Raw genomic sequence first — 267,037 nt, 5'->3', positions numbered from 1 at the left:
GCAAAACTCACTCCTTTGGTATTCTGTGCCTGGCAGTGTGAGCTGCCATAATTAGAAGTGGGGAAACTCCTTGTTGCTGGGTTTACATCGTATTTGAAGGCTCCAGGGTGGACCTGGGCTGCTTCCCCACAAGCAGGTGTCCATGGGGTTGGGGCAGAGCATGAGCATTCTGCCTAGCTCCTTCAGACTCCTCTTGCCTCCTTGTTCACTCTCACATGGCACCTGGGACAGGAAAACGTCTGTACATTTGGGTTCAGGAGACTCTGGTTGATTTGGGCTTTGCTGTGGGCAGGAGATGGCAGAGGCTGTTCAGGTCTTTTGCACCTAGAAGGCCAATGTCTGTGTAGGTGCCTGTTCATCCCTTCCTAAGCAGGTTTAGATTGCACATAATTGTAGAATCATAGACTAGTTTGGGTCAGAAGAGCCTCAAAGCCCATCCAGTTCCACTCCCTGCCATGGGCAGGGACACCTCCCACTGGATCAGGTTGATCCAAGCCCCATCCAACCTGGCCTTGAACACCTCCAGGGATGGGGCAGCCACCACTGCTCTGGGCAACCCGGGCCAGGGCCTCCCCACCCAACAGCAAAACATTTCTGCCTAAGATCTCATCTCAATCTCTCCTCTTTCAAATTAAAACTGTTGCCCCATGTCCTCTCCCTGCACTCCCTGATCCAGAGCCCCTCCCCAGCTTTCCTGGAGCCCCTTTCAGTACTGGAAGCTGCTCTAAGGTCTCCCCAGAGCCTTCTCTTCTCCAGGTTCAACAACCTAATAAGGAAGAACTTTTCTCCTGTGAGGGTGGGGAGGCCCTGGCCCAGGTTGCCCAGAGCAGTGGTGGCTGCCCCATCCCTGGAGGTGTTCAAGGCCGGGTTGGATGGGGTTTGGAGCAACCTGATCCAGAGGTCCCTGAAAGGATCTCTTCTCCCAACTAATAGGATGAAAGGAAATGAGTTCAGGTTGCGGTTGCGCCAGGGCAGGTTTAGATTGGATAGCAGGAAAGGTTCCTTCACCAAAAGGGTTTTCGGTCCCTGGCAGAGGCTGCCTGAGGCAGCGGTGGGTAGATGACAGAGATACAGTTTAGTGTTGGGCAGGCACGGCTGGACTCGCTGCTCTCCAAGGTTTTTTCCAACCAAACAATTCTGTGATTCTTTGTGTAGTGGAACCTTTGTGCGGGGGGGGGGGGGGGGGGGGGGGGACACAATACACCTTTATGCGGAGGGAACCCTTTGTGTGGGGTAAGGTTTGTGCAGGGAGAACCCTTTGTGTGTGTGTGTAACCTTTGTGTGGGGGAGAATACTTTGTGGGGGGGACCCTTTGTGTGGGGGGGAACCCTTTATGCGGGGCGAACCTTTATGCGGGGGGAACCCTTGTGTGTGGGACCCTTTGTACGGGGGAAACCCTTTGTGCGGGGGGACACTTTGTGCGGGGGGAATCCTGTTGGGCGGAACCTTTGTGCCGCGGAACCCTCGTGCAGGGGACCCTTTGTGGCGGGTGCTGCCTTTCCACGGCGGAGCCTGTGGGGGGCGGCCCCGCAGGCCGCGATGTACGCGGGGCTGCAGGAGCTCGGGGTGGCCAACGGCGAGGACCTGAAGGAGACCCTGACCAACTGCACCGAGCCCCTGAAAGCCATCGAGCAGTTCCAGGTGCGGCGGCGGGACGGCCCGGAGTCGGGCCTGACCTTTGGGGTCGGCCTTGGTTTGGTTTATAACCGGCGTGTCTGGAACCCTCCGTCCGGTTGTGGAGTCCCCAGTGCAGGAGGGACACGGAGCTCTTGGAGCGAGGCCAGAGGAGGCCACGGAGATGGTCCGAGGGCTGGAGCATCTCGCGTACGAGGCTGAGAGGGTTGGGGTTGTTCAGCCTGGAGAAGAGAAGGCTCCGAGGAGATCTTAGAACAGCTTCCAGTACTGAAAGGGGCTGTAGGAAAGCTGGGGAGGGGCTCTGATCAGGGAGTGCAGGGATAGAACGAGGGGGAATGGTTTTAATTTGAAAGAGGGCTGATTGAGATTAGGAAGAAATATTTTCCTGTGAGGATTTCCAGGTTGCCAAAGCAGTGGCGGCTGCCCCATCCCTGGAGGTGTTCAAGGCCAGGTTGGATGGGGCTGTGAGCAACCAGATCCAGTGGGAGGTGTCCTTGCCCATGGCACGGGGGTTGGAACTGCATGATCTTTAAGGTCCCTTCCAACCCAAACCATTCCCTGGTTATATGCCTTTAGCAGTCCCTGCTGTCATTTCCTGGCTAACCCGCAACTCCCCCACTCATCCCTGTCTGGTGTTTGTGTTGGCAGACAGAAAATGGAGTGCTCCTGCCCTCGCTGCAGTCGGCTCTGCCTTTCCTGGACCTGCACGGCATCCCCCGGCTGGAGTTCCACCAGTCGGTTTTCGATGAGCTGAGGGAGAAGCTGCTGGAAAGGGTCTCTGCCATCGCTTTGGAAGGGAAAGTTGAGGAGAGGTTTGTCGGAAATCTTCATTATTGGGAGGGAGCTGGGAATTTTGTGTGAAAATTAGTTACAGTGGGTGAGTGGCTTCTGCAAAGGGGATTTGTGTGCCTGGGAGATTGAGTTCCGTGGCTTTGAGGGAGCCGCTTTGGCACTTTGCTATAACATGGTACTCAGTCTCTTGCTCTGACATGTTTTCAGATACAAGAAGCTGGAAGAACTCCTAGAAAAGAGCTTTTCTCTCGTCAAGATGCCTTCCATCCAGCCTGTGGTGATGTGTGTTATGAAGCACTTGCCCAAGGTAAAGCTGCTTTGCCGGCAAGACAGATCTGTTCCATCTCCATTGTACAGCTTCTCATAGCTGCCCTGTCAGCTGGGCTGCATGCTCCTTCTGCAGACCTCCTGCAGGCTTGTTGTTTAGTGTTAGGAACTGACTGAAGATTTACTGTGTTCTCATAACTGGAAACAACTTAGTAGACTTAGTAAAAAATTGTTTAACGTCTGATGAGACTTTCCCTATTGTGTTCAATACATGCAGCTTCTTAAAAGTAGTCAAGTTCACTGATGGGTTAATTTTTCCACAGATGATTTAAAAATGTAAGATAAGTGGAAAATAAGATTTGAAGAATGCAACTGGAAGTAGGCAGGAGTGAGATTCAGATCTGCGAAACACAAGTCTCTAGGAGTAGCATATTATAAGCATTGAATTGTATTTAAGGTAATGGATTCAAAACTGCTACTGGAACTTTTGGAAGTTAGTGAGTTTTTGAAACATCGCCTCAAATCTTAGTAGCATAGGTTTAAAGGAAGCCTTACGTGTCTTAGGGTCAGCGTATTGTTACAGGAGTAGGGAAGGGAAAAGATGAGTCTGGTATTTGCTTTTGTTTAGTTGCGTGGCTATATAAATTACCAGACTGCCCGAGTCTCTTGATGTCTTCTTGTTGCTGGAAAACCCAAGCAGGTACGCTGCTCTGTACTTCAGTAACTGCTTTCTTGATCGTAGGTCCCCGAGAAGAAGCTGAAGTTAGTGATGGCCGACAAGGATTTGTATAAAGCATGTGCAGTGGAGGTGAAGCGCCAGATTTGGCAGGATAACCAGGCTCTGTTTGGTGACGAGGTGTCTCCACTGCTGAAGCAATATATCCTGGAGAAAGAAAATATTCTCTTCAGCAATGACATTTCTGTCTTGCACAATTTCTTCAGTCCATCTCCCAAAACAAGGCGTCAAGGAGAGGTAAGAACAAAGAAACCTCCTTCGCTGTGCTTGTGAATCGAGTTCATCGGCTTTCAGTCAAGCTCATCAAATAACAGGGTGTCATTTCACCCACCCAGCTTTGTTACTGAGGTTATTTGGCTAGACACATAGAAATACCAGTTTGTTTTCTCCTGCCTATCTTGGTGAAAGCAGCAGGAATTATTTTAGCAGTTACTCAGTGCTGTGGTTAATTGATTAATGTTCTAAGTTGTTTACAAGCTTTTAAAAAAATAGCAAGGCATAAACGTTTTTCCTTTATGGCTCAGCCTGGCTTTAATACCCCTGGGCTGTTCTGAGGGCTGAGCATCTCCGTCAAATCAGTCTGAAGTTCTTACATTTCTGGGGATTTTTTGTAGCAGGGCATAGTCCAAAAAGAGATTATTTATTAAAAATGCAAAGGGACTTTGAAGGCTATAGCTAAGTTGGTATTGAGAAAACATGCTCTTTTAATGGAATTGCCTGAGGTGGCTGAGCTGATCAGCCACAGGAAGGGCTGGTGCTGCTCCTCCCCTACCTCTTTGTAACTCTGGTGATTATTGGACCCTTCCATGAGCTGATTCAGCTCAGTAACTGCTGCAGAAACTCTAGCAAATAAAACCGGTAAGTAGTTTTCCAAGATGGTGAGTTGAATCTGCTCAAAGAAGAGATCAGCTGGCACCAAAGTCATTCCAAGGAGATGGGCTGGATCCCACAGGCAGGCTGAATATGGAGGGAACAGTGTCATAGGTGTTAGGAGGAGTGGGTGTCTTTTCTTCTTGGTAAAAGCAAGCCGTTATGGTGCTTCAGCTGCAATGTGTTGCTTTTTCTCCTAAGGGGAAACATCAAGAGTTTCTGTAAGGACCTTGCTGTTGAAAATGGTAAAGAATTGCAGTGGCAGGGCAACATAAACCTTTAATTTCTGAGAGGGTAGCGATGGGGGGTGGTTTTGTGTATGGTTTGCTTTCAAAAGCCCAAGTGCTCAGGTGCAGTTTACTTCAGCTTCACACTGCGGACTTGGAGTTTAACCCTGGCCGGCAGCTCAGCACCACACAACCTCTCGTTCACCTCTCCTTGGTAGGACAGGGGGTGAATTAGAAGGGTAAAAGTGAGAAAGAAACTCATGGGTTGAAATAAAAACAGTCTAATAATTAGATAGGCATTTGTAAGGGGGGAAAAAACAACTAAGAGAGAGGAAAACAAAGCTCAAGACAAATGAATTATGCAAAAGAAAGCAATTGCTCTCGACCAACCAGCTGATGGCAGCTAGTACCTGGGCAAGGGCAGCCCCAAACAACCTCCACCCTCCAGCTTTATTGCTGAGAACAGTGTCATATGATGGGATCCCCCTGGGGTTACTTGGGCTCAGGTGTCCCCACTGGGTCCCCTCCCAGCTCCTTCTGCCCTCCCAGTGCTTGCTGGTGGGGTGAGGAGCAGGAAAGGCTGTGCAAGCACTGCTCAGCAGTAACTAAAACTCGGCTCAGTTATCTACACTTTTTCCAGCACAAATCCAAAACACAGCCCTATACCAGCTACTATAGGGAAAATTAACTTAATCCTATCCCAAACCAGTGCCCTCACCTTCATTCTTATGCTGATAGCCTGAAGGGAGGTGGAAATACAGAAAAGACTCATGAAGAAGAGTGGGTTTCATTCATGTTACAATAATTGTAAATCCTAGCCATCAGAGGCCAGTCCTGCTTCTTGACCATTTCACCTAGCTGAGCACCTTATTTTACAAACACTTCCATTTCCTTTGGCTACAGAGCCTTTTCTTGACATTCTTTCCTTCTGGCAGTGAAAGATCTGGTGAACATCTCTTGAACAAACGCTTTGGGAAATCTTGATATAAATAGTTCCTTTTCAGGGTGTTTCGATCTTGATAAATCATGTAGGAGAATCATCTTAGATTTTGTGTGTGTGAACTGGCAGGTATCTTGTGGTACTGAGCATCTTTTTTTCCACCTTGAGTTTAGGTGGTTCAGAAGCTGACCCAGATGATCGGGAAGAACGTGAAGCTCTACGATATGGTGTTGCAGTTTCTGAGAACCTTATTCCTTCGGACAAGGAATGTTCATTACTGCACGCTGCGGGCAGAGCTTCTGATGTCACTGCATGACCTGGAAATCAGTGAAATCTGCACTGTTGACCCCTGCCATAAGGTATTAATCACATGGAACAGATAGGAGTATTACAGAATTTTGTGTTTTGCCCACTCCTGTCTGTACCTGCTGCACTGCAGGACTTCAGCTCAGAGAAGATGACTTCTCTTTATGAAGAGAGTTCAGACCTCGAATACCAAAGTCATATATACTAAAGTCATTCCTTGGAACCTCAAGTGAAAATTTCATCTTGGTTAGCCAGCAGCTTGCTTTCATTTCATAACCTACAAATCATTCAAATGTATGGCACTTAAAAAAAGTCTAATTTGACCTGTGGAGGTGCTACAAAAAAATAATCAAAACAGTAAGCTTGCCCCAGGTTCTGAATCAATGCCTGCTTCCCTCCCTCTTGTGCCTGGTGTGATGTACTCCATCTGGCAGTAAATTGTGTGTATAATGTTAAAGACTTTGGATCTTAAATGATAAGAAAATTTAGAACTGTTAGAATATTGGGAGTGGCAGATGTGTTAATGTCACATCAGGATCTTGTTACTTGCCCTTTGTCTCTTGTTAGCATTGCTGATCTAGAGCAAAGCTTTTTCTCTTAAGTAATGTTGTTAAATTTTATGTGCATTCGGTTCATAGAGAAAATGTTCTGGAATGATGATGTCATTGCGTGGCTTTTTTAATGTTTTCTGATCACCAAATTAGTTAACAGACAGTGCCCTCCTTTCGGAGTGTTTGTATTTGACCTCCTTTGTATTTTTGACCAGCTTGCTACCATACCAAACTATCTTAATGTATTAATTCCAGATATCTGGAGGTCATTCGAGCCTGTTTTCTCTGACATTGTGTATTTTATTGTTGATTTACTGAGTTGCTGTGGTTGATAAAGCTTTCTCCTTTTTTTGTAACAGTTCACCTGGTGCCTTGATGCCTGCATTCGGGAGAAGTTTGTGGACAACAAGAGAGCTCGGGAATTGCAAGGGTTTCTGGATGGAGTGAAGAAAGGGCAAGAACAAGTGCTGGGGTAAGGCATTTGGGCTGTTTATTGAGAAGCTTAAAATGAGTTCCTGGCAGTCACAGCATCTCCCTGGTAGTGTATGAGTTAATTTTTCTGTAGAGCCAGCTAAGAGGCAGCAGCTCCTCTCTGCAGTCAGATCAAGTACTTTCCGCTACGTTAGTGCAGCAGGGCAAGTGCGTTCTGGTTCCAAAGCTTGTGCTGCTTCAGCTGCCACCCATGTCTCCCCCGTGCCTGGTGACTGACTGCAGGAGATCGGCTGGATGTCAGCGCAGAAGACCTTTAGGACTTGTTTCAGATAATGTGCTCTTTCCAGTCAAAGAATGACATTTGTGGTGTTTTTACAAGGCAGAAGGTTCATCAGGTGGATGCCTGTAGGTAACGAAAAGCAGAAATTCAGGTTTTATATTGTCGTAGTAAGGGTGTTGTTACAGTAGTTGTCGTGCGTTTACTGCTTCTCTGAAACACAGCAGTGTGTGTGCTTATAAAAATACAGTGTACACACACACACTACTATGGTGTTAAACCTGGTAGTTGACAGAATTATACCCAAGAGTAGAATTGAGCATCTTGCTCTGAAACGTCCTGGAGTTCTACAGCCTGACACGGGGCTGTATGGTTGAGTTGTATGTTGTGTATGACGTGTTTAATTTTTGCTTCTTAGGGACTTATCAATGATCTTGTGCGATCCCTTTGCCATCAACACCTTAGCCTTGAGCACCATAAGGCACCTGCAAGACCTGGTTGGGCAGGAGACCTTACCCAGGGTGAGTGTCCCAGCTTGTGTATCTAACATGAACTGGAGTCTTAACTGATCAGTGAAGAACGGGCACTGCAGAAGCACAAAGAAGTTCTCAAATGCAGGAATAAACTGAAATAAGGGAAACATGATACTGCCCATCCAGTGGTTGCACAGACCTCAGAGCTCTGCAAGAGCGGTAGTTGGGGATGGACATTTAGGAGCTCTCCAAATTGGCAACAAATTTGTGTGGCTCATTCTATCCAAACAGTTATGCACATATAGAATCATATATAGAATATGTGCCTCTCTGCTTTGTCCATCCATCGGTTTACATAACAGCTACACCCTTGTTTCTTTGCCAAGGTACATGCGATGGATTAGTTTACAATGTCTGTTGACTGTGATATAATACAGTTCCTGGAAGAAGTATGTGCAGGATGTGCTTAAATGCTAAAGGATGGTTGTCTTAAAGGGGTCTGAACTGTGTGAGGGATTTGCTGTTTTTATTCTCAAGTTGTTAAATTTGGAGTGAATAACTTCCTCGTGACAGTTTAAGGCTGAAAATTGCTTTGGTTTCAGTGCACAATATAAGCAAAAAAGCATTGTCATTCTTACATGTGTTTTCTCTTTCTTTTGCTGAGATGATTTGTCCTGTCGCACATTGTATTTCAGTGTATTGATTTGGCTGGACACGTTTAAAAATGATGTGAGCAGATCAGCGGCGAACTTATTGGCACATTATAAAATGTTATGAAAACCCACAAACCTTCAGGCATATGTTATTTGATTCCCATTTGAGGAATCAGTTTTCAATTAAATCGGAGAACTAAATGCCTCTAGCAGTCTCCAATAAAGCTGCTAATCCAGCAGAGCTTTGAATGTAACCAGCTATTTCCAAATCTCTACGTGCAAGTTGTGCAACATCAAAATAGCTGTTTTTCTCCTCTTAAAATTCGAGGAAAGCCCGGATCTGCTGCTGCTCCTTAGGATGCTGTCTTTGGGCCAGGGCGCCTGGGACATGATTGACAGTCAAGTCTTCAAGGAACCAAAAATGGTGAGCCATTTTCTTGTTTAGAATCTAACACATGTAATTAGACACATTTAGAGTTATTATTTTGTTGCATCCCTGATTTGATGTTCGTTCTGCATCCCTCTCATCACAGCCTTCTTAGAAATGACATGTAAGTGGTTACAGAGCAGCAGCTCAGGTGTACATGCTGTAAGCTTTGTTTACCTGCTTTGTGATTTACATGAATTTCTGGCCCTTACTGTTTTAAAATCAGACTTTTACCTCGATTAAATTCTGTATTGTTTTTTCGTTAATCCTGAGAAGCTCTAAGCAAGTAATGAGTTTGTAAAACCCACCTCATATGAGGAAAGCAGGATGTTGCAGGCTGTCAGCAATTCCAGTAGCAGCATAGCAGCTTTTCACTGACATGAAAAATATTTTTCCCTTTGGGCTGTCTGTTGTAGCAATTTTATGTAGTGCCACATTCAGCTACAAACGTTCCGTGCTTTGGGAATACTTTTCCCTGTGTTACAGGCAGCCCTGGTGCAGTTTGGGAACAGATCCAGCTGATGGCAGGGAAGGCCAACTGTGGTGTTACACAGAGGGACTGTTTCTCAAGAGAGATTTGCTGTTTCTGTTCTGAATTTACTACAGGAAGAGTGTGTATTAGTTCTCAGATTGTAACAGCAGAGTGAATGTAATGCCAAGAGTAGCGCTGTGGTTTGGCTTGTGGAGGTGCTCATAAATCTCTTAGAGAGAAACTGTGAACGTTTTCCCTGATGGGAATCTCCAAATCTGTATTTAAAATCTTTTTTATTTGTGATTGCCACAAGCTGTGACCTCCGTCTCTGTGAATCTGATACAACAGAGGCTGATCTGCCTTGTGTGAGGAGATGCTCTTCATTGTTACTGTTCTAGCTGCGCATTGATCCCAGTCAGTTTAGGGAATGAACAAAATGGTTTGTAATTGTTGATAAAAGCAGTTTCTACCATCCTTAATGTGCAGTGCTTGCAGCAGCTTTGGGAACGGTCTCTCGGAAGAAATGCTACGTAGTTGTCCAAAGAACGAATCAGAGCAGGAGTATTTCTGCCAGTGAGGTGAAGCACGGGTTTCTGAATTACCAGTGGAACATGTGGAAGTGAATTATTCAATAATTTTGACTGGAACTGGGTGTCTGAAAGCTTGTTTTCCAAACTGTAGGATGAGGCTCTTAATATTGCCTGTTTGTTATGGCACACTAGGACCAATAGGTGGCATGAAGTGATTGATGAATGATTTGTTCTTTTGCTTCTGCTTTTCCATCTCTCTAAGGAAGCTGAGCTGATCACAAAGTTTTTGCCTATGCTGATGTCCTTCGTGGTGGATGACCAAACGTTCAACGTCGATCAGAAACTGCCCTCAGAGGAAAAGGGACCAATTCCCTACCCCAGCAACATTCCTGAAGCTTTCACCAAGTATGTAATCCACTTTACTTGGCTTCATATGTGTAGTCTTGTTACCAGAGCAACACATCAAGCAGCCAGCCAGCACGGAGAGGAAAAAATGCTATATGTGGGAAAGTGAACACTTTCTTAGGGTGAGATTTAGTCCCACCTAATCAAGCCTGAACATTTCCTTAAGCAGAACAGGTTTCCACTGTGATTCCTCAAAATTTGTCTATGTAAAATATTATTTCTTCTAATAAACATTCTTTTGACTGATTGAATGTGAGAGTGCTTGGTATTACAGCTTTCAGACGTGCTGCTTGTGTAGCTTCCCAAGCAGTGAACAATGAGTGTTGGAGTGATACTTGGGTGCTGCTGGACAAGCGCCTGTGTCTGGTTCTGAGAGTGCTATTGTAAATCATGACATTGGCATTTTTCTCACGCAGACACTCATTCTTTCTTGATAACCTATCACTCCAGGGATGTCTGAAAGATAAATGAAACCTCTGTGTGCTATGTTGTATTCAGAACTTACAGTGATTTCCAACACAATTCCTATCTGTGTGCCAGAATCTGGAGCACTCTACTTCTGCTCTGCTCTGTGACAGTGTTGATATTTGACCTTTGGGAAAATACAGCAAAACAGTATTGGACTTTGTATAATTTTTGAGTAATTTGGCTTCTTCTGAAACCCATTTTGAATAGAACTTTTATCATGAATACTACTATAAATTTTTGTAATCAAATCCAACTATTTGATTGTGAGGCAGCGCGATGTTTGCAGAGTGGTAAGTTGTTTTGGACCATAGAATCGTAGAATAATTTGGGTTGGAAGGGACCTTAAAGATCATCCAGTTCCTGAGCAAAGTGATGGTCTTCTGCTCGGTCGCTGAGTAGCTGCTCTTCAGTGGATTTGAGGTTAGCCACTGTTGTAACTGCTTGGTTGCTATCCAACGGTATTTTAAACTCTCTTTTTTTTTTTTTTTTTTTAAAGAAACCCAAACAATCTGTTTTAGCTTTATTGATTAAGTGACTGCTTCTGTTATAACAGATTCCTGCAGGAGAACCGAATAGCTTGTGAGATTGGGCTGTATTACATCCTTCACATCACTAAACAGAGGAATAAAAACGCTTTCCTTAGGCTCCTGCCAGCACTCGGTAAGTTTTTGTATCATCTTCTCTTCTCTAGCTGTTTACCTTGTACTGGACACCCAGGAGGTGAGTAAACGTGGCGTGAAGCGATTTCAGTCAAAGATGTGATATTCTGCCTTTGGCTGTCCAGGTAACTTAATTGTAAGACCCTGCAGAAATGTTAAGTTTGTGTGTGATTAGGATACTTCTCTGCTGATCTGAGATGTTAGGGTTGGTGGCTGAAGGTCAGTGGTTCCTTAGACTGGAGGTTGTATTAACAATGAGATTAGCTGAGAGCTGTTTGGAGTGAATCTGAAAGATGGAGCACATGGCTTAATTCTGCCACTGCTCAGAATAATTGCAGGTGGACAGATATTCCTGACACTTGGCTTTGAGTGGTGATGGTGAAAAAATCTGTAATAAAACAGGACTAAATGCAGCCTTAAATTCTTCCCTGGATTACGTTCTTCTCTGACTTCTCTGGGTAAGTTGAGAGCTCTGAAGCAATCTTAGGAGTTGCAGCTCCCAGTAGTGGCGATGGGGGGGTTCACTTCCCACTCCCTCACTCTATCCCTGGTGTTCTTTGTCTTTTTTCCTGAACTGCTGGCTCCGTTACATGGATGAGAGTTCCCGAGGTGATTTGTATCTGCTCTCTGCAGGGTCTGAGGAGTGTGAGGAGATGGATGTGGCCATGAACAGAGGATGGTGGGGAAGGCTAGTAGGGGATTTTGTGATATTGGCAGGAGCAGGCTACTCTGTGACTTCAGCCTGGGTGGAGATGTGGGCCTTTTACACATTCTTCTCACCCCTCTGCTCCTAATCTTTCATGTCTGAAAGATCCAAGCCTGGGCTACTTGTTTTGAAAGGAAGTCTCACTGCAAAGTTTTCAGTAGAAACATCTGCTGTGTGGTCACATTTTGGCACATCCTTGTCAGTCTCAGTCTCTTTCCTTTTCATTTTGTATAGTTGAGACATTCAGTGACTTGGCCTTCAGTGATATTTTCCTACATCTGCTTACTGGTAACCTCACGCTGCTGGGTGATGAATTTGCACTCGAGGAGTTCTGCACCAGTCTCTTTGATGGCTTCTTTCTCAATGCCTGCTCAAGGTAAATATGATTTTCCTCAGGGGAAATGAGTTTACAGAATACTTGAGAGAGATTATACTGCTTTAAACTGTAATGGGTCAACAAACTCTTCATGTGTAGTGGAAATACTAGCTTAATGATGTTTTTCTTTAAGGAAAGGCTTATATTTTGTAGTGAAGATTTTATCGGCAAAAGTGCTAAGTGTTGATTGTGAATTATTACCTGAAATGTAATTCATTATTCATAAGTTGGAGTTGCAAAAGAAAATATCCTTCTTGCTTCATATTTGGTAGCTCTGAATATGAAGAGTTAACTGCAGCTCTTTGCAGTATCAGCTGCGCACAGAAAATCTCTTTTGCGTGTTAAGTCTGTTCAGTTAGTGTGGTTCAGCTGGTGGCCTGCAGACCAGATCTACGACATCCATCACAAACTCCCCAAGACTAAGCTTATAGTTTGGGAAACAAGAGTGGGTGGGGAGAGGCAAAGAGGTTGTTATAGAACATATTTTCTAACTGTCACGGTGAGACAAGGTTCAGCTCGATTGCTTCACTCAATATAATGGGTGGGTGTTCATATAGAGACTTTTCTTATCCTCGGTCGGAAGATGCTGATGTGCAAGAGCGAACAGCGAATTAACATCAAGTTCCTTCTGAAACTGAAAAAATCAAGGCTGAAACTTGCAATTATTGACTGAGGCTGATGGTGAAGAGATCCTAAAGATCCAATCAGTGCTCAAAGGAATATTTTTTTGTGAGTAGAGGATGTGAAAGGAAAAATGACAAAGATCTTTACCAGCATTTCAGGCAACAATCTGCAGAATTGCTTTGGACCTTTACAGCAATGTGTGCAGCTGTGTGTCAGCTCAGAAGGGAACTGTTTTGAAGGTGATCATAGTTAATTTTCCTAATTTGTTAATTAAGAAAAGTTACAGGTACACTCTCTAGTTTTTTGTGTTGGACCTCATAACTCCAAGAGACTTCCCCCAAAAGTGACTGGAAATACTGTTCAGGCACAGCACTTCCTTCACACACAGGAGGGGATGAACATCCTCCTGTGTGTGGCCTGTCCAACAGAGAGATCGGCTGCTGCCACGTGATGCAGTCAGTGCTTGAAATCTCCCCCTTCTTCCTCATGGTTGCTACAGTTACTCCACTCCTGTTGGATAATCACATAAATTGCTTGAAAACCCAAGGCAGGGTTAGCACTTTGTAGCATGCAGGCTGCAATTCTCAGGTGTTTTAGAAAACAGCAATGCTGCCAGCCTGTGGGCGTGTGCATTATTGTGGTGCTGTTGCTGTAGCTTTCTTGTTCTCAAGATGGTGTTTGTTTATATTGGTTACTCTGCTTTCAAATTGCTTTTTGTAGGAAGGAGAACGTACACAGGCATGTGCTGAGACTGCTGCTTCATCTCCATCACAAAGTGGCGCCTGCCAAATTAGAGTCTCTCCAGAAGGCTTTGGAACCCACCAAGCAGGTAAGAAGGGAAGCATGGGAAAGGGAAGACTAATTGCAAATGAAAACAGCTGCCTTTCCAGAAGGTGCTCAGTGAAACATGAGCTCTGCTTTCCAAGTGTACCAAGTTGTGTCTTAATTACCATGTCACTTCCTTATTCTGTGCTGATTTGTGTTAGAACACACAGGGTAATTGCGTACTTAGTGTTCTAGCTGGTGGCAGCTAGGATGAGGTATGACTCTTCTGGTTTTCCCCTCCCTCATTCTCATTTTGCAGAGTGGGGAAGCTGTGAAGGAGCTTTATAACCAACTCACTGAGAAACTGGAGCTTCGCAAGCCAAGTCCAGCTGAAGTGACTGAGACTCCCACCATGGAACTGCCCTTGCCCACTGTGCCCACACCGGCCTCACGCTGAGCTCTGTAGTGCTGGAGTGAAACTGGAGAAGAACTAACGTAGTGCTCTGCAGCGCAAAGACGCTCTGCTGCCTTTCAGCTGTCTCTGTCTGCAGGGTGGAAACACAAAAGCCACTGAAGCTCTTTCAAGAAACACTGCATTTTACCCGACTCACTGGCTCTTGCTGGTTAGAAAACTATGCAGTGCATTGCGAAGGTTTACTTTTCTTAGAGATAGCTGGGTGTTGACTTGTAGATCCACTTAAAATCTGACTGTACATGTTTTTTCAAAAAGAAAATGCATATTTTTAAGCTTGGCATCTTGTATTTTTAAACTCTACTTTAAGAACTGCTCAATGAATGTTTAATTCCATTGTAGTTGAGCAGGTAGTATGGACTCCTAAAGGCCAACTGTAGCTTTTTTCAGCTCGTAGTTCGCCCCTGTGGGTCTTTAGAAGAGATGTTCGATGAAAGGAAATGTCAACAATCAGCTCCACTGATACAATTTCTTGGCTGTGGTTCTAGCTCTTTTGGTACATGGTGAGATGTGCTGTGTTAGTTAGAGATGTCCACCACTGTCACTGGATCAAGAAGCAGTGAACAGCCATCTTCTCATCTAGGCTTTTAGAAAGAAGGACAGAAATTGAATCCTCTCCCCTTTTCTTCCTGTTTTTCTCTCCAGAGTAGCTTTACATGAGTGCTGGAGCCAGTGAAAATAAACAAGACCAGTGTATTCTCCAGTGACAGTAGGGTTTGAGTGTAGGTAGAGTGGAATTCTGTCTTTTGAGAAAATAGTCTGTTCTTTGTGGCTGATTTGTGTCAGGAAACAGGTAATGGTTAGAGAGGTGGAAATCCCTCCCCAAACCTGCTGCCTCCCTCTTTGTGTGGTTTTCTTCCTGCTGAGTTCTGAGGTGCTTCATTTAGCCTGGAGAAGAGGAGGCTGAGGGGAGACCTTATTACTCTCTACAACTGCCTGAAAGGAGGTTGTGGAGAGGAGGGAGCTGGGCTCTTCTCCTAAGTGACAGGGGACAGGACAAGGGGGAATGGCCTGAAGCTGTGCCAGGGGAGAGTCAGGCTGGATATCAGAAAAAAATTTTTTATGGAAAGAGTCATCAGGCACTGGAACAGGCTGCCCAGGGAGGTGGTCGAGTCTCCTTCCCTGGAGGTGTTTAAGGAACGGGTGGATGAAGTGCTTAGGGGCATGCTTTAGGGAGTGTTAGGAATGGTTGGACTCGATGATCCAGTGGGTCCTTTCCAACCTGGTGATTCTATGAGGAAAGCAAGTGTTTTCTCTGTCACCTTGGTGCTTTGATTGTCCTGTTATGCAGGGGCTTGTCTGCCCTGTGGGAAGCCTGGGAAGGCACATTAGGTTTGTGTATGAAATGGGCACTGTTCTCAGTCCATGCTACCTCTGTGCACCTCATCTCGCCTCCAGCTCCCAGGGTCGGTATTGCCTTTGGCAGGCACTTGGCACTTCTGGCATCAGACTCGTTGGAAACAGGAACTGGGTATAACAATTGTGTCTTTCTTGCAATGTTGTGTTTCTAAACCGTTTAAACTGCCATGGTAACTTAACACAAAACAGCATCCCACGCTGCTGGTGAGCCTTTTGCAATGAACCTGCTTGGGCTTGTGCTCTGCTCAGGCTCAAAGGTTATTTTAGGCTTGTGTTGAGGATCCTCTGTGTCACTAAAGGTTTCCCTTGGGGCTCTCCTGCAGCATGAACTTCTTTTAATCCAGGTTGACTGATTTACTGCTTGGTAGAAAGACTTCTTGTTTCAGCCTCTGCCCACAATACCGAGACACGTGCTGGTAGATTTTTCCATAGTTTTAGATCAACAAAGAAATGGGATCCCAGAGCGCAGCCTGGCCATTACCTGTGCTGGTGGCTGCTTCAGCTGAGGAGGGGAAACCTGGGCAGCTGGGAGTAGGCATGCTCTCCTGCCCTGCATCCTGGACAAAGATGTGATAGGAGTAGAGACGCTTTTCATAAAACACTGAGTTAGTTGTGAACATCTTGGTTTGTTTCCATTTCTCCAGGTGAGAATGGTTTCACTCAAGCAGCAGAAATTACAGACTCCTGTTGTTGTGTGCATAAACCTCCACACAACCTGTGGCAGGAGTTGGCTGCAGCTGTGCAGGATGCTGCTTTCTGCCTGATCCAGGGCCAGGACATCTCTGGGTTCTTCTCTGAGGTTCCCACCTGGAGGAGCTCCCTCTCTTCTACTCCTGCAGATGCTGTTCTCTCAGACAGCAGCATTCTGCGACACCACTACCAGGTTAACTGCAGCTGGACCGTGTGAGAGAATTCTTTTTTTCATAATCATAGAATCGTGGAATAGTTTGGGTTGGAAGGGACCTTAAAGCCCATCCCATTCCATCCCCTGCCATGGGCAGGGACACCTCGCATTGGATCCGGTTGCTCCAAGCCCCATCCAACCCGGCCTTGAACACCTCCAGAGATGGGGCAGCCACCACTGCTCTGGGCAACCTGGGCCAGGACCTCCCCACCCTCACAGGAAAACATTTCTTCCTAAGATCTCATCTCAATCTCCCCTCTTTCACCTTAAAACCATTCCCCCTCATCCTCTCCCTGCACTCCCTGATCAAGAGCCCCTCTTCAGCTTTTTTGGAACCCCTTTCAGTACTGGAAGCTCCTCTAAGGTCTCTCCAGAGCCTTCTTCAGGCTGAACAACCCTGACTCTCACAGCCCGTCCTTGTGCCCTGAGATCATGTTTGTGCCTCCCCTGGAGTTGCTCCATGTCCTTCCTGTGCTGAAGACTCCAGAACTGAGCACAGAGCTCCAGGTGAGGTCTGACCTGATCAGAATAGAGGAGCAGGACTTTATTTTACAGTGCCGCTGTGGCAGCCCTGCGTGGATGGTTCCAGCTTAGATGTGTGCCCTGCTGTGGGTGCACACGAGAGGGCATTGCACCCTGGCTGCCCAGAACACGCTGCTGCTCGAAACCGCATCCCGTTTGGCATGGCATGGGGAACTGGAGTCACTCCCTGGTTACGCTGAGGTCACAGTTTGTTTTTACAACAGGGATATGATACGGGAAAACGTGTTGTCTCTCCCAGCCTGCCCTGCCTGGCTGGGGAATGAATTTTTACAATGAATTCTAATCAGCTTGAGCAATCTGGTCCTCTCTGTGTGTTTTTCTGGAGAGATCAGAGTAACTGGCAGCCCAGAGAGGCTCTTTAAGCGCTTTGGATGGTTAACGTTTAACTGAAATTGTATGTTGAGCTGTGAAACAAATCATTTGGACTGAGCTGCATTAGAAGATTGATAGAACGCTGTAGCTGCAATAGTTGATGAAAGCAGCCACTTACTGAAGGCTGTGGTAGCAGAGGAGCCAGGTCTTCTGTAATTCAGTGGAAAAGAGGATTATTATAGTGAAATATTTACTGCCAAACAACGTGACACACAAAGCACGGCCAGCATCATTTCAAAACACAGCTGGATTTCATTTGGCATTGATTTAATGTAGGATGGCTCTTTGTGGACTGAGATGAAAGGAGACCAAACCAATCTCCTTGGCCAGAAAGGGTTCCATGACCCTCTGGATATGTCAGCTATTATCAGTCCTCTCTGTTTTGCCAGGAGCTGTTTGGTGTTTGGGTGATTCCTGACCTCTCTTTATAACGGTGTAAAGGAAACCTGCCATTGCTTTGACTTTGGTGATATATGAGGGAATAAAGTGCACATGTGATGCTGATGAGACAGCAAGCGGGAGCGCATTGGGTTCAGGAGTCTGGTTTCAATTCACCACGCTGGTCTGAGGTATTTGCGCTCTGCTCTGTCAGGAGTGGGATATTGGAGACTTCTTTGGTGTGCAAGAATGAGGGGTCGGCCTGAAATTCCAGCTCTGGGATATTGGGGATTTATTATCTTAACTCCTCAGCAAGCACTTTAAGAACGGAAATGGCTGAAACCTAGAGGAAATTGTTTTTTTCCCAATTTCTGTGTATTTAACTGCAATCCAGAGCAGTGGAATTTCTTAAGCAATATGGTGAAGAAAGGTGTTATTCCAGTATCAGAAATGGCAGTGGCTTAGGTGTTGGATCCAAAGAGAGACCAGGGATGAGGGAAGCCTTAGAGGCTTCTCCCAAAAAGCAGCAGAGGTTTCCAGCAGTGAGTGCAGTGGGGGAGGAAGCACACAGGACATGTTCAGCCAAGACCTGTTTGATTCCTGTGCTGAACTGAAATGTCCGCGTTTGGGAATGCACATCACCTCCATGCCTGGCCTGTCTTCTTGCAGAGGTAAACGCAAAACTCGGATTGTCTTGAGCTTCACCTTGTGGTCCCTGTGTGTCTGGCCCCGGTGTCAGCAGGCCAGCTGGGGTCTGCTCTGCTGGGATGGATGAACCGGCCACTGCTGCCAGCTCACTCACTGCTCCTCAGGCGATACGGCTTGGTCTTGCCAGTGGAGCCACCAGTTCTTTGCAGATGGAGAGCTGTCAGCAGTTGCCAGGCACCAGCTTTCACCTTTCAAGGCTGAGCAGGCCTTGGCATAGCCCTGCGCAGAGGAAATTATGCTTTCCAGTCATCTCCCTGCCTTAAACTGGGCTGTAACGCTATTTTTTTAACCAGAACTGCTAGAAACAAATATTAATCCCTTCTTTTTCTTCTAATTTCATGTCTTGGCCCACTGTGCCGCCTCAAGTAAAGCTCAGTTTTTTGGTCAATGTAAGGAGCAGGGCATCAGGCTTGCAAGTGACCGTCCCTTCTCCCCTTCCGAATGGGCTTCTGGAGTGGCAGAGATAGGTTCCTGCAGGGATCTTAATAATTTCAGCAGGTACAGGACCACAGGGAAGCATCCATGGTGTTTTCTCTTGATGTGTCCTTTGCTACCTCCTCTACTGTACCTGTTCATGATAGGACAATGGATGGAGTCATCCCTGAGAAGAGGCAGAGCTGATCAGTCCCAGAGAAAGTCCGGATCTTTCTCCTTACTACTGGAATTCCTGGAGATCCACCAAATCATTCTTGCTATGATTTCAAAGGTTGGCTGCTGGGGCAGCATGTGGTGGAAGCAGGAAGATGGGTCTTCCTGGCCTGATGAGAATTCTGCTTTAAATAAGTGCGAAACTGCATGGACGTGCTAGTTCGTAGGAGCAGTGGAAGGACAACAGGGGAAGTCGGGAGCTTGGCAGGTAGAGCTGCATAAGAGTATTTAAAAGTCTTTTGAAGAGCCCTTTGTGCTGTGGCCTCTGTAGCATCATTAAGGGTGCAGAGAGACCAATTTCCAACAATAAGAGGAAGCCTCTTGTTCAAAAGAGAGCTGGATTCTGACAGCTGGCAACTCCTGTGCTTCTCGGGATTGAACCTAGGGCGGTGGAGGAGCAAGCCGTGAAGTCATCCTCCCAGGAAGCACTTATTGCCAACTCCTGGTTTCCAACCCATTGATGCTGTTTCCCAAATAGTCCCACAAAAGCCACAGCTGGGACCCTTGTAAGGGCTGGCTTTGTTAGGCTGTGTATAAATGTATAATAAGAGGTGGGGACCCAGCAATTGGAAGGCATTGTCATGCGTCTCTACAAGTCTGAATGCTCAAAAGCATCTGCTTGTTGGCAGCACACCCTGTTCTGCTTAGTGCTGTGGGCAGTGGATCCATTGGAAAAATAGTTGGGAACAATAGGTTGTGATGCAGATGGCGGGAGGGAAGATGGACCTTTAAAAGGAGTGCCTGACAAAGGCTGGAGCAGATGCTGCACAGCGGAAAACTGAGTTATCCCTCTCTGAGGTACTTTTTTAGTGGAGCTTCTGTATGGTCCAGGCTTTACAGCCACCTTTAGGTTCATTCTGATGAGTTGTGTGTGGTGGGAGACTTGGTGCGTGACTTCCCCTGTAAGCGTGGATCACCTCCAGCTTCCTTGAGATGAATGTCTTGCTTTGGCTTTGGTGGAGTTGCACCTAGCCTAGAAAATGGAGTGACATGAAAGATCTTGTTAATCCCTTTTTCAGAATGGTTCAGGCATTTGAAGGTGGAGGACAACACAGCTTTTTTTTTTTTCCTGGGGGTGTCCATAAAGGTATTTCTGACTGCTCTAAATGCTATTTTAGATGTCCTCATGCTGGGGTTGTGTCTCAGTCAAAGGGAGGAGGTGCCCAGCAGCAGGGCTGCGAGGGGCAGGAGCTGTGCCACAGCCTGTGTCCGAGTGCCCTGAGTTTGCCCCAGAGGCAGAGGAGACCGAAAAATGTAGGGTGATGATTTGGAGTTCCTGGTTTTATTGTGGTTTTGATGGATGACACACAGATGCTGCTTTGTGTTTCCTTTTGTACAGCAGTAAGGAGTTTGTCCTGGCATACAAATGCCACTGTTAATCCAGCTGTCTCTGGAGAGATGTTGTGATGGAGCAGCTTTTCGGGAGGAGTGAGTGTTTCTGCAGTTATCTTTGCAGCTCTCATAGATCCCACTGTGGCTGCAGAGCTCTCTGCGTTCTCCACCTTGCTCTCTCACCTTTATTTCCCCTTCATGCTGTTATATTAATAAGGGCTGAGCCCAGCAGGGCTTGTGGACTGTTCCAAGCTCCATCCCCATGGTTGAACCCACAGACACGCTCTGGGTATCCTTACCGGCTCTCTTCTTCCACCAGAGGAGCTTATGGTCAGCTTTAAAAACAAGTGGCAAGTCGGTTTCTTGGAGCTTCAGATGGGCGTCAACATGGATTAAGGGCAACTCCACCCAACTCTCAGTGTTGAGGACACATCAGACGGGGTTTCAGCTCTGTGGTTGCTTCAGACTTTAGCCATTTGTGGATATCTTCTACATTCACTGCTCTTTCCCAGATCCTCTCTTCTCTGCTTCCTGCCCTTATTGCCATTATTATCAGCTCCGTTGTCTTCTCTGCTACTGTCTCGTTTCCCATATCTCATCGTAGCAAGACCAGGTGATGTGAATGGCAGAGATCTTTCCCGTTCAAGTGAGGGCAGGGGCCTTAACGCTCTCCTCTGGCAGGAGGCTGACACACGGTGCTTTTATGGCCGGGGTAGCGGGACATTCAGCCGGACCTTGCTTTGGTGGCTTGGCTGGGCAGAGAGAGGGGTGAAGCGTGGCTGTGGGTGCAGCTCCCTCTGCATTTACAGCTTGGTGGCCTCTTCCTGGGGGCAAAGCACAGCTCAGCCTGAGGTGTTTAGGGACGTGGGGCTCTCACACGTTTTGAGCAGCTTGTATTTGCCTACTATCATTCTTATATGCTGGGAATTCACTTACAAACTGCCTCTGGTTTTGTGCTGGGTTTACGTGTCAGCCCCTAATAATGAGATTTTTCATGGCAAGAGACGCTGATGTTGGAAGTTTTCTGGCTTTCTAGGGGAAATGGATTTTAAACCTGGCAAAGAGCATCCTCTGCAGTGCAAGAAGGACCATCAGCAAATAGAGAAGAATCCCTTAGCCTGTAAGAGACCATGCTAAAGGTAACGAGGTCGATCCAACTTGATGGACCTGCAAGAGGAGGTTGATGGGAAGGACCAAGCTGCACTGGATGCAGTGGAACCAGCTTCCTCTCCTTGCAAAACAATTGCACAAGGGGCAAAGGTACCCATCTGGGCTCATGGACTGTGACACTGAGGTGAATCCCTGCCATGATTTTTCCTGACCAGCAGGGCCTGTGCTCAGGGAAGAGGAAAAGCATCAGTTTTGTACCACAGCTTCTGTATCTGCCTGCCTTAAAGGCAGCAGCCCAGAAGTGAGCGTTGATGCCTTTCTTTCCTACTCCAGGTTCTGCGAATGTCAGTTCTATGGGAAGGAAGGAAGGAAGGAAGAAAAATAGTTCTTGTAACCAGCCAGCTTGAGTCAGATGAAACCCGTGCTGGTTCTTGTGCCGTTGTCGTAGAAAACCAGTCCAGAACTCAGGAGACAATTATTATTATCACTTGTAGGTTTCAATTTTACTTCCCCCCCTCCTCAGAGTGGCATCAGTTTGCTGTGCCCAGGCTGTGTTGTCTGATCAGGATTAACAGAATTATAAAGTGGTGAAGTGTTTATAAAAGCCTGGTGATGAGTCATTAGCAATCTGATACAAAGCAATCTGATGATTAAGAGTGCAGTTTTCACATTATGGCTTTTCAACCACATTTGTAGGTAGAAGCAATTGAAAATCCTGAAAGAAAGATATCTGAGAGCATCTGTTCTTGTCTTTTATTAACTATATGAGGCTATGGGAGATTCTGCAGTACCTCTGTGCTTTTAAACTCTGAAAATCCATTTTCTTGTCCACTGTGAAGGCTGAGATCTGCTCTCTTCTGGCTCTGCTGCAGTTGTATTTCCTCTTTTCCTTCTGGTTCCAGATCAATTTGATGACTTCTAAGTCTAGGAAGGAGGCACTGCATATGAATGAGAGTGGAAAGAGAGAGAGATGTGTCTGCAGGAGAAGTTTATTCCTCTGAACTGCACATGAAGCCTCATTTTACGTCAGAGTCACTGGACCAAAGTCATTCATGACTTCTGAAATGAAGCCCAGGTGTTAACAACAAACTATCTGGTCCAATAGATCGTAGCCAGATTTGTTACCAGCCCACAGCCTGCTCCAAATGAGCACCATGGTCTGTCTGTTTAATCTGTAATGAACAATCATATAATTACAGAGGGCTTCTTACAAGCAAGTTCCTTCAAGAGCGGCCAAAGGGTAGAGAAAGGAATCTGTTTTCCATCCTGCCGGGATGGCATTCATAGGCTTTGGCTGAAGACAAGCGAGTATGGAGATATAGGGAACACCCCTGAAGCTAACAGGGTGCTGCTTGGTTATCTGAAGGCACCATACCCTAGGACCGCAGTTATCTGAAGGCACCATACCCTAGGACCGCAGATCCACCAGCCTCACCGCAAGGCAAGAAGTTTCTCTGTCAGTGGGAAGCTGAAAGCGCGTTTAAGAACAGGGAGATCCTCTCACAAGGAGCCCTGGGCAGGCGTGGGTGCAGATGTGGGAACAGGCAGTCATTTCTAACATGAGTATGGACTCCTTCACAGGCAAAAACAGGCAGAGGGATCTCATGATCCCCTCTGATGTCAGCCCCCAGCTGGCTGACATCCCTGTGTTCCCACCCAGTTCTCAGCTAGCAAAGAGGCTCCTAGAATCATGGAATGGTTTGGGTTGGAACGGACCTCAAAGCCCATCCAGTTCTAACTCCTGCCATGGGCAGGGACACCTCCCACTGGATCAGGGGCTCCAAGCCCCATCCAACCTGGCCTTGAACACCTCCAGGGATGGGGCAGCCACCACTGCTCTGGGCAACCTGGGCCAGGGCCTCCCCGCTCTCACAGCAAAACAATTCTTCCTAAGATCTTATCTCAGTCTCCTCTCTTGCAGCTGAAAAACATTCTTCCTCATCCTGTCCTTGCACTGCCTGATCAAGAGCCCCTCCCCAGCTTTCCTGGAGCCTCTTTCAGCTCTGGAAGCTGCTGTAAGGTCTCTCGCCTTCTGCTTCTGCTCCCACAAGCCTAGGACAAAGTCAAGACTGTGCCTTTGGGCTGAATTCATGCACTGGTGCGGAGTGGGAGGCAGATGGGACACACCTGCATCCTTGCTGGGGTTCTCAGAGTGCACTGGTGCTGGGGCAGGTCCTGGCGCCCCGTGCCCTGCTGGAGGGGCCCTTCAGCACCTGCCTTCCCACCTGGGCTTCAACTACTCTCAAACCAGCCTTTCCTCTCCCTTTTTGAATCATTCATCCAAGAACTTGCTGCTTGTGAGTAATCACCAAGCTGTTTGCTGTATGTCCCATCCCTGGAGGTGTTCAAGGCCAGGTTGGATGGGGCTTGGAGCATCCTGGTCCAGTGGGAGGTGTCCCTGCCCATGGCAGGGGGTGGAACTGGATGATCTTTAAGATCCCTTCCAACCCAAACCATTCTATGATTCTATGATTAAGAGCTGTTGGCTCTGGTAATACCTCATTCTTGCCTTTTCTACCTCCCACAGTATCAAGGATGAATTGGTGGAGTTTTTAAGGAAATACTTTAGTTCAGGTAACTTTCATCAGACTCAAGAAGATTTTCAGACCTGGGTGATGTTTGCTGGAGTATTGAGGATGGCAAATGGCAGAGGCAGTCTGCGGTGTGTTGGGATTTTAAAGGGAGCTTCAGTCAGTTGAGCTGTAATGTTCAGCAACAAGCAGACTTATTTAAGTGATTTTGTATTCATCAGGTAGAACACCTAATACAAAACTAGGAGTGAGTTGTAACGAGTTATCCTGCTGCTCTTACACAGTGATTTCTCTCTTTGATTTTGTGTAAGAAGCTGCTCTCCCCTGGAACAATTGAGTCACATTGTCTTTACTCGTTAATAATTGTGTATGGATAAATTATCAGTGTTGTCTATAGTCTAAAGCCCCTCACTATGTATGACTTGTACTGTACATCAGAACCCATCTCCCGCAGCCTGGCAACTGTCTTTGTTGCTATAGGAACGGCTTCACTATCCTTTCATGGAGAACCTCAAGTATTGCCATTTTCGTAGCTGCTAGAACACCTCCAGTCTTTGATTCTTTCATTCACTCGCTCGCTCCCATCCATGAGATCTCCTCCCAATTTAGAGAGTTACTCAGCTACTTCTGGACTTATAAATGAAAGAACATTAGTCAGCTGCAGGAGAGTCACACAGCGCTTCGACGTGCGGGTTTGACTGGGACGTTGGTACTGCCGTTGGGTTTATTTAATATGCAGACGTGCAATTAGCATCCCTCAATGGGCATTAAATTTGTCCTTAGTAGAAAACTATCAAAATCCCACGCTTGTCTGCAGTTCTGTTCCGAAGGGGCAAAGTTTCTGAGAGACTCCTGACCTCAGGTGTTAAATCCGCAGGTAACGTAACCCGAGTTACCTGAGAAAAAGCTCCCTTGTGGTATGTTTCTTGTAAGATTGTGTATTAGGTGGCTGTCACACCTGCCTTGAAGAACTACACTGACCAGTGTGTTGAGCCCTGCTCCGTGTTAGACAACAAGCCCAGTGGTACATGTGTTTATGTAGGAGCTGTGGAGCTGAGGATCACGAGGGTTGCTGCGTTTGCCTCTCATCTAGGCCTCCTTTTCCATATTGCACAGCTCCACAAAGCAAAGGTAGGTTGTTCCATCTGCCTTCTGGGTTCTAGATGACCCTGATAATTAAATAGTTGTGTTAATAGGCTTACTGTTTCAAGTAGTGAAAGATTTAATTTTCAGTAAGATAGCTGTAGAAATGCATTTTCAGGGGTGTCTTTGTTCAGTTTACACAAATGTCTAAACAAGACTGGGTTTTGCTTTTATCTTGCTAGAAATACCAGGCACGTGTATTGCGTTGAGTGCTGGGACTCTCCATCACGGAAAGAAGGGAGAGGCCAAGGGGATCTGGTGTCACAATGGGGTTGAGTTGAGGAAGATCCTACGCTGCTAAACAAAGAGGCTGAGGGGCTGCAAGAGGAGCTGTGGTGTAGAAAAGACTGGAAGCTGTGGCTCCAGGGTTTTCCTGCACATCAGAACTTTACCACTGGGGAAACAGCAGCTGAAGATTAAGGCATAATACGGAGGAGAACAAAATAGGAGTGTGAGAGAAGTGAGCAACAGAAAAGCTTTCTCAGCTACAAAATACTCAGTAGCACTCCCAGTCAACATTGGCTCAGCGCAGCCCAAAATCCTCAGACAGCTCTGAGGATTCCCAGTCATTGACTGGGGTTTTTAATGTGTTCCTTGCAGCCAGACTGTGCTCCTGTTGCCGGCGTGCGGGCACAGCAGCCAACTGTCCCCCCCGCAGCCAATTGAAGGGGCGCTGCCGAAGCGGGGCTGCTCCTGCGAGGAAAGTGTAGGAAGCTCATGGCTGCGGAGTAATGCAGACAAAGCACGAGTGAGAGGGAGACAAAAGGATGGAGTCCCAGAAGATGGGATCCACCCCGTGAAAGGAAACGGCCGTAGCCTCTGCAGCTGTGTTTATGCTGCTTCACGCAATAGGCACCAGCCTCTCATCCCCCCAGGGGGGGATTTTTACAGCATTAATTCACTCTGCACAAAACCCAGCCTGCAAGGCTCCTCTTCAGCAGCGACCTTTTCATCCCTCCATCTCCCCCCGGTTCCCGAGAGCCCTGCCTGAAGGACCCCTCCGGCTGCCCTCCCATTGCTCTCGATCAAATGTCACCTGTCCCCAATGAAGAAGACCCCGAAGTGCCACGAATGGATCCCAGGATTCTTATTTTCCTCCTTTACGTGATGATCCTACATGAGCTGGTGAGCGGCTGGATGGAGTACCAGAAGCAGATTGCCAAGCCGAAGAAGCAGGCGGGTCCGGTTTGGTCTTCTAGGTAAGTTAATGCCTCTTATGTTTCCAAAAGGTGAATAGCTCAGGTATGTTTGATGGGGAAGGTTGCCTTTTCTGTATGTGCATCGGTCCTTATAGATGTCTGCATGCGTTTATCATGTGTCGTGTATTAATGCACAGAGGTAGGATTAAGGTCTGTTAATCTTTTGAGCCCGTATTGCCTGAACATACCACGCATTTAACACTTGCAGATAAATATGCCTGTCATTTGTTTTCTTTCTGTGGAGATGTGCTGTAGCTCAGCGTATTTGGTGTGACTCGGGTTCCAAATCAACATACCTGCAAGAGAAAATTGTGGGTAGCGCAAGGAGCTACACTTCATGCATGATATTCATCAATGAGGCACAAACCTCTGGAGACTCTTTGCAATCAGAGTATTTCATGTTAAATCACCAGTGTGCATGTCACTATCTGGCCGTCTCCTCCCACTCTCTGGGCTGTGCCCACTACACTAATTCCTTCCTTGTTTTCTGCCCAACAACAAAACTGAGCTGCAGAAATAGGCGCAGAAAAGAAAAACAATGCGTGTCCTTAAAATTCTGATATGCTTCTGCAAATATTGCTTACATCCTGTTCTCTTGTAGCAGTGTTTGGGGTAACGGTGGTCTTAAATATGGTTGGGGTCTTACAGTGAAAGACATCTTGACAGCCATCCATCGGCTGCGTGGTTCGAGGCTCACACCCCACATTCACCTCCTGCCAGATCTCAGGCAATCGCTCACCAACACCTCGTAGCTTCAGACCTAAAAAGATGCCTGTGACCCAGTTTGCTCTTGGTCTGACAGCTGCAGCGAACCCAGCTCCCTCCTTATCCTAATCCTCTTGACAGGCAGCAATGCCAGCCGCAATTACATCCCCAGGGTGCTCGGTGCTGCACTCACACACCCAAAAGGAGTCTGTAGATGAGACCCCCAAGGGAAAGCAACGATGCACCCGTGGCTTGCTGAAAATCAGTAGCAAGCAGACACCAATCTCATAGCGGTTCGGAGATAATTTCACTGGCTGAATTTCCAGAGCAGCAAAGCTGAGCTGCACCTCACGATCTCCAGTTGCACGAGCAAAATGATTTGCACTGGGAATGCAGCCACGGGTGGAGACGGCTCCAGTGCAGAAATAGCTTGAAAGCGATGGGGCTGCCTGGATTATAATTGAGGTTAGAGGCAGATTTCCTTGCTGTCTGGAGGAGGAGCACAGGAAGGCTTTGGAAAATAACTTGCAGTGAGGTCTGAAGGGCCCCAGTGCCAGCAAAGAGATGCAACACAGAAAACCTAATGCAATAATTTTATTTACTAGAGGCCACCAAACAACTTGCATCAGGCAGCCAGGATAACGCCATAGGGCTGGTTTATTTATTTCTAAGAGAACCTAAGGGAATTGGGTACCCCATCAAAACCAAAAGTCTCTGGAGCCTGGCATCTAACCCAACCTCATTTGGGGAGGTGAGACCACGCAGGATGATTTGTGCAGGGCTGAATGTTGAGCTCACCCTGCCTGGCTTTGCCCAGCCTGTCCCTGCTCCTTCTGCTCCTCTGGCTATTTCCAGCCAGTTTGGGAAGGCAGAGCCACCAGGTCTGTGTGTGTCACAAGGATCATTCAGATTATACCATAAATAGGTGAAGTTCTACAGCCTGGAGAACTGGTAAATCACAGGATGAATTGGGATCCTCTTAGTGGAATTAAGATTGCCCTGCATGGACACCCGGATTCTGGTGTAGCCTGGGGCTCATGCGCCTCTGCTGCAGTAATGCTGAAACTTTCCTGGGTTATGAGCCCTTGAGGATAGATTTCCTAGGGGTCAGAGGGAACAGCTGGAGCCAGATGTTCACCCTTCAGCATAGGCTGGGCCTAGAAAATGCTCAGAAGTGGTTGCCACATCTGTAGCCTGGCTCTGCTCTGAAGGGTTCAGGCTGTGGCTCAACAGTGCAAGGAAGCTTCCTCCTGCCTCGGATCAGGTCGGGAGCATCATAGCACAAAGCCAGCTCAAAAGTGAGGTTCACACCAGTTGGTTTAATGCTGGACCAGGTACCATCCCTCCATGGCAGCCCAGCCTGAGGGTCACCTCTCCTTTGAGCAATCTCCTGATACAGCACCAGTGTGAAAGCGTAAAGAGTCCTCAGCCAAGTCCTCAGCACAGGAGGGACATGGATCTGTTGGAGCAAGTCCAGAGGAGACCACGGAGATGATCCAAGGGCTGAAGCACCTCCCGTACGAGGACAGGCTGAAAGAGTTGGGGTTGTTCAGCCTGGAGAAGAGAAGGCTCCAGGGAGACCTTGGAGCAGCTTCCAGTACTGAAAGGGGCTCCAGGAAAGCTGTGGAGGGCCTCTTGATTGGAAAGGGCAAGGATAGGACAAGGGGAGTGGTTTTAAGGTGAAAGAGGGGAGATGAGATCTTAGGAAGAAATGTTTTGCGGTGAGAGTGAGGAGACACTGGCCCAGGTTACCCAAAGAAGTTTCCCCATCCCTGGAGGTGTTCAAGACCAGGTTGGATGGGGTTCTGAGCAACCAGATCCAGTGGGAGGTGTCCCTGCCCATGGCAGGGAGTGGAACTGGATAGGCTTTAAGGTCCCTTCCAACGCAAACCTTCTCATGATTCTATGAAAGCCACAGTATCAGCTTTGTTTTAACTGACATTAAGTGTCTGCGCACCCCTACCCTCACCAGGCTGAACGTACGGATCTGGGGCACCAGCCAAGCCCAGCTCTGCTGTTGGCGGCAGCGGAGCTTGGTGGCTGCTCCCACTGTGCACACAGCTCTCGAGCCGTAGTGCTGCTCGGATCCATCCCCAGCTGGGAGGAATGACAGCAAGGGGCTGCTGTGATCCAAGATCCCCGCGTTATTGACTTCTAGGAAGGATTTGCAGACATTGCCAGGGGAGTCACCCAAATCCTTCTGTAAGAGCTTAAACCTGAGACAGCAGCAGGGCAGCCCTCCTTGGAAGAGATGGATGTAAGGCCATCTCAGTTCCCGGCACAGCCTGGAACTGGGCCAGTGCTGTAGAGGTGAAGATTCATCTCCTGCCACGGTGCTTGAGCTGCCACCTCCTCAGCCTGTTTGTTAAAAGTAATTACCTTGAAAACTAATCAGGAAATTAAGTTATAAAGCAGCAAACTAATCAGGACATGAGAACTGTTTTTTTGAATGCGCTCTCAGCACAGGCAGGGATTTCAGGGCTCTTCCTCCTTTTCTGGCTGGTGAATAGTAACAAGCTCTGTTGTAACTTAGCTTTTCCTCACATTCACAGCTTTCCCCCAGCTCTATCTTCCTCCGCCTCTGGAGTGGCTGGCAGCTCCCCCACTCCCTCTCTCTCCATTCATCAGCCACTTCTGGCATCCCACAGCACTGCTGCTCTCCAGCCTTTCCTCACTGTCCCCCTCCACCACTTACGGGCATGGGGAGAAATGATATCTGGATGCTTTTTATTGACAAAGACACTGGGGAACATCTCTGTGTGGGATCAAGAAAGAGGAGAGATCCCTGATTGCCAGTCCCAGAGATCATCACCCTTCTTGCAGGGATGGGGAGGAGACATGGCTTCACCCTGTGTGAATTTCACTGCAGTGCTACAGGAGCTGTTGTGCCCCACATCACCCTCTGTGATGGCAGTAGAGCAGCCGTGTTCGCTGCACCAGTCTTTTGCAATCTTTGCAAAAGCTGGATCTAAACAGATCCAGTGCTGGCCAGGAGGAAGGAAAGCAAAGCCTGGGACACAGTTGCTAAGGAGAGTAGAAATGGCCAAGGCAAGTGGGCCTGAGTATCGAGTCAACCAAGGAGAGCCCTAGGTGAGCACAGCCCCACTGCTCCTGCAGCTCCAGCTCTGCAAGGCTGTCCTGGGCATCCCTGCGCGTGGCACGGCTGGTTCTTGGCATGGTTGGTTGGTTCGAGGCACAGTTGATCCATGGCATGGTTGGTTGGTTTGTGGCACAGTTGATCCATGGCATCGTTGGTTTGTGGCACGGCTGATTCCTGGCATGGTTGGCTGGTTCGTGGCACAGCTTATCCATTGCATGATTGATTTGTGGCACAGCTGATTCATGGCATGGTTGGTTGGTTGGTTCATGGCACAGCTGATCCATGGCATGGTTGGTTGGTTGGTTCATGGCACAGCTGATCCATGGCATGGTTGGTTTGTTGGTTCATGGCACAGCTGATCCATGGCATGGTTGGTTGCTTGGTTCATGCCACAGCTGATCCATGGCATGGTTGATTTGCACCCTGGATCACCCCTGCGAGAGAATGCCGGCTGTAACCAGTATGGGCAAAGCCACAAGAAGTGCCAAGTGTGCAGGATGTTTGGTTTAGTGGTGTTAAGAAAAACTACTCAAAAGTATTCAAAGTGTGAGTTTTGACAAGAGAGGGGTTTGATTTTGGTGACCCATGTGGTCAGAAGCAATGGTCCTCAGGGCCCTGACAGATTCTTTATGGGTCCTGAGCTCACATTTGAGCACTTGTAGTTCAGCAGCTGTTTCCCAGGCCTCCAGTAGCTGGGATAGCGAGGGTCCTCTTTGCCACTTCGGGTGAACAAGAGAGGCTCCTCCTGGGTCTCTGCACTCCAGGCTCATTGAGCATCAGGGGCTGCTGCAGGATCCAGCACTGACCACTGGCAGCAGCAGTACCCTCTTCTGCTGGCCACAGTCACCTCCAGGAGCCTCCTAGATGCAGGAGATGTGTCCCAGCTCTGACCCACACCAGTAACCATGTCTCACTTTGTTCCTTCCTAGCAACACCACCAGATCAAACCACTCCAGCTTCTCCAGGCCTCTGGTCCACTCGGTGCGCAGGGAGAGGTACAGGGACTGGAGGAAACAGGGGCGGATTGTCCGGAAAGCATGAGGACGCATCTGTTAATGTGGGGAGAGATTACTGAGCCAGAGGCAACCATCCATCATGAGGTCTGCACCGACTGACCACCTCTCAGCAGCCGCCGGCATGAAAGCATCCTCCAGGCACCATGATCTGCAGCTTTGTTCTTTGCACTGAGCTTGGCATGACCGAGAAGAAATGAGCCCCTTCCTCCTGGGAACCCATCCTTGTGTGGTAAGGAGCCAAGGCGGAGACACCTCAGCCAGCAGTGGGATTGCCGGAGGTGGGATGAGGCTTTTGCCACCCAGCAAAAGTGACTTTACTTTCTTCTTCCGGAAGGGTTGAGTAGATGGAGAGTAGATTTCTTGGGGGAAGAATGAAATTTGCTTCTGCATGAGCAACCCTGGGAAGCCTCCAAAGTGTTTCAGCCTCTTCTCCCTCCTTGCAAGGGCTGCGTGGCCGGTAAGCAGCATTTCCCAAAGTGACTGGAAAGTCTTTTGGTGTCCAGTTTGTCACTGTTTGCAGAAGAACTTGCCTCCACTGGGGCACCCAGAAGTCACTACACTTTGGAAATGGTCCTCCCCACTAAGCCTCATTCACTGGGAGTCTATACATTCTTTTCTGCTTTTCTTCACCTTGTTACACGCATTTCTCCGGGGTGAAAGGGGAAAGCGCCCCGTGAACCAGTGACTCAGAGTCCTGCCACCAAATGCAATCTACTGCAGTGACCTTGTAATTAGATTTCTTCAGAGCATTCCCAGCCGTCGAGCAGAGAGCGACTTCCTAATGAGCAGATAGATGGGAAAGGAATGCAATATTGCTCTTTTATTTGAGTCTGTGATTTAGGCATAAAATTAGGTTTTTAGAGGCAGATGTCAGTTGTTGCCTCCTGCCACCCCATGAAGCAGTTGTATGCAGGGCTGGGAGTCGCTGAGTACCGGAGGGGTAATAACCCTGAGCTCCTAACAGCAAATGTTCATGGCCAAATTGCCTGCCTTATTTACTGAACATAATGTTTGGCTCAAACGCAGCCTGCTTTTCTTGTTGCCAACCATTTGTATCCCTGACTCAGGCTCACAGTTGCGTTATCCAGAAGCAGATAGGGAAGGGAGTCGGAATAGATTATGCATTCATTATCCACAAGTAGCCACCAGACACATTTGCACATTTGTCTGCTGATTAGTTGTTTGCAAACTGTCCCTGTTGGCTGACACGGTGTTTGCTCAGTCACCCGCTGCAGGAGTCACCTGGTCCCAGGCAGAGCTCAGCACCCGAGCTGGGCACCCAGACCCTCGTGCTGCAAAGAGGGGTGTGTGAGGGGCTGTGATTCGTCTTCCCTGTAGCTAAACATCAGCAGAAAGCTGGCTGGACCGTACTCTTGAAGTGCCTGATCCTCTAACCCAGGCAGGCCTGATGAGTAACTCAGATGTAGACCTCTACTATTCATGACGAAGTTCATGCCTTGTGTTTGGATGTGCTTGAGCAAGGAGTGAGGAGCAGCAATTAGCGCTTCCTGCACATTTCAAAGCATAACCGCTCTGCAAAGATGTGCCTCAGCTCTGCGACACTGTGGCTGTTTCTCAAGGCATCCACTGCCTATGCCAATACATGCAGGTACGCTCGCAAGTGATGGAGCAACAAATGGAGAAGGTGTTGGGAGGAAAAGTATTTAGAAAGTGTTTCTGGGTGATGAGAGACTTTGCTTTCCTAGAGCTGAGTCTGCCCTGGTCCTGGGAGGGGATATGTAGCTGTGTGTGCTGCCCGCTCTTCTGCTGGAGGGTGAGTGTGCTGGGAGCACTTGCTATGCATAAAGCGTTTAAATTAATGGCTGAAGTGGTGCAGGATAGGATTGGGCTCCCAGACTCAAAGGGACAGACAGACCTGAACGGGGCAGACAGCTGTCCTGACTGCCGCACAGTGAAGGGACAGGAATGCCTTGCTCTGCTGATCACATGCTGGATTTATCCCTGTAAATATCAGTGTTTACCTCCAATAAACTCTTTTACATATATGGTGTTTAGATTGTCTCTATCCCTGTTCAGGCTTTGCATCTCTCTGCTGGTTTTGGTTTTCCTAGCCTGGGAGCCAGAAAAGAAAGGCGATGGCTGGAAGTCACAGGGTGGTGTAAGGGGCCATCCAGCGTGGCTAAAAGCATCTTTGATGCTGAATGTATAGCACAAATGTTTGTTCTCTTGTCCTTTATGCAGAACACATGACTGGAAGCCAGAGTTTTGTTTCAGATGTTTGTGAGTTTTGGTTTGGTTTCTGCAAATGTTCAAGTTGTACTGGAGCTCTGTTGGAGAAAGTCCTGTCCAAGAAATGCACCTCATGGTTGGAGCTGGTGATGGTGGAGAGCACGAAATCCACCATTCTTCAGTGCTGTGGAATCCCGGAGACTGGGGGAGTGATGCAATCCGGCAACCTGAGTCCTGACTCCCATGGCAGCTCACTTTCAGGTTGGTGTTTGCATCATTAACTGGGTTGACCAAAGGTCCAGGCTAACAAGGATGGCCAGATTGCTTCTGCCTGCTGAGGTAACTTAAGTCACCTGAAGGGGAATGGGTTGGATTCCACACTCTCACCCCACTTAGCACCCTTGGGCACACATTTACCCCTATGCAGGGGAGGCAGGGGACCCCTCGGTGAGGAAGAGCTGTGCTACCACATCACCGTACTCAAGAAATTACTCCAAACAGGAACTCCCAAGAAGACCCCTGTGCCAGGAATGTATCAGACACAAAATGATCACAGCCACTGCACTGAGCCAGGCTCTTTGCTTAAAAGAGCAGTGCCGTGCTCTTTGCTGTGCTTTTTGGTTGAGCCATGCTCCTTGATCGAGCGCTGCACAGTGCAGTGGAAGGAAATCACCTCGTGTGCCTTCAGACTACGATAGATGAAGTCCCAGGGTGGGAGGCTGTGGGGGCTGTTGGCTTTGCTCTAAACAGACTCCGTGGGCTGCAGGCTGTATGCTAAACCACACTTTTCTTAGAAATTTCCCTTTTGGCTTGAAATGGTTCACAGGAGTTTCCACAACAAACCAGTGAAAGCCCAGATCACCCCAGTGCTGGCTGCTAGCAGGGTTGTTCAGGAAGGCTTTAAAGCATGGAGTTTTGACCATCTGTGGAATAACTTTCTGCAGGGAATATTTCCATCTGATCCCAGAGAGTTCATTGGGGTGGAGCATCAGGAATTCACCCTCTGAGCTTTTAATCTCGGATACAGATGTTTTTGTGCCTTATGAAGAAAAGGATTTCTACAAGTTAGAGCTGGTGCCAGTGAGTTTCACAAGTCAGAAACATAGAATGGTTTGGGTTGGAAGAGACCTTAAAGATCACCCAGTCCAAACTGCATCCCCCTGACGTGCACTGAGCCCGCGATGCCCGGCCCACACTGCTGGCCTTCCAGGCACCTCGCTGCCCCAAGGCAGGTACCGCCCTTTCCAAGCCCAGGACAGCTAAAATGGATTAGCTGGGAAAATTAGGGCCAGCCACCATCATGAGACTGGCACACAGGTCCCCGGGCAATGTCCATCTGGGGGAAGCTCTGGAGCACCATCATGGGGCAGAGATGTGCTGCTGCTTCATAGAATCATAGAGCGGTTTGGGTTGGAAGGGACCTTAAAGATCATGCAGTTCCAAACCCCTGCCACGGGCAGGGACATCTCCCACTGGATCAGGCTGACCAGGGCCCATCCAACGTGGCCTTGAACACCTCCAGGGATGGGGCAGCCACAGCTTCCCTGAGCAACCTGGGCCCGTGTCTCACCACTCTCATCGGGAAGAAATTCCTCCTTATGTCCAGTCTAAATCTGCCCCTCTCCAGTTTACACCCATTGCCCCTCGTCCTATCACCACAAGCCCTTGGAAACAGCCCCTCCCCACCTTTCTTGTACCCCCTCCAGGTACTGGAAGGTCGCTAGAAGGTCTCCTGGGAGCCTTCTCCAGGCTGAACAACCCCAAGCCTCCCAGCCTGTCCTCAGATGGGAGGTGCTCCAACCCTCAGATCATCCTTGTAGCCTCCTCTGGACCCATTCCAACAGCTCCATCTCCATCTCAGGTTGGGGATATCAGATCTGGACACAATACTCCAGATGAGGTCTCCCAAGAGAGGAATAGAGGGGCAGAATCCCCTCCTTGCCCTGCTGGCCACGCTGCTTTGGATGCAGCCCAGACACGGTTGGTCTTCTGGGATGCGAGCGAGCGCACATTGCCGGTTCATGTCAAGCTTCTTCTCAATGGGCACCCCAAGTCCTTCCCCTCAGGGCTGTTCTGAATCATCTCGTCCCCCATCCTGTACTGAAACCGGGGATTGCCCCGACCCAGGTGGGCTTGGACTAAAAGGCTGCTGGAGTCAACACAGCAGAGATCATCTCCTGAGCCTCTCAGCAAGCCCTTTGGCTGTGCTGCCACAGCCACAGACCTCTCGGTGTTAGAAGCTGCTGTCTCCAGCCGATGGGGCATCAACAATCAGTGTTCCCCTGTCCCCTGGCTTAGCCTCCCGGTTTTACCAAACCAGGAGTTAACGGATAGATTGAGGAAACCAGCTGGGAATGCAGCTGTGCCAGCAGAGCACGCTTAGACTCTTCCTGCGATTTTCACGTATTTATTGTGAGGGAGAGATGGGTTTTGGAGGCGTGAGCAGAGCCCTGTGGTCCCCAGCGGACTCAGAGGATCTTTAAGGTACCTTCCAAACCAAACTATTGTATCATACTATGATTCTATGATTCTATGAAATAGCTAAAGAGTGGATGTCAAGAGAATGGGACAAGAATCTTGTTATCGGTTTCAGTCCCACCTGAAAATAGGGACAAGTTTCTTTCCTGTGAGGGAGACGGAGCACTGGAAAGGGCACCATCCAGCAATGCAGAGCCCGAGGCAATGCATCCATCCATCGCTGTAGCCCTTCTCCCACCACACTGACGCCGTAGGTGTGAGGGTCCAGCGGAGCTGGGAGGAAAAGGTCAGCCAAGCATCCGGCCAAGGGAGAGACAGCAGCCTGGGTAGGGAGAACGCCAGCAGCCGCATTGTTAAGAACACTGAGACTCTTCCTGCCATTTTCACATATTTATTGTGAGGGAGAGATGGGTTTTGGAGGCATGAGTAGAGCCCTGTGGTCCCCAGGGGACTCAGCGCATGTCCCTGCTTCTGTCCAGGCCCTTCTTTTGCCAGCTGTGGGGCTGTCTTCCAGCATCGGCGGCGTGGTGTCTTCTTGGTGGGTGAAGAAGAGTCCTGGGAGCTGCTGGCCTTCTTCTTCAGGGGCCAGCGGGGCCCTGGAGATGAGGAGCCCCTGCCTGGCCCCGAGCACAGTCTCCACCGCCAGCCACCCATGGTGCTGCGTGCCGGTCTTGGTACCGGCCTGGGGTGGGATTTAGCACGGAGGGGGGGCAGTCGGGACACCCCCACAATTCAGTGTCCAAGATGACGGGGAGTTGTTCTTCGTCCACTGCCTCAGCGCTGCTGGAGAGGGCTGGTCGGGGGACCGGTGTCCCCCTGCGGGAGGCAGCGGTGCTGGTGGTGGCCAGGGGGCTGCGTTCCCGTTGGCGTTGGGAAGCAGAGGGGCTGCTGGTGGCCATGGGGCTGCGTACCCGCTCCTCTCGGTAGACAGCCAACCTGGTGCTGGATACAAAGCAGCACCTGCCTTCCTCTTGGAAGCCAGCGCGTCTGCTTCTGGCCACCAGCTTGCCATGGCGTCTTTCCTGGTGGGCAGCCCAGGTTGTTCGGCGCACAGGGCTGCGATCGCGCCACCTCGTGAAGGACGCGTAGATGACGCGCCCGGGGCTGTCTTCCAAGCCCCCAGCAAAACGGGGTGTGCCATGGTGCAGGAGGTGGCAGGCTTCCCTCCTGCACTCTTTCGCTGTGAAGTCAATTAGTCCACGCACGAACTCCGTGGTGTGGCTGCCCAGGTCGGCGTTCAGCTCCTCCTCCAGGCGCTCTTCGTGCAGTCCCAGCACGGGCAGGGCGCTCAGGATCATCTCCTGCAGCCCGACTGCCTGAACGGGATCTCCCTCAAAGATGCGCCCCAGCTCCCGGTGCAGCCAGGGTCGCAGGTGGCGAAGAAGACCTGGGTACTGCCGAAAGAGGTGTCCCCAGGTCGAGGCAGGAAGGCCGCCCACAAAGTCAGCATCCCGACTCCGGCGTTGGGGTCTGCTGCGTGTTGGTGCTGCCTCTGCACCATCGCGTCCCTCGTCCTGGGCACTCCTGAACGCTGCCGCCTCCATGGCCATACTCCACAGGTGCTGCGCTGGTCTGGGAGAGCTCCTGGGGATGGACTCCTCGTCCTCTTTAACGCTGCAGCAGCGGGTGTCCCTCTGGAAGAGGAGGAGAGGCCCTGGTCAGGGGCTGGAGCAGGGAGGGTTGGAAGGGAAGCACAGACCCGACCAAAAGGAAACGTGCCCAGCTGCCCGGGGGTAAGGTTCCCCGCACAGCTCACCTCTGCTGCGGCCAGCGCTCCTCCTGGCTGCCCCGGCTGCCTGAACCCAGCACGGCCGGGGAAGAACCTGCAGCGGCTCCGCGGGCGGCACCGAGAGCTGCAGCTACCACTTGGCAGGGCACAAGCCCAGCACCGAGCTAAAGGCTCACTCCACACTTCCAGCCTCGCCGACACGCTCAGCTGGAGTGAAGGCTCGAGCCGTCTGGGAGAGGCTGCGTGCTGCAATATAAGCAGCGAGGGCTGTGATGTCACAGTGCGTGGTCAGGGGTACCACGGTGTGTGCCTCAGGGGAATACATACAATCATGGAATGGTCCACATTGGAGGGACCATTAAAGATCATAAAATTCCAACCCCCCTGCCATGGCCTGGGTCACCTTCCTTGAGATACAGTTCCTCAAAGCCCCTTCCAACCTGGCCTTCAAAACCTCCAGGATCAGGCCATCCCCAGCTTCTTTGGGCAGTCTATGCCAGTGCCTCAACAGCCTCACCGCAAAATAGTTCTTCCTAAGATCTCATCTCAACCTGCCATCCAGCAGCTTCAAGCTGTTCCCCCTCATCCTGTTCCTGCTCTCCGGTGTCAAGAATCCCTTCCCAGCTGTTCCTGGAGCCCCTTTCAGTACTGGAAGCTGCTCTAAGGTCTTCCTGGACCATTCTCTCCCCCAGGCTGAACAAGCCAAACTCTCAGCCTGTCCTCCTCTGGGAGGTGCCCCAGCCCTCAACTCATCCTTGTGGCCTCTTCTGGATTTGCTGCAAGAGCTCTATGTCCTGTCTGTGCTGAGGGCTCCAGAACTGAACTCTGGGCTCCAGGTGAGGTCTCACCAGAGCAGAGCAGAGCAGAGCAGCTTCTCATTTTCTTATTTTCACAAAGAATAAGAAATAAATCACAATAACCAAGAAAAAGAGAGGAAAACAATGCCTAAAGAAAACAAGTGATGGACCTCCTCCCCAGGGGGAAGGTTCCCTGCACAGCTCACCTCTGCTGCGGCCGGCGCTCCTCCTGGCTGCTCCGGCTGCCTGAACCCAGCACGGCCGGGGAAGAACTTGCAGCGGTTCCGCGGGTGGCACCGAGAGCTGCAGATACAACTTGGAAGGGCACAAGCCCAGCACCGAGCTAAAGACTCGCTCCGCACTCCCAGCCTCGCCGACACGCTCAGCTGGAGGGAAGGCTCGAGCCGTCTGGGAGAGGCTGCGTGCTGCAATATAAGCATCGAGGGCTCTGATGTCACAGTGCGTGGTTGGGGCTACCACGGCGCATGGCTGGGGGGTGTCAGCGTGGGCCATCCTTGCCCACTGTGCTCCCCCCCAGCAGCCGTGGCACACACCTTGGGGCTTATTGCAATGCCACCCCATCCACCACTTCTTCTCTTGTACCCTTGGCAGTGCTGCTTCAAGCCAGGCCCTGAGAGCTTGTCAGTGTCTTCCCGGGGCCCCGTCAGTTCCCTCTGCCCTGAACTGGCGCACATCTCCAGGCACACACAGGAAGCGCGATCCTGGGGAGCAAAGCACAAGGACAAGGAGCCCAGAACACAGCGCTCTAGGTGTGGCCTCAGTGGTGCGGAATCCCCTGGAGGATCATCACCGTAGAATCATCCTCGAATGGTTTGGGCTGCAAGAGACCTCAAAGCCCATCCAGTCCCACTCCCTGCCGTGGGCAGGGACACCTCCCAGCGGATCCCATTGCTCCAGGCCCCATCCAACCTGGCCTTGAACACCTCCAGGGATGGGGCAGCCGTGACTCCTTTGGGCAACCTGGGCCAGGGCCTCCCCCCTCACAGAGAATCAGTTCTTCCTACGGTCTCCTCTCAGTCTCCCCTCCCTGCTCGCAGTACGTGGCCATATGCAGCCCAGGTTGCACTCGGCCCTCTTTGCGGTGAAGACACGTTGGTGGCTCAAACATAAGTTGCTGATCCCCAGGTAACCCCGGTCCTTTTCTGCCAAGCTGCTTTCCAGCTGTGTGGCTCTCAGCATAGACATTAGGAAGAATTTCTTCCCCCCGGGAGTGCTGAGGCACCGGAACGGGTTGCCCAGGGAGGCTGTGTCTGCCCCATCCCTGGAGGTGTTCCAGGCCAGGTTGGATGGCCCTTGGGCAGCCTGATTTAGTGGGATGTGTCCGTGCCTATGGCAGGGGGGTTGGAACTGGATGATCTTGAAGGTCCCTTCCAACCCTAACTATTCTAGGATTCTCTATCACTGCTTGGGGTTGTTCCTACCCAGGGGCAGAGCTTTGCACCTCTCCTTGTTGAACCGCATCAGGTTCCTGTCAGCCCATTTCTCCAGGCTGTCCAGGTCCCTCTGGATGGCAGCACAAGCCTCTGCAGCATCAGCCACACCTCCCAGTTTGGTATCATCAGTAAAAATTGCTGAGGGCACCCTCTGCCCCATCAGACAGATCCTTAACAGCGAAGTCAAACAGGAATGGACCCAGAATTTTAAAGTGGCTTTAAAAGCTCCTGTCCTGGTGAGAGGACGCTCCAGCACGCCAGCGCCTCCGGGGCTGCTTGCTGATGGAGGCTCATGCAGCAGAAATGGCTGTAAGAGGGATTTGTGTGCTAAAGCACCTTTGAATGTTCCAGGAACCATTTTTGGTTAAAAAGCCCAACTCAAACCTGCCCCATCAGCCTCCCTTCAGCCATACACTGCTCTGGCTCGTGGCACCCTCAGCGGCCAATCCCACCAAAACGAGCAGAAAACCATCCCAAATCCACTTCTGCTTGGAATGGAGCAACCACTGTTTGCCCTGCACCTCAGTTTCTCTCTAGAAGAAGACAAGGCGTGTTTGCTTCCCGTTCTTTGCTCCCCAGCTCCAGGTCGGGGCTGGTGGGTGCTGCTGGTCCGTGTGGGCCTGTGGGCAGCAGCATCCCCCTGACGTGCACTGAGCACGCGATGCCCGGCCCACACTGCTGGCCTTCCAGGCACCTCGCTGCCCCAAGGCAGGTACCGCCCTTTCCAAGCCCAGGACAGCTAAAATGGATTAGCCGGGAAAATTAGGGCCAGCCACCATCATGAGACTGGCACGCAGGTCCCCGGGCAATGTCCATCTGGGGGAAGCTCTGGAGCACCATCATGGGGCAGAGATGCGCTGCTGCTTCATAGAATCATGGAGCGGTTTGGGTTGGAAGGGACCTTAAAGATCATGCAGTTCCAAACCCCTGCCACGGGCAAGGACACCTCCCACTGGATCAGGCTGACCAGGGCCCATCCAACCTGGCCTTGAACACCTCCAGGGATGGGGCGGCCACAGCTTCCCTGAGCAACCTGGGCCAGTGTCTCACCACTCTCATCGGGAAGAAATTCCTCCTTATGTCCAGTCTAAATCTGCCCCTCTCCAGTTTACACCCATTGCCCCTCGTCCTATCACCACAAGCCCTTGGAAACAGCCCCTCCCCACCTTTCTTGTACCCCCTCCAGGTACTGGAAGGTCGCTAGAAGGTCTCCTGGGAGCCTTCTCCAGGCTGAACAACCCCAAGCCTCCCAGCCTGTCCTCAGATGGGAGGTGCTCCAACCCTCAGATCATCCTTGTAGCCTCCTCTGGACCCATTCCAACAGCTCCATCTCCATCTCAGGTTGGGGATATCAGATCTGGACACAATACTCCAGATGAGATCTCCCAAGAGAGGAATAGAGGGGCAGAATCCCCTCCTTGCCCTGCTGGCCACGCTGCTTTGGATGCAGCCCAGGACACGGTTGGTCTTCTGGGATGCGAGCGAGCGCACATTGCCGGTTCATGTCAAGCTTCTTCTCAATGGGCACCCCAAGTCCTTCCCCTCAGGGCTGCTCTCAATCACCTCGTCCCCCATCCTGTACTGAAACCGGGGATTGCCCTGACCCAGGTGGGCTTGGACTAAAAGGCTGCTGGAGTCAACACAGCAGAGATCATCTCCTGAGCCTCTCAGCAAGCCCTTTGGCTGTGCTGCCACAGCCACAGACCTCTCGGTGTTAGAAGCTGCTGTCTCCAGCCGATGGGGCATCAACAATCAGTGTTCCCCATCCCCTGGCTTAGCCTCCCGGTTTTACCAAACCAGGAGTTAACGGATAGATTGAGGAAACCAGCTGGGATGACACCCTGGGCCAGCAGAGCACGCTTAGACTCTTCCTGCGACTTTCACGTATTTATTGTGAGGGAGAGATGGGTTTTGGAGGCGTGAGCAGAGCCCTGTGGTCCCCAGGGGACTCAGAGGATCTTTAAGGTCCCTTCCAAACCAAACTATTGTATCATTCTATGATTCTATGATTCTATGAAATAGCTAAAGAGTGGATGTCAAGAGAATGGGACAAGAATCTTGTTATCGGTTTCAGTCCCACCTGAAAATAGGGACAAGTTTCTTTCCTGTGAGGGAGACGGAGCACTGGAAAGGGCATCATCCAGCAATGCAGAGCCCGAGGCAATGCATCCATCCATCGCTGTAGCCCTTCTCCCACCACACTGACGCCGTAGGTGTGAGGGTCCAGCGGAGCTGGGAGGAAAAGGTCAGCCAAGCATCCGGCCAAGGGAGAGACAGCAGCCTGGGTAGGGAGAACGCCAGCAGCCGCATTGTTAAGAACACTGAGACTCTTCCTGCCATTTTCACATATTTATTGTGAGGGAGAGATGGGTTTTGGAGGCATGAGTAGAGCCCTGTGGTCCCCAGGGGACTCAGCGCATGTCCCTGCTTCTGTCCAGGCCCTTCTTTTGCCAGCTGTGGGGCTGTCTTCCAGCATCGGCGGCGTGGTGTCTTCTTGGTGGGTGAAGAAGAGTCCTGGGAGCTGCTGGCCTTCTTCTTCAGGGGCCAGCGGGGCCCTGGAGATGAGGAGCCCCTGCCTGGCCCCGAGCACAGTCTCCACCGCCAGCCACCCATGGTGCTGCGTGCCGGTCTTGGTACCGGCCTGGGGTGGGATTTAGCACGGAGGGGGGGCAGTCGGGACACCCCCACAATTCAGTGTCCAAGATGACGGGGAGTTGTTCTTCGTCCACTGCCTCAGCGCTGCTGGAGAGGGCTGGTCGGGGGACCGGTGTCCCCCTGCGGGAGGCAGCGGTGCTGGTGGTGGCCAGGGGGCTGCGTTCCCGTTGGCGTTGGGAAGCAGAGGGGCTGCTGGTGGCCATGGGGCTGCGTACCCGCTCCTCTCGGTAGACAGCCAACCTGGTGCTGGATACAAAGCAGCACCTGCCTTCCTCTTGGAAGCCAGCGCGTCTGCTTCTGGCCACCAGCTTGCCATGGAGTCTTTCCTGGTGGGCAGCCCAGGTTGTTCGCCGCACAGGGCTGCGATCGCGCCACCTCGTGAAGGACGCGTAGATGACGCGCCCGGGGCTGTCTTCCAAGCCCCCAGCAAAACGGGGTGTACCATGGTGCAGGAGGTGGCAGGCTTCCCTCCTGCACTCTTTCGCTGTGAAGTCAATTAGTCCACGCACGAACGCCGTGGTGTGGCTGCCCAGGTCGGCGTTCAGCTCCTCCTCCAGGCGCTCTTCGTGCAGTCCCAGCACGGGCAGGGCGCTCAGGATCATCTCCTGCAGCCCGACTGCCTGAACGGGATCTCCCTCAAAGATGCGCCCCAGCTCCCGGTGCAGCCAGGGTCGCAGGTGGCGAAGAAGACCTGGGTACTGCCGGAAGAGGTGTCCCCAGGTCGAGGCAGGAAGGCCGCCCACAAAGTCAGCATCCCGACTCCGGCGTTGGGGTCTGCTGCGTGTTGGTGCTGCCTCTGCACCATCGCGTCCCTCGTCCTGGGCACTCCTGAACGCTGCCGCCTCCATGGCCATACTCCACAGGTGCTGCGCTGGTCTGGGAGAGCTCCTGGGGATGGACTCCTCGTCCTCTGTAACGCTGTAGCGGCGGGGGTCCCTCTGGAAGAGGAGGAGAGGCCCTGGTCAGGGGCTGGAGCAGGGAGGGTTGGAAGGGAAGCACAGACCCGACCAAAAGGAAACATGCCCAGCTGCCCGGGGGTAAGGTTCCCCGCACAGCTCACCTCTGCTGCGGCCGGCGCTCCTCCTGGCTGCCCCGGCTGCCTGAACCCACCACGGCCGGGGAAGAACTTGCAGCGGCTCCGCGGGCGGCACCGAGAGCTGCAGCTACCACTTGGCAGGGCACAAGCCCAGCACCGAGCTAAAGGCTCGCTCCACACTTCCAGCCTCACCGACACGCTCAGCTGGAGGGAAGGCTCGAGCCGTCTGGGAGAGGCTGCGTGCTGCAATATAAGCAGTGAGGGCTGTGATGTCACAGTGCGTGGTCAGGGGTACCACGGTGTGTGCCTCAGGGGAATACATACAATCATGGAATGGTCCACATTGGAGGGACCATTAAAGATCATAAAATTCCAACCCCCCTGCCATGGCCTGGGTCACCTTCCTTGAGATACAGTTCCTCAAAGCCCCTTCCAACCTGGCCTTCAAAACCTCCAGGATCAGGCCATCCCCAGCTTCTTTGGGCAGTCTATGCCAGTGCCTCAACAGCCTCACCGCAAAATAGTTCTTCCTAAGATCTCATCTCAACCTGCCATCCAGCAGCTTCAAGCTGTTCCCCCTCATCCTGTTCCTGCTCTCCTGTGTCAAGAATCCCTTCCCAGCTGTTCCTGGAGCCCCTTTCAGTACTGGAAGCTGCTCTAAGGTCTTCCTGGACCATTCTCTCCCCCAGGCTGAACAAGCCAAACTCTCAGCCTGTCCTCCTCTGGGAGGTGCCCCAGCCCTCAACTCATCCTTGTGGCCTCTTCTGGATTTGCTGCAAGAGCTCTATGTCCTGTCTGTGCTGAGGGCTCCAGAACTGAACTCTGGGCTCCAGGTGAGGTCTCACCAGAGCAGAGCAGAGCAGAGCAGCTTCTCATTTTCTTATTTTCACAAAGAATAAGAAATAAATCACAATAACCAAGAAAAAGAGAGGAAAACAATGCCTAAAGAAAACAAGTGATGGACCTCCTCCCCAGGGGGAAGGTTCCCTGCACAGCTCACCTCTGCTGTGGCCGGCGCTCCTCCTGGCTGCCCCGGCTGCCTGAACCCAGCACGGCCGGGGAAGAACCTGCAGCGGCTCCGCGGGTGGCACCGAGAGCTGCAGCTACCACTTGGCAGGGCACAAGCCCAGCACCGAGCTAAAGGCTCGCTCCGCACTCCCAGCCTCGCCGACACGCTCAGCTGGAGTGAAGGCTCGAGCCGTCTGGGAGAGGCTGCGTGCTGCAATATAAGCAGCGAGGGCTGTGATGTCACAGTGCGTGGTCAGGGGTACCACGGTGTGTGCCTCAGGGGAATACATACAATCATGGAATGGTCCACATTGGAGGGACCATTAAAGATCATAAAATTCCAACCCCCCTGCCATGGCCTGGGTCACCTTCCATGAGATACAGTTCCTCAAAGCCCCTTCCAACCTGGCCTTCAAAACCTCCAGGATCAGGCCATCCCCAGCTTCTTTGGGCAGTCCGTGCCAGTGCCTCAACAGCCTCACCGCAAAATAGTTCTTCCTAAGATCTCATCTCAACCTGCCATCCAGCAGCTTCAAGCTGTTCCCCCTCATCCTGTTTCTGCTCTCCTGTGTCAAGAATCCCTTCCCAGCTCTTCCTGGAGCCCCTTTCAGTACTGGAAGCTGCTCTAAGGTCTTCCTGGACCATCCTCTGCCCCAGGCTGAACAAGCCAAACTCTCAGCCTGTCCTCCTGTGGGAGGTGCCCCAGCCCTCAACTCATCCTTGTGGCCTCTTCTGGATTTGCTACAAGAGCTCTATGTCCTGTCTGTGCTGAGGGCTCCAGAACTGAACTCTGGGCTCCAGGTGAGGTCTCACCAGAGCAGAGCAGAGCAGCTTCTCATTTTCTTATTTTCACAAAGAATAAGAAATAAATCACAATAACCAAGAAAAAGAGAGGAAAACAATGCCTAAAGAAAACAAGTGATGGACCTCCTCCCCAGGGGGAAGGTTCCCCGCACAGCTCACCTCTGCTGCGGCCGGCGCTCCTCCTGGCTGCCCCGGCTGCCTGAACCCAGCACGGCCGGGGAAGAACCTGCAGCGGCTCCGCGGGCGGCACCGAGAGCTGCAGATACAACTTGGAAGGGCACAAGCCCAGCACCGAGCTAAAGGCTCGCTCCGCACTCCCAGCCTCGCCGACACGCTCAGCTGGAGTGAAGGCTCGAGCCGTCTGGGAGAGGCTGCGTGCTGCAATATAAGCAGCGAGGGCTGTGATGTCACAGTGCGTGGTCAGGGGTACCACGGTGTGTGCCTCAGGGGAATACATACAATCATGGAATGGTCCACATTGGAGGGACCATTAAAGATCATAAAATTCCAACCCCCCTGCCATGGCCTGGGTCACCTTCCATGAGATACAGTTCCTCAAAGCCCCTTCCAACCTGGCCTTCAAAACCTCCAGGATCAGGCCATCCCCAGCTTCTTTGGGCAGTCCGTGCCAGTGCCTCAACAGCCTCACCGCAAAATAGTTCTTCCTAAGATTTCATCTCAACCTGCCATCCAGCAGCTTCAAGCTGTTCCCCCTCATCCTATTCCTGCTCTCCCGAATCAAGAACCCCTTCCCAGCTCTTCCTGGAGCCCCTTTCAGTACTGGAAGCTGCTCTAAGGTCTTCCTGGACCATTCTCTGCCCCAGGCTGAACAAGCCAAACTCTCAGCCTGTCCTCCTCTGGGAGGTGCCCCAGCCCTCAACTCATCCTTGTGGCCTCTTCTGGATTTGCTACAAGAGCTCTATGTCCTGTCTGTGCTGAGGGCTCCAGAACTGAACTCTGGGCTCCAGGTGAGGTCTCACCAGAGCAGAGCAGAGCAGAGCAGCTCCTCAGTTTCTTATTTTCACAAAGAATAAGAAATAAATCACAATAACCAAGAAAGAGAGAGGAAATCAACGCCCAAAGAAAACAAGTGATGCACCTCCTCCCCAGGGGGAAGGTTCCCCTGCACAGCTCACCTCTGCTGCGGCCGGCGCTCCTCCTGGCTGCCCCGGCTGCCTGAACCCAGCACGGCCGGAGAAGGACCTGCAGCGGCTCCACGGGTGGCACCGAGAGCTGCAGCTACCACTTGGCAGGGCACAAGCCCAGCACTGAGCTAAAGGCTCGCTCCGCACTCCCAGCCTCGCCGACACGCTCAGCTGGAGTGAAGGCTCGAGCCGTCTGGGAGAGGCTGCGTGCTGCAATATAAGCAGCGAGGGCTCTGATGTCACAGTGCGTGGTTGGGGCTACCACGGCGCGTGGCTGGGGGGTGTCAGCGTGGGCCATCCTTGCCCACTGTGCTCCCCCCCAGCAGCCGTGGCACACACCTTGGGACTTATTGCAATGCCACCCCATCCACCACTTCTTCTCTTGTACCCTTGGCAGCGCTGCTTCAAGCCAGGCCCTGAGAGATTGTCAGTGTCTTCCCGGGGCCCCGTCAGTTCCCTCTGCCCTGAGCTGGCACACATCTCCAGGCACACACAGGAAGTGCGATCCTGGGGAGCAAAGCACAAGGACAAGGAGCCCAGAACACAGCGCTCTAGGTGTGGCCTCAGTGGTGCGGAATCCCCTGGAGGATCATCACCGTAGAATCATCCTCGAATGGTTTGGGCTGCAAGAGACCTCAAAGCCCATCCAGTTCCACCCCGTGCCGTGGGCAGGGACACCTCCCACCGGATCCCGTTGCTCCAGGCCCCATCCAACCTGGCCTTGAACACCTCCAGGGATGGGGCAGCCGTGACTTCTTCGGGCAACCTGGGCCAGGGCCTTCCCCCTCACAGAGAAACAGTTCTTCCTACGGTCTCCTCTCAGTCTCCCCTCCCTGCTCGCAATACGTGGCCATATGCAGCCCAGGTTGCACTCGGCCCTCTTTGCGGTGAAGACACGTTGGTGGCTCAAACGTAAGTTGCTGATCCCCAGATAACCGCGGTCCTTTTCTGCCAAGCTGCTTTCCAGCTGTGTGGCTCTCAGCATAGACATTAGGAAGAATTTCTTCCCCCCGAGAGTGCTGAGGCACCGGAACGGGTTGCGCAGGGAGGCTGTGTCTGCCCCATCCCTGGAGGTGTTCCAGGCCAGGTTGGATGGGCCTTGGGCAGCCTGATTTAGTGGGAGGTGTCCGTGCCTATGGCAGGGGGGTTGGAACTGGATGATCTTGAAGGTCCCTTCCAACCCTAACTATTCTAGGATTCTCTATCACTGCTTGGGGTTGTTCCTACGCGGTGGTAGGACTTTGCACCTCTCCTTGTTGAACCGCATCAGGTTCCTGTCAGCCCATTTCTCCAGGCTGTCCAGGTCCCTCTGGATGGCAGCACAAGCCTCTGCAGCACCAGCCACACCTCCCAGTTTGGTATCATCAGCAAAAATTGCTGAGGGCACCCTCTGCCCCATCAGACAGATCCTTAACAGCGAAGTCAAACAGGAATGGACCTGGAATTTTAAAGTGCCTTTAAAAGCTCCTGTCCTGGTGAGAGGACGCTCCAGCATGCCAGCGTCTCCGGGGCTGCTTGCTGATGGAGGCTCATGCAGCAGAAATGGCTGTAAGAGGGATTTGTGTGCTAAAGCACCTTTGAATGTTCCAGGAACCATTTTTGGTTAAAAAGCCCAACTCAAACCTGCCCCATCAGCCTCCCTTCAGCCATACACTGCTCTGGCTCGTGGCACCCTCAGCGGCCAATCCCACCAAAACGAGCAGAAAACCATCCCAAATCCACTTCTGCTTGGAATGGAGCAACCACTGTTTGCCCTGCACCTCAGTTTCTCTCTAGAAGAAGACAAGGCGTGTTTGCTTCCCGTTCTTTGCTCCCCAGCTCCAGGTCGGGGCTGGTGGGTGCTGCTGGTCCGTGTGGGCCTGTGGGCAGCAGCATCCCCCTGACGTGCACTGAGCACGCGATGCCCGGCCCACACTGCTGGCCTTCCAGGCACCTCGCTGCCCCAAGGCAGGTACCGCCCTTTCCAAGCCCAGGACAGCTAAAATGGATTAGCCCGGAAAATTAGGGCCAGCCACCATCATGAGACTGGCACGCAGGTCCCCGGGCAATGTCCATCTGGGGGAAGCTCTGGAGCACCATCATGGGGCAGAGATGCGCTGCTGCTTCATAGAATCATAGAGCGGTTTGGGTTGGAAGGGACCTTAAAGATCATGCAGTTCCAAACCCCTGCCACGGGCAAGGACACCTCCCACTGGATCAGGCTGACCAGGGCCCATCCAACCTGGCCTTGAACACCTCCAGGGATGGGGCGGCCACAGCTTCCCTGAGCAACCTGGGCCAGTGTCTCACCACTCTCATCGGGAAGAAATTCCTCCTTATGTCCAGTCTAAATCTGCCCCTCTCCAGTTTACACCCATTGCCCCTCGTCCTATCACCACAAGCCCTTGGAAACAGCCCCTCCCCACCTTTCTTGTACCCCCTCCAGGTACTGGAAGGTCGCTAGAAGGTCTCCTGGGAGCCTTCTCCAGGCTGAACAACCCCAAGCCTCCCAGCCTGTCCTCAGATGGGAGGTGCTCCAACCCTCAGATCATCCTTGTAGCCTCCTCTGGACCCATTCCAACAGCTCCATCTCCATCTCAGGTTGGGGATATCAGATCTGGACACAATACTCCAGATGAGGTCTCCCAAGAGAGGAATAGAGGGGCAGAATCCCCTCCTTGCCCTGCTGGCCACGCTGCTTTGGATGCAGCCCAGGACACGGTTGGTCTTCTGGGATGCGAGCGAGCGCACATTGCCGGTTCATGTCAAGCTTCTTCTCAATGGGCACCCCAAGTCCTTCCCCTCAGGGCTGTTCTGAATCATCTCGTCCCCCATCCTGTACTGAAACCGGGGATTGCCCTGACCCAGGTGGGCTTGGACTAAAAGGCTGCTGGAGTCAACACAGCAGAGATCATCTCCTGAGCCTCTCAGCAAGCCTTTTGGCTGTGCTGCCACAGCCACAGACCTCTCGGTGTTAGAAGCTGCTGTCTCCAGCCGATGGGGCATCAACAATCAGTGTTCCCCTGTCCCCTGGCTTAGCCTCCCGGTTTTACCAAACCAGGAGTTAATGGATAGATTGAGGAAACCAGCTGGGAATGCAGCCTGTGCCAGCAGAGCACGCTTAGACTCTTCCTGCGATTTTCACGTATTTATTGTGAGGGAGAGATGGGTTTTGGAGGCGTGAGCAGAGCCCTGTGGTCCCCAGGGGACTCAGAGGATCTTTAAGGTCCCTTCCAAACCAAACTATTGTATCATTCTATGATTCTATGATTCTATGATTCTATGAAATAGCTAAAGAGTGGATGTCAAGAGAATGGGACAAGAATCTTGTTATCGGTTTCAGTCCCACCTGAAAATAGGGACAAGTTTCTTTCCTGTGAGGGAGACGGAGCACTGGAAAGGGCACCATCCAGCAATGCAGAGCCCGAGGCAATGCATCCATCCATCGCTGTAGCCCTTCTCCCACCACACTGACGCCGTAGGTGTGAGGGTCCAGCGGAGCTGGGAGGAAAAGGTCAGCCAAGCATCCGGCCAAGGGAGAGACAGCAGCCTGGGTAGGGAGAACGCCAGCAGCCGCATTGTTAAGAACACTGAGACTCTTCCTGCCATTTTCACATATTTATTGTGAGGGAGAGATGGGTTTTGGAGGCATGAGTAGAGCCCTGTGGTCCCCAGGGGACTCAGCGCATGTCCCTGCTTCTGTCCAGGCCCTTCTTTTGCCAGCTGTGGGGCTGTCTTCCAGCATCGGCGGCGTGGTGTCTTCTTGGTGGGTGAAGAAGAGTCCTGGGAGCTGCTGGCCTTCTTCTTCAGGGGCCCTGGAGATGAGGAGCCCCTGCCTGGCCCCGAGCACAGTCTCCACCGCCAGCCACCCATGGTGCTGCGTGCCGGTCTTGGTACCGGCCTGGGGTGGGATTTAGCACGGAGGGGGGGCAGTCGGGACACCCCCACAATTCAGTGTCCAAGATGACGGGGAGTTGTTCTTCGTCCACTGCCTCAGCGCTGCTGGAGAGGGCTGGTCGGGGGACCGGTGTCCCCCTGCGGGAGGCAGTGGTGCTGGTGGTGGCCAGGGGGCTGCGTTCCCGTTGGCGTTGGGAAGCAGAGGGGCTGCTGGTGGCCATGGGGCTGCGTACCCGCTCCTCTCGGTAGACAGCCAACCTGGTGCTGGATACAAAGCAGCACCTGCCTTCCTCTTGGAAGCCAGCGCGTCTGCTTCTGGCCACCAGCTTGCCATGGAGTCTTTCCTGGTGGGCAGCCCAGGTTGTTCGGCGCACAGGGCTGCGATCGCGCCACCTCGTGAAGGACGCGTAGATGACGCGCCCGGGGCTGTCTTCCAAGCCCCCAGCAAAACGGGGTGTACCATGGTGCAGGAGGTGGCAGGCTTCCCTCCTGCACTCTTTCGCTGTGAAGTCAATTAGTCCACGCACGAACGCCGTGGTGTGGCTGCCCAGGTCGGCGTGCAGCTCCTCCTCCAGGCGCTCTTCGTGCAGTCCCAGCACGGGCAGGGCGCTCAGGATCATCTCCTGCAGCCCGACTGCCTGAACGGGATCTCCCTCAAAGATGCGCCCCAGCTCCCGGTGCAGCCAGGGTCGCAGGTGGCGAAGAAGACCTGGGTACTGCCGGAAGAGGTGTCCCCAGGTCGAGGCAGGAAGGCCGCCCACAAAGTCAGCATCCCGACTCCGGCGTTGGGGTCTGCTGCGTGTTGGTGCTGCCTCTGCACCATCGCGTCCCTCGTCCTGGGCACTCCTGAACGCTGCCGCCTCCATGGCCATACTCCACAGGTGCTGCGCTGGTCTGGGAGAGCTCCTGGGGATGGACTCCTCGTCCTCTGTAACGCTGTAGCGGCGGGGGTCCCTCTGGAAGAGGAGGAGAGGCCCTGGTCAGGGGCTGGAGCAGGGAGGGTTGGAAGGGAAGCACAGACCCGACCAAAAGGAAACGTGCCCAGCTGCCCGGGGGTAAGGTTCCCCGCACAGCTCACCTCTGCTGCGGCCGGCGCTCCTCCTGGCTGCCCCGGCTGCCTGAACCCAGCACGGCCGGGGAAGAACCTGCAGCGGCTCCGCGGGCGGCACCGAGAGCTGCAGCTACCACTTGGCAGGGCACAAGCCCAGCACCGAGCTAAAGGCTCGCTCCACACTTCCAGCCTCGCCGACACGCTCAGCTGGAGGGAAGGCTCGAGCCGTCTGGGAGAGGCTGCGTGCTGCAATATAAGCAGCGAGGGCTGTGATGTCACAGTGCGTGGTCAGGGGTACCACGGTGTGTGCCTCAGGGGAATACATACAATCATGGAATGGTCCACATTGGAGGGACCATTAAAGATCATAAAATTCCAACCCCCCTGCCATGGCCTGGGTCACCTTCCATGAGATACAGTTCCTCAAAGCCCCTTCCAACCTGGCCTTCAAAACCTCCAGGATCAGGCCATCCCCAGCTTCTTTGGGCAGTCCGTGCCAGTGCCTCAACAGCCTCACCGCAAAATAGTTCTTCCTAAGATTTCATCTCTACCTGCCATCCAGCAGCTTCAAGCTGTTCCCCCTCATCCTATTCCTGCTCTCCCGAATCAAGAACCCCTTCCCAGCTCTTCCTGGAGCCCCTTTCAGTACTGGAAGCTGCTCTAAGGTCTTCCTGGACCATTCTCTGCCCCAGGCTGAACAAGCCAAACTCTCAGCCTGTCCTCCTCTGGGAGGTGCCCCAGCCCTCAACTCATCCTTGTGGCCTCTTCTGGATTTGCTACAAGAGCTCTATGTCCTGTCTGTGCTGAGGGCTCCAGAACTGAACTCTGGGCTCCAGGTGAGGTCTCACCAGAGCAGAGCAGAGCAGAGCAGCTCCTCAGTTTCTTATTTTCACAAAGAATAAGAAATAAATCACAATAACCAAGAAAGAGAGAGGAAATCAACGCCCAAAGAAAACAAGTGATGCACCTCCTCCCCAGGGGGAAGGTTCCCCGCACAGCTCACCTCTGCTGTGGCCGGCGCTCCTCCTGGCTGCCCCGGCTGCCTGAACCCAGCACGGCCGGGGAAGGACCTGCAGCGGCTCCACGGGTGGCACCGAGAGCTGCAGCTACCACTTGGCAGGGCACAAGCCCAGCACTGAGCTAAAGGCTCGCTCCGCACTCCCAGCCTCGCCGACACGCTCAGCTGGAGTGAAGGCTCGAGCCGCCTGGGAGAGGCTGCGTGCTGCAATATAAGCAGCGAGGGCTCTGATGTCACAGTGCGTGGTTGGGGCTACCACGGTGCATGGCTGGGGGGTGTCAGCGTGGGCCATCCTTGCCCACTGTGCTCCCCCCCAGCAGCCGTGGCACACACCTTGGGACTTATTGCAATGCCACCCCATCCACCACTTCTTCTCTTGTACCCTTGGCAGCGCTGCTTCAAGCCAGGCCCTGAGAGATTGTCAGTGTCTTCCCGGGGCCCCGTCAGTTCCCTCTGCCCTGAGCTGGCACACATCTCCAGGCACACACAGGAAGTGCGATCCTGGGGAGCAAAGCACAAGGACAAGGAGCCCAGAACACAGCGCTCTAGGTGTGGCCTCAGTGGTGCGGAATCCCCTGGAGGATCATCACCGTAGAATCATCCTCGAATGGTTTGGGCTGCAAGAGACCTCAAAGCCCATCCAGTCCCACCCCCTGCCGTGGGCAGGGACACCTCCCACTGGATCCCGTTGCTCCAGGCCCCATCCAACCTGGCCTTGAACACCTCCAGGGATGGGGCAGCCGTGAGTTCTTCGGGCAACCTGGGCCAGGGCCTTCCCCCTCACAGAGAAACAGTTCTTCCTACGGTCTCCTCTCAGTCTCCCCTCCCTGCTCGCAATACGTGGCCATATGCAGCCCAGGTTGCACTCGGCCCTCTTTGCGGTGAAGACACGTTGGTGGCTCAAACGTAAGTTGCTGATCCCCAGATAACCGCGGTCCTTTTCTGCCAAGCTGCTTTCCAGCTGTGTGGCTCTCAGCATAGACATTAGGAAGAATTTCTTCCCCCCGAGAGTGCTGAGGCACTGGAACGGGTTGCGCAGGGAGGCTGTGTCTGCCCCATCCCTGGAGGTGTTGCAGGCCAGGTTGGATGGGCCTTGGGCAGCCTGATTTAGTGGGAGGTGTCCGTGCCTATGGCAGGGGGGTTGGAACTGGATGATCTTGAAGGTCCCTTCCAACCCTAACTATTCTAGGATTCTCTATCACTGCTTGGGGTTGTTCCTACGCGGTGGTAGGACTTTGCACCTCTCCTTGTTGAACCGCATCAGGTTCCTGTCAGCCCATTTCTCCAGGCTGTCCAGGTCCCTCTGGATGGCAGCACAAGCCTCTGCAGCACCAGCCACACCTCCCAGTTTGGTATCATCCGCAAAAATTGCTGAGGGCACCCTCTGCCCCATCAGACAGATCCTTAACAGCGAAGTCAAACAGGAATGGACCCAGAATTTTAAAGTGCCTTTAAAAGCTCCTGTCCTGGTGAGAGGACGCTCCAGCACGCCAGCGCCTCCGGGGCTGCTTGCTGATGGAGGCTCATGCAGCAGAAATGGCTGTAAGAGGGATTTGTGTGCTAAAGCACCTTTGAATGTTCCAGGAACCATTTTTGGTTAAAAAGCCCAACTCAAACCTGCCCCATCAGCCTCCCTTCAGCCATACACTGCTCTGGCTCGTGGCACCCTCAGCGGCCAATCCCACCAAAACGAGCAGAAAACCATCCCAAATCCACTTCTGCTTGGAATGGAGCAACCACTGTTTGCCCTGCACCTCAGTTTCTCTCTAGAAGAAGACAAGGCGTGTTTGCTTCCCGTTCTTTGCTCCCCAGCTCCAGGTCGGGGCTGGTGGGTGCTGCTGGTCCGTGTGGGCCTGTGGGCAGCAGCATCCCCCTGACGTGCACTGAGCACGCGATGCCCGGCCCACACTGCTGGCCTTCCAGGCACCTCGCTGCCCCAAGGCAGGTACCGCCCTTTCCAAGCCCAGGACAGCTAAAATGGATTAGCCGGGAAAATTAGGGCCAGCCACCATCATGAGACTGGCACGCAGGTCCCCGGGCAATGTCCATCTGGGGGAAGCTCTGGAGCACCATCATGGGGCAGAGATGCGCTGCTGCTTCATAGAATCATAGAGCGGTTTGGGTTGGAAGGGACCTTAAAGATCATGCAGTTCCAAACCCCTGCCACGGGCAAGGACACCTCCCACTGGATCAGGCTGACCAGGGCCCATCCAACCTGGCCTTGAACACCTCCAGGGATGGGGCGGCCACAGCTTCCCTGAGCAACCTGGGCCAGTGTCTCACCACTCTCATCGGGAAGAAATTCCTCCTTATGTCCAGTCTAAATCTGCCCCTCTCCAGTTTACACCCATTGCCCCTCATCCTATCACCACAAGCCCTTGGAAACAGCCCCTCCCCACCTTTCTTGTACCCCCTCCAGGTACTGGAAGGTCGCTAGAAGGTCTCCTGGGAGCCTTCTCCAGGCTGAACAACCCCAAGCCTCCCAGCCTGTCCTCAGATGGGAGGTGCTCCAACCCTCAGATCATCCTTGTAGCCTCCTCTGGACCCATTCCAACAGCTCCATCTCCATCTCAGGTTGGGGATATCAGATCTGGACACAATACTCCAGATGAGGTCTCCCAAGAGAGGAATAGAGGGGCAGAATCCCCTCCTTGCCCTGCTGGCCACGCTGCTTTGGATGCAGCCCAGGACACGGTTGGTCTTCTGGGATGCGAGCGAGCGCACATTGCCGGTTCATGTCAAGCTTCTTCTCAATGGGCACCCCAAGTCCTTCCCCTCAGGGCTGTTCTGAATCATCTCGTCCCCCATCCTGTACTGAAACCGGGGATTGCCCCGACCCAGGTGGGCTTGGACTAAAAGGCTGCTGGAGTCAACACAGCAGAGATCATCTCCTGAGCCTCTCAGCAAGCCTTTTGGCTGTGCTGCCACAGCCACAGACCTCTCGGTGTTAGAAGCTGCTGTCTCCAGCCGATGGGGCATCAACAATCAGTGTTCCCCTGTCCCCTGGCTTAGCCTCCCGGTTTTACCAAACCAGGAGTTAATGGATAGATTGAGGAAACCAGCTGGGAATGCAGCTGTGCCAGCAGAGCACGCTTAGACTCTTCCTGCGATTTTCACGTATTTATTGTGAGGGAGAGATGGGTTTTGGAGGCGTGAGCAGAGCCCTGTGGTCCCCAGGGGACTCAGAGGATCTTTAAGGTCCCTTCCAAACCAAACTATTGTATCATTCTATGATTCTATGATTCTATGATTCTATGAAATAGCTAAAGAGTGGATGTCAAGAGAATGGGACAAGAATCTTGTTATCGGTTTCAGTCCCACCTGAAAATAGGGACAAGTTTCTTTCCTGTGAGGGAGACGGAGCACTGGAAAGGGCACCATCCAGCAATGCAGAGCCCGAGGCAATGCATCCATCCATCGCTGTAGCCCTTCTCCCACCACACTGACGCCGTAGGTGTGAGGGTCCAGCGGAGCTGGGAGGAAAAGGTCAGCCAAGCATCCGGCCAAGGGAGAGACAGCAGCCTGGGTAGGGAGAACGCCAGCAGCCGCATTGTTAAGAACACTGAGACTCTTCCTGCCATTTTCACATATTTATTGTGAGGGAGAGATGGGTTTTGGAGGCATGAGTAGAGCCCTGTGGTCCCCAGGGGACTCAGCGCATGTCCCTGCTTCTGTCCAGGCCCTTCTTTTGCCAGCTGTGGGGCTGTCTTCCAGCATCGGCGGCGTGGTGTCTTCTTGGTGGGTGAAGAAGAGTCCTGGGAGCTGCTGGCCTTCTTCTTCAGGGGCCCTGGAGATGAGGAGCCCCTGCCTGGCCCCGAGCACAGTCTCCACCGCCAGCCACCCATGGTGCTGCGTGCCGGTCTTGGTACCGGCCTGGGGTGGGATTTAGCACGGAGGGGGGGCAGTCGGGACACCCCCACAATTCAGTGTCCAAGATGACGGGGAGTTGTTCTTCGTCCACTGCCTCAGCGCTGCTGGAGAGGGCTGGTCGGGGGACCGGTGTCCCCCTGCGGGAGGCAGTGGTGCTGGTGGTGGCCAGGGGGCTGCGTTCCCGTTGGCGTTGGGAAGCAGAGGGGCTGCTGGTGGCCATGGGGCTGCGTACCCGCTCCTCTCGGTAGACAGCCAACCTGGTGCTGGATACAAAGCAGCACCTGCCTTCCTCTTGGAAGCCAGCGCGTCTGCTTCTGGCCACCAGCTTGCCATGGAGTCTTTCCTGGTGGGCAGCCCAGGTTGTTCGGCGCACAGGGCTGCGATCGCGCCACCTCCTGAAGGACGCGTAGATGACGCGCCCGGGGCTGTCTTCCAAGCCCCCAGCAAAACGGGGTGTACCATGGTGCAGGAGGTGGCAGGCTTCCCTCCTGCACTCTTTCGCTGTGAAGTCAATTAGTCCACGCACGAACGCCGTGGTGTGGCTGCCCAGGTCGGCGTGCAGCTCCTCCTCCAGGCGCTCTTCGTGCAGTCCCAGCACGGGCAGGGCGCTCAGGATCATCTCCTGCAGCCCGACTGCCTGAACGGGATCTCCCTCAAAGATGCGCCCCAGCTCCCGGTGCAGCCAGGGTCGCAGGTGGCGAAGAAGACCTGGGTACTGCCGGAAGAGGTGTCCCCAGGTCGAGGCAGGAAGGCCGCCCACAAAGTCAGCATCCCGACTCCGGCGTTGGGGTCTGCTGCGTGTTGGTGCTGCCTCTGCACCATCGCGTCCCTCGTCCTGGGCACTCCTGAACGCTGCCGCCTCCATGGCCATACTCCACAGGTGCTGCGCTGGTCTGGGAGAGCTCCTGGGGATGGACTCCTCGTCCTCTGTAACGCTGTAGCGGCGGGGGTCCCTCTGGAAGAGGAGGAGAGGCCCTGGTCAGGGGCTGGAGCAGGGAGGGTTGGAAGGGAAGCACAGACCCGACCAAAAGGAAACGTGCCCAGCTGCCCGGGGGTAAGGTTCCCCGCACAGCTCACCTCTGCTGCGGCCGGCGCTCCTCCTGGCTGCCCCGGCTGCCTGAACCCAGCACGGCCGGGGAAGAACCTGCAGCGGCTCCGCGGGCGGCACCGAGAGCTGCAGCTACCACTTGGCAGGGCACAAGCCCAGCACCGAGCTAAAGGCTCGCTCCACACTTCCAGCCTCGCCGACACGCTCAGCTGGAGGGAAGGCTCGAGCCGTCTGGGAGAGGCTGCGTGCTGCAATATAAGCAGCGAGGGCTGTGATGTCACAGTGCGTGGTCAGGGGTACCACGGTGTGTGCCTCAGGGGAATACATACAATCATGGAATGGTCCACATTGGAGGGACCATTAAAGATCATAAAATTCCAACCCCCCTGCCATGGCCTGGGTCACCTTCCTTGAGATACAGTTCCTCAAAGCCCCTTCCAACCTGGCCTTCAAAACCTCCAGGATCAGGCCATCCCCAGCTTCTTTGGGCAGTCTATGCCAGTGCCTCAACAGCCTCACCGCAAAATAGTTCTTCCTAAGATCTCATCTCAACCTGCCATCCAGCAGCTTCAAGCTGTTCCCCCTCATCCTGTTCCTGCTCTCCTGTGTCAAGAATCCCTTCCCAGCTCTTCCTGGAGCCCCTTTCAGTACTGGAAGCTGCTCTAAGGTCTTCCTGGACCATTCTCTCCCCCAGGCTGAACAAGCCAAACTCTCAGCCTGTCCTCCTCTGGGAGGTGCCCCAGCCCTCAACTCATCCTTGTGGCCTCTTCTGGATTTGCTGCAAGAGCTCTATGTCCTGTCTGTGCTGAGGGCTCCAGAACTGAACTCTGGGCTCCAGGTGAGGTCTCACCAGAGCAGAGCAGAGCAGCTTCTCATTTTCTTATTTTCACAAAGAATAAGAAATAAATCACAATAACCAAGAAAAAGAGAGGAAAACAATGCCTAAAGAAAACAAGTGATGGACCTCCTCCCCAGGGGGAAGGTTCCCCGCACAGCTCACCTCTGCTGCGGCCGGCGCTCCTCCTGGCTGCCCCGGCTGCCTGAACCCACCACGGCCGGGGAAGAACCTGCAGCGGCTCCACGGGTGGCACCGAGAGCTGCAGCTACCACTTGGCAGGGCACAAGCCCAGCACCGAGCTAAAGGCTCGCTCCGCACTCCCAGCCTCGCCGACACGCTCAGCTGGAGTGAAGGCTCGAGCCGTCTGGGAGAGGCTGCGTGCTGCAATATAAGCAGCGAGGGCTGTGATGTCACAGTGCGTGGTCAGGGGTACCACGGTGTGTGCCTCAGGGGAATACATACAATCATGGAATGGTCCACATTGGAGGGACCATTAAAGATCATAAAATTCCAACCCCCCTGCCATGGCCTGGGTCACCTTCCATGAGATACAGTTCCTCAAAGCCCCTTCCAACCTGGCCTTCAAAACCTCCAGGATCAGGCCATCCCCAGCTTCTTTGGGCAGTCCGTGCCAGTGCCTCAACAGCCTCACCGCAAAATAGTTCTTCCTAAGATTTCATCTCTACCTGCCATCCAGCAGCTTCAAGCTGTTCCCCCTCATCCTATTCCTGCTCTCCCGAATCAAGAACCCCTTCCCAGCTCTTCCTGGAGCCCCTTTCAGTACTGGAAGCTGCTCTAAGGTCTTCCTGGACCATTCTCTGCCCCAGGCTGAACAAGCCAAACTCTCAGCCTGTCCTCCTCTGGGAGGTGCCCCAGCCCTCAACTCATCCTTGTGGCCTCTTCTGGATTTGCTACAAGAGCTCTATGTCCTGTCTGTGCTGAGGGCTCCAGAACTGAACTCTGGGCTCCAGGTGAGGTCTCACCAGAGCAGAGCAGAGCAGAGCAGAGCAGCTCCTCAGTTTCTTATTTTCACAAAGAATAAGAAATAAATCACAATAACCAAGAAAGAGAGAGGAAATCAACGCCCAAAGAAAACAAGTGATGCACCTCCTCCCCAGGGGGAAGGTTCCCTGCACAGCTCACCTCTGCTGTGGCCGGCGCTCCTCCTGGCTGCCCCGGCTGCCTGAACCCAGCACGGCCGGGGAAGGACCTGCAGCGGCTCCACGGGTGGCACCGAGAGCTGCAGCTACCACTTGGCAGGGCACAAGCCCAGCACTGAGCTAAAGGCTCGCTCCGCACTCCCAGCCTCGCCGACACGCTCAGCTGGAGGGAAGGCTCGAGCCGTCTGGGAGAGGCTGCGTGCTGCAATATAAGCAGCGAGGGCTCTGATGTCACAGTGCGTGGTTGGGGCTACCACGGCGCATGGCTGGGGGGTGTCAGCGTGGGCCATCCTTGCCCACTGTGCTCCCCCCCAGCAGCCGTGGCACACACCTTGGGACTTATTGCAATGCCACCCCATCCACCACTTCTTCTCTTGTACCCTTGGCAGCGCTGCTTCAAGCCAGGCCCTGAGAGATTGTCAGTGTCTTCCCGGGGCCCCGTCAGTTCCCTCTGCCCTGAACTGGCGCACATCTCCAGGCACACACAGGAAGCGCGATCCTGGGGAGCAAAGCACAAGGACAAGGAGCCCAGAACACAGCGCTCTAGGTGTGGCCTCAGTGGTGCAGAATCCCCTGGAGGATCATCACCGTAGAATCATCCTCGAATGGTTTGGGCTGCAAGAGACCTCAAAGCCCATCCAGTTCCACCCCGTGCTGTGGGCAGGGACACCTCCCAGCAGATCCCATTGCTCCAGGCCCCATCCAACCTGGCCTTGAACACCTCCAGGGATGGGGCAGCTGTGACTTCTTCGGGCAACCTGGGCCAGGGCCTCCCCCTCACAGAGAAACAGTTCTTCCTACGGTCTCCTCTCAGTCTCCCCTCCCTGCTCGCAGTACGTGGCCATATGCAGCCCAGGTTGCACTCGGCCCTCTTTGAGGTGACAACATGTTGGTGGCTCAAACGTAAGTTGCTGATCCCCAGATAACCGCGGTCCTTTTCTGCCAAGCTGCTTTCCAGCTGTGTGGCTCTCAGCATAGACATTAGGAAGAATTTCTTCCCCCCGAGAGTGCTGAGGCACCGGAACGGGTTGCGCAGGGAGGCTGTGTCTGCCCCATCCCTGGAGGTGTTCCAGGCCAGGTTGGATGGGCCTTGGGCAGCCTGATTTAGTGGGAGGTGTCCGTGCCTATGGCAGGGGGGTTGGAACTGGATGATCTTGAAGGTCCCTTCCAACCCTAACTATTTTAGGATTCTCTATCACTGCTTGGGGTTGTTCCTACCCAGGGGCAGAACTTTGCACCTCTCCTTGTTGAACTGCATCAGGTTCCTGTCAGCCCATTTCTCCAGCCTGTCTAGGTCCCTCTGGATGGCAGCACAACCCTCTGGAGCACCAGCCACATGTCCCAGTTGGGAGCAGCACCCCCCTGACGTGCACTGAGCACGCGATGCCCGGCCCACACTGCTGGCCTTCCAGGCACCTCGCTGCCCCAAGGCAGGTACCGCCCTTTCCAAGCCCAGGACAGCTAAAATGGATTAGCCAGGAAAATTAGGGCCAGCCACCATCATGAGACTGGCACGCAGGTCCCCGGGCAATGTCCATCTGGGGGAAGCTCTGGAGCACCATCATGGGGCAGAGATGTGCCTCTGCTTCATGGAATCATAAGATGGTTTGGGTTGGAAGGGACCTCAAAGCCCACCCGGTTCCAGCCCCTGCCACCGGGAGGGACACCTCCCACTGGAGTCAGTTGCTCCAAGCCCTGTCCAGCCTGGCCTTGAAGACGTCCAGGGATGGTGTAGCCACCACTTCCCTGGGCAGCCTGGGCAGTGTCTCACCAGCCTTGCCTGCACTAAGGAGCTGCTGAGGGCATCCTTTGCCCAAGCCCAGCACTGAAACGTGATCTTTGTTGTGCCTGTGGAAAGGGAAAACACAGGACTAATAGCAGCCATGTCCGTACTCGTAGGGAATTAACTGCCTGCCTAACAAGAAAATAACCAATAAATGTATTTTTGCAGCCACACCAAAGAGCTGGAGTTGACTGAAAATCAAGTAGGCACTGTGCAGCTCCCAGGGCTCTGTTTAGGTCTGGCGCCCCCAGAGATCTCATCCTGGCTTGGTGGAATCCAGCTCAGGATGGAGAAGAGGCATGAAACACCACTGTGTGTCCAGCACCTCCGCCAGCTGACTGCAAGGCTGGCTGTTGTGCTGTGCCTCAGTTTCTTTCCTTGCCCTTATCTGCTGAAGGTTGTCACCCATCCTGAGGATGGAGAGCTGGAGGAGGGATTTCTCCTTCTGCTTGGGAAAACTTTGGGGTTGGGAGTCCTGATCCCATCTCAGGCCATTTTGCACTCCCAGGGGCTGCACAGACCACCCCTTACCCTGCTGCTGAGGAAGGTGTGGGTTGGGGCTGATCGTTCTTTGCAGCTGGAGGTGGGAGGTGCTGCCCGAGGGCATTAAGTCCCAGGGGAGGGAGCAGCCCTGGTGAGAGCTGGAATAGATTGTTGTTGTAAGCTGTTTGGTAAGAGCTAAATTTGTTGTTATTGTGGCTTTCTACAGAGGTTGGAGATGTGGGGAGGTTCAGGGTTGCCTGTGGGGCAGCTGGGATGCAGCCAGCAGTCCCCGGGGGGGGCTGGCACTGTCCCCCTGGCCCCAGCATGGGTACCTCAGCACTGGCTCCAAGTGGAGGCTCCTGCTCTCCATCCTCCTGTATTTTTCTAGGTCTGCTCCTAGGTGGAGACTAGTGAAGCCACAGGGATGGAAAGTATACAGCACCGAAGCAAGGGCCCAAGAAGAGGGTCCCCATCCAGGGCTCACCTTCCTTTACTGGTCTTTCAGGGTATGGAGCACCCTGGCAATGGTCCCCTCTAAACCTCACAGGCCCAAGCTTGGTGTGGCACGTGTTGATGGCCATGGGGTGTCCCTTCCTCACAGGATTCTGTGGGCAATACCACTCTGGTCAATGTGGAGATGACATCTCTGGGTAGAGATCCCACCAAGGGTGACTCCACAGGTTGCAAGTTCTCTCCAGTGTTTTCCTGGGCTCTCCAGTGGGTTACCATGGGCTGTACCAGCTCTGCTGGGGCAGGGGCTGCTTTGTTTCCACTCTCCCCTTGTACCTGCTCCCCCCTGCCTAAAGCTGGGTCAGGTGTGAGCAAACACGTCCAGCTGGCTGTGCAGGATAGGTGGCTGCACACCCCTGCCCAGGGCACTGCTGGGAACAGGTTTCTGCCCTGCCCTGTTGGGATGGGTGGTGCAAACTCCATCAGTGGGTGGTGGTGGGGCTGTGAGCCACCCTTGGCTCCAGGTGGTCACCCCCAGGGGGTTCCCCCACAAGCAGGCACAGGGCTGCACAGGGACTCACTCCAGTCTGGATCTCATCATGTTTTGGTGTTTAGGGAGGCTGGGTGGACCCCTGATGGATCAGGATGATGCTGACACTGTGGGATGGGGAACATTGCCCATCCTTAAGCTGCCCTGGCTCCTGCATCTGTCCCTCTGGGCCAACATCTTCTTCCTTCCTGGCCCCTGGGAGGCTGAAGTAGGTCTTGATCTGTAGATGGGGGTGTCCTTGGTCCTCACTGGGGACCCTCTACATCCACAAGGGCTGTGCTTGCTGCCACCGCTCAGCCTGGTTGTTCTGGCCTGGGCAACCTGAGCACCTATTTCCTCTGACCCGGTTAAAGGAGGAGCTGTGTCCTCCCCACCCTGCTGCAGGTGAGACCAGAGGTAGGGGATGCTGGAGATGTCACAAGGTGTGTCCCTGTCCCCAAGCCAAGTGGGACATGGCTCTGTCAGATGGGTTGTTTTGAAGCAGCACTGAGAGGAGGAGAGGGCCAGCAGGGACATCCCTGATGTTAGAATTACACTCGCTCCACACAGCGCTTGGTCATGCCCTGGGATGGAGCTGGGGCTTTCCTGCTCCGTACATTCAGTCTTGGAATGATGGGTGGGAGTTCAGGATGCTCACTTAAAGCAGCATGGAGGGAGAGGGGAAAGGCTGGGTCTCAGGATACCCTGTCCCCCAGCAGCTGTGTCTGGGTCGGATCCCACCCCCTGCATGCTAGCGGTCCCCGGGCAGCCTAAAAATAGTGACAGATAACAAACCACTACAGCTCTTGAGGGCAGCTGGTTGCTGCTGATAGCGCTGGCAGTGGTGTCTGGTAGCTCAGGTTGATTGGCGCTGTGCCTCGATTTCCCCCTCCACACCAAAGCTGCCTTCTGCAGGAGGGTGTCCGCCAGCTGCAGTGCCACAGGACCCCTCTCCTCCCCACTCATCAGTCCTGCTCTGCATGTGTCACTCCTGGAAACTTGAAGCAGCTGAAGTTCATCTCTGCAAATCCATAGAATGGTTTGTGTTGAAAGTGACCTTAAATCAGGGACACCTCCCACTCGATCAGGTTGCTCATAGCCTCATCCATCCTCATCTTGGACATCTCCAGGGATGGGGCATCACAGTTCCTCTGGCCTTTGAATTAGTGTCAAAAGCTTCCCATTTACTTTTTGGCTCCTGGGTGCCTCACACTCGGCAAGGGCCTTTGCTGGGCCTGTCTGCTGGCTCCGAAGCCCTTTTTCCACAAAGCCCTGTTCGGTGGCTGCCTGGGCACCCCCAAATTGTCCCAGGCTACTGCTGTGCTGTGGATACAATGGGGCTGGAGGGGAATCCTGTGTGCCTGTGATGCTGGTTTGGCCCAGAAACGTGCTCTCTGGTTCCCAGCCCACTCAGTGATGCCAGGATCCGTGCCTGCTGCAGGGTTGGGCTCTTGCTGTCTTGCCCCAGACAAGCACAGAGAAAAGCCTCTCGATGCAGAAGTGGTCCTTCTCCTTAGGTTGCTGCCATCCATTGCTGCTGCCCAGTCTCCTGCAGCTCCTCAGTCAGCATTTGGCCATAGGCAGGGCTTTCTATTGCCCATCCAGCAAGTGCCAGAAAGAAAACTGGTGCAGAGTGAAGTCTCTTGCTTGAGCCAGGGAGGTGCCTGTCCCTGCATCCCTCTGCCACATCCTCTCGTGGCAGTGAGTTTCACCCATGGGCAGTAAAACCCCTTGTGTTAGGGGCTGCTTTAATATCTCCATTAATTCTCCTTGCAATCTGCTTGCAAAATGGGATAAATAAAATCAAAATGAAGTGCTTAGCAGGCCTTTTTCCCCAAAACAAGGCAAATTCTTGAGCTGGCAGGTTTAATTCACATTAAAGGCCTCTTGAGCGAGGCAGCTCTGATTTTAGTTTTGTTAGCTGTGAAATGGGCTCCAGACTCCGCAAGTTCAAACTGTGCTACCTGAAGCGCTCAAGAGCACCCAGCTGCTTCGCTCTGGGTGAACTCCAAATCAGCTTTTGCTAGAATTTGCCTCTGGTTGGGGCAAAAGGCTGCCATATGCTGGCAAGAAAGTGGTTTTCCTTAATAAACAAAACTTTTGCAGGTTGGAGGGGGCTTTGAGCACCCTGATCCGGTGGGAGGTGTCCCTGCCTATGGCAGGTGGGTTGGAACTGGATGGGCTTTAAGGCTCCTTGCCACCCAAACCATTCCAGGATTCTATGAAACTGCCTACCCAGCCGCACTAATGGCCTCAGACACCGCACAGCACCTCTCCAAGGCAGCCTTCTACTGCATGCCTAAGGCCACATCCTGCGTGCTGTAAGAATTGCCTTAAAGGCGCTTAATTAATCTTTTTTCCCCTTTAAAGTTTCAGCTCTTGAGAACATGTGACTGCTTATGGAGAGAAAAGCACTGTTTGGGGGTAAGCACTAACGTAACAAAACCCATCAGCAATGAACCTTGTCCTGTTTTCTTCGGGGAGGAAAAAAAATACCCTCCTGACTCCGGCAAACAAAGTCACGCTGGTTCGAACGCCCAGGCTGGCATCAGCAATGGTTCGATGTGTGCAGCAAGGGAAGTGAAAAAGCTTTGCACTTGTGTAAGACTGCAAAACCAGGTTGCCAAACAGGATATAGGCTGGGAAACCAGCTGGGCGAGGAGGCTGCGGCGAGCTGGCCCTCGTCTTGCTTGGCTGCATCGCTTGCTGCTGCTTATAATCCTATTTACGATAAGTGGTGGTTAATCTTTCTGGTGGTTCACTGCTTATTTAGAGACTCTGCTCAGGAGCAATTTGCTGCTACCAGAGTTTTGATATGTTTTGAGAATCAGGTTTTGCTCAGGGACGTGGTTTTGTGGCAGATAGGAATAGTTGGAGTAGATGATCCAAGAGGTCTTTTCCAACCTGGTGATTCTACGATTCTATGAATCAGTGCTGTTGGTCACAGATCCCTTGGATTTGTGTCCTGGGATGCTAGCTGGAGCCTGGGAAGGGATTTCACAGGGTGGCAATGGGACTCTTAGTCCTGTCCCTGAAGCAAAGAGCTGCAGAAAAAGCTGGGAACTGGGTGGGACCCCCGTTGGACCCCCCCAGGGCAGGGCTCCCGGCTGCAGTGTGGGGAGCTCTGGCTCCTGATTCTTTCTCTAAAGAGATGAGAAGGAACTTCTGTCCCTGAGTCAGAGCTCTCAGGGTCCTTCTCAGCAGAGATCATGGGAGAATTGTTTCTTCCTCCTGGCCGATAAACCCTTGGGCGCTGTGGCCCCACCTTCTCCTCCCCAGCAGCCTGAGGCAGCCCTGGTTTGTGGCTCCTTGCTTTTCCTCTGCCGGGCTTTGGGTGACATCTAGCACAGCCATTTGCCTATCTAACGGGTTTTGTGTTCCTCCTGTTCTGCTTTTCTTGTACCGGCAACCCACAAATTGTAGCTGCTTGGCTGCAGATCAGCCCCTTTGACTTCCTGTGGTCGTGCATGTGCCACATTCCCCCTCCTTTTTTCCCCAACTGCTTCACCTACAGCCTGAAGTGATTGCCAGAGGATTAAAAGCAAAAATCAAACAAAAATTTTGCAGGGGGAAACTGCTTCGGGTTTATACTGGGATTTTATTCTGTCTGTGGGATGGAAGAGCAAGGATGCTCGGAGGCTGCGTGGGGATGCTCAGGGCAGCCCACGCCTTGTGCCACTGCTCTGCGAGCCCTTTCTGCTGCCTATTGAGAGCAACCTCACCCTAACAAATACCCAGACATCCCTGAAGCTAAAAATAACTCCAAAATAATTTATAAGAGGTTCCTGCTGCAAACAGACCCTAATGTGCTGCGAGAGAGCAGAGGCTTTTTTATTGGCAGCTCACACCAGACCCCCAAGGCTGGAGGGGAATCATGGGCTTCACAATAGGGTTTCTCTATGACCTTGAGCAAGTTCCTCACTCCTCAAAGTCGGTAGGTGTTGCAAGATGTTGTCTCCCTGTTGCCAAGAGGAGACCTTGCTCCCTGCATCAGCCACCTGGGAGAGATGCACAAGTGGGAGGGCATCCTCCCAAACCAGCTGAGCAGGGAGCTGCCAAAACCAGCCCAGAGAAAAGGGCAAAGCCTCACCACACTGGCATTGAGCTGTTTCAGGATGAGTATTTATCTCTGGCTGTGAAGCTGGAGAGGCAGCTACACTCACCCTGGGCCAAAATAGCTGCTTTGCCTGTGTGTGTAGATTGAAGGCCAATGCAGACCTGCTTGAAATCCCTTCTCACCTGGATCAGAGCGGGATTTGAAGCCTCCACCAAGTCCAGGCAGAGCCCTTGCTGGCTCTATGGGTTGAAGCCCCCCCAGGAGAATAGAGGAGGAAAAAAACACAGCTTGGTGCCTGCTGGGATTCCCTTGGGATAGGAGCAAGTGGTGTGTTGGCTGGGCTCCCCTGCCACTGCCTTTGCCAGTGGATTGGGTTGGGAAAATTAGTGGAATGAGTCTGAGCAGGAGCATCCCAGCTTTACAGGAGGGGCATGAGTTGGTGCTGGTTGCTTTGGTGGCCACTGATGTACCGTTTGAGTTGGGACTGTGGGTGCCCCGGGCTTGTTCTGGTATGATACGTATACTTCTTTATGTCCATGTGTATGTATATATGTGTGTATGCATGTACAGAAAAAGGTATAGCAGCACTACCTGAATGAAGAGAAAGTGGTTTGGGTGCAAATATCTACACATAAAGAGATTTGCTGTTGCTTAAACGTGTTTTAACTGTGAAAGCAAACTGTCACTTCAGCTGCTCTGTAGGAAAAGTGGAAAAGTGAGCAGGTATTGGGGACAGGGAAATGCCAGTGCAGCCCCCTTAGCATGGTGCTGGGTGGGCTCTGCTAAACCCTTCTGATCTGCCCCACCTTGGGCACCCCCCAGCACATCCCCAGGCAGTTACTGCAGTCCTGCTGGGATCACAGAATCCCAGAATGACCTGAGCTGGAAGGGACCCACAGGGATCATCAAGTCCAACCCCTGTCCCTGCGCAGGACAACCCCAAAATTTACACTTGTGCATCCTCCTGCCCACCAGCCTTGCTTCGTAGCATTCCCTTTGCATTTCCTCAGCTAAAGAAAACTGACTCCTCCCCAGTGAGCATGCAGGAAAATTCCCACCTGCTCTTCCCTGCAACCCCTCTAATCCCTTTATGGTGTTTGTGCCGGGTCCCCTGCACCGACCCTGCTCTTTGCCTTCCCTCTAATCTCCCCATCAAACAGTTTGGGCAGGAGACAAACCACTGGGGTTTTTTCAGATGCTAACCCCGGGAAGAGGAAACACTCTTGCCTTGGACTCCATGGTCCAGGATTCTGTGACATGGAACAACCGTGAGGAGAGGGACAGCCAGAGTGAACCCGCCTCAGTTCTGAGCACCATCCTCAATCCTAGAGGATAATTTAGAGTGAAACCCAAACCTCTCTGCTTTCCCCTCTGCCTGGGGGTGATCCCTCCAGTGTGGGTGTGGGGAGGGATCTGACAACCATGGCTGGGGTGAAGGTGTCACAAGTCACCCCAGGAGATAAGGCAGTCTGTGTTTAACCCCTTCTTGGTAAAGTGTATCCAGCTTTTCAACCTGGAGAATTTGCTAAGGCTTTTATTACTACTATTAAATCAAAGGCTTTGATAATATTTTTGGTGTATCTTGGCAAGGCTGGAAAACACTCAGGCTGATAAAGTCTCAAAGTCAGAGAGATAAAAGTGGAAAGTACGTAGGTCTTGGCCAGGTCTCTCAGGAGAGCTCCCCGGCATCACTGGCTGCAGCTTGATGGCTCCCACCACAAAAAGAGGTGTTGGGAAAGGGAGCAGCCCCTCCGTGTCCTGTGACACCACCTGAAGCCGCTGGGCAATCCTATGGGTACCGGGATGGCATTTGACCCACCGCGATGGAGGCGATGCCAGTCTCCACTGCAGCAATAAACGTGGAATCGGCTTCTCCTCCTGCCATCCTTTACCTCACTGTGTGCCGCAGCTCCAAACCGTCTTCAGCAAAGTCCTCTGGAGATTTAATCTGTGACCTTTTACTAATGCAAGGACATCCCTGCTCCCTTCCCACCGTCAGCTCCTGCGGTCACCTGACCTTGGACTGGTCACCGATTCCTTGAGCCAGGAGCCTCGTGGTGGTTAATCGTTACTGTGCCTGGCACGGTGGGAAGCGGACAGGAACCCGCTGATTGTGGGGAGCACTGCCTGAGGCTTGCTTGGGGGCAAAATATTACTCAGGAGGCTTGAGGATGCAGATGTGAATATGTTGGGTGTTGTTAGTGCAACGTAGAGTTGGTGCTGTAGAAATGGCTATGGAATTGGGCTGCGGTGAGGTCAGGATTGACGCTGCGGTTGACAGAAAAGCTGAATAAGTAGGTGCCAAACACCTTATGGCAGAAATATTTTTTCCTGCTTACTCAAATCCCTTTTGACTTAAAATTTTTGGCATCTCTCATATATCTGATCACTTGCCTCGTTTGCGGTGTTCGGGCAGGGATGGGACCCAGAGCCTGGTGTTGTCCTTGCTGTCCCCAGGCAGCCATAAACACGCGGTGTTTGCCCTCCAGGGGCCGAGTGGGCTCTGACCTGGGAAGGGATTATCTGTGTTTATTCTGTCTTCCTTTAGGGATTTTGGTGCTCAGGAACTCCAGTGTTCAACGAGGAGCTCTGCTCCCCAAACCAGATTGCTAGTGAGCATTAACACAGCCTGGATTATGTTTGGTTTCTCCATGGTTTTGAGCCCACTCCTGTTCTGAGGTGTTTCTGCACAACTGGGCACAGCCAGGGCTTTCATTTGGATTAAGGTGGGGTTTTCCCATACCCTGCTGACTTAGGGAGGCGCACGATCTTGGCCAAACCCTGGCATCTCACCTGAAAACACCAGTCCTGCTGTCTTCCATGAAGAATGTGACACATTAGGCTCCAGAGAGTTGGCTCACCTCTCCCCTGTGTTGGGTTTGCGATACTTCCCAAGGGATGCAGGTCCATCTCACTGCTTTTCATAAAAGCTCTGCATCATAGAATCATAGAATAGTTTGGGATGGAAGAGACCATAAAGGGACCTCTAGTTCCAACCCCCCTGCCATGAGCAGGGACACCTCCCACTGGCTCAGGCTGCCCAAGGCCCATCCAATCAGGCCTTGAACACCTCCAGGGATGGGGCAGCCACAACTTCCCTGAGCAACCTGGGCCAGGGCCTCATCACCCTCATCATGAAGAAATTCCTCCAGTCTAAATCTGCCCCTCTCCAGTTTAGACCCATTGCCCCTCGTCCTATCACCACAAGCCTTTGTGAACAGCCCCTCTCCAGCTATCCTGCAGCCTCTTCAGGTACTGAAAGGTCGCTATAAGGTCTCCTGGGAGCCTTCTCTTCTCCAGGCTGAACAAGTCCAACTCTCTCGGCCTGTCCTCGGATAGGAGGTACTCCAGCCCTTGGATCATCCTTGTAGCCTCCTCTGGACCCATTCCAACAGCTCCATCTCCTTCTTATGTTGAGGATTCCAGACCTGGACACAATACTCCAGATGAGGTCTCCCAAGAGAGGAATAGAGGGGCAGAATCCCCTCCTCGCCCTGCTGGCCACGCTGCTTTGGATCCCAGGACACGGTTGGTCTGCTGGGCTGTGAGCGCACATTGCCGGTTCATGTCGAGCTTCTCATCAATGGGCACCTCAAGTCCTTCTCCTCAGGGCTACTCTCCATCACATCATCCCATAAGCCCCAAAGCCATTCCCAGGGGATCCGGCTTCCCAGGCAGGACAGGGATGTGTGCACAGGGCCAGGGGATCAGGCAGAGCTGCTGGTGTGTCCATCGCTTGCACTGCCTCGGCCACATGTTGGAACGCCTCTGGGAAACGCTGTGGCTGGGTCGCACACCCAGGGTATGTTTCCGCCTGTGCTGCTGCCCCACTCAGGATGATTTCCAAATAGGAATGAGGAAATGCTGAGCTTTGCAACCCCGCTCGTGGAGGTGTCCCTAAAGTACCCCAGAGAAGGAAGTGGCTGCTTTGGAGCTGCACCCCAGTTTCAGCTACAGGAGACCTACACATCACCCAGGCAACACCAAGCACAAGGGGGCACAGAGGAGACTCGCATGGCTCCACCACCATGATCTGGAGAACCTTGGGCACATCCCTGGATGCCAACCACCTTCACATGGGCTCTGTATGGGGCAGCACCCATGGGCAGTGGGGTGCGTGACAGCTGGCTTGCCACTGATGTCACTGCCCGGGGACCAAAATTGCTAATTAAGTTTTGCTTCTCTCTCAACCAATCTCATTTCCTGGTTCTTGTGCAATCACAGATGCTTTCGGGTTTCTTCCCGGTTCTTTATCTGCCCGCAGGACAAAAACACTGCGGGGAGAAAAACAGAGCTGGGGGTTTGGGGTTGGTGCCTGGCGAGGGGAGGGTTAATGGTTTATAGATGCAGTCTGGGGACCTTATCTGGTGAAAGGATGTCCTGGGGAGGGGTCATCAACTGAGAAGGGGGTTTTTAGCTGCTCCTGTGCAGATGTGTTACTGTTTCACAGAAAAACATTCCTGGGGGTGAGTCAGGCAACCACAAGCATGACTCTGCCTTGAGGATGGAGGAATCAGCAAAACCCCAAACTGCATTGGAGCCCAGTCAGGCTTTTGAGCCTTTTCTCCTCTTGAAATGCTTAAAAACTGAGGCTGGAGAGTTGTGGTGCGCTCCCCCCAGCTGGGTTTGCTGGGGTTTGTTTGAAATCCTGCCCTCCTCCCAGAAAAACAATATCAGTGTGTTTGTGATAAGAGCTGGGAGGTGCCGGCGTGGGCTGTTTGTGCTGCTATCGCCTCCGCACCCACCGGTGCGCTGCTGCGTTTTGGATTTGTGCGTTCTAACAAATGCCAATCCTGGAACGCCGTGTCTGTGGGAAACGGAGAAGGCAGTGGCCCGTTTAATTAGAATCATGAAATAGTTTGGGTTGGAAGGGACCTTGAAGATCATCCAGTTCCAACCCCCCTGCCATGGGCAGGGACACCTCCCACTGGATCAGAGTGCTCCAAGGCCCATCCAACCTGGCCTTGAACACCTCCAGGGATGGGGCAGCCACAGCTTCCCTGGGCAACCTGGGCCAGTGTCTCACCACTCTCATAGTGGAGAAATTCCTCCTTACGTCCAGTCTAAATCTGCCCCTCTCCAGTTTACACCCATTGCCCCTCGTCCTATCACCATAAACCTTTGTGAACAGCCCCTCTCCAGCTTTCCTGCAGCCTCTTCAGGTACTGGAAGGTCACTATAAGGTCTCCTGGGAGCCTTCTCTTCTCCAGGCTGAACAACCCCAACTCTCTCAGCCTGTCCTCAGATGGAATGTGCTCCAGCCCTTGGATCATCCTTGTAGCCTCCTCTGGACTTGTTCCAACAGCTCCATTAATCTGATTGATACTTGGGTTGAGCTCGGTAGCTGGGATTGCTGCTCTTCACGTGCTCAAACTCAGACCTGTGGGTTTATGGGTTTTAGATGCTAGAAATCAAACCAGAGCCGCTGCTGCGCACGGATGGGGTTGGGTTTTAGCAGTACTTAACTATGCTGCCATGCTTAAAAATGTAAAATATTGTACTTTAGTGCAATGGTTTATAGATGTGATGAGCTGGAGGGGGTGATCTGGGTGGTTTTCCCAGAGCTCGCCTTGCAGGTCTCAACCTTTTGTTTCTTCAAAGCATGGAACCCAGGAGGCAAACACCACCCTGCCGCTGCGAGGGCTGAAATCGGTGTTCAGGGTGGGACAGGGGTGGGTTTAAGGCTGCCAGGCATCTGATGGCCAGTGTTCCCTGGGATCTGGTGGACTCTGTCCCTAAGGATCTCACTGACCCTGTCCCATAGGATCTGGTGGCCCATATCCCATGGATCTTGTTGCCTGCATCCCCTGGGACCTGGTGGCCCATGTCCCATGAGATCTTTTTGCCCACATCCCCTGGGATCTGGTGACCCATATCGCATGGCATCTTGTTGCTCACATCCCCTGGGATGCGGTGGCCCACGTCCCATGAGATCTTGTTGCCCACATCCCCTGGGATGCGGTGGCCCACGTCCCATGAGATCTTGTTGCCCACATCCCCTGGGATGTGGTGGCCCACGTCCCATGGGATCTTGTTGCCTGCATCCCCTGGGATCTGGTGGCCCATGTCCCCATGGATCTTGTTGCCCGCATCCCCTGGGATCTGGTGGCCCATGTCCCATGAGGTCTTGTTGCCCGCATCCCCTGGGATCTGGTGGCAGTTGTCCTATGGGATCTTGTTGCCCGCATCCCCTGGGATCTGGTGGCCCATGTCCCATGAGATCTTGTTGCCCGCATCCCCTGGGATCTGGTGGCAGTTGTCCTATGGGATCTTGTTGCCCGCATCCCCTGGGATCTGGTGGCCCATGTGCCCATGGATCTTGTTGCTCGCATCCCCTGGGATCTGGTGGCCCATGTCCCCATGGATCTTGTTGCCCACATCCCCTGAGATCTGGTGGCCCATGACCCGTGAGATCTTGTTGCCCGCATCCCCTGGGATCTGGTGGCCCATGTCCCCATGAATCTTGTTGCTCGCATCCCCTGGGATCTGGTGGCCCATGTCCTCATGGATCTTGTTGCCCGCATCCCCTGGGATCTGGTGGCCCATGTCCTCATGGATCTTGTTGCCCGCGGCACTTGTCCCCCAGGATCCGGTGAGCCATGTCCCCAGGGCCAGCCTGATCCGCTCCCAGGAACCACACCTCCACAGGGCTCCTCCCAGCGAGGCTTTTGGGGTGCCTGGAGGGGGGGAACTCGCTGGCTCCACTGAAGAGGACAACCCTTCCAAACCAACGTGCCAGGAGGAGGACAGGCACTTCGAGGGGAGGGTAAATAACAGTTTCAATGAGTAATAATTATCATTTTTTAAGAAATAACAAGTTATTTAGCAAACAAACTGTTATTTTTAAGAAACAACAGGTTATTTAGCAAAGAAATTATTGTTTATTAATAAAGCTATAACATTTTAAACGAATAATACTTATTTTTTATGAAATAACGAGTTACATAGCAAAGAAATTATTTATGAAATAACGAGTCATTTAGCAAAGAATTTGTTATTTTTTTGATAAATAACAAGTTATTTAGCAAGGAAAATGTTATTTTTTAAGAAAGTGATAACATTTTCAATGAGTAATACATATTTTTTAAGCAATAAGTTATTTGCTAAATTTGTTTATGAATTTATTTATTCATTAATAAAGCTATAACATTTTCAATGAGTAATACGCCTTATTTCTTAAGAAATAGCGAGTTATTTAGCAAAGAAATCGTTACATTCTAAGAAACAGCGACTTATTTAGCAAAGAAATTGTTATTTCTTAGGAAATAGCGAGTTATTTAGCAAGGAAATTGTTATTTTTTAAGAAAGTTATAACATTTTCAGTGAGTACTACTTCTTATTTTTTAGGAAATAGCAAGTTATTTAGCAAATTTTTTACTAAATAATGAGTTATTTGGAAATTGTTATTTTTTAAGAAATTCATAACGTTTTCAGTGAGTACTACTTCTTATTTTTTAAGAAATAGTGAGTTATTTAGCAATTATTTTTATGAAATAATGAGTTATTTAGCAAAGAAATTGTTATTTTTTGATGAAATAGGGAGTTATTTAGCAAGGAAATTGTTATTTTTTAAGAAATAATGTATTATTTAGCAAAGAAATTATTTTTTACGAAATAACGCGTTATTTATTTAGCACAGTAATGATTACTTTTTACTAAATCGCGAGTTACTTAGCAAAAAAATCTTATTTTTTAGGAAACAGTGAATTATTTAGCAAAGAAATTATTTTTTTGTGAAATAATAAAGTGATTTAGCAAAGACATTGTTATTTTTAATGAAATAACGAATTATTTAGCAAAGAAAATGTCATTTTTTATAAAATAACGCATTATTTAGCAAAGAAATCGTTATTTTTTAAGGAAATAACGAACTATTTAGCAAAGAAAATGTCATTTTTTATAAAATAACTAATTATTTAGCAAAGAAATCGTCATTTTTTATGAAATAACGCGTTATTTAGCAAAGAAATCGTTATTTTTTACAAAATAACAAGTCAATTATCAAAGAAATTGATGGTTTTTAAGAAAACTAACAATTTCAATGAGTAACATTATTATTTAAGACATAACACGTTATTTGCTAAATAACTCGCTTTTTCTTTAAAACACCGCTAAATAACTAGTTATTTATTAATAAAAGGCTCTTTAATGCGGCAATTCCTCCCGATTTGGGGTATCCCCGCTCCAACAAGGAAGCGAACCCACTCCTCCTCCCCCCCCGCCCCTCCCCGGGGCGGAGCCGCCCCCCCCCCCCCACCTCCAGCGCCAATAAAGCGAGGCGGGCGCCGGCGGGGGTAGCGCTGTGGGGTCGGTGAGCGCGGGACCGCGGGTTCGAGACCCGCCGGGGATAGGTTGGGTTAAGGGTGGTTTGTGTTTGGAGGGTTTTGGGGTTTTTTGTTTGGTTTTTTTTTTTTTGCTTTTAAAAGAAAGAGCGCGTGGCGGTGCTGAGGTGCGTGTTCTCGCAGGGCTGTCGCTATGTCGGTGTCGCACAGCTCCAGGCTGAACAAGCTGGTGAGGGAGCAGTACGTGAGGCTGCCCCAGGATGGGTTGGTGCAGGTCACCTACGTCTGGATCGACGGCAGCGGAGAAGGAGTGCGCTGCAAGAGCAGGACCCTCGACAAGGAACCCAAGGGTATCGAAGGTAATGCTGCTGCTTATCTCTCTGGGTGGTGGATGGAATCGTAGAATCCCTAGGTTGGAAAAGACCTTTGAGACCATTGAGCCCGACAGTACCTGTCCACTGCTAAACCATATCCCTTCATCTGCCTTTCTTTTAAATACCTCCGGGGATGGGGGCTCATCCACCTCCCTGGGCAGCCTCTGCCAGTGCCTGAGAACTGTATCTGTAAAGATTTTTTTCCTCATGTCTGATCTAAACCTCCCCTGGCACAACTTGAGGCTGTTCCCTCTCATCCCGTTACTTGTCACTTGGGAGAAGAGGCCAGCACCTATCTCTCTACAACCTCCTTCCAGACTATTATAGACAGTGATAAGGTCTCCCCACAGCCCCCTTTTCTCTAGGCTAAACCCCAGCTCCCTCAGCTGCTCCCTGTAAGACTTGTTCTCCAGCCCATTCACCAGCTTCATTGCTCTTCTCTGGACATACTCCAGGGTAGGGTGGTGGAGCGCTTGAGTGTCACCAGCGAATAGATTTGGGGTGCTTTGAGTGGTGGGAGCTGGCACTTGCCTTCCCTGGTTTTGTGGCGCCGGCGATACCTGCTGCGGTTTCTCACAGGGTTATAGCAAGCGGCAGGGTAAATATCCAACCTACGTCGGTGCGGTTTGCTTAATCCATAATCTCTGTCATTAGTGCTGGGTGGATAGGGGAGGATTAGATCCTCACCCCTTTCCACTGGGCAAACAGGCATGGAGACGTGTTGGCATCCGGATGGGGTTTTGTGAAGGGAGGTGAAGTGGCTGGATCTGACCCTTCCTGTGCCCCAGTAGTGTTGGGTGCGGCGTGAATGTGGGATTCACAGGGCTCTGGGGATGTGGGAGAAAACCTTTGTGTCCGTTGTTCTGTGGCACTCTGTGCACTCTGGTGTCTCCCAAGGTCTAAGCCACCAGCAGTTGGTGAGACACCATTTCCCAATCCCTCTGTCCCCTTCTGCCTTGCAGACGTCCCTGAGTGGAATTTTGATGGCTCCAGCACGGCTCAGGCAGAGGGCTCCAACAGTGACATGTTCCTGGTGCCTGTCTGCATGTTCAGGGACCCTTTTTGCCTGGACCCCAACAAGCTGGTGCTCTGCGAAGTGCTGAAGTACAACAGGAAACCCGCAGGTGAGCCCCTCCAGCTGCACCCCCAGTTCCCGATCGTCACCCCCTTTTTATTTCGGGGGCTGTCTTTCCAAGGGCTTGGATTGCTGGCACCAGGGAGCAGCTCAGCACCGAGCACTTGGCTTGAGGCTCTGAAATTCAAGCGCTGCTGGTGGCAGTTGCTTGCAGGAACTTGTTTTAGCTGTGCAAGGTGTGAAGAGCAGCGAGATGTGGAGCTCGCGGCGCTCACCAACTCGAGTGTACCAAAAGCATCACGTGGCTTTTGAGCCCAAGAGCCCGCAGGGGTTATGGTGGGGAAGCTGGAAGCAGCTGGTTGTTTTAATATTAAAAAGCTGGGTTCATGGCTGCTGCCTGCTAAGAAAAGAAGGGAGAAGGTGCTGGGTGGCATGGGGTGGCTCTGAGTGACCTTTTGCAAGCGGCCCCTGCTCACGGTGGGTGCTTGGTCTTATCACTACAGGCAGAAGTCTGCAGTCCCAGCATCTGCGCTGTCCCTCTGATAAAGCCCCAGACAGAGGAGGCTCCTGGATGGGTTGTTTGACACTAAAGTGGGCCCATGTCCTTGCTGGGGGTGGGGGAAGGAGACGGCATCTGCAGAGTGATGCACGCGTCGGCCTGGGAGAGGAGGGGCTGTGGGCAGCGATGGTGAAAGACTGGGCTGGTTCCTCTTCAAACAGTGTCATTGCTTTCAGCTGTGGGGGAAGCATCTTGGTTGAGATTCCTGCCCCTCAGCTCCCTCCACCAGAGCAGTTTATAAAGCCAACCCCCGGCCCTGGAGCTCTGGGTGCTGGAGCTGGGGCAGAGAGCTCAGCCCAGAGCCCTGTGAGCCCCCGCAGGTGACCGGGGGAGCACCCTCAGGCTCTTCCCAGAGTGGGTCTCCATGGATATTAAGGGCTACGTGGGTTCTGGAGTGAGAATTACCTTCCCCTCTTCTTCCGTCAGTGCAAGGGAGATGTCTCTGCTCCTCTCCAGCCCCACACTCTGGGCATCTGCTTTAATTTCTGTGGGTTCTTTTAGTGTGAGGTAAAGGTAGAATTTGCTGCCTGTCCCTGTGACAATACTTTTTCAGCCCTGCTGTTTCCCTCCAGACTCTCGCTCCCCTTGCCTGGCATATTTGTCCCATGTCGGGATGGTTCTCTGTATCTCCCTTGCAAAGCCCAGGTTGCCCTGAGCACCCCGGCCACCACAAAGGGCCAAGCCTGGGTACTTGCAAAAACTGTAGAGCAGGAGAAAGACAAGGATAATTCAGCTAAGGCTGGTAGAAAGAGGATGGGGTGAAGTAGTAATGGGAGATGTAGAGACCCTGTTCCTGGATCTGCCAAATGCTTGTAGGACAGGGCTGGAGTATGGCTCTTGGTCTCTCGGTGTGTAGGAGGAGGGCGATCACAGACCATCAGTCATGGTTTGGGGAGCAGGCTAATTAAACCTCCTCGGACTGGCCTGATGCTGTGATGATGGGGTAGCTCTGCAAGGAGGAAATCAGTGAGCAGAGAGTGTAACAGAAAGGGGGATCTGCTCACTGCTTTCCTTAAGGTTTCTGTGGGAAGCACTTGGCAGTGGGGGAGTCTTGACCTCTGAGTGGGATGGAGAAGAGCACGGCAAGTGCCTGCCCATGGCACAGATCTAACCTGGACCTCTCTGCTCCCAGAGACCAACCTGAGACACACGTGTAAGAAAGTCATGGACCTGGTTAAGGACAACCACCCCTGGTTTGGGATGGAGCAGGAGTACACACTGCTGGGCATCAACGGCCACCCATACGGCTGGCCCGACAACGGCTTTCCTGGCCCGCAGGGTGAGTGGTCCCTCCCTTCCCCAACCCAAATATTCCCCTGCTGCTTGGGAGATGCTTCCTGGCGGCAGGCATCCCATCCCAAACCTTGGGTGCAGTTTTCCCATGGCAGCTGACCCGGGGCAGGAGCTGGGATGAGGTTGGGAGCTGTTTGCTGAGAACACCAGATGCCCTGCGGCTCACGTGAGCTGGCCGGCAGCACTGCTCCCAACAGAACTTGGTTGCACAAACAGCTCAGCCGCACGACTTGTTTGGCAAGGGCTGGAGAAGTCGGCTGGAAAAAACCACCTCCCCATGGCTGTTTGGAAAAGAGCCGGCACGTCATGCCCTCCTGCAGCAGCAAGCGAGCCCCAGTGCCTCAGCCGCCTCCTGGGAGAGGGCCAGGGGGTTCCCAGCCTGACTTAATCAGCCTTGTTGTGGGGACCAGCTGCTTTCAACATCTCCCTTCCCCCAGGCGGGAGGAAAACCTTCATCTGACCTGCTTAAATGAGGAAGAGATGCATAAAACCACGGCGAGTTGAATTTTCTAGCCATGAACAACATCGTCTGTTGTCAGGACAATCTCAGATGATTGACGTGCTCTGAGGGTCAGCGAGCTGCCGCAGGGCAGACCAAGCCAAGCTCCCCTTATCTCCTGGTCACCTCCCAGTCGGTGCATGACAAGTCCTGTTTAACTGGCTAGATAAGGTTGAGGTTATACAGACAAATTGCTCGTGCTGCTGGGCCTGGAGCTGGGGTCGGTGGCTCGATGTGCCATGAAAAGCAGTGCTATTTGAGTCCCATAAATCCTTTGCAGATGATGACTGGGAGCTGGGAATGGTGGGATTGCCCAGCAATGCTGTTGTTACTCCCAAAAGCTTTACTTGAGTGGTGACTCCTCTTTCCTTTCCAGGCCCGTATTACTGTGGGGTTGGAGCGGATAAGGTGTACGGGCGTGATATTGTGGAGTCCCACTACAAGGCGTGTCTGTATGCGGGGGTGAAGATCTGTGGTACCAATGCAGAGGTGATGCCCTCCCAGGTATGTGTGGATGGACCTGCACAGCCCCTGTTTCCTGTGATGGGTATGAGTTAGTGTGAGGCTGGACTGACCTAGCAACTCCCAGCTTGTCCAGGATACCAAATCCGGTGACTCCTCACATTGTTATGTCTACATAGGAGCAGCTGCACTGCTAGGGTGAAAATGTGCATGTTTAATTTTCTCCTAACTCACTCCAGTGTGTAAATCCCTACTTTTGGGGGCAGGCAAGCAGAATCACAGCTGAGCCAAATGGCAGGCGAGCTCCTTGCACAGCTCCACCTGGGCTCTGGCAGCCTGTGTGGAGCTGGGTGCTCCCAGTGCTTTTCTTCTCCAACAGAGCAGGGATGCAGAGGACAGATTAGATTTAGACTGGGTATTGGGAAGAAATGCTCTCCTGTGAGAGTGGAGAGGCCCTGGCCCAGGTTGCCCAGAGCAGTGGCTGCCCCATACCTGGAAGTGTTCAAGGCCGGGTTGGATGGGGCTTGGAGCAACCGGATCCAGTGGGAGGTGTCCCTGCCCATGACAAGGGATTAGAACTGATGGGCTTTGAGGTCCCTTCCAACCCAAACCACTCTATGATTCTCTGACAGCAAGAGCTGGGCTGTGGGAGCAGCATGTGGAGCGCTGGGGCTCTGCATCCTGCTCTCTTACCCTAGGAGTTGGTAAGCTTGCACGGGACATGGCCTTGGGAAGCAGCTGGGGGCTTTGAGTTTATTTAGGAGTTAGCCAGAGGGAAGTCCCTTGATTGCATTAGGCGAGTGGCCAGACTGACCGACGGCGAGCTGGGCCCGCAGCTGCGAATCGCTGACTCTCCTGCTGCTGATGTGGCGGTGATAAGCAGGGGGCTTATCTGCAGTGTAGCTGAAGCAGGACTTTTAACCACCCTGCTGTTTGCCCTGATTTTTTTCAGGGTCCTTCTTGGCTGCTTTCTGCATCCTGGGCTCTGTCTCAGCCAAGCCGTGCCAGCAGCCCTATATGCATCACCCCCTCCTTAGTCACTGTGGGTGGCGAAACCCCAGCTCCAGCTGTGGTGGGAGCAGCCCTGGGAAGGACTAACAAGCTCCTCATTAGTCCCATGTCCCGTTTGCAGTGTGGGCTGGGGGATCCTGCACACCAGCAGCTTCAGCATCAGCCTTGAAGGCAGACATGGTGTTTATTTACCTCCATTTTGATTAAATTCCCCTAATTTAGAGTCAGGAGGGGAGTCTCTGTCTCTGGAGGTGTTCAAAACGCGTGTAGGAATGCCACTTCAGGACATGTCTTAGTAGGCGTGGTGGGCTTGGGCTGACGGTTGGACTGGATGAGCTTAGATGGCTTTTCCAACTGTTAGATGGCTGTTGTGATGCTCCTCATTCTGACTGCTGATTCTCTTGGGGTGAAGCTCAGCCGCACCCCAGGCTGGCAGCCCTTGCCGGGAGGGGTGGCAGGAATGTGATGGCTGGGGAGGAATGAACTCACCGGTACTCACTGGTGCATGTGCTTGCATCTTCCAGTGGGAATTCCAGGTGGGCCCATGCGAAGGCATCGAGATGGGAGATCACCTCTGGATGGCTCGGTTCATCCTCCATCGTGTCTGTGAGGACTTTGGGGTTGTGGCTACTCTGGACCCCAAACCAATGACCGGCAACTGGAACGGCGCTGGGTGTCACACCAACTACAGCACCGAGGAGATGCGGAGAGAAGGGGGTCTTAAGTGAGTCTGGTGGGGCGTCCCTGGGAGGTTACTGGGGAGTTTTGCGGTGCCATTGGCCATGTGGCAGGTGGGTGGTTGCACCAGACAGGGCTGGGGCTGTCCCAGGTTATTTTATTTTAAAGCAGCTGGACATACCTCTAGTACTTGGAGGTATTAAAAAGACGGGCAGACAAGGTGCTCAGGGACATGGTTTAGTGGCAGACAGGAATGGTTGGACTGGGTGATCCAAGAGGTCTTTTCTAACCTGGTGGTTCTATGATTCTATGACATATTGGTATCTCCTCTGCTGTCCTCATCCCTGCACAGAAGGAGGGGGTGACAGCCTTCCTGGCCATGGGAACACCCTCCTAAATGGACTTACCGACAAAACCAATACTCTTCTCCTCTTCCACAGACACATCGAAGCTGCCATTGAGAAACTGAGCAAGCGGCACGACTACCACATCTGTGTCTACGACCCACGGGGTGGCAGGGACAACTCTCGGCGGCTCACTGGCCACCACGAGACATCAAACATCTTTGAGTTCTCTGCTGGTGTGGCCAACCGAGGTGCCAGCATCCGCATCCCACGCCAAGTTGGCCAAGACGGCTGTGGCTACTTCGAGGATCGGCGGCCAGCAGCCAACTGTGACCCCTATGCGGTCACTGAGGCCATCGTGAGGACAACAGTGCTCAACGAGACCGGGGTGGAGACCAAGGACTATGCTGACCACTGAGGCCGTGGGGTGGGTGGAGGTTTTCATTTCTACACTAGCTTCTCATGTGGGATTTGTGCCCGTGCGGTGTCCGCAGCTGCGAGCTCAGACTCTTTAGGAACCTCGCTTCTGGTTTTGTGAAACGTCGCCTTAGAAATATATATATTTTATAGCAAGAAGGAGAGGCCCAACCTATTTTCTTAACCACTTTTTTTCTGGTTCCTGATGTTAGGTCATACGTGGGGAAGGTTTTTTTTAAACTTGGATTGAATGTTTTTCAAATGGACTTTACCCTCTGATATACAGAGATCCCGGCGTGGAAGCTGCAGCTGCTGCTGTTTGCACCTGGGGAGGATGGGTAATTGTTTTCCATATCTCTGTAGCAAGGAAAAGAAAATAAATGATTTTCCTGGCTGCGTGGCAGCTGGGTTGTGCTGTGGCGGGTGCATTTTTCTGTAGCTTCTTGAGGTCTGTGGAGGTTTTAAGTTGAGTCTTGTTGATGGGGTGCAGACACTGAGCAGCCTACACCAGTCCCAGGCATGGCCTGGAGGAGCAGAGGTGCTGGAGGATCCTTGGGGCAGGTGACTGGAGCTGCTTTGCCCTAGTTGCTGCTGGCTGAGATGCCATCTCTCTCCGTCGTGATCCCTTGCAAGGCAAACAGAGTGACGGAGCGTGAGCAAACAGCAGCCAGGGCAGCAGCTGGCGGACGTTTACACAGGGTGTGAGCTGCTGAGTCAGTAAAGCTGACCTGCGCTGGGCACAGCGAGCAGCGCTCTCCCTTCCGAGGACCCTTTGGGTAAGGAGAGGAGCCTGGGGATATTCCCCTGCTGTAGCAACTAGGTACAATGGTGCCAACTCCTTCGGTTGGAGTCTCTTTACCAGGGCCAGGTTGTAGGTTTTACTCATGGAACAAAATCCCCAAGTGGGGCCAAATCCGTGTAGAGATGCCATTGATATCCCACCTATTCTCCAGACTCATGGGGTCCCTCTGTGCTGCAGCTGTGAGGAGGAGCTGGATGCAAGCAAAGGGGACAGCTCTCCAGTCCCAGGGAGAAGAAACAGGTCAGGTACCTGGGACAGACCTGCAGGATACAACCCAGCTGCAAGGAAGGTTCCGTGGAAGTGGACGGTGCCAGCAGCCTGAGCTGCTCAGGAACAAATGTAACCCAGTCCCCACCCGCCGAAGGAAAACTTTTCTTTCCAGAAATTGCTGTTTAGGGTGTTTTAACGCTATTCATCAAACCCACAATGCTGTCTAGTTCCTCTCTTGTTTCTATGATGTCTTCAATGAGTAATTTGAGCCCTGGGACAGCGGCTGCTGGAGGCAGTTGGAAAATCAATAAAGAACTAAATCTGGAGCAAGAAGACTAATGTTTGTTTCCCTCGCTGTACCGGTGGCTTAAAGTACTTCAGCTTTCATCACACTGTGCTGTACAGCCCTTGATAGAATCAATCCATGTTGCCAACGCGCAAACACCTTTGGCGAGACACAGCACCGTAGTACATCCAAACACTTTGAACCCGTTCCTTGATCTCACCTCGTAATTCTCCTCTTCAGCGGAGAACAGGGAGTCACCCAAAGCCACAGATGGGGTTTTCCCCTGACCTGGGATCAGTCCTGGCCGCTGGTCCCCATGTGGCTGGAGCTGCTGTGTGCTTGGATGCTTTCACACTATCCTTTGCCAAAATGCATATCTCCTTGCCTGTGCTTTCTGAGGTCAAGATGGGCCAGAAACCATATGTCTGGGGTTTTTTTTCCACACAAAGCTGGAGTGATTTCCACCACAGGGTCTGCAGCACAAGGGAAATGAGGAAACCAGCAAGTTCCCACAGGAGCTTATCTTACAATTTTGGTGTCTGCTGCTGTCAAAGGTGGGTTGTTGGGTTCAGCCAGTGGAGCAGGTGCTGGGGATGGAGCCTGCCCTTGGGCTGGGGCTTGAGGCCACGGGCAGGGGGACAGTGCTCCCATCCCCATCCAAGGGTTGGGCAGTGCTGGGAGATACACCTGGCATCACCTGGTTCTCCGCAATGGGTTGAAGTGGTGCTAGAACTCCAAGTGGAGTTTAACGCAGAATTGGGTTGCTGAGGGTGCACTGTGTGTAGTCGTTCTCCAGGACCTTTCTCATGGAATGCCCCAGAGCTGCGGGTCGGGGATGATGCATGGCAGCCCCTCACTAGGGCTGCTGGGAGGAGATGCATCCAGCATCACCCAGGACTTCATGATGGGTGGAAGCGGTGCAGGAATCCCAGGTGGAATCCATCGCAGAACTGGGCTGCTGGGGGTGCCATGTGGGTAATTGTTATCCGGGGCTTTCCCAACAGAGCATCCCAGAGCTGAGGGCCAGGGATGATACACCGTGATCTCTTGCTGGGGCTGCCAGGAGGCCGTGGGCAAGGGGACAGTGTGCCCATCCAAGGGCTCAAGAGTGCTGGGGGGAGATGCACCCAGCACCTCCCTCTGCTCTGAGATGGGTGGAGTTGGTGCTGGGACCCCAGGTGGAATCATATCATAGAATCATAGAATCACCAGGTTGGAAAGGACCCACTGGATCATCCAGTCCAACCATTCCTAACACTCCCTTAAAGCATGCCCCTAAGCATTTCATCCACTCTTTCCTTAAACACCTCCAGGGAAGGCGAATCGCCCACCTCCCTGGGCAGCCTGTTCCATTGCTGAATCCATCGCAGCACGAGGCTGCTGAGAGTGCAATGTGGGTAATTGTTATCCAGGGCCTTCCTGATGGGGGTCCCCAAAGCCGGGGGCCAGGGATGGTGCACAGCAGCTCCTCACTGGGACCACCAGGAGACCGTGGGTGAAGGGACGGTGTCCCCATCCCCATCCAAGGGTTGGACAGTGCTGGGAGGAGATGCACCCGGCACTGCCCAGTTCTCTGCAGTGGGTGGAATTGGAGCCCAGGTGGCAGTCAACGCAGCCCTGGGCTACTGTGGGGAACCTCTCTCCAGGGCATCCCAGAGCTGGGGTGAGGGAGGAGGCACCGTGGCTGGAGCTGCCTGGGGTTTGCTGCCCTCCGCAGGAGCCTTCGCAAAGCACAGGGGCTCGAGCAGGGCTTTGCTCTCCTTCCCCGGGGTTCTGGTGCCGAGGAGCTGCTCTGGGGGCTGGAGATACAGGGAAGGTCTTCAACACGAGCTCCTCAGGTCTGCTCTGACCGTGCCCACCTGCCCCAGGACCACCCTGCACCCTCGCCTGATGGGTGGATGCGGCTTCACCACATCTTGTGTTTCCACAGCAGAGCTCATAGAATCATAGAATCACCAGGTTGGAAAGGACCCACTGGATCATCGAGTCCAAACATTTAGCTGTCAACTCAGACAGTAGCAAATCGATTAAAGGGGCTCCAGGAAAGCTGAGGAGGGGCTCTGGATCAGGGAATGCAAGGATGGGATGAGGAGAAGGGTTTTCAGCTGCAAGAGGGGAGATTGAGATGAGAGCTTAGGAAGGAAATGGTTGCCCAGAGCAGTGGTGGCTTCCCCATCCCTGGAGGTGTCCCAGGCCAGGTTGGATGGAGCTCTGAGCCCTCTGGTCCAGTGGGAGGTGTCCCTGCCCATAGAACTGGATGGGCTTTGAGGTCCCTTCCAACCCAAACCATTCTAGGATTTCAAAACCCCTCTGGGCTCTCTCCGGCCCTCATCCCACCCCTCGGCTGGAGGCACAGAGCTGGATGCTGCTGAGGGGTGCATCACCCCTCCAGTCAACTGTCCCTGGGGTTGCGGCAAGTGGCTCCAGCTTTGGGCTACCAAGCTGGGACACCTGAGGACCAGGCACCCACTGTGGTCCTTTCCTTCACCTCCCACCTCCGAACTCCCAGAAAGAGAGGGACACCCAGGGTCGGTGAGCATCGTGACCATCCCATGATAGGGAGCAACAGCACAGGGTTTGCAGTTTCTCCATCTTCAGGTCTCTTTTCATCACTATAAATTCCATTAGTTTGAATTCAGTCAAAACCTTCGGGAGGTTTTATTCCCAAGCTGGTTATAAAAAGGACATTAGAATTACAATTCTGCTGCTAACAATAGCATTACTCAAAGCCGCTGGCCAGAAGTGGAGAGCTCTGGGTAGAATAAAGACCTAAACTAAAATGTCAATAATAACTTCTTTTTTTCCCCTTCCCTGTCTTCCAGCCTGCAGAATCTGCTTGAGTCTCTCTATCTTAATGAGCATTAAAATGGTTTCAATTTAGACCTCCAGAAAATTGAATTTTTTCCCTCAGAAGCTGAGTCTGGCCTTTAAGGGCCAGTGATAATATTTGGGTTTTATATAAGAGCATCTTTGATCTTGAAGGCTCTCAGCGCAGAGAGAGACACGGCTCATTACCAGCAATTCGCTGCTGTTGAAATGCAGCCATAGCTGGAGGGGGACATCACGCAGCGGTACCCAACGTGCCAGGAGAGGAGTTAGGGAGAAGTTTAGTCCGGTAATGTTTGGTCCTGGCCCTCTGCGGCTCTCCAGGGCCAAACCTCACTCCAGTGGGTGGTGAACTCCCACCAGATTGGTGCTGGGTTTGTATCCAGAGGGGTCAGTTTGATCCCTAGATGTTTTGAATGAAGGGAAAGAGCTCCATCAACCCAAACTTGGTCCCAGGTGCGCTGTTGTTATGGGACATCCCAGGTGACAGCAGTGTCTTGCTGAGAGAGGGATGCAGCCTGGAACAGTGGGTTCCATTTTGGGCCCCTCATGACAAGAAAGACATTGGGGCTCTTGAGCGTGTCCAGAGCAGAGCAGTGAAGCTGGAGGAAGGCGATGGAGAACAAGTCCGTATCACTGTCTACAACTATCTGAAAGGAGGTTGTAGTGAGGTGTGTGTTGGTCCCTTCTCTCAAGTGGTAGAACAAGAGGGAATAGCCTCCAAATGCACCAAGGAAGGTTCAGACTGGACAGTAGGAAAAAATTGTTCATGGAAAGGGTTCTCAGGCCCTGGCAGAGGCTGCCCAGGGAGGTGATTGAGTCCCCATCCCTGGAGGTGTTTAGAAGACGGGTAGATGAAGTGTTTAGGGATATGATTTAGCAGTGGGCAGGTTGGGCTTGATGATAATCTAACCTAGCGATTTTATGATCAACCCATGCGGCATCACCACTGCTAAAAGCCCTCTCCACATCTGAACGTGGGGCTCGGTCATGGGTGCTGTGCAGGGAGAGGATCGTGCTGGCTGCCAGTGACTGCCGCTTGCTCACCGCTGGGAATATACAGCAATTAGACTTTTCAGGAAGGCTTGTTTCCATGGCAGGGCAACAGGAGCAGACAGTCATTTACCTCATCCACAGAACACAGGGGAAGCATTAGATGGGCCGGGCAGCTGCAATAACCTCCCGCCTGCTTTGCATGTGGATGATGTAACACAGCACACTCAGGAGCATCGGGACACCCTGTGGCAGCCCCCACAGTCTGGGGGATGCTTCTAGGAGCACTGGGGACAGGTGACTTCATGGTGAGTGGTTTGGTGGAAGGTTTGGGATTACACCTGGGTGTAAGAGGAGCCAACAAGTCTGCCCTCCTCCTCCTGGGAGAGAAGGCAGCAGAGGCTGTAACCATGCAGAGCAGATCAGCCTCATGTCCTCATGGGTAGAGTCCCCAGTCCCCTGCAAGGACAGGGCAGGGTCTGCCTTGGTGCTCCTTGCTGCAGCGGCTGCTACTGCTTTGCACAGACAAGAGGGTTTTTTTGCAGAGCAGTGCCATGAAGCCCACAGCAGCAATTTGATGGTTGGCTTGAGAAAGGTCTGTAAAGAAACCATCTCCTCCAGGTGTCCTTTGAGCAGCCTTCACAAATGAGTCCTTAATGACCTGCAGCAGCCACTCCTGCTGCCCCCAGCATCTCTCCTGACCACAGGCCCTAGTGAGGGTTTAGGAGGGCAGAGAAGCTACCTACCAGCTCCAGGCTGGGGGGCAGGAGCTTCAGAGGGTGTTAGGACACTACCAGGCTCTAATGGCCCTGACCAGCCTCACCTGGAGCTCCAGCCAATGGGCCCTGGTGTCTACTTAAGCTCTGCCTGGGCTATCAGTCCCTCTTAAAGTGGGCTTAGGAGTGTTGGTCTCTAACGTTGGTCACCCAGACCTTAATCCATGGCTGGATTTCCCAGCTTGATCTGCTTTATCGTTGTAAACCTGCCAGAAGATCACCAGGCTATGTCTCACCATAATTATCCTTGCAGTTTGATTGCTTTTTTCTGGTTTGTTTTTAGACCTTCCTCATTGCGGGGAACTTTCCTGGTGGCCTGGACTTCTAACAGAACATTCCTACTATCTCTGGGAGCAGAAGGATGAGGCCCTTGCTGGTAAGACTCTGCCCTGCAGCTGTGGTGTCCTTTCTGGCTCCTTAGACCTTTGGGAGCCCCTGTCCCTCGCTGTGTCCTGATGGGTAGGGGTGTTGTACAAAGGGCTGCAGGAGAAAACATGGTGTTAGGAGAGAGGGCTGTGGGTTGTAGGTGTTACAGGGCAGTATCTGCTGGGATGGGGTAGGACAATCTCCTCTGCGTGCTCCTTGCAGTGCTTGCTGATGCCCCTTCAATGCGAGGCCCTCGGAGGCTGGTGGTACCCACAGCTGGGGTGCCCGGTGTTGAGGAGGGAAGGGACATGCCAAGCTTGCAGGAGTGGTTGAACTGTGAAGCTGTAGCTTATTTCTCAGGCACTGCTGCTGGTAGAAGGTAGACTTTTGTGGTTGTACGACCAGGTTCCTCGCTGATATCGGTCTCCATTGTGCTGCCTTTTGCTCACCTGTTTGGTTAAAGGCCACTAGGATGTGGCTTCGGTGTTTGCCAGGCTTAAAGAGAAGGAACAGTAGCCTTAAATTTCCTCTGCATACCCTGGGAGTGGGAGGATGCTCTGCGTTGCCACAGTGACAGTCCCTGCTGTGTGTGACGCTGAGATGGCCACATGTCCAGCACAGGACCAGCTCCCTGTGGCGATGCCCTGTGCGCAAGAGCCCGTGTGAGGAGCTGGGAAATGAGAAACTTGCACCCCACAGGGTGTTCACACCAGCAAAGTGCCCTCAGTGGCAAACTGGATCCAGGGAATTGAATTTCTTCTTCGATCTTTACTTCCTGCAGCCTTTGAGAAGCGATGCCAGGGATGGGATGCCACAAGCAGGAGGATATCCGAAGAGGGCGATGAGATGCAATTGCAATACTGTCTTTCTCTTTTTTTCAAGCCTGTTTCGTTTCAGCTCTTTGCAGCTCCTGCAGGTGCTTGGATTGCAACAAGGGAGACAAAGGGTGAAATTATACCAGCGGAGCCTGCTAAGAGAAGAGGACACAGGTCGAGCTGCAGCTGGGCTGTAGCCAGGCAGGCGTTTGCTGGAGAGATGATTCAAATCCAAATGATTTCTTCTGATACTGCTCTAGCCTGATAACCGATATCGCAAACCAAATGCATTTGCTGGGCTTGGTTCACATCACAGGAGGCGTTTCCAGTGGCTGAAATGCCAATGTAAGGCAGGGTTTAGGAGGACTCTGTAAAAATAGCTGCAGATAGGGCTGGGCTTGGAATATTTGCCCATGTGAGGAGCGTGCAAAGGTGATGGGTGCTGTTGGGTAACAGAGCTGCTAGCAAAGGAACTGGTTTCACCCTAAACCATCCCAAGCTCACAGGATACAGGGAGGATGGGGAAGTACAGCTGTGATATCGTAGTTCAGGGGAAGTAAAAGATGTTTTGTCGGATTTGGCAGCAGCTGATCTGTAAGGTGAACTCCAGCCCCAAGGAAAATGGTGAAATAAGACCAGTCTGGGGAGATATAGCTGGGGTGATTCTGTTTTCTCCATGAAGCTGAATCCAGGACATGGAGGCACGCTGTGCCTGGGGTGTTTCCACCTCACCTGCATGTTCCCAGGCAGCTGAAGGATGCTGTTAATAGTCATCCTGGCTGTATTACATCAGGCATTCCATGTCTCTTCCCTGTCTGAGGACAAGGGTCCCATGGCTTGTTAGACCAGCTCTTTAGTGCCTAGCATGTCCTCCCATCTCCCCAACTTTCTGGAGAAGGGAAGGGCTATCAGGTCTTGTACATCGCTCACGGCTGGTCTGCTCTGAGCTGCCTCTCGGTACTTTCTGACTAGTTGTGCTGTTTTAACACACAGACCTGCCCTTGGCTTTGAGTTTAATGGGTGAAACTCTTAGATCCCAGTGTCTGGCTCTCTCTAAGGCACGTGCTTCGCCCTCCTAGTTGCAAGCACTGGATGTTCCTGTGCCTCTTTCCTGCCAGGCTGCACCCTTGTACCTCTGCTGGGTGCTGGAGGCTCTCACTGCTGCCTCCCATGAACTGCTTGCCTCAGCCCCTTTGGGATGCTGTGCCAGAACAGGTCCCTGGGGTGGTACAGTGGCTTCAGCTCACACTGTCCCAGTGCTTAAACTGGGTGACTGTAGCTTGGCAGGTTTGCTAGACAGAGGCAGTGTGGGGGTAAAGGACGCGGACACGCAGAAGCTCATCAAGCTCAGCTCCCACCAACATGAGCGTGTGGAGACAGAGCAGTGAGGATGGACCAATGGCTTCTTGCCTTCACTTACCTCATGGTGGCAGGTGCTGGCTGCTTCCTCAGGGCAGTTTTGCACCCAGGTTCAGCCCTGAGCCACATTAAAATCATGTGTGTTTTCTGTCACCATCCCGCACCCCCAGTGGACTTGGCTAGGCGGGCTGGGCAGTTATTCTCCAAGCAGAGAGCTGGGGCTTGCTGGCAGGAGCAGTGTCCCAGGAGCTGCTCTGTCCTCTGTTTGTATTCCCTTGGGGACAATGGCTCCGATTGTCACCAGCTGGCCTGATACAAGGGCCACAAAGCCACTGGCTGCGCAAGCATCATGCTTACCTGGTCGTTAGGTGAATACAGATTGTAGACCCACCTTTGCTTTACTTGCCATCAGCTCAGCTGGCAGTGTCATGGGCTGGTGGGAGACGTCCAGCACATGGTTCTAGCATAGGCAGAGCCTCCATCAGCTCCTCATGTGAGCAGCACGGTGCTGATGTGGCTGGGGCAGGCATTGCTCATGCCATGAGAGTGGAGGACGTTTTAATGACGCCTCCTGCCAAGGCAGGTTGGTCAGATGTGACTCACCTGCCGCGTGACAAGTTTGGCTGACCTCAGACCAGTGACCTTTGAGTCCTGCGTATTAGCTCATGGAAACCCAAATCGATGACTGGGGAAATGGAAACAGCCGATGAGGGCTGGATCCAGAACAGCCCCGCTGCTGTGGGCAGGGAATGAGAGCTGGGATGAGCGGGGATAGGAACAGCAAGGTGTGGGGATGGGGATAACCCGTGCCGCCTTGCTTTTCCACCCAGCATCCACCCACGATGCAGCCAGCCAGCAAACTCTTTTGGAAAGCATTACTTCACAAAAACAAATGTTCAGTGCCCGTGGGCAGGGCGCTTCTCTAGCAGCAGCTGTGGCTGAGAGATCGACTCCTTTCCCTGCACACTTGGGTTTGGGTGGCATTCTGCTTCCCTCTGGGGTGTCCTTGAGGTCTGGCACTGGGCTCATTGGGTTGGACTGGACACACTGGCACTGGGCACGCTGGTCTGGTGTCGGGTACTGCTGATGTGCTGTCCTGTCCTTTACCCCAGGTGACGAGAAGAGTCTCTGCACGTTGGCCGGCCTTGTGCTGTGGGGATGTGGTTTTGTTAGAAGGGAACCCTGAGCTATGTCACCGGGTGTTGGGGTGCTCACCCCACCAGAGCTGCTTGCAGCAGGGGAGGGGGATTCCCACATCGCCGTGAGCCTCAGTCCTCTGGATGCATCTGCCCCTGCATTGAGCCACGGTTTGGCTCCAATGTCCAGCTTTGACGTGTGCCAGGAGGGTTGTTCTCCACTTTCCTGCAGAAGAAGCTGCTGGAGGATGTTTCCCCATGCCATTATTTTGCTCTGGATGATGTGCAGGAAAATGAATCATTTTTGTGGACAGCAGGGGGAAGATGTGTGCTGAGATCAGGAGTGGGATTTTCCATGTGCTGGCAAAGGCAGCCAGGTGTGGGAGAAGAACATGAGTGCTGTGAGGTGCCCCCATCCCAGGGCTCTCAAGCTGGCTCGCTGATGTGATCCTTGGCGCAGGATCTCCCCTCCCCAGGCACCTCCTGCTGGGCTGCATGAAGGATTGGAGGGGTTCTTGTTGATTTTTATCCTTGGCATTTAAGGCAGGGTCCATCTCACAGCTTTTTCCTTGCTGGAAGCGGGACATACGGATTGGTTGAGTGAATTAATCCTGTCCAGGGTGGTGCTGAACCAGGCAGAGGCCCATTCCTCTTGTCGGAACTGTGGTGGTCTCAGGTATCACCATCACTGCCTTTTGCACTGGGTGGTGGTCATAACCTCCAGCAGAGAGGCAACCTCCACCACCGCCAGTAATGTGGGAGGGCTCCTCAGCCATGTCTTGGGGGGAATTCATTGGATTCAGGTGAAGCTGCTGCGGGGGGTGGTGGTGGTGAGATGGTGGACTTTGTGTGGGAGTGGCTAATGAGGTGTCACCTCCCTGATGGCAAGTTTGTCATCTCCAAGGCGGTCATCTCCAAGAGCACAAAGGGTCATGAATGTGGAAAGGGCTGTTGACTGCTGTTCTAGGAGGTTGCTCTCATCATGTTGTGATGTTGTTAGAGGAAGTACAAGGGGAAAGGGAAGGGAGACATGAGAGACAGGTCAAACACAGGATCCAAGTGTCTTGCACCTCAGGGGCTGGTCAGGCAGTCTCACTGCTGTTGGACCTTTCCTGGTGCAGGATGCCTCTTGGGATGGCAGACACCCAGGAACTGAGCTGCCCTCCTCCCGCAGCCCAGCTTTGTTCTGCAGAAGCCTCTCTGGGGTCCCCATGAGCTTTGACATCATTCTGCTCGCACATGTTAAACAGCAGCTGCTGCTTTTCCATGGCACCGCAGGAACCCGATCCCAGATACAAGGAGTTTTACAGTGAGGGAGAAATGCAGAATCCTGCATGATGCTGGGGGTGTGGGAGTCCAGCTCGGGGGTTTTCATTTGGCCCTTTTCTCAGGGAAGTCCCACTGGGTTCACCAGGAGCAAGTAAATCCTCCCATTCCTAGAGCCTGTGGGTGAGCGCAAGGAAACTGGTGTTCCTGCTCTGCCTGGGCACAGATGCCAAACCCTCTGGAGAAAGGAGGACAAGCGTTACACCATCCGATCCTCCTCCACAGTCCCATGCTGAGCAATAGAGGCCCTTCCAGTGAAGAAATAGATCAGAAATCGAGGCACCGTGATTACAATTATAATAATAGTAATTAATTCTTTGCCTCTCTCTAAGGATTTTCTGGTGCGTCTTGGTGGGTGCTGGCTGGGTGGAAACTCATTAAAGCCATAGCACCCATGTGAAGGGGCCAAAGCACTACAGGGGCTCAGCTGGGGTCTCCTCTCCCTGCCCTCCTCTTTTTCCATGGCTTGGGGGCAGGAAGATTGAAAGGAAGGAGCTGGTTTAGGAGGGATGGCCCTGTATCAACCTTCTTCTCCCAGGGGTGAGGCTCTTGAGGGGGGAAGGACTTGGGGTGCCCATTGATGAGAAGCTCGATATGAGCCGGCAATGTGCGCTCACAGCCTAGAAGACCAACCGTGTCCTGGGATCCAAAGCAGCGTGGCCAGCAGGGCGAGGAGGGGATTCTGCCCCTCTATTCCTCTCTTGGGAGACCTCATCTGGAGTATTGTGTCCAGGTCTGGAATCCTTAACACAAGGAGATGGAGCTGTTGAAACGGGTCCAGAGGAGGATCACAAAGATGATCCAAGGGCTGGAGCACATTTCATCCGAGGACAGGCTGAGAGAGTTGGGCTTGTTCAGCCTGGAGAAGAGAAGGCTCCCAGGAGACCTTATAGCGACCTTCCAGTACCTGGAGGGGGTAAAAGAAAGCTGGGCAGGGGCTGTTTCCAAAGGCTTGTGGTGATAGGACGAGGGGCAATGGGTATAAACTGGAGAGGGGCAGATTTAGACTGGACATAAGGAGGAATTTCTCCACAATAAGAATGGTGAGGCCCTGGCCCAGGTTGCCCAGGGAAGCTGTGGCTGCCCCATCCCTGGAGGTGTTCAAGGCCAGGTTGGATGGGCCTTGGGCACCCTGATCCAGTGGGAGGTGTCCCTGCCCGTGGCAGGGGGGTTGGAACGGGATGATCTTTATGGTCCCTTCCAGCCCTAACTGTTCTATGATTCTATGACATTTGGCTCCAATGCCACCATGTCCCCTTGGGGAAGCTGCCTGTGAGTGGCCTTGCTGGCCCACATCCGAGCCTGTGAAGCCACAGATTGGAAACTGGGGACCACGGCTGTGGCCTCCTGCCAAGGACAGGGTGGGTGTGCAGGAACGCAGCTGAATGACGCTACCTGTGAAAGAAGGTGTCTGCCTGAACCGAGGAGAACTTGTTGCTACTGCTAGCAGGTGACGTGAGAAGCCACAAGCCTCCGAGTTAAAGGGAAGTGATTTGGGAAGGTAATAAATCTCAGTGTAATATAAATATATGGGCATTATAGATTTTGTGTACATACATAGGTATATAAAACAATAACCAGGGGTGTATGCAGTGTAACGGTGACAGCAGTGAGCCCTCAACAGCCTCGCTGCCCGTAGATGTGTGGTTTGGTCCAAGGGAAGCTTAATAAACCAGCTTCCCCGGCCATGCCACTCTGCTGCTCTCTCTTTTCCCCATCAGATATGCCCTGGTGCCTGACCTTAAGGGGAGCCCTGGGCCGCCCTGGCCAGCAGCGAAGCCCCCACCCCAGTTGCTCCCTTGCTCCCCTCACCAGTACAGGGGAGAGATTGGAAGAGGAAAAGCAAGAAAACTTGAGGGCTGAGAGAAAGTCTTCTTCTAACAGAGGGGCTAGAGAGCTGGGGAGGACAGGAGCACCTCCAGCAGCGCCCATCTCTGCGGCAGCGACGGACTCCGAAGCGACAGAGCAGGTAGAAGCAACCTTGCAAAGTACAAACTGCCCCAAGGGTAACGTGTGACTGCCTCACCCACAAGTGTTCACATCGTTAAACCCCGTATCTGTCACGGCTCTGGCATTTCCTTGATGCCTCTCCCTGAGAGCTGCCGCGTCCCTTGCTCAGCTCCACGGGGTGAGACAATTGTGTCCAGCACAGGGGAAACTGAGGCACGGTCAGGTGGGCTGTGCGTTGTCTGTTATCACTGGGCGCAGCTGCAGGACAACATCTGGAATGATTAGGAAGAAATTCTTCGTGATGAGGATGGTGAGGCCCTGGCCCAGGTTGCCCCATCCCCGGAGGTATTCAAGGCCAGGTTGGATGGAGCTTGGAGCACCCTGATCCAGTGGGAGGTGTCCCTGCCCATGACAGGGGGTGAGACTGATGGGCTTTGAGGTCCCTTCCAACCCAAACCATTTCATGAATACTGAAAGAAAAAGAGTTTTGAATCACAAGGTGATGCCTATAACAACCATGAAGTCTTTTGCTCATAAATGACCATGCAGACGAGGTGGTATGAGACCTACACCACAGCCGATCCCTCTGTGGGCACATTTTGCCTACGTGTGGGAGCACTTGCAGCTGCTCTCCCAGGACCTGTGGTTGATCATAGCTCGTTTGTGCTGTGGGTAAATCATGGTTCAGGTGCCGGTGGGCGTTTTGTTGAGAAATAGGGGTTTTTTTTAATAATCACTATGTTCTTTGTTGAGAAACTTCATGTTCCTTGAAGGCAGGGGAACGTGATGATATCTGAAGGGAAAATTTTATTCTAAAACCGAGGATGACGTTTGCTTTTCCCTTTCTTTTAACAAGAGAAAAAGGAGGAAGGGAGAGCAGACAGAGCCTGGAGGAAGTGAGATTTCCCACCACCAGGTCAAACCCTTCAAAACAAATTTTTAAAGCAAAATAATGGGCCAAAAGAACAAGAAAGTGAATCTTTTGGCATCTACCAACCATCCTTAACTGCTTTTTTTTCTACCCACTCTGAATATCAGCATCAGTGACTCTGCATGCAATTAGATAACAGGGGTGACTCCGGGGCACACACGGATGAGCAGGGAGGCAGGAATGCAAGCATGCATTCGATGAGTAAAATCCTCCTGAACCTGGCACCACCAGGTCATGGAAGCTGAACAGCAGGTGTTCGGGCACCACAGGCATCAAATATATTGAATTATATCCATCTGGGTCCATTGTACAAACGGTGTAGCTGTAGTCTGGGGGATGGATTAACATCGTGTCACCGCTGCCAACCATGTCACGAGAAGGGCTTCCGTATTTGTGTCTAAGCACACGATGCGTGTCTTGCAGTACTGAAGCTGTGCCACAGCGAGCAGAGCCGCGGCCGGAGCCCGGGTGCCTTTGTTCTTCTCCTGGCGCAGGAATCCTTTTTATTCACGTTATGACCTTGGGCAAGCAACTTTGCTGCACTTAAAATTAACTTTTCTGCAAACAAGGCGCGTAAATCTCTTTGTGGCAGCAAAGCTGCGGCGCAGAGTGTGTGGCTTGGCTTTAGAGAAGCGGTATTTTTCACCCTGAGTTGTCACTTGAGCGATATCCCTCTGGGGTGAGGGTGATGGGGTGACCCCAAAGCCCTGAGGTTTTGCCCCCTTTCCGTGGGGGAAAAGGGTTCAGTGTAATCGCTGTGTGTTTTATCCCCCTCCCCCAGTTTGTTTGTTTGTTGCTGGCAGAGCTGAACAGAGGCTGCAGAGCCTGATGAAAGAGAGCTTGCAGGCTCGCCTTACAAAATAAAGAGATTGGAGAAAATGGGAGTGCGTAGCCTGACAAAAACAAAAGCTAAAGGGCAGCGCAAGGAGAGCGGTGTATGGATGCATCCCAGCATCCGCCCCGCGGGAGGAGATGAGCTGCTGAAAGCCTTGGCACACAACCGGAGGGGGTACGTTGCCTGTGACTACGCACAGGCTGGAAATAAGAGGTACCTTCTAAATACCAGAGCCTGGAAGAGCTTCCCAGAAGGATCCCAGTGCGCTGGGAATCCTCTTTTAGTGCTTTCTGTGGGGTTTTACCTTGTGGTACCCACCATAAGGAGGGTCCTGCAGCCCTGTTGGAGTCACTGCAGGTTCGCTGAGGGATGGATGTCTGTCTGTCCGGCCAGGTCTGGGCTGGGGGTGCTCTGCAGATAAAGAGATCGTTTTATACTTATTAATTCTGCCCATGCCCGCAGCCGGCTCGTCAGCGACCGGGAGGCCTCGCCGGGAGGTGCCTTTCTCCAGCGCTGCTTTTGGTGTGGGTTTTAGGGATGTTTTTTTGATGTAATCTCACGGCGCTGAGGGGACGCGTGACAAGTGTGATGGGGGGAAGCTGCTGCTCACCCCACTGATCCATGGGGACTGTGGGGCCATCACTGACCCCTCAGCCCCGGTCCCCACTGGGACCCCCATGTTTGGCTCACGCTGGACACTTAAAGCGGTTATAAAAATAGGAGGGGAGAGAGGTGACAGCTGGGCCGGGAGAATTACAAGGAAGAGATCAGATTAGAGGGAGTGGGGAGCAGCGGGAAGCAAGGTGGCCCCACGCCGGGCAGGGCAGCCGGCTCCTTCCCTCACACTCTGGCCCCACAACCAGCTCCTTTCTGCACAGCCCAGCCCCACAACTGGCTCTTTCCCTCACTGCCTGGCCCCATAACCAGCTCCATCCCTCGCAGCCCAGCCCCACAAGTGCCTCCATCCCTCACACCCTGGCCCCATAACTGCCTGCACAGCACAGCCCACCCCACAAGCTGCCCCTTCTCTTACAGCCCAGCCCCATAACTGCCTCCATCCCTCATGCTTTGGCCCCATAACCGCCTCCATCCTGCACAGCCCAGCCCCATAACTGCCTTCACCCCACACAGCACAGCCTGGCCCCACAAGCTGCCCCTGCCCTCACACCCTGGCCCTATAACCAGCTCTGCCCCTCGCAGCCCAGCCCCACAACCACCTCCATCCTGCACACCCTGGCCCCACAGCCGCTCCCTCCCGCACAGCCCAGCCCCACAGCCTTCTCCTCCCTCCCTTGCAGCCTCATAGCCGCCCCTCTCACAGCCCAGCCCCACAGCTGCCTCCTCCCCTTTGCAGCCCCATAGCCGCCCCTTCTGCAGCCCAGCCCCATAACTATCTACCCCCCTTTGCAGCCCCAGAGCTGCCCCTTCCTGCAGCCCAGCCCCATAACCACCTCCCTCCCTTGCAGCCCCACAGCCACCCCACCCCTTCCCTTGCAGCCCAGCCCCAAAACCACATCCATCCCGCACACTCTGGCCCCATAACAACCTCCCTCCCTTGCAGTCCTTCCTTGCAGCCCCACAACTCAGCAGCAAAGTCAGTTTCCCCACAGCCCTGCCCCATAACCATCTCCCCCTCCACCCCACAGCTCCACATCCCCCAGCCCTGCCCCATAACCATCTCCCCCTCCTTGCATCCCCACAGCCCTGCCCCACAACCATCTCCTTCCCTGCAGCTCCACATCCCCAGCCCTGCCCCACAACCATCTCCAGCCCCTTGCAGCCCCACAGCCACCCCCCCAGCCCTGCCCCATAACCATCTCCCCCCTTGCAGCCCCACAGCCCTGCCTCATAACCATCTCCCCTTCATAACCATCTCCCCCCCAGCCCAGCCCCATAACCATCTCCCAACCCTTGCAGCCCCACAGCCGCCCCCACAGCCCTGCCCCATAACCATCTCCCCTTCAAAACCATCTCTCCCCCCAGCCCTGCCCCATAACCACTCCCCCCCATAACCATCACCCCCCCAGCCCTGCCCCATAACTATCTCCCAACCCTTGCAGCCCCCAAGCCCTGCCCCATAACCATCTCCCCCCATAACCATCACCCCCCCAACCCTGCCCCATAACCACTCCCCTCATAACCATCACCCCCCCAACCCTGCCCCACAACCACTCCCCCTCATAACCATCTCCCCCCCAGCCCTGGCCCATAATCACTCCCCCCCATAACCATCACCCCCCTAGCCCTGCCCCATAACCATCTCCCCTTCATAACCATCTCCCCCACAGCCCTGCCCCATAACCACTCCCCCCATAACCACTCCCCCCATAACCATCTCCCCCCCAACCCTGCCCCATAACCACTCCCCCCATAACCATCCCCCCATAACCATCTCCCCCCCAGCCCTGCCCCATAACCACTCCCCTCCATAACCATCACCCCCCCTAGCCCTGCCCCATAACCATCTCCCAACCTTTGCAGCCCCCCAGCCCTGCCCCATAACCACTCCCCCCCATAACCACCACCCCCCCATAACCATCACCCTCCCAGCCCTGCCCCATAACCATCTCCCCCTCATAACCAACACCTCCCATAACCACCTCCCCCCATAGCCCCTCCCCCCCGCCGCCCCGCCCCCCCGCCGCCCCGCCCCCCCCAGCCCGTCCCCGGGGCGGCGGGGCAGGCTCGGTCGCTGCGGGCTCTCGGCCATGGGGAAGGTGCAGCTGTTCGAGATCCGCCTGGGCGAGAGCCGCGTCGTGTTCGGCCCCGGGGAGCCGCTGGCTGGCACCGTGTGCCTGAGGCTGTCGGGAGCGCTGCAGTACCGAGGTGAGAGCGGGGAGAGGAACCCCGGGATGGAACCGGGGGGAAAGGGGCCGAGGAACCCCCTGGGAGTTGGAATGGGGGCCGGGAACCCCCCGCCCCGGAGCTGGAATTGGGGGGGTAAGGAGCCAAGTCCTCCCTCGGAGCTGCAGAGAGAGAAGGAGTTGGGAACCCCCATTGCTGGAGAGGGAGAAAGAGAAAGAGCCGTGTCCCCCCTGGAGCTGGAATTGGGGGAGAGAGGGAACCAGGTACCCCCCTGGAGCTGGAGAGGGGGAAGGAGTCGGGTCCCCGCCCCGAGCTGAAATTAGGGGTGGGGGGAAGGAACCGGGTGCCTCCCGGAGCTGGAGAGGGAGAAGGAGAAGGAACCGGGTCCTGCCTGGAGCTGGGATTGGGGAGGGAAGAGCTGGGTCCCTCCCGGAGATGGGGGAGAAGGAGCTGGGAACCCGGGTTGCTGGAGAGAGGAGAAAGAGAAGGAGACGGGAAGCCCATGGAAATGGAGATGAAGGAGAAGGAGACGGGTCCCCCCGGAACCTGGAAAAAGAGGGGAGTGAGCTGGGAACCCCTTGGAGCTGGAATTGAGGGGGGAAGGAGCCGGGTCTTCCCCCGGAGCTGTAGAGGGAGAAGGAACTGGGAACCCCCATTGCTGGAGAGAGGAGAAAGAGAAGGAACCGGGTCCCCCGAGCTGGAATTGGGAGGGGGAAGGAACCCCTCCCTCCGCTGGAGCTGGAGGGGTAGAAAGAGCCAGGGACCCCCCTGGAGCTGGAGGGGGGGAAGGAGAAGGAGTTGGGTCCCCCACGCTCGGAGGGGGAATTGGGATGAAATGAGCCAGGTGCTCCCCGTTGCTGGAGGGGGAGAAGTAGTCACATCCCCCCCCGGAGCTAGAATTGGGGGGAAGGAGCCGGGTCTGTCCGTTCCCCCGAGCTGGAATTGTTGGGGAAGGATCTGGGTCCCCCCTGTTGTTGGGGACTGGGTGCTTGCACCTCTCCTCTCGCCTCCTGCCATGAGGCAGCCGGGGAGCAGGACTGATAGGAGCAACCTGCTGAATTATTTCCTCCTCTGCTTCCTCTTACTTTAGCCTCCTATCCCATAAAGAAATGAAACAACCAACCCTTCCCCCGCCCCCTTCCCCAACAAAATAACCTGAATCACAACCCAGGGCAGACTTGTTTCACAGGAGCCTGAGAAGCTGGCTGGCGCCCAGGGTGGTGGCACCAGGAGGTGCTGGAGGAGCCTGGCCCCATGTCCAGCCTTTCCTGGAGCCCTACATCCTCCCTGGTCTGCTGGCATCTCCGAGGCGGTGGCCCCAGAACACCGGGCCCTTGTGCTCCTGGGTCTGGTGCAGCACCAAGATGTGTATTTTCTGTGACAGGGCGATGGGAGGAGGCTGGGAAGAGATGAGCAAAGTGATGTCCTGGCAGGGAGCGAGCAGGACTGTCTGCCTGTTTGTGAGCACGGTCCACAGCGAGCAACCCTTCTGTAACACCTGGAGTGAACGTTATGAGTTGTGGAAGTACTGGTTTGAGAGACAATCCAGGCTGGGTCCATGGTCCTGTGGGTGCAGGCAGCAGCGGTCCCAACCGTGTACAGATGCAGGTGGAATTGGGGTGCGTGGGTAGCTGTGACCCCAGGTGGGTCTCTGGCTCAGTGGTGGCCGGTGCAGTCGACAGGATGGAGTGATGGGGATGGGCTGAGGGGAGGCAAGCTGCTGGATTCTTATCCTCCAGACTGGGAGCTTGCTTTCCTGCCATAGAGAAGTCATTTGCGTTTACGAGTGGTTTTGTGTTCAGTGCTGTAGTAGTGTGAACCGATTTGCTGTTTTCCCTGAGGTTGTCTTGCTTACTTCTCCTATGTGTGTGCTTCTTCCTTTGTAGCAAGTTATTGGGAGCAAAAAAAAAAGACTAAAGAATGGAAAATACAAAGTCTCTTGAACAGAGACGTCATCCTGGATGATGGTGCCTATGCTTGCCTATGTCTTGTTTCTGTGAGCACCTCTCCTAGTTGTCTGCAATAGCTTTTTGGAAGCTTCCTCAGGAAAAAAATATCTAGGACAAGCACAGACTTGTAGCCTATTTAATTCCAGTCAGAGCAAAGCAGTTGCACATGCAGTGTTTATCTCTTTGGAGGGTACTCCGAGCTGTACTTCTTCCAGCGAAGATGTTCATAACAAAGTGTGGCTGACTTCCATCGTCGGCCTATCCCATGGACTTGCAGCCCTGTTCCTTGGGTGGGATGAGAGCATTTGGCCTCAAAGGGCTTGTTTTGCTGGCCCCTTGCGCTGCCAGCTGGCCACAGTTGCATCTTGCTGCTGCCTGTGGAACTTCCAGTTTGGAGGAGAACTGTTGGGTTCTCCTCTATGCCAGATCTCCTTTGCTTCCCAGTGTGCTGCAGCTGGTGGTTTAGGAAAAGAGGAAGGTGTGTCTTTGTTCTGGACATTCTTTCTGCCTCTTTACTGCTTTGACTGAAGCTTTGAGGTTGGACGTAACTAATGGTCCTGGAGCCAGGAGAGGTTTTGCTGTTGGATCTGGTGTTTGACGCTGATGCAGAGATTGTAGTAAGAAGCTGGGGCAGCTGAACGGGGTTCTAGGAGAGCTGGCAGAAGCATGGAGGCAGAATTTGAGATTGGGTGCGTGCGCCTGTTCCCTCTGCTTCTGTGCAGAGGTGACTGGAGCGGCTGTTTTGGACTGAAGTCCCTGCAAATTCGCTTCACCAGCTGGGGCAGAAATTTTCCATAACCAGTGTCTGAACTTGCCCAAATAAGTTACGCTGGGCTGTGACACCAACAACTACAGATGGCAAGGGGACTCTTTGCTGTGCGTCCTCCTCTCTGGTGCTCTGTATCAGTCTCTGGTGTTTAAACCCTCCACAGTGGGGCTGGGGATCTCTCAGATGGACACCCTTCCCTTCCTTCTGGCTGACGAAATGCTTCACCCTCAGAGGAGGTGGCTCGTAGCTGCTTGACGCATCCTTCTTGGTGCGACAGCAGGCAACTATCTGCTGGAAAGAGGTCCTTAGTCCACCCTGTTGAGCTCTACGGGCTCAGCAGCAGAGGGGTCAGACAGCTCTGACACGCTGTGGCTTTCTTCTGGGGTGTAGGAGAGGTGGGTGGCATCAGCTTGTCCTGTGTACTATGCACACCTACACCTTCTGTGACCAGCTGTGACTTTTCAGTTTAATAAACAGCTTCCAGGAGAAGACGCGAAGCCCTTGCCCATTGCAGGTCTGGCCCACAGCACTGCGGTTTGGTGCTTTCCATTTCCTGAGCCAGACCAGTCCAGTGTGTTGGCTTCTTTCTGTGTTGTGGTTTTGGAGATCACAAATGCAAACAAGTGTGTAGACAACTACTTCACACTGTAACTTGTATGGCTCTTGGAAATTATACCTTCTGAAAGGTGAACAGTGCAAACAAAGCTCATTCTGTCTTGCTAAACGCACTAGAAATCATAGAATCGTTTGAGTTGGAAGCGACCTTAAAGGTCATCCAGTTCCAACCCACCTGCCGTGGGCAGGGAAATCTTGGGTCAGAGAGAAGCGTAACTGGAGACACACCTTAAGGGATCATAAATGCTCCCACCTACGCTGGCTTTCTCGCTAGTGCTGCTGACTTATAATGAAGGCTGTTCTGTAGCATGTCTGAGCATGCAGCAGCGTCACAAATGGTGACCGACCTTTGGTGACCCATGCAGACCTTGTGAAGCACACTTCTCCCCGTGAAGGTCCTTCCCTGAAAACTTCAAGCCTCGGGGGAGAGCGCTGTGGGAATGCCGAGTTCCCAGTCATTGTGCCTGGCTTGCTGAGTAAATCATCAAACATGGGTATACAAAGGAGAATTAATCCTAACAGGAAGCTGGTGCTGGGACAGCTGAGGATGGAGGTAATTTAGGAGGAGGGAAATAAATTTGTTCAGAGCAGGGCAGGCAGCCCCGTTTGCTGGCAGGAGCGTGCTGGAACAAAGGTTGTGCTGCTCGGGGATGGTGGAGCACTTTCCTCTCAACTCAGCGGCTTCCAGGGGCCATGCAGATTATTTCGGTCCCGCTGCCTGCCATTCAGCAAGGCGTCTCGCGGGCAGAAGTATAATGTTAAAATAACAGCCCTCTCTCCTGGGTCACCAAGAGTAAAGAAACTGCAAGTGCTTTCTGGAGTGGATTTCGGCACTTTGCTATTCTCCACTCTATTATTTAGCTGTCCACGTTTATGCAGTGATGACTTGACTTGAAAATCACTCCCTTGAACTACAGAGCTCCAGACATAAGTACCTATGTCTGTTCATGCTCTAGAAATACCCAGGAGTGTAATTCCCGTTTCTGCAGAGAGAACCTGTGAATCATGATTTCCTTCTCTAATCTTAATGTAGTAAACATTCGCACTTCTCACATGGAGAACTGAGAGAGCTGGTGGTGAAGAAGAGGGTTGTAAAGCAGGTCACTTGAGTCCTAAGTCATGCATCCAAAGTAAAAGATGACTTCTGTTTCCCGTGAAGGGCAGTGGGAAGAAGTTTGGGTTTGGCTAACAGGTAAGAAGGTTCTGATGTGCGTGTAACCTGTGCCCTTCCTGGGGTGGTAGAGGTGACACCAAAGGACCATGTCGACCACCATCCAGCTGATCTCTAAAACAGAGGAAGATGTCATTCCTCTAGAAAGGCAGTGGTTTGGGCTGCTTAGGAAAGTGATATTGAAAGGATGGATTCGTTCCCAATCCCTGAGATCGAAGTTTGTCTTCTGTAAAGGTGGATTTGAAATTCCTCGGCTTGGCAGCATAGGTCACCTGTACATCGTCAGGGTGGGAGGGACCCCGCAACTGCTCCCTGCTTCTGGGCGCTGTGTGGCAAGGGAGCGTGGTGCCTGCAGAGCAGAGGCAAGCGAGGGCCTGGTGGGTTTGGAAAGTGGGAACGGATCCAAAACTGTCCTTATCCCTGGCATCTGACGGTGGCAGTGCCCAGTAAGGTCCTCAAGCCATCTGGCATCAGCTCGCAGTGGTGGGCACCAGGGCGAGGCGAGGCTGGCACTGATGTACAGGAATGCTCACGTATCATTCTGCACGCTGGATGGCTCCTGCTCTAGGGGAAGTGGATTAACTTTCTTTTCTCATTGTCTGGAGTGAGACAGCAGGGAGCTGTGTGGCCAAGTCTGTCTGAGGCTGCAGAACAAAAGAGGGATTTTTGCTTTCCTGGCTGGCTTGCTGCTGGAGCTCCGGCTCCTCCGGAGTCAATAACTAATCACGAGACTGTTTTGTGTCTCTTGTCGCTGCGGTGTGTGCCTCTCCCTGCCTGTGCACCACTTGTGCTCATCCGAAAATCTCTGTTTGCTGCTTTCCTTGGCAACGAAACGTGCTGCAGCCTCCCATCTCCTGTTTAACAAAATGGGAGAACAAGTGGAGAGGAGTTCTGTCCTTCTGATTTGCTTCCAAGTGTGACAAATAGGGTGTGAGTGCTTATTCCTTCCCTGGAGCACTGCAGATCTGGCAGAGATGCAGCTTGTCTTTCGGGGCTCGAGTCAGGTAGGCAGCAGGGAGGATCCCTGGCTGGAAGGAAGGAATCCATGGGTTTACATCCCTCTCTTCCTGAGGCAGCTCAGTCTTGTGCATGGCCCTGCAGGCAGGGTTGGGTGAGGAGGAGCAGCTGGGAAGGGTGGTGGCTCGGTCCAGCCCCTTTAACCAAGAGAGATGTAGGTGCATGGATGGGCACACGCTGCTTGTGGCCTATTGTAGAATACCTTTTGCTGAAAGTCATCCTTGAGGAGGAACTATGTCTGTAGAAGCCACATAGTGGCCGCTTGACTTGGCAAAGTCTTGCTAGAGGCTGTCACAGCCAGGAAGAGTGGGATGGACATACAGACCATCCTCTGCCATCTGGAGATGCTTGGACTCTTCCAAGAGAAGATGGGGTGGTTGGGTTGTGCTGTGAGTTTGCTACAGACTTGACATATGCAGAAGCATAGAGAAAGGTGCTCTGCCAGGCACTGAGGCAAGCGTTTCCTCCTCCTGCTCAGGGCAGATGCTCCCAAAATGGCCTGGCAAGCACAGTAGGGGCTGGGTTTTGGGTTGGTGCCTCTTTTCTTGAGGGCTGATTGCCAAGATATCTAATGTACAGCCCTTCGGCTACTGTTGTGACCTCTGAAGTCTGGCAACAGGGATTGCTGTGGAAGTTAATTACCTCTTTGTGCTGCTCTTAAAATCTGTCACTCTTCAAATCCCTCATGTGGAAGTGCAAAGTGCTTAGGAGAGGAGAAAATGAGCAAAGGACCAGACTGTTGCCGGTCAGCAGATTTTTGTCTTGTGCACAGTTGTGTGCTCCGAGTCCCTGGGTAGTGTTTAGGATCTGAAACAGAAGGTGAAATGGCTTTAGACCACAAAAGATGTGCAGGCTTCTGCCTCCTTTTGAGGGCTTTGAAACAGCTATTCCAATTGCCCAAACACTCCTGGGCCAATAGAAGTGAGCTGATGGGGTGCCGGTGTCAAGTGTGAGCTTGGGTGTTTTGCTGTGAAGAAGCTTGTGGATGGGAGCTTTTCACCAGAAGGTGCTTGGCTGTGGTTGGGTGCTGCTTTTTCCAGCCACAGGTGCTGCGCTCAGAAGGGTGGTCCATGCCATATGGTTAAATTGAATGGCTTGATCAAGTTCCCACAGGTGTATCAGGACTCTGGGATGCTGGGTCATGGTGGTGGAGAGGACTTGGGGTGTCCTGAAGTAAGGATGGACACTGCTTTTGACCTCCTCGACAAGGCAAGGGTGCCAGCTTGCCAGTCTGGGATTATTCAGAGACCTGGTGTAAAAACACCCCAACCTTTGAACGCCTTAATCTTCATTAAAAAACAAAGCATATCAGATATCCGTAGCAAAAAAAGGCTGTTTCCAAGAAGCATGAATCATTTCTGGATTAAACTAATGCTTATAACTTCCAACCCTTTGTTCTTGCTGATGGAACCGTGCTCTCAGTCGTTCCAGCTCCAGCAGCTTATGCCAGAGGTAACGGTGCTGTGGCAGCTTGTGTCCATCTCTCTCAAATGCCTTAATCCCAAAGGCTTCTTTCAGTAAGACTGGAATAAAACTGGCTTGGAGGGCAACATCTCCAGGGAGGAAAGCTCAATATGTGGGTAAGAGTTGGTGCTTTCCTGGCAGGGAGTGTCTGTGTGGGACTGAATGTCAGGTCTGGGTGATTTGCTCTCAGTCCAGAATCATCTGTTTTCCATCTTCTTGGACCTCTGAAGGTGTCCAGCCTGACCGTGAGGACCATCTCACCAACTTATAGCACACTTAGCGTACTGGGGATTTGTGATATATCTCGTGCTCTGATAATAACAAGAACACAAGTCATTTTTCCAAACTGATGATCTTGCTATAAATAGAGAATCCAGCTGCTTGCGTTGAATGGCATCAAAGAAAATCGTAGGAGCAGCTCTTATGCAGAATGAAGTGGATTCTGCTGCTTCCTCTGAAGATGCTGGAGTGGGGGGGAAGGGGATTTCTTGACAGCAGAGATATGTGAAAGCAGTGCTCGAGAGCTCGATGCGGTGTGTGAAGCGGGGAGCAGGTGAGGCGAGGCAGCTGGGATCTCCTGCTGCACTCTCCCACGCTGCGCCTTCCTGCCTCCCCACCAGAGAACCCGTGTGCGCTTCCGCCCGGGCAGAGTGAGAAGCCTCTAAACGCAAGGTTGATTTGCTGCTTATAAATAAGGCTTTTCAGGAAAAGGCATTTGAAACTTCCTTGGATAGGAGGAGGTGAGCTGGCTCCAGGCTTGTGCTGCAGCAGCGCTAAATCACTTGAAGGTGTCTCAGCAAATTCTGGCTGCTAACTTGCGAGTTCAGCGCCTGGAGCAGAGCAGTGGGCTGGAATGAGTTACGCATGGTTGGTTGTCCCCGTGCTCTTCTTCCCTTGTACGTGGGCTCCAACCCTTCACACCACAACTATTGTTTCTAGGATGGCTGAGTGGTCCTCAGCCTGCTGCTTTAATCCTTCTCAGTGCCTTGCAGAATGAAGCTTGCGATGGGTGTGCAGCCTGTAACAGGCCTCTTTCTGGCTGAGTGGGTGCTGAGCTGACTTTGCGAGTGCTCCTGAAGTGAGGAAGCAGGTCCTGGGGAGTTCATGCCCAGGAGTATCCTTGGAGCCCCAGGAGAGGACGGACGAGCATCACCTCCTCTCCTGAGCATCTGCAGGGCTGACTGTTGTGGAGAAGACTGGGAGAGGTGTGTCAGGCTCTGGTTTGGGTGGCAGCGAGGGTCTGCCAAAGTGAGCATCAGCCAGCAGGGCTTATTCCAGCCTTAACTCTTAGACAAGTGCACCTGAAGTCTCAGAAGAAAATGAGCGTGACTCTCCTGCAGCAGAATCTTGCCCACTGGAGCTCCTGTACTCTGGCATTACAGTAAGCCTGTTAAGCATGAATTTCCAGAACTCTTTGAAGCCTTTATTTAGAAAGAGCCTGAAAAGGGAGTAGGCTCTGGTGAATCAACCTCTTTGTGGTAAGCAGAGAAACCTGATCAGTCGGCTGTGGATCTGCCTGCAGTGGCTTTTGCACCCAGCGTGGAGGGGTGATGCTCCTGCCACAGGAGCAGAGGGGCTGCTGGAGGGGGGAGAGCTGGTTAGACCTGCTCTGGGGTGTGGGAAGAACAGAGGGGAGCCACAGTGGTGGCAAACAGAGCTGTGTTCTCAAGACTTCAGAGAGCTCAGCCTGCCCAGCCGTTCCTTGTGTCAGGTGAAATGCCAGCTTGTTCTGCCAGTGAGGTGGGAGAAGGTGTCTGGCTTGGTGGGAAAGAACAATTAAGTTTCTTAATGAGGCTAAGGGTCAGTGTGTTGCAGTGTAGAACTGACTGGTCTTAAAGCACCCAGTGAATGCCTCCTGGGACCTGCAGCGCTGTGTGGCAGTCTGCGGTGGGGTTTCTTGCCCAGTTCTTCCTTTTTTAGACAGCCAAGACAAGCGTACAGGAATATCTTAACTGCTTTGGTCTAAAGTAGTGCTAAATGTTGGGTGGAAACTCATTTTGGTTTGGGTAAGCTATAGAAAAAAGAGGTTCCTCTCCTGTTTCAGTGCTGCTCAGCCCAAGGAAAGGGTGGCTGTGGTCCCTGGCCGGCTGAAGTGTTGAGTGCTGGCAGATCCTGGTGTCCGTCAGCATTCCTGTGTGCCGGGGCGAGCTGCTGGCTCTGCTCCACTTGTCTGGCTGCACGCTGGGCATCTGGGACTTGCATTCCCCTCCCACGGGGCTGTTCCAGCAGCCAAACACAGAAGATTAAGATGCCCTGACTGCTTTTGTATGTACGGCCTTGTTTTGCTTTGAAGACATAGGTTGCCCAGGGCTCACAAAAGCAAGTTTGGCTTTACTGAGAAGGATGACAGTAAATTAGGATTTGTCTTATTCAGGGGATCATAAGCTCTCCTGGACCGAACTGAGGTCCTAAATACGAGATGTTTCTGTACCAAGCTGGCAGTATCCACTGCTCGGAGATGTCCGTGCCAGCAGGCAGCCTTGCAGCACTGTGGAGCTGGTGTGACGGCTCTGGGCAGTGGGGCAGGGTGAGATTAGGAGCTGGGCTATTGAGCAGGACTGAGCTCTGCAGGCAGTGACAGAGGTCATATTGTTTGCCGAGACCTGCTGGGTCACAAGCTGAGCAGCTCTTGGCCAGTGAGTGACTCTTGCTGCAAGCCCTGCCTGGAGCTCAGTCCCGTCCTAGTAAAAGCACAGATGGCTGTCATGGATGTGGCAAGCAGAATTGAGTCTCAAGCATAGCTCTAGAAGAAGGGCAGCCATTCTATTCTCCAAACAGATTGGAGATTCACCCTCTGAATTTCTGTCCAGAAATAGAAAGGAAAGAAGTTTCTTGAGGCTAAAAGTTGCCTTCACACACCAGAGTGGTTGAAGAGCCATGTGAAATGCTGCTGCTGTCTCCTCCAGCCTTCTGCTCTTCTGCAGCCTCTCTGCATTTCCCCTCTGATACTCTGAGGGATGAATATTAGAAGAGGAGGCTGTGAATGCTGGCATTGTGGCTGAGGTGGGTGGCTGGCATGGAGATACTCGTAGTGAGCTGTGAGATCTGCCTCTCTCTGCCAAACCCTTAGTTTCCTGTAATGCCTCCTGTACTGCTGTCTCATGTGGCTGTTCCCAGCACCCAGGGGCGTCTGCATCTGCCATCCTGGCTTGTAAGGAAGAGGGTGGTCCATCAAAATGCTGTGGTGGTGACTGGTTGCTCTCCCTACACGAGGACCCGTGTATGGAGCAGTTGTGTGGAGCGGTTCTCCTGGGCCATGTTTAGGATGGGACAACAGTACGGGCTCCCCAGACTGGTCCAAGGTACAACTTTCTCCTCTCTTCTTTCTTCCGTAGCCACCATCGAGGAATATTGCCTGTCCCAGGAAGCCTGTGGGCATGTTGGCCAGGAGCCTCCAGCCAGGAGGCCAGGCTGGGTGGCACCATGCAGGCGGTGGCAAGACCACATGTATGGCCTCTGCACTGCCCGGCTGTGGTGGTGCAACCACCTCCACCCTTGTGGACTCTCCAGGCAGAATAACCCTGTTCCTCCCCACCTCTCTTCCCAGGCTGTTGGGTAACACAGCACTGGGACCTACATTAATCTGAAGCTTCAAAACAAACCACCTTGTCCTTTCTTTTGCAAGAGGCAGTTTCAGAGAAAGAGGATGCTGGGGGATTCCTTTCTGGAGTGTGTTCGGTGAGCAGCGGGGTGGTTGTGGCAGGGATTGGGGTGAAGGGCTGAATGGGGTGCAGCCTATCAGTGGGGCCCTGTGTGCGGATGCTGCAGCGTTTCGTGCCTGTTGCTAAGGAGCTGTGGTTGCCTTTGGCAGCACGACTGGCAGATCTAACGCATAAACTTTGTGGCATGCGGCTGTCCCTCTCCCACAGCCCCTGTGGCTTTGTTCGCTGGTGACTTTTCCACCCGCAGCCCAACGTGTGCTAAGACAGGCTTGTTAAATGTGCTCAACCGGGGATTTTGTTCCAGATGTTCAAGATGACCCCCTTCCTCTGAGGGCAGCCAGCATGCTGATAAAACGCCGTGATGCTATAAATAAGCCTGTCAGCTCTGCAAGGGAGAAAAGCATTCGGTTTGAACAGGAGTTCGTTTGAAACAGGAATCCAAGAGTTTGCTTTCTTCTCTTGGGATATATGTTGACCTCTGATTTTGGGGAGGAGCTGGAAAATGTGCGTTTCCCTCTTGCTCTCAACCTGATGGAAGAAAGTACTTGTGGAGGGGAAAGGATTGACCTGCCTGGGAACGGGCTCAGAAATGTCCTGATGTAAGGACATGGATCTGTTGGAGTGAGTCCAGAGGAGGCCATGAAGGTGGTCCGAAGGCTGGAGCAGCTCCTGTACAAGGAACTCCCTCCCCAGCTTTCCTAGAGCCCGTTTCAGTTCCGGAAGCTGCTCTATGGTCTCCCTAGAGCCTTCTGTAGGATAAACAACCCTAACTCCTCTCTGATGCAGCCTTTCTCATCTTTCACAGCACTTTCTCCCCCTGTGCACACCTGGATCCAGCGAACGGGGGAGCAGAAGTTTTCCAGAGGACATCTCGGTCCCCTGAGCCCATTACGAATGAGCTCTGGTCCCTTGTGATGTGTGGGTTCGGTGTGGACACACAACGTGGTTTTGCCATCCGTCTCAGGCCGTGCTCTCTGGCTGGGCACCCCCTTCCCTGCAGCAGGGGTGGCACAAACCTCCAGGTCCAACATCATGGCCAAGTGCTGACTCGCTGGGCTCCAGCTGGCAGAACCCCAGGGCTGTTGGTGAGCGCTGTTTCAGAGCACAGTTGCCAGCTCTTTGGCCATCCTTGCAGAGGAAGGGGAGCGATGGGATGGTCTGTTTATCCTGTGTAAGCCACTACCAACTGGTTTTGCTGCTTCCTCTCCCCACCCCAGAAAACCCAAACCACCCAAGCTGTCGGTGTCTCCACCGCTGCCTGCTGCCCCTGCCTGTGACATGGACGGGACTCGAAGCTGGAGGCTTCACCTGGGACCGGGGCTGGCCCTGCTGCTGTGAAGTGCAGGGTGGTTGGTGAGACTCTGCTTGGCACGTGGCTGGATTTTGGAAGCGGGGCTGTGCCTGCCTGTGGCAGGATGCTTGTCCTCTGCTTCTCTCTTGCCCAAGATGCAACACCAGCACCCCTGAGGAGGGCATTTTGCTGGGTCACCAGAAAAGTCCTTTGAATCTATGTCTGTTCTCCGTAAGTCACCTTGGAAGAAGGCAGACGTACCCAGTTCCTGGGATCTCTATTTTTATTCCGTGCCAAGATGAATATGGCTGAGCTGTCTCCTTTCATTTCCAGCATTTGGTGCGTGCTATAGCACATTGCTAAGGATGTGTCTGGCTGGATGCGAAGCTACCCGCTTCCCTGAGTCCCTGGGGGACTGCAAGGGTGAAGGGCTCTTGTCTTCCGCATGGCTTCGTAATTCATTTCTTCCCTGCTTGCTGCTCTTTGCCTCCCCTTTCCGCTTCCCTTACAGTTTGGGGGCATTTTTTTCCCCTGTATTTATTTAAAGCAATGTGGGTAAACAGGGAGCAGGAGCATGGTAACTGAGGCCACTGGTACCACTGGCTTCCAGAGGCATTTTTAATGAGTTTCTAACTGGTACTGGCCTGATCTGATGTAGAAACTTTTCTTATTTGCTCTATCTGCAGCGTGGCACAGAGATTTCTGTGGATAGGCTCAGGCTGTGCATTTTGCTTCCCGACAGTCGGGCTGGCGAGCTTTGCACCTCAGGTGGCTCCAGTTGCAGCAGCTCTGATGGTGCTGGTTTGCCAGACCTGTCCCACCGACGCTGTTTTTAGCTGGCGGCTGCCCCAGCACCGTGTGCTCAAGTAGTGCCTCTCAGCTGTCCCTGATCCCTTCTCCTGCTTGTGGGCAGGAGCCCACAAATGATAGCTGAGCCCATCCCTGGTATCTTGGTCTGCCCATGGGATGCTTGTGGGAAGGATGATTTCATGGTTAGCTGCTCCAAAACCTGGTTAGCAAAAAGATAAATGGTCTGACCTGTTGAACTGAGTGCCTCCGAAACCTGGATAACCTGGGGGGAACGAGAGCCCTGCAGCTGCCAGGCTTTCCTGCTGGGGTTGTGGGGGCGAAACGGGGGCTCTCTGGCTGCCTTGGACCTGCTGCCCCCACCATCACACACTCTGATGGATCCGTTGGCTCCTCCAGGAGCTTGAGGAATAAGCTGGGATGTGTGATCCCAGTATCCAGCCACAGCCCTACTCTTTGCCATGGGGCAATGTGTCTGCTCAGAGATGATGTCCAGCCTCTTTCTCCCCAGTGAGGCGGGTGACCTCCTGTTTCTGGAGTAGGAAGCTCCAGAAGATGGAGAAGATGCTGCTTAAAGAATCCTCTGCCACCTGAACTGCTCCAAGGCTTGTCCTGCATCTAGTGCCTTGCCGTGCCTGCTAGCGGTGTGCTGGCTGCTTTGGGAGTGTATTGGAGAGGGGAGGGTTTCTCCAATGCTGTGAAATTACTTTCAAGCTTTTCAGCTTGAAATGTTACTTTTGGTCCCTTTGGTTGCCCTCACACACCTGGAATGGCAGCCCCAAGGTGTTTGGTGGTCAGGAATGTGGCTGGAGAGGGCTGCCCTTGGTGGGGAAGGACTGGGACCTCTGAGAGCTCTCCCTCCAGGGTCCTCCCTGTAGGCACAGGCTGGCTGCGACCACACCATTTTGGAATATCAGTGGTTAATTGAGAAGCCTTGGAGCTGATGGCTCCCGTGGCTGAGTGGCTGCAAGGAGCCATTTAGACATGATCCAGCTCTAACCCTAGTGGTGGGTTGTCAGGGGGTCTGCCATCGCAGCCAAGGGCTGGCTCTGAGCACCAGGCTGCAAACCCACAGCCTGTGGTTGCTGAATCTGGCACCTGTGGGAAAGGAGATGGGCCATGGCATTCCTCACCTGCTTCCCGGGAACAGGAGTGCCTCAGCACCACAGCGCAGGCTTGAGTTAAAGACCATCGTCCTCTTATCATGGTATTGCAACAGATGGTGGTGATTTAGAAAGTCCCGTGGCAAAGGCTGAAGGGGGAGCCTGTTCAGGGGCTGCCCCATCAGGGCAGGTTTAGATTGGATATTAGGAAAAATTTCTGTACTGAGAGAGTGGTGAAGCCCTGACAGAGGCTGCCCAAGGCAGTTGGGGTGTCCCCATCCCTGGAGGGGTTCAGAAAACGTGTGGCTGTGGCACCTGGGGACATGGTTTAGCAGGCCTGATGGTGTTGGGCTGATGGTTGAACTGGATGAGCTTAGTGATCTTTTCTACCTTTAATGACTATGATTCTATGACTGTTCTCCAGTTCCTGGTTGGGCTTTTCTTGCCTGCGTCATCATGTGGGATGTGGAGTATTTGAGCCTGGGCTTGATTTGACTTGATCCATCAGAGTTATCTGGGCTAACTCAGAGCAGGGCAGGCTTGTTGTGAGCCCAAAAATGTGCCAATGTGTTGAGGTGGGAGCATGAGAGCTGGTACCCACACCTGGGTATGCAGGATGTCACCTTGCTGTAGCCATTCCATGCTACTTCTGAAGCTGAAACCTCTGTGTGGTTTTGGCTTTGCCATCAAGTAAAAGAGAGGATTTGGTGTCCCCTGGGGGTACGACGAGGGGTTCAATATAGTTTGCTCTGGGAGGAGACCTGTGTCAGCTCAGACCTGGTGTGCTGTGGGGCAGGCAGCTTCCTTTGCAGGCTATGCTTTCCTCTTCATCCGCTGCCTTGGAAGTGCCGATGCATTGCAGACACAAACAAGCGAGCTGATGTGTCAGCCTTGCTGTTATATCGATGTTTGGTTAATGAGAGTTGGCATCTGGAGCTGCTTATCCTTTGCCCTTGAGACTAAAACAGCACTTGGATGAGCCCTGGTGTTCAAAGTCACGATCAGGCTGCGAAGGTATTGCAGCAGATCTGATGGTGAGGGGCTGTTCCTTGTTGTAGGATTAGAAACTTTAAGCCCCAAGAAGCCCATTCCACTTGAATGCATGTGGCAAAGCACAAGTAAGGGGCTGGGTTAAGAGCTGTGCGTTCCCTCTGGGCAGAGGGCTGGGTTTGGGCTTTCTTTCCAGCCTGTCTTGAGTCAGCGTGGAGGACGCAGACAGCTGCCAGGCAGGTGCTCTGCAGAGCTGTTTGAGGTGGCTGCAAATAGCATCACTACAGCCCTTAGTGTCTGGGTAGGTGGGTGTGAGTGGTGGGCTCAGCACGGCTGAGAAGGTTTGTGGGGCAGCGGAGAGCTCTTGAGCCAGTGCGGGTTACCCACCTGGGGAGATGCTTCCTGTGGGACACAGCTTGAGTACAAGGGAGCAGACAGGTGAACTGGGAAGAGAGTCTTTCTGGTAGCTCCTACCACCTTCCTGCAAACAGAACCTGACAGGTTCGGTGAGGGAATTCTGTGGGATGCATTAAAGCTGTTGCAAAACCTGGTGAGAATCAGGACAGGAGATGTTCAGGCTGGGACAGCCCTGAAGGCCCAGTTTGTGCTCTGATAGGTCTGCCTGCATGGGGGTAGCACCACAGATAACATCCCACTGTGCAAAAGGCCGGTCTGACACGTTTGTCTGTCTCTGTGGCCCAGTGACGACATCGGAGCTTGAGTTCAACCTGCTGTGAATTGGCTGTGGCCACCTGAAAATGTCTTGTGGGTGACTCTTCTGAAAGCCATAGTGCAAGGCAAGCTCTGAGCTGACATTCCCAATCCAAGGCACAAACATGGCTCAAATCCCTCTCCTTGCTTTGGGAAGGTCAAATGGTATCTCAAATGCTTCCAGACCTTGCTGTGCAGCTGTGCTGTGAGCACTGTGTCTCTCAACAGGAGGAGGAAGCCTCTCAGAGTGGTCTCTGGCTGCTGAGAAGCAACGTGCTTATCAAATATGATCAGAAGTCCTGAGGCAGGACAAGCGTTAATGGGCCAAGTGCTTCTTCTGTACTCAGTTGAAGGAGAGACCAACCCTGGGACAGAGGTGCAGGCTCCCAGAGACAAGGAGTGTCCGTGAGAGTGGGCAGGCTTAGCTGGGCTTATTCGTGCTGCACTGGAGGTCTGGAAGCATTTGAGATAGCTGGTACACAGGGCTGTACACTTTGTTTAGCTGGTTATTAGGCTTGTGCGCAACAGGTCTCACCTCCCAGGGATGGTGGGATGCTTGGTGAGTTTCCAGGCTCTTTGTGGGGTGGGAAGCAGCAGAGCCCTCTGCCACTCATCCCTGTCTGGACAGGGATGCCCGACCAGGTAGGCGAGCATCACTGCCACAAAGTCTCTGCCATCAGCCTGAGTATAGGAGTTCATGCACGTATTGGGAGAGGATATTGTCTCACTCGGGGGGGAAAACTAGAGAGAGGGTTATCTGTAAGGGAGCTGCAATCACTGGTGTGAAGGGCTTTCACAGTGAAGGGAGGCCAGCATGAGGACTTCCAAGGTGATAACATCTGAGAATAGCACTGGGGTAGCATTGAATGCACAGTAGTGCTGCGAGCAAGAAAACGTGCTTCTGAAATGAAAGCATGACCCGATTCCCTTTCTTCATTTTCCACCTCGTGTGTTTTGATGAAGCACTGCTCCTGTACAAGTCCACATAGAGTACTTGAAGCAGGCGCGAACCTGAGGTTTCGCTTTCTCCCTGTGCTTACATGTGTGCTTTCCCTCAACAGCCATCAAGGTGAGCTGCATTGGATCCTGCGGGGTGTCGAACAAGATCAATGATACAGCGTGGACTGTGGAGGAGCAGTACTTTAACAGCACACTGTCTCTGGCAGACAAAGGTAAGGGCCACAAAGGCATGGTGGAGATCTGTGGTCCAGAGATGGTCTACAAAGATGTATCACCAAAACTTCAGCACTTCAGTGTGAAATACCTCGTCGCTGCCTGCCTTGGCCTGTGTGCAGAGGATGGGAGCCAATATTAGAGACTACAAGAGCTTAGAAGGAGCTGTGCAAAGAGGCATCCTGAATAGCTGCAGAACTTGGCAGCCACCCTGCAAACACTGCATCCTCTGGCCCTGCTCTGCATGAAACAGAGCTGCCAGCAGTGACTTCTCTGCTGTTTGAAGGCCCTGTGGGTTCACCCCACTCCGATTCTGATGCATGTTGACTGTGGTGGTCACAGAACACTGATCGAAGTTCATCAACAGAAGGCAGTTGCAGGCCAGGAGTAGTTTGCATCAGAAGGGATGTGGAGGTGCCACTTATTCTCCAAGAGAAAGGCGGAGAGCCTAGCAGGAACAGCCTAGGACATTCACCAGCACACCTCCCACAAGCTGAGATGTCCAGAGATAGCGACTGGGTTGTATTATCCCGTGGGGTAAAGTGACACCAGCAGCCACTGGGGAATCTGGGCTCGGATGAATGCTGTCTTTCTGCTGTTAAAATAGGTCAGCCTTACCACAAATAATTCATGCTGTGCCCTGGCTCCTGTTGAAATCAAGACATGCCAGTATTCACCTGCTGAAGGCAGTGCCTGGAGTTGTAACCATAACGCGGCAGAAACCCCAGTGAGCAGGAGCTCAGTGCTCAGCGCTGTTTCCTGGTGCTGTTTTACCAAATACCAGGAAATGGGTAAAACTGAAGTGGCAGTTTGTGCTTACTCAAAGTCTTTCAAGCACAGCTTTTAGTGTCGAGGGGAGACTGACCTCATCCTTGCAGCAACTGGCAAGAGTGCTGCTTGCTCTTAGGTCCCGGCAAAAGGAGGCAGCTGGCTAGCTTGCCTCTTGGCTTGGCTTGTAGCCCAGGGGCTGCAGTTGGAGGTAAACTACCTGCCTGGGAGGGCAATGAGAAATGTTCCTGCCTGATTTTGGATGCAACTAGAGTGCCCAGCTGTGAATAACAGGGTAGCAAAATCCCAGAGGTGCTGCTGGCTGTTGAGCTTGGATAAATTGGGAGCTGAAGGCTGTGAATGATTGTGGACTTCTAGAGAGGTTTAAACCTGCAACTGCACTGAAAAATGCACTGTCCAACTTTTGTTTCTAATATTTAATGATTCAAAGGAGAGCTATGATATTGTGGTTGGTGCTGTCCTGGTAAAGCCAAGCAGTGGCAAAAGCCAGCCAGGAGATAGGAATGGGAAGAGGTGAATGTGCTGTTCAATGTTTTTTCCAGCCCTGGGAGATTTTGATAGTCAATTCTTGTGAGGTTGCCCTTGGGAGCCATCCCTGTGGCAGCTAGGACCAGTGTAGACTGGGAAGGATGGCAGGAAAAATGCCTTGGTGGCTGCATGCTTTTATGGCTCTGAAGTGTCGCCTTTGAAGGCCTGAATTCCAAAGTCTTGATTTTCTGGGACCCAGACTCTTGTGTCTCACTCGGTGCAGCACTGATGTCTGTCTGCTGCCGGTACCACCAGCCCTGCCAGATGGAGCCTTGAGCGGGTGCCTGGGGCTGGGCTGCTCACTCCGCAGTGGGGGCGGTGGTGGAGCTGGTGGATGCCCAGCCGCGTGCCTGGAGTGTGATCAGGACAACACAGGCCAGCTGAAGCCTTCCAGAACTACTGCATCTCCAGGCGAGGAATGTAGTGCATGAACAGGTTGCCCAGGGAGGTTGTGGCTGCCCCATCCCTGGAGATGTTCAAGGCCAGGTTGGATGGGCCTTGGGCAGCCTGATCCAGTGGGAAGTCCCTGCCCATGGCAGGGGGTGGAACTAGATTATCTTTAAAGTCCCTTCCAACCCTAACTATACTATGATACTACTATACTATGATACTATGACTTATCAGAGACATAATGAACTGAAGAAAAAAGCCGTCCTATAGGGCTGTCAAGTCCTGTGCTTGAAAGCTGCCGTGCGTCATAGTGTCGTTACTTTCCTGTCTTGCAAAGCTGCAGTGCAATTATGGAAAAAGCCCGGTCCCAGCTACCAGCGATCCATCTGGAGCAGCGTGCCAAGCACTTACAGGCTGACCTGTGCTCTTCTGCTTTTTGTGTCAAAGTGGACACAACTGGGAGCTCTCAGCCTCTGGCTTCCAGCTGCAGGGAAGCAGATATGGAGAGGGCGGGCAGTCCCTGTGCATGGGATTACAGCCAAGGGCAGCGCTTGTGGGGCATTTGCTCTTTCTGTGCCTGGTACGAGCTTGGGAGTTGTCCTGGACTTGCAGTGTTTGTCCCGTGCCTTTCTTCAGGCAGGATGACTGGGCTCCTATGAGGACACAGGGGAGCAAGCAGTGTCGCTGCTGCCTTTGGCCCCGAGTCCTCCACGGAGATGGCTTTGGAACCGTCCCTTGCAGTTGCTGCGCTGGCCTGTGCGGATATGGAAACAAAAGCCCTGGGGCTGGCACCGCTCCAGCCTGCATCGCAGGGAAGCGAGATAACTGTCTGCTGTCGCAGCCCTCGCCGTGACATTGATGCATGCCTGGGCTGGCGGAGCAGCAGGGGAGCCAGGCTGCTTCTCGGTGTCTGTGCCTCCGCATGTGCCTGTCTCTGTCTGTCTGTCCAAGGGGGCTGCTGGCAGCGCAGCGTCCTGGCACGGCACAGCCCTGCTGGGAGACACCGGCCGGGCTTCGCTGGGGCAGTCGTGCGATGGCCTTGTGGACACGAGCACCAGGGCGGGGTCTTGGTGCTGACTCAGCCATGGTGTTTTTAGGCTCCCCAGGAATAGCTCTCAGCTGCTCCGGCCTTTCCTGAACAGGGAATGAAGGAGCTTCAGAAAGAGCTGGCTCTTTCCCTGTGCTCATGGCCAGGAGGGTCCAACAGGGACGGGTTGCTCTGATTTGCAGCGGTTTGGGGCACAGTGGCCACTGGAGAACCATATCCAGTGGGTGCTCCAGGTGCCTCCTGCAGCACTGACACTTGGCTGGCAGGGGAAACTGAGGCAAGCTTGTGCTCCTGGGGCATGGGGGGTTGTGCTGGGCTGTGCTCTGTGGTGGCTGATGGAGCCCAGGGTACAGGTGGATTAAAGGAGTCAGAAGCATCCTGGCCCGTGTCAGAAACAGTGTGGCCAGCAGGACCAGGGAAGTGATTGTGTCCCTGTACTCGGTATTGGTGAGGCTGCATCTTGAATTTTGCATTCAGTTTTGGGCTCCTCACTGTGAAAAAGACATCGAGGGGCTGGACCATGTCCAGAGGACAGCAACAAAGCTGGTGAAGGGACTGGTGAACAAGTCTTACAAGGACCATCTGAGGGAACTGGGGTTGTTTAGCCTGGAGGAGGCTGAGAGGAGACCTGGTGCTGGTCTCTTCTCGCAAGTAACAAGTGATAGGGCAAGAGGGAATGGTCTCAAGTTGCACCAGAGGAGGTTCGTGTTGGACTTGAGGAAAAATTCTTCACCAAAAGGGTTCTCAGGCACTGGTAGAGGCTGCTTGGGGCAGTGGTAGAGTCCTCATCCCTGGAGGTGTTTAAGATGATCTCAAAGTTATTTTCCAACCAAATGATTCTATGATTTCTGACCAAGGGCCCCCAAAGGAGCGTGGGGCCAGGCTGCACCACCGTTGTGGGACTTCTTCCCTGGCCGGCCTTGGACAGCCGCAGGTGAAAGGCAGTGAGCACCGCAAGCAAAGGGCACTGTGACTGTGGACAAGCGTGGCAGTGGTGTATGGGTTGGTCCTGTCCTGCATAAAGACATGCAGAACCTCCAGGGGTGAATACGTGCCTGTTCCTTCAGGTGAGGGCAGGCTGTGCTCACCCTTCTCACACCCTGAAAAGCAAAGAGCAGGAGGGAGGGCAGGAACTGCAGGACACCCCATGGAGCAGGTGGTGGGGCTGCCTTTCTGCTGTGCTGCAGGAACATCTTGTCCGCAAAAGGGGATGTCACCTCCCAGCAGCATGAATGGAAAATGGATGGAAGAAGGGGAGGAATTAGCTTCTGCCTCGGAGAACTCTTCTGTTCCTGTGTTCCCCTCCTTACAGCAATGCTTTTACCTCTCCTTTTTGAACCTGTGTATTCAAAAACAAAGCAAGGGGGAGCAGCGTGGCCGTGCTGGGGGAGCTGGCAGCCAGCCTGTGCTCTGGAGCAGAGGGTGATGCCAGGCTCCCTGCTGGCACCATCCCCAGCACCCTTGCAGAGGACTCCTCCAGCCTGACCGCATTGACTCGGGTTGAGGGAGCATCCCAGGTGTTCCCTAAGCCACAGAGCCAACGTGTCTCCGTCTCACCCTGTCCCTTGCGAGTGGCTCCTGCACCAGCAGGGCCACAGCAGTGCTGGCACCTAGGGGGATGATTTTGGGGGGCAGGCTCATCCCACATCCTGAGCAGTTACTTTTAAAAACAGCAAGCTGTGCGCTTTAAGGACACGTGGGGGAAGGGGAGAGGAGGTTTGCAAAACTATGGAGGCTTGGATTGCTCTTTAAGAGGGACTCGGCACTTCTGCACCCACCCACCTTTGCATTGAAGTAAGTGAGGGGGCAGCTTGTCCTCGGTAGCATCAGCTGTTGCTTGTATTACATGCTGTATATTTTTAAGAGTGTACATTGTATGAGAAAGGAGGCAGGCCCTGAAATAACCCAGGTGCCCACTTCGCAATCTAAGGCACTTATTTAAAGCACTGGCCTTATCCTTAATTTCCCTTCTCCTTCCCCCTTGAAGCAGCATCCAGGCTGCTCAACTGGGCATCCACAGGTTGGTGACTGGAGTTTTGGCTGCAGAGGACCCTGCTGGTGTCTGTGCTGGAATGGATGTTGTCCCTGCTTGAGTAGTTGGTGTCCATGCTCCGGGAAAGCCTCTCGACGGGGCAAGCAGGTGCTGGAGGCAGCAGGCGACTGCGCAGGGTGGGTGCCGCAGCCTTGGCAGTAACACACAGGCCAGCGGTTTAATGACCTTGGACACTGAGCAGCAGTGGGGAGGTCGCTCGCCCACGGATGGCTCAGGGGGAGGCTCATTATTTGCCTCCTGGAGGGGAGACTGAGGGGGAATTTATTTTCCCACTTGATCTGCGTTTGGCTTGGATTCAGCTCCAAGAGAAACCGTTGCTGGTTTCCCTTGGCTCCTCTTTTTGCAAAGCAGTGCAATAAGGGGGGATGGGACCTTGTGATTGTGGGGGTGTTCGGTTTCTGTAGGTGTCGTCAATACAGGAGCTCAAGTACAGCAGTTGCAGTGAGTACAACATAGCACTGCTTGTACCCGGTGCTCTCGGACAGAGAGACGCTTCTCTCAATCCAATATAAAGGAGTAATTCAGCTCTGCGGAGGCGTCCTGCTCCTCTCCCCCTCCGATGCTGCAGCGCTGGCCGTATTCAGCCTGCGAGGAGCAGGTCCATCATGTGCCCGTTACCCCCACAGGGCTGTTTTCTTTGGCCATCCTATATCTCCAACTGCACGCACAGCTCTTGCCCTGTGGATGGGTTGCGCATGTAAAGCCAGGCTTTTGTTTTTCCCATTCCCTTTAAATCCTACTTGCACCTGAGTTGAACCCGTGCAGGGAGCTGGCTGTAATTTCCAGCTGACCTTACTTTTGGCAGCTTGTTAGTGAGCTAGAAGGCGCTGCAGGGAATTCCTGGCTGCTCCACGGGCTTCCTCTGCTGGCAGATTTCTTCCACAAAGAGCTAAAAAGGGGCAGCTGTTCATCACCCCTTCCTTGGGGTGGTTCTCTGCCGGCCTGGCGCAATACCTTTGCAGCCAACAGTTGGCACAAGGTGATGATCGTCTCTTCTAGCTGAATTTAAAAAGCTGAGTGACGTGATGAAGCAGGGATTGTGAGACTTGGGACTCTTGTTCTGTGCCTGGGTATCACTGTGAGAGCAGGAGGTAGCGAAGCAGTGGGTGATGCTCCTGGCCAGCCCCTGAGAGCAGGAGGGTGCCTGTGGGCAGCAATGAGCTGATAAGAATGCGCTAGTGCCAACTCCTGGCCACGCTGTGCTGGTGCTTTCGAGAGCAGTGACTCAGGTGCAGCCCAGGAAAACACAACAGAAGGAGCTGCAGTTGCCTTGGACCACATCAGCTTCCTCAACACTTCCCAATTTCTTGTCTCAATAGATCACTGTTAATCCCTTTTTTGCAGCATTGGCATACTGCCAAGTCCTGCTAATTCATGGAAAAGGTCACTGAAAACTGCTGATACAGGGATTTGTGAGCAGTGGAGCCCTCAGTGCTGGGTGTTCTGGTGTGTTTTCTTCCTCTCTCTGCACCTAGTAGGTCATGGAAAGGTTCATCTCGCAGCATTAGTCGTATCAGATGTTGATCCTGTGTGCGCGCAAATCCAGTGTGAGTGAGTGGCTGCTTTGAATGGGAGCTTGGAGCCTGCTGGGACTGCCCTCCCTTGCTGCCATGCGGTGCCTCTGCTCGACTGAAGGGCTGCTCAGTAGCAGGAGAGCTCTCATTCGAGCAAAACTAAGCTGAGCTAAATGCCTGAGTGTTTCCCTGGTGGGTCTGGCTGTTTGCTGGCAGCTCGCTCTTCTGCCTCTCAGTTGCTCCCTCTGAGGCACCCGTGTCTGCTGCAGCGATGGCACCAGCAAGTGTGTGTGTTTACCCTCATTTGTTGCGGTTTGTAATCCCATGTATTAGCTTAATCCACCAGAGAATGAGTTGGAGTCCTCACACTAAAGCTGCGAAGGCCCGGCATCGCCTGAAGTGCCCTGGCGCTGGCAAAATTAGTACTTCCCATGTGACTTCTCTGATAGAGCCTCCTCTGAGAGCTGTATCCTCTCCTAGGAGAACTCTGGCCTCGCTTGCATTTAATATTCAATTTTTGGGCTGCAAAGGTAGCTAAGGAAAGACAGGAGGGCAGGCGTGAGCAGGGCGCTGGCTGCAGCAAGAATCATAGAATCACCAGGTTGGAAAGGACCCACTGGGTCATCGAGTCCAACCATTCCTAACACTCCCTAAACCATGTCCCTCAGCACCTCATCCACCCGTCCCTTAAACACCTCCAGGGAAGGTGACTCAACCACCTCCCTGGGCAGCTGTTCCAGTGCCCAATGACCCTTTCCGTGAAAATTTTTTTCCTGATATCCAGCCTGACGCCCCCCTGGTGGAGCTTGAGGCCATTCCCTCTTGTCCTGTCCCCTGTCATTTGAGAGAAGAGCCCAGCTCCCTCCTCTCCACAACCTCCTTTCAGGTAGTTGTAGAGAGCAATAAGGTGTTCCCTCAGCCTCCTCCTGAAGGATAGTTCTTCCAGTAGCTGAGGCATCAGTAGGGCTGCCTGTTTCTCCACCCAAAACTGGGAAACACAAACCTGCTGCTTTCCTGCTCTCTGCCTGGAGATCCTCAAGAGGAGAGTTCCCGAGCTGTGCATTAGCAACACTGCTATCAGTCTATCTCAGCACCTTTGGCGGAGCTCACCTTCCCCAGGGAGCAGGAGGGCTGATTTTCGGCAGCAGGAAGATTGTATTGCTGCAAGCGATGGCAGGGAGACCAGCAGGCACCAGGTACCTGCATAACTTGGCCAGCACCGTTAATGCATCACTGGTTAAGTAGCCAGAGAGAAATTGCCATATGGCCCGGCCTGCTGTTCCTCTGCTAGAAGTACCAAAAAATATGTGTACTCGGAAGGCGCAGCTTGTTCCCGCTGTAGCATCCGCCTGTGCAGCAGGAGGGATCACAGCCACTGCTGTCTGCTTAGCAGGTCCCGGTCGGGAGAGCAGGAGGTCAAGGCAGGAGTTCCATTTCAGCCGCTCCCCAGCTCCTGTGCCTTGGACACCTTCCAGGCTCCTAATGTGGCTAAGGAGCAAATAGCATCCTCCTCTTTTGGGGATGGAGGGAGCTGCATGTGGAATATTCACCTTTTCACCCCAGTCTAGCTGCGTGTGAAGCCTGGCAAGGCAGAGGTGTGTGCTGTACTGCCCTGCTGTGTGCTCAGATGTTCGGGATGTCTCTTCCAGCGCACCAGAGCGTGAGATCTCACAGGGGTGAGTAATACGGCTCGACTGAGTCTGTCATGTTTGTACATCCCTGACCAAGGCATTTCCCAACTCCCTTCTGGCCTCATGCCAATGTCTTCCCTGCTGGAAGCAACCTGGAGGTCGTGGCTTTGTTGTGGGGGGCTGTCAGCCTTGTGGAGAGACAGCTGTGGCTGCCTGTGGCTTCCAGCTCCGCAGGGATGGAGAGGTCAGGGCTGGAGGATTCAGCCTGGGAGGAGGCGTTGGGTGTATGTCCCTGGAGCAGCACTGGTTTGAACGTGCAGCCCAGGCAGATCTGGCCCCACCAGTGCTGTCAGACTGGTCTGTCTGATGAGCTGCTGGCTGGGGAAGCTGTGGAACAGCCCTGGGAATCATAGAATCGCTCGGTTGGAAAAGATCTTTGAGATCATCAAGCCCAACCTTATCTGTCCACTACTAAATCAGATCTCCAAGTACTTCTTCTGCTCATCTTTTAAACCCTTCCAGGGGTGGGGACTCAATCACCTCCCTGGGCAGCCTCTGCCAGAGCCTGAGAACCCTTTTGGTGAAGAATTTTTTCTGATGTCCAGACTGAACCCACCCTGGTACAACTTGAGGCCATTCCCTCTCATCCTATCACTTGGGAGAAGAGAACAACACCCACCTCTCTACCAGCTCCTTCCAGGGAGTTGTGCAGTGATGTGCTGGTTTGTAGGGAGCATGGAGACACCTTGGTGGATCAAAGCAGAGCTCTGTGTGGGAGAGAACAGTGTGGTGGGTGCAGGGCATGGAGAGCTCGAGCTCTGCATGGGAAACCCTTTAATTTTTGTGCGTTGGTGTGACCGTAGATGTGCTGTGGGACGGCGCTGCAGCACTGAGGGCTGGCGTGTTGTGCAGGGCAGGGCTTGGGGTTGCTCCCTGCATCGCTTGCAGTGCTTTGCAGGCTCAGATTGCTCAGGGGAGCCTACCTGGGCCTGGCTGTGTCACCAGGTCACCTCCCAGGGAGGTGACAGAAGACGGTGTAAGCCCTCTGAGTCAAGGCTTTCTGCACGTGATGAGTCCTCCCAGGCCTCCTTCACGTCCACTGGTACAAGCGAGCACCCCCCTGTCCCAGCTTGGAGCAGGAGAATCCATTTGCTTCTAGACAAATCCTTGCTGGATTTTGGGAAATCATAGAATCATGTGGGTTGGAAGGGACCTCAAAGCCCATCTAGTTCCATCCCCTGCCATTGGCACGGACACCTTCCACTGTACCACGGTGCTCCAAGCCCCATCCAACCTGACCTTGAACAACCCCAGGGATGGGACAGCCACCACTTCTCTGAGCAATCTGGGCAGGGGCCTCACCACCCTCATCATGAAGAATTTCTTCCTAATGTCTAATCTAAATCTTCCCCCCTTCAATTTAAAGCCATTCCCCCTCATCCTATCACTACGTGCCCTTCTGAATCGCCAAGATCCTTCTCTGTTTTGTGCTGTAAACCAGGTCTTCCACACTGTTACTGTGGTGTTGCTGGTCCTGCTGTCTTGGTTTGTGTTTTTCCAGGCTGTCTGGGTTAGCAGTTCCTTTCCCTCCAAGAATTTTTAGGGAGGATGTTTCCGAAGGCTGTGTGGGCGCAGCCAATCTCTGCTGGCTCAGTTCCTATCGCAAGGAAAGGCTGCTACAGGTGCGGCCCCACAGCAGAACCCTGCTAGTCCAGCTGCCTAATGACTTTCCCAAGGTATTTTTAGCTGCATGTAAACTTCAGGAAGAGCTATTTTGCGGCTGAGCACACTGTGGCCTTTGTTCAGGATTCTGGGAATGGGGAGGTACTGGCTCAGTGTGGCTGCCATGGCTTGCACAGCCCTTTCACCTCTCAGTGCATTTGCAAGCAGCTCCGGAGCACTGTAGCCTGCTCTGTGGGGCTGTCGGACTCCTCCAGTGATTCCAAACCCCTGTGAGCTGCTCTAACCCGTGCACAGTCTGCAGCTTGCTTCGGCACAGCTTCTGGTTCGGGAGCAGCTTGGAAAGGAGCTTTTGGGAACAACTGTTCCTCCCAGGCATCTGTGTGTCAAAGTGGCCATCGGAGGAAACCCTATCACCTCTCCCTGCTGCCCACAACCATCTCTGTTGCAAAGTCAGCTTGCAGATGGAATTAACACATTAAATGTCTTGGATCTTTACTTCTGAAGCTGCTGGGGCTGGAGGGACTGGCAGTGAGTGGCTTCCCGTGGGCTTTGTGTCCGCTATGCTGCCTGGATGCTGGTGTCGTACAGCGGATGCAGTCGGACAGGCTCTGTGCGCTGTGCACAATGCTATGCCTCCTGCCATGGCCCAGGGATGCCTCCAGGGCACCTGTGTGGCTAGTGGGGCCCTTGTTGCCCTGTGCATCCATGACAGTGGCTGTGTGGGACAGGTGAGCATTGCGAGCATCCCTCACAGGGTGCTGAGGTGGCTTTTGTTGCTGTTTTCCACATGAGAAGAATCTGTGTGTTGGCACAAGGTCACCCTGTGCCCCGCCTGTGCTGGCGGGGCGGTTGCGACAAGGGAAGTGGTTGATTTTCCCCATTATGTCAAGACTACTCAGCATTTGGAAATGGAAGCTCAGCCTTGAGGAGCAGAGCTGCCAGCTGGAAGGAGCAGGTCTGAAAACAAGAGCTACTGCTAATTGCCTGCAGCATCTCTCTGCTTAATGGAGTGGAGAACAGAGCTCACTGCGTTTCCCTGGCTCCCTGCTCGGCACAGGACTGAGGTCTGGGCTGTGGTGGCCACCATCCAAGCACTATTGCAGTGCCCTCAGTCCATGTGAGCTGTGACAGGGGACGACCTCAGTCTGGAGTAGCTGGTCTTGGAACTCATCACTGTGTGGAGAGCAGGAAGGGCCTTTTCCAGCCCTGGTGGGCAGCTGGAGGCAGGCAGGAGCTGCAGGAGGGGTTTGCAGGCTGCTCAGGTCTGAGTATGCTGTGAATCAAAGGGTCTCGATGCTCGGGCTTGGTCTGGGCTTTCAGGGTGGTCAGCCCTGACCTGTAGGCATTTCTTATTTGGTGACTTACTTGGAGGCCAAGCTACCTGTATGGAAACTGCATCAGTGCCACCAAGGCACGTGGTGGCTCTGAGAGCTCAGCTACATCCTCTGCGAGTGATGCTGGCCACACGTGTTGCCAGGAGAGTGTCTTGCCCTGCTGGGTGCTGCCATTTGGAACAGCCTTGAGACCCTGGTTCTCTGCAGGGCATTGGATGCTGTGACAAGGTTTGCTTCCAGCCTGGATTTCTGGTGTGCCGGGCAGTAGCTTGGCTGAAACGACTTATTAGATCACGCCACATGTAATGCAGAAGAGGGACTTGTCACCTTGTAGGGTCTGTGAGCTCCTCCTAAAGGTCCTGGACAGGCTGTGAAGTTTGATGCTTCTAGCAAGAAACTTGGAATCGCTGCCTCCACATCCATCTGGGGCTCTGTGGGAATTCTTTAGGTCTTGGTGGAAACTCAGTGGCCACTACCTGCTAGGGGCTCCCATCTCCCTTCCTTCTGCATTGCAGGGACAGGACTGGCTCCTTCTCCCTGTCAGGCGGAATAAGTCTCCATGCTGCAACACAGAAGCAGCACAATAGAGTTGATGTATTTTACTTTTATCGACCCCCTTTCCAAAAGTGAGGATAAGGGGTATAAGATCAGAACATGCGCCAGCAGTGGTGCAGGTGGCTAAGGAGGCAAAGAGCATCTTAGCTTGGATTAGCCATGGTGTGGCCAGCAGGAGAAGGGAAGAGATTGTGCCCCTGGGCTTAGTGCTGGTGAGGCTGAACCTCAAATCCTGCGTTCAGTTTTGGGCCCTTCACTATAAGAAAGACATTGAGGGGTTGGAGCGTGTCCAGAAAAGGGAACAGAGCTGGTGAAGGGTCTGAAGCCCAGGGCCTATGGAAGCGGCTGAGGGCTCTGGGGCTGTTTAGTCTGGCGAAGAGGAGGCTGAGGGGAGACCTCATCATTCTCTGCAGCTCCTGGAAAGGAGGTTGTGATGAGGTGGGTGCTGGGCTCTGCTCCCAAGTAATGAGAGGAAATGAGCTCAAGCTCCACCAGGGGAGGTTTAGGTTGGATATTACAAAAACTTTCTTTACTGACAGAGTGGTGAAGCCCTGGCAGAGGCTGCCCAGGGCAGTGGGGGAGCCTCCATCTGTGGAGGGGTTAAAAAAGCTTGTAGTCAAGCACCTTTCTTGACTGCAGGTGCTTCAGGATATGGTTTAGTTGGCATGTTGGGGTTGGACTGACAGTTGGGCTGGATGAGCTCAGGGGTCTTTTCCAACCGTAATGATTCCATGATTCTGTGATTCTAAGATCAATGTTGAATGGTGTCCGATAAAAGGCAGAGAACCCTGGGCAGCAAACAAGCTCTGGGATAGTTGTTTTTGTTTGTATCAGGCAGGCTTTACCCCATAACCAACCACGAAAGGCACCTGCTCTATCTCCAAGCACTGCCTGTCCCCAAAAGGGGGACAAAAGGTGTTAAGGGCTATGAAGATGCTCTGAGGGCTGGAGGACCTGTGATGCAAGGACAGGCTGAGAGAGTTGGGGTTGTTCAGCCTGGAGAGGAGAAGGCTGGGAAGATCTTCCAGTACTGAAAGAGGCTCCAGGGAAGCTGAGGAGGGGCTCTTGATGAGGGAGTGCAAGGAGAGGACCAGGGGGAATGGCTTTAAATTGGAAGGGGTAAGATTTAGATTAGACATTAGGAAGAAATTCTTCACGATGAGGGTGAGGAGGCCCTGGGCCAGGCTGCCCAGAGCAGTGGTGGCTGCCCTATCCCTGGAGGTGTTCCAGGCCAGGTTGGATGGGGCTTGGAGCCCCTGATCCAGTGGGAGGTGTCCCTGCCCATGGCACGGGTGGGACTGGATGGGCTTTGAGGTCCCTTCAGCCCGAAGCGCTCCGGGTCCCGGCCGGCTCCGCTGCGCCACCTGCCGGCAGCGCCGGGAACTGCAGCAGCGCCCGCAGCCGCCGGGCGAGATGCCTCTCGTGTTATTCACAGGATCATAGAACGCTTTAGGTTGGAAGGGACCACAAAGCCCATCCAGTTCCACCCCCTGCCATGGGCAGGGACACCTCCCACTGGATCCTTTGGCTCAGAGCCCCATCCAACCTGGCCTTGAACACCTCCCAGGATGTGGCAGCCACCACTGCTCCGGGCCGGGGCCTCATCACCCTCACGGGTACAATTTCTCCTTGATATTTTCTCTGCCTTTGTGCCACAGGCGATCTGTGCGCTCACCGGGGCGCCCTCAGGTCCCCGTGGGGAGGCTGAGCAAGTGGAGGGGCCACTTTTCATCACAAGAAGGATGCAGTGAGTCCAACGCCAGCTCCGCTGCCTTGTAGGTGGATCGCAGTGTGGCAAGAGGGAGGAGGGTGCCTTATTTAGAGGAAGGATATGGAGCTGTTGGAACAGGTCCAGAGGAGTCTACCAAGATGATCTGAGTGCTGGAGCACCTTCCATACGAGGACAGGCTGAGAGAGTTGGGCTTGTTCAGCCTGGAAGGCTCTGAGGAGACCTTATAGCGACCTTCCAGTACCTGGAGGGGGTACAAGAAAGCTGGGGAGGGGCTGTTTACAAAGGCTTCTGATGATAGGACGAGGGGCAATGGGTATAAACTGGAGAGGGGCAGATTTAGACTGGACATAAGGAGGAATTTCTCCACTAGGAGATGTGGTGAGACACTGGCCCAGGTTGCCCAGGGAAGCTGTGGCTGCCCCATCCCTGGAGGTGTTCAAGGCCAGGTTGGATGGGCCTTGGGCAGCCTGATCCAGTGGGAGGTGTCCCTGCCCGTGCAGGGAGTTGGAGCTGGATAGACTTTAAGGTCCCTGCCAACCCAAACTATTCCATGATTTTATGCTATGATTTTATGATTCTCTCTCCCCATCTCCCCATCACGTAATCCACTTAGTCCCCTGATGATAGGACTCTTACTGTCAGCTCTGGTGCCAGTGTTGCTGACGGGCAAGCTGTCACCTCCATCGTGCATTGACAACAGAGCGAGCCACCGCTCGAGCCTTGGTACCTCCAGCAATGATCCAACAAAGCAGAACAAACACTGTGGGGTTTAACAGGAATTCAGGTCTCCTCTTTAGTGCTTACACATCAAAACCAAACCCTCTTGTGTTTACACGTTTTTAACAATTGTGGATAAGCCTTAGGGCTCCTCTTACTGAAGGCAACTTTGGGAGCTGCCTGATGTTACTGAATACCAGTGTGGGTCCAGTTCAGCCGTCCTGCTGCCCTGGGAGGGAATCCAGGATCTGGATGGGAATGCCAGAGGGTGAGTGGTCAGGAAGTCTGAATCTGTAGCTGTTGTTTTACCTGTGTGCTGAGTCTTAGGCATAATTTGTGCCCTCAAGGCTGCCATTGCAGAGTCCAGTATGGCTAAAGAAAACCCATGTTGAGCTTTTAACCTTGTGGAAATCTTCTCCTCGGCTCCTGTTGTCTAAGCAGCTGGGCTGAGGTATCGCAGGTGCCATCCTGTGACTGGAATTGGATTTAGGCCTGGAAGATGGACCTCTGGTTCCACCTTCTGAGCACTGTGCAGCCTTCCTGGGCCTTGGTGTGTGGCTAAGGCTGTAGTGGCTTGATGCCCACCAGACCTCAGACAGGGGCTGTTCTTTCTCGCCTTCCCCCTGGCTGGCTGCAGCCTACTTGAGGAACCATAAACACACAACATCCTTTTTCTATGCCTTGTGTCAGTAATTTGCGGCCAATTACAATGGCACTGGGATCCTTTAAACCCTGTCCTGAATGACCTTATTTCCAGGATGTCTCAATGTAGAACCAGTCACTGGGAATGGAGGCATCATCTGTCCCAAGGAGAGGTGGCTGCCAGCAGATGCTCCCGATGACTCCAGCACTGCTCATCACGTCTGGAGTTGCTCAGTGGGCTGCGGGGAGCTGAAGAAGTAGTGTGTTGTTCCTCAGGTGGTGTCTCCAGAAGATCACCCTCTCCAGAAGATGACACAATTCCAAGCTCTGTCCCACTCACCTGTTTCTCTTGTTTCCTGCAGGGGTCCTGACAGCTGGAGAACACAACTTCCCCTTCCAGTTCCTGCTGCCAGGTATGATGTGGATAAATGGCTGAAGGTGATTCCACGTCAGCCTTGGCTCTTGCTGCCTCTTGAGCTGTGCTGAGCAGGACTTAGGCTGGATGGCAGAGGCAGGCTGGCCTGGGGGCACCAGAGGGAACGTAAGGTCAGCCCCAGACCACAGAGGAACTTAGACCAGTGGGTGCTTTCTAAGCTGTCACCGCTGCCTCTCCAAGCACGACCCTGTGAGCTCTTAATGTGCACGGAGGTCCTGGTGAGCCAGCCGTCCCGTACACGGTGTACTCGGAGAGGATCTCTGCTCTAGCACCGTGGTTGCAGAGAATCCCTTCTGCAAGAAGGCTGCAGCAAGGTCTCTGAATGACCTAAGCGTTCAGCCTCATGTCTTTTTTTGGGAAATCTCCATGTGCTCTGTCTCTGGGGTACTGGCAGGACTCCTCAGGTGAGGAGGAAGGCTGTTAAAGGGACTGTACTTCCAGTTCAGAAACGCTTGGCCTGACTCAACCTTGCAATCCTTTCTTTCTCACCTCCAGCCTCTGCTCCTACATCCTTCGAAGGCCCTTTTGGCAAGGTCCTCCATCAGGTGAAAGCTGTGATAGACACGCCTCGCTTCTCCAAGGACTACAAGTGCAACAAGATCTTCTACGTTCTCTGCCCTCTCAATTTGAATGACATCCCTGACATCGAGGTAACGACAGGGAGGAGCGTGGCTGGGAGGTGCCAAGGCTTCAGCACTTGTCCTGCCTGCTGTCTGGGGAATAATTGTGTGGTTGGACAACTCTGCGCTGGCTCAGGACAAAGACTCAGTCTGTCCTGCTTTGCCATCAGTCCGTGCTCCAAGTGATTCTTCATTCTTGTGCACTTTGCTTTGAAAGATTTAGGTGAATTTTCAGTGCACAGAGAGAGGTGTTGGCCGATAGCACCAGGTGCTTGTAGAGATCTGTGTTTGGTGAACTCGCTTAGGAGGGAAGAGCCACTAATCATAGGATGGTTTGGGTTGGAAGAGACCTTAAAGCCCACCCAGTTCCACTCCCTGCTATGGGCAGTGACACCTCCCACTGGATCAGGGGCTCCAAGCCCCATTCAACCTGGCTTTGAACACCTCCAGGGATGGGGCAGCCTCCACTGCTCTGGGCAACCTGGGCCAGGGCCTCATCACCCTCACAGGAAAAGCATTTCTTCCTGAGATCTCCCCTCTTTCAGCTTAAAACCATTGCCCCTCCTGCACTCCCTGATCAAGAGCCCCTCCCCAGCTTTCCTGGAGTCCCTTTCAGTACTGGAAACTGCTCTAACGTCTCCCCGGAGCCTTCTCTTGTCCAGGCTGAACAACCCCAACTCTCTCAGCCTATCCTAGTATGGAAGATGCTGCAGCCCTCAGATCATCTTTTTTGCAGTATCTTTCATCTTCAAACCTTTCCCTCTCATCCTATCCCTGCACTCCCTGACAGCAAAATTGGAGGGATGGAGAAGTGAGCCCTCTTAGAAACATAGAATCATAGAATGGTTTTAGTTGGAAGGGACCTTAAAGATCATCCTAATTCCAGTCCCCCTGTGACGGGCAGTGCTGTGTTGCTAGTTCTTTGCTTCCTTTAGACCAGATGCTTCTGCTTGGTTGTTTTGAATCTCTTGTTTTCCTGGAGGCTCCCTGACACTCTTGAGCCAACATCTCTGTTTCTCTGCTGTCCTGCAGCAGCCCAACACGATGTCAGTCACCAAGAAGTTCAACTACAAGCTTGTGAAAAGTGGCAACATTATCTTGACAGCCACCTCTGATCTGAAAGGGTACATTGTGGGGCAAGCAATCCAGCTCCGCACGGACATAGAGAACAAATCGGGCCGGGACACTGGGGCTGTGGTAGCCAGTCTGCTCCAGGTAAGCATCCAAAAGGGTGATTCTTTAGCTTGTGCTGGTACTCCACCCCTCTGAGGCCCCTGTGTAACTGGGGCAGTTCTCAGCAGAGTGCATCTCTGCTGTGTGTGGCTGGGAGGTGGCAGCGAGAAGTCCAGACCTCTGGCTGATTCTTTCTCTCCTTTTTCCTGGGGAAAGAGGTGGTAGAACTTGTCTTGCTTATGCTGACTCAGTCTATCATATAACGATGGGTATTTCTGCTCTGTAATATGCACGTTAGGTTTGTGCTTGTCCTTGTTTGAGTGTGCGGTTGGGCGGGTTTGTGTCCTGACTTAATTTTGTGGGAGACAGAAGGCCACCTGCAGGCTTTCTGCTAGCTGTACTTTTTCCTGTCTGTGCAGAAAGTGGCTTATAAATCCAAGCGCTGGATTTACGACCTGAGGACCATTGCAGAGGTGGAAGGCTCAGGTGTGAAAGCCTGGAAACATGCCGAATGGAAGGAGCAAATCCTCGTTCCAGCCCTGCCCCAGTCCATTCTGCAGGGCTGTAGCCTCATACATATCGACTACTACATCCAAGTGAGTACATCCCTGCTCCTGGAAGCTCCTGCTCCTTTCTGGGTTGAGCTCAATCTCTGAACTCTTTAGTTGTGTGGTGTGGATGGTTCTCACATCAGGTAAACCCTCCTGGTACAATGTATCGTGAACAGGATGCCACTGTTCTTTCTTCTTTTCCAGGTTTCCCTCAAGTCTCCAGAGGTTTCAGTCACTCTCCCCATCTATATCGGTAACATTGCTGTGAACAGGGTGCCCCTGAGTCCTTCCCGGTCCATCCAGCACATTCCCTCTGCAGTGGTGCCCAGTGCCCCTCCGGAGGAAGAGGAAGCTGCCAGCGGTTATCACCCGATGGACAATATCTCGATCCCCACCAAAAGCCATTCCCAGCAACAGCCGTTTAGCTACGCCCCAGGACTGAGCTTCCAGGAGATAAGGGTGGACTCGGAGCAGACGGGCTCCCCAAACCATCCCACACTCTGCCTGTCGACGGGAGCCACGGTCCCTTACTATGCCGAGGGGAATGTGGTGCCTGTCCCCACGGCCAGCTCTCTCATTTTGCCTCCGGAGTACAGCACGTGGGGCTACCCGTACGGTGAGCAGCCCGCCGCTGGGATCTGAACAGGCTGTGGTAGTGAACATCTCCTACACAAGAAGATAGGGCCACGAAGATGGTCTGAGGGCTGGAGCATCTCCCATACGAAGACAGGCTGAGAGAGTTGGGGTTGTTCAGCCTGGACAAGAGAAGGCAGTGGGGAGACCTTAGGGCAGCTTCCAGTACTGAAAGGGGCTCCAGGAAAGCTGGGGAGGGGCTCTGGATCAGGCAGTGCAGGAGGGGCAATGGTTTTAAGCTGAAAGAGGGGAGATCTCAGGAAGAAATGTTTTTCTTGTGAGGGTGATGAGGCCCTGGCCCAGGTTGTCCAGGGAAGTGGTGGCTGCCCCATCCCTGGAGGTGTTCAAGGCCAGGTTGGATGGGGCTTGGAGCCCCTGATCCAGTGGGAGGTGTTCCTGCCCATGGCAGAGGTTGGAACTGGATAGACTTTAAGGTCCCTTCCAACTGAAACCATTCCATGATTCCAGGAGCCTCTTTGCTAGCTGCGAACTGGGTGGGAACACAGGGATGTCAGCCAGCTGGGGGCTGATGTTAGAGGGGATCATGAGATCTCTGCCTGCTTTGGCCTGCAGAGGAGTCCCCTCTCACAGCTGTAAAAGCCAACCAGCCATTCCCACGTCTGCACCCACGCCTGCCCGGGGCTCGTCATGAGAGGATCTCCCTGTTCTTAAATGAGCTTTCAGCTTCCCACTGGCTTTCTAACTTCTTGGCTTGCGGTGAGGCTGGTGGGAGCAGAGCCAGGAAAATGATGTAACTGAAATCTTCTGTCTGCCTGGAGTGGGCCTGCAGCTGGTCTGGAGAGACAGGCTGTGGGGGCGGGAGCTGAGAGACCAGACCATCCCGGGTGGGAAAGCTTGGGGAAATCCCAGCGTGTTGGATTCTTGGGGTCCTGCTTGGGGCAGTAGGGCCCAGCAGTGTCTGTGAGCACAGCGGTACCCAAATAACCTTGTCTGTTCACTGGGGTAAGGAGACGCTCGATGTGTTGCTCCAGCCTTGGCTTGGGGCACATAGATCATGGACCATCTCTAATCTGGAGGTGCTGGAGTACCTGAGTGTGCTTGTGAGAGAAGGGGAGGGACAGAACAGAACTGGAGGTGCTGATTTTAAGCCCTGTAGGCATTGGGACTGGGATGGGGCTGCCTGGCTCAAACTCTGTACAGTCACATCTCCCCTGTATTTCAGTGGGGCAAGTTGTAGGGTGCCTGAATGCACGGCACCTCTACACGTCAGCAGTTTGCTTTGTTCTGCACCAAATTACCTGGGCGGGAGTGAAGGGAACCTCCCAAACACCCACTGTAACTGCTTTTATTCCTTCTCTCCCCTGCAGAGGCGCCTCCATCCTATGAGCAGAGCTGCAGCAGTGCCAACTCCAGCATCAGCAATGGCAACTAGCCTCCCCTGCTTCGAGTCCCGCTGGCGCTGCCCGCCCCCGGGCACCACGGTTTGCCTGTCTTCTGCAAAGTCTGGTACAGCACAAGGCGTCTTTGTATCTCTCTGGCTGCTCAGTGGGGTAAATGGCACATCCCAGCCTGGGCTTTTTAAGTCTCTTTCTAGGCAGGGGTTAAAAACCAAAAAGGGCAGCCAGAGCAGCCTTGAGTGTGTGTAGGAGAGATCTGGGAAACTGAACCCTCTCCTGCTGCGGCACCAAGTGCTGGAGAACTGGTTTTGCCCCAGGGATGCCCTCTGCAGCAGCCTGTGTTTAAAGTACTGTAGTCAACACTAACTGCTTTACTATCAAAGCACCTGCGATGCCTTATCTGAAATGCTCCTGACTTGGCACGTCTCCACTGTAGGCAAAGGCTGGGCTGTGTGGACTTTACCTTCTTTTTTAGGGGCCATGTGCTCTCCAGAAATGGTTTTGACAGCCCTTCGTCCTTGTCCTCATAGGTCCTATGGGTAGCTGGAACAGGAGGTTTCTTGGAGTAAGCAGGTTCGGAAGGGCAGGGACTTAAAAAGCCAAAAGCACAAGCTCTTGCTATGCCTGTGGTGTGGGGTGAGTGACCGGCAGCCTTTGGTGTCCTCACAGTGGGCTGCACCACTGGCTGTATGCGGTGAGAGGAAAGCAGGCTCTGGCAGCAGGGAGCTCGCTGGGACACTTGCTGAGAACCCAAAGGGCGCTGGTGAGCTTGGAGGGAGAGCCCTGTGTTACCTGGCGTGTCCACCAACTGCTTCTGCCTTTTATCATCAAGGGCAGCTTTTCCCTGTGAAGCCCCATAGGTGATGCTCCATCCTTGCTCGCTGCTGGACCGCAGCACCTGGGATGAACAGCACTGGTCACTGCAGGCAGGGGAACCAGGTGACCTGTGTCCCGTCTCCCAGCCCTGCAGGGTGCTCTCTCCATCCCAGCTGCCTTTGGCAGGCCAGAATTCCATGACAATCAAGTTAAAAAAGTCTGTGCGATGCTACCTCTGAGTCTGCCCAAGGACCCTGTCCGAGTAAGCCCTTCCTTTTGGGATAACCCTCCCACGAGGCTCAGCCTGGCGTCTCACAGGAGCGGTTAACACTGCCAAGCCAGTGCGTAAGGACGTTTGGCCTGGGGACTCTGTTCTTTCTGCGAGCTGGTGCTGCTTTACTGCTCGTCTGCTGGGGACTCTGTTCTTTCTGCGAGCCGGTGCTGCTTTACCGCTCATCTGCTGAGCCACAGCAGGGTGCGAAAACGAGGGAGTGGGAACCCAAACTGCTGCGCCTCGTTTGCCACCTCCGCTGGACCTTGGCAGGTCAGGGGAAGAAGCTGGGGGGATGTAAAATAACATTTTTCTTCTGCGCTTTCCCCCTGCCTTGTTTAACTGTTTTATTATTGACTGCCCAAGCTGAGGAAACCACATACCAGATACTTAGTGCTGCAGGCATCCAGCCACGGCTGAAATTATGGACTGCAGACCTTAGGCACCTCTGGGAATCGGTCTCGCTGCCTCACGCTGGGCGGGCAGTCACTGACAGATCTGTTAGGAGCAGTGTGGCCTCTGCCTCCACGGTTTTGCCCGCCTCTGCACGCCCCTGGCCGGCAGCCGGGGACGAGCCCTGCTTTGCACTCTTTCTTTGCAAATGCTTTTTATTTTCTTTTATTTGTTTTTTTAAGTGTTGGAACTGCTTTAAGGGTAGAGTAGAAAGGGTGCCGTTCTGAGCAGTGCTGGCACAACGTGCACCAGTGGCGATAGGATGATTGTCATTGTCTCTGAAAAAGAAATATATATATATATATGAGATGAAGTTCTGTTTTTAATGATTGAATTCATTAATACAAATTTTAATGCTGTATTTAATAAATTATTCTAAGAGAAATGCTGTGCTTTCTCATCCATTTCTGATGCTTATCCATGTGCCTTTCCATGCCAAACCCAGGAATGCACCTTGCTGAGTTCTTAAAAATTAAGGAGGTTTTTGGCTCTCGCTGTGAAGGTGACTTTCTGCCAGGGCAGCTTGATGGTGGTGGTGCCAGGCTCGTGGTTCTGGGTGGCTCCAGAAAGTGGTGCTGCTGCTCTGGCCCTGTGTCTCAAAGCCACGGTTTGGTCTCCAGCAGTGCCTCCTGCTGTTGGACACCAGGACAGAAAGGAGGAGGTGGGAAGGAAGGGGAGAACGGACTTTCCCTTTAAGAGGATGGAGATGGAACAGCCAAGGTCTGGCTGGAAAGGCTGGAGGCCACCACCTCTCCTAAAGAGCCATTTGGAAGAAACACAAAAATGGACGCCGGCTCATTCCCACACTCATGGGGTAGTGATACCATGGCTGGAGAACACTGAGGTTGCTGAGGTGTTGTCACTGCAAGTAGCCTGAGGTGTGATCTGTCTCGGGCACAGGATCCTTCACCATCAACCTAGACTTCTGCCCAGCTTTTATCATGTAGGATGCTCCCTGTTGCCTGGTGGTCTGTGCCTGCTGTGAAAAGCATTGGTGATTTCAGGTACCAAAGGCAGGTGCTTGTTCCGAAGAGTACATCTCTTCCCCGGTACTCTTCCAGTCACCTGGACCTGCTCTGCCTGCGTCAGCCCATAGCTCCTGTGGCCTCCTGTGCTGTTGGCAGTGTGTATCCCACCTTCAGGCCTCAACCCAACTCCCTTCCACACCTCTGGAGAAATTCCTAGGAGCTCTTAAGGCTGGTTTAATAGGCTGCTGGTGTTGGCCTGACAGGTGGACTTCATGATCATCTTGGTCTTTTCCAACCTCACTGATTCTATGATTCTGAATATGCTGGGTTGGGCTTTGAGCTCCCGACTCAACCATGCTCTGGTTGCTTTCCTCCAGCCCTGAAGCTGAGCTGCTGGTGATGTGTTCAGCCTATGTTCCTTGGGTAGAAATGCTGCTTGGTTACTATGTCCAGAGCCACTGGGATGTCCTTCCAGACCCCCAGCCAGTGTCTGTCCTCCTTGTTCAACCTCTACAGTGGGACTGCACCATTCATGGTGAAGCTGTGGAGAGCAGAGGCCAGCAGTGCCTCACACAGCTCCTGTGTTGTGCCATGTCCCTGCGGCACTCCTGGGTCCCTGAGCATCCTCACCCAAGTTATATTTGCTACAAACTGGTCCTTCAGCACCTCTTGCTGTATGCTTGGTCCTTTCCAAAGCAAGGAGCAAGTGGGCACCCTCTTCACTGGTGAGGAAGGTCCATCTCTGCCGACTGCTGTGGAGGGAGCAGGAAGGAGTCAGAGCTGGATCTCATAGTGGTCCTTGTTTTTTGGATGCCAGTGCCGGGCACACACAGCTCCTGCAGGGAAGCTGCTCAAGGACCATCGACACAACTCTGGCCGGGATGCAGCAGGGCTTGCCCTGAAGTTTGGCTCTGAGCAGCCTCACTATTGTGCAACCAGACAGAAATAACCAGCAAGGTGCAGTGGTTTCAACGTTTATGCCCAGCCGTGCCTGAACCCCAGCGCTGCGGCAGCGGATTGAAGCCTGATGCAAAGAGCAGTGTTTGTGTTTCATGGACCCCTTGGAAATGATCCCGGGCTGCAGGATTCAGGAATTAGTCCAGCTCTTCTCAAACCTACCTGCATTAGTGGCCCCAGGGTGCTATGGTAGCAGGGTCCTTGGGGTACAAGAGTGCTTCAATAGGGCTAAACCAGTGTTTGGGTGTGAGGATAATCCGCTCTGGAGAGGGCAAGTGGACAAGCCTTCTGCCCCACTGCTCTCTCTTTTCTCTGTAGCCTTTCTAGCCTCAACCTGTAAGTCCTTGGGAGCTCATGTATGTCCCAGGTCATCCCTCTCTCCTCTTTTTGAGCTCTGTCTCCTGGGCTGTATAAGAAGTGTGACCAGAAGGGTGAGGGAGGGGATTCTGCCCCTCTATTCTGCTCATGTAAGCCCTCAGCTGGAGCCGTGTGTTCTGTTCTGGAGTCTTTGACATAAGAAGAATTTGGAACTGTTGGAGTGAGTCCAGAGGAGGCCACGAAGATGATCCGAGGGTTGGAGCACTTCCCATATGAAAGAGAAGAGAAGGCTGCGGGGGAAACCTTAAAGCAGCTTCCAGTACTGAAAGGGGATCCAGGAAAGCTGGGGAGGGGCTCTGGATCAGGGAGTGCAGGGACAGGATGAGGAGGAATGTTTATCAGCTGCAAGAGGGGAGATGGAGATGAGATCTTAGGAAGAAATGTTTTGCTGTGAGGGTGGGGAGGCCCTGGCCCAGGTTGCCCAGAGCAGTGGTGGCTGCCCCATCCCTGGAGGTGTTCAAGGCCAGGCTGGATGGGGCTTGGAGCAACCGGATCCAGTGGGAGATGTCCCTGCCCATGGCAGGCCATGGAACTGGATGGGCTTTGAGGTCCCTTCCAACCCAAACCATTCGGAATGGAATAAAGAGAAAAAAGCCGAACCCAACTCTGGGTGAAGAACTTAAGCACACAGGAATTAATTTGAGTTCCTGCCTCAAATTTTTCACACAATTGTTTTTGGTTCAGTTTGAAATGGGGTGGGGAGGCGGTGGGGCACGAGTCAAGTTTGTGAGCTGATTGTTTCCAAACTCAGCATTCAATGGAAAATACCAAAATTATCATCTGTCCTTTTGTTTTGTTCTACTGCTTCTTTTTCGTCCTCCACGGCTTTGTTCTCATCCTGCTCTCCACATCTGCCACTTCCATGGTTTTGGCTCTTTCAGTGTTGTCTCTGCTTTGGCCTCTGTTGTCCCACTTGTAGGAGACCAGGAAAGGGAAGACAGGGAGGCGAAGGCTCCTCCTTTAGGGTGATTCCTTCTTACCTTTCCACTGAACTTTCAGTTGTTTTGTAAAAGTAAATGTTTTCTGCCAGGAAGTTTTCCTTTTAAGCCAGCACAAGAGAGGAGATAAAGGTCCTCTGGGGTCTGTTTGGGTTTTATTCTGTATTTTAACATATTTCCAACTATCTACAACAGGAATGTCCCATCCCTGTTCCCGAAGAGAAACTGGGGAGCTGTAAAACCCTCAAAGTTTGTGCCCTTTCTCATACCAATGGCTGTAATTCTCAATTCCTCTGGTTGTCTTTACAGATTTGGGAGTTTTATACAATTTTTGTGATGGCTTTGTACAGCCTAAGACTTCTGCATGATTTGTTACTGGGTTTTAAAAGCTCGACTAGCAGTTTTACATGTTTACCACGGCTTCTGGGAATATTTTTGACCTGGTTTTTCAATGTAAAGAACTGAAAACTGTAAATAAAATCTCTTTTTTTTTAAGACCAGGGTTCTTCTGCTCCAGGTGAGCGTGCCACGAGTGCCGGGAAGGCCTGGAACAGTGAGGGGACGTGGCTGCCGGCTTTCGGAGGTGTTTGGCTCTACAGCTGAGGCTCCACAGCCCATTTAGAGCCAACGCTAACGGAAAGCTGCTTCTCTTCTAGCTTAGTTGGGGTGGGCAGGCACTGGTGGGGGAACTAATTTGTCCCTGGCTCCCATGATGGAGAAAGGTCCAGTTGGAAGGATGTGGGCTCCCATCCGGAGGAAGCACTGAGGCGGTTGGTTTTTTCTCTTCCTGCTGGCAGGAATCCCAGGATGCGGTGGGCTCCATCCCTGCTCGCCCGGCTCAGTGCGGGAGAGGGCGACGTCAGCCTGGCTGGAGCTGGAGCCACCATGGCCAAAGTGCTGCCTGGGGCTGAGCCCCATCCCAGCTTCCACCACTCCTCCCGCAGCTCCTGCTGGAACATGGGGAGCTCGTTGTGAAACAAATCCCATCCTTGCCCCGCTTGCATTAGTTCACACATGAGGCTAAGCCTCTGGAGCCACAGGGTTTGAGGTGGGACAAGAGCCACGGCAGGTGATAGACCGTGAGAGCTCTGTGTTCCTGCTTGTTTCTGCTTCTTGTGGGAGCCTTTTTCCTTCTTGATGGCCCAAGGAGGTTCATCCCAGTGGCTGCAGCATCCCTGGCACCAGATAAAAAGATGGAGTTTGAGCTCCAGCAAATGCAAGGGGAGAGGCACCGGCAGCCCCTCCTGCACCGACCTCTCTCTGCCCCCAATTCCGAAGGCCCAAAAGCACGAGGGTCCCTGAAGGTGCTGGGATCTGGATGTGTGGGGGTTTCCCAACTTCCATGGCCACCTCCCGCCTCAAGCTGGGCATCCCCAGTGCAGGATGGCGCTGATGTTCCAGGGTGATGCTGGCCCTCGCTGCAGCCCAGCACCATTTCCAGATGCTGGTGATTTTTCTTTTCATTACATCCTGGGGTGGAGCAGAAGGAGAGGGACTCTCATCCTGGGGCAGAGCAGAGGGAGAACAAACCCCATCCCTGCATCCCAGGGGGACCATGGGGAGAAGGACCCCTATTCCTCCATCCTGGAGGGAGCACAGAGAGAAGGACCAACCATTCCTCCATCCAGGAGGACGAGGGGAAGGTAGGGAGGAGGACCCCATTCCTCTATCCCAGGGTGAGAGCAGCTAGAAGGACCTCCATCCCTCCACCCTGGGGGGGACAAGTCCAGAGAGGAGGTCCTCCATCACAGCGAGAGTGGAGGAGGAAGGACCACACCCTCCAGGATGTTGGGTAGGGAATGTTGAGGCTCTCTGGTCTCCACACAGTGGAAGGCACTAGAGGGCCCACAGCAGGGAATGCGGAGCAACGTTTTGCCCTCCTGGAGCTGCCAGTGCATGGGGGATTCAGGAGGGGACCATTAATTAATTAGTGGCTGTTAAATTGAGGCCAGGCTGCTCAGGGGTAGTCTTGGGACTCTTATTTTGACTGTGGGGCTCCAGCAGCAACTTTCCTGCCTGCAGCTCTGTTGGGTCTCTGTTGGATGGGCTTTATGGTCCCTTCCAAGATAAACCATTCTAGGATTCTATGAGTGTGGTGAGAATCCCAGGGGTAACCGTGGCACCAGGTCAGGGTCTCCATCCACGGTGGCCATCACTCCATGCAATTTGGAACACGAGAGGGCCGAGCAAACCAAACCGTGCATCCCTGTGCCTGCAGACAGGAGGAAGGTGTTGGAGCAGCGCTGCAGGAATTCAGCCCATGGACCGAGGGAGGGAAAAACATTCCTATGAAAACTGATTAAAAAAATGTGTAAATTGACATCAGAGCCCTGGAAAGCTCCTGTTTCCCTCCAGGAAACAAGCATTCCCCTGCCCAGGGAGGCTGGCGCAGGATTTCCCCAGGCAGCAATTGAGGCAGTAGAATCATAGAATAGTTTGGGTTGGAAGGGACCTTAAAGATCATCCATTTCCAACCCCCTGCCATGGGCAGGGACACCTCCCATTGGATCAGGCTGCCCAAGGCCCATCCAGCCTGGCCTGGAACACCTCCAGGGATGGGAGTAGTGGGGCTGAGGAGCCGTTGGAGGTGTTTGTCTCCTTGGTTGTGTTATCTTGTGCTTTGCCAAAGAGCTGTAAAAGAGCGAATGGCTTTGCAGTCATGGGTTTAGGGGCATCAGAAAGGGAGCGAAGTGGCTTTAAACAGCCCTCCTGTTGGAGCCTCTGGGCAGGACCAGAGTGAGAGGCTCCTGCCTGCCCGGTGCAGCCAAGCCTGGCTTTAGCTAAGAGAGATGGCTTAGACTTTGGGCTTAAAATAACACAAAAGCGGTGGGAGCTGCAAAAAAAAGGATCATTTTCAAAGGACAGAGTTCTTGGCAGCAGCACAGAAGGACTCTGTGACTCTTTCCAGGATCTTCTCGCACGGATTTTTAGGTAGGTTTGTGGAAAACTGCTGCCACTGGGCACTGTCATCACAAGGCATGCCTGAAAGTTTGGGAAACTCATTATCTACTTAATTAGGAACAAGTGATGCTCCTCGCCAGGCAGGGGCTGAGAAGCTGGCACGGGTGCTGGGGTGGAACCCACTCTGCGAGGGGCCAGAGAGCTTTCTGGGGAGCTCTGGGTGCTCACAGGGAAGAGGCGGTGGTTTGTGGGTGTCGCTGAGGCCACACGTGGGGCGCTGTCCCCGCCTCCCCCCGGCCTGCTGGGCGCCGCCATGATGCTGTACGGCAACCAGGGCGCCGCCATGATGCCATACGGCGCGGCCTGACGGGAGCCGCCATGTTGCCGTACGGCAAAGAGGGCGCCGCCATGCTGCTGCGCGCATGCGTCGGGACTGGCGGAGCGTCTCCATTGAGAAGAATGAGGGGAAAGGGGCGTGGCCAAGGCGCGAGGAGCCGCCGAGGGGGCGGGGCTACGCTCCGGGGCTCCGGCCATGGCCACACTGGATGCCGAGGTGAGCGAGAGCGGCGGCGTCCATCTGCCCGGGCGGGGGGTGGGGGTGGGGGAAGGGAGACGGGGGAGCGCGCAGTGGTACCGCCCAGGACCAGGCGGGTTCTGCCGGGGTCCGAGAGGGGGGCCGTGCCCCCGCCGCCCCGCCGTTCAGCCCGGCCCCTCCGAGAGGGAAGAATGGGGGAGCCGCTGCCATTGTGTGCGGGGGGGACGGGACCCGGGACTCTGTATAAGTTACACCCCTCCGCGGCGAGTCAGTGGTATGGGCCATCCAGGGTCCGGGGTTCCCCCCCAATGGGAGCCGGGCGCGTGCGGCCGAGGGGGCGGGGGCAGCGCCGGGCGCGCCATCCTCGCTCCGGGGCCCGGCGGCGCGCGGGGCCGGGCGCGCTATGAGCCATGCAGGGTCCGGGGCGGGGCCGGCGCGAGACCAGCGGCGCGCGGGGCCCCGGCCGGGGGGGGGGGGCGGGGCGGAGAGCAGCGAGGGGTCTGCGTGGGGAACACTGGGAGTGGGGGGGAACCCGGTGCCCAGAGGGAGCAGCTGGTAGTGAGGGGGAACCCTTTAGCTGAGAGGGAGCCTTGGTGCTGAGGAGGGAAGGCTTTGATTCAGAGGAAACCCTGAGAGGGAGAGCCCTGGTGCTGAGGGGAAACTCTTTGACTGAGAGGGAACCCTGAGAGGGAGCCCTGGTGCTGAGGAGAGAGCCCTGGTACTGAGGGGACCCCTGACTCTGAGTAGGAACCCTTTGAGGGAGAGCCCTGGTGCTGAGGGGAAACCCTTTGACTGAGAGGGAACCCTGAGAGGGAACCCTGAGAGGGAACCCTGAGAGGGAACCCTGAGAGGGAGCCCTGGTGCTGAGGGGGAAACCCTTTGACTGAGAGGGAACCCTTGAGGGGGAGCCCTGGTGCTGAGGGGAAACCCTTTGACTGAGAGGGAAGACTGAGAGGGAGCCCTGAGAGGGAGCCCTGGTGCTGAGGGGAGTCCTGGCTCTGAGAGGGAACCCTTTGAGGGAGAGCCCTGGTGCTGAGGGGAAACCCTTTGACTGAGAGGGAACCCTTTGAGGGGGAGCCCCTGGTGCTCAGAGGGAGACCTGAGCTTTTCCACAGAGAAAATGAGCTTTTCCTCATAAAACTGCTGTTTTCTTCAAAGAAACTGAGCTTTTCCTCAGAAAAAGCTGAGCTTTCTCTCAGAAAACTCTTAATAGTTCCCTCAGAAAACTGAGCTTTTTCTCAGAAAACTGCTGGTTTCCTCAAGAGTCTGTGATTTTTTCTTTAGTAAATGGAATCTTCCCTCATAAAATTGATTTTTCCTCAGAAAACTCTTGATATTTTCTTAAAAATGAGCTTTTCCTCAGAAAACTGAGCTTTTCCTCAAGAATCTCTGATTTTTCTTTCTTCTGAAAATGGAGCTTTTCCTCATAGAATTGAGTACTTCCTCAGAAAACTGATATTTTCCTCGAATGAAATTTTCCTCAGAAAATGGACCTTCTCATAAAGTTGAGTTTTCCCTCAGAAAAATGAGGTTTTCCTCAGTGAACTGAAATTTTCTTTAGAAAATTGAGGTTTTCCTCTGCAAACTCAGTTCTCTCGGGCGCTGAGCAGTTCTGTTCCTGTTCCTGCCCTCCCAGCTCTCCTGCTGTGCTGGGGGCTGAAGTGGGTGCAGGAGCGGGCATTGCATCCAAAATCCCCAAAGAAAATGAAGTTTGGCATGTAATGGCAATTAGCTGTAATTAGCCAAATCTCTACATGTCCCCAAAGAGAACAACACGCAGCTCATACCCATAAAATGATTTGAGTGGCACATGGAGCTGAAATACCGATGGCATTTGTGGTGTTTCTTTACAGAATCACAGAATGGTTTGGGTCAGAAGAGACCTCAAAGCCCATCCAGTTCCACCCCCTGCCATGGGCAGGGACACCTCCCACTGGATCTGGTTGCTCCAAGCCCCATCCAACCTGGCCTTGAACACCTCCAGGGTTGGGGCAGCCACCACTGCTCTGGGCAACCTGGGCCAGGGCCTCCCCACCCTCACAGCAAAACATTTCTTCCTAAAATCTCATCTCAATCTCCCCTCTTTCAGCTGAGCGTGCTCTCAATCCCACTGTGACAAAGATGTTAGATAATGCCAGTCCCAGGACCAACCCCTGCGGAACACCACCAATCTCCACTTGGATGTGGTGCCGTTGACTACAACTCTTAGAGTGTGACCATCCAGCTGGTTCCTTACCAATAAGTGGTCCATCCATCAAATCCATATCTCTGCAATTTATAGACAAAGATGTCTCTAAATATCATGTGGGGGAACATCAAATGCTTTGCACAAGTCCAGGTAGATACTGGTCAGTCTTCCCTTATCCACCAGTGTTGCAGCCCCATTGCGGAAGTCCACAAATTCATCAGGCACAATTTGCCCTTAGTGAAGGGTTGTCACTAAGCACCTCCTTATTTTCCATGTGCCTCAGCAGAGTTTCCAGGAGGATCTGCTCCATGATCTCACTGGGCACAGAGGTGAAACTGGCCTTCCTGGAGTTCGCTGGCTCTTCCTTTTTTCGTTCATAAGAATGGAGTTTATGTTTCCCCTTTTCCATTCAGTGGGGACTTCACCAGACTGCCGGGACTTCTTGAATGTCATGGATAGTGGCTTAGCAACTTCATCTGCCAGTCCTCTCAGGACCCATAGATGCATCTCATCGGGTCCCATGGACTTGTGCCTCTTCAGGTTCCTTAGATGATCTGATCCTCTCCTACAGTGGGCAGTTCTTTGATCTCTCAGTCCCTGCCTTTGCCTTCTGTTACCTGGATGGTGTGGGCTGAGCCCTTGCAATGAAGACTGAGGCAAAACAGTCATTGAGTACTTTGGCTTTCTCCATATCCTGGGCAACCAGGTCTCCCATTTCCTTCCAGAGAGTGCTCACATTCTCCCTAATCTTCCTTTTATCACCAACATACCTAGAGAAGCTTTTCTTTTTGCCCTTGATGACCCTGGCCAGATTTAATTCTATGAGGGCTTTATCTTTCCTAACCTGATCCCTGGCTGCTCGGACAGTGTCTCTGTTTTCCTCTCTGGCTGCCTGTCCTTGCTTCCATTCTCTGTGGGCTTCCTTTTTGTGTTTCATAGAATCATAGAATAGTTTGGGTTGGAAGGGACCTTAAAGATCATTCAGTTCCAACCCCCGTGCTATGGGCAGGGACACATCCCACTGGATCCGGCTGTGCAAGGCCCATCTGTGCTGTCTTGTCCCTTCAACAGATATCAGAGTGGTTGAAGTCCCCCATGAAGACCAGGCCTTAGAACTTGACACTGCATCTGCCTGCCTGTAGAGGCCTCATCCACTTCCTCCTCCTGGTCTCCTGGCCTGTAGCAGACTCCCACTGTAATGTCACCTGTCCCTGCCTTCCCTGTAATCCTGACATATAGGCTCTCAGTCAGCTCCTCATCCATCCCCAGCTGGAGCTCTGTGCACAGAGAGGGCAACACCCTCTCCTCATGTACCCTGCCTGTTATTCCCTAAGAGCCTGTATCCCTCCATTCCAGCTCCTCGCTTGTAGGATCCGTCCCACCAAGTCTCTGTGATGCCAGTGAGGTCACGGCCCTGCAGGCGTGCATGTGTCTAACTCCTGGTGTTCGTTGCCCATTGCTCCATGCATTTGCCGAGGCATTTGGACCCGGATGGAGCTAACTGACCGGCTGGAGTGGCTGGAATCCAGTGGGTGCTCTCCTGACCCATGTTCCTCCTCCAGGCTCTGGGCATCCGTTGCTGGCAACTGGCAGCAAACTGGTAGGAGCAGAAGGGACTGAGGTTCCCCTTCCCTGAAACTTTTCCCCTGGTTTTGTCAGAGTTTATAAACTGTTTTCCTAAGCGTTTGCCTGCAGGTAAAGGCGAGACTGCAGCGCTGGCTGCTGGGGCTCCCCGCACACAGAGAGCGAGACAATAATGCAGGTGCATATTCATGCACGGGCTGAACAAGAGCTGGGGATGAGTGGATGTTCCGTGGCTGTGCCAGGTGCGGTTACCAATGTCCCAGCAGCTGGGTTGCGCTGAGCTCCCTGTTCAGGTGTGACAGGCTGTGCTGCAGCCTTTCCCAGTGTTCTGTCTGAAAGAGGGCTGTGCTGCGGCAGGGCATGGCTGCCCCAGGTGGGATCATGTGGATAGCATGGTCACACAGTGGCAACAGCAATTCTTTGTGAAGTTTGGCAAAGACAGCTTGAATTTATTATTCAGGCAAGATTCTTGTCAACTTTGGTTGAGTTTTGTCCTAATGCTTTCTGTTCCATCACAACTGCTTATCACGCTCTGATCCCGCTGCCCGTCCTTTGTGCTTTGGAAGAGGGTCAGGTGTTAACCTTGCCTTGTGGTAGAGGAATCGGCCCCCAGGTGCTCCGTGACTCCATGGTTCCGTTCTGCCTTTGGCTGCCCTGGGGTGATTGCTTTCAGGAGGACGGCATGGTTGTAGCTGGGGTAGAAGTTAGCTCATAACTCATCAGATCTGAGCGCACAGGTTAGTCTTAACACCATAGATGCACAAACGCATTTCCCAGGAGTCCTGGCTGAGCTTGCTCTGTATGCAGAGCGTTAAGAAACCTTGCTCTTAAAATCAAGCTTAATATCCACAGATGTTGCTGTGGATTATGGAGAGGCAGCAGTGACTCATTTGGAGTTTAATTCCTCCCCTCCCCCATAAGCTCAGTTGACTCTGAGGCCAGATCTACCTCCGCGTGTACCCCTCCGAGGCCAGAGGGAGGAACTTGGTGTAAGTCAGGCTGGAATTTGGAGACTGGAGGACATGCTCTTTGCTTCCCCAGTGCTGGTGGGGGAGACCAAAGACTAACATCCCACAGCTGTGGCATTCTGGAGCAGAAAGGAGGGTTTATTTCCCTTGGGTGGGAGTGGTGCAGAGGTGTACTCCTGGGAGGAGGCATTTGCTCCCAGCAGAGAGCTGGATGGGAGTGGGAGGGTTGGAACAGTGCTGTCAATGTGTCTCCAGGGAGTGGACAAAGTTGTTGGCAGTCACTTAACTCAAGACAAAAGTTTCCAGCGCAGAGGAGCTCCGTGAGGGAGAATCTTTAGCGCTGAGATTTGCAGCTCTTCTGAGCTGTAAACTTAAACGATTGTTCTCTTCTGGCTTCCTCAAATAAGCTCCGTGCTTTGTGAAGTGGTTGAGCTTCCAGGTAAGCAGCTGTGCTGCAGTCGTTTGGTATGCTGACCAGCTCGCTGTAGAGAAGGCTGGTTTTGCTCATAGTTTTCTTCATCAGGTTTCTTATAGCCAGTCCAGTTTGGTGCTTTTACTTATTTTAGTCCTACTGGCAATGCAGTGCTAAGGATTAGAGTTTAAGGAATTGAGTTTTTCTTGCTCAGCCTGTTCTATGATAGTGCAGGTTTGCTGAGTTTGATGCTGCTACTCCAGTTTGCATCAGTTTAGGGAAGAGAATCAGCTGACTTTGTGTTTGTGTTTCCCAAAGTGATCGTTTGGTGTGAGCTTGAAAAGGGAGGTTTGAAGCCAATGTGTTTTTCCTGGGGCTCATGCTAACCTCAGGAAGGCTGTGCCGGAAGCAAGGTGTGCATGTGGCTTTGAATGAAGTGGTTCTCTTCAGAAGTCACACTGCATATTTCATCATTTTTTTTTCTCCTATCTGTTTCGATCTGTAATATCTATTTTCTGGAGGTGCAGCTTTGATCTTTAAAGTGAAGAGACAGTGTGCAAGCCACACAGAGGACAGATTTCCCCACTGCTCAGCACCCTCAGCTGAGGCTGGATCTACGATGAGTTCAGCACTCGGCAGCTCCCCACGTTTTAAAGGCGAGGATTCAACAGGCTGAGCGGTTTTGCAAATCAGGCTCACGGTGCAGAGGCTTTGCCCTGGCTTTGATCCTTGCTCTCATCCCCTCCGCCAGCTGGTGCCAGGAGCTCTGTAGGCAGCCCTCCGCCTGTTCAATGAACTCCCTACCGGATTAAGGGGCAACATTCACTCATGTCAAAGCGCTTCCTATTCACAGGTCCCTGCCTGGAAGGAGGTTGCTGTAATAGGCCGCCGGGAGCAGGAGCGATAATGGGAAAAGCCGGGACCTAATGAGCAGTGCCTTTGAGCAGTGAGTGCGGAGATGATGTCTTCAGTTTTCCACTTTATGTTTTGCAGGTGACGTGAAACCCAGTGCTGCTTTCAGCCCTGCCCTGCCCTGCCCTTCCTCCTCTCTCATTTTCTCCTGCCGGCTGGTGTCACAAGTGAGGAGAGGGCTTTGCTTTCCCAGAGCCTCTGCTTTTAATACAGAGTCTGTTTCAGTTGGCTACATCAGGAAAACCTGGTGTATTTTAAACCCCATCATCATTTCTTGTTTGTGAGCTGTCTGGAAGCCTGCATGTTTTGTCGGCTGCAGGACAGCTGTATCCCTCTGTCTCCTCAGTGCAGTGAGGTCTGTTGATGCTACAGTGACATGAGATTGTAAGGAATCACAAAGTAGATGTGGGAAGTAGTTGTGTTCCCAGTTGTGTTAAATTTCTTCTGAGGTACCAGTGTTAATATGGTTTGCAGCATCTTAGCTGTGTCTATGTATGAAGAAAGAAATGTTTTTTTTCCTCTGTCTGGTATTAAACACCTGGTCAGGAGAGTTTTAAAGTATTTTTTAAGTGTTTTTGCACAGAGGTTACTTTATTAACTTGTTAAAACTGCACACTGCCCTTCCCGTGACAGAATTCTACCCTGTGTCTAATGGATGCTAACATTTACTTTCCTAGCATGAATTCTCGCGTGCTGAGCAAGCTGTAGGCTGGCAAAAGGCTGTTTGGGAACTCATCCTTTTTTGCCCTGTAGGCAAACTTTAAATAATACTAGAATGGGCAAATGTAACTTCTGAAGTTTTAAGAAAGCCTTAAGCTAATGCGGCTGAGCCAACGGGACTGAAGAAAGCATTTGAAGAACGCTTTGTCAGTCAAGGCAGAATCAAAGGCCTGGTTTGTACTTTAAAAGGAGCTCTTATAATCAAATTGTGCTGTCTGGAGAGGACGATTTTTCATTGTTGAAATAGTTACACTAATAGAAGTCCTTGCTGTGGACATAGCTCTATTAGTTTAGAGGTGATTTTAGACTAAAGTAGCTTATTTTTTGCTTTCCAAAGCAAAGGCTTGGTTTACGTTTGAGACACTTTGCCAAGTTAGTTATCTGTCCACAAATGCAAAGAAATTGCTCTTCCCTCTGCCATACCTGTGTCAGCAGAAGTCCTGGTAGAGATGCAATTACCAGCAAAAATCCCAACATCAAGAAGAAAAACAAACAAACACCTCTTTGGTGGAGGGAACTGACTGGAGCTGGGCTGGCAGAGTGAGCAGAGTGGGCGCTCACCTTGCAAAGAGCTGTGTGGAGGCATCAGCATCCCTTACAGCATCCCTTCACGGTTCATCGCCACTGGCAGAGTGTGAGGTACTGGTACCCTGGGGTATTGCTCTTCCAAATGTTCACTAGAGCAGCTGATATGAACTGATTGGGGACTGTTACTGTGGTGTTTGCACTGATCTGAAATGCTCGTCTGGGGCCATGCTCTTTATCAGCTTGCCTGGTGTTTTGTGCTCTGTCTCTTCCTCTCCTGAAGCTGGGGCAATGCCACCTACGTGGCCTCTGCTCCAGAATGGCTGTGGAGGGGGTGGCTGCTGGTGATATTCCTCTTGCTTTTCCCTAGCAAAGTGTTTGAGCCACAGTTTGTGCCTGTGGTTTGGATCACTTGGTCCCAGAAAAAGAGGACATGAAAGGGGGTTTACATATCGTGCAGGACTGTGAGAAGTTCAAGGGATCCGAGTGTGTTAAGAGAAGTTTTGCTGGAGATTTCCCCCTCCTGGACTATTAAAGCCAAAGGTCACCACTGAAAGGCTCACCTAGCTGCCTCAGGTGGATTGGGGAGGAGCCTTGCCAACCTGTTCTCCTCAGCATGCAGGCAGGCACGTCTTGTTGGCAATGGGTGGTGACTGCCTCAAGTGTTGAAGTAAATCCGACAGGAGTGGAAGAGTTGCTGTAGGCCTGCTGGCTCAGCTGCCAAGCTCAGAAATGCATATAAACCCAGAATAAACTGTACTTATAAAAGCTCTTGATGCTGCTATCTCCCCACCTAAACCAGAAGGGCTTTCCTGCTTTTAATTAAAATCTTCTAGCGTAGGCAAAGTATCAAGGACATCCAGCGTATCCTCTTCTTTAGTAGGAAATGTTCTTCCAAGGGGATTCCTGTTTCTGTAATGCTCAGCCTGATCTTTGTTCTTGTGTCTGCCTCCGTGCCAGCTTGTTTTGCCTGAGTTTACATTTATAATAGTTTGGCTCCAGGGAGGAGTCGCTGTTCAAATGGTTGAGGCTTTGAGCACCCTGACGCAGTGGAAGGTGTGCCTGCCCATGGCAGGAGTGTTGGAACTGGATGGGCTTTTTGGTCCCTTCTTACCCAAACCATTCCATGCTGCTGTGAAACTCTCTGCCTGACACAAGCTGCAGGGAGCTGCGGAGCAAGGTGAGCCGAGGCAGGGCAGGGCTGAGCTGTACTAGAGAGATGGAGGTGGGCTATTAAATATGAACTCAATCCTTTTCAATGTCACATCTCCTTCTCAAAGGAGAACTCTCAGAGGCAGTGGTGAGCAGTGTTAGTTTAGAACGCAGAGACAGTGAGTGGGATGGATTGGTAGAGCAGAAAATCCAGGTCCACTTATGTCTGCATACAGCTCATCATCCTGCAGAGACTGCATGCGGGAGAGGGAGGGAATTTGCAGGTAGTACAACTGGGGAGGGAGTAAATATGGAGCAAGATAACCAAGCTGGCGTGAATAAACTCAAAATAAAGCCAGGTGAGTGACTTGTCCCATTTGTTACAGGCAAATGTAAAATTATGCAAATAAGAATGAAAATAATTGAAGTGATTATTGCTTCTTGGGTCAGCAAGGCCAGTACGTGGCCCAGGAGCTGGTCATGAGCTTTCCGTGGCTACAGCATTCAGAGCCAGCAGCAGAGAACTGGGGAACTGAGCAGATTGAGGTGAGTGGAGACAACAGTTGTGCCCAGTGACTGCGCAGCTGGCCCATTGCCTGGGATCTGGGGCAAAGTGAGCTGAGTCCAGGTGGCTTGTGATGCTGCAGAAAAATGTGCCTGCTTGTGCTTGTCTTGGTGCTAAAAAGGAACATAGGCCTTATTCCTTCTGAGAACGGAGGGCAGCCATCAGAATCCAATGCTTGAGCCATCCATAGAGCTGCAAGGAATGAGCGTGGGCACCTTCATGGCGAGAGAATTGCAGTCTGGGTGTCTGAGCTGAAATACACTATGCTCTGGCCTTGGTTAGTTAAAAGGAAAAACCTGTGTATTGTTCAGAGTGCTGCTTCAGATTTTGAATATTTTGTAGAACTCAAGTGTAGATGTGACAAGTGAATTTTTGCATGTTAACTGGCAAAAGGGAGCCCTGGTCTCCCCAGGACTGTTCCCATGACCTGTGGGTGCGTTTGAATACAGCCTTGAGTGCTGTCAAATACATTTTCCCCCTCCTTTTCATTTTTAATTGTGAGCTTCTGGGTTCTTGAGAATCTCAGCTAACTTCTCCCTCTCCAGTTAAACATTTTCAATCCTTGCAGTTGCAGGAGAAGTTTTAATATATAATTTGTCCCAAAGGCTTCAAGCCAGAAGGCAAATTACCTGAATGTTTTATCCAGCTTCAGTGGTAACAGGGGATGTTTCATACTGCAAACCCAGAGAATCTGTAGTCAGGTTCTCTCAAAATTCATAATGTTGTTTCAAGAAGTGGGAAATTAAACACGCACGTGGTAGAAGACTTAGAAAGGATTAATGGGTTTTGAAATTACATGCTTCATCCAACTGGTGATTTGGGAATTGGAAGCGTGCTGCAGCATCAGGAGGTGGTTATGGGAACGTGACACTTGGCTGTGTCTGGTGAATGCAGATGCCCAAAGGCCTTTGACTTCAAAGCCCTGCCTCCAAACCGACCCAGGTTTTGGTGCTGCTGCCGCTCAGCCCGGGGTGAGCAGTGAGGCAGCAAAGCTGTGTATGTTTTTTATTATTTCTTCCCTGTAGTTCAATTTATCCTCTCAGTTATCATTCCTGGGCTGTTACCCGTCTCTATGCTGGCCTTGGCTGAAATGTGTTCCCTGTGAGTTTTGTTTTGGATGCGTGGAAGAGACTTGTGGGAAGGTGCTGGAGGCTGGCAGGGCTGCGCAGCTCAGCCCAGGCCGGCTCTGCACGGATCACGGGCCACCTCAGCACTAGTGCATGGCGGAGGGCAGGGCTGGAGGCTGAAAAGGCAGCACCTTCAGCTTGGCGGGTGTCAGGACCTGCGCTAGACAAGAGATGGGCATTTGAGTCACTTGTGGTTTTGGGACCTGAGAAACTGATGTAGTTTTTTTGATGTATTTCTTAGGTTGGGGTGGAGATCGCAAATTCACACTCTGTCAAATGTGGTTTTATCAGTGTGAAGAGAAGAGTATCTGCATTCGGGAGGCGAAAACATTAACAATCAGGCTGCAAGCTGGCTTTTACAATTCCATCCAGTATCCTGTTGCCTGTAAACCTCCAGATTATGAGAACATAAAGCATAAGCCTGCATATTTCATTAATTGAGGAGCATTATTAATATTTGATAGATTAAATCAACACCCAGAAGGGTTTGCAAGAGCACCACTGAACTGGTAACCAAGCCATTAGGAGTTTTTAATTGCACACTTGTTTGTAATAGCTTTTGTCAACTCTGAGTTTTAAATGATGAGCATCTGTGAATTTCATACTTTTGAGATCCTTTTGTTCTCTGGATTAGGAAGCGTATTTTGTAGTACTGTTAAGGGTTCTTTGTTTCAGATTGGTGCTTTGATGCCTTCTTAAAACGCAAAGCTGATTGCTTATAAACAGGTGTCCTATAGGACCTGGAGACCTCATCTGGAATATTGAATGTTTTTGGCCACACTTTGAGGAGAAACAGTGCGTTCCTTTAACTGTGGCCTTCAGATGGGGTCTAACATTTGCTATAGTGCCAGTCCCTGCAGCTTTTAGAGCATGTGTGGAAAGACGAGGTGAAAGGCCAGGCTGTCTTTTAATTGACTTACCCCTGTACCAGGGTGATGCCACCAGTGAGCAAACAAACTGCTCCTGAGCACGTTTGCTGAAGGTTCATCTTCACTAGCTCCTGAGTATTTAGAGTGGGGAGAGGTTGGCACAGGCTCTGGCTTGCATCCTTTGAGAAGACCAGCAAGGGGGGATCGTATTCTGTCTCGGTGATTTCCACTTTGTTTTGCAGTCACTGCAAGTTGTAGTTCCTATTTGGTTTAAGACTTAGACCAGGTGTCTGTCACACACGGCACTCTGTGTCCAACTCCTGCGGTTTGGGATTTCTCTGTCTACAAGTTTTAGTAGTCTCCTTTCCTACTGAAAGTACCCTTTGTGCTGGTGCTGTGGTTATGCTTGCGGGTTTCTAAGCCTTCAGGACCATTTCTCGTGCAGCTCTGTACTGATGGCACATTGATCTTCATTACTTATGGCTTTTATTAAAAATGGATTGGTTGATAATTTCTCAGATCCACACCTCTAGACTACCCTCGTGGAGGCTGCTTTGTAGATAGAATTTATCCTCTGTCTCTGTGTGACAGCAGGCTGAGATTTTCTCTAATGTCGATGCTTTATGAACTTATAAGATGCCTTCTGTTGCTGTTGTTTGTCCTGGAGCTGTGGCTGGAGGCTGCCATCAGCAGGGACTCATGCCACAAAGATCCTCCTTGGCCCCAGCAAGTGTGCAGCTCAAACCTAGGTCCTGCTGTGGTCCCAGAGGCAGCCTGCCTGTGGAGGAGTGAGTCTGGAGGTGATGAGGGGATTTGTCAGGTCTGAGGCTTGGCTAGTGCTCAGAAGTTTTGCCAGCTAACTTGCCTTTCTTCACTGGGCCTTTGTTTCCAGCCACGCTTCCGATGAAAGGCAGAGACAGCAGCTCCTCCATTGGCTGCTGGAAACCACCGCCCCGTGCGGCACAAGCCCTTGACGAACATGCGCTGCAGCCGAGTGCCAGCGTGGATGCGCTCCAGTGGCAGAGCTGTGTCGTCAGCTGCGAGCCCTGGGCTCCTACTTGCAGGGTGCTGGCTCCTGCCAAAACAGCCGCCTCCAACGGGGAACCAGAGGAAAAACAGCTGGGAGAAGGGATTTCCATTCTCTGCCTTGAAACGCACCTAGCCCAGACATCTGGCGGCACACGGCTTTGAGCTTGCGGTGCCTCTGCTCAGCGAGAGCAGGCCCCAAGGAAACGGTGAGCTCCCAGAAACAGGGAGGTTTGATACGGTTCTCCTGCAACGTGCGTGTGATCCAGCAGCAGGGTTGTGTCAGCAGCTTGGAGCCAGTGCAGGCTCTGTCGGCACAGCTGAATATTTTGCAGCTGTGGCCAGAGAGCTGGTTGCACGAGGCCCTGTCTGTGTGTATTTATACATTGGATACCCAGGGAAATTCTTCTTTAAATGATAAAAATTCCACAAATGGAAGTTGGCGTAGAGCTGCCAAGAGCTGCTCCTCATGCAACAGTGTCTGCGTTTAAAGAGAACTCCAAGCAGTGACATGAGGCCTGTGGTTCCTGCGTGCGCTCCCTGATGAGTCAGATATCTTAGCTTGCACTGGGGTGGGAATGCTGATGCATTTGCTGATTGCTGCCAAAGCAATGAGTCCACATGAGGTGATTAAACGACAGTCCTTTTCCCTGTGGCATGCTCATTAACGTTTTCTTGCTGATGTATTATTAATTAAGCTAATTTTTATTGCCCTGTAAGTGTAGATGGTGCTGCTTTGCAAGCACAGAACAGAACCTGATTGTTTCCTAGAGTTTCTGCAGTCTGTGTTGTGTCACGTGCGAAATGGGAGCAGTGGAAAAATGCACTGCGAGTGAACGTTGAAGTAAGGTAAAACTCTGGGTTTTGCTTTCTTTTTTCCTTCTTACTAAGCAGATGCCCGGCTGGAACTGGGTCCAGAGGAGGCCATGAAGATGATCCGAGGGCTAGAGCACCTCTGCTATGAGGACAGGCTGAGAGAGTTGGAGTTGTTCATCCTGGAGAAGAGAAGGCTCTAAGGAAAGCTTAGAGCAGCTTCCAGTACTGAAAGTGCTCCAGGGAAGCTGGGTAGGGGCTCTTCCTCAGGAAGTGCAGGAATAGGATGAGAGAGAACAGTTTTCAGCTGAAAGAGGGGAGATTGAGAGGAGATCTTGGGAAGAAATATTTTCCTGTGTGGATGGTGAGGCCCTGGCCCAGGTTGCCCTGAGCAGTGGTGGCTGCCCCATCCCTGGAGGTGTTCCAGGCCAGGTTGGATGGGGCTTGGAGCAACCTGATCCAGTGGGAGGTGTCCCTGCCCATGGCAGGGGGTGGGACTGAATGGGCTTTGAGGTCCCTTCCAATCCAAACCATTTTCTGATTCATGGCTGGGTGGGGCTGGTGAACACGAAGCTCTGCAAGCAGAGAGCTCAGAACCTGTGAGTGCCCTGTCTGCGGAATTAATGCAGACAGATAATAGGGCTTGAGTGCATGGAGTTTGCATCATTGACCCTCATAAAGTAGAAGATTACACAGACTGAAGTAGAGCATTGCATTGAAGAGAGTCTTGGGACCTGATCCAGGCCCCCAGGAATCAGCGAGGGCTTCACCATCAGAGCAGTGAGAGTAGCTTGGTTGCAGTGTCCTCAAGCAATGGGACAGTCAGCAATTTAAACACAAGGTTTCAAAGAACAGCCCAAGCAAGGCTGGTTGACAGAGCCTGATTATGAGATTCAGAACTTGTCCCTGCTGAACGCCACTGGGTGCAGGATGACTTTGTAGCTGTGTTAAATCCCGGTGAACTGAAATACTGCTAATTGGCCTGGCATCGCCATCGTGGTTCTCTGTCTGCTGCAAAAGCAGAGCTTTTGCTGTCAGCGGCCTCCCTGCCTTAAAGGTGCAGCCAGGCCCTGCTGACGGGGAAAAGGCTGTACTGTCATCCCTGAATTTGCTAGTTTGGATTGGGATCTGTGTGTCTGGGAGTCCCTTCAGGCTGCTGAGGTCAGGTGTGTGGAGATGGGCTGCTTTCTTGTGTGGTTGTCGAGGTGGCCTCTTTTTCCTGGCACATCCCTCATCCAGTTTTGTGCTGTAGTGTTACCCAGGATGAGCAGGGACTTCCACCCATGAGCGTGCTGGTTGAACACAGCCTCTGCTGCTCTCCAGGCTTTGTCCCTGGGATGGGTTGGTTGATATTTTGTTCCCTGTGATGCTTTTTCCGTCTTGGTATCAGCAGCCTTTAACTGGAAATGCAGGATGTTAGTTTTTAAATGTACAGGCTATTGTTGCTGGGGAAGAGATGGCAAGCCAGATACATCAGACTGTTCATTATTGTATGTACTCTAGTTTCTGCCTTCATTTCTTGAGATCATGGATGAAGCTGAGTAGGAAAAATAGGAAACAACTTCTAGAAGCACTTTAACATAGCAACTATTGTGATCAAAGCCAGTGTGACTTCGAACTTCCAGCACCTCTCCTTTGGACTTCTGATACCAACAGTGGACTTAATCTTGCAAATATGATCTGTAATCTTTCACCATCTTCTCTTATTCCATTCTTGAATCAGGCTGGTGTGTCCTGTCCTTATGCACTTCTTAGCAAACCCGTGCGATTATGGCATCTGTTGCACTGTGCCCCTTGCTAGGAAAGATCCACTTTTAGTAAACAAATCCGCTTTCACAACCTGTCACTGACTTTTCTAAAGCAAAACATTGGGTCGAAAAATGTCTGTGTTTTCATGTGGTTTGGAGGAGCAGAGCAGCTGCTGCTGAATTTCAGGCTGCATTTCCTAGTGCCAGTAAAGAGGCAGAGAGGGGACTGAGAGGGCTGGAGCCCCCGTGGGCCTCCCCTGTGGCAGGCTGTGCTGGAGCCCAGCAGCGACAGTACCCCCAGGCACAGTCTGGCTGTGGCTGCATCCGACCTTGCAAAAGCACTGGGAAAAGTGCTGCTGTGTTGGTTGATTCAGCCCTTTTCTTTTTTTGAATGAGAAAAAGCCCTTAATATTTTGGCACGAATTCACAATGCTTTCTTTTATTCTGTGCGTGACAAAGCCATGTGGTTGCAGTCTCTTGCTCAGCCTGGGTGGGATCTGCTCCTTCACAAGCAGCCATCAGAAGTTCAAGGTATATCTTAAATCCTGCTTCAGCCTTGTTTTCCAGGAGATCCACTTGCTTTGGGTCAGGACACAGAGTGAGAAGGAATGTGCTATACTGAGAACTTGAAGTTAAATTGCATGGAAGGAAAATCAACCTGTATTGTATTTTCACTGTGTTATCAGAGCTTTGTGAGGGTTTGGCAAATGTTGGCCATGGTTTCTGTTCACTGTAGATAGTCCCACATGTCCCGTCACCTGAGAAGTAACAGCAGGAGGACAGGAGCTCCCACCGTTGCCTGTTCTTTGGGTTTCAGCCATATGTGTGTCTGAACAGATTCCTCTTCCAGCATTGTTGTCCAGGAGCTGTTAGATGCAGGCCACTTCTGCCAGTGAATTTCCAAGAACACAGTTATCTTCCTGTTTTTTCTACAGGAATACTTGAATAAAAGTTATTATGATTCTCCATGTGAATTCAAGGGCTGTTTTCTGAAGCTTAGGTTTAGAGCTCATCTTCATGCAGGTGCTGCCATTGTCGTGGTGATGTGTCTCCTCCCCATAACTCACCAGCCAGCTGTCTCTCCTGACACGAGAATGCTGTGTTGCGTTCCTGCCTTCTGGGCTGGGCAGTGTATGGGAGGAGCAGTTAAAAACTGTTCTCTACTAGATGCTATGAGTTGCTTTATGTGACAGCATAAGGGACACGGTGCCCCAAATCAGTTCTAAACCCTTTCCTGTCCTGCAGCCCCCTGAGCGTGCCAAATGGTCTCCTTGTGGCGCAGGTCAGTTATGTGAATGCAGCTTGTTGTGTGATTGAGCACATGGTGCTTCATGTGGTGGTACAGTACAGCTCCAGATCAGACAAGAGGAGCTCAATGGGGTAGGAGGTCCAGGGAAACCTTAGAGCAGCTTCCAGTACTGAAAGGGGCTCCAGGAAAGCTGGGGAGGGGCTCTTGGTCAGGGACTGCAGGATTGGATGAGGGGGAATGGCTTTAAATTGGAAGGGGGAAGATTCAGATTGGACATTAGGACGAAATTCTTCACGATGAAGGTGGGGAGGCCCTGGCCCAGGTTGCCCTGAGCAGTGGTAGCTGCCCCATCCCTGGAGGTGTTGCAGGCCAGGTTGGATGGGGCTTGGAGCAACCGGATCCGGTGGGAGGTGTCCCTGCCCATGGCAGTGGAGTTGGAAATGGGTGGGCTTTAAGGTCCCTTCCAACCCAAATCATTCTATAATTCTATGTGTGGGTAGGCACGAGCCATGCCTCCATCTAGAAATGCTTCCATGGTTAGGCTGTGCAGGTGTCTTGTACTGGTTGAGTATGGGTGCAGTTTTGCTGGCAAAATAAGCCCTCCTAAGAGAAGCCAGCTACTTCCATGGCATGAAAGCCTTGGCTACAGGCTCCTGCAGGGGTGCCTTTGTCAGGGCCCTCCTCAGCAGAGCAGACACCAGGGAACAGGAGATGGTAGTGGAGTGGGTTAGACAACAGTTGCAGACTGAACCATTGGATTTGTGGAAATAACTGTTGACAGGATGATCATGGAAGTTCCTTCATGCGTAGAAAGCGATGACTATTAACTAAGATGGTACTGTAAGAGCTCTTTTACATACGGCTCTTAGCACAAAGAGACTGAACCTCTACAAGTCCCAGGTAACAGACAGTTGAAATTAACACTTCTACCAGGCTAGAGCAGATTTGTATGAAGACCCAAGGCTTAGTCATGTCAGTGTGACCACGCTTACACTCGTGTAAACGTGGCTCTGCTGCTCGTCATGGAAGGGTGGGAACCAAAGTCAGATGCACTTGACAGAAGTGCGCGTACCTCAGTATAACTTTGAGTACACTTCGAATGGTCTCTATGGAACCATTGTGCTGTGAGGGACGTCTCTATCAGGGGCAGCTAAAGAAGGGCAAAGGTTGTGGATGTAACCAGGTCCTTGAATTACTTTACTTTTATATTTCAGTGTTTGTCATTCCATGTGTTTGTATTTCTCTGTGTTTGGGGTTTTATTTTTTAATGTGTTGATTGCAGAACAAGCTATTTTGTAAACAAATAAAGGAAAAGCTGGAACGCAGATGCCAGCTGAGGTGAGGCTGGTGTATCCCACTGCTGGGTCGCTTTGTGTGCTATGGGAAAGGTAACCTGTTGAGGAAAACAGGGGAGGGCTCAGAGTGTGGAGGAGGCAATGATCCCCCCCAGAGCTGTGAGCAGGTGCAGTAGGAGGCATCTTAGTGTGGGTACCTGCCTGCTTTGGAAGGTTGCACTCACAGCCTAATGCTATCAGGGCTTTTGGATTAAGTTGCAGCAAAATCCCTCAAGTGCCGTGACGTCTGGATTCGCACTGTGTGTTATGGCAGGCTTGAGAGTGTGAGGCTTGGCCAGTTGTTCCCTCTCACTGCTGAGATCCTCAGCAGTTCACACACCTTCTCCACCTTTGAATTTCAATCCAGAGAGTGGTTAAATAATGTCTGTCCTCTTGGTTTGTAACCTGTGCAGGTGTTACAGGTGGGAGGTGAGGCCAGCTCAGAGCCAGGCTTTGAGCTTTATGGCCTTGAAGCTGGGACTGCATTTGCTATCCGTCAGACTCATTTCAGAAGCCACCATGGCATTTTTTGTCTTTGTCAGCCTCACTAAACCATTTACTTAGGCTTTGGGGTTTTTTCATACTGAAAGCCAGACGTCTCCAGGAGTTCCTCTCAGACTCCCCTGCTCCATTTTGAGTGGGCTTTAATCCCTTGCCAGTAGGGTGTAAATGCCGATGTAGCAAATATGACTACCGCAAGTGGCTTGCTTTTCTTAGCTGCCTTTCAGAGCCTTCTGGCAGTAGCTGGCACACCAGAGGTTGAAGGCCACTGGTATAGGTGATAAGAAGACCAGGCGCAGAGGGAAAAGTTTTCCTAAATGAATAAAGGTCCCCCTCAAACAGTGTTTGTTTGTCTTGAGAGACAAATCAGAATTAGATCCTTGAAACTAGCGTGGGGCAAAATGAATCCGTGTGCATGTGGAGTACAAGGGTCTTTTGGGCACTTCCAAAGATCTCTGATATCGAAACTGGTGCTGCAGCCTGTGTGATGCAGCACACAAACCATGATGGATTGATTTTGGCAGCAGATGCAATCTTACAGAGGCTGCTGTTCACTGTTCTCCCCCTCCCCACAAACCAGTGGGTAATGTTTACACACAGGGCACTGTGCACACATCTTTGATGTCTGTCTCCATGCTGAAGGTGCTGGAAGGGACAAAGGAAACTCCCTGAATCAGTCAGCTTTGAGGATTATTTTCCAAAACATCCATGTTCATTGCAACCATGTGGGCTGCTGAAGAGCCCTGAAAGGTGCAGTGAGATCCCACTAAGAGACTAAGATGGTCTGCCCTGCTCAGTGAACTTCTGGAATTGAACCTAAACTGGATTTGTTCAGTGAGAGGTACTCTGACCATGTCTCTTTCTCCAAATGCAACCTGCAAGCAGGGCTTTCCTTTGCCTTTACGGAAAAGTCGATCCCCTAATTCCTGCCTCTCTGCATCCCGGTCAGGTGTGAGGTCTCGGACTGCAATGGTGTGTTTGTGCTGGACATGAAATAATGGATGAAGAAGAGAAGCAGCGCCTTGGTCACTCATGGGGCTCCTGATAAGGAGTAGGCTTGGGCTGAGCTGGTGTAATTTCTTACTCAGATGAAGGACCCGCTACAGTGCGGAGAACACCAGGATGAGTGATGGGGTTGACACCCTGAAGAGAGGGGTGCCATCCAGAGGGGCGTGGAAAGCTGGAGAAGTGGACCTGTGTGAACCTAATTAGGTTCAACAAGGTGAAGTGCAAGGTCCTGCACCTGGGTCAGGGCAACCCTCAGTATTGATACAGGCTGGGCGACGAAGAGATTGGGAGCAGCTCTGCGGAGAAGGACTTGAGGGTGCTGGTGGATGAGAAGCTTAACATGAGCCAGCAGTGGGTGCTCGCAGCCCAGAAGGCAAACTGTATCCTTGGCTGCATCAAAAGCAGCGTGGTCAGCAGAGCAGGGTGAGGGAGGGGATTCTGCCCCTCTATTCCTCTCTTGTGAGACCTCATCTGGACTATTGTGTCCAGTTCTGGAATCCTCAACATAAGAAGGAGATGGAGCTCTTGGAACAGGTCCAGAGGAGGCCATGAAGATGATCCGAGGGCTGGAGCACCTCTGCTATGAGGACAGGCTGAGAGAGTTGGAGTTGTTCAGTCTGGAGAAGAGAAGGCTCTGGGGAGACCTTAGAGCAGCTTCCAGTACTGAAAGTGCTTCAGGAAAGCTGGGTAGGGGCTGTTGATCAGGGAGTGCAGGGACAGGACGAGGGAGAATGGTTTCCAGCTGAAAGAGCGGAGATTGAGATGAGATCTTAGGAAAAAATGTTTTGCTGTGAATGTGGGGAGGCCCTGGCCCAGGTTGCCCTGAGCAGTGGTGGCTGCCCCATCCCTGGAGGTGTTCAAGGCCAGGTTGGATGGGACTTTGAGCACCCTGATCCAGTGGGAGGTGTCCCTGCCTATGGCAGGGGTGGGAACTGGATGGGCTTTGAGGTCCCTTCCAAACCAAACCTTTCTATGATTATCATTCTACCCACTGAAAATGCTGGAGGTGGCAGTGCCCTGCTCTGAGGGAGGTCTTTGCTCCCATTTACAGTCTTGTTGTGTCCTCGATAACATCCTCAGTGAGGCTGTGGAGCCCTTTTTTCCATGCTCTAGTTTCCAGCATGTGTTGCTCTAGCAACGCTTTGTACCCAATGCAGCGGTATCCTGGTGCTAACACAACACTTCAGTTTAAGGAAGGACATGGAGCACAATAGGTGATCACCAGCTTTTGTATGACATGGTCATGCCCTGAGATGGGAAGGAAGAATGAAGAGAAGTTGTGGCTGCCCCATTCCTGGAGGTATTCCAGGCCAGGCTGGATGGGCCTTTGATCACTCTGATCCAGTGGGAGGTGTCTCTGCCCATGGCAGGGGTTGAGACTGGGTGGGTTTTAAGGTCTCTTCCAACCCAAGCCATTCCATGAATCTGTGTTTCTAATGGCAGGTTGTGATATCTTCTTGTCTTGCAGCTGGCATTTCATGGTAGAAGATGGGCAGTAGCTTTGTGTTACTGGATATTTACGGTTTGTCATGTTGCTGCATGATTTTCCTTTTGTGGAGTATGACAGTGTGGGCATGCAGCATGACTTCCTTTGTGGGGAAACCAAGAACCATGGCAGTGGCCAGCAGCTCCAGCAGTTTCACAGGCTCCTCTTTTGAGCCTGTCTTTACAGTGTGCATGTGCTGACCTGCCATTGTCTGTGCGTTTGGAGGGGGAGAGAAGAGGGCACCATGTTTTATAACAGAAAAATCATAGTATCATACAGTAGTTTGGGTTGGAACGGACCTTAAAGATCATCCAGTTCCACCCCCTGCCATGTGCAGGGACATGTCCCACTGGATCAGGCTGCTCAAGGCCCCATCCAGCCTGGCCTTGGACACCTCCAGGGATGGGGAAGCCACAGATTTCCCTGGGCAACGTCTTCCAGTGCCTCACCACTCTCATCATGAAGAAATTCTTTCTTATGTCTAGAAATGCAGGTATTGTGTGAAAATCATTGTGATAGGCTGCAAAACTCAGGTGCCCGCTGTCGCTGTGCGGTGCGGTGTGTGGGATCCTGTCAGCTGGTCTGGCATTTTGTGGCTTTACTATAAATGATGATAGTGATTTGTATCGTGCGTTAATGCTTGTTTTTTCTCTGGAGTGCTCTCCCATGCCTTACCATGATGTTGCAGGCTAGAAAAATGGTATAAAAGCCACCTGTAGATGCTCTGTGGGTAAGAAGTGGAGAAATCTTTTACAGATTTTGAGTGTGCATTCCCACTGTTGTCCTGGCCACCAATGAAACAAAGAACCAAGCGCACTGTGTGTAGCTAGAGGTGAGATCCTCAGTAGGCTACTCCACAAGAAGTCTGGCCCAGCTGGCAAGTGCAATTGAAGTAGTTCATTATCTGCTGCCTTCCACCTGACCTTCCCTCCTGGACCTCTGAATGGTTTTGAAGACTGAGGACATTTAGACTATGTCCTCCGATCCCTGAATTTTGTGCCCAATGGAGGGTGAAGAGCGAGGAACAATGAGCATCGTAGAATCATGGAATGGTTTGGGTGGGAAGGGACCTTAAAGCTCATCTAGTTTCACCCCCTGCCATGGGCAGGAACACCTCCCACTGATAAGGGGCTCCAAGCCCCATCCAACCTGGCCTTGAACACCTCCAGGGATGGGGCAGCTACCACTTCTCTGGGCAACCTGGGCCAGGGCCTCCCCACCTTCATCGTGAAGAATTTCGTCCTAATGTCCAATCTGAATCTTCCCCCTTCCAATGTAAAGCCATTCCCCTTCATCCTATCACCCCATGCCCGAGGAGTGCCAGAGGTTGATCTCAACGCATCATGTACACTTTCCTGTTGGGTGAATTAGTGATAGGCCACTGTTCTGCAGGGATCTCTCTGTCCTGGCTGCTTGTTCAGCCAAGTTGAAGGCTGGGTGGGTTTTTAAATGATGATATTTTAAAATTTGAGCACAGCTTTGATTTATTGACCTGCTGCCTCTGTGAACCAAGCTGTCTGGGCTGGCATCTGGAGATAAGAGGCTGTCTAGTAATTGCTTATTATTGACTGATTGCCAGCTTGGGCTGCTGGCTTGAAGAAGAATCAATAGCAGTCAGTCTTCAAAGTCTGAACTCGCAGGGAGCATGACTGGTTTCCAAATTGGGAATGACAGGTCAGGATAACTCCATATCTGATATCCCACCTTCATGTCTGGCTGTAATCCTGCAGCGGAGGAGGAAGTGCAGGACATGCTCTTCCTGCATCAAGGCTTTCACATCCGCTTGCTTTATTTAAACCCTGGGATTTTTCTTTGCAGGAATTTTCAGGGGCAGATCCCACCCTGGCTCCAAACCATCCTCCAGGAACAAGGAGCAGGCTCAGCACCATCTAAGCTCAGTGGGAGGCGAGGGCAGGATGAGTGCAGGCATCCTTCATTCCATCCCAAAGGACGGAGCCGGGAGGGGTGGGTGAGCAGCCTGCGCTGTGACACAGCCAAACCAACCAGTTTGGATGCTTTATAAATAAAACAAAGCGTCTATTTTAATGCATGGTAACAGAGATTTCCTTTCTGTGGGTGATTCTATTTAGGTGACAACAGAACAGAATATCCACTGTCACCATACGTTGGAGCTGTCGCTATGGTGAACGTTCATTTTAAAAGCAGACATAGCCCTTCTTTAACACTATCCTCACACTGTGTCTCTTTTGTGGATTCACTGGAGGGCTTAAAACATTAAAGGGGCTTCATGGCATCAGAGGCATTCAAGACTCTTTGGGTTTAAAAACTAAATGCTTAGATGTTTGGATTGGCTGAGGTGAGGTCTGGGAAATGGGGTTTGCGAAGCTGTCTCACACCTGGGCTGTAGCCCACTCCAGCTTTTCCCCAGTGCCCGGGGGCTGCAGCCTGGTCTCTGCCCTGGGCTCCAGCAGGGCTTGGAACTTGAAATCAGAGCCTTTCCTGGGGGAGGGGGAGACTTGAAGCTCCATCAGCTATAGCGAGCAATTAAACAGGACATGGAATAGATCAGTGGGAAGGGGGAGCAGTACCCTGGGAACATGGAAGATGAAAATAGAAGAATGTTTTTCTAAAATACAAGTATTTGTCCCTAATTTTGAAGGTTTCTTTTCAGCAGGAAAGCTCTGATTCAAGGTGGTGAGGGAGAAACACCTTGAACAGAGCAGTTTAATCTGCAGTGGACAAGGAGAGAATGGACAAGATTACTCAAACAGCCTTGTTTGGATGCTGGATTTGTTGTCTCCTCACAAATCCTCATTTGCATGGGTCCTTAGTCTGGGGAGTTAAGAGTGTCTCAGGATCTGTTAGAGCTGAGGACCTGATTTTTAAAGCTGTTCCTTTTTATTGGAATATTCCCCTCCCCCTGCACCCCAAATGATCTTCCTGATTTTTTTCAAAGCAAAGATGAGCCAACAAGCCATAAAAAAGAAAAATCTGCCGATGAGAAGAAGCTATTTTTGGCTTAAGATACGGTGGAAGAAGTGTCCACCAGCTTGTAGAGAAAAGCCAAGATCAGACATTTCAAACGGGTGTCGCAGGAAACCACCGCCCCCCCTCTTCCTGCAGGGCACGTTGACGTTGACGTGAGATCCTTTACCCTGGATGGAGGTAGAAGGTTGGGCAGGGATCCTTTCTGGAGCTCCAGCAAGGCATTAGCCCCTCTTCTGGGTGCTGTGTAACTTTGCTCTAGTCCTGAAATGCCATTTCCTCATGCCTGCAGCAGCCCTCATTTCATGAAATGGATGCAACTGCTGAAAAAAGATCTCGCGTGAGCATGCTCACTGGAAGATTAATCCTTTAGAGGGAGTTGGAGAGTTAAGCTACTGTAATTTCTCTGCAGTTGGCTGCAGTAAACAACTGCTCTAAAGACACGAGGAAAAAAATTGACGGAGGTATATGGGATTAATGTACCTATCTTCTTGTGTTTCTACTTTAAGGTTGAGGGTTTGATACAGGTTTTTCTCTAAGAGCTGGGGAAGAGGGATCTGTGTAATGATTTTATGGGTGACCTTCATGTTGTGGTTTCTTTTTTCTCCTTCAGGCCAAAGTAATCCTATTTCCATACAAGGCCGTACTGAGGCACGAGCTGACTTTCTAGAGCTGGGGTAGAGCACCAGGGCGACTTTGTGTTGAGTTAAATGATTGTACGAGGTGAGGCCTGCTGCACGTTGAGCTGTGTTGGCAGAAGGGAGCTGAAAACACCTCGTTCTGTGTAGTTGTTAGCAGAACCCAGTGGGACCCGGTGGATCATGCTTCTGTTGGGAAGAAAATGCATAAAGGGATTAATTTTGATTGTCTACAGGATAATAGTTGATTTTCTATTGTGCTCCCCCTCCTCCCCAGGCCTGAGGAGCTGTAAACCTATGTCAGATGGGGGAAAAATATAACCTTTGAGATATTTTGGCTTTGCTTTCAAGGATGATCACTTTTCGCATGTTGAAGAGAGAATGCCTTGCCAGCAAGGTAAGTGTTGCAGGCACATGGTTTGCGTCAAGGTGAAACTGAGCTCCTTCCTTCCCAGTCGTTACTTTGCGAGTGCATCCTGGAAGAAGGAAAACCTCTGTGAGTTCCTGGTGATTGAAGAGTGCTTTATCTCCTCGCCTCCAGAAAGTGTGGGTGCAAGAGGATGTGATTTACTGCCCTTAATGCTTTCTATCAGCTTCCTACAAATATTTGCAGCCCAAGCGGTGGAGGCCAAGCTGGGGCTCCCAGCAGGAATACTGGGGTGGCTTGGTTTTTCTCAGGCTGCGTCAGGTGCTTGAGCTGGGAGAGGCAGTGCCCACACCACGGCTTGCCTCTTTGCCTGTTAGTGATGCCCAAGTAGTCCTTGGGAACGATGAGGGGATGGAGGTGATCTGTCAGCAAAACCTGCCTGGCTTGGGGGGGCGGGAAGGGCATCGGTTGGAGTGTGGTGTCCCTCACTGGTATCAGTCGCTCCCTTCAAGCTCAAGTTGTTAGAGAAGAGATGGCTCCTCAGCAGGTCCCTGGGACTGCGTATGGAAGAAGGGCACACCCTTCCTCCTTCCTGGAGAGGATAATAACAGATGCAGCTCTGCCTGGGCCACTGAAAATATGTGTGTTGTATAGCCGTGACAGTAGTCTTGGTGTTAAATGTATGTCCAACAGGAACAGTTTGTGATGTTGTGTATTGGAAAATGGCTTCAGAATTCCTTGGAGTGGTGTGGAGAAGGTGATAATAATTGGATAATTTTGTAAATGTCAGTGGCTCCCACTGGATCTGTCCTGGGGTAGCTGTCAGCTTCTACGGGATACGCAGTTGGATGCTAATGCTGCCCGATAAGTTCAGAATTCTGTTGCAGACTTGGCTAAGCTTGAGATGCTGTGTGTTTGAAGAAAATTTTGCCACCCCACTGTTGAGGTTTTTTGCTTAGTGCCTCCTTTACCCCTCCTTCCCAGAAGCTCTGGCTGGTACGGACTGTCTGTTCTGGGGCTAGGTTTAGGGAACATTGGTGGCTGCATGCGTAGGGGGAATAATTAGCTCCCAAATGCAAATAGATTGTTTCTTGCTGTTTCAAAATCATTATAATTTCTGCTGAGGATGGGTTAATTATATCTTTGTTTTGATGGGTATAAGGACAATGATAGAGTTACAGCAATCCAAATCTATATAGGGAGGGACGTTGTTTGCAGGCTCCTGTTTTGGAAATGATGAGAACAAAGACTGGTCACCTTGGAGGGCTGTGGTGTGATTGGGATCCAGCAGTGTTGCATGTTTCTCAGTGGTGGATGAGTGCTTTCTGCATTGGATTTTTATCTTATGCCAGCAATGTGTCCGTCACCATGACAAAGGGTTTCAGTTCAGAGGAAAAGGATCCGGTTCTGCTGAAAGCGCATCTGGTTGAAGGGCTGGGAAGTTGTATTTTGAAAAGCAAAGGTGAAAGCAAGGAAGTGAAAATAAACCTTAAAATTTATTTCTGATCAGGGTATAACAGAAATCCATCTTTAACCTCAAGTGTGCAGGTGGGGCTTCTTTGCCAGTTCCAGACCTGAGGTCCTGTGGGAACAGGACTGGTCCCTGTGCTGCCATGAAGGGCTTGTCCTGAGCTCGCTCCCAGCGCATGTCATCACTGCCTTTCCCTTTTGCAGTGGGGGACTTTAGGGAGCCTGGATCTGTCATCTCATTCATTATTGCAGCCTTACCGGGACGGGGAGTCAAGTTCATCCCTGAAATGATTTGGAAGAGTTCTAAACTTTTACCTTTGGTCTCCAGTACCAGGCAGGCATCTCGAGCACCAGCAAATGGGGGGCAAGGCTCAGCAAGAGGACAAAGGTGATGCTGTGTCCTCAGGGCCGTGCCTTTTGGCTCGAAGCCAATGAGTAAAGCCCTTCTGCTCTTTTTGTTTCAGAGTAAAATAGGGAAAATGAGCTATTTTCAGTGGCTGGGGAGAGCCACCGGCACCTGTGCCGTGCTTCAGCCTTACCCAGTCTTTGGTGGCCTGGAGACTTTCTACCTCCAGATCGGAGCAGCTTTTGCAAGCACCTCAGCCCACGACTGCTTCCCTCCTGCGTGGGGCGGCTCTTCTCTGCTGAGAGAATTTACTTATGTTGGAACAGCTAAGTCTGAAAGGAAAAAAATAGCTACATCCAAATTTAATTTGTTTGGGTTAAACTTTGTGGCTGTGTTCTTGGGCTCTGCAGATCCCTGCTGCTGCGTTCCCATGGAACCAGCCCCTCTGCCCTGTGGTACGGCCGGTGTTTCAGCCTGAGCCCACTGAGATGCGTGCAAGGTCTGTTCGGAGCCCCTGTGGAGAACGGGGCTGTCCGAGGGGGAGCAGTGAGGTCCCAGGCTGGGTAACCTGGGGAGAGCAGAGGTGTAAACCCCCAGAAAACCTTACCCATGGTGTTGAAGCTGTGGGCCAACGCGGATGGGGCTGTGGGGCATGCGGCGAATGCAGCAGAGGGGGCTCCTGGATGCTTTTATTGAGGAGGATAACAGGCTCTTCAGGACGATTCGTTGCCTGAATTTAGAGGCTCTCCTCTAGATTTCTCTGAATAATTCTGTCCGTCTGGTCAGCTTTGTCTCTTTCCCCATCAGCACAGCTTTGTTCAAAGTGGAGGAACTGAAACCTGAACCTGGGACTTGCTCCCCTCTCCAGTGCTGTGGCAGCTAAGGCGTCCGAAATAAAGAACAGAATGGAACTGAATCTTACAGGTGTACCTGAAGGGGCTGTACGCAGCCCCGGCAGGCAGGAGAGAGGAAAGTTTCTCTGCTGAGCAGTATCTTGCACTGATGTCCGAGTGTTTAATAATCAAATAATGACCACTTTGAAGCTGGGCATCTTTGCTTCTCTCCCTTCCAACAGCTTCAGCTAACCTTTAGTCAATTGGCAAGGACTTCAAGAACAGAGATTCTGATATAAGCCTCGTAATTATTCGCTGTGATGAATCCTCTCTCTGCTGTGAAGCTTCCTCCTTCATGCTTTACCAAACTTCACTTCAGAGGAGTTTTATCTCCTGCTCTCCTGCCTTCCTTGCCATTTGGAAAAACAGCTCATGGCTGCATCTCAGCCTCCTTAACAGCCCCAATGAGCTTCTTGCCTTGCTTCGTGCCCTTTAGAAGCACGCTCCCACTGCCTGAGCCCTTCTGCCAGGCTGCCAGGTCTTCTGCATGTCCTGGGTGACACCAGGAAGGGCCTGATGGCCCCTCTGGCCCAGGAGAGCCTGTGGGAGCCCTGTGCTCCTGGGAGGCTCGGAGAGGGGACAGGAGCAAGCCTGAAGGCAGCGTCTGGCAAGAGGGGACTCCCTTCCCCCCTTCTCTCTGAGGATTAATGAGTTAGTGATGGGCACAGGGGAAGGAACTGCATTTTTAACCTGGCTGTGTAATTAATAGAGTAACTAGATGAGGCTTAATGAATTGATCAGCGTGGAGGATGTACGTTTGGGCTTCTGAGTGTTAGAGAAGCCCTACAGCATGGTGCGTTGTGCTTGGAAAAGTCTGGTCTGTGGGGAAGGGAAAGATGGAAGAAAAATCCTGCTTTAAAGACCTGCATCCTCCTGCAGGGGAAAGATGGAATTAAACAGAGCAGAGAGGGAGCAGAAATGCAGGAGGCAGGGCTGCGAGCATGGCAGGGAGAGGAGAAGACTGGGAGGAGTGGATGGATGGGGCTGTGCTGGAGGAGGGTGGTGTTGAAGGTGCTGGTGAATTGACCTGGTGGCTCCTAAAATGAAAAAATTAAAAGGAAAAACCCAAAAGAGGAGGAACTGAAGTGCAGGTGATTCTCCAAGCGCCGTCCAGTCCCTGACCTACTTGCTGCCACAGTGATTTGCAGCCAGAGAAGCAAACAGGAGACATGGCTGTTCCCTGCGGGAAGGGCAGGGGGGCTGGTACGTGCAGGAGCTTTTTCTAGGGGAGCCTTCTCCAGCTGCTGGGACCTAGCTGTGCCCGAGCACCTGGAGTTGGTAAAGCAGCTTCTGGAGAAAGCAACGGGAGCAGCTTTGAGGCATGCATTTCCCTCTGGTGTCGCAGCAGTGGAGGGAGACGGTGCTGGATCCTGGAGCCAGGCTCAGATTTATGAGCTGGCTTAAACACGTGGGCTCCTTGATGCACGAGCGAGCTCTATGCTGAGAGGGGTGCAGGGCGCTGCGTAACCGGCCTGGCCGGGGACACCGGGACACGGTACAGACATTAGAAGGTATTCATCCCTATCCTCCTGAATAATCCACTACCAACTGCAAGTCTGCTTTCTCCCGCTTCGGCTCCCACTAACCTGATCATTCTTAATCTCATGTTATTTTCCAGATCATCAATTTGATTTCTCAGTCCTTTTACAGTCCTTAGTGTTCCTGGGAATCTGTGCCTCCATCAGTTATCTCTGTTTCTTCTTCCAGGCTGTAGCAACCTTGAACTACAGTCTTCATACTATTTTTATAGCGCGTTATTCTTATTAGAGCAGTCCTTCAGAAACAACTATGTGGTTCTTCCCAAGATACCCCCATGTTTTTTCAGTAAATTGTGACTTCATTATTGTTAATGTGAATGTGAAGGTTCCCCTTTCCCTCTTGTTCGTTTCTCCTGCTGGGGTTTGGGAGTTAAATGCCTTACCTTTAACTGAACTCACATGTGTAGGTATAGATGCATGTGGTTGTGTATCAGATACTCCCTTACCCATATTAATCGTGGTGCTGAGCAGCTGGAGCTACAGGCGGGCGTCAGGTAGCAGCATCGATGAGGCAGTTGCTCTCTCCTTTGCATTCATCAGCAGCCATTAGCATATAACCTTCCTTTACTTGTTTGAAACTGGTTCCGATATCTTCTGCAGTGCTTGGAATTCAGATAAATTCATTAATCTCCCCAGACTCAATGAGGATTTCCTGGGGGCAGATATTTGGATGGGGAGGGGACCCTAAAATGTGGTGAGCTGCTGTTGTCAGAGCCTGGTGCTGTGGCTGCTCCTGTTCCCCTGACACCCTTCCTGCATCCAACCTGGGGCTGCTTCAGACTTACCTCTGTGCAGTGAGATTGGGAAGGAGCATTTTTTTGGGGTGTTCTAAGTTGCTATTTTAAATAAATAAAGGAGTGGCTGAAGTGGCAGCTTTCCTCCTGTTGATGGCATAGGGAGTTACTGGTGAGACAGCAGTCCAAGGTTAATTAACTCCAAAACTTCTGCATTTGCCTTGCAAAGTCCATCCAAGAAAGTCTTCTCTTTGGAAAGAAAAATGAAAAAAATCCTCTGTTTTTCATAAGATGTGAATTCTGTCCTTGTCTAAGCTGATTATTTATTCCAATAATCCTCCCTTCCAGAATAAAGGAAAATTAATTGTCTTCCTATTTTCATAATGATTTGCCCTTCAGATGGTTGCCAGGCAAAGTGCTAAAAAGCTGAAATGAAAAGATGGTGAGTGTTTAAAATCACTGAGCTACTGTAGGAGCATGTTTGTATTTAATGGGGTGGGATTCAAGGAGTCCCGGCGAGCGCTATTTGCTCTGCGTTCTGTCGGATTATGAGGGTTTATTTTTCTTCTGCGTGTGAGAGCGGGGTCAGGTCTGCAGTGGCAGATAGTGCGAGACTTAGCGAGGATTTCACTAGCAATATGGACTGCCTGCAATTGAACCCCTGAAGTCGTCTGGCGTTAATGGGGAGCCTTGTCCTTGGGCTTCGTTGTGGTTGCTCTCTGAGCAGGTGGCTTTGTTGAAATTCAGTGCTTGGAGGTGGGCAAGGACCTCGTTCTTTACAGGTGTCCCTGCAAGGGCTTTTCACCAGTGCCTCCCTGGCTTTTGGTTATTTTTAACTTGGACTGACTGAAAAAAGAAGTTACCTGATTAATTTGGGAAGATGCTGGAGTACTTCCTTAAATGGCTCAGAAGCGGTGCAATATCCAGTGATGAATCTGAGAGCTAAATCAGAACTTTTGCGGGTGCATCAGCTGAGGGAGTGCCATATTTTATCAGTTAACACAGTTATTTTTCACACCAGGCTCTGTGCTCAGGGCCAGACAGGCTGGCCAAGGTAATGTGGGGGCTGTGGTGCAGCTCCAGACCCAGACACCGCCAGGGCTTGGTGAATCTGCCCCCCACTTGCCAGATTTTTCCCAGCAAGCTCTGAGAAATACAGCAAACCTCAGAACTGGGGATGGCCAGGCTTCCAGTGGGGATTACACTCAGGGTGGCAAAGGGATAAGGCACAGTGTGTTAAACACAAGAGCCTTGTGTAACAACAGGGGTTTGTTGCCTGGTCATTTGCGTCCGTGTAAGCGCTGCACATCCAGGTGTGGCCTCCCAGGTGCAGGGACAGCGGAGGTGGAGCTCTTCTCTGCTGTATCCAGCGAAAAGGTGCTGGCACCAGCCTCGGCTATGACCTTGGCTCATTCCTCATCTCCTGGCTTGACCAGAGGTGTTTGGGATACTTTCAGTACTGTGTTTCAACATAAGAAACCATGTGGCAATCGATTCCTTGTATCTGTTGTGTGTTTCCCCTTTCCCTCATGTAAAATTGCTCCAAAGGAGCAGAGTGTAATCCCTCATAGCAGAGAGAAGGGTGGGAGTTAATTCATTTTCATGATCTTCCTGTAGCACTTAGTCCAGCTAACAATAATTTGTCTTACTTGGCTGCTGCAGTAATCCCATAAGAGACCCACTGGGAGGAGGCTGGACACAGAGGACACGTGGCCTCCAGGTATTTCCGATACCTGAAGGGCATGTGTGGTCATCTGTTGTATTTACAGACAGAGTTTTGTGCTGCCCTCTCAATCAGAAGAAGAATGGAGGTATCTGAACAGCACCCAGCTCCAGGAGACTGTGCACCCAGGTGTGGCAGGGTTTCAGTGCCCCAGTGTCCCCTGGCACAGGGAGGGAGGGAACCTCTCCCCTGCTTAGGGAACTTAAAACCAGGAGTGTGAGCGTCCTCCTCAGGTTGCACCCTCTATGCTGTGTATACAACAGTCTTTTGTTTTCTGTTGAACATCATAAATCTGGCAGGGGAACTCATTAATGTGACTCCTGACAGACTTGGATTTTGCCAAAGACTGATTTTGAATCATTCTCCCTACTCTATGATTCTATGATTGTCTTCATAGGAGAGATCTCTCTCTCCTCCCCATCCAGGAGTCCTGGGGATTTAGGTGTAGGCTGCAGTGTAAACTCACCCAATTTTGTTCTGCTGGTATGGATTGCTGTTTCTTGCCGTCCATGTGCTTGACTCATGTGTATAGCGTGGAAGAAGTTACCCCAGACAGAGAACAGTCAGGTTGGCCACCTCCCTTCTGTCAACAGCTGCTGCTGGTTTCGGTATTTGAGGCTCAGTCCCATAACCCACAGATGGAGCTGTATTTCCAGCTGGTGCAAACCCTTAACATTATCTGATGTAGGTGAAAACACTCAGATTCACAGCATTTCTGGTCTTGATCCGTAGGCAGCGTGAGCTGTGTATGCGTGATGTGGAGGGGGAAGCCTGAATTTATTAGTCACACAGTATTGTGTAAAATAGCTCTGTGCTTGCTGTTGTTGCCAGAAGGGCTTCTGAAATGGCAAAGGTTGTGAAATCGTGGTAAGGAACAGGAGAGGACAGGAGCTGGGCTGGAGGAGGACTCCAGCCCCTTCCGCCTGGAAAAGGGGGTGGCAATAGCTGGCTTGCAAGGCACCTTCCTCATGCTCCGGGCATTTTGGGTGCCAGACAGGGATCCGTAGGCCTGTTTCAAATGAGAAGAGTTTTAAAGCTGTAGCCTTTTCTCCTGGTCTTTTGATGGCTCTTGGCAGCAATGACCAGTCCGTGAGACCGAGCTGCATTTGAAAATTAAGAGTTTTTTCAGTCCCCACCACTCTACTGATGATCTTGTCCTTTTGTCTCCTGTTCCCCGAGGGAGTTTTTTCCCTTCCTGGATCTCATCCTGATCCCTGCTTGTGAAAACAAATCCTGGGTTGCTGATGAAATCCATTGTCTGATGCACTGCACCATCCGTGCAGGGAAAGACTCAGTGCCCGGATGGAATGGCAGCACATTGAACCTTTTGTCATGTTTAAGGGTGTCCAGTTTTCTTTTCTCTGTATCCCCAGTCTGGCTGAAGTAAGAGAAGTTGATCATATTCAGTCCTCAAGAGTATTTTCTCTTGGTCTTGTGGTTAGGATTGATTATTACACAGCATCCTCAGCCTTTCCTTCCTCTTCCTTTCCAGCACATCAGGTTATGTATTACCTATGTATGGGAGGGGATTGAGGCATTCACAGATCTCCAACATTAATGATGAGTTTGTAAATGAGTGTTCAGTGCTGCCAGCATCACTGGATGTTCTGGGCTTTCATCCTATGGAGCTCACAGACAAGAAAACGCCCAGAAGCAGGCAATGGTGAGTGCTGTCCTGCCTTGGCTGCCTGCTCAGCTCCTCCTGGTGAGCAGCAGCCCCTTGTCCTCTTGTCTTTTGATGGGAACAGCTTGTGTCCACCATCCTTTCTGTGAAGCAGCCTGGCCTGTCTGGTTCTGCTGTTGGGCCCCTTCATGATGAGCTTGTGTTTTTGAGCTGGTAGCTCCAAAGACATTGCTACGTCCCACACACGAAGTCCAAGTGGGAATGGAATTCACAGTGACCATGCTGTCTCATAGTCTGTGTCTGTGTAAAAATATATATCTCTTTTTCTCTTTCTTTTGATAGTATTGTTTGATTTGAATGTGTATTTTGCTGTTCAGTGGCTGTGGTTTTCTTTGTCTCTGTGCACCTATAACGTCACAGTGCTGAGCACGAGCGCTAACTATAAAATTAGAGCCATCTGGGGAGGAAGGGGAAGCACTGCTTCCAAAAATCCAGTTAAAAATCAAACTGCTGGATTCTGAGCGACAGCTCAGTGGTGGCTGCTCCGCTCTGTTTACTTTGCTTTGGGATTGGGGAGCTCACGCAGGCCCTGTTGCTGCAGTCGTAGCTGGACACGTGGATCTGCAGGGAGTTCCGTGCCTGCGGGCCGGGATATGTCTGGAGGGCTTCAGCACAGCAGAGGGTTTCTCAGCACCGAGCCATTGTCTGCAGAGAGACTGACAGGTGTTTGCTATTGATTCTTTCTCTGGAGAGAGACCTGGAGTAATCGATACATATATTGATGCCGGTACGTGTGTGTATATATATTTTCAGACATCAGATTGAACAAATTTTCCTCTCTCTGAGTCACTGCTGCGTTTTGAAGCAGGTGGAGGAGTTGCCATGGCTTAGCTGATGCTTATGGGCCTTCCTGAGGTTTTCAGGGCTTAGAAAATAATGAGGAAAAGATGATATAGATTTGGGGGAACAAAAACCACCACCAAAACCAATCCCCCCACAAAAAAAATAATCTTTATCACCTTTCCAATCTTATCCCACACATCCAAATGGGCTTTTTGAGGAGTTAGAAATGCTCGTTGGCATAGAAACTGCAGAACCGGAGTGAAACATTTGAGTGTAAAAGGAGCCTTTCTGCCTGAGCAACATGGACTGAGGCGCTGCAAAGCCAGCTAAAACCTTTTAGGAGGCAAATAAATTGTCCAGATGTTGCTTGAATTATGCTGGCACTAAATAGTTAGGGTTTTCAATTTACTCTTAAATCCAAAACCCCTTGAAACGTAGGGAATGCAGATCCATCACCAGTGGGTTTGCTTTTCTTCTCAGAGAATTCCTGGTCCAAAAATATTGCTAAAATCTGTTTGGCTCCACGTTGTGCCAAACCCTCATTAAAACATGTGGATATTTCTGTGCTTTAATCTGTTAGAAATGCATTCGTGATCCAGTTCAGTTAAATTAAGCAACAATATTGGCCTGGATGCTGTTTGAAATATTAAACGTGGCAGTCGGAACACTAAGCAAAATGTTTGCACATTTTAATTGCTTGATGGGTAATTTTTTTTGATTCCAAGGAATGATCAGGAATGCTTAAAAACTGTCTCTGCTTCCTCTATTTGCCTCCTTCCCCCCACTAGGATCTGGGCATGGTGCAGCATCCTAGCTCCTTGCTTCCCCTTCCAGTGTGGACCCATGATGGGACAGAGCTGTCGTTGGTAGAATCATAGAATTGTTTAGTTGGAAAAGACCTTTGAGATCAGATTTGAGTCCCAACTGTACCTGCTCACTACTAAACCTGAGCACCAGCTTTTAAACCCCTCCAGGGATGGGGACTCCACCACCTCCCTGGGCAGCCTCTGCCAGAACCTGAGAACCCTTTTGGTGAAAAAATGTTTTCTGATGTCCAATCTAAATCTCCCCTGGCACCGCTTGAGGCCATTCCCTCTTGTCCTATCGCCTGTCACTTGAGAGAAAAGACCAACACCCACTTCGCTACAACCTCCTTCAAGGCGGTTGTACACAGCGATGAGGTGTCCCCTCAGCCTCCCTTTGTCCAGGCTAAACAACCCCAGGTCCCTCAGCTGCCTCATAACCCTTGTTCTCCAGCCTCTTCCCCAGCTCCATTCCCTTTCCCTGGATGCACTGCAGCCCCTCAAGGTCCTTCTTGTAGTATGCTGGGATGGAGCTGTGGCATGCTGGGAGGATGCTGCTCCCTTTGAGCACGCTCCTCACCTCCTCCCATGGTGTAGAGCACATGGACATGTTGGCGTAGGCCTCCCAAATCCTTGATGGTAATCTTAAAACCCAGCCTGGACAGAGGTACGCATCACACCAGGCTTTCCTTTGGAGGTTTTTATCGCTGATTCTTCACTCCTTTGGGGTTTCCGAAGTATTGCCTTAGACAAAATGCCTCTAAACCTCAGTGGCTCAGCAGTCTGCAGCAGCAGGCTGTCTCCCGGCTGGTTTATCCCCCACACGGCACGGGAACTCTGCGCTTGCCAGCTGGGCTCTGCAAAGGGTGCTGCTGCCGAGACAGCTCCCTCTGTGCCTCCCCCTTCCCAGCAGGGACTGCGAAGGCGCTTCGTCGTGCTGAGGGATGATTTATTATTACTTTCTATTCCCCTCGTGGTAAGGCAGGGCCCCTTTTCTCTGCTTTAAATGCAGCTGTGCTGAGAAAGGGCTTCGCTGTTGAGAATGTTGGAGTGGTTGGCAAAGGGAGCCATGAAATGTTGCTTGTAGCCTCCAGTGCTACAAGCACTGAGATATTCATGATGTAAAAAATATCACTGCTGGACGTGTTTTTAAACTTGTCAGATTTCAAAGGGAGTTCTCTGTGGGTGCCTCGGTCACTGTTGAAGTTTAAAAATGAGGGTAGTTGGGTATGGTAGCAGTTTTTTCTACAGCTTTTTGTTCTGAGGCCTTTTTAATCGCGTGGCATTTTGTGCTGTATTCAAATGAGCACCCAGCTGGAAAGTGGTACGTAGCAGGATCGCGTTGCCGGTACCTGTGTGGGACTTGATAGTATTCACACCTCTTTGTTGTCAGACATAGGAAGGGCAGTGTAGAAGGCTGGTAGGCTCAACAGTCAACCAAGCTTTACTTTTCCTTTTTCTCTTCTACTCTGTTGTATAAAGTGCAGACATTTCTGTGGGATTGTTTGGGTTTTTAAAAGAAAACAACCTGAAATTTCAGTGCTGTTTCATTCATTATTGTAATTTCAAGAATACTAACTCTATTGATGATAAATGGGTTTGGTTAATGATTCACGATGAAAGAAAGCAATTGAAAATATAAGGTGGAGTGGAGTGGAATGGAATGGAATGGAATGGAATGGAATGGAATGGAATGGAATGGAATGGAATGGAGGTCAGTGCTGTAAATGTCCTCTGCAAAAGCAAGTGGGGAGGCTGGGGATGAGAGGCAGAGGCCCAGAGTCTGAAGAGAAATGGGCATCGACTCCTCTTCTGTTTTGTGTTTGTGGCTGTGAAATGCACCACGTGGAGGGGCCAAGCTCCAACAAGGTGTGAGGTGGCTCATCCTGTTGTTGGATGCTTTGAAACAGAAGGGATTGGGCATCTGTGTGTGGGAACAACTGCAGACAGAAAAAACTCTGATCCTAAAGGAAGGCTGAAGGAAAGGCACCTGGATGTGTAGGCAAGAAGATGAGAAACAGGTGAAGATGGCAAACAGAATGAGGGACTGTGAGGTGAGCACTGATTGGTGTCTCTCAGCAGGCTGTGGTGTATTTGCTTTAATTGCTTTAATTGATGGCAGTGACTAAAGAGTGACCTTAAAAAGTGCCCCAAACCCTGAATATGGATTGCATGGTGAATGGGATGGACTGACCCTTCCTCCTCCATGGGGAACATTTCAGAGGGTCTATGGTTCCCATAGTTCAGGAAAGGATGAAGAAAGCTGTGTTCTACTGGGCTGAGAAACCTTCTGGTTTTGGAGGTCTTCCACAAAACCTGTGAATGATTGAAGGGAGAGGAAATTGAGCACAACCATATGTGCTGATGAATGAAGAAATGGTGTAAGTCACGTTCCCCACGGCTGTTGTACAGTTGTGTCACAGTCTTGCACTGTCAGCAATGCTGCAAGTGCCATGTTTGTGTCGGGAGAGGAGACTGCTTCAGCATTGAGCCCAGGGAAGCCAAACCAAAGGAGTTTTTGACCTCTACAGCTAGTTTAAGGGAGTTTGCAGTTTCATCCTGTGTATCCTCACTAGCAAAGACAAGGTAATACCATTTTAATCTTCATGCAACCTGTCTTCTTTTAACAGAGACGTGCATTGGCTTTTGCAGGGGAGACAGGTCCTCCATTGAACTATGAATGACTTGGAGAGAAGAAAATGAATTGTGTCACTGCCAGGCACCGCAAAGCTGAAAGGTGTGAGCTCAGTGGAGTTTGCTTCTTACCAAGCAGTTCGGCTTTCACCTTGCAAAGTGTGTTATGGGTACCTGACAAAATACTTTGTGAATTTTCATGGTGAGCTACAGGCTGAGTTGACCTTTATTCTGTAAAGAGCCTCTTATAATGCAGCTGTGCAAATCAACACAGCTGCATCCGTGGGGATGTAGCTCCTTAAGACAAAGTGATGGCAGCAACCTGCTTTCTTCCCAAGCAACCTGACAGGTTCCTCAGGGTAGACTCAACCGCTGAGTGCAAGGCAGTGCTGCAGGGATTAGAAATGAGGTATAAGAACCTGGTAAAAGTAAAGGGATCCCTCACATTATGGGGCTTGGTTACTTTATATTCACCTCGGTGTCCTCCCTCCATCGCTTGGCTCTGAACAGGAGATCCTATTTACTGGCATCCCAACGGGAATTAGGGAAATGATTCTACCTGTCTTTTAGGAAGTGATTCTGCCCCTCTATTCCTGTCTTGTGAGACCTCATCTGGAATACTGTGTCCAATTCTGGAATCCTCAGTGTAAGAAGGATATGGAGCTGCTAGAAGGATGATCAGAGGCCTGAAGCACCTCCTGTACGAGGACAGGCTGAGAGTTGGGCTTGTTCAGCCTGGAGAAGAGAAGGCTCAGAGGAGATCTTATACCGACCTTCCAGTGCCTGAAGGGGGTCTACAGTAGAGCTGGGGAGAGGCTGTTCATAAATGCTTGTGGTGATAAGACGAGGGGAAATGGGTATAAACTGGAGAGAGGCATATTTAGACTGGACATTAGGAAGAATTTGTTCACCCTGAGAGTGGTGAGGCACCGGAACGGGTTGCCCAGGGAAGTTGTGATTGGCTTTGAACACCTCCAGGGATGGGACAGCCAGCACTGCTCTGGGCAACCTGGGCCAGGGCCTCCCCACCCTCCCAGCAAAACATTTCTTCCTAAGATCTCATCTTAGTCTCCCCTCTTTCAGCTCAAAGCTGTTCTCCCTCGTCCTCTCCCTGCACTCCCTGATCAAGAGCCCCTCCCCAGCTTTGCCACGCCAGAGCTCCCGCTCTGACCTTGCTCTCGCGAGAGCTGAACACACTGAGGAGGCAATAAAAAAGCACAATGAGGTTTGCCCGATGATGCAGCAGCTCTTTGCTTGCCTCTTCCCATTGGGGAAGGATCATCCTGCAGCCTGTGCAAGGCGTAACGAACGTGCCATGGTAACACCGAGCATCACCCTCCCTCCACTGGTGGGGTCTGGCTCTGTATTGTCAGCCACTGACTAGTAGGGAATTCTGGAAGTCTTTCTTGGTGGGCTGTACTCTGCCGAGTTGGCAGTTTTTTCTTGGCTTGTGCATGCAAACAATGCCAAAATTCAGTTCCCCAAGTGCAGCACGAGTCATTAATCAAAGGCACTGGGGAGCGAGCTGCCTCGGTGTGATGCTCTGGTTCTGGGTTTTGCAGTCGGTGACAGAGATGAGCCAGCTGCTAATAAGTTTCATGTGAAACTCCATAGCTTTCAGCTACCAAAACTTACAAAACTGCTCAAGGGAAGGCAGCTGCCTTCAGCACTCTTGGAGTTCTGTTAATCGAAGCCCGAGAGTGATCAGGTGGCTGAAGGCATTTTGACTGCCTGTTGCAGAAGAAAAATATTCAGAATTTTTTTTCCCTCCCTATTCCCTGTGTGCTGTTATTTAATTTTATTTTTTTCTGGTATTACCAAACCAGAACCAACCTCTTCTGCTGCCTTCCTGCTGCATAAGGCCACATGAGAGCAGAGGAGGAGTTTCCAGGGATCGGTGATGCTTTTGATGCACATTGGAATTCAGGAGACCAGCACCAGCAGCGAGAGTCTGGTCTTCGTCACTGGAAGGGTGAAGCCCTTTCCTGTTCCTTGGAGAGTAAAAATAGCACAAATGATCTTTTTTTCAGTATGTGGAGTTCTCCCCAGCAGGCTCCTGTCTGCCCCTGCTTTGCCTCCAAGCCAGTTTGTGGTTGCTGTGGCCAAGAGCAGGAGAAGGAGGAGAGGGGCTGCAGGGCTCCACTGCAAGTGTGCTCCAGCATCCATCTTTCCCCCTGCTCTGGTTCACCTCTCTGAGAGCTGCTTATGTTAGTGCAGCATTTTAGGAGGGGAGTTGCTGTATTTTGACTCCTTCTATTTAAAAAGTTACCAAAATCCAGCTCTGTGCCTCCTTGTGAGGCGAGTAAATGGGTTTTATACACAGGCGGGTGAAAGAAGGGGGCAGAATTTGTAGCAAGTCACTTTTTGCAATAGTGGTTTAGGTTTTGATGTGAAACTGGTGCTTGTTTTTCAAGTGTCCGGACTGCTTGCATCTTGCTGTAGTGTCTCTAGGAGATGCAGATTCTCAGCAAGTTTAAAAAGCCAAAAATCAGCATAGGACTCCTGAGTTCAGATCAGGGAAGTGATCAGAAGGAGTGCATCTGTCCTAGACTTGAACTGTTTGTACCCCTCGTGTTTTTCCTCCCTAATGCAGCAAGTCTTTTGCATTGCAGCTCTGGGAACCCAAGCAAACAGGATAGTTTAATGAATTGGGCATGAAAATAAATCCCATGGCTATCATCCCTAACTTCAGTCTGTGCTCAGAAGGCTTCAGTCAGACATGCGGCTCACGGCAGCTGTTGACTTTTTGTTCTTCTGATACCTGCAGGCAGCACGCAGGGCTGGAGGGGAAGAGAAAGGGAAGGGAAGCAATAGTTAATTTGTTAATATATGATATAATCTCACTCCATTTCCACATGTGCTTTTGTTTGGATACGATATTTTCACCTTAGTGTTTGCCAGGTGTGTGATGAATCTGCATTAAATAATGAACCGTAAGGGAGCTCATTGCCCGTGGCCCCGGGGCTGTGACCCACAGCCCAGTTACCCAACAGAAAATTGGAAGTAGCAGTCTCTTGCTGCTATTGGGTGATTCAGTCGCGACTGATGTCTGGGCTGTGGATGGTGTCCTGCTGTCACAGGCTCACCCACACGGCATCTGCCTACTTCCAAACTTGGCATAAAAAGCTTCGTAGTGATTACAAATTTGGTGGTTTGGATAAAATTTCCCCTCCAAAACCATGTTAGTCACAGGGAATACAGAATCATAGAGTCATTAAGGTTGGAAAAGACCTAAGATCATCCTCTCTGCTTCTGATCAGGAAGAACTTGATTATTTTCCTTGCTGTTCCCCCAGAATTCATGGTGACCAAGAACAGGGTCCAAAACTCCTTAAGTTCGTGGCATTGGTTGAGATAAAAGTAAGTAATTCTGGTACTTGTTATACTCTTTATAGGGCGCACACTGTTATAGAGTGTAGGTGGGGGGATTTGCTTTCAGGAATGGAAGCCTGTGTTAGTCCTGTGGGGAGCTCTTTGGCCACATTTGAACAATCTGTACTGCAAAGAGATGCATTTTTCAAGCTCTGGGGTGGTCCTCTCTGGCAGTGCTGCAGGGCATTTGCAGGGTTTTGGGGGGTGCTTTTGGCTTACAGTTCACCCTCCAGGTGATTGGGCTGGTCCTTCTGGAGCATGGTCAAGAGGAAAGCAAGACCACTCTGTCACGGAAGTGGTATTTCATAGAATCATAGAACAGTTTGTGTTGGAAGGGACCTTAAAGCCCATCCAGGGACACCTCCCACTCATCAGGTTGCTCAAAGCCTCATCCAGTGTGGCCTTGAACATCTCCAGGGATGCAGCAGCAACCTGTTGATGCAGCCCAGGGTATGGTTGGATTCTGGGCTGTGAGTGCGCATTCCTGGCTCATGTCGAGCTGCTCATCCACCAGAACCCCAAGTGCTTCTCCTCAGGGCAGCTTTTAACCCTTTTGCAAGCTCTGAACCTCATTGGAGGATCCGATACGTTGGAGTCCAAGGCATGGCTTTCCAAAGTGTGAAGCACTGATAGTTCACATCAGCTTCAGGGCTGGACAGTGGTTCTACCAATGACTCTGGGATTCTCCAGGGACAGGGAATCACAAGCCTTTGTCCTTTATACGGAGGAAGGAAGCTTTTCTTGCTCCTGTCAGCTTCTGTTCATGTGGCTCCTTTGGCTTTTTCTAATGTGGTGATGCCAAGAGGAACAAGATAAGTTTGGGCTCCTCTCCTGTGGATATGAAGGTAATCTTCTCAAGCAGAGATTGCAACCCAGCCTCAGCCTAAGCATGTTGGGAAACAAGCTCCGTGCTGTGTCAGCCTCCGGCTGGGCATGTTTTAGGAGCCATAATTGTATTTGCTGTTCTCCTGTGTGACCATTTTACGCCATATCTGGCAGGTTTTGTAGAGGCGCTGAGCTCTTGTAATTCCCAAGGAGGACTCTGGAGGGTGGAGGTGCTGCCTGCCCTTGCAAATGAGGCTCTGAATAACTCATCTCTGACACTGTTTGCCCTCCCTCCTCTTTGCTGCCTGCGCAGAGAGGTTGTGTGTTGTCACCACAGGATTTACTGCCGTCAGCGTAAGGACCTTTGATGTGAGCAGGCTCTAGGAGAAGAGTTATGGCTGCACAGAAAGGCCAGCTTCCCACTGCAGCCCTTGTGCGAGCCCTCCATGGGAAAAAGTTGGGCTTAAAACTGACAAAACATATCTAGATGTTATTGCTTTCTTTTTTACTAAGCGTGCATTGCCTCCTCAGATGGTGGTGAAAGCTGATGCACTTTGATCTGTGCTGGTATATCTGCCGGAGCAGTGTGGCAGGAGCAGCGCAGGATTCCCTCTTAGACTGTTCCTCCCCTGGATCCAATGTACCTAGCCTAGGGTAAGCAAATCACTCCAGCTTTGCTTTCGTTCCCTACCTGTCCTCAGGGAAACAATATAAATTCCATGCCTTGAGTCTGTACCCATTGAGGGGAAAAGGGGGTTTTTAAATAGCAGTGAACTGCAGTTTTCCCATAGTGTAGGAATCCAATTGTTCATTAGTGAAATAGATTTGTAATTCTCTTATGAACCACACTGATAAGTGAATCGGCTTTAATTCCTTTGTACCAACAAGAGCTGCAGGTATGTCTTCCTTATGTGAAAAAAAAAAAAAAAAAAAGGAAGAAAGCGATGCTTGCAAATGGGTCTTTGTTTCCAAGGAAACAAACTTGCTGTGCTTGAGCTGTGCTGGATGCAAACACTGCTACATCCAGCAGCCCTGCCTCGGGAGGAGATGCTCTGAAGGGTATTTTTAAACTACCTCCGATTTAAAGGCGAGGGAAAGGATGAGAATAGAATTTGTCGCCTGGGTTTGTCAATCTGTGCCTAATGAAAGCACTGGGCGGTACCTCAGAGCTGCCCAGTGCGGAGCAGTGAGAGACGCATCTTGTATTGGGAGCGGAGATCCCTAACAACAGTCCCTGGAGAAGGGGCAGCTGGGGCCAAGCGGCACCGCCGGGCAGTGCTGTGGGCCTGTGGGGAAAGCCTTGGGCAGAAATAGAGGTCTGAGGGCAGCAGAGCGCGCGCTCGCTCTGCCAAATTATTACAGTTTATCCTGGGTCACTTTACCAAATGTTTTATGCTCTAAAAATATTGTAGTAAGATGGAGCTCGCCAGCGCTTGGCGTGCAGGGCTGCCTGTGCTCAGACGTCAAACACAAATGCTGTCCCAAATAATCTGCTCCAAAGCTACAGCCTGATGGTCAGCATTGGGCTGCATTTCCCAGGGAGGAGATGAGAGAACAACATTAGGAGTTGTTGATGTGCTCCATCTGACACGAACGTGCTGTGAACCGATAAAAACCTTGACTTTAACTTTGCTTACTGCATTCTATACAAAGTCTCTTCTTGGTTTTGTGATTACCTTGTAGTTTGCTTCAGGAAATACTGGGTTTTGACATTCATCCGTCAGCCTGTTTTTCTCTGAAATGCTGTGTTGATAAAGTAACTCAATTTTCTTTTTCGTCTTCTTTTGAAGAATCTAAACCAGCACTGAAGCAGATACCCTACATACATGGCAGCAATAGGAGCCATGCGTGCACGCAGCTCGCACACGATTAATGGATGGGACCATCTAGGGGTGTTTTTGGCTTGATCCCAGCACAAGGAATAGGGAATCCATTAAAACTTTGTTGCGATTCAATAGCTGGTTCTTGCCATGGCCTGCAAAGTTTTATTCCTGAAGCAACTCTGCCTTCTGGAGTAGGGATCCGTAGAGGATAGGCAAAGGATTTATAGGGAAACACAAAGTTTTAAGGAACGGTCAAGCTCCACACTGAAATCGCTCGCAGGGCAGGGGGCTGTCAGCCTCCAGCAGTGAAAATGTCCCGTGGACATCAGTGCTGGGTGTCTTTGCATATTTTGTTGTTTCAAAAACTGGAAGGGATAAACAATAAAAATCCTCTGTTGATGCTTTGTTGAAAATTTCTCGCTGCCTTGAGAAGACAGGGCAGCAATGGAGTGATTTCAGGGCTGACTGGTGCAAAAGAAACCTCTCTTAAAATTCAGATCCTTAGGAAAACGTAGCATGAAGTGTGTGGTTCTGTAGTCTGTTTTCCCCCTCTCTCATCCTGCTTTTTCACTTTCTGGCAGATGGAGCTAAAATAATCTTCGAGGTGGCAGAGGGTAGACTGGGGTAGGGTTAGCTTTAAGATGGATGAGAAGCACTATTTGCATGCAAGCGAAAAGCTTCCGTTGGAGTCTGTTGGGGGGGAAAAAAATAATATTAATGGCATTTCATGGAAATCTTATAATTTGTGGAAGGCCCAGAGTGAAAAATTCACTGATTGGAACATGAGTAGGAAATGCTCCTTTTTGCACAAGGCTTGCTTGAGACAGGATTTTCCTTGCTTTTGTTCTAAACTGAGATGCTTGCTGCCTAAAAACGCCTGCGATCTCCGCAGTGAGAGCTTCACCTCCTTGACAGAGGATGGAAGCAGGAAGGTTGGTCAGATCAGGATGAATCCTGCACCTTTTTTTCTCCCTCCTTTTTTTTTTTTTTTTTTTTTTGCTAATGACACTTCCTTATGCTTACATTTCATTAAAGCTCTGAAATGGCTGAAGATCAGCCGGTACTGAGCATGCTCCGGGGTGGAGGCTGCACCCATAGAGTGAGATGGATTTGTGGCTGGAGGAGCGATAGGCCTGGAGTCAGGATCTGGAAGGACCCAGCAGCTCCTCGCAGACGGGATGGAGGTAGGGCAAATCCGGCCTTTTCCTTCCCATGCCCTCGGGCTGGGGAATGAGGAGACCGGATGAAGTAAAAACTGTTGGAATTGATTCAAAAGCAGCGTAGTTAACCACTGACATGAGATGGCTTCACACCGCTTCCTGCGGATCCACCGGGAGGGGCTTTAAAATACTGCCCTTTCCTGGCTGGTGAAGCGCTCAGAAGAAGGGTCCTGTGTTGATGTTAGCGAGGGTGGTGACACGGTGACAGCAGGCAGGGGCCGGCAGCCAGGGCCGCGGGGACGCGCTGGGTTGTGCCTTCATCTTGGAGGGCATGTGATTGCATCGCAGTCGTGGGCTGCGCGGCTGGGCCACTAATTATTATTAATGAAGAGCCTTGCACGGCGCAGACCTGCTCCGCAGTTCAAATCTAGATCCATCTGTGATTGTGGGAGGGAGAAAGAATGTAAAACTCAAACTCCCTTCTTTGGGGCTTGTTTTGCATTCCAAGGATCACAAACAGACCTTGCCACATCAGGTCCTCCACACTGGCAAGGAGAGGAGGGAAGAGAGCTGTGTTTATTCCTTTGGCTTGGAGATTTGCTGTGCTTCTTGCAGGGGCTTAATGCGTTGGTGAGTGGGTTTTGGGGAAAGAAGGGGACTCTATGAGTTGTGCTAGATTGAGCTTTTGGATTTGGTCTGCAGTTGCCAGCTCTTTACAATCAATGTGTAAGCCCCAGCAGGTTTGTGCTGCATGAGCCGATTGACTCCAGTTGTTGTACAAGCGAGCTGCATAGTAAAGTGCCAATAAAACATTTACGTTGGCTTTCGATGTTTGTGTTAGTGAGGTGTTGGGAAGATCTGGCTTTGTGTGGAGCAGGGGGAGATGTCGGCCGTGAGCCTCAGTCCTTGCCAACCCTGTGCCTGGTGGGAGGTGTGACATTGGGCATCCACACCCATTGGAGCCCAGCTTTAAGTGAAGGTTAGACAGGCAGTCTGCCCTGCTTGGGGCACAGCGAGTGCTGTGGTATTGCAGAGTTACTGTGTTTAACTGTTAACAGAAACCTCTGTGAGTACTGTCTTCTGCCTGCATGCACACGGTAGATGGGCTCTTTCTTCAGGGCAACTCCAGCTGCTTCTCATAGCGTAGTTCAGGGCTGAGGAGCAAAGAGATCTGTATTCCATTGCTCTGTCCCTGGTGATGGTCTCACACAGTTGGGTCAGTCTGCTTGATGATGATGAGTCACTTTATTGCCTAAAGTAACTTGCCTGCTCATTGCCCGGTTCTGCATTTCTTGCGTTCCCAATGCTTCCACAGCATTTTCCGAGCCTGTTTGATGTGTCAGCCTTGCGCTAAGGTGGTGACCAGCTTACTTACTGGTGTTGCTTTTGCGGTCCCTGCATGAAAGTCTGCTGGAGCCTCAGCTTGCTGGCGATGCAGAGCTCCTCTTCCTCCTTAATGGACACTGGCTTATGATTGGATGAATGCACAAAGAAGAGCGTTGATGTAAAATAAATGGCATTGTACTTGTACATGGAAAGGAAAAGGGTTTGATTTTCTTTGGCTCACATGGGGGCTGCGTCTACAGCTTTTCAGAATCAATCCCAGTGGCTTTTTCTCCTGATAGGACTCCGGCGTAGAGGTGATCTCAGCCCCAGGTTCTCATGTGTAGTCTGACTCCCTTGATAAGGAAATTTAAACAGTTCCAGATGCTGAAAAACCACTGGGGTGGTAATTTGCTACTCTGCTTGTGTGGAAGGTGTAAGGTAGCCTTAAAGACCCACTGCCACCTTATGGTAGTTGCTGAAAAGCAGCCTCTCTGGAGCCAATACACATCACTTGCTTTATTTCTCTGCTCTTCTTAACTAGTGACATTTGCATGAAGGCAGGAGCTTTGTGTTTGAGAGTTCATCTGCTCATTCTGTTCCTTGCAAAAATTTTATGGCAGTGGAATTGCTTGTAGAGCCACAACCGCAATATTTCATAGGTGAGCTCAGAGTCTCGGGAGAGAGAAATGCATCGGGAAGCACTGATTCTCCTCCAGCAAAGATTGCTTGTTTTCACGTGAATGCCCTGATCCTCAAAAAAAATAGGTGTGAGGCCAAAGAACAGGGATGCATTGAATACCTGAGGCTCCTTTGCAGGATCTGAACCTAAGCTCCAGCATTGGTGTTGGTGAAGAGCTGCAGCAGAAGGGAGATGGAAGGTGAGCAGCCATTGTACAGCCGGCTCTGCGGCAGGAGGCTGCTTATGAACAGGACAGATCTGCACTGACGTGGGTCGTATTCCCACCCTGAAATAAAAAAGTGCTCCCTTACTTGTGGAGCAAACCATGTGTGTGGTTAAAGTAATAAGTGCGCTCCCCATTACTACAATGGGACACACAAGGGACGCTGTATTTCGGACGCTTCCCTAGCAAGGATGTGTTTGTACAGTAGAGGCTCTTGATATGTGACAGCTGACTGAAGGGGAGAAATGGTGGGTTTAGATTTCCAAAACAGAAGGAGCTGTGGTTCCTCTAAGTTAAAGCTGAAGGAGTTTATAATTGGGAACTGCTAGGAATACAGTATGTTCTAAATTACAGCTGTCTGGCCAATATGCTTCTAAATAAATGCCTAGGATTGCCCTGTAAATGAAATACTCAATGCATATTCTTATCAAAACATAGCAATGTCTCCCAGCGAGCTGACATCTCAACATCTGTTGCAACAGCATCTTCTTTCCTTTTTCCCTTTTCCCCTTTTCCTTGGTGGATGATGCAATCAGTGCAGCGTCCCAGGGAACATTTCATGTTTCCTGTTAACTAAAAGCAGGTTTCAACTTTGCTGGGGAAAGAGGGGGAGGGAGATGGGCTGGAAACTTTGGGGGATAAAAAGCAGCTTTTGAAAGATGGAGAAAGCTGTGATTCCAGAACCATGCATTAATGACTGTGTGCTTCTTCAGGGCTGCTACCTCAGCCTGGTGGTGGGCATTTGGGCTCCCTTGGAGGATGCTGAGGACACTTGCTGTGTCCTGGGAATGGGCATTCTGGTTAGGAAATATTGTAAATAACGGCTGAGAAGGGAAGGAGGCATTTTAACAGCTTGTGGCGGAGCTGGGAGCGATTCTTAGCGGTGCAGAAGCAAATCCAGCAGAAATGCTCATCTGGTATAGAAAGGCCCTTCAGCTTATTGGTTTTTTGGGATTGCTTCTGAGGAGGCTGAAAAGGAGCTACAGATGTGAGCAACTGGAGGGTTTGTAAGAAGAGGAACCTGATGGAAATAAGGGAACACTCTTGTATTTTCCAGAGCTAAATATTGTTCTTCCTATAGAAAGAAAACTCTCCCCTTGCCTCCCACTTGCACTTCCTCTGCCAGGGAACTGTGAAAATGCTATATGTAACGGTGTAATTAAGCAAAAGCCCGTAGGAACCCAGTGTCCTTTGTGAAGGGAGGTTGTTGTGCTGCTGCCTTCCCCCTGAAAACGTGAGATTTCTGAAACGGATGTTTGAGCCTTGAATCAGAGAACGGGTAGCAGAGAGTGATGGAGTGAAAATATCTGGTAGCTGTATGGTGTCTAGTAGAAGATACTTGGAGTGAAGGGTTTTGTGCTGTCTCATACTGCCTTGGGGGAAGTTTGCTGGGAAGTACTTGGGTTAAATCAGCGGAAAGCTTCACCTGACGGGCTGCTGCTCATCCTACATAACTAGATTCATAGAGTGGTTTGAGTTGGAAGGGACCTCAAAGCCCATGCAGTTCCACCCCCTGCCACGAGCAGGGATACCTCCCACTGGACCTCGTTGCTCCAAGCCCTATCCAACCTGGCCTTGAACACCTCCAGGGATGGGGAAGCTACCACTGCTCTGGGCAACCTGGGCCAGGGCCTCTTCACCCTCATCGTGAAGAATTTCTTCCTAGTGTCTCATCTAACTCTTCCCCTCTTCCAATTTAAAGCCATTCCCCCTCATCCTATCCACTCAAGGCCCTTGTAAAAAGTCCTTCCCCAGCTTTCCTGGAGCCCCTTTCAGCACTGGAAGCTGCTCTAAGGTCTACCTGAAGCCTTCTCTTCTCCAGGATGAACAACCGCAGCTCTCTCAGCCTGTCCTCGTAGCAGAAGTGCTCCAGCCCTGGGATCATCTTCTTGTCGTCCTCTGGACCAATTTCCATTGTCCTCCTCTGGTCCCTGACCCACCTGTGCCCACAGCACCTGACTCTTGCAGCTGGGGGAGACAAGGGGTCTTGGGGCACCTCCCAAACAGCCGACAGATGCTGCTCTTCTGCAGGGCTGGCAGTGCCAGCTCAGCCGTGCCCCCTGGGCTGGATTCTTCTTCCTGATGGAGGTCAACGCACACACATCCCCTGTGCAGATGGTGGTATGATGCCTTTCAATTGTTTGGCTCGAGTTGGTCATCCGAGCATCTACAATACCCTGATCATCTTTGCTTATTTTTTACTGTTTAGTGCTTTCAGGGATGGCTGTGAGATGGGAAAAGCCTCTCTGGTAGCTCCTGCTCCCGGTGTATATTTAACCTTGGCAGAACAAACATGCCCAGTGTTGCGCTGCGGTGGGGAGCGCTGCCCTTTCGTGAGTGCGGGAAGGCTGCAGCGTGGCTCGCTGCCGTTGTTTTATCTCTGAGAGGGGATGTTGACTGTGGCAGAGCACTGACACTGCCTCTGCTAATATCTTTGTTTCTATTTCTGTGTTTTTAATGAAAGCTTGGTAATTTCATGCTGCAAGGAAGGGCAACGTATCAACTGTGTTAAAGCCATCTTTGGTTTGAAGTAGAGACCTCTTTGATGCGGCAGATGAGACGACTGCTGCCTGTGTAGTTGGTGCTTGTTGCTTTTGTTTGGGGATTTTTGAGTTTGCCTTAAATGAGTTACCTTGGAGTTACCTCTGCGCCTCTTGGCAACAGATAGAAAGGCCAGGAAAATCTCATTTTTTTGTATATTAAAACTTAAGATTTACATCAAACAACAGCCCAGTGGGTGAAAGAGAGCTCCTTGCTTTATACCGTCACTCAAATACTCCTTGCCTTTGAATTCCAATCATCTCCAGTTGGCCTGGTGTGTTTGACTGTTTAGGAGTGAAATTCTCCAGTGTGTGGAGAGAAAAGCAGCATCCTGGTAGCCGAGGCCAATCCGTTGCAGGCTCTGCTGCTGCATTAACTGTTGCTGCTTTACAAATGTGCCTGGACACGGTGGTGAGGGAGCTGCTTGAGCAGATGAATGGGGCTCCTTGACATTTGCAGCCTGCACTAACGCAGTGGCAGGGCAGGGAAGGCGATGCTGAGCAGAGGAGGGGATGGCGAGAGCAGGGAAGGCAATGGCTTCGTGCTTGTGCTGAAGGCCTGAGTGTGCTTGCTGTAAGGTAAACAAAATCCTTGGGCTCCTCAAGACCTCAGGATGAGTTTTGGTGGCTGTTTTTCCTCCTCACAGTGCAGGCTGCTCCCTGCCCCCCTCCTCAGCCCACTGTAACTGCACTCAGCCCAATTCCTCCTCTTAAAGAGAACTATCTGCCATGCTCTTATTTTTTGGGAAGCTCGTTTTCCTTTGGCCAGGGATGAGCGGGTGGTGCCTCATGCCATTTCTGAGTTTCCTCTTCCTTCTGGACTCTTCACTTGGGATGCCGGCCACCCTCCTCCTGCTCAGGAGGGAGGTTCTGCAGCCCAGCACCCGGCTCCAGCAGCCTCTCCTGTCTCCCATAAATGCCAGTCTTGTGCTTGAATCCCTTCCAGCTGATCTCTACTTACAGATGTTCCTGCAAGTTGCTCCGGCAGTTTTACTGGGAGCTTGAGCAGATACGAAGGTTGCCAAGAGTTTATGCTTAACAATTATGTGGAACAGACACAAACTGCTTTTATTTTGAAGCTAAAATGTCTTCTTTTATCTTGCTGCTGGGCCAGCTGCATCCTATGGTTTGACATGGTCTGAGCTCAGAGTTCCTGCACCTCACGAAGCTCTACCCCTTCATTAGGGTTTTCTCCCCTCATTATATTTTCCCTCCCTTCTTTTTAATGACCGTGAGACCCTTTTATGGTTGGTTGTACCAGGTCAGGTTGTCTTATTAATCCCCCGACTGAAAGCCAGCTCAGCAGATTGGATGCACTTGCAGTTGGACACTGCAGCCTGAACCACTTTTAACCCAAGTGCTTTCATCGCAGCTCTCAGAGGGCAGGAGCAGGACAAAACCAGGACGGGAGCATCCCCAAGCCACGCAGCATCCCTCCCCATCCCTCCTTTTCCTGTGGGCAAAGCTCTTGAAGGACACTGAGACAGAACACCTGGCTCTATGGTTTAAAAGGCTTTTTTTTCCCTCCTTCCTAGGCGAGCGATCAGTTTTGAGGCCTGGCACCCTGTCAGAAAGTTGACAGATGATCTGCATTACCGGTGCGTCCCTGGGATGCCCGGGATAATCGCGCTCCAATGGACGCCCTGGAGCCGGCAGGTTCTCTGTGAAATGGCTGCAGCTTGGAGGGAGCAGTGAAATGGTCTCCTCTGGGCATGCTCACTCTGTAGAGGGAGCTTTTATCACATGAGCAGAAACTGAATCACTGCTCATGAGGATCTGGCATATGCAACTCTTGGAGTCTTCCCCAGAAGAAGACACCAGATTTCTGCAGGTACTGCAGGACCCACCTTCCAGCCTTGCGACGCGCGGCTCCCGGCTGGCCTGGGCCACGGGCAGACTGGCTCCCGCTGGGGAAGGAGAAGCCTCGGAGGAGAGGAGGAGGACAGTTGGGGGAATCATGGCAGGGGGTTGGTTAGTTATTTGTTCCTACAGACATGTGTTTCCCTGCCCCGTGCGTGGGATGGCAGGCGGGAGGAGGTTGGGCTGGGGCTGTTGTTGCCTTGTGCTGCTCCATGGGCTTGCGGGTACTTCAGCATCCAACGCTGCCTGGCTCCGAGGAAGCTTGGGCTTTGTTCCCTTGCATCCGGGTGGTCTTTTATTTGTCTTCTGGGGTAGGGAGGCTCGTTTTGGGGTGGAATTTTTGTGTGTGTGCTTCTTTTTTATTTTTTTAAAGTGTGAAGTTTCTGGAAAATGTGAGCCTTCCCGGCTCACAACTTTTGTGAGCAAGAGCAGCAAAGCTGGGGTGTCTGAGCTGCTCGAAGACTGAACTTCCCAAGGGGAGGAGAGAGCCCATGGCCTCGTGCCACCTCCTCTCTAGATCTCTTTGACAGCCTCTGCTTGCATCAAGCAAGCCTACAGCTCACTTCTTGGAGTTGGAAGCAAGAGGAAACATTTTTTTAGCCGGAAGAAAGAATTTTTTTCATTTTTAGAGTGGCTTCCTACCCTCTCTCTGCTTGTCTTTCTTTTTTTTTTCAACAGTAGCTTGCAATCTAAGGGAGTGGCTGCTTAAAATGAAACCTCCCTGGCTGAGTTCATGAGAGAAGGCCCAGCTCTGCAGCTCAGTTAGAATATTGCCTGAATTCAGCCCCTGATCCTGCCATGCTCTTGGGTTTTTGCTGTCTGTTTTTAATGCAGGCGGCTGAGTTGGCTGCCACGGAGTGCGGTGGAACTTGGGGTGAATACCAATGGTCCTGGAGGTGTGGAGGGTCTGGGCACCCCTGCCCAGAGGCAAAACACCAGCCTGAGCTTGCTGGGCTCGAGGGAGACCCCTGCTGCGCTGTGCAGACCCAGTATTGGATTTACACTGGAGGAGTGAGCTGGGAGGATGGCATTTAAAAGATTAGGGAGCTTATGGGTTAGTCTGTGATACCGGATCTAAATATCTATTATGTCTCCATTGGACTATAAATGTGCTCATTATTCGTCATCTAGAAGATGTTTGCTACAGGAAAAGGCATCGGAAGAAGTCATGAGGAGAGAAATGAGATTTTGTTTTAACAGCAAAGAGCAGAGGCCTTGGTGTGCTGCCTGATCAGCTCCCATCCATGGAAAAATGTGCTTGGCATTTGATGAAGGCTGAGAAAACAAGGAACCAGAAGCCACGGAGATGTGCAGTGTGTGCTCCTGTGTGGTAGCGACCATGATGACACCAGCGTGCCAGCCGGCTGAAAACACCTAATGCTTCATCCCTGCTGGCTGAAGCCCTTTGAAAGCATCTGCAGAGACGCTAAATGAGCCTGACCTACTTTGGAGGGCGGAGAGAAACCCGAGGTCTGGACTTGGCGCTGCTTTACAGCAAGGGTTAAGAGCCCCGGACTGGGGCCCTGGAGTCTTGGGCTTTGCCCTCTTCATGTATTTAATTGACTTTTAAGTGTCAGGACGAGCTCTTCTTTCCCAAGAGCACATCTGGACAGAGCTGGGCTCTGCATTGTGCCCAGGGCACATTTTCTGCTGACCACGCTCCCATTAAAGAAGCCCTGGGCCGGGCAGCAGGGGTACAGGTCTGGGACCTGGGGCCTTGGGCTGCAGTGATCATCCTAGGGCTCCTTCTGCCAGCGCTGCAGCCAGGCTCCCTGACGTCTCTCGATGCAAGAAGATCTCATGTAATGGCAGGAGCTGTTTTATTTGGGTGAACAAGGAGTTTTAAGGAGCTTCGCCCTCCTGGCCAGCTGGTTTGGAGGAGGGACAGCTGGATTCCTTCTGCTCCTCTTTGTTGTCCTTTGCTGCTTTTCCTTGAAGTTTTCCCTTCTTCCCTTCCTACTCCTGGAGCTGAGAGCTGTCAAGGAATTGCTGTGGTGGGAGAGCTACCTTGCATTTTTGTTTGGCCAAAAGGCTCGGGGCTGTGACAGCGTGTACTCCCCACTCCCAGGCTTGGAGGACCATATGTTCCTGCCGTGACGTGAAATGCCAGTGATCTGGAAGCGAATCTTGAATTTACGACCTTTCCTGACCATTTCCAGCTAGTTATTTTTGACTGCTGTCAATTTAGAGTTTGGACACCAGCCCCTCTTTGCAGAGAAGACCTTTATGTCCCCTCGTGTTTCCCTTGCTCCTGTGGAATCCGTCCCTCCTCATGCCTGTGTGAGCTCTGTGGTCTCATGGGTGGAGGAGGAAACGTCTGGCTAGCTGTACGGTGCCGTTGGTCCTGGAGGAGCAGAGGAGGAGGACAGGCACTGCCTGCCAGGATTTACAGTACTCAGGAAGGCAGCAGGAGCGAAGCTCAGGCACTGTAGGAGCTGATTGGGAATTGTCCTTAAAAAAATTAGGGGCAAAAATAGAGCAGGCTTTTCTAAAAACCATTCTGGGATCCAACGTAACAGCTTGCTTCCCCCAAAGCAGGTAATTTATTTCTCTTCTTCCTTCAGTCCCCATCAGGAGGGGGAAGGCTGGTGGCCGTGGTGGAGAAGGGTCGAGGCGGTGGGGTTAAGAAGATGTGACATGCAAGCGTCTTCCCTGCAAGGCTGCCATACAGCACCCGTGCCTCTTGCAAAGGAAGTTTTTCACAACTTGTCCTTGTTCCAAGGATGAGGAAACCTCCAGCTCTTCTGGCATTTTCTCTCTGTCATAAGTCAGAGCTGCTTTCGCCGGTAAAGTATGATCAGCACGGAGAGGGAGAGGACTGGAATGGAGAAGGGCTCCGAGCAACCTAGCAAGGAGGCTTTTCATGGAGCTCTTGGTGTTAAATGAGGAACGTTTCCCCTCCTCCTCTCCTCATTTTCCTGTCTGCCTGCACAAATACTCTGGTTTGCATTTAAAGGAGAAAACTGTATGCCCTGGGACTGAGCCAACATGTTTATTCAAGGAAATACCCTATCTCCAACCCTTTCTCTCAGAGGAAAGCTTGACAGAGGATGGCAGACCAGGCTGGGTATTATATTTTTAGGTGACATCGAAGCACAGTTGTGATTCAAAGAAGCTAAAAATCATGGCTGACGTTTTGCATCGAGCTCTGCGAGCCCTGTCCTCCTCCCAACCCCCAAAGGGGTTAACTTCTCCCTCCAAAGCAGGTGGATTTGACCTAAATCAAGGAAGGAAAAGGAAAAATAAACCCACCCCAAAATAACAAACCCACCACCACAACCCTCCAGCCTGCTTCTCTCCACGCTTTGGCAATTTCCTTGCTCCTCAGTAGATTTTGGTGGCGCGGGGCTGGGTGGGGAGGCAGGCGCCGGCTCCTCTGCTCCCGAGGAAAGATGGCAGGTCAGCGTGCGGCTGTAAACAATGCGTTATGAAATGGCAGCGCCAGGCCGAGCTGAGCATGCTCGGGAGCTGCCGGCAGGGGGAGGCCAGCCGGGAAAGATGATCTAATTCCCTGCAATTCTTGGGATTGAAGGAAAAGACCAGGCTCCACTCTTAATGACAGAGCAGAAAATAAAGGCCCCACGCCGGGGACGAAGCCCGTAGGCCATGGAGGAGAGGGGGTGAGCATCGCCCACCTCTAGGACTGCGGGCGCTGGGAGAGTAAAGCCCTGGTGAGGTTCTGCTGTAGTTGTTAGATGGATAGGCCCGAGGGTGCAAGTTTTTTTGTTATTATCATTATTGTCTTTTTGTCTCTTTTTTTCCTCCCTCTCCCTGTCCGCTTTTCCGGCTCGCAGGCGTTGCTGTCTTGCTGCTGGCCTTGGATGGCTGGAGGTGACCCCGACGGAGGTGGACTGGGAGCTGAGCGAGGCCTTCCAGGTCCCACGGGAAGCCCACGCGGGGTTTCCCTCCTCGGCCGCCCTGATGAACCCTTCTGCTGGAGGATGGGCAGGGGGAGAGGGAGCTGCTCCACTGGCTGTGTGGGTTTGGGGGTGGGAGGAAGAAGAGCACGGAGGCTGAAGAGGAACCTGAGCCATGGCGATGGGGATGAGCTGCTTTCCAGCTCCCCTGCCTGGGCTGCTGCAACTTGCCAGCTCCAGGCTCCTCTTGGTGCTGTGGTTTGAACCTTACTACATCTTCCTGAGGAGTGAGTGTTTCTGGAGTGGCTGGTTTGCTTTTGCTAGAGGTAGTGAGGCATCTTGGTCTCCATTTTAGGGTTTTCTTCCCTTCTCCCCTCGTGAGTGCTGGGAGATGGCTGGAAGCGGCTGTGCTCGCTGCTAACCTCGGCCCATGGAAGGAGGAGATGCCTTTGTTTGCACTGGATTTACTCTTGCCTGAACACACAAGTTGCATTGTCTTTAACTCTACTGGGACACAGTGAGATGGGTGCGATGCTTCCCAGTGTGGAAGTGGTGAGGAAGCGTAGCTGATCCGTGCTAGGGCTGTTGGCTGATGCATGAATTTCCTTGTACAGGAGGGTCACGGGCTCTGCAACCCCCCTTGCCTGAAGCCTGCACCCCACTGTGGGCCGCGTTGTTGTGTGAGAAGTCACATTAAGTCTTGTATTTCATGCACTTGTCTCCTTGTTCCCAGTTGTTGTGTGCAGGGACTCGTGCCTCATTGGACCTGCGCCTCGTTTCTTCTACCCTTCCCTCTGTTTTGGGAGTTGATTTGTGTGGATTGAATAGGAGAGAGGACACGGGGGTAGAGAAGGAAATGTCTGGATGAAAGGAATTCAGGAGACAAAAGAATTGCAAAGAATTTGATGTGGGTACAAACTTCAGGCTGAGGGCAGTGCTTGTTGTGAGCTGCAGATAAAATTCCACGTTTTCATGATAGCAGAAGGCTTATAAGGAAGTGGCCTTAACCTAAAAAAAGGAGCTTTGAGTCTGGTGACTGCTTTGTAGGCCAGGTACGCCGGTGCTTGTGTTGCTTTCCTTCTCCAGATCAAATGCTTTGCTGCTTCTAATGTCAGCGTCCCCACGAGCTGTGATCCCAGACCTTGCTGGGGCACAGCAGGACCTGAGCAGTGCTGAGCTCCGAAATGAGCAGCCTTCACGTGCCTCCAAAAGAAAGCAGCATTTCTACCAGCGTTTCCTTAATCATTACTTCCTCTATAATTAACTACAAAATGTTTGTCTTCTCTTTAAGGCAAAGGTTGTTACAAGCAGGTTGGTTGGGTTACATTGGGTTTTTCTGTTTAGGAGGAAAAAGGGTGGAAAAAAAATGAGTAAAGGAGGCTCTGCTGCTAGGGTGGCTTCGTTTATTGAGAGCTCTGCCTTGTTGCAATGTGCTTCACAGGCTGGGCAGGATCAGTGCTGCCAAGCAGGACTGCGGGGAGGTGTGTTGGTGAGGTACCTGCTCCGAATGGGAACGAGCGGAGTTCCAGAGGGGTCTGCCTGCCCCCAGCCCAACCCAGCTTGGCTGCAGGGCTCCTATCTGAGCAACGCTGCTGCAGAGCCGTGGGGTCCCAGGCAGTTGGTTTTTAAGACAAAAACAAAGACCCTGGTGAAGGTCCCTCCTGCCTTGGAGAGCTCTGCTCCGGGATGCAACTCTCTGGTCTCTTGGGCTGGGTAAGCTGCATCGTGCTGGGTTTTTGCTGTGCATGCATCGTCTGTGCATGCATCAAACCTCTGGGAAGGGCACCCGGATGGCTGATGAAAAAGCCAAGGAGGAGGCTGAGAAAGCTCTTTCTGTGTTTCCCAGCTTTGCTCTTTTCTTTTTTTTTTTTTGTGGGCTTTTCTTTGTTGGTTTTAAAGGCACCACTGTAGTTCCTAGTTCTCTGCTTGGAAATGCTGCAGAGCCTTGGTCTGACCCGTCTTTGATCGCCTCCAAAAGACCTCACGGAGGAGTAGAAGCCTGTTTTGTTGTAAACAGAGGTGGAGAGGAAAAACTAGACCAGCAAGAGCTCCTCTGCTTGGATCCTCATGGCTTTTAAAGCCTTTTCAAAGACCTCATCAGCCTTTCCTAAGATGCAGTCATTTTCGCTTCCCTTTAAAACCTAAAAAAACAAAAGAAAGGAGGATAATTCTCCATTGCTGGTGGTTTGTATTTGTTATGGAGGCTCTCCAGCCCAGGCAGGTTAATAACCAGAGTGGAGTCGATGAGGGAATGAAGGCGGATGGCTGCGGGAAAGGGGGGAAGGAGGGAAAAAAAACAGAGAATTGAGCGAGTGAGACTCTTATTGTGAAGCAGCCGGAGCTTGGCAGTTGGCTTTGTTGGGACTGCTGCAAGAGCAGACACTGCTCGGAGGGTGGGTATAGGATTTCCCTGCCAATCGGGAGCCGATGGATTGGGGCATGGGGAGTGTGAGCCGAAAGGGAAGTTTGCTCTGAATTGAAGGGAGGGGAGAAGGGGGGTGGGGAAAACCCCAACACCCACACCCACACAGCCACAAAAAAAAATATGGAGGTATTGACACACTTGCGGTGAAGTTGCTCCAAGTTGGCTGGGTGGAGCCGTGGGGTGGTGGGAATGAATGGGCAGTGGGAGCGGGCGGTGGGTGCCCTTTGGTGCTGGGTGGTGATGGAGCGAGGAGGAGAGAGTGCTGGCCGCTGGGGAAGAGGCGTCGAGCACTTCGTAGGGGTTTCCTGTAGCTCAGGATTCTTCAAACTTCACAGCTGGCTTTTTTTTTTTAATTATTACTTTATTTTCTGTCTTGATGCTGAATCTTGTTTGTTTCAGAGCAAGGCGTGGAAGTTGTAAAGCCACCACCTCTGGTAGTGAGGGTCGTGTCTGAGGGAGGGACCAGGAGAGCCCATAGGTGCCACCTCCATCAGCCTTGCCTTGGCACCCAGCCTTCTGTTTTCTGGTTTCTCTCTTTGCGTTGGAAATTCTGCTTTGAGAGCTCCTGACACTGGCCGTGGCCCGGGCTCCTGGCAGCCCCAGCGAGGAGGGAGGTGGTCGTTGGCTGCTGAGGTCTGACTGACTCCAGGGCTCCAGTGGTTGCTTTTCTTCAGGCCTCATGGGTCTCAGTAATGCCTCTGTGGAAGGGACAGTGTGGCTGATGTGGGGAGTGGGGTTGCTGAAAAGTATAAAGTAAAATATAAAGTAACGAATAACTTAAAATCAAAAAGGTAGAAATGTCCTGCTGGAAATTTTGGGCTTCCATTATGAGTCATTTTAATAGCAGGAATATCAAGACCTTTCCTTGTTGCAACAAAGGTTGGGGAAGCGAGCCAGTCCCTGTGAGGCAGAGGCTCCTTTGCTGCTGCTGGTGGCTGTGGCGAGGCCTCGGTGCCCCTTGCTATGTTGGCAGTCACGGGGCTGCGCTCGAGGCCCAGCTCTCAGCACTTCTCTTGGCATTAGTCCTGCAGCAGGGTAAGTCTCTGAAGAAAATGAAGTTCCTCCCAGTTTATAGGAAGCCCTGGTAGAGGAGAGGTCGGGCTTGCAGGCAGGTGTTTGCAGCAAGGATATGCATTATTGACTTAGCAAAGAAATAGAGCTGATCTGTGGTCAAACTCTGGGCTGTGTTTTTGTGATGGTTTCATGATGGAAGCTGTTGGCCAGTGTGCGTTGGAGGTGTGACCTGTTGCAGGCTCTCGAATGGCTTGGCTGAGCTTTCAGACACGGCTTGCGTTTTGGTGTGTATCTGAAGATCTGGAGGGGATGTACTTGGGGCACGAGTTCCCTCTTGCTGAGAGTGTCAAGATGTGGCTGTGTCTGGTGTTCGATTGTGGTCGAGGACAGGCGGCCACACACACTTTCCTTTTCCTCAGAGCAATCTTTGAAGGTGCCCTTAGCTCCGTGTGGAGGAGGATTTACCAAACACAGCCCACGTCCCTCTAGTTCCCTCCCCCATCATCTGGGGTTGCTTTGCAGATTTGTCATTTAGGGGCAGGGCAGGGTTTGTCCTGCAGGCACCGCGGTGGCCCAGGGGCTGCCAGGGACCTGGTGCTGCCTGAGCCCTCCCTGGTCTGAAATCCAGGGAAAGGATGACCCTGCACTGCAATACCTGCCGGCACCTGGCATTGCAGCTGAGTTCACATGGAAATTGGATGGATGTAATAGGAATAGCAATACCAGAGCTCATCTCCCCTGCATTGGATAGACATCGGTGTGGGGAAAGGCCGGCTGCTGGGAACGGTTTTGGAGCTGATACTGTGGGCTTCATGAGTGCATCTGATCTCTTTTGCTTGCTTTATGGGAGAAGGGCAGGTTGTTTTCTTTCTTTATCACTTAGCGTGCTTTAGACCTTGTGATTTGCCTGGCTGCGAGCACCATCTGCTCTCTGCGCTGGCCTGACCTGGGTTATTCTCTGCGACACAGGCGGCGCGGGTGAACCCTTCACCCAGCCTGTCCCTGCTGTGGGCTTCTCTGCTCCCCACCCAGCACGTTCACGTTTCAGACAAGTGTGTGTCCTTGAACACAGAGCTGTGTCAGAGCACCCTTTCTCTTGCATATTTGGGGGATTTTAATATCTTTTACCTTTTCTTTTGGTAGTTTTTGGATTTTTTTATCTTGCCATTTCCAAAAGTAAAAGAGGAAGAGGACTTATTAAGGCTGCACAGCTATTAAAGCACCATGATTCCAGGCATGCGGAAGGCAGAGGAGACAAGCAGGTGCTCCCTCTTACAAAAAACTAAAATAAGAGAGAGGAAAAAAGAAAAACTACTTTCTATGGAATTAAAAATAGAGCTCATTTACTTGAATCAACATGGATGTTATGAGTGACAAGTTAGCTGGAGCTCACTGATGGTTTGCATTCTGTAAGTTGCATTTGAATGTGTGACAAGAAAAACAAGACCACCGAGAGCATCCCTGGGCTCTAGGTGTTGATAAACACTGGTAATGAGAAGTGTGATGGATCTGCCTCCTCGACCTAAACCTGAGGAGTTTGGGGGAATAAGGGTCACCTCCAGAGATGCCCATGCAGACAGACTCGGCTGGGTTCCCAAGCACGTTACATCAGAAAACCTGTCTGGCTGCATCTTAACCAAAGAGCTGTGAGGTCTTGGCTTAAGCCCCTCCGGTGCTCCGGCGAGGCGGGCTGGCAGCTGGGACAAGCCTTGCTGGTTTTTCTCTTTGACCTGTGCCTTGGTGGCAGTTTCATGGCAGTGTTATTGTGCAGAATGAGGTTTGTCCACGATATAAACAGGATGTATCCATGATCGTCTCTTGTTTTAAATGCAGTGTGTGTACAAACATCGATCTAAACAGTAAAATTTCTCTTTTTTTCTTTCTCCCCCTCTCTAGCGAACAGTGCTGAGTAAGGGAGAGACAAGGAAAGACGCCTGCATGAAGACTGAGCTGCTGAAAGATATCACCAACAACAAAGAGGAAGGTGAGCACCTGCCTCGGTTGAGGGCCAGACCTTGCTCATGAGGTTGGCATACGTTGGGAGCAAGACCAGGAGCTTGGAGGTGTGCCCCGTCCCCTGAAGGTCTTACATGCTCCCCTAGAGTGCCTCTGTTTGCCTGTGTTGATCCTGTGGGCTCTTCCTCAGAAGATGCAAATTTACTTTTACGTCTTTCTGTCTCCACCCACCTGAAGAGCTGTAACTCATTTTGACTTATGTTTTGGTGTGGCTACTTTGAACCTCTGTGTGCCTGGCTTTAAGTGAACTCTGCTCCCTGCCACGTGATGAGCCAGCCCTTTTCCTCCCTCTATCAAAGTTGACTTTCTGTTTCCTCTGAGTTTCTCCTTTGCTCCAGAACAGGCACTGATGGCTGCAGGCTGGCTGGTGGGGTTAGCCACTCCACGCCTCTTGTTGCTGGGGGTTGCCTCATGGCTTCTGCCTTGTTTCTGCTTGCTTTTGCTTTGCACGTGTTAGTTCGATGAAGTCTTTCCTACACGGTTGTCTTTGAATTGCATGCACACAAGTCTGAGTTAATAAACCTGTCGGTGGGATTAGGAAAAAAAACCCACCACCCTTTATCTTTTCCCTTCCTCTTTTCCATGGCTTTATTATTCCTTCACTGGTTACTTTCCACAGCTCTGCAGGGATATGGTGTATTTTTGTTCTTTACTACAGAGCATTAGAAAAGCGCTGAACTGAACCCGTCAAAGTACCAACAATCTTGGCTAGAAACAGAACTCTGGGCTTAATTCAGATTGTGTGCAGGTACAGCATTGCTTTCTCTTCTGTATGTCCAACATGCAGTGTTCTGTCAGATTGCTCTGGTTAGAAAGCAAAGCTCAGGGCAGGTAAAATACTGTGAATGCTGTATCCAATGTGGCCACAGTGCTGGGATGTTAACTGGGAGCACGTGAGTGCTGCTGCTGGTGCCAGTTACCTGTGTTCTGCCCAAATCAGACGGAGTGTGAGACACCGGTTGGAGGTTCTGGTGGTTTAGGAGGAGGCTCTGGCTTTCATCCCTTCCCTTGCTTTGCTCCAGAGTGTGAAGCCAGTTTATTTAGTTCTTGGTTGATATTCTGTGGAGGGAAAAATCCAGAATGAGGATAGGAAAAGAGGTGTTTGTGCCCTGTATGTGCCCTTATCTTGACTAATGGCGAATGATGTGCATCAGAAGGAAACTGAGAACCCTCCGTGTGCAGGAGCAGTCTTGAGGCTTTGCGAGGTGCTCAACTTCCAACCACTTCAGCTTGTTGTCCAGTTCAGTTATGGGAGAAAGAAGGGACCTAAACTGTCAACTGCAAGTCTCCATTCTTGTGGTAGTGTTTGAATTGTACTCTGCTCTTTCCAAGCACCGCCTGTGTAAAAGACAATGGTTTGCATTGTCATTGTGCTGTAGGATTGCTCTTTGCTGACCTTCATTACCCAGCTGTGATCATCATAAAAGTTCAATTAATTAATGTCCCTGAATTCTGTTAATAACAGTGTTTTGCTTTGGCAAAGAATTTACATTTTTGAGTGTTATGTGAACATGGAATCATTCCAGCAGACTTGTAAGACAGCATGAAATAGTTTCTTTGAGCCCTGTTTCCTGACGCAGGGATGGATGGGTGGCAACGTGTGGAGCTGGGATATGTGAACTGGAGAAGCACCTTAAGTCTGCACCTTGCGCTTGGTCGAGGCAATTCCCAGTATCAGTACGCTGGGAGATGGAGGGACTGGGAGCAGTGCTGCTGAGAAGGACTTGGGGTACTGGAGGATGAAATGCTGGGCATGAGCCAACAATGTGTGCTCACAGCGCAGAAAACCAACTGTATGCTGGGCCGCATCAAAAGCAGCGTGGGTGGCAGGGCAATGATTCTCCCCCTCTGCTCCACTCTGTTGAGATCCCATCTGGAGCCTTGTGTCCAGTTCTGGAATCCCCAATGTAAGAAGGATATGGAGCTGTTGGAATGGGTCCAGAGTAGGACACAAAGATGATCTGAGGGCTGGAGCACCTCCCGTGCAAGGGCAGGCTGAAGGAGTTGGACTTGTTCAGCCTGGAGAAGAGAAGGCTCCCAGGAGACCTTATAGTGACCTTCCAGTACCTGGAGGGGGTACGAGAAAGCTGGGGAGGGGCTGTTTACAAAGGCTTGTGGTGATGGGACGAGGGGCAGTGGGCATTAACTGGAGAGGGGCAGATTTAGACTGGACACAAAGAAGAATTCCTTCACGATGAGGGTGGTGAGGCACTGGCCCAGGTTGCTCAGGGAAGTTGTGGCTGCCCCATCCCTGGAGGTGTTCAAGGCCAGGTTGGATGGGCCTTGGGCAGCCTGATCCAGTGGGAGGTGTCCCTGCCCATGGCAGGGGTGTTGGAATTGGATGGCTTTAAGGTCCCTCCCAACCCAAACCCCACTCCATAATTCCACGATTCCCCTTCTCTGTAAAATTGCTCAGTACAGATGAAAAAAATCTGTAGATGTGACTGTTCTGTTGGGAAGTGTTCCAGTTTGCTTTTAACACATGAGTGTGAGCTTATGTCCATCTTTCCCTTTGACGGGGTGGGGAAGAGGCAGGGAGGTTGAAGGGACGAGTGGAAGAAAGTTTCTCTGGCATTTTATTAGGCCATATTGCCGTTACTCTGACTCAGAGAGAAACTCACTAAGACGTGGTTTCTTTGCAAGAGCTACAGGTGATTTCAGTTCTCCTTCTCATGCAGCTCCTGATGCCATGCTGCATCTCGTTTCGCCTTTCAAGGCAAACAGCTCCTTTTCTGGTTTTCCAGCCGTAGAGATGGAAAGTTCCACTGAAACAGTGGCGCTTCCTCCGGGAAGGGGAGTTGGTAATGAAGTTCTCTGTCAGCCTCGGCATTTCTGAGGCTTCACTCCAGGCAGCCGTTTGACAAGAACAGCGGTGTTGAGGCGCAGTGCAGGACGAGATACGTGCAGTCACTTCTCTCTCAAACTTAAAACTGCTTTTAGAGAGTGTCAAGGGTTTAAATTCCTGGAGGGAATCTCTTTTTTTTTTTGTTTCTTTTTTCCCCTTTTTTGCAGACGGGACGCTGCTGTGGGTGAGGAAGGGGCTGTTTTCTGCTTAACAGCTGCAAGCTCTGCATTCCCAGGTGCAGAGATGGCTGCTTTAAAGGAGAAAAAGAGTGATCTCTTCTCACCGTGCTCAGCACTGGGATCGCCTGCTGAGACTGGCAGCCAGGAGACCAGACAGAGCCAAAGGATCCTTAGGTAGCCTGGGTGTCCTGGCCTGGACCAGCCACGGTGTGGCCAGCAGGAGCAGGGTCTCCCCCCCTGTACTCAGCACTGGTGAGGCCACAACTTGAATCGTGGGTTCAGTTTTGGGCTCCTCACTCCAAGAAAGATATTGAGAGGCTGGAGCATTCTGGAGAAGCTGAGAAAGGGTCTGGAGCCCAGGAGCTCTGGGGAGTGGCTGAGGGCCCTGGGGCTGTTTAATCTGGAGAAGAGAAGGCTGAGGGGAGACCTGATCGCTCTCTGCAGCTGTCTGAAAGGAGGTTGAGGTGAGGTCAGTGATGGTTTCTTCTTCCAGGTAATGATAGGAAATGGCCTCAAGTTGTGCCAGGGGAGGTTTAGGTTGATGTTAAGGTTTCTTTACAAGAAGGGTTCTCATGCACTGGCAGAATCTGCCCAGGACAATGAGAGTCTCCATCCTTGGAGGGGTTCATAAAGCGTGTGGCCATAGCACATGGGGTACATGGTTTAGCAAGGATGGTGGTGTTGGGCTAACAGTTGGACTGGATAAGCTTAGAGGGCTTTTCTAACCTTAATGATTCTATGATTCTGTTTTTGATGGTCACTCAGATGGGCACCCATGTGGTCTCAGTGTTGGAGACCCTTGCTCTGGGCGGCTGCGCCCTGTGGCAGATGGGCTGCGACAGCAGGGAAACCTGCTCAGAGCCCTGTAGCCCTGGAGCAGGAGCATCCCTTGGTCACAGATGGGCTCTGGGTCTCGTGGCCAGTGCTGTAACACCGTGGGCCCAAACCCATGGCAAGGGAGTGCATTCATTTCATGCAGGACATTAAGCTGCTTTGAGTCACCGCTGGTGCAGGCAGCCCGCAGCGAGATGCTGCATCCCATTTACCTGACCTGGGTAACCTCAGTGTTGACTGTTCATACCAGAAGTTGTTCTGGGTTTTTCTTTTCTTTTTTGCTTTCTTTTCCTATTTTGACTCTTGGTGTGTTGGAAGGGAGATTGGGAAGCAGTGACGCTGCCGCAGGGCAGTGCGTGCCTCCGGGCACTGAGAGGAATGGCACTGATGTTTTAGAAACCACTGATGTTTGGTGTTTTATGCTCTTGGATGGACACCGCTTGCCTTCATGGATTTAACAAGGGATGGAGCAAGAAGAGAGCATCGATAACTCATCCCAGAGAAGAACTTTGCCGTGAAAATAGAATTCTCTTCATTTCTTAGCTTCAAAATGATCTACTTTTTGGCTTCAGTGGTAGAGGTGGTGCTTTCCTTTCCGATGGACACAAGGTCTCCTGCTTCTCTCTGCTCTGTGTGGTTTCATTGCCCATCCCTTCAACGTCCTTTTCACATCAGCTGGGCTTCTGTCTGCTTCATAGCTTTCTTTTCTTTGACTTTGAGGAGGAAAATGGGGAGGAAACTGCTGTAACACAAGGATTATAAGGAGGTGTGTGTCTCACTCTTAAAAGTGTATCCAGCAGGACAGTTGGATATTGGATAAATGACTGTGTTCTCTGTGGTGTAGAGCTGATCTGCAAAGCGCTTAAGGTAAAACATCTGTGAACTGCGTGTATGTATAAATATAAATGTATGCAGTGCTTGCACTGCGCTTCAAAATCATAAGCTTTGCTTTTGAGCCCTGGCTTTGCTTACTCCAGAGCTGATGTTTCTCTGGCAGCAGGCGAAGCCTTGTGGCTGGGTTACAGCCAGCGAGCTGCCTGTGCTCTGTGCTGGGGCACCCGGAACACATGGAAAATGTTGTGCGAGGTGTGGGCCGTGGGCTGTCTCGCCTCTACCAGTGCTCAGTGCTTACCATTCTGAGTAATGGGTGCCAGTTCCAGATCAGATAACAGTCCATTCGCTTGAAGGATGGGTTTTTTCCCTTTCTTTCTTCCTTTTATTCCTTTCCTCAGACCTAGTGATGATCGCAGTTTGCCCTGGAATAAAAGGGCTCGGGGATGCTTGACTAGTTTTCTTTTGTCTCGCTAAGCAGTGAGATCTGGAATTAAAAAAAAAGTATTTAAGACTATTCTTTTCAGAGCATTCTCAAAGTAACACAGAGTTCAGAGCTGATCATCCAGCTGCTGCATGTGGAAGTTGCTGGTGGCTGCTCATGCCTTTTCCAAGGGCCTGTAGTTATAGGATGAAGAGGAATGGCTTAAAATTGGGAAGATTTAGATTAGGCATTCAGAAGAAATTCTTCATGATGAAGGTGGGGAGGCCCTGGCCCAGGTTGCCCAAAGCAGTGGTGGCTGCCCCATCCCTGGGGGTGTTCAAGGCCAGGTTGGATGGGGTTTTGAGCACCCTGATGCAGTGGGAGGTGTTCCTGCCCAAGGCAGGGGTGGGACTGCATGGGCTTTGAGGTCCCTTCCAACCCCAACCATTCTGTGGTTCTATGGAAGAGCTGCTGTGCTCTGGGCAGCGTTGCCAGGAGGGCGGTGATTGCAGGGAGTTACTCCTTGCGATGTCACGTAGTGGCAGAGCCTTGATGTGGATATCTGGCTGCTGAGCCTTGTGTCCCACAGAACCTTACCTATACAGCCCTCCCAGGAAGCTTCTCCTTGTGTCTGCCTGGCACTGGGAAGGGCTTTCCCAGAGATCTGAACGCAAGATTGGGCAGCCTTTTGTTTGACATGCGAGGTGTTGACATATGTGGTCCAATAAAGGTAGTTATTGGAAAAGCTAAAGATAATATTTACCTTGAGAAATCCGTAGTTGGGAATAAATGGCCCCATCTGCAACTGAGGCAAGTGAGAATGAGTGCTGTGCTTTAACTGAGCCTCCCCGCTTTTCACCACCTGGGGATCCGGGCAAGCCGATCGGGTGGGTGAGTGAGCAACCTCCATGGATACATAGGAAGCTATTTTCTGGAGACAAATTCACTCTTTGTTAGCGACTATAAGTCGCTGTACTTTCTTTTTGGAGTTTTGATACCTCTTATGACCCTTTTCTCCTTTCTTCCTCCTTCTGCTCCCTCTTCAGGATTTAATGCCATGGCTGCCGATGAAAGTGCTACAGAAAAGCAAGCGGGGGAACCAAAAATGGCAGTGGACGGCGAAACCAACGGTTCCTGTGAGCACAGCGATGCTGGTGGCCACCCGAACCCAGCTAAAAACACTCAGGACAATACGAAAGTGAGCCAGCAGGACTCTAGTACTAAATTAAATAGGATAGCGGAAAACGGCATTTCAGAACGAGATGGTGAGACTGGGAAGCAAAACCATATGAAAGCTAATGACTTCACACAGACTTCGGTAACGGGGAGCAATGGATATATCCTAACCAAGCAGATGGCACAGGAGCAGCCTCTAAGGACTACCAGCACCTTTGCTTCTCTCACCGGCCACGCTGCAAAAACTCTGCCCGGAGGAGCAAGCAAAGGCAGAACTCTGGGCTCCTTTTCTCAGATGCAAGCAACGATGCCAGCCAAGCTCGGGGAGGGCAGTAAGGACATGGATGCTAAACGAGCCACTGCTGCTAACGCTGAAGTCAAGGTCCACAGAGCACGGAAGACAATGCCTAAACCCATCCCTAGCCTGGTAACGTATCTGCCCAGCAGTCAGTGCTGCTGTGATTGCTCTTGGCTTTCTTTGAGCGTGATGCGTTGCTGCGCAGGAACATGCATAACTCCGAGGTGTCCCTCTGACTTTCTTTTTAGATAGTGTTTTTTAATGGTATTTATTTTTTAGATTGCATTTTTGTATATATATTTTTGGTTTCATTTTCATTTTTCCTCTTCCCACAGAGAGACAGAGGTGGTAAAATCGAGACACATGGCCATCAGCTCTCTTCCCTAATGTGTTTCTAAATATATAATTGATCAATCGCTTTCTCCAGCAGGTCCATGCAGACATGAAATGGCCTTTCGTTCTTGGCTGTGTTGCTCGTCAGCTGTCTGCTGAAAACCAGAGCTGCTTGTGAAGCAAATTACATTTCTTATAAGTTTGACCCAAAGGAAATTAAGCTGAGCATGTTAACTGGAGGCCTCTCCTAAGCATGGAAGCTGTCAGGAAGCTGATATGTCAGGCAACTTGATTGCATTGCCCTATCATTATAGTAGTAGAGCAAATGATGTTTTCTCTCTCTCTCTGAGTTGCCTGCAGTAGTGCAGCTTGTTCAGAGATCTTCACTCCAGAATCCTTAAGGGCGGATTTACCGTTGCTTAATAGAACAGCTCTGCCTTTTTTTTTTTAAGAGGCGGAACGAGATGTGAAGTCATCTGGTGCGTTTGTGCTATAGTGGGGTGAACAGAAACGGGCCCTGCCTTTGTCATTGGCCAACTTTGGTGCTTTTGGTTCTTTTTTGCATTCTTTTGGTAAAGTTAGGGAATGCATACTGGGAGAGGCACCACAAGCACTTGGTTTTGAGCCCCGTGACGCTTTATATTTAGGCTTGATCTTCTCATTGTGCTGTGTAATGATGGAGGAAGACTGGCCTTTCGGTACGCTGCGCTTAGGTCAAGGAGAGCCTGAGGAGCCCTGCTTGGCCGTGGAGTCACCCCCAGAAATGGGGAAGAGGCTGCAGCTTTGGAAAAGCTGGTGTGATGGATTGCTGTTTGCTACTGGCATATTACAGACCGGCAAACACAAAGCGATCCGCAGATGTCACCCATGTGTGGCAACATAGCAATAATACAACGTGAAGGTCTCCATGCTGTGAATCGCTGTGGTCTGGAGCAGGCGAGAAGGGGAGAAAACCAAAGCTGTGTGGCACCCAGCAGCCCCAGGTGGGAAAGGTGCCTTCGGCTGTGGCATCACCTGTGCCTCCGGAAGCAGGTGGGAGTCCAAAGAGCAGATCATGATCGCAAACCTGATGGCAGGGCAAAAACCACACCTGCCACAATTTCCCCGACCCTTCTCCTAAACCACTGATTTCCCCTCTCTTCCCCTGACTGCGTTTGAATCCTGTGGCTCTCGTGCCCCTGCTGTCTGGGTTAGTGGGGGAAGCCCAGATGCCACATGTGCAGCCTGGTGAAAGTCACACAGAAAGCTCTCTCTTACCCAAACAAGGCTTTGTGGCGGAAACTGCCTCCCAGCTTTCCTCCACCCTGTTGTGTGCTTAGATCAGGCTGGGCAACCTCCCCCAGACCCTCCTGGAATTAGACAGGGAGAGATCTCTTGGGGCCAAGCAACTGAAAAAGCTGATTCCCTCCCAAAAGCTGACTGCTAGGTTAGGAGGGAGTGTTTGCCTCATTCATATTTTGTGATACATCAGAAGAATAGTCTTACACAACCCCTTGGGCTTCAAAGTTTGTCTCCAGAAAGCTGTGTGCAATGTAAGCTCTGCGTTACATGAGGTGCTGGGATGCTGCTGTTGATCATTATTTGTTCACACAGTGTCAGCAACTTCAAAAAACCCAAGCCTGCGGTAGCTGGGCTACTCCAGAGTGTGTGTCCTGTCCTCGGCACCTTGGGCTGTTGCTCTGGGGCTGAAATAGAGAAGCTTAAGTGCAGAATAAGGGTGGTAGGAAGTGGCCGTTCCCTGTGTTCTCCACCCAAGCCTCTGCCTGAACATGAACCCAATATCTGATCTCATTTCTGCAAGACAATAAAACATCTGCTTGGTTCAGCCTCCCTGATAATTACTACCTAATTTTTCCCCATTGTCTTTCAGATTTACATGCTATTTTCTTTTGAGTGGCAGAGTCTTTGCTAGTTGTCATTTTCCTGTCCTGGTTATTTCTTTGTTGAGCTGCTTCTAAGAGGCTCATCAGCACGGAACTGCAGTGACTTTCCATGCATTCGCCTCCATGTCCACATCTTTTCCCTTCAGAAAGTGCCATATCCCAGGAAATAAGTAGTGGAAATCATGCAGAGGTTGATGTTTCAGGACACGGGAGTTTTCTTTGCTAATATTTTTCAGAGCATTGTTGTTTTCTTTGTAGACTGTTCCGTGCTGCCTGGACAGGGGAGGGAAGGAAGGGATTTTGTTGCCTGCAAAGTGTAGACATTTGTTCCCCCCACCGGCTCCTGCAGAAATCCACTGGGGCCAAAAAATCATTTGGTGTAATCCAATACTGTCAGGGGAGTTTGATAGCCTTTTACTGCGCGCGTGGATTGGTCTTTGAAAGGAAGAAAAAATTTTCTCACAAATTTAACCTGCTTTTTCTCTGTTTAGGAGTTTCTTCCTGAGTTGGGATCGAAGCTGAATCTGAAACAGGTGACAATTTTAATTGATGTTGGTACATGTGAAGGTGGTTTTCAGAGACCTCAGAAAAGTTATTGACAGCACTGTTTCTGCTCCCCTTTTGAATAGTGCAGTAGCACTACCTTTTGGAAGAATCTTACCTTCCTAATGTATTTACGTGTGTGTGTGTTTGTGTGTGTGTGTCCCCTGTGCTTGGAGAAGGCCCCTCCTGCTAGGAAACTCCAGTTTTGAAGCTGAACATCACTAGTATTTGTCTGGAAGGGCTAAAGATGATAAATGTAGTAAAAGCATCCTGTAGTTCTTTCAAGTTAGGAGGAGCAGATGACTGCATTGGGAATCCCAAGTTATCTTTCTGTTCATTCCTTGGTGGCCCTGAGGCTGCAGTCTGAGGTGTGTGGCTCTGGTGGCATTATTTCACACGGGACAAGGAACTGACCTTTCGGAAGAAGTTGTGCAAAACTACATGGAATGAGTATCTCAGCCTGATTCGCAGTGTGAGCCCAAAACATCAGATACCAATTGAACTGGAGATGGCAAAGCCTGGGCAGGAGGGAGGAGCTTGGAGCAGGAGACGTGTTGCTTATGTTGATGTTTATACCAATATCCATCAAATTATACCTTTAAGCATCACTGCTGCTAAATATCTGATCCAGGACTGCTGCTTTCTTTGTGTGTGCACAGGTGTTGCTGTGAGATGTTCTTTGCTGCGTCAGCTGTGGGTGCTCTGCAGGAGCTCCTGGCCTGACATCGGCTTGTATTCACCTCTCGGGGCCAGGCAGGTTCCTGGTGGTGGTTTGCAAGCGTCTGCAGTGGCTCGGCAGGCTCAGAAAACAGAAAACAGGCAGGTCCTGGTGACGATGGTTAGATAGTTTCCTTGTGGGGGGAGGGAAGGGGGAATAAATAAGAGGAATACAGGGCAGAGTGAAATAGAGCTCTGCGTCTGCTTGCAAGTACTGCTGTCAGTTTGTCCGAATCCAGAAGGTGCACCCATCTGGGACCTTTAACCTGAAAGAGGGGAGATTGAGATGAGATCTTAGGAAAAAATGTTCTCCTGTGAAGGTGGTGGGACATTGGCCCAGGTTGCCCAGAGCAGTGGCAGCTGCCCCATCCCTGGAGGTGTTCAAGGCCAGGTTGAATGGGGCTTTAGGCAGCCTGATCCAGTGGGAGGTGTCCCTGCCCATGACAGGGGGATTGGAACTGGATGGGCTTTAGGGTCCCTTCCAACCCAAATCATTCCATGATTCCCTCCAGAGGGGTACCTGGGTGTGCTGAGGAGAACTGATTATGTGAAGTCCATGTGTGTGAGCTTGGCCACAGCTAAATATCTCCTCTGGGAATGCTCCTTCAGGAGTAATGAGGCTGAGGACTGCCACTGAGCTTCTTACGTAGAGGTTTTACTGCAGAGGGAGGCAGAAGGTGAATGTATCTTGTGCAGCATTTTTAATTTTCTGTTTAACGAGTGGTGTTTGTGCTGCTGACACAGCTGTGCCGACCACAGCCCGCAGAAATAACCCTCCTGCTCTCGGGTACCCAGCAGACCTGTTTCTGTTAGGTTTGCTGTAGAAACTGGTTTGAGCTACCCTGTTTCATTTTGACTGATGTGTGACCCTCTGTTCTGCTGGAGCCGCTCAGTCTGTAAGGGGACAGGGAGTGGGGTCTCTGCCCTTCACCCTGCAGAGTCTACGCTTTTCAATTCAGAACCCTTTAAATACAGTTCACAGTTTGGTTTAGGAACATCTACACTTATGCACGGTCTGCCTGGCAGCCTGAACCACCATGATTTTATGCAGCTACAAACACAAATCAGTGCAGCTGTAATCAAGTCATTCCAGAATCCCTCTTCTCACAAGTACCTCTTACCCGGTAGATAAAAGGGCATTAATAGGTGAATCAGCCTTGCAACCTTGATCTGGATTAAGACCAAAGCCCTGCAGGTTTCTCTTTGTTGCTCCAAGCTAAGGCTGAGGCAGGGGTCAGGATCCCTGCTGGTTCTGCTGGAGTTCAGTAGTGGAGGGTGTAATTCTGCAGAGAAGGAAAGGGAGAGCAGCACCACTGCAGATCCTAGAGGGGCTGTATTCTGCTTATGACCAATGTTTTATAGCTGACTGTTATTTCTTGCTTAGCTGTCGTTCACCAGGCGTTAGAGGCAGATGTTTCTGGGAGCTGCTGCCTGGTGCTTGTCAAAGGTGCTGGTACCAATCTTGTTACTCCTCTGCTTGAGGGATGGAGAGAAGAGAGTTGCTCTGTTACAGCAGCTGTGTTGCCTGCTGGCGGTGGCGGTTAGTTTAGTCCTTCTGACTGGCTGGCTTTTGGTTTCAAGCCAATCATATCCTAGCCTGCGTCAAAAGAACCGTGGCCAGTGGGTTGAGGGAGGTGATTCTTCCCCTCTTCTCTGTTCTCCTGAGACCCCACCTGGAGTCCTGTGTCCACTTCTGGAATCCCCAGCATAAGAAGGATATGGAACCGTTGGAACGGGTCCAGAGGAGGCCACGAAGGTGATCCAAGGGCTGGAGCACCTCCTATACAAGAATAGGTTTAGAGAGCTGGGGTTGTTCATCCCGGAGAAGAGGAGGCTCCAGGGAGACCTTAGAGCAGCTTCCGGTATGGAAAGGGGCTCCAGGAAAGCTGGGGAGGGGTTCTAGATCAGGGAGTGCAGGGAGAGAGCAAGGAGGAATGGCTTTAAATTGGAAGGGAGAAGATCTAGATTAGATGTTAGGAAGAAATTCTTCACGATGAAGGTGGTGAGATACTGGCCCAGGTTGCCCAGAGAGATAGTGGCTGCCTCATCCCGGGAGGTGTTCAAGGCCAGGTTGGATGGGGCTTTGATCTAGTGAGAGGTGTCCCTGCCCATGGCAGGGAGTTGGAACTGCATGGGCTTTGAAGTCCCTTCCAACCCAAACCATTCCATGATTCTGTGATGGTTTCAGGTGTTGAGAGTGCACTGCAGGCCTTCTTCATCCTCTCCAAAGACACCTTGTTCTGAAGCAGGACCTGCAGGACCTTTGCCAGGGTCCTTGCACCAACACATGGATGGAGTTCTGGCCTGGTCTCTCTTCGGTCATTCCTACTGTGCTTTGGTAACGGAAAGGCCTCTTAATTGCAGGGCTGTGGAAGGATGCCACGTGTGGTCTGTTGAACCAGCGCGGGGCTGCATTAGTAAGGTTTATTTGTTCTGTATATTTGGTTTTGGAATTAAAAAAAAAGGAGGATATTCTGTCTTTTGCTGTTTTTAGTAACTCCTTCTTACTATAGGGGACTTCTGTGCCAGTAATAGAAACAAGGTCCATCCCATTGAAATGAAGGAAGCACTTGAGTGTAATTTTTATAAACACATGAAATATCGTGGGTTTGTCCCAGTCCAAACAGTTTTCTTGACTCTTTCTCTCACCATGGTGTTGGACATAGTTCTGGTCCCATTTTTGCTGTTTCCAGGCACAAGCATCTCTGGAAACGTTGGCCTGAGCCTTGGAATAGCTGTCTTCAACTTCCAGACACTCTTGCAGTGCCCAAAATGAAGTAGTGACCTTACATCTTCCGCACAGGATGAGCTGATACCACTTGGGAAGCTGTGAGAGATGAAGACATCAGTGATGCAGTTTGTTTCTCTGTCAGTATTGGTCCTTTCTTGGCCTTTGATGGTCCAGACACATGGTGCTTATGACAACATGGGAGCACAGGTTGCTCACACTGCATCCTGGAGTTGCCTTTGCATGGGATTCTCCTCACTCAGCTTCTCTAAACCTGCAGATGGAAGCAGAGCTGTGCTTGGCTGCTAAAATTCTCGGCATTGTTGGGGAGAAAAGAAAAAGATCCCAGCTGCTTTGGACAGGGATTGCGTTCAGCAGTGGAATTTGTTTAGGGTCTGGAATGGTGCTTCTCGCCTCTAATTTGCCTTTTGCAGTGGAGCCCATGTAGGTGTTAGATAAAATATGTGTTAAGGCTCCAGGGAGACCTTAGAGCAGCTTCCAGTACTGCAAGGGGCTCCAGGAAAGCTGGGGAGGGGCTCCTGATCAGAGGGTGCAGGGAGGGGTTGAGGAGGAATGGCTTTCAGCTGAAAGAGGGGAGACTGAGATGAGATCTTAGGAAAAAATGTTTTGCTGTGAGTGTGGGGAGGTCCTGGCCCAGGTTGCCCAGAGCAGTTGTGGCTGCTCCATCCCTGGAGGTGTTCAAAGCCAGAATGGATGGGGCTTGGAGCAACCTGATCCAGTGGGAGGTGTCCCTGCCCATGGCAGGAGTTGGAACTGGATGGGCTTTGAGTTCTTGTCCAACCCAAATCATTTTATGATTCTATGAAAGCACCTCTGCTCTCCTGAGTGTTGGTTTACGTGCAGGAGGGTGATCTTTGTCCAAACTCGAAGTATTCGTAGCCGCATTGGTGTCTTAGCAGCCCAGTCCATGCCCCACAGATGACCGTAAGCCATGTGTCGCTTTCCTGCCGTGGTTGCTTCTGCTCCAGCTTTGCCAGTCTGGCATTTTCTGCCTTTAGCAGAGAGCTATGGATCTTCAGGAGGTGAAGCAGGAACGCGTCAGGATTTGTCACAGCAAAGTGGATGAGTAGATGTTGACCTGTGATCAGTGCCTTCAGGATGTTTGAGGCCCCCTATGTTTGCAGCCCCTCTGTCTGTGTTGCCAGGGCACGTGTCCTCTGCTGAGGAGAAGTCCGAGAGGCTGTGAGCCCAGGAGCAGGAGTTTGCTAGGCTCCAAGCAGTTTTATGGATACCTGCTTGCCACTGTGCCTTGTGCCAGGAATGGGGAAGGCAGGAGGAACCCATCCATTGTGAAAATGGGAGCATTAATTACAATCAGCAGTGCCAGTGACCATGTAGCCCACAGAGGTGGAGTAGGTGGCTGGGTGTGGGATGTCAGGGCTGGAGGGGCTGTGCTGCCCACCCCCCAGGAGAAACCTGTGGCTGAGCTTCACCTGGGAACAGCCTTTTTTGGAGCTGAACGGCTGCACAGCGTTTTGAGAAGACTTCTGATGGTGCTAGGGGTTCGCAGGTGGGTCTGTGAGGTTCATGTTAGACGGACCACTGCCATTCTTGGTTTCTGCTTTGCTTTGCTAGGACTGTGAGGTGGCCTGGCACCCTCTCCCAAATGCAGGCCATCTTCTGTCTTTGTGTCTTTTATTGGAAGCTCCCTGCTCTCCGCTGCTGAGAGGTGTCGCCGTGACCTGGGCAGCGAAGGACGCAGAAGTATCCTTGTGAAGAAGGGCCCAGGTCTGCCTGAACCACTTCCCAGCCAGCGCAGTGGGGTTTAAGGAAGAAGGCATTTCCCAGCAGACCCTTGTGTGGGATTAGCAAAGCCTCTTTTCTGGTAGCGTTTAAATTTGGAGCAGGTAGAGCGGGACGTGAAAGCTCAGTGTAGGAGACCAGAATGGGCTGCACCTATGGGCTTAGGCTGAGGAACTGCCAGAATCCAGACTTTAGAAGTGAGAAAAATATGAAGTTTCATCGCCCAAACGCTCAGCTGTCTGAAGGGGTAAAAGGTCATAAGAACAGCAAAGATGGAAGTGTTTTATCTAACTGAGTGAAGAGAAGTGGTGAGAAAACTGAGTAAAAGTGCTTTCATGTCTTTGCTGATCCTTTTTATTGTAATAGTTAGGTTTAATATTTATGTAAATAGATTTATACACACACACGCACCTATTTGAGATATGTGTTTTACTGCTGGCCAGCTCAACTCCCCATCCCATTGGGCTTCCTGAGAGATCTGGTTGCCTCTGTGTGGGAATTCTTGTTCTTTAGTGTTGCCGCATGTGCCTCCAAAGAATAATCCAGAAGTTGCAAGGCTTAATTTGATTTAAAAAACTCTTTTGCCAAAATTGCCACGAAAAAGTCACATTTAACAGTTCTCCTGGAGCCGTATTGGAGATGTTGATTTATTACCATACTATAATTACAGGGGGAGAGAAAAACCCCAAGCTAATAACATACTGTTCTTCATTTAAAATTTGATTATGTCTTTCCAGGCAGCCTGGCAGGGTCTGAATGGGAATTCTTGGTGTTTGCAAGTACCAGCACGTTGTATCGGAGACCGGTTGCAAGAACCTGCACTTAAAGGACAGAAAATGCAGCTGTTCCGTACCCTCATTGCAGCAGCTCTGCGTCAGACCTGCCTCTCCCAAGCTCATTTATCCAGTTTTAGGTTAAAAATGGAAAGCAGTGGTTCCAGGGGGCATGGGAATGCTCAGAATAACAGCTGTAGCCAAGAGTTACCGGTAACCTTTCGATCTCTAACCTAGGAACTTTCAGAGGTATAAATAGGATTGTTGAGACTATTCTTGGTACCCTATGCCCAGTGCTCCTGACGTACATTTTATAAGGGCTGGAACAACTGGGAGCAGTCTCGGGAGAGATCCAAGGTCCAGCAGATATCCTCTGGACACTTAATTTGCTCTTTCTATTAAACTCATTGAAGAGAACGTTTAAAAAAAGAAAAGTAATTGATCTTAGCCCATACATATCTGCTTGGAGTGAGAGTTGCTGATGATACAGGGCTTTTTAGTTTAGTTGAAAAAGCATAATGTATCTAATTATGTGAGAAGGAGAGCAATTAAGCATTGGAACAGCGTATCAAAGGATGTGGTAGATTCGTCGTCTTTGAAATCGTTAATCCAGGACTGGATGCCTTTTAAGAAAGGATGTGGCAATTCAGCCATAAGTCACAGGCTTGATGTGGAATCATTGGCAATGCGATGGCCTTTTCCTGTGGGTCAGTTCTGATTATCATTACAGCTTTTCAGTCTGCGATTGAGCCCTTGCTCCCTGCCAGCAGCGTGCATGCGGCCGAGCCGCAGTTGGAAGAATCGGTCGCTTCCTGTTTGTTCACAAGGTCACATTACTTGATAGCAGTGTCTAGGAGTTGAACCGGGACTATAAAGAACGTTTTTATTGCTTGTTGGTTTTTATTCCTTCTTTTTGCCTGGATTTCTCGTTCTGTTTTGGTGTTTTCAGCTGGTGCTTCGGAAGTCCTGTAAGAAGCGTTCTCCTATAGGCAGAGCAGCACTAAACCATGGGCACTGCAGAGCCTGGAATCTGCTCACTCTGCTCCTGGCTTTCTGGAGCATCTCTGCCAAACCTTCCTCCTCTGTGGCAGTTGTGGATGCAGCCAGGTCACCTGCTGACTACAGAGGGCAGATCTAGTGTAAGAGGGCAGATCAGAGCAGCAACATTCACCTCACTCTGCCATTCCGGTGGTTGCTGCAAAAGGCTCAGTGCTCTGGACGTGGGCTGTAGGAACTCTGCTCTCCTGACCGATGGTGCTGGATGAGTACAAGCTGCATTGAGTACAAGCTGGAATTGGAGCTCCTGCAGGCTGCCCTGGAAGGGCAGGAGGAGCTGCAGCTCTGTCTGATCCAATTCTGTAGGACTTTCAGGGAATAGGTACAATTGCTGCATTAGTTTGTCTTCAGAGCCAACCAAAAAAACAGTGTCAGACCCTTTTCATTACTTGCAGTTGCTTTGGATCAGCATCTGTGCCTCGGTGTGGAAGCCTTGTGCCTTCAAAGGCCGCAGCCTTCCACAGGAGAAGGAGCAGCGGGCTGAGAGTGGTTTGCTTTAGGCGAAGTAACACTATGGGCTAGAGGAGGGGCCGTGTGCTTGGGCTTAGAGTTTGTGGCTTCAAGTGAAGGTGACTGTATTCGAGAGAGAGGATTTGAATTTATTTTCTTTGGTTTTTTTTAATTTTCTTTTGAATGCGGAGGCTCAATTTAACTGCATTTTTTTTCCAGCATGCAAGTAAAGACCCCAAAGATGGGAGAGACAGCAGAGATCAAAAAGACTCCAAGGAGGAAGGCAACAAAGGCATCCTGGAGTTTGGGAAGCCGTTGCCGTTGCCCTCTCTCCCGGGCCTTCACCAGTCACTACCTCAGAACCAGAGCTATGTGGCCACCACGAAGTCGCAGACAGGTAAAAAAGCCAAAGTTAAAACTCCAAACAGCACCCGTGTTCCACATGTGTGTATATGTGTGGTTGAGTGGGAAGCGAGGCAGGTTAAACAAGAACTGAAAGCTCTGTTAGTACATTCTATCACTGAAACTCCTTCAGAGTTTCCTTTCCTGCTGGTGGGCTGCTGCTGAAGATGTTATTTAGACAGATGCCATTTAACCAAGCCACTTCTTAAAGCAGAGTGCTTAAAGGAAAGCTGGAGAGGGGCTCTTGATCAGGGAGTGCAGGGATAGGATGAGAGAGAATGATTTTCAGCTGAAAGTGGAGAAATTGGGATGAGATCTTAGGAAGAAATGTTATGCTGTGAGGGTGAGGAGGCTCTCGCCCAGGTTGCCTAGAGAGGGGTCTGCCCCATCCCTGGAGGTGTTCGAGGTCATGCTGGATGGGCAACTGGATCCAGTGGGAGGTGTCCCTGCCCGTGGCAGGTGGTTAGAACTGGATGGGCTTTAAGGTCCCTTCCAACCCAAACCATTCCATGATCTTCTGCAAGTGGCCGTTGCCCTGCAAGCATGATGCTTGTGTCCTCTGGACTCCCTTCTGCTCACTAGTGGATGTTGTACAGGGTGGATTCTCACAGTCTTGTGTAGCCTCCCACGGGAGGCCCACCAGATTTTCTGCTCCACAGGGAGCACCTGTGATGCAACCCTTCCTGCACCGCCCTGTCTCGCGGGGTGCAGATCTCTCCAGGCAGCGTGGGCAGGAGGGTGTGCTCAGCCACACCGAGGATCGCTCTCCTGCTAGAACTTGTTATTAGAGGAGATGCTTTCATCCCAGCTTCCTACGTGATATTGTGAAGATGTTTCTATGAAATCTGAGGGACTTTGTATATCACCGCAACAACTGGTTACCATAAATTACATCCTTGTTAAATGCATTTAATTGGCTTAATGGATTTTTGCTGAACCTTCAGCATAGTGGGAGATGAAGAAATGCTTTCAAGGACCAGGCTGTATAGCTGCAAACGATGATCCTGGTGCTGCAGCTGCCTGTTCCCCGCTGTACTCTGTTCTGGAAAGAGCCTGTGCTCAGCATCCTTCTGATGTCTATTCACCAAAGACAACATCAGGCAGCGAGGCATGAGGACTGATTTGATTAGAAGGCCAGGAGGGAGACTTAACAAATTAAGACCCAATCAAAGTAGTGAAAGGAATCAAACAAAGTTCCATAGTAGGTGTGAAATGAGGTTAAATGGTAAATGGCTCTTTATTTAAGGTAACTTTTCCCTGTGTGTTCTTCAGTTATTGTCTGATTGCTTTCATTGTAATCGGTATTGTTAGCCTTGCAGTATCTATTTGAGCAAGGTGGGTTCTATTCAGCATTCTATGCATCAAGGAGTCGATGTTGTTTATGGTGATACAGAGGCCAGAAGGGCTGTAGAGAGGGTGCTCAGAATTTGGGTGGGTTTGCAGTGCTGGCAGAAAACTCCTTGTGTGTTTGTGTGTGTGTGTAAATAAATCACTTGGAGAGGGGAGCCTGTTTCTCTGATTTTACTTTCCCCAGTACAGCCTCTGCTCTCCATCCCTTCTCCTTTTCATTCCCAAGGCAACTTTGGGTTTCTCTTCCTTCTCTTTTCTAGCTGCTGCCGTATCTCGGAAGAAAAAACGGAGAATGGGAACCTATAGCCTGGTTCCCAAGAAAAAGGCCAAAGTGTTAAAACAGAGAACAATGATGGAGATGTTTAAGAGCATAACTCATTCCTCTGCGGGTGCCAAGGTGAGAGGAGCCCTGAGCCCACTCGACATGTTTGCTGTCACCATACAGGTCCCTTGTCCTGGCACACCAATCCCATGTAGAGGCGCAGGAACGTGATAGCTTATTACCGTTAGAATCTTCCATTCTGAGTCTACGTTTTCTCCCTGGTGACAGCACCATGCCTGGAGCAGCTGCGCTGCTTTGAAAATGGCTCTTTGAGGGTGGCTGTTCAGATACCAACTCTGAAACAAACATTTTCCAGTGAATGTTCCCCTTCTGTCCCATGATTTCTGTGGAACTGGAGAGGTTTCAAGCATACCCCATGTGGTAACCATTTTGTCTTGGAGTCCTCAGGTACCTGTCTGGTGTTGCTGCTTGAGGCTGTACGGGAAGACAAGCGGTTACTTGAAAGAGCTCAGAAAGGGACTCTGTCCTCATCAAATTCTGCTTTTGCTGCACTCCATGCCCTGGAGTTTTGGTCTTTGAATTCAAGGAAAACACTGCTAGGCTTTTGTGGAATGGGGTGAAAATCCCTTTCTCTGATTTAAATTCCATAGAAATCTTTTTGCACCCTTGTATGCTGCGGTAGAGCTGCCCTTCCATCTTTGCATTAGACTGCAGGGTCTGTCTGAAGGCTCCTGCCCACCAGCCCTTCCTCCCCTTAATGCCTTGTCCAACCACGTGAGTCTGGAATGACTCCTCATGGCTCCTTGGTCCCCACATCGACGCAGTAAGGTGACACAATGCAGGCTTAGGCTGGCTTTGCTGGCATTGAAGAGCTCTGGTGGGATATGTGATAACTTTAAGGCTTCTAGCACAGAAGTGGTCTGGGATGGATTCAGCTGCGCTGTCCCATGAATTGATGTTGTCTTTGTCGCTCGTGTGCTTGGACAACTTCCAGAGTGAAAAGGACCTGGGCGATGCCAGCCCTCACGTGAACGGGGAAAGCATTGATATAGACTCTGAAGAGGAAGACTCTGATGACCTTGAAGAGGAAGATGATCATGGAGCAGAGCAGGTGGCTATGTTTCCTGCAGATGATAACAGAACCTCTAAAGACAGTGCATCCGATGCAGACAACACCAGAAAGGTATTCACATGCCTTGGGCAGGACGTGGAGTGGGATGGGACACTGCTGGTACCCATGGCTTAGGAGTGGCATGAGTTGAGGCCTTGTCTAGGTTTTCTTAGCCTGCAAGATGGCAGGAAGCACAGCAGTGGAAGGGAGGTTTTTTGATGGCCATTTCCTGCTCCCTATTGCACCCGTGAGAGTTCCCCCACCCACCCCCAGCTGCAGCCTTGCTACACAAGTCTGTAGTCCAGCATAAATGCAAAACCCCCCTCTGCATTTGCTTACGGGATTGACTGAACCAGTAAAAGACGTCTGCCTGATCCTGCTTATGACAGGCTGGTAAAGCACCAAAACTGGTTTAGTTAATTGTTTCCCAAATCCTGATGAATGGTGTAGACACAAGGTTGTTTCTGGATGATCACAGAAGTTAAGATTTAGTTGGAAAACTTCCTTCTGGGGTTGAATTCTTTTTCTGAGCCATCGCTGTGGATGGTACATCCAAATATACAACCATCCATACAACAATGGCTGAACTGTATGGTCTTAAAGGTCTTTTCCAAACGAAACCATTCCATGATTCTATGATTCTATGTGCAATGATGTGCATCAACAGCCTCGGAGTGCTTGTGCTGGAGAGGAAATGGTTTTAGCACACACACACAGGCTGCAGCTGGGTGCTGGGCGCAACAGGATGATGGGGATGATCTGCTGGTTGCGGGGCAGAGCAGGATAATGGGAGGACACTGCTGGTTGAGGGGCAGAGCAGGATAATGGGAGGACACTGCTGGTTGGGGGGCAGCATGAAATGATGGGGGATGCTCTGCTGGTTGAGGGACAGAGCGGGATGATGGGGGATGCTCTGCTGGTTGAGGGGCAGAGCAGGATGATGGGGGGACACTGCTGGTTGGGGAGCAGAGAAGGATGATGGGGGGATGCTCTGCTGGTTGAGAGGCAGAGCGGGATGATGGGGGGATGCTCTGCTTTAAGAGACGTGACCTGACTGACTCTTTTCTGTTCTTGGGCAAATGGTGGCTGCAGATTGATGATGGTGAGTCTGAGGAGGAACAAGAGTCTGGAGAGTCTGGGGAGGAGGAGGAAGATGGAGATGAGTCTGACTTGGTAAGCCTGGCTGCTAAGCATATCCTTCAGCCTTTGTCCTGTTGATAATAATTTCCTCTTTGCACTGCTGCCAGGAGAGCCAGTGAAGCAGTGGAGTTTCATCTCTGACAAAACTCACTCTCTGAAACCACCCACACACAGAGTATTATTTTCCACGAGGTGTTTAACCTGATCTATGATACAATTAATTGCTTTCCGATGCTAATTAATGGGCTTACGTTTGTTGTTTTCGACAAGGTGTTGACTGCTCTTAATTATCTGAACGTTAGCAGAAATATTTGAGGGTACTTAAGTTCTTCAGATGTGGACTTGGCAAGGGCCAGGAGCCAGTAAGGTTTTGCTAATAACCTAGAGCTCAGCATGGCTTTCGGAGCTCGGGTGCAGTTCGTGAATCCTTCTGCCCAGCTCACAGCCTCAATTCACTTTGTTATGACAGCCGCCTCAGGTAGCAGAGGAGCAGCTCTCCTCAGGGAGACACGCAAACCGCACACGGACAGACAGACAGATGCTCCCCAGGGAGGTTATATAGTGCTAGGACAAGACTTTCGGCAGCTGCTGGGGAGTTTTACTCTATATTTTTAGATGGCTGGTGAACAGAACTTGATTTTTTACTAATTTATGTGATTGTTCATTGTTTGTCTCTGTCCCCACCCCCTCTTTATATTCATGGAATGGTTTGGGTTGGAAGGACCTTAAAGCCCAGCTGGTTCTAATCCCCTGCCATGGGCAGAGACACCTCCCACTGGATCAGGGGGCTCAGAGCTCCACCCAACCTGCCTAGAACACCTCCAGGGTTGGAGCAGCCACCACTTCTCCAGGCAGCCTGGGCCCCAGGACCTCCCCACCTGCATCGTGAAGAATTTTGCTCCCTTTCTGTAGCATCTCAAGCTGAGGAGCCAGCATTTAAGGCACCCCAACTCTTTAGTCACCTTGGGAAAATTCTTGGCTTCACATTCTTCATACTTTGAGCTAAATGTAGATGTGACTGTACTGAGTGAATCTTTGATGCTCTGTAGAGTCATTCCTTGTGCTCTGGTGCTACAGGAGCGAGAGAGGAGCAAGCAGGAGGGGCTGTGGAGGCTGCCCCATTGTTTGGGTGGCTGAGGCTAGTTTGTAGAGTTAGTTTAAACCAAGGATTGAACTTGCAATCAGATGCCATGTCCCAAGTCATATCTGCACATTCTAGACAATGGGTTTTGCTCTGCTCATATGTGGTGAGTCAGTCAGTTCCCCAGACAGGGACTGGCTCAAATGTAAGCCTCTCCCCCACAAGCAGTGTGATGCAATTAGTGTAAGCCACGTGGCAGGGCACAACCGAGCCCATGCTTGGGACGGCTCTCAGGGGCACTGTAGACACACCGGAGAGCTGCCAGAGCTCAGCATCACCTTTGCCCGGCTTTGCTCACTGTGATAACAGGGCATGGTGCAGCATCAGCTTCCTCTCAAGGTAGGCCATGAAGTTAGGGCCTGATGCAGTCACAGTTAATGGGAGCAGGAGGTTTTTCATGGGCTTCAGTGGGAGATGGATAATCATCAGAAGCTGGCAGCTTCAGTTTGAACATGAATTTTACGATCAACACGTTGAAGACTGCCTCGTGGGGTTGGGGCATCTGATTCCCCGCTACGATGTTGACTTTGAAAACCCACCCCAGACACCTGTATTCTTTTAAACCAAACCCCAGACCCTCTTTAGTCTCGTACATGTGTGACTGTGCTGCACAGTTAGTCTGTGCTACCCTGTACCTATCTCAGGGAGGGGACCGGTCTGCTGCTGTAGAGTTCAGTTCCCCTGGGTCCATCCTGGCTGGCTCTTTAGGTGCAGGTCAGGTTTTGTTGGCATTTTCTAGCATGGCTGTGGAATGATGTGAATATTTCAGTTTGAAAAAATCCCAACTTCTCTGAGAAGCTCAGAATGTGCGTGTGCCTGCGTACTTGTGTTGCTGTGTGGAGGTGCTCGGCTGCTCCTGCAATGAGTGTGGCGTGAGAGCCGAGATGGAAGAGAAAGTGAAGCATGCACTATTGAAATGACAGGAAATACACCCACACGTGGGCTTGTGTTTCCTTTTTGGCGCTATAAAGACGTCTTAGCACCACTTGATTTCAAACCCCCAGTCCTTAAGGCCTTTTCACATAACTCAAGCTGCAAGAAAGCTCTTTCGCATGGGCGCAAAAGACTGCTGTGACGCTGATGCCAACATGCCTTATATGCCTGTGGCCTCTCTGGTTATTCAGAGTTCGGAGTCCAGCATCAAGAAGAAGCTGCTGAAGAGGAAAGGAAAGACGGACAGTCCATGGCTGAAACCCACCCGCAAGAGGAGACGGAGGAACAGAAAGAAACAAGCCAGTATGCTAGGTAACTAATTGTATTTTGTTCCTTAACTAGACAGAAGTTGGCTTTTGAGGTGGAGGGGTGAGGAGCCAAGGCCTGTAAGGCAGTGGCTAGCTGCAGAGCTTCCTCTTCTTCCCCAGGGTTGGACTGTCTGATAACCCAGGGTGTGAACTTGCATCTCACTGATGGTAGCTGCTGGTGTGCACGCTTTAACAGCAGAATACATAGAAGGTGCCTTTATCCTTGGAATATTGCTTTGTTCATCAACTCTTTTTGTTTTAGAGTATCCAAAAAAGGCCTCTTGCACTCATGTCTGTGTGGACTCTTGTCCCATGAGTTCCAGGAGTGCGGTTAGTTGCAGAAGGGAAAGAAAGAACCACCCCAGAGTGGTGCTGAGTTGCTTTTGTTTGAATGTTTGTCCAGGTGAATGGAATGTGCAGGTTGTCTTTGCCTATTCTCAAAGAACCACGATGTTTGTAATTAGCTAACTCTGGCCGTCTTAAGGTGTGCATGTGGTTTTGGGTGGTCATTCTTGTTTGACCCAAGTTACCCAGCACTCAAAAGAAGGTTTAAATGCTCTCTGTCCTCCGAAAGCTGTGAGGTGGGGAGAGCCGGGAGCGTAGGCTAGATCTGATTCTTCTTCAGGAAAGGTAAAAAATCATGGACAGTCTCTGAAGTGAAGCTGTGCCTTCAGCTTCCGTATTAAGGTTTCACACGTCCATTGCCATCAGAGATTTTATTATTCTGTGCTTGCTAATTCTTTGCAAACAGGTTGGTTTTCATCAGCAGATTTTGCAGCTATTTCAGAGCAAATGACTGCGTTTCAGCCCCTGGGCTGTGCCTGGGGTTTGTCAGTCATCCCGCTTGCTCCTCTTTCTCCTAAGGCCGCCCCTTTCTCAAGAAATGGGACCGACTGATCCCTTTCAGAGCGAAGAGCTAACTCCTAATTTCCGATGCTGACTGGTTTTCCATTGCTTCACTAAAGGTGGCAGCCAGTCCTTCTGGCTAACACAAGTCTCTTGGCCAAGCCTGGCTGGGAGAAGCAAACCAGGAGGGAAAGCAAAGCCAAGGGAGTGCAAGGAGACTGAGAATCTCCACAGAGGCTCTGAGGGGTTCCCACGCAAGAGATCCCCATGTGAGCTCTTCCCGACAGCAGCTTTGTTCTCTCAGAGCCAGAACTTGGCTTTTATGTCTCTCCCCTCCCGTCCAGGTGGATGTCACCTGTGTCATCCTCTCGTCCACATGCACGATTGGGTGGATTGCGCTGCTGGTTGGAACGTACCTGAAGCCCTTTGTAGCAAGTCAGGGACCCAAGGATGCACTGTGCCCTGCTTCCATCCCTTCCTTGTGCATATTCCACACCAGTGTGGTGCAGCAGGAGGTGGATGAGCCTTTCAGAGGCAGAACCTATCTGTTCTTTTTTTGTGTGTTACCTAAGTGGAAAATCTCTAATCAGGGAAGGAAATAAGGGATCAATTGTGCAGTGTGTGCCCAGATGTTGCACTTCCATCACTGTGGAGCCCGCATTCAGCCTGCTCAGCGAGCTGCGGTCCTTGCACCCCTTGGGTTGCTCCATCACGGTGGGTTTAGTTGTGTGAACACATGTGTTCCCATCCAGGTGCCGAAGCCTACAAACCCCCTTTGGGAGGCAGAGAGGGCCCGGGCCAGGAGAACAGCATGGAGTATATGGAGGTGTCATTGGATTCCCTGGATCTGCGGGTGAAGGGGATTCTCTCCTCGCCGGCAGGAGGTGAGTGGGGAGGAAGGGAGCCGAGTGGAGCCGGGCTGCTCTTTGTTGGTCTGGGCGTGGCCGGAGCCCCACTTGCCCCCTGGCGGCCGTAGGTGGCGGTCTCTGCCTGGAGATGGAGTGGGGTGGAATGGGGATGGATTGGGATGGGGTTGGGATGGGGATAGGGAGAGGTGCACCCCAGGAAGATGCAGAGGAAAGGGTCCAAGGTGCTGTCCTGCTCGGCAGCTCCTCTCCATTCCCTGTAGGATACTGGTTTAGCATCGCCCCAGTGCCCCCCAGGGCTGTCTTCATAGAATGCTGAGTTGGAAGGGACCTCAGGAATCATCTAGTCCAACCTTATTAGGTGATAGATAGTTTAAATGATGTGGCCCAGCACCCTGTTGAGCTGAGCCTTAAAAGTGTCCAGAGTAGAGGAATCCACTACTCTCTGGGGCAAATTATTCCAATATTTAACTGTTCTCATGTTGAAAAACATTCTTCTGGAATCCAATCAGAAACTCCCCAGGTACAGCTTACACTCGTTCCCCCTTGTCTTTTAACGTGTCTCCTCGTAGAAAGGGAGTCTCCATCCTCTTGGATGTACTGGTACATGCTAATGAGGTCTTCCCTAAGCCTTCTCCTCTCAAGGCTGAACAAACCCAGCTCTCTTAGCCTTACTTCGTCTGGTAGGTGTACTTTTTGTTCAGCCTTGACTAGCGCTGGTCCCTGGGTGCTCACTCCGTCCACTGTACCCAATGCTGAACTTGCCTTGGATCCAGCGCCTCTGCGCTGACCTGGATCTGTCCGTCGCCCTTGCTCCTTCAAAGGTTGTCTGGCTCCTTTGATAGAGGCACATCAAAGAGCAGGTGGGAGTGTTTCCCACCAAAGGAGGGTCAGGATGAACGAGGGATGCTTTCACCAGAACCTATGGATGTCAAAAGATTATGAAAGTGACACCTTGGAAGGCAAGGAATGAGCTTTGTGATTTAAGGTCCTAGGAAAAGCTCTTAAACTTTTAAGATTGTGACATGATTTTGCATGAAAACTGCAAGGCCTTTCTCTCTGTTTGTATGTCTTGAAGTATCCCATCTGTTCTCCAGGCTTGGATTTGCATCTTGTTGGCTAGAAGAAACTCCTTACAAACTTCTTTCATGAAAGGGGTCTGTATTCAGCTGACAGGGACGTAACCGTGGGTGGGATGCTGCAGGGAGAGCACTCCCACTGCCAGCGCAGCTAAAGCAGAATCTCGGAATTGCAGAGTGGTTTCAGTTGGAAAAAGACCTTTAAGATCATTGGGTCCAACCATTGATCCAGCCCTCCTAAGTCTAGCACAAGACCGTGTTCCCAAGTACGACATCTACTCGTCTTTTAAACCTCTCCAGGGATGGTGACTCAACCACCTCCCTGGGCAGCCTCTGTCAATGCTTGACAACCCTTTCAGTAAAGAAATTCTTCCTAATATCTAAACTAAATTTTCTCTGGAGCATCTTGAGGCCATTTCCCCTTGTCCTGTCACTGGCTACCAGGGAGAAGAGACCAACCCCCACCTTGCTATCACTCTCTACAACTACTTAAAGGAGGTTATAAGATCTCCCCTCAGTCTTCTTTTCTCTAGACTAAACAAACCCAGCTCCCTCAGCCATGTCTCATAAGTCTTGTGCTCTAAACCCTTCACCAGCTCTGTTCCACTTCTCTGGAGATGCTCCAACATCTTGATATTCTTCTTGTAGTGAGGGGACCCAAACTGAACCCAAAGGATTTGAGGTACAGCCTCACCAGTGCTGAGTACAGAGGCAGGATCACATCCTGAGTCCTGCTGGCACACTGCTGCTCATGCAGGCCAGGATGCTGTTGCCCTTCTTGCCCACCTGGGCCACTGTTGGCTCATACTCAGCCAACTATCAATCCACCTCCAGATTCTTATCCCTCAGGAATGAAGTGAATCTTTGAAACTTTGCAGCAAAACAACTCTCATCTCAAAAGCTTAAAACATAGCAGCATACTTCCCTCTTTGCTGAGACTCGATTCCGTAGCAGGCTTGGGTAGGGATAGCTTGGGACACTCCAAAGGTAAGTGTTTAAGAGTTTGCTTCTGTGATGAGAACGCTACAAAGAGATGTTAGAGCTGAGTAGGGTTAGAATAGGAGCATGGGACTAAAAGCAAGCCCTTTGTCATTAGGCCAGTGTTTTGCAATCACGGGTAACCTAGTGACTGAGTTGAATCCAGAGGAGCCACAAGAACGTTCATGCTGTGCCCCTATGCCTGGCAGTGAGCCCTCTCAGAAGCTATTCTCCATCTTTAAATGGGTTTGAAAATGCTCAAAACCTGAGAGAAAGAGATGAGGAGAAGACAAGAACGTCTAAGCAGCTCACTGCTTTCTTTTCCCTAGTTTGGTCTCTTTACAAAATAAGTATTGGTTGGCTGAGACCAAATAGTCCTAGGAATTTTGGTTTCCCATCTGTATAGTAAGTCTCTGCAAATAGAAATTGGTGTTTTCTTGATCTTCTTCATTTATCGCTCCACTAACTGTTCAACTTTCCAACTCCAGGAGGTTTCCTATAGATTTTCCAGTGCCAGAATGCAGCATTTTGGGGCAGGTGGGAGTAGACAGGCTGATAAAAATCTGTACCTGCTCGCTGATTTTTCTGGTTGATAATTTCTCAGAGTAAATTCCTATTAACTGGCTCTTCCTGATTTCAGCGTGGTCACCTGTAGCATGGCTGGACTTGGAATGTAAGCGCAGGATGCTTTTGCCAACTCCAGCTGATGTAGGAAAGGGGTCTTTTTTACAGGGTTTAGATAATGCTTTGAAAGCATTTCAGAACGTGGCATGGGCAGATGCCACAGGACATGTCTGATCCTTTCTCCTGGAAGAGAATTTCAGAGCTGATTTACTGGTCTTCTTTACCCTAGGTCTTTCCAACGGTCCTGAAGCAATGGAAGTGGATGGTCTCCAGGAGGTCCCTCTCTGTAGCTGTCGAATGGAAACCCCCAAAAGCAGAGAGATCACCACGCTAGCCAACAACCAGTGCATGGCCACGGAGAGCGTGGATAACGAGGTAGGAGAGGCTTTCAGCTTCTTGTGGACTTTTTTGTTGAGGACAAAGACAAAGAATAAAAAGCTGTGTCAGGTACACATCGGGTCACACGGGGACTCTGCGTCCTGCTAGACTGGGGATGGCAAGGCAAACACCTTGCTCGCTAAGCTGAGAGCTCCAGCACTCTGCGCGTCTCGCACAGTCGGGTTGAAGCCACTTGAAGGGAGGAGGTGGTGCAGTCTGCAATTGGAGAGGCCCTGGGTGGATCTCTCCTGCTCGTCCTGGCTTGTGCGGCTGCATCAAGTTGATGTAACAGACACATTTCAGGCCAAGTAGGCTAAAATACCTTAGCCTGCATCTCATTGAGAAAATCCAATCAGAGGAAGCTTGGAGCTGATTTCCCTTGACTACGAAAGAGCTGATGCAAACCTTTCCATCGCCAGCTCTTGAGTTCTGAGAACTTGGAATGCCCTCCGCTGGCTCAGTCTGTCCCAGTCTTCCTCTTTCCTCCTCCCTGGGAGGTTTCTGTTACAAACCTTCCCATGTCCTGGCAACCCCGTGCAGCCTCCAGGCCTGGCTGACTGAAAACGATCACACTCAATGCCTTCCAGTCGATCGCAGCTGGGCTGATTGGGCTCTGCTCGTTCCACAAGTGTGGAAATAAGTGGCAGAAGTGACTCCCTCACAGAGCCTGGGACGTGAGACTGCAGGACAGGAACACACTGTGTAGATCCTGCTTTTACTGGGAGGCACTTGGGTTTCTTCTGAGCTTCGGCTGAGCTGCAGTCACGCTGCAGCGCTTTCATACTTGTTGGTAGTAGGACGTGGAGTGAGAATATCCCTAGTCCTCCTACAGGATCTCAGAAGAAGGCTGGGTGGAGGGAGAAGGGGACAATCAGATTTGCAGCCCAGCTCTGCTTCTGTCTGTACTTGTACCTGTAGAGAAAGCAATTTCCAAAGCATGGCAGATTTGATGCATTACAGAGAGAATGCACTGGAGCCTGATAGGAGAGAGGAGACCTCAGGGTTTCTAAATAAACAAAAGATGTAGGGAAGAGATCTTGCTCAAGTACACGGTGCTTTGACAGGATAAATCAGAGCAAGGAATAGCAAAGGCCGTGCTTTGTGATAGATTCTTTTTTGTAATGGGATAAGTGACTCATAGATGTTATAAGGCTATTATACGTGTGAACAGTGGGTTCTCCAGACTGCCATGTCCTTGGAGAGCGTTATAAATAATTCTGAACACCCTGCTGCACTCTGTAATGGTTGGAAAATAACAATTAATGATTTCATACTTTTTAGAGATTTTGACAATTGATAAAGTGTGACAGAATAACACAGGGGTGTCCTCACATGGACAGTGCAGCTCGTCACGTGTTAATCACATTTCCTCAGTAAAAATCAGTGCTGTTCTCCTCTCCTGCACCTCTGCGGCCCTGGGTTCTGTGGTGATGTCCAGCCAAGGTGTCACAACCACAGGCAGACTTTGCAACTGGGATGTGAGTGAGTCAAATCAGAGACACAAAGGGTGAATGATGAACCTAGGTTAAAGTCCGCTCTCTGTAAGGGTGCTGATTGTACAGGAGAAGGGGAATTTAAAAAAGTAGAGAGAAAGGCTAGTTTTGTTGAGAAAAAAGCAAGAAATCAACCCCCAGTTACACCAGAGGGATGGTCTGTCAGTGCGGAGCACCATGTTTCTGACTGGCTCCTCCACTCGTCCTGCAGTGCACAGTAAGCTCAGCAGAGAGGACAGGGACCTCTCTCTCACCTTTGTTTCTAGTTTATGAATGTCCCTTGCTAAGCCCTGGAGGAAGCAAAATTGTTATCAAGAGGAACTTGCAGAACCCAAACAATATCGCAGCACACTAGCAGGTGGCAACTGGGATATGAAAATGGGGTGGATGTAGGAATGGGGGCAGCAGAAGGAAGCACAAATCCTGCTGACCCAGCACGGCAAGAAGCACTGATTGGGTAAAGTGAACCCCAAGTACAGAGCCTGCTGTTCTTAGCAGCCAAGTGATGCAGGAGAAGACAGCTTTTTAAGCCCAGAGCTCTACGTGGGTGAAATCCTTCGGAAAACACACTCAAAATGTGGCTATGGTTGAGCTCTCGTGAAGGCTTGGCCGTTCATCCCTGTGGTCTGGGCAGGGGCCAGTGCTGGAACCAGTACAGACGATAACTTTCCTGGCAATGGAGAGCAATTATTTTTCCTTTATCTTCCTGTGATTTATACTTCTGAACGGTAACAGGATTTAGTGCGTATGGTCTTGTTCTCTTGGTCACTGACACCCGCTCTTCCTGGCAAAAGAAGGCGTGTGGTGTGAGTCAGGCCCCTGGGGCTGCCCCTTCTGCCACTGCTTGGCCTGTGTGTGGTTCCAGTTACGATGTTTATTCTCGCAAGGAACAAACGACTCAGGGTCCACATGCATGTGAGTTAGTAAATGATGCGTTCCTTCCTGTGAGAGCGGCTTTCACAGCTTCCTGCTGCACTGCTAATGCTGAATTACTGTGAAAAAGCCAGGGCTCATCAAAGCAGTGTGCAATTCTTCTTCCGCACGAGCACAGAGAGTGTTTTGGTCTCCAGTAATTTCATTTCCTTTAATTTCTCCTGTTCCAGCTGGGCCGATGCACAAACAGTGTGGTTAAGTATGAACTGATGCGCCCGTCTAACAAAGTCCAACTTTTGGTGCTGTGTGAGGACCATAGAGGGAGGATGGTGAAACACCAGTGTTGCCCTGGCTGTGGATACTTTTGCACTGCAGTAAGTCCGTGCTCTCAATCTAGGGAAGAGGGGGTACCTGTGGCAGTAGCTGGAAGAGCTGAAGGTGGAGATGGTACTTAAAGGGGTTTACTGACTTCCTGGCATCAGCTCCACCTCGTTCCACAGCACGTCAGATGATGTTTTCAACAAGAATGTGTGTGAGGGTAGCTGCAAAATCCCCTTTACCTTCCTGGAGACCCCAAGGGGTGTTCCTGAAGGATATTCAATGGGATTTCACACAGTCCAAGTCTTGCCTTAGGAATTTCTTTGGAACAAAGGGGTTTTTTTTTTTTACTTTCTCTGTACAGATCAATCACATCAAAAATTGCGTTTGCTTGGTTTGTAAATGACTGTGTACATGAGTGGTTCTGTCCTTTTGCCTGCTCATGAGGGGTAAGGCAGGGAACCTGAGGGATGGCACTGGAACAAGGCAGTGTTTGAGCTGTCCTGCAGCATCTTCCACCTCTGCTGCCAAGGCTTTTAATAGCATTGGTCCAGTCCTTTAAGTCATCGGCGTCCTCATTTCCCTGTTGGCAAAGCTGGAAAACACCAGTTAAGGGCCTCGCAGGGTGATGGGTAGGCTCGTGTTCTTCAAGATGGCTCAATGAAATATGGTGTAGTCTCAAACATTGCTGTAATGGAGCATTACAAATGGAGCCATCCTGGGTTTCCTTGCCGAATCAAAGATCATTTAAAAGATCCTCAAAACGCTTAAATGCGTTGTGCAAAGCTGAAATAGAGTTGATTAGATTGTTGAGGAGGATGGTGAGTTGAGGATAAGAATAGGTTTTTAACCAGCCTTTCCTTACCTGCTCGTACATCTCTGAGGGACACGTCAGTTCATGCAGGTGAGCCTGGGAGCGTTTGTCTGTGCCATCAGTCCCTATGAACACTGAGCACAACAGGGCTTCAGGCAGCACTGATATCACAGAGCAGTGAGTTCTGGGGTGCCTTCAGTTCAGTTTGAAGGACTTTGCTAGAGAGGGAAAGGAATTTTAAGAAGAGTTACCCCAGTCTGTTGAATGAGCAGTCAGCCGCATCGTTGGGATTAAACAGCACACAAGGCTGGTCCATGTAGAGGAGTCTCATGCTTTAGATTGTATTTGGGTTAGCAGCTGGTTTAGTTATGTTCCTGTAGGTCCTTGACTGGTTTGTGCGCAGCTTTCTCAGGTGGTTTTAATGGTGGCTCAGCTCATAGGTCTGAAGTTCTTTTGGGCACGTCCTTACAGTACACTGACACTTCTCGAAACACAAGAACTTCAAGCGTTAGAGGAAAGAGCTGAAAATTGGGACTTCTTGGTTGTGTTTCCCAGGCACAATCTAAAACCTTGCTTTGCAGTCTCTAACCAAGTGAGATTTTTCCCTGTTACCTTGGTTTTGTCTCGTCTAAAGAAGTGGCAGTGCTTGCTTACTGTATTGGAAGCGCCAGGGACAAGAGTGGTGATGAATGAAATGTTTAAAGACATCTGCGGATGAAGCATGCGGAATGGGTAAAGCACGGAGTGACCGAGGTGTAAGTTCCCTCTCTCTGTTTTTTTTTTAGGGCACTTTCATGGAGTGTCAGCCGGAGAGCAGCATCTCCCACCGGTTCCACAAGAACTGTGCCTCCCAGGTCAATGACATGAGCTACTGCCCGCACTGTGGCGAAGAGGCCTCCAAGGCAAAGGAGGTGACAATAGCAAAAGCAGACACAACCTCAACGGTGTCGCTGACCTACGAGCAGCAGAAACCAGCGGCTGTGGAGGGAAGGGCCGACACCACGACGGGAAGGTGAGCTTGGAAGCACGTAGTGGTCTCAAACCTCGTGCCAGACTGGACTTTGCATTTGAACACTTATGCTGCTCCTGGTGGAGCAAAGAGCTCTCTGCTCCTGCTGTGGCAAGCCAGGTTTAGCTGCAGGAATCTGGAAATGTTTTGTGTTACTTGCTGTGTTGGAGAAGAGCACAGCAGCCACAGGGTGAGCTGGGGCACAGGCTTTGGAGATAGGAAGGGTTTAGAAGTTAAACCCATTCCTTGCTCTTTTTGTTAGGGATGGAAAAACAGTGAAATGGGTTGATGTCACTGAGTCTGATAAGTGACAGGGAGGTTCGTGTAGTACCCAGCTAGCATCAATGGGCACAGGTATAAAGAGAGCATCAAAACGCAGAGGAAAACACAAATCAAGCCATCCCTGCCTTGAACAGTACTCTGACTTCTTGTCTGATCTGATCTTGTTTGGGTGGCTTTTATGACTTAACCAATGGTCCTGGGTTTACTGTAACACGCAGTACATCAAAATGTAATCGCAGGGCAGTGCAGCCCCTTTTGGGGGCAAGTTCTTAGTGAAAAGGCTGTAAAATATATTGGTTTGTGTTTCAATTTCACATATTATCTCTATTTAAAATCCATTTCTTTTCCTTCTTTGGTATAAGATACACACTGGTGTGTATTTCTAATGGTTGTGCTTTGGCTGTCTCTCATTTTTATTGTTCAGTGGCCCTGGGACGCGGTTGTCAGAGGAAGACAAGCCAGAAGGTTCAGCTACCGAGGGGTTTGACATGGCTGGGTCTTCAGTTTTTCCAAAGCCTACTACTAGCCTGACCCAGGGACCAGTTAAAGAAACTCTGGAAAGTGCCCTGATTGCCCTGGACTCCGAAAAGTAAGAAAGAGACCACTGGGTCTCTAGAGTTCTCGATGAACTTGCTTAACCTGGTGTAAACTTGAGATATAGCTTCTCTGGATTTTGGCCCCACTCAGACCTTTTTGCGTTCACTTCAGTCATTTGTCATCTCCAACAGATTACTGAGTCGAGAGTGGTTGCAGCTCTAGAAGTCTTACTGATTCGGCCAGAGGATTCAGTTTCTCACTGGCCCTCCAACCACAGCGCTAACTACGAGGAGTTCCCGTTCACAGTAGTAAGGCCCAGAATTCCTTGATGAATGGCACTGAAGAGATACAGCCCGCATGAAAACAAGGCTGGCTGTGGTTGGAGCTGGGAATTTTAGGACCTCCTTCTGGAAACTTAGGTTTTACTGGCACTCTGATGCTGAACCGTAGGAAGAGACTTTGCAATGCACACGTGGTAGCAGGGTAGTGGGGTGAAACTCTGGGAGTGTTCTTCAGTGAGTATTAATTATGCCTCTTTTCCCCACTTCTGCAGACCCAAGAAGTTACGGTTCCATCCAAAGCAGCTGTACTTCTCTGCGAGGCAAGGAGAGCTGCAGAAAGTCCTGCTTATGTTGGGTAGGTGGCTCCTTCCCAGAACATCACGTTGCTGGCAGTTGTTCCAGCTGTGGCCTGGCAGCTGCCAGGACCCAGTTCTCAGCGAGGCAGCATGTCACATTCCCCACTGCCGTTTCTGAATGGAGCAGGAGGAAAAAGCCGCTTGTGCAAGTGATGCATCACTGGAAATGCCTTCATCTTTGTGTGAAATGTGGACCCGCTCCCAACTTGTTTCTGCATTTGGGCACAGTTTTATCCAGAGAAGCTGTTTCTGTCCCCGAATGACTTCTATGTGGTTTTCCTAGCCCGACAGAACCTCTCCTCTCCATGCAGTGGGGTAGTTGGGTATTTGCATCCAGTAGAGATGTAAAAGGATGGGAGTCAGCTTAAGCTGAGACCCATCAGCAAGAGAGCAGAAAGGAAGAGCCCTTCCATACCCAGGGTTTGTTTTGGGGGTACATAGTTTTTTATCACCAGATGACTTTGACTGCTAAGCTTGTTTCTACCAGCAAATATTCCCAAGGAATCTCCCCCTTTGAAGGACACAATGTTTCCTTGGAATAATTTCCTTTCCATTCCAGTACTTCACAGTACATTTTTGGATGTTTTCTGTTCTTCTCATTTATCAGATTCTTCTTTTTTCTTCTAGCAAGTGTTGGCTTCATTGTTTGTGTCCTCAATAGCACAAAAATGTTATTCATTGATATTTAACTACCGCCTCATCATATGCAACATGTTATCATGCCCAGACATCTTTGTCTGGCTGTCATCATCAGCTGTCAGTCTTTGCACAGCTGTGAGAATCGCTGGCCAGATCCCGAGCTCATGTTAGAGGAGCTTCATCCGCTTTGTAGCCCTGTGTCTGCAGGGGAGCAAAGAGGATTGCTAATGTTAATTGCCGTTAATAGCACTGAGACAAAAAGACCAGGTAGTACTGATTCTAAGTTGTTTCCAGCTTCTGTGTTGCTTTAAACAGCATTTGTTTTCCTTTCTGTCCTTTTATGGTGTTTGTAATTCTACAGATTTTGGTTGGGTTGGAAGAGAGCATTGAAGCCCGTCCAGTCCAACTGCCTCACCATGGGCAGGGACATCTTCAACTACATAAGGTTGCTCAGAGCCCTGTCCAACCTGACCGTGAATGTTTCCACGGGGCGTCTCCCCTCTCTGTGGGCAACCTGGGCCAGTGTCTCACCACCCTCAGCGTAAAAAAAAGTCTTCCTTATATCCAGTCTGAATCTCCCCTCTTTTAGTTTAAAACTATTCCCCCTTGCCCTGTTACTGTAAGTCCTATCGCCAACGTTGTTTGGTTTTGTTGCATTTAGAGATTCGGAATCGTGCATCTAAGGGAAATAGCCTGTGGAGAAATCGTAATGCCTTAAAGGTATTGAGTTCCATGGTGTTCCAGCTTTCGTTTTGAGGGCTGTTGCATATCGAATGTCTGCGGGATTACCCTGAGAGCTGTCTGGCTTGACCATGTAGTGAGCTGTGAGAAGGGCTGAGGTTGGGCTGGAGACTCTTCCTTTAAAAGCCTTTAGTTGAGACCTGATTCTCCTGTTATGCTTTTCTCGAATCTCTGAATCGTGGTTGAAAGCGTCTCTGCTCTGTTTTTCAGTGGATGGAATTGACCCTAATTTTAAAATGGAGACTCAGAGTAAGAGAACCCCTCTTCATGCTGCCGCTGAGTCTGGCCACGTGGACATCTGCCATATGCTGATTCAGGTCTGTCTCCACTTACTTTATTCTGTACAAGCAATTTTCTGTGGTTTTTGGTCTCTTGCCCCACATGCCTAAAGCACATTTGGAAATCAGCTTTGAAACATCCCTTCTATAAAAAAACCTCCTCGTCCTCAGGGCTTGCTAAGGGAGGAGTGGTAGAGTAATACGAGATCTTGGAGGACATGGCTGAAGCTGTGTTTCTAGGCTGCTCACCAAGAAAGCAGCACTGTCTGGGCCCTGAGCATGTGAAGCTTCGATGCAGGGCACGGGGGAGCATGTGGGAACCCTTGTGCCTGAGCACCTCCAGCACTGCCAGATGTGCCAGCGCAGGCTGGCTGCACGTGATCTGCAAGTTGCTACCACGTTGTTCTTTGTAACAGAGGCAGGAAGGCTCTGGAGCCTCGAAGCAGGCTCTGTCTTTCCTTCTATCAAAGCCTGAGTAACTCCAGCAGGATTTTCCTCTACAGTGTAAATGTCCTGCATGCGAAAAGGGGAGAAGGAAAGGTGCAAGTCTGGCTTATTGTCTGATATTTGGATCCTAATGGAGGCAAGATGGTTAAAAACATAGGGGTGTTCTTGTTGAACCCACTCCAGATGATGTGAAGGAAAAAGGATGATGGAAAAGGTTATAGTTTGTCTTTTTTGTAGTGGCATACAGCACCTGGAGTGACAGGTAGTGTGTTTTATTCTCCCTGTGTGACGGGGAAACCTGAAAAGGCTTTTCAGAAAGCAGTGATACCGTGTCTTTGAACATGAGCCTGCTGGGATGTTGCGTTCGGTATCTGGAGTCACAGGCTTTCAAAATGCTGTTTGAAGATGCATCTCCGGGCCTACCCTGCTGCTCTCACTGAAGTTACTGCACGAGAAGACAACAGAGTGACTTGTATGAGTAAAAATAGCAGATTTTGCAAGATATTACAGTTTGAATACAGTATCAGTAGGTTTGCTTCCAAAATCCTTCATCTTGTCTCTTCCCTGATGTCTGGCTGCTGAGATAGCACAGTATTTGGCTGGGAATGTCCCCAACTTGTTAAACTTGAAATGCCTCTTCTCTAGCCTGGTTTAAATAACTCTGGCTATGAAAAAGCAATCAAAACAAATGCATCTACTGGGAGGCACCTGGAAGCACTGGGAATGGCTTCTTGTGCCAGGTGAACCTGAGTCAGCTGCTGTAAACAGGTCTAGGCTTCACACGTGTATGTGAGCACGGGGCTGGCCACGCTTTGTGATGTCTCTGGGGTTTCTTTTAAGTATTATAGAATCATAGAACGGTTTGAGTTGGAAAGGACCTCAGAGCCCATCCAGTTCCACCCCCTGCCATGGGCAGGGACACCTCCCGCTGGATCTGGTTGCTCCAAGCCCCATCCAACCTGGCCTTGAACACCTCTAGGGATGGTGCAGCCACAGCTCCTCTGGGCAACCTGGGCCAGGGCCTCACCACCCTTACCATGAAGAATTTCTTCCCAGCATCTAATCTAAGGCTTCCCCTCTTCCAGTTTAAAGCCAGTCCTCATCTTATGACTACATGTCCTTAATCAGCTGGGTTATGGAGCTCAGCCAAAGAGTTAAAGCAGGCAAGATAGGTGGCACAGTAATGTTTTGGAGAAAAGCAGGGCTTTGGTCCAAGGCGCTCCATGTTGAGCTGAACATAAGCTCAGGGAAATGTTACTGAGGATTTCAGCAGGAATAGTTAACCAATCGCCAGCATTTTTCTACAGCTCCTACCTCTGTCATAATCGGCACCTTGTTCCACTGCTTGGCGTGTTGGGAAGAGCTGGTTGTTTTGTTTGTTGTGTCCGTAGAAATGATAGACTGGGGAAAACAAAGCTGTTGGAAAAAAAGAGGAGGCTGCTTTTTCCAAGTTGTTACACAAACAATACCCAGAAAATAGCAGTACAAAATGCATTAACATCAACAGTTGTTTAACACCAGCTGTTGGCTTCTGTGTGCCGTGGTTACTGGTGGCAGAATACAGGAGAGAGGGCAGGTAGTGTGTGCTGCTTTCCAAAACACGTAAAGTTGGGCTGCCTTCTTTCCTGATTTTATTTCTGCACACACGATCACTTAATATGGCTAAATTCAAGAAAAACACTTGCAATGAAGTCTCTGCTCCCACGTCCTTCCTCTGCTGAGCAGTAATGGTTATAATTGTTCTTGTGTTTGACTTGGCCTCTTACCAGGCTGGTGCTAATATCGACACCTGCTCTGAAGACCAGAGGACCCCACTGATGGAAGCAGCGGAAAACAACCATCTGGAAACTGTGAAATACCTTATCAAGGCTGGAGCGCTGGTAGATCCTAAGGTAAGAGTTCATTCCTTATCCTTTTCTCCCAGAAAAGCCTCTGTCCGTCGTTTCTTTCTTGCTAGGTTTTAAGTCTTGAGTGGAAATGCACAGACAGAGGGGAAATGAAGTTGCTTGTCTTGGGCATGAAGTCTTGGCAAGGCCGTGGTTATCAGGAGTAACTTTTGAATGATGCCGTGTCCTGGCTGTAAGCAGCTGGGGGGTAGCGCTGCCACTTGCTACAGCAGTTTGTGGCACCAAACGTAGTAGGCATTTGATTTCCAATGGGGTCACTAAGTGTTAGTTTCACCAATCTACTGCGGTGAATTTAGAGTTTGATTTCAGAGTTTCCTCCGGTATAGACTGTAATAATGTGACTTTTGGGGTGACATTTTAAAATGGGCTGGTAATTAGGTGCTTTCTGAGCCAGCAGAACTAGCAGCGGAGGCTTTGCTTTCCATAGGCCTTATATGCGGTTTCTTGCCGTCACGCCACAGTGGCAAAATCGGACCCCATCTTTAAACTCCCCTTTAATTTAAACAAATACAATAAACTGCAGCTGTCTGTTTGCCTTTAGCGCGCTCTGGTTGCTTTGCAATCTTGGAAAATGCACAGAGCGTTTATTAGCCCCATAAATCAGATGCTGTTTGGAGCGCAGGAACCCTCCCCACGTGGACTTCTTATTGTTCCAACCTGCTGCTGTTGGCGCGCTCGTCTGCTGTTGCTGAGGACTGTGGCAGGGCTGGGATGCTCTTTTGGTGAAGGAATTGGCAGGGCCAGGATTGCACAAGATATCAAGTGCTGCCCAAGCCCTAAACGGATCCTTGGGAGCCTGGTTCTGAGCTGGGAAGGAGGAAAGAACAGGACAGGTGCATGCAGGTTCATCCTGGCCGCTGTCCTGAGCATGTTGATCCAGATGTCTCTCACCTGATTTAGACGTGTGTAGAAGAGGGGTTTTTATTTCTAAATTTAAAGGGAAAGAAAAAATCCTGAGCTTGCTAAAGCAAATTAGAAGCCTGAGATCACGTCTGAAGTCTAGACTAGTTTATTATGTTAATTAGTTTCTTGCACTGAATTAGTCATCTGTTTGAAAGCAGCAGCGTTGCAGTTTGAAATCCCTCTCCAGCCATTTTGATGAGAAATCTGAATGTTAATGGCTGTGGGTGCGTGCTGAGCCCCCCAGGAGGGGATGCTGAGGTCAGGGTACGGTGGGGTGGGGGCCTCTCAGCCCAGGGGCTCTCGATCCTGTCGCAAAAGCCCCACTCAAAGCCAGTAGAGACTTTATATTAAAATACGGCTGCCCTCTCTACGGTTGAGATGCGGCACTCAGCTCATACCAATCTAAGGAGAAAGCTGGGGCATTATTCAGGTGGGACAGGCACTTAGGGGCAATGGAAATCCCTTCTTTACCCCAAGAAGCCCCCTCAGTCTAATTGCTGACCCGGGACGTCCTATCTTAGCTCAGAGCATTGCTCCTTAGCCCTGTGCTGTGCTTTCTGCTCAGCAGCATCTGAAAGCTCTCGCCGCTGACGTTGCTTCCAAGGGCTCAGCAGGAAGGAAGGACTCATTTTGGCTTTTCAGTCTTTCATTTCCTCCTCCTTGTTTCCTGGTCTCTGGGCCTTGCTGTGTGTTAAGCTCTTGGGAGATAAATGCCTGATAAAAATCAGCCAAGATCTTTGGTGTTACTGTGTGTCATGACTCACTGCCTGTCCATCTCCACCAAGCCCTGTGTTCTCAGTTCCCAAACACGTTTTTCCTTTCAACCTTCACAACCCATTTTTTATCTCCTATCTCAGCAGATGGCTGTGGATAAGATGGGAACTTGGTGTCTCAGGAGGCTTCTACCCCTGTGCAGGACACCCCATGGCCCTGCTTCCTGCTGGGATAGGGCCCCGCGCTAATGAAAAACAGCAACAAAACTGTATGATCAGAGCATTTCAGGTTGAAACAAGGCTGTTTTTCTTATGTAAACTGCAAACTCTGCCCCTATACGGGATTTCATGGAATCATAGAATAGTTTGGGTTGGAAGGGACCTTAAAGCCCATCCAGTTCCAACCCCTGCCATGAGCAGGAACACCTTCTGGTGGATTCAGTTGCTCAAAGGCCCACCCAACTTGGTCCTGAACACCTCCAGGGATGGGGCAGCCACAACTTCCCTGTGCAGCCTGGGCCAGGGCCTCCCCACCTTCACGAAAACATTTCTTCCTAAAATCTAATCTCAATCTCCTCTCTTTCCGATTAAAACCATTCCCCCTTGTCCTATCCCTGCACTCCCTCTCCAAGGGATTCTGCCTCCCCTTGGCTCTCCAACACATGGAGAAGAGTTGGAGACGGTCTGCTGTGGAAGGGAAGCTCCAATCTGCCAGAATTTGGGGCTGGTACCTTCCCTAGCTTCACAAAGGCGTTTGTTCCTGTAGCATTTGCACTCCCGGCCTCCTATTCTGTATTGGTTGCACCCCTGAGCCTTGTGTGAAGCTCCCTCTGCTCCATGGTGGCATTGGTTGCTGCTGCTCTCTCCCCTCCTGGCAGCAGGGCAGGGGCTTTAGGAATCCTCTGCTCCATCTGTGAACTTCTCTGCTGTTCCTAAGCTCTGCTTCCCTAAGCATGGGAAATGCTTGGAAGGGAAGGAAGCGTCTCCTGAGCGCTTGTTCTGTGATTCTGTCCAGGATGCGGAAGGCTCCACGTGTCTGCACTTGGCTGCCAAGAAGGGGCACTACGATGTTGTTCAGTACCTCCTCTCCAACGGGAAGATGGATGTCAACTGCCAGGTGAGACCTTTTTGTGAGGGGTAGAAGCTGCTTTTCTCCAATCAGGGACCCCAGTCTCAGTGTGTGGTCTGCATGGTGGTTACTCAGATACAGTCCTGCTGCTGGGGGGCACCTGAGAAATGCACCATGGGCATCCCGGGGTGCCAGAGAAGGTGTTCCCTGGCACTGACCTCATGGAGACTTTCCTTCCACGTGCCTTGATTTGTGGTTTCTCCTTCACCCTAAATTTGGTGGAGCCTGTTCTCAAAGTGTCCTCCTCGCTGGGGTGGGATCATGGCCATGCAGTGGGATGGGTTGACTGTGGAATTGGCCATCACAGAGTTCATCCCTTGCCATGAGGCGACACAGTACTGCATAGGGGCTCCTTGTTCTGGAGGGAGCCCACCTCCCCTGGCTGCTCAGAGAGCTTTGTAGGAGCTTTTACATGATCTAGGTGTTCGTTATGCCATGTGGACAATCAGCTGTATTTGAATGCCCTGGAGATCTATTGCCAGTGTGCAGAGCTGCAGATAAACCTCAGCCTGCTGAGGTGTGTGGGATGGAACCACGCTGGGCTCTGCAGGACCCATTGGGCCTCTCTCTGCAGCAGCGTAGACCAAAGGAGAGTGATGAGACAGACGTGGGGAGGGAAGAAGTCTGTGACTCCCAGCAAGGTGCACTCTGCTGTGGCTGCCAAGGGCTTGTGAAGCCAGCAGGAGACCCTCCTTTGCCTGTTCTGCGTGTCTCACCCTCTCCTTTTCCTCCCCAGGATGATGGAGGCTGGACGCCGATGATCTGGGCCACCGAGTACAAGCACATTGAGCTGGTGAAACTGCTACTTGCGAAGGGGTCGGACATCAACATTCGTGACAACGTGAGGTCCTTTCTGGAATCTGTTTCAGAAATTAGCCACGAACTCTTTAAAATCCAAAGATTCTGGGTTCGATGCAGGGAGGTGTGGTGGTCCCTTGGTTTGGCCACTGTGTGGTGGGAGAATTCTCCTCCATATTCTGGAAAGAAGTTGACAAGCTGGCAAGAAGTCGTTTTTCCTCCAGTTCTGCTGATATAGCCTGTAAGGATCTGACAGAGCCTGTAAGAATTTTGTACGTCATGCCATGGGCTGTAGGCAGCTCTGTGCCTCGCTTCTGATCCACTGGGGTCCACCCTGCTGCCAACTGGACGCTGCACCGGGCACATCCCCCTTGAGTCCAGACTTACCAGCTCCTCGTTGGTCACGGGCCAGTGTGTGCTGTGTGTGAGTTAGGGACATCCTGCAGGCCTTTTGGTGGGCACAAGCTCGTACTCATATTTTCCAGATGGATTGGGCAGATGCTCTGCCAGCAAGTAGCACAAGCCTGGCTTTTCCTGGGCATAACAGGCCTGAGGACAGCAATGTGGACAGAGCGTGCCCAGGCTGACGACTCAGCGTGCTGGAGCTGCCTTTTGGTCTCTTCTTCAGCTCTGTAAATCCTGCTTGAGTGGGATGTGCTCTGTAGTTGAGGGAGTCTGACTCCAGGTGGAGTACCTGGGAGCTCCGTGCCACATGTTGAGATGCGCCAGCTGGTTTCATGGGGCTTTGCACGTAAACGGAGAAGATACAAGGGAGGTGACTGGGGAGAGTGTGTATCCAGGCTTGTGTTCAAGAGACCCATTATATCAGCACTGCTTCTTTTTTTTTCTCAGCAGCGCGTTTCTCTTGTTTTCCTTTCTATATTTAAAGATATTGAAACACTAGGAATACCTGCAAGGCTAGTTTGGGTGTGAACTGGGGTGCTTTGGCCTGTAGATGTGAGGTAGTTCGATAGATGGGGGTAACTGGCTTCGCTACTTTCTGCACAGTTGTTACAGCAAAGTACCTGCCCTGCCATCAGTTCACCCTCCAGCATACCTCATGGTATTGTCTTGTCCAAGGCTGGCAGTGCTTTTCTGAACCCAAGGGATATAAGCAGCTTGTTTGTATTTGTCTCCCCAGACACCTCATTTTGTTTCTTGGGTGCTGGCAGGTGGAATCGTTGGCACATTTGTCTTGTGGGTCTCTGAAAGGCTCCAGCTGCTCCTGAGGAATTACCATCCCCAGTCTGAAAGCTCCTTCTCTTTAGGAGCCTCAATTTGCTTGGTATTTTAGATGGTTCTCAGGCAGGTCTAGACCTGATGCTGTTCCTAAAAGCAAAAATCAAGGCGAGAGAGGGGACTTTTTGGGTTGCTTTATTGCTTCAGAGCCCTAGTGCAGACTGAACAAACCCGACGTGTCTGATCTGTCACAGAAGCCTTTTGGGTGCCAGGTACAAGATCACACATTAAGTGATGACAATCAAATCAGCTCAGTCAACACTTTACTTGAAAGAAAAATATCCTCTTAGCAGAGGTATGTATTGCATATCCGTTACGTTCTCCTGATTGCAGTCATTAAGCAGCAATGTCACTTATGCCGGGAAACATCGTACTCTGGGAGAAACACTTCTGATTGTAATTATGCTGCTGTTAGCAGTAGCCGATGCGAGAGAAAGCAGAGAGGCTCCTTGTCTGTAATGTGTCTGCATGGCAGCGTGTGGTGTGCGACTGACAGGATTGATGTTTTCTGTAGATACGTGATGCTGAGTGGGGCTTTTTTCTAGGTGTTACCATAGTGGGAGGCAGAAGCCAAATAGGAAGAGATCTCCTCACTCTTGTTCTGTGGCAATAGTCCCCCATTTAAGGAAGGATCTAAGTTAAGTTGTAATGATTGTAAGACTTACTTTGGTTTTTGCCTTCCAACAGTAAGGTGATCATTACTATCATTGTGCTGTTGTGGATGATGTCTTTAGAGCTCGTCACAGGGAAGTGTTTGAAGTGTGCTGGGAATCCACTGTGGCAGGAAACAGTATCATCGCCTAAAATATCTCTATCAAAAAGATGAGTTTTCAGCTATTTCCAGTGCTGGTAGTGAGAAATGAGTGCATACAGTATTTAAGAGATGCCTGAAGTCGGATTGATTGCATTCACTGTGGCTCACAGTTCTCTCTTCAGCACCTTCGTGTACCCTGTAGCTTGTGCTCTGCTCTTTTTCTCTCTAATTCCGTAGCACTGGAGACCTGCTGGCATTGCCTTGTGTCTGGGCTGGGGAAGCCGAGCTTCCAGCCTTTTCCAGCATGTTTGTTCATGTCTGTCACCTCTCTCATGGATTGATCCAGATTGGTTTGTGGCTTAGAGGCAGACGATTTGCCTGTCTCGATAAGGAGGGCAATGAACCACTTTGTGTGCAGCCTCCCTGTGTTCTGCTCAGGGAGGCAGGTGGAGTGAGAATTCCCTGCTTGTCTGTGTGGAGATTTCCCTGCCGGCGCTGCTAGTCCCAGCCAGAAGGAGCAATGTAGGGAAGGAGACTGCAAGCCACGTGTTGAATGCTGCAGGTGTAGAGCTAAGGATGAAGTCCCAAAGCAATAGGGTTTTCATACACTCAACAGCTTCTACTCTGTTTTCTTTCCCTCCAGGAGGAAAATATTTGTTTGCACTGGGCTGCTTTTTCTGGCTGTGTTGACATAGCAGAGATCCTGCTGGCTGCTAAGTGTGATTTACACGCAGTGAATATTCACGGGGACTCGCCCCTGCATATTGCAGCCAGAGAGAACCGCTACGAGTGTGTAGTGTAAGTACAGCTTCTGTCCCTTCCTCTGGTCACTCCTTTCTAGCTGGGTGCTGGCTGGCAAGCTTGGGAGATCCTTCAAAACGCCTTGGGCATTAAAGCATGAAGCAAAATAGGGATGGAGAGCTGATTGCCTCTTTCACCCTGCTTCTGGGATGGTGGGTCTGGAACACAGCTGCTGCCTGCCAGAGCTGATGTGAAAAGGTGAGGTAGCATGGGGTGCTCCTGGAGTCCTGGGCAGAGGATGCGAGAGGCTGTGCTCACCCGACGCTTCTCAGCGTGAAGGCATCGGGTATCCTTGCTCAAAGCTCTTTTTTTTGCAACTAGCATGGCATAATATGGTAACAGGGCTTTTCCTTCGCTTCATCACTGCTGTGAGTAAAGTTATCATGTGTACTCACCAAGAGCTGGAGAGTATAAATGCAGGTCAAGTCCAATACCAGTTTCCCGTGGGACTTTTCCGTTTCCAGCCTACTCTTCCCACTCTGTATCTTTCCCTGCCATAGAGTTTCAAGCCTGTCTGAAGTTAGGCTGGTACCAGCCAAGGTACTTGTCATGCCTGAAGCAAGGTGAGGTTTGCCCAGATGTCTTGTGAGTTCCTGGAGTGTCTGTGGCTTCTGCCAGTGCCTTCACGTAGAAGGATTCACTGAACTGTGCTTAATAAAGATAACTCAGATGATTATTCACCACTACAGATCCTTCCTTGTCCCTTAAGGGCTGGCTGCAGGATGTGATTCAGCTCCTTTTCCCCTTGCATGTTTTATCCCGGGGGATGCTTACCCTTTCTTGATGTTTTGCAGTCTTTTTCTTTCCCGTGGCTCGGATGTCACTTTAAAGAACAAGGAGGGTGAGACTCCACTCCAGTGCTCCAGCCTTAACTCTCAGGTCTGGGTGGCTCTACAGATGAACAAGACTCTCAGTGAGTCATCTACTGAAAAGCCTGCCCAGATAGAGAAGGTCGTGAGCAGGTGAGAACCCAGCTGGGTTTGCGTGTGGGTCACGAAATTTAGCTCTTGCATGGGACAGGGTGGGGGCCTCATTTAAGAAAGGACTGTGAGTGCATGCTTAGTTTTTTAAACTGATGTGAAGGTCAGTTTGAGCTTAGCAAGAATTAAGCCCACGCTGATTCAGACTGTGGTTTGTAAATCCATCCTCCAAATGGAAACGTTCACAAGCACAAAGAACAATCTGTAAGGCAGGGTGGAAAAAAAAAGAACTTTGTTCTAGTCTGAATTGCTTTCAGGCTTTGGATGCTCAGTGATCAAGGACGGTAATTTTGCCCCAGGATGGCATTTGCATGGCCCCTTGTTCCAGAGCGCTGTTCTTCTGTGACAATTCTCTTTCTCCCACTGACAGAGACATTGCCCGTGGTTATGAGCGGATCCCGATTCCCTGCATCAATTCAGTGGACAGCGAGCCTTGTCCTAGCAACTACAAATATGTTTCGCAGAACTGCGTCACCTCCCCAATGGACATTGATAGAAACATCACTCATTTACAGGTGAGGGATCGTGTGCGTCCACATGTTTCTTCTTTGTCCTGGCGTGTGCATTCAGGGATTTTGCAGTGTGTTTCACCTCAGAACGGGTTTGGCATTCAAAATAGTAGTGTCTAGTCTTCATGTTGCCATCAAATTCCAACGAAGGCCGTAGTCCTAAACTCCAGTTCTTGCTCTAGGAGATGGGATTCTCTTTTCTTCATTTCCAAGACTTAAGCTAACCTCTGTGTTCAGTCTTGTGCTGGAGCATCAGCCATCTGGTGCTGGCTGACGTAGCTCCGATTTATCCTTTTCCTCTATTCTGGATCTAGAGAGTTAGTGAGTTGCTGGGAGTCCTTCCTCATGCTGGCTTCCTACTGGCTGAAGCATCCAGGGCAACGTTGTGATACTGGAAGGCCTGCAAGGGCTGGGTTGTGAAAGCAGAGGTGGGGAGGCACAGAGTGAGGGTGACTCCTGTCTGGGCTCAGCTCGCAGATGGTTGAAATGCCCTTCCCATGCCCAAGTGCCATGGTGGGGCCGTGTTGGCTCAGGGAGCGCTGGGGAAGCAGCCAGCTGGAGCACCCATGTGGGAAGAAGCAATCACTGGGGGCGGGCTGAGACATGACGTCTGGTCCTTCCTTGGAGCTTTCCTTCTCCTTGAGTGTGGAGTTCAGCTCATAGACATGGAGGAAGGTTAGTAATATGAGGACAGCTTCTCATGAGAAATGAAGATGGCTCAGGATGGGATCCTTTCCTGAAAGCCGGAATCCTTTGATATTCATTCACACACAAATAAAGAATAGGTTAAAAATACCACTGAACTGATGAGGCTGGTTATCATTCTGGCTAAGGACCTCCAGCAGGAGAAGACAAGAATTTGTGGTTTCCTCTTCAACCCAGTCACAGAAATTGCTCTTCCAGTTGTGTGCGAGTGGCATAAAGTTAACCCCTTGTCTTCTCTTCCAGTATTGTGTGTGTATAGACGACTGCTCCTCCAGTAACTGCATGTGCGGCCAGCTCAGCATGCGCTGCTGGTATGATAAGGTGAGGACAGACCCTCGTGCTGGGTCCGTGCAGTGTTTGCGAGTGGGATTTGGCGCTTCAGAGTTTGTCGTGGTACCTTACAAATATTTCCTTGCAGAGCTCCTACTTTTTGTTTTAAAACACCAAAAGCTGAGTTTAAGCTTTGAGATCTATGTGATAATAACCAAATCTGTACTCGGGGAATCTTTTCTGGTGTCATTTATTTCTGTTACTGTCATGCCAACTAAGCTGTTATTTTATACCGGTGTGATAGAGAGCATTTAATAATCCATGCGTGAAATCAGCTTCCATTTCAGAGCAATAGAAAATGCTGTAATATGTAAACGAGGGGAGGGTAGTAGATTTATTTTGACTGCTTTTATTTATTGTGATCCTTCTGGATGAAGGCAAAGTAAAGCTGTTGTAACTGCAACACTGCCAGAAGCCTGGTTTGTTTGGGTACGTGTACTTAAACCCTCAAGGGAGGTTTTGAGGTGAGTATTTGGACAGGTTCTACTAGGATCAGAAGTTCTGTGAGTCTCTGCAAGTTCTTCCCAGGGGCAATATTGGCATCTTTCTTTGCTTTGTAGCCATTTTATTTACACACTAATAGGTGATTCCATCTTTCAAGTCTTAAAAGCCAAATTTGTTTAATATGATGAACTGCATCTGTCATTTTTGTAATCCTCTATGGTTGATAAATAATTGAATCGTAGGGTTTTGGGGAGGGTTATTTGGGAAGTTCATGTGGTTCACAGAACTTGGGGGTACTGGCCTTGTAATCTGGAAGTTTAGGCTTTACTCCAGAGAGAGACAGAGCATCCGCTTCTCCCCTCCAGCACTGCAAAATGATAATAATGATGATGCTCACTGGTTTTTGCACAGCACTACAGGATTTTTTTTGATGTTTGCAGAGCACTGTGGTATTTTTTTTGACGTTGTGTAGGGTGATGCGAGGCAGCAAAAATCTAGATAGTCCCTTGCAGCTGTCAGTCACAGTGTCAAGTGCCACCATTGGGGTAGAGCAGAACCACTAGGGCCGATGCTGGTTTTGGGGAGGTGGGGGTATGCCCCACCGTGGGGTTGCCTGTTCTGGGTTACAGTTGGGGGAATTCTGCTCTTGGCCTGCCTCTAGTCTGGAGGGGTTGCAGAACGGACAACTAACCCTGTCTTGAATGCCTCTCCTCTCCAGGACGGCCGACTCCTGCCTGAGTTCAACATGGCTGAGCCACCGCTGATCTTTGAGTGTAATCACGCGTGCTCGTGCTGGCGAACCTGTAGGAACCGGGTGGTGCAGAATGGGCTCAGGTGAGGAGGGGGATCCACACGCAGCTTATCTTGGCCAAACCAACCCCAAACTCAGAAGCTTTCTGGCTCTTTTCTCTCAGCTTTCCTGTAAACCCACAAAACCCAGGGCTTCCTGAGATGAGGCAGAAGCTGGAGCAGATGCCACCATGCAGTGGTGGGATGGAAATGGGTTCCTCTGTGCTGCCAGCGGGAATGGAGCAGCAAGGGTTTGATAAGCTCAGTTAATATTTGCACCTTGCCCCTGCTGCCGCTGTATGGGAACGGCGGCGCCCTTTCATCAGCCTGACCATAAAATGTATAAATGGCTTGTGGGCTCGCACCAACAGCCTGGATGTAACTTCTCATGTGGAGAGCTGGGAACAAACAGCAACAGGAGCTGCAAAGCTTTGATTTAGAAGATGCGTTAGCAGTCTGTTAGAAATACAGGCCAGCATGCCCTTGGCTGGTTAAAATTTCCAGATTACTGGCATAATCCTCGCTGAATTGGATACCTGAGTGCCTGCTGGCCTCAGAGCTGTGGATCAGGCCGGTATGATCTTGGTGCCAGGCTGAAAATATGGATGTTTTGGTTTGCTCCTATGCTATGGAGAAGTTTGCCATTGCCCTAAATTTATCAGGACAAACTTCAAAGGAATCCCACTGGAAAAAAAGACCTTTTCAAGTATTTTGTGGTACCGACAAGACTTTCTTTGCAAGTTTTGTCATTTCAATGACATTTTGCAATGTTAAAAATAAGTAAGGAAAAGGCTTAGTGTGTTTCTGGAGAACTTTACCCTTCTCTGGTTCTCCCTGCCAAGCTCCAGAGCTCTAGTGTTTATTTAGGAGCTGTACAGTAGTAGCTTTGGCATTTTTGCCTTGCTACAGTGTTTTTTTGAAAGATGGGAAAGGTTGGAAACCCAGCCATGAGCCTGGGAGAGTAGTTTTGTTGGGAAGCTGGCACTAAGCTCAGGTGCTTGGCAGAGCTATGCTGGAGGTCCTGGGGGAGGCAGAGGAAGAATCCTCCTGCCTTTGGGCTGCAGTGCGACACATGGGTGCTTCCGCTCCATTTTCAGGGCTTCCTTTAAAAGGTTTGCTTGAAATAACTCTGCTCAGCAGCGCATGTATTTCCATCTGACCCAGCTTAGCTGGGACACCACGATTGGAGCTGTAGTCCCACTGCTGCTCGTGTTAGCCCTGAGAACACAGCCTGAACCTGAGCTTGGCTCTCTGCTCTGCTGCGATGGACAAGGCAAAACATGCGGGAGCTTTCTCTAGCCTGAAATTCGGTGTTAAAACCAGTGTAACGTAAAGTTCTGCCATGGTGAAGGCTTCAGGAGCCGTGAGCAAATATGAGAAGATGTGCAGCCCCTGGTTTGAGCTGACAGTGCCAGGAGGGAATGGGTGGGGGAAAGAGAAGTACTGGGAAAAGAAAGAGGGTGAAGGTAAGGTGAACATCAGATTACTCTTTATTCCGATAACTGCGTTGCTGAGAGTGGGTTTTGGTTCCCTCGGGGACAGAGCAAGCCTTCCCTAGCCCTGGAGACTGTTCATCCTGCACTTAACTCAAATTCTGGCTGAGCAGGAGGCAGAATGACTTACAGGCTTGTTTCTCTGCCTATGAGCTCCATCAGTAATATTCCACAGAGCAGCTATTACACCGAGAAGTTTCAAGTTGCAGCATTTCTTCCTTGTCTTTCAGCCAGGGAGCTGGATATGATGGATATAAATGCACTGGCCTCAGCAGAGGGCAAAGGGATCGGAGCACTTAGGTGTTCTTAATTCACCATATGGTCTCTGCCTTCCCCCAGAAGCACTTTTCCCTGAAGAGCTGCATTGCCTTAAGTCCCCTTCCACCTTCCCTGCCTCCCCCTGAGTGCCACGTGTGTGCATGGAAGGGACAAGAAGTGCTGGTGGTGGGATTCTGGTGTCCTGTGTGTAAATCGTAGAATCATGGAATGGTTTGGGTTGGAAGCGACCTTAAAGATGATCTAGACCCAATCCCCTGCTGTGAGCAGGGACACCTCCCACTGGATCAAGTTGCTCAAACCCCATCCAGCCTTGCCTTGAACACCTCCAGGGGTGGCGCAGCCACAACTTCTTTGCGCAACCTGGGCCAGGGCCTCCCGACCCTCATCAGGAAGAACTTCTTTCTCATATCTAATCTAAATCTTCTCCCTTCCAATTTAAACCTATTCCCCCTTGTCCTATTGCTTCAAAAAGTCTCTCCCCAGCTTTCTTGTCATCATCAATGGTGTAACCTCACAGAGCATCCTTAACACACCCAGTCTCTAGGTGTGCACCTCCCCAGGTCCATGGGTGCCTGTCCCTTGTCCCCGAACAGTCCCAGCATCTGCTTTACACCCCCAGCAGTTGTGGGAGTGGAGTATACCCACGGTGGTGCCACCCGGACAACTGGGGTGAGTTCAATATTGAAACCATCTTTGAGTTTGTGCTGAGGGAAAGATGCTGGGGTTTTTTTGCTCATATCTCTTAAAATCCGTTGTCCTTCTGCTGAATGCCGCCCTTAATATGGCTTCTCTTTTCCAGGACTCGATTGCAGCTTTATCGGACACAAAAGATGGGCTGGGGTGTGCGAACAATGCAAGACATTCCACCGGGAACCTTTGTGTGCGAGTAAGTCATTCAGCTTCCATTATCTCAGGCAAACGCATCGCTTCCCAAGAGCCCGTGGTTTGCTCCTCTTTAAGGAGAGGTTTTCACGCAAATCAAATTGGCATCAAGCCAAGCTGCTTGCCCTCAGTCAGAGGTTTCCTGACTCCATTTCCTGCTCTGTTTGTCCTTTTCCTCGTTACATGGAGCTTTCTCCTCTATTCTCTGTCTCGCTGGGTTCTGCGCTCAGCTCTTACCCCTCTGTAACACAGGCGATAGGGGGAAAATACGTTTGAGCTGCAAATGTGCTCAACTCACGCATCCACTGTGGATATGGGACACGTAAGGCCGAGGCAGTTTGGAACAATTGTTTTATATTGGATCTTTTTCTGTTTCAATACTGACTTCTCAAGAAGTTTTCCAGTGTCGCAGCTCTGGCTTTAGCCTGATTCAGCGAAACAGTAAAGCACTTGGCGTTAAGCAAACGTTTAGGCCCTGATTCAGTAAAGTACTTAGGAACAAAAATATTCAGATTTATGTTAAGTGAAAAACTGCCATCGAACCCCATGGTTTTTAGGCTTTAAAATGGTATATGTTAATAATAAATGTTAACATATGTTAATACGTTAAAATATTAAATGTTTTCTTCATTGCAAAATTACAGTGAGGTCAGACCTGAAAAGGCTGGACTCGTGCCCTTCATGGAAATAGGTGATGAGGATTTTTAGAACTGGTTTATAGAACCACAGAATGACCTCAAAGCCCACCCAGTTCCAACCTGCTGCCATGGGCAGGGACACCTTCCACTGGTTGGTCAAAGCCCCATCCAACCTGGCATTGAACACCTCCAGGGATGGGGCAGTGGTTGATGTTTTATGGAATGGGGGGAGGATTGAGGAATATCATCGCTGAATTGGCAATAATGAGAAAAATCTGCAGTGAATCAGCCAAGTATTTCTTCTGTGTTAGGAGCTGCCAGATGATAAAATGTTTTTTTCAGAGGTAGAGCTTAAAACACTGCTGCTTGTGGGGAGAGTCTCAAGTCTGTCTTCAGGTAGGGCTTCCTGTGTCCTGGGTCACCACCCAGAGATGAGCCCAAACCTGCACATAAACTGCTCCCACAGCAAAAAGTGACTTCACCAAATCTTCCTGGAATGCTCACATGCCAGAAGAATAAGCAGTGGTGAACAGGCAGCCCAAGGAAACAGGGCAGCCCTGTGCGAGGCTGTAACCAACACAGAACTTTTGTGGAGGGATCAGAGCTGATGGGGAGGCAAATACCGCAGCCACCCCTAACTTTTCCCTCTGCCCTTGCCAGGAGCACCTTACCACTGTTTCAGTGGTAGGTGCTATCTTCTTTATTATCTAAATGAGCTGCATACTAACGAGCTGAGCTAGTCTATGTCTTGCCCGTGCACGTTCCTCCTTGTCTCCATCACTCTCACACACACACACAGGTTATTTACTCAACTCACCAACTCCAGTCCTTCTCTCCTCCTCAAGCCAGCTGCACCGATGTCCTTCCTGTGATTACCTCAGCTTGTAGGCTTGGTTTCTTCTTTTCCTCATCTCTGGCCCTGGTGCCAGTGGTGCTTGATGGCTGCCTGCTCACGGCAGCTCGCGGGATCGGCTCTGGTGGAAGAGCATTTTGCATTCAATGTCCAGATTAGACTCCTCAGTGGGCAGTTGCTTTGCACAGGGATTATTGCTCTGCTTTGGAAGGGTGACTTTTATTCCATTATTTTTCACATATGCCTGCATCTGGAATTCCAAATCTGGACTCACAGTGCTTCTATTTTGCAGAACTTTGCTGGTCCTGACTGTCTCTGTTTGTAAATGCCTTTCTTTCCCACCCACTGCTCTTCAGCCTGCTCTGCCCTTCAGATACCTTTCAGCTTTTCTGTGTAATCACTCCAAAAATGGTTCCCCTTCGCTTTCTGCTTGCAGGCTGTCCCTCCAGCAGCGCACAGGAGCTTCTGCAGGGAGCGTTTAGCAGTGCTTGGAGCAGTTTGGCAGCTAGGAGTGAGGCTCTCCCAGGCAGGTGGACAACCACCCTTCCCACCATCATCTCCAAGGCTCCCCAGACCCTCCTACTTAGGGCCTCCAGTGCCTTCAACGTGGTTCTGGAAGCAGCAGTTTACAGAATCACAGAACTGTTTAGGCTGGAAAAGGCCTTTAAGATCATCAAGTCCAACACTAAAACAAACACTGCCAAGCCACCACTGAACCATGTCCCTAGGTGACACATCTTTTAAACCCCTCCAGGGATGGTGGTGACTCCACCACTGCCCTGGGCAGCCTCTGCCAATGCCCGACAACCCTTTTCCTGAATTAATTTTTCCCAATAGTCAATCTAAACCTCCTGTAGTGAAACTTGAGGCCGTTTCCTCTCATCCTATCGCTTGTTACTTGGGAGCTTAGCATGAGGAGGTGCAGAAATGCTGTCCTTTCTGCCCTGCTGGGCTCCCTGGAGTTTTTAGGTTCTTCTATTCACAGACCTCAGGGGGGTGCTTGGGGTAGATTTCGCCCTGGCCTCTGAATTTATCACTGCTCAAAAGCTGCTGTTGCTAACCCCGTGCTGACATTGCTGTGGGTTGTTTTGGATCTGCTCTGTTCATGCTTGATTGGTAGATGGTGTAACGACTCATTCTGGAAATGGCGCAGCTGGTTGAGAGCTTTTATTGGAGAGGCTGTGAATTAGTGCCACGCATAAACCAGAGGTTCAGGAGGATCTGGTCTGTTCTTTCAGTGCCCACCCATTACATGCATTCCAAATATTTCATTTCTGGACAAAACAGAGATGCTCTACTACGATACCATATGCGTCAAGCCTGGTACTTTAGCCACACCTTCAGCCAAGAAGCCCCAGGCGTCTTGTCTTCCACGCCCTATGGAAAATGCTGGAGCCACTGCCAGGGACTTGTTGCTCCTGATTTTTGCGTGGAGTACACTCTGATCTTGTGGTGATGAGAGGCAGCGCGAAGGTCTGAGATGTAGGTACTTACCATCAGCGTGCTGAGCATCTTGCTGAGCAGAAAGACCCTGGCTTGACTTTGGGAGTTTTCAAATGGAGGGGCTGATGTTCCCACTCTGTTTTGGGTAGGAAAATGTACCTCTTTCACATCCTTTTGTAACTTTAGGGGAGATTAGGGAACTCTTTGTATTTTTTAAGCGGCCCTGGAAAGGAGATGGGTCTCAAGAAGTAGTCTTATTAAATGAGCATGGAAACAATGGGGTTTAGTTAAGACTGTGGGGTTTTGTTTCATGAGCTCTCAGCCTGAAGGGGCTGTCCCTGAGCAGAGTGCCTCTCCGTGCAGCAGTGTTATTCAGCTGTCTCAGCTGCTGCTGGCCACTGTGCCGTGCTACCGCAGTTTCCCTGGCCATTATCTTCCTATTGCTTTATGTCACCAATGAGAGTGTGATTTCCAGTCATGCTGCAGCCTTATGGGAGTGCTTAATGAATAACGCGATGCGGTGGGGGCAAACAGGAGGATTGCCCACGGCACCGGCTTCTTGCCCTGGCAGAGCCGCTTTGCCAGATCGCTCAGGTTTAGGAGCTGCAGCCAAATGATCCCTTGTCCTCTCCAGGTTAATGTTTCGTGGCTCTCCTCTTCCCCAGCCCTGGCGTTAAATGCTGCCTTGAGCCGCAGGGGGAAATGGATATGGTTGGTTAACACTTGGAAGATGCCTTCAGAGCAGCAGAGGAAGTCTCTGGTGATGCTTTGAAGAATATTTATTTGCATTCTGAATCCTTTGCTTATAGTTAATTAGCATTTAATTAAAGACCAGGAAGACATACGCACCAGTATCTACTGCGCTGTTGCCTCTGTCTTAGAATCATAGAATCATAGAATGGTTTGGATTGGAGGGGACATTAAAGATCATCCAGTTCCAACCCCCCTGCCATGGGCAGGGACACCTCCCACTGGATCAGGCTGCCCAAGGCCCATCCAACCTGGTCTTGGACACCTCCAGGGATGGGGCAGCCACCACTTCCCTTGGCAACCTGTTCCAGGGTCTCACCGTGCTCATGGCGAGGAAATTCTTCCTAATGTCTAGTCTAAATCTGCCCCTCTCCAGTTTGTACCTGTTCCCCCTCATCCTATCACCACAAGCCTTTGTGAGTAGCCCCTCTCCAACTTTCCTGTAGCCCCTTCAGGTACTGGAAGTTCGCTGTAAGATCTCCTCAGAGCTTTCTCTTCTCCAGGATGCGCAAGCCAAACTCTCTCAGTCTGTCTTTGTAGGGATGGTGCTCCAGCCCTTGGATCATCTTTGTAGCCTTCTCTGGTCCCGTCCTAACAGCTCCATATCCTTCCTGTATCCTCCTTGTCTTGTATCCTCTCTCTGTCTCAGTCCTCTCCTCTTGTGTCTCCTTCTTGGACAGGGCAGGAAATGTTGAACCTTGACAGTCTAAAGCTGTTTAAGATAGAAATGAGGAGGCAAATGTGGGAACAGCAGTGGGGACTCCTTCAACAAGGGATTTGTGTCAAACCCAGCGTCTGTCCGGTGTGTGAAAGGTGCTGTGCATGTTTAGTCCTTCCCAGCCGGCTGAGCAAAGCAGCACGTGCTTTATAGTGCTACAACTACCTGGTTGTAGTCTGCTTTGCACTGGGTTTTACAACAAGGTGGTTGTTACTCAGATCACAGCTCTGATTTATTCTGGTTTGAGAGGGATTGAGAAAGGAGCCTAGATCCTTCCAGGAATCCTGGCAGGTTAGGTTAGACCTAAGACTTCTAAAACCAAACTTTTTAAGGTATGGAGCGTATGTAATCGATCAAAGTACCCTGGAAAATAGAGGAAGGACAGAAACAAACATTTTGCATTGAGTTGTAAACAGCACAAGCATTGCATGAGTTTATAGGAGAGCCAGGGCACGGTGAGTCCACACCATGAACAGGAGGAGATTGGATTAATGCATTGATCGTCACCAACAAAGAGATTTACACAAGGAAGTGTAGTCCTCAGGAAAACTAAATTTTTTTGGAAGTAGGCCTCTTCTTTTAATATTAAAAACGTTGTCCTGAAAAGGCTGAGTTTGGAGCTAGATTTTAGCTGCTCTAAGTTGGCAAAGCTCAGTTTGCCTGGGTGGCTCTGAAGGACCTGCAGGGCTAAGGCTGTGGGTTGCCATCTGTAGCTGGGCTGTATCCCTTTCTTTCCCTCTTCCCAGAAAAAGGTGTTTAAGCCCACGCTTGTGGTTGCACCAGCGTCTTATTCTGCTTTTCCTCTGTGTTTGCAGGTACGTTGGTGAGCTGATATCCGATTCTGAGGCAGATGTCCGTGAAGAGGACTCCTACCTCTTCGACCTTGACAACAAGGTACTGTATCTGAAGGTGTCTGATGAGACAAACCCAAGTTTTGGCTTCTCCAAATGAGCAGGGAGAGTATTTGTCTCCATGTTGATGTACAGCATGATCTGAAAGCTTGTAGAGAGGAGCACCGCATCCTCTCTGCGTTTTGGTCAACATACAGACTGATTGAGGAAGGGCTTAGGGCTTGTTAGAATGATAACTGAGCCCAGCCGCGCTGAGTCGCCGCAGTATGTGCTGCCTGTGCCAGTTTTGACGCAAGTTGCTCTTCTGTCAGAACTGTTTGGGCATCCTGGGTTCTGTTGTTCAGTTTTTGATACTCAAGTGTGTGTATGCAGGCTTGCAGCTGCATTGATGGGCAGCTCTCTTAAGTTCCTCGTAAAAAGATAAGTTGGAAGACTGAAAAGAACGCTGTTCGTTTATAAGATACCCTGGCAGGGACTTGAGGCCTGTTCTGCTGTAGCCGTCCTGTGCTGCTCCGCACAGGGCTGTCAGAGCAGGAATCATGCTTTTGAAAAAGCTTTGAAGCAAGACCACGCCTTCGGACTTCCCTTTGGAAAGAAGGAGAGGGGGAAGGTGAGCTGAGGACTCCCAAGAAGTGGAGTGGCTTCCAAAGAAAGCTGTAAACGAGTCTCCATCTCATTACTGTCATCAGCTGGGGACAAAGAACCTTTTCTTTAGGGTTTTTGCCTTTTTTTTTTTAAAGCAACAGACATTAGACAACTGAAAAAAAGAGAAGCGATGAGTCTTGTAGTCTGAAACCCGAGGGGTCAAACTGTAGTGAAGTTAAAAAGCAGCAGGGTCTTCAGCCTGGTTTGTGCGTTTATGAACAAGAGCTTGCCTGGGCCTTGCCTTTAGGTTGGCCCCTGGCTGCCTGCCTTGAGGCAGAACCTCTGTGTTTGCTTGTACCAAGCCTTCCCCGAAGCAAGGAGGGAGACCTGCGTACAGGCACAAGCACGGCACCTTTGGTCATGGTATCTTCAAAGTGATGCATCTGTAGAAAGCCGGGCACTGCTTATGGAATCAGTTTATGGAAGCCCATCATGATGTGTGGAGGAGGGCAGGACAGACCCAGCCAGGTCCCGTGGCCTCCTGAGGGATGGGAAATTATTAAGGGTGTGAACCCCAGACTTGAGGTCTTGGAGTATCCTGAGAGGGTGGCGTGGTTGGGCTTGTGCTGTAGTGAAAGGCAGTGGGGAGAGTGTCATTTCTGATGTCCTTGTACCTGGAGTTGTCACTCGAGGCCACGTGCATGGTGAATCATTCATTGTGCCACGTTCTGCAGTTGGCATCCCATCCCGGGTCCTGCAGTTGCATCCCATCCCCTGCTTGAAGGGAGGCGAATGTCAAACTGCCCAAACTTGCTGCCAGTGTTGGATTTCAAGGGAGGAAAGCGTAGCACAAGAGATGCTCTCTGAGCTTTGACCAGTTAAAGGGATGCTTTTCTCATCTCTGTACTGAAGAGCTAGAAAAAATACGCTGTTTCTGGGAAAGGCGAGCTTGAGGTTTAGCTGCTGTGGTTGCTTTCTGTTCAGGTTAAGCCACCCCTTTCCCACATGCTGTTCTTGCTCACACCCTTGGCCCTGCTCCGTCGAGGAGAGGCAGCAATGGGGGCTGCAAACTGCTGCATCCGTGTGACCCCTGCCTGCCTGCAGGCAAGAAGGCTTTCTCTGGGCTTTCTCCTTTCTAAGAAACTCCAGAGCCTTCCCACTCTCGAGAAGGAGAGTCTTCTCACCCCAAAGCAGGTTCATGGTTTCTTCTCTTCCTCTCCAATTGCCACCGTGTGACTCTTAGGTTCCCGATACCCTTGTAGCGAGATGGGAAGCAGTTTGCTGTGCGCGTTGTCCTCCTCAGCAGCTTCACAGTGAAGATGCTGCCTGTGTTGGCCAAGGCAACAGGTTCCGTTCTCGAGAAATACATCTTGGCTTGTGTGGTGGAGATCTCGGGTCTTCCCAGATGGTCACTAGATGTGGAAGGAGATGATGTCCTCAACGAGGGAAGGTGGCATTTCCATGGGTGAGAGTGAGAGGGTGATGAGAATTAACCTAAAGTTGAAATCAGAGCCGGTAACGCTGTGTGTGATGCAGGACCATGTGGGGTGATGCCTCTCCCTCTCGCTGGGACATCTCCCTGGGCTCCTGCCCCAGCCGGGTAGTGGATCTGGCACTGCTCATCCATTACCGGCTGCAAGGTGCTTGCCCAAGAGGGAGCTCAGCACCGCTAATGGCTCCTTTTGCTTTTGGCCTCTTTGCAACTGAAATTAGCTTCTGTAATTAAAGTCTCTGCTTTGCACAGTCATTCTCAGCTGGAATAAAAAAACCCTGAGAGGAGTTCTTTTATTTTCAAGGAAAACTAAATATTGCTGCTCTCTGGAAAGGGGATTTCTGTGTTCTCGCATTTACTTTTGTCTGAAAAAAACCTGTGTTTTCTGGAGGCTCTGGCTTTGTGTTTCCTAGCTGTCACGTTCAGTTAGAGGACAGAAGGATCCCTGTTCTGCTACCTGGTGGCTTTTACCCCTGAGGTGTCTGCACCACACATCAAACCCACTACACTGAACCGGTGCCTTCGCAGAGCAGGGCTGGGCAGAGCTGAGGTGTCAGCCCCCGTGGGGGTGTTTGAAAAGGTCTTCAGGCCTTTAGGGGCAGAAAACAGTATTTTAGGGTCCTGTTGAAAATAGAAGTGTGTGGGTTTAGTCCTTGTAAACCCCTGAGTGTCCTGCCCTGGTTGTTGTTCTTCAAAGCTCTCCAGAGTGTTAGTGGAACACCCAATGGTTTGGTTGCTTGTTTAATTTAAACAAGGAGCAGTAATAGCACTAAACCTGACCTCGTCTGATGAACGGTGTGACGTTTCTCCTCTAGGGTGGAGAGGTTTACTGCATCGATGCCCGTTTCTATGGCAACATCAGCCGCTTTATAAACCACCTCTGTGAGCCAAACCTCATCCCAGTGCGAGTCTTCATGTCGCATCAGGACCTCCGCTTTCCCAGGATTGCCTTCTTCAGCACGAGGCACATAGAAGCTGGAGAAGAAATTGGGTAGGTGCTGTCCCCTTTTCCCACAGGGAGCCAGGACCAGGTGGAGAGGGACAAAAGCTCTGCTGCTCCCGAGCTGGTTCGCTCCATCCCTTTGCTCCCCAGGGATCCCGCTAATGCGCTTCATCCTCTAAGGCTTTGCAAAGACCTGAATCGTGGCAGCGCTAAGGACGGCTGCACCCGGTAGGGATGGCTGCAGGGTCCCTTTTGCTTTGCAGTGACCCCATCTCTCTCTCTCTCTTTCTCTCTCTTGCAGCTTTGACTACGGAGACAGGTTCTGGGACATCAAAGGCAAATACTTCAGCTGTCAGTGCGGTTCACCCAAGTGCAAACACTCGAGCTCAGCGCTGGCCCAGCGGCAGGCGAGCACCTCGTCCCAGGACACGCAGGAAAACGGGCTCCCCGACACCAGCTCTGCCACGGCAGCCGGCCCCTTTTGAGGCTCCGCTCCCCAGAGACTGACTTGTTTTAACCCTATAGATTCACATACTGTTTGAATTTCCATTTAAAGAGAGAAAAAAAAAGAAATTTAGAAAAAAAAAAAACCCACTCAAGGAAAGCCAAGGGTTCGTGACGCTTAGGGCTGTGCCACCGACTGTTACTTGAGGAATAAGTAAAAGCAAATCCCAACCTCCGTGATGTTGTTCTCTGCTCCCCGGTCCTGGAAAGCTGCTGGTTTTCACAGTTGCGTGTGCAGGGGTGGCTGTTGTGTTTCTTTTTTTCCACGCGAGCTGTCCTGGCCTCCATCTCTTAATGTGCTAAAAGTGTTGTCGGAGCCCAGGGAGAGCCGCCCGTCCGCCGAATGTTGTTAATTGAATGGATCGCTCATGCCAAGTCATCTCCAGTTCACTCGTAATAAACTTGGAATACTTGACGGGACTTTGTTTCTCGAAGCCGGGGTGGGAGCGGGGAGGGGGAGGGCGGTGCTGGCACTGGGCTTTGCTTGGCACAAGTTCTGCCGGTTGGTTTTTGTTGGTTTGTTTGCTTTTTTTGGTTGTGTTTTTTATTTAATCATGACTTTCTCCCACGTCTCGCAGGACATTGCGGTGGGGCCTTGCCCCGGGAGCTCGAGGGCATTGCTAACGAATACCCTCCTTGCTGCCGCATCCACCGCCTTTTTTCTCTTCCGATGAGAAGAAACCCACAGTCCTTCCAACCCCTTTGCTCCCCGGCTCTCTTCCGAGCCCACTGGAGACGCTTCTTCTCCGTCCCTGCTCCCTCCCGGCCTTTCTCCATTCCAAACCAGCTCTGGTCTGCGCCGCAGGGCCACGTTGCCGTCTCTGTTCGGTTCATCCATGGAAGGATCTCCCTCTCCCCGTCGCATGAGTGGTTTCAGAGAGGGGAGGTTGAAGGGGATTGTACAAGACACTATAGAACTGCTCCAGAAAACCAGTTTTCTTGTTTTAGAAAAAAAAGCGAAGGAGATATTTTATCACTGAGAACCTCGACCCGCGTGCGCCCGCTGGGGTCAAGAGCAGACAGGACCCGGCGAGAAGATCCCAGATGCCACCAGCTCGTCTGTTCCCATCACTTTTCTCAACGCTGGGCACCTTCGATTCATTTCTAAGCCACACGCTACGAGGTTTCGATAAACTGATTTATTTTTTACCATTACTGAACCATTGGGGACTGGAGTTAAAAAAGAAAAAAATAAAAAAAAACCACAAAAAAAAACCAACAAAAAAAAAAACCAACAAAAAGAAACCACAAAACAAAACGGTGCTGATTCTGGTGTGATTTTTTGCTCACCACGTGAATATAAACTATCAATTGTATAAAAAGAACAAAGTGATTTTAGTATAAAAACGCAGGAAAAGAAAAAAACCACAAAACTTTTTTTAAATTGTTAGTATTGTAGTGTGAATAAATTCGCCGCCGCCTTTTGTGTGGTGGCTGCGCAGGTCATTACCTTAATTTCTTTTTTTGGCATATATCTTTAAATACTGTAATTAGTGCAGTAACAGGTTTTTTTGTTCATCTCTTCTAGAACGTTCATAATGCCCTCATGTTTATTATTATTATTTTTTTTTTTCTGTTAATGTTTTTGACAGTTTCCGGAGCAGCGTTTGGGCTCTGATCATTTTCTTGTTCTGTTTTCAATGAAATCAATAAAAAAAAAAAAAAAAGAAAAAAAAAAAGTGCTTTAAAAGGAGTTTGGTCTTTTTATCTGGGGGGGATTTTCTCATCTTTGAGTTGAAAGGGAAATGAAGAAAGCAAAATTGAGCAAAAAGGGGAGATTGAGATGAGATCTTGGGGAGAAGTGTTCTGCTGTGAGGGTGGGGAGGCCCTGGCCCAGGCTGCCCAGAGCAGTGGTGGCTGCCCCATCCCTGGAAGTGTTCAAGGCCAGGTTGGAAGGAGCTTTGAGCCCCTGATCCAGTGGAAGGTGTCCCTGCCCATGGCAGGGAGTGGAACTGGATGGGCTTCAAGGTTCCTTCCAACCCAAACCATTCCATGGTCCCTGTTGAGGTTGGAGGAACTGCAGGGCTCTGCAGGCTTCAGGCTTGGGGGCAGCTTTGGCCAGAGCTGGGGCTGGGTTTGGGTGCCCGTCCCGGGGGTCGCGGGGCTGGGGGTCCCCAAGGGGTGGGAGGTCCATGGCAAAGGACAGAGCAGCCACTGCGTGCCCTCACCATCCGCCTGTGTTGAGGAAGAAGCAGCGCGTGACTCACTGCCAGTCAACAGCTCCTAAAATCAGGCATAACGGGTGGAAAAGCCTGGCCTGATGGCACCAGGGAGGGCTTTGGCCACAGCCTCACATGCTTACCCAGTGCCTTCGTCACCCACAGAGCCCTGGAGGTGCCATCATCATCTTCAATCACAAATCGGGCACCTTGGAGGTGGTTGGGCAATAAAATTTTATGCCTTTATGTTGGGTTTGTTGAGTGAGAAATGATGGGGTTTGGTGCTGGCATTGAGAAGGAAGCCGTTTGGAATGGCCAGAGCTGTCAGGGAGGGTGAGGAGGACCCCTAACAACACCCACGTGCCCTCGCATGTCGAGACCATTTAACTACGGGCTAATGCTAACAATAACAATGCTTTCCAATAGCGTATAATTAAACATTATAATAAATATAATCAATTTAATTGAAGGGGACACGTGGAAACCTCCCATAGAAATCTAATCTCAGGATATAACTCTCCTTGCAGCCTTTATTTTCTGTGGTTTTGGCATTGTGTGGGGATCATGAGATGCTCGTCCCGGGCGTGGAGAGGATTTGTGCCCAGTGGAGATGGGCAGAGGGTGGTCACAGCCAGCTTGCGCGCAGGCACTGATGAGCGATGCCTTTGCTTTGCTGTGCAAATAACTGCAAATTAAATACCCATTTCATACCCGCTCATGCTCATCCCAGCAGGAGATGAGGAGCTGGAGAAGGGCTGTTTGTTTTATAGGAATTCCTGCAAGGCCAGCAGGCCCTGCCTGGTCCTTTGTTGCCCCACGCGCTCCCGAAGTAGCGAGGGTGAAGGCAAACAGAGGCAAAGCCTCCACCAACCCCTCCCAACCCAGGGCAGTGCCTGGCTGAGGATTCATTTTATGTTATTATTTTTACCCTGAAGCCAAGCTGCTCTGTTCCTTCTTGATGGCTCCTCACAAACGCTGTGCGCACCTCGAGCTGCCTGAGGAGGTGTCTGTGGCTCTGGTTTTGTTTTTCTTTAAGAGAGAGCTTTCTTTCCTTTTAATGCAGCGAGAGCATCTGCTCCGGGCTTTGCTCTGAAGCAGCTGGTCATGGCTTTGCTCATGGCACCAGGATTACACAGGGCTTGGAGCATCCCCTCGGCTCTGCTGAAGATGCAAAGAAACCTTCAGTCGTTCTTTTGCCTTTTCCTGGGGATTTTGGCACTGGCGGTGTGATGCTTTGGGATGTCCCCGCGGTCACGCGGCCACCCCAGGGAGCAGGACTGGGGCTGGATGCGGGATTTGGGTGCTGAGCTCAGGCAAGGCGTGGGGCTGAGCTGGGGGGAGATACTGTGCATCCTACACAGCTGGGAGGAGGCGAACAGAGCAAACACCCTGATTCCACAGAGCTGGAGGAGGTGACGCTTTCCTTTCTCACGTGGGACATCCCTGCTTCCCTTCCTCTTCCCACCGGGCCTCCCCCAGAGGCTGGAGGCCAAGGTGGTGGGTCTGCACCAGGCTGGGCCTGGGGGGCCGTGTTCCTTCTGGGGGTGCTGCCCCACACAGAGCTCGGGATGTGCTAATTTGCTGCAGGAGCAGGACTGGGCAGTTGGGGGTGCTTTGTAGGGGGGGCTGTGGTGCTGAGCTGGGCTCCTTCCTGCACGTCTCACCCCACACCCAGTGGCATCAGCGCCTCTGTAGCTACAGGGGAGCATCCCCCATGGAACAGACCTTGTCGGTCTCTTCACCCAAGTGACAGAGGGTAGGAGAAGGGGAATGGCCTCAAGCTGCGCCAGGGGAGGGTCAGGGTGAACATCAGGAAGAACTTCTTCACTGAAAAGGTTCTCAGGCCCTGGAAGAGGCTGCCCAGGGAGGTGGTTGAATCCCTATCCCTGGAGGGGTTTAAAAGGAAGGCAGGTGAAGTTCTTAGGGATATGGTT

The 267,037-nt window shown here is 51.2% G+C and overlaps 4 protein-coding genes across 21 annotated transcripts; all 4 read left to right on the top strand.

The window, feature by feature from the left end:
* The first annotated feature begins 1,475 nt into the window (after positions 1-1,475).
* NELFB (negative elongation factor complex member B) lies at positions 1,476-14,338 on the top strand. The gene is made up of 13 exons (XM_054084168.1): positions 1,476-1,641; positions 2,284-2,447; positions 2,635-2,734; positions 3,437-3,667; positions 5,641-5,826; positions 6,684-6,796; positions 7,452-7,554; positions 8,488-8,583; positions 9,851-9,993; positions 11,015-11,121; positions 12,061-12,202; positions 13,547-13,655; positions 13,911-14,338. Exons 1-13 carry the CDS (start codon positions 1,540-1,542, stop codon positions 14,046-14,048), a joined length of 1,734 nt encoding a protein of 577 aa, XP_053940143.1. The 5' UTR covers positions 1,476-1,539; the 3' UTR covers positions 14,049-14,338.
* Positions 14,339-74,857: 60,519 nt separating this feature from the next.
* LOC104055876 (glutamine synthetase) lies at positions 74,858-82,888 on the top strand. 2 transcript variants are annotated; one of them, XM_054084544.1, is made up of 7 exons: positions 74,858-74,877; positions 75,036-75,211; positions 76,189-76,350; positions 77,993-78,139; positions 79,029-79,156; positions 80,650-80,849; positions 81,244-82,888. In XM_054084544.1, exons 2-7 carry the CDS (start codon positions 75,046-75,048, stop codon positions 81,563-81,565), a joined length of 1,125 nt encoding a protein of 374 aa, XP_053940519.1. In that variant the 5' UTR covers positions 74,858-74,877; positions 75,036-75,045; the 3' UTR covers positions 81,566-82,888. The 2 variants fall into 2 exon arrangements, with proteins under 2 accessions (XP_053940519.1, XP_053940518.1); XM_054084543.1 differs by having other exon boundaries at positions 74,876-74,899.
* Positions 82,889-98,824: 15,936 nt separating this feature from the next.
* ARRDC1 (arrestin domain containing 1) lies at positions 98,825-140,305 on the top strand. The gene is made up of 8 exons (XM_009557064.2): positions 98,825-99,001; positions 115,591-115,701; positions 130,681-130,731; positions 131,250-131,404; positions 132,407-132,589; positions 132,967-133,143; positions 133,303-133,714; positions 135,060-140,305. The coding sequence occupies exons 1-8, from the start codon at positions 98,884-98,886 to the stop codon at positions 135,122-135,124; spliced, it is 1,272 nt and encodes a 423-aa protein (XP_009555359.2). The 5' UTR covers positions 98,825-98,883; the 3' UTR covers positions 135,125-140,305.
* Positions 140,306-143,270: 2,965 nt separating this feature from the next.
* Positions 143,271-264,510, top strand: EHMT1 (euchromatic histone lysine methyltransferase 1). 17 transcript variants are annotated; one of them, XM_054083811.1, is made up of 29 exons: positions 166,610-166,903; positions 167,053-167,162; positions 203,052-203,139; positions 209,331-209,887; positions 212,466-212,507; positions 220,225-220,402; positions 222,018-222,154; positions 223,035-223,223; positions 224,244-224,324; positions 226,437-226,677; positions 228,272-228,403; positions 231,296-231,441; positions 234,041-234,184; positions 235,728-235,954; positions 236,658-236,822; positions 237,324-237,406; positions 238,998-239,104; positions 241,282-241,404; positions 244,051-244,152; positions 244,901-245,005; positions 247,599-247,753; positions 248,551-248,718; positions 249,107-249,251; positions 250,194-250,271; positions 251,443-251,558; positions 254,085-254,171; positions 259,385-259,463; positions 262,313-262,488; positions 262,742-264,510. In XM_054083811.1, the coding sequence occupies exons 3-29, from the start codon at positions 203,094-203,096 to the stop codon at positions 262,923-262,925; spliced, it is 3,993 nt and encodes a 1,330-aa protein (XP_053939786.1). In that variant the 5' UTR covers positions 166,610-166,903; positions 167,053-167,162; positions 203,052-203,093; the 3' UTR covers positions 262,926-264,510. The 17 variants fall into 17 exon arrangements, with proteins under 17 accessions (XP_053939783.1, XP_053939791.1, XP_053939789.1 ...); XM_054083808.1 differs by lacking the exons at positions 166,610-166,903; positions 167,053-167,162 and adding an exon at positions 143,271-143,324; XM_054083816.1 differs by lacking the exons at positions 166,610-166,903; positions 167,053-167,162 and adding an exon at positions 149,386-149,404.
* Positions 264,511-267,037: the final 2,527 nt, after the last annotated feature.

The sequence above is a fragment of the Cuculus canorus genome, chromosome 19 (assembly GCF_017976375.1).
Source record: "Cuculus canorus isolate bCucCan1 chromosome 19, bCucCan1.pri, whole genome shotgun sequence".
Classification (NCBI taxonomy): Eukaryota; Metazoa; Chordata; class Aves; order Cuculiformes; family Cuculidae; genus Cuculus; species Cuculus canorus.
Note: the sequence above shows the minus strand (reverse complement) of the source record. Positions and strands in the feature narration are given on the sequence as shown.

Excerpts from the sequence above, each read along its gene's own strand:
- ARRDC1 (XM_009557064.2), top strand. The coding sequence starts at position 98,884 with ATGGGGAAGGTGCAGCTGTTCGAGATCCGCCTGGGCGAGAGCCGCGTC. Across the intron at positions 99,002-115,590 it reads GGGAGCGCTGCAGTACCGAG|CCATCAAGGTGAGCTGCATT; the intron begins GTGAGAGCGGGG and ends TTCCCTCAACAG. Across the intron at positions 133,144-133,302 it reads ATATCGACTACTACATCCAA|GTTTCCCTCAAGTCTCCAGA; the intron begins GTGAGTACATCC and ends CTTCTTTTCCAG.
- LOC104055876 (XM_054084544.1), top strand. The coding sequence starts at position 75,046 with ATGTCGGTGTCGCACAGCTCCAGGCTGAACAAGCTGGTGAGGGAGCAG. Across the intron at positions 76,351-77,992 it reads GTACAACAGGAAACCCGCAG|AGACCAACCTGAGACACACG; the intron begins GTGAGCCCCTCC and ends CTCTGCTCCCAG. Across the intron at positions 80,850-81,243 it reads CGGAGAGAAGGGGGTCTTAA|ACACATCGAAGCTGCCATTG; the intron begins GTGAGTCTGGTG and ends CCTCTTCCACAG.
- NELFB (XM_054084168.1), top strand. The coding sequence starts at position 1,540 with ATGTACGCGGGGCTGCAGGAGCTCGGGGTGGCCAACGGCGAGGACCTG. Across the intron at positions 2,448-2,634 it reads GAAGGGAAAGTTGAGGAGAG|ATACAAGAAGCTGGAAGAAC; the intron begins GTTTGTCGGAAA and ends ACATGTTTTCAG. Across the intron at positions 6,797-7,451 it reads GGGCAAGAACAAGTGCTGGG|GGACTTATCAATGATCTTGT; the intron begins GTAAGGCATTTG and ends TTTGCTTCTTAG.
- EHMT1 (XM_054083804.1), top strand. The coding sequence starts at position 152,248 with ATGAGCTTTCCGTGGCTACAGCATTCAGAGCCAGCAGCAGAGAACTGG. Across the intron at positions 241,405-244,050 it reads GAGCGCTGGTAGATCCTAAG|GATGCGGAAGGCTCCACGTG; the intron begins GTAAGAGTTCAT and ends GATTCTGTCCAG. Across the intron at positions 262,489-262,741 it reads GAAGCTGGAGAAGAAATTGG|CTTTGACTACGGAGACAGGT; the intron begins GTAGGTGCTGTC and ends TCTCTCTTGCAG.